Source organism: Martes martes (genome assembly GCF_963455335.1).
Source record: "Martes martes genome assembly, chromosome: 4".
Lineage (NCBI taxonomy): Eukaryota > Metazoa > Chordata > Mammalia > Carnivora > Mustelidae > Martes > Martes martes.
Window position 1 is genome coordinate 61,339,902 of NC_137891.1, and position 206,204 is coordinate 61,546,105.

Genomic DNA, 206,204 nt, shown 5'->3' on the forward strand with positions numbered 1-206,204 from the left:
GTGATAGTTTTCTTTTAAAGCATATATCACAGTAATGAAAAGAGCATCTTCTGAACTATATTCTTGCCACCACCCAGGGAGAGGGACCTCACCCAGAGGATCATGGAAATAAGGGAAAGGTGTTCTCTGCTGCATCTGTAGCTCAGTTTGGACAACTGACCTGTAAAGAATTAGACCAAAGCCAGCAGATCAAGGAAATTAATAATAATTACAATAATTGATCCAGTGCCTGCTCTTGGCTAGGCATTGTATTCAGTGACTTATAAACATTATTATTAATCTTCACTATACCTCTACAAGGTAAGCATCTTCCTCTCAACCCAAAAGATGAAGAAACAAAGACTTAATAAGGTTTGGTAACTTGCCCCAAATTTACACCTGTATCAAAAGCCCTCACTGGGATTGGAAGACAAATCTCACTTTGGAGTCTACCTGACTCCAAAGCCTCTACTCTTTACATTTCATCAGATTTCCTTTATGAGACACAGATTCTAAAACAGGAAGAGTTATCTTGAGAAAATATGACATTTATTCATTAAAACAAAGTCTAGAACATGTGAGCACACACAAACACCTGACGTTGGGTGATCGTAACTACGCATGCAGCAGAGAAGCCCTGAAATGCTCTCCAGCTGAATAACACAGTGAGCAGGAACTGAAATTCTGAGTCAGGCTGAGCTCAAATCACAATGCCACCCTTTCCTAGCTGTGCCATGTAAGCAGACCAGTTAAGTCCTTTCCTCAACTCACATCCCTCTAAGAACGAATGACATAATCCTATAGAGCAGCCGCTTGGGTTTTTGGTCCTGAGTAAGTTTTTAATATTTTATTATTCTCTATCCACCGGCCAAACAAGTGCTTCTCCTTTTTTTTTTTTTTAAGATTTTATTTATTTATCAGACAGAGATCACAAGGAGGCAGAGAGGCAGGCAGAGAGAGAGAGAAGGAAGCAGGCTCCGCTCTGAGCAGAGAGCCAGGTGAGGGGCTCGATCCCAGGACTCTGGGATCATGGCATGAGCCGAAGGCAGAGGCTTAACCCACTGAGCCACCCAGGTGCCCCTGCTTCTTCTTTTATCCCCAGGAAAATAATATTCCCTGACCAGGTGAACAAAACCCTTCAGGATGACATCTCTGGCCTTCAGCAGCCATGTTTACTAACTCTGCCAATGTACCTAAAACTACCTGAAACTACATCCTATCTTTCTCCACCCCAACATCCTACATCCATTTAATTCCTTGGCCAAAGGAACTCAAATTTCACTTCCTTCCAGAAGTGGCTTGGTTGAGGCATCTGCAGCAGAGGCATCGGCAGCCTCCTGTGGGTGTATTTGTCAAGGGTTATCCTTCAGGCAGAAAATGGTTTTGACACTCGTATGAGTATTGGTTCAGGTTTTTCTTTCCCACTCCCGATAAGAAGTCACCCTACGGGGGCACCTGGGTGGCTCAGTGAGTTAAAGCCTCTGCCTTCAGCTCAGGTCATGATCTCAGGGTCCTGGGATTGAGCCCCACATCGGGCTCTCTGCTCAGCAGGGGACCTGCTTCCCCCGCCCCACCTGCCTCTCTGCCTACTTGTGATCTCTGCCTGTCAAATAAATAAATAAAATTAAAAAAAAAAAAAGGAAGTCACCCTACACCCTACATCCTCACCTCACCATTACACCACAGCATAATCTTCTCTAGGTCTACTTAATGTTCGTTGTCTCAAGTGGTGACACCAGAACAGCCTATTTGAGATCGCCAGGCCTGTGTCCCACCTTCCCTGCCCCACCCACACTCCCTGGTGCAAAAGGTACATTTCTGTTTTTCAGCAGATTAGTGCAATAACTAACCGGCCCCAAATGGTTCTTCATAGACTACCCAGGGGACATTCTGTTTCTTTTTTTTTTTTTTTAATAGTCAAAAAGTGCTGATTCTCAGAAGGCAAAGTTCTTTTTAGACTTCTCAGCTGTGGGAAAATAGAAGGTACAGTGTGAGAGAGACATAAGGAATAAAAGTGAGAAGTCAGGCAGGGTGGCCACACAAGAGAGTGAACAGTTGCACTGAATGTTAAAAAGTGAAAATAACTTGCAGAGAGACTTCCCTCTGTTCCCAGCTGCTTTGTTGTATTAGGCATGGATGGTTTAGGAAAGAGGTAGGATGAGTCTCGGTCATCACATCAAGGCTGGTGTCATTCACCACTTTGGAATGAGCCACACATAACCTCTGGTGTCCCATGTGAAAGGCAAGAGTAGACTAAAATATCTTGATACTGGTCAACCTGCATTGCAGCTTATATCCCACAAAGTCCCCAGATTAGTGAAATATTGAGGATGGAAACATGACCATTGCTGAGTCACTTCGGGAATGCTAAGGCTGCTTGAGGCCACCTCCAAAATACCAAACAGGTGTCAGATTTAGATTCATGCAAACCACTGCATCTTAATATTTTCACCTATGGTGCCAGAAGGCATCAATTCCTTACACACACTCTAATTTTTATAGGTACTCAGACTTGAGCATTGCTGGATTTTACTGATTCTAAATGGGATTAGCCCAGAGAAGTTCAATTTAGCAATTCCATAGTCACTTCTAAGCCCATAGCCTAACAATAGTAGAGGTAATAAGCATATTATAAACCTATTCCCTGAGGATAAGGGAGCGTTCTTAACTAGGTCACTGTGTTAGCAGCACTGGAGTCCTTCATGGTTCTTAGCAACTACACATTTGCATAGGAAGAGCAAAGAAAAAGGGTATCCAGGTTTCACTGGGCAGACTGACCAAATCACAAATTAATTTATTTCACAGGACCCCCAACAGCAGATGTCCCTAAATATGGTGAGGAAGGGGGATCCACAAAAGCAACCACATACGGATGTGCAAGCTGTTCACAAGCTGTCCGTGCACAGAATCGTCTGTCTGTGAAGCACGCTGCTCAGAGAGATAGCATCGTCTTTCCATACGGTAGTTATGCTTCCCAGAGCACATTCGGCAGGTGGTCATGTGAACATTCTGGCGGGAAGCCATGGCTGGGGCCTAAATTAGCTCTGATACTGGAGAGGGCACTTAGCCCAGGCCTTGGATATCGGGCGAACAGAGGCAAAAACACCTGCTTGCCCGTGAGAATGAAGCAAGCAGCTGCGGTTAAGAAGCCGTAGACATCACAGAACTATTCTCGAAGGTAAACCTGTCAATCCTGGGAAGATCTCCTGCAAAACAATTCAACTTAAAATAGGCCGAAATAGATGTTCGCATTGACCAAGAAGATTCATCACTTTTTTTTTTGGTTTCTTTTTGGCTTTGTATGCTCTGAAAGAATATTTGTCTAAGTCTGTCCTGCCAGTTAGAATGCCCATGTCTGCTTAAGCTCATACATTCTTCTTTGTAACACTTAATAGAACTTTTACTTTGCAGTGAACTTGACACCTAGAATGTAAGCCCCATGAGGGCAGGTCCACCTTGTTCACCGTCATATCCCTAGGACCCAAATACTTGCCTGGAGTCAGATTCTCAATAGAAATTTGTTGAAGGGGGGAAAAAAAAGAAAGCAATGTGTTCAAGGAACGTGTGCATGTATGAGCATTCAAAACACATTTATTGATTACACGGCATGTACAGAGAGCTGTACTCAGTGCTGGTTAGGCAGATGAGTGGAATCAGAAGCCATCAGACCCATGCCTGCTGAATCAATTAATAGCAATACCTACCAACTTGATTAAAGACCTCAAAAACTCTTAAACCAACAAAAGCTAATTCCGGATGCCTTGTTTCCCTATCCCCCATCCCAAGCCACATTCCATACCATAGTTACGGCCCTTCTATGATGTTGCCATGCCAAGGAGCTTCCGTGGAGCTGCTTTTAGGCTAATGAGTGAGCATGAGGTCAGTAAAGTAGATTCTTCACTACCACCAGGTGTTGGATTGTTAGCTGCAACTCCCGAAGATTCATCACAGCCCCAAAGCCAAGAGCATGTGGTAACTGGGGAAGTTCAGTTGCCTGTCTGGGCCTAATCGTCATTCATGTGTATAAAGGACATCTTCACAGAGACTGAGTCTGGTTGGGAAAGGCTAGCTCTTTCCTAAAACAGTATAGTTTGGGAGCAGCCCCATCACCTATGGTGTTGTTAAAACATTGTCTCCATTCCAGATCTCAAGAACCAGACTCTTTGAGGACAACCCACAAATCTTTATTTTTGCAATGCTCTGATTTTTAAGCACACGCAATTTAAGTATCGTGGTCTCTAATGATTTTGTATGGGACTAGCCTAGAGACGTTTCTCTACCAATTAGGGGTTGTGTTTATAGAGGGTCTGCTCATCCTTTGTTTCCGTTACTTTGGTCTAAGAAACATGGCTGCAGAAGCCTGGAAAAAAAAAATAAGAAGCTGGGGAGTAGGGGTAAAAGAAAATGGAAGGGTGTCTTCACCCAGCAATTACACAGTAAAAAGAAGCACAGGTCTGTAGAAGAAAACAGGTAGGTCATGGTATTAAAATACATTGAGCACGCCATGACTTAGGCTTCTGGTAGTGCCCCAGCACTTTTATGTTTAAATCTTGTACTAATTATTTGCCATAATTAATTATTATTAATTTAATTATTGCTAGATGATCCACATTTTATAGTAGCCCCAAATAAAAACTTTTTAAAAAAGATTTTATTTATTTGAGAGACAGAGAGAGTGAGAACACGAACAGGGTGAAGGACAGAAGGAGAAGCAAACTCCCCACTGAGCAGGGAGCCCGATGCAGGGCTCGATCCTGGGGCTCCAAGATCATGACGTGGGCCGAAGGCAGATGCTTAACCGACTGGGTCACCCAGTTGCCCCCCCAAATAAAAATTTTAAAACATCCAGCTCTAATTAAGGCATGGAGAATTGGATGCTTGCATACACTTTTAGGGGGAATCAAAATTGCAGTAGGCTTTTTGGAGAAGAATTTGCTAGTATTACCAAATAAAAAATTCACTTTCCTTTTGACTCAGTAATTTCACTACTTAGCATTAACTCTGCAGACATCCTACACCTGCCAATATAGGCCAGTAGTATGGGTACTGCCAAAATAAAGACTCTGCTAAGAAACTCTGTTGCTCTCATCTAACTTCCTTGCTTCTAGTTCTTTATAAATATAGTGTAGTAATTATGTAATGTAATACTAATAATGTAATACATGTAGTAATATAATAATTATTAACAGTGTAATACAATATCACTAGCATCAAGGAGGCAATTAACACTTAGTAAGCCTCTCGTGTGCCAAGCATTTTGCTGGGGCTTTAGCATAACCCCTTCAACCAGGCTGCAACTCGGATGATTTTCCCTAATTTTTTTCAGAAAACTAAGGCTCAAAGAGGGTATATACCTGGTGCAGGGTCATAGTTGATAAACACAGAATCAAATGCCAAGACTTTTCCTCAAAACTGGTTCCCTTCAAACTACACCACCAGGAAAAAGAATGTCCAAGAGGGTTAACTCTTCTAGAAACATCAGCACCATACAGTTTCTGAATAAACTACCATATTTTTTAAAATCAAGAAAGAACAAGAACCATTATGTTGACAGGTTTTTTAGGAGGAGTCACTGGAACAACAACAACAAAATAACTTTCAATATTTGAAGCCAATTTTAATGACTTTGAAGAGTGGAAAAACACCCATGATGCTTTTTCGAGCTCTTTTCAGCTGCTTTCTTCTTGGTTCACAAAACTTCCATCACTGTCTCACAGCAGTGGGAGAATTATCTTTATCCCACAGAGGACTTGGAGATTGCTTCCTAATAGCTCTGTTCAGTTCTTGAGTAAATAGGAATAATTCCACTACCTCTTTAAAACTTTGTTGCTTGTATGCATTTTACAGGATGCTGGGGAATGTGTGGAAACGTGTGGCTAAGCTCAGATTCACAGCCTGAGGTTACAAGGCTCCACGCCAAGTTTTCACCTACATGGAATCATTCGGCAGGCCTAACCACTCTGCCTCTACCCCAAGGAAAATACTAACATGATTTAACTGCAGTTAAGAATTCCAGTAGGTACTTACTAAATGTGGCATAATCTTTTCCATGCGTAGAGAAAAGGAAATCGTTTTGCTAATCTTTGCCTCACTCAAAACAATCACGTTTCAGAGCTCAATTCTCCATCAAAGCTGGAACAATTTAATAAACTTTAAATGTATTTGGTATAAAAGATGTAATTATGGGATCTATAACAAATTTGTGGATACAAGAGCTGTATTAAAAAAAAAAGGTTTACATGGATAAAATACATCCAAAACATTAAATGGTTTTCTTTGATAAAATCATTTTCACACTTTGCTCATGACTTCTCTTCATATTATTCTCTTCATTATTTAAGATAATTCCAGTGACATGATGTGAGTGAAGGGGAAGACACTAGTCATGTGGAGAGAAGGGAGAAATTCACAATGCAAATGATAGGAGAGTGAAACCTCCCTGAGAAGAGAACTACATGAAAGGGGATAGCTTCTGGAAGAGAAAGTATTTCTGGCCAAACCTGTGGGACCGCAGGCAATGTGGTTATACCCCTGGTTGTAGTTTCCCTGTGATCTCTTGCCAAAGGCAGATAATTTAGCAATGGTAAGAATAAAGGAATGATTTACCTTATAGCTGATGTGGCAGGAAAAACACTTTATCGTATTTTTTTGCAGGCAATGGGATAGTAAAGACAACAGTCCAGGGTTTACAATGAGAAGGTAACACCATTTATCATGAAAAACTAGTTCAGAGAATTTCTAAGGAGCTAAGACCACAAATTCGAAATGAAGAAAATCAAAGCCCCAAACCAGGTCAGTGTCAAAATACCTTAACTTAGAAATCCACAGGCAAATATTTCAGTAAAAAGGACAGACTTAGTTGTTGCTGCTTCTACTAGGATGGCTTACCAATTTGTGAATTTCAAGTGGGTGCAGGAGTGGTTGAGAGGCTGATGCTGTGTGTTTCTTCCTCAGGATCAGCTGGGGGTGGGGGAACAGGTGGCTATGATCAATTTGATTGCCTCTTGGGGAGGACGGTGTAAACCATTTTGCAAGCTAAAGAGTAAACCATATGAGTAATTTTAAGGAGGTGTTTAATGCCCAGGATTGTTAGATGAGCTATTTTACCAGTAGAAATGAGTTTAAATATAAATGGCCCCAATAATGAGAAATGTTTCAGAAATAGCTGGGGATAGACAAAACTGAAGAGTTTATTGTGAGACATTCCAACCCCACAGAAATGTGTTCTGCAGTGCAGACAGACAGAAGAAAGGGCAAATGGAAAAGTCCTTATGGTTTGTATGTCTTCTTTGGAGGAGTGTCTGTTCGTGTCTTCTGCCCATTTTTTGACTGGGTTATTTGTTTTTTGAATGCTGATTTTGAGAAGTTCTTTATAGATCTTGGACATCAGCCCTTTATCTGTAATGTCATTTGCAAATATCTTCTCCCATTCCATTTGTTGCCTCCTAGTTCCGTTGACTGTTTCCTTTGCTGTGCAGAAGCTTTTTATCTTGATGAGGTCCCAAAAGTTCATTTTTGCTTTTGTTTCCCTTGCCTTTGGAGATGTGTCTTGAAAGAAGTTGCTGTGGCCAATGTCGAAGAAGTTATTGCCTATGTTCTCCTCTAGGATTTTGCTGGATTCCTGTCTCACATTTAGGTTTTACCTCCGTAAGAGTTTATCTTTGTGTATGGCATAAGGGAATGGTCCAGTTTCATTCTTCTATATATATAGCTGTCCAGTTTTCCCAGCACCACTTATTGAAGAGACTGTCTTTTTTCCATTAGATATTTTTTCCCGATTTGTCAAAGATTAGTTGACCATAGAGTTGAGGGAAGACATACAAATGGCCAACAGACACACGAAAAAATGCTCAACATCAGTAGCCATCAGGGAGATACAAATCAAAACCACAATGAGATACCACCTTACACCAGTTAGATTGGCAAAAATTAACAAAACAGGAAACATCAAATGTTGGCAAGGATGTGGGGAAAGGGGAACCCTCTTACACTGTTGGTGGGAATGCAGGCTGGTACAGCCACTCTGGAAAACAGTATGGAGGTTCCTCAAGATGTTAAAAATAGAGCTACCCTACAACCCAACAATTGTGCTCTGAGGTATTTACCCCAAAGATACAGATGTAGTGAAAAGAAGGGCACATGCACCCTAGTGTTCATAGCAGCAACATCCACAATAGTCAAACTGTGGAAGGAGCCGAGATGCCCTTCAACAGATGAATGGATAAAGAAGATGGGGTCCATATATACAATGGAATATTATTCAGCCATCAGAAAGGATGAATACCCACCATTTGCATTGACATGGATGAAACTGGAGGGGATTGTGCTAAGTGAAGTAAGTCAAGCAGAGGAAGACAATTATCATATGGCTTCACTCATATGTGGAACATAAGTAATAGAGCAGAGGACCACAGGAGAAGAGAGGGAAATCTGAAGAGGGCGGAAATCAGAGAGGGAGATGAACCATGAGAGATTATAGATCCCCAGAAAAGAACTGAGGGTCTCAGAGGGGAGAGGGGTGGGGAAAGGGGCAACACGGTGATAGGTATTAAGGAAGGCACATATTGTGGTGAGCACAAGGATCAAAAACTACATCAAAAACTAATGATGTACTATACAGTGGTTAATTGAACACAATTTAAAAAAGAAAAGAAAAGTCCTTACTGAAGTTGAGGAATTGATTCTATTCTATAAGATGTTTTTCTAATTGGGATATCTGTATTCTTGTTATGTTGATAAGGACAGGGCAGAGCTACTAATATCTCTCCAAATGCCCATTCATTCTCCCCTTCTTCCCTTCCAGTAGAACCCCATTTTTTAAAAATTTATTTATTTATTTATTTTCAGTGTAACAGAATTCATTGTTTATGCACCACACCCAGTGCTCCATGCAATACGTGCCCTCCCTAATACCCACCACCTGGCTCCCCGAACCTCCCACCCCCTGCCCCTTCAAAACCCTCACATATTTTTCAGAGTCCATAGTCTCTCATGGCTCATCTCCCCTTCCAATTTCCCTCAACTCCCTTCTCCTCTCCATCTCCCTATGTCCTCCATGTTATTTGTTATGCTCCACAAATAAGTGAAACCATAAGATAGTTGACTCTCTCTGCTTGACTTATTTCACTCAGCATAATCTCTTCCAGTCCCATCCATGCTGCTACAAAAGTTGGGTATTCATCCTTTCTGATGGAGGCATAATACTCCATAGTGTATATGGACCACATCTTCCTTATCCATTCGTCCATTGAAGGGCATCTTGGTTCTTTCCACAGTTTGGCGACCGTGGCCATTGCTGCTATAAACATTGGGGTACAGATGGCCCTTCTTTTCACTACATCTGTATCTTTGGGGTAAATACCCAGTAGTGCAATTGCAGGGTCATAGGGAAGCTCTATTTTTAATTTCTTAAGGAATCTCCACACTGTTCTCCAAAGTGGCTGCACCAACTTGCATTCCCACCAACAGTGTAAGAGGGTTCCCCTTTCTCCACATCCTCTCCAACACACGTTGTTTCCTGTCTTGCTAATTTTGGCCATTCTAACTGGTATAAGGTGGTATCTCAATGTGGTTTTAATTTGAATCTCCCTGATGGCTAGTGATGATGAGCATTTTTTCATGTGTCTGTTAGCCATTTGTATGTCTTCATTGGAGAATTGTTCATGTCTTCTGCCCATTTTTTGACATGATTATCTGTTTTGTGTGTGTTGAGTTTGAGAAGTTCTTTATAGATCCTGGATATCAACCTTTTGTCTCTACTGTCATTTGCAAATATCTTCTCCCATTCCATGGGTTGCCTCTTTGTTTTGTTGACTGTTTCCTTTGCTGTGCAGAAGCTTTTGATCTTGATGAAGTCCCAAAAGTTCATTTTCGCTTTTGTTTCCTTTGCCTTTGGAGACATATCTTGAAAGAAGTTGCTGTGGCTGATATCGAAGGGGTTACTGCCTATGTTCTCCTCCAGGATTCTGATGGATTCCTGTCTCACGTTGAGGTCTTTTATCCATTTTGAGTTTATCTTTGTGTACAGTGTAAGAGAATGGCCGAGTTTCATTCTTCTACATATAGCTGTCCAATTTTTCCAGCACCATTTATTGAAGAGACTGTCTTTTTTCCACTGTATATTTTTTCCTGCTTTGTCGAAGATTATTTGACTATAGAGTTGATGGACCTTATCTGGGCTCTCTACTCTGTTCCACTGGTCTATGTGTCTGTTTTTATGCCAGTACCATGCTGTCTTGGTGATCACAGCTTTGTAGTAAAGCTTAAAATCAGGTAAAGTGATGTCCCCAGTTTTGTTTTTCTTTTTCAACAATTTTAGCAATTCAGGGTCTCTTCTGACTCCATTCAAATTTTAGGATTATTTGCTCCAGCTCTCTGAAAAATACCAGTGGAATTTTGATCGGAATGGCTTTAAAAGTATAGATTGCTCTAGGCAGCATAGACATTTTAACAATGTTTATTCTTCTGATCCAAGAGCATGGAATGGTCTTCCATCTTTTTGTGTCTTCTTCAATTTCTTTCATGAGTGTTCTGTAGTTCCTAGAGTACAGATCCTTTACCTCTTTGGTTAGGTTTATTCCCAGGTATCTTATGGTTCTTGGTGCTATAGTAAATGGAATCAATTCTCTAATTTCCCTTTCTGTATTTTCATTTTCGTGTATAAGGAAGCAACTGATTTCTGTACATTGACTTTGTATCCTGCCACATTACTGAATTGCTGTATGAGTTCTAGTAGTTTGGGGGTGGAGTCTTTTGGGTTTCCATATAAAGTATCATGTCATCTATGAAGAGAGAGAGTTTGACTTCTTCATTGCCAATTCGGATACCTTTTATTTATCTTTGTTGTCTGATTGCTGGTGCTAGGACTTCTAATACTATGTTGAACAAGAGTGGTGAGAGTGGGCATCCTTGTCATGTTCCCAATCTCAATGGGAAGGCTGTAAGCTTTTTCCCATTGAGGATGATATTTGCTGTGGGTTTTTCATAGATAGATTTTATGAAGTTCAGGAATGTTCCCTCTATCCCTATACTTTGAAGCGTTTTAATCAGGAACGGATGCTGGATTTTGTCAAATGCTTTTTCTGCATCAATTGAGAAGACCGTGTGGTTCTTCTCTCTTCTCTTATTGATTTGTTCTATCACATTGATTGATTTGCGAATGTTGAACCATCCTTGTAACCCAGGGATGAATCCCAGCTGGTCATGGTAGATAATCTTTTTAATGTGCTATTGGATCCTATTTGCTAGGATCTTGTTGAGAATCTTAGCATCCATAGTTATCAGTGATATTGGTCTGAAATTCTCCTTTTTGGTGGGGTCTTTGCCTGGTTTGGGGATCAGTGTAATGCTGGCTTCATAAAAAGGGTCTGGAAGTTTTCCTTCTGCTTCAATTTTTTGAAACAGCTTCAGGAGAATAGGTGTTATTTCTTCTTTGAAAGTTTGGTAGACTTCCCCAGGGAATCCATCAGGTCCTGGGCTCTTGTTTTTTGGGAGGTTTTTGATCACTGCTTCAATTGCATTACTAGATATCGGTCTATTCAGGTTGTCAATTTTCTCCTGATTCAATTTTGGGAGTTTATAGTTTTCCGGGAATGCATCCATTTCATCTAGGTTGCTTAACTTATTGGCATATAACTGTTGATAATAACTTCTGATGATTTTTTCTATTTCCTTGGTGTTAGTTGTGATCTCTCCCTTTTCATTCATAATTTTATTAATTTGAGCTTTCTCTCTTTTCTTTTGGATTAGTGTGGCCAATGGTTTATCGATCTTACTGATTCTTTCCAAAAACCAGCTTCTAGTTTCATTGATACGTTCTACTGTACCTCTAGTTTCTATCTCATTGATCTCTGCTCTAATCTTGATTATTTCCCTTCTTGTGTGTGGAGTTGGCTTAATTTGTTGTTGATTCTCCAGCTCTTTAAGGTGTAGAGACAGCTGGTGTATTCTGGATTTTTTTATCTTTTTGAGGGAGGCTTGGATGGCTATGTATTTCCCCCTTAGGACCGCCTTTGCTGTATCCCATAGGTTTGGGGCCGAAGTGTCTTCACTCTCGTTGGTTTCCATGAATTGTTTAAGTTCTTCTTTGATCTCCTGGTTGATCCAAGCATTCTTAAGCAAGGTGGTCTTTAGCTTCCACGTGTTTGAGTTCCTTCCAAACTTTTCCTTGTGATTGAGCTCCAGTTTCAAAGCATTGTGATCTGAGAATATGCAGGGAATAATCTCAGTCTTTTGGTATCGGTTGAGCCCTGATTTGTGACCCAGTATGTGGTCTATTCTGGAGAAGGGTCCATGTGCACTTGAGAAGAATGAGTATTCTGTTGTTTTAGGGTGGAATGTTCTGTATATATCTATGAGGTCCATCTGGTCCAATGTGTTATTCAATGCTATTGTTTCTTTATTGATTTTCTGCTTGGATGACCTATTACTGAGAGAGGTGTGTTAAGATCTCCTACTATTAATGTATTCATATCAATATGACTCTTTATCTTGATTAATAGTTTTCTTATGTAATTGGCTGCTCCCATATTGGGGGCATAGATATTTACAATTGTTAGATCCTCTTGGTGGATAGTCCCTTTAAGAATTATGTAGTGTCCTTCTGTATCTCTGACTACAGACTTTAAATTAAAATCTAATTTATCTGATATGAGAATCACTACCCCGACCTTCTTTTGGGGTCCATTAGAACCCCATTTTTTCCCTCAGAGTTGCAATGTGCTCATTGACCAAGAACTAGAGAAACTATTGCACTTTCTGGCTTCCTTTAGTTAGGGGTGCTCACAGGTTACAGTTCAGGAAGTGATGTAGGAACAAAAGGGACGAGACAGGCTTCAAAATATCTTTAAGGGCTATTGATGCAACGGGGCCATGCTCCTTTTGCCATTTCCTTTCTTCCCCCTGATACGTGCACAGTTTGGCTTGGACTCAGATACCACCTTAGGACCATGAGGATTAGAGACACATCGGAAAGATGGCAAAGTAGAAGAAGCCCAAATTCTTGATTTGTCATGAAGTTGGCCATGCCAGCCCTAAAGTAGGAGATTCCATTCTCCCTTTGCCCAAGATGAAAATGACCCCTGATTTGTCAACGTTTTAGTTGGGGCTTTTTGAGGGGAAGGGGGTGAAGGGTACAGGTCCCTATTACTTACAGCAATGTTGCTCCTCACTTGTGCAGAGACTGGGGTGTGTGTTAGACATTTATTGTCCCATTCCACAGCTAGAGAGCTATTCCTTTGGTTTATGAAGCTCAAATGCTTAAAATGTAAAAAGGTCCTGGCGGGATCACCTTAAAGTACCTAGAAGCAAATAACTATCTGATCCCTTTACTCCCAACACTAACTGTTTATCCAATGGAAGGTATGAAAATAATAATTTTAAGAGCACTGTGGAGGGCATTCTCCAGTGAGACCAGGTAGGGATGAAGTAGTATGTTGGGCCAGGCACTACTCAGAAATTTCTACTAACTTTTATGATTACTGCTCAAAAATTCTCCAATGTTTTGGAAAAATCAACTAGTTAAGAATCCAAATCTTTTTAATATTTATTTCTTATGATTACATCCAGAAAAAAAAATTTTATTTAAAAATAGCTGTGGATAGACACAACTGAAGAGTTGATTAGAGCTCGCGACCCCACAGAATCATGTTCTGTAATGGAAAGAGACAGAAGAAAAGTCAAATGGATGAAATTCTTGTTGGGATTTTAGGAGTATTTTAAAGCTTTATGGAGCATTTTAAAGGAATATTTAAAGCATGAATTTCCATGCAGACCTTATATGAAATAAGAGAAATTAAAAGGAAAAGAGAAGGGATTGTAAAGTAATTAAATGATTTTTTTTTAATTCCACAGGTTTCCATTTTGAGAATCATTTATGTCTAGAAATAAGGAAAATGATGGAGGCAGCTCCAATTCAATGTCTCATAGCATTTGTGGACTCAAAAAGTAAATAATGAACTGGTTGGATCTGACTCAATTTTCTCTATGACAGTTACTATGTCAATGACAGACAGGTGTAGGGAGACCTTCCAGTTCAAGGAAGACCAAATGTAGAGGGAGAGATGCCTTGGGATGGAAGGAGACACACTTCCCACCTTGTTCCTCCTCTTCCCACCCCCACTGACTCTGTAAAGCCCTTTACCAGTCTTGACAACAAAATACAGATTCACTTTCTAATGGTGACCGTGATGGTGAGATATACTGCCTTGCTCTTAGTCTAGCCTGGATTGTGTATAAAATATGTTCATCCCCACTATGACAGGGTAACATAATCCTCTTCACTCTCAGACCTAGAGATTAAGTGGATAGTTAAAGTGGGAATAGTTAGAGTGGACGGTAGAGATTTTGACGCCGTGAGTTGGTCTCCAGAGGCCAAGCTCCATCAGCTTCATCCTACCACCCCTACATGCCCCTAGAATCTCTTATAGAGATTTCTAGAAGGCAAGAAGGAAAGGGAAATGAAAAGCAGCTTGATTTTATTCCCAAAGTGGAGAGTGGTGACACAGACAGGTTCAATAGAAGGTGACTTTGGAAGCAAATGTAGCACAGACTCTGGGGTGAGAGACCTGGGTTTAAGTTCCAGACTTATGATTAAATGAGAGAAGAGGTGGTGGGAGGCACTCTTATGGTCCAGTGACCCACTTCCCAAGAAATCAGTCACAACTTCCCCTAATGAAGGGCTTGCCTAAAGCTGAAAACAGAAACTGAACACCAGCCACCCTTGAAAGAAACATGCTCCAGATTTTCCAGAAGAGCCTTCTGGTTGGAGTATAGAGTTCATAGTCTAAACACACCCTTTTGCTTTAGGCTTTGTTACTTTGATAACAACAGCTAAGTTTTCTAAAGAGGAGTCCATGTACAATTTCAATACTATGAAGAGGGATGGTATAATCATAAATATCATAGTAATCTTATATAAGATAGGAGAAACAGTAATTATCTATATCCAAAAAAATTTACTGCTACTCTTAGTCCTTTATAACTGGAGGGCAATGGAAGAGTTTTGAGAGGCTTTATGGTGCTTCCATGGGGAAGAAGCAAGGCCATTCTGCTTCAAGGGATATAAGAACTTATACTGCTGTGGTGAAAGCAGGGTCCTGGCCCAATGTTAGCAAAGTAGCCTCTGGAGCTCAGGTGAGGAAAGGGCCAGTGACATGAGCTGCCAGGGCAGAAAAGGGCCTCAGGCTGCCTCAGGAGAGGATCCAAGGTGGGCAGAGAGAGAAAGGGGCACTCCCCCAGACAACCCTGGTGGGCAGAGAGAAGGGGAGACTCCCCCAGACCCTGGGAAGGAGGGCCTGAGAGGCCAGTGATTGCTGGATGGGGATTTAGGTCAGAGAGTGATGATGGTGGTTGCTGTTGTCAGTCACACACCCCTGAATGTACCATGGCAGGCTGTTGTGAAAGTTAGGGAAGCAAGTGTTGGTTGCACAATGTATTTTTTTAATTATTTCCTGATATTTGTGCCAGAGGCTTTTTTTTTTTTTCTTCACATGACTTTTCGTACTTATGGTCAAGTTTTCCATCAGGTTCCATCATAAGAACCACAAATGAGACTTACATTTTTGGGTTTGGAGCTGTTCGTGTGGGCAAAACCCAGCACTTGTACAAGCAAAAGTATACGTAAGGAATGAGATTCTCTGTCCCACTTAACTGTGGAAAAACCCGGCCCATGCCACCGACATCCACACTGCGGTCGCCACGCTGGCACCGAAGGGGCTCCGCCATGTTGCCTTGGGCCGCAGGCCAAGAAGCAGGTGCCGGTTCCCTCAAAAGCATGCTGCTGCATTTTGTAACCAGAAATGGGCCTCTGAAGAATTGTTTCAGGCAACAGACGTTTTTCTCAAACTACATGTGTGTGAAAGGTGGCTCCAAGTGGGACCACAGTCTCAGGTGACTGCCCTTCTCCCACTCCAGGCAAGGTTGCTAATAATACCAAAAATGAGAATGGTGCTACTAGCAGAAAAAGAATTCTCTGAGAAAAAATATTTTTCTCTCAAAAGGAAAATAACCCTGGGCAAGAAAACCTTTCAGCTGTTTGTTGACCTGATGTGCTTCTTCTACATCTCTATGCTCATCGCCTTCTTGTTAATTAAAATCTAAGTATTCATAAAATCTGTAGACTATCATGGAAACACTTGTGATTTATGACCCTCCATTTAAAAAATCAGTTTCAAAAAGATATTCCCTACAATTTTTCTTGCTTGGTGGGACCACAGGAGTTTCTCCACAAAAATCTTTGATTTGTTTCCAGAACTTACCTCATGATTCCTGTTGTCTCTGGGAAGTGGTGTCATTCTAATGGGATCTCAGTGAACCCTTAGATCAGCCAGTTCAGTCCAACTCCCAAGCCGGGAAACAGCCCTTAGCAACTTTCAGTCTGTCTGCATCCTTTGAAATGTATATTTTAAAGGTAAAGACAAATGTTTCTCTAATCTAAAGAAGACTTTAGATATTGTCAAAGGAAACTTTCTTCCTGCATTGTGAACATTTTTCTAGAAGTAGAAGAAGCCAAGCTTACCACAGGCGTATCTTGAGAAAGCTCCCTTCACTGTAATTATGCATGACTTCTAAAGCCCATCAGGCGACCGTGTAGAAGTAAATAGAGGACTCTCGCTGTGTGACTCACACAAGTTCATGGTAAAGATCACAGAGTTCCAAATAGGTAATAAGCACTTTGTAGAGAACAAAATAACAGAATTCTGTTTTCATATTAGCTGGATGAATCTTAGATTTGTGAGAAATGAGGGCTTTTTGAAAACTATAGCAACCCTACCGTTCCCACTCAGTTCACTTATACCAAGGTGACTTGTAGCCCTTTCCGACAGAGCTTTCTCAAAGGCTTTTAATCTACTTCATCATCTTTAGAAATGATTAATTCTACTCTGAAACTTCAGAATTCCCAAGCAAGATAATGCAGTATATGAAACTCTTGTAGCCCTCTGTTAATAAGCATCTAATATACACATGTATGCATACACATGTGTATATAGGTATTTTCCTATATCTATATACACATATATGTATAAACATAGGAATGTATGTGTGTATACATACACATATTTGTACATATATATCATTTTGCACCTTGAGAAAATTCTCTTCAGTCACAAGAAGATCCTCTTTGACATTAGAAATGATTAGGGAGGGTAATAATCTTAGATATGATGGGTCTTTTCTCATATAGATCTGCTCTTATTTTGGGTTAAAGAGAGTCATTTACTATTGCTAGGAAAATGGCTTTCCAGAGGAAACCCTATGGATTTTAATATTCTGGTGAGTATTTTCCACAGGTACTTTTTTCATCCTTATCACAGAGCCTATACTTTGGTCATCTCCTAAGCTAGTAATTGTCCCACAGGGGTGACTTTTCCCCCAGCGGACACTTGGCAATGTATTGAGACATTTTTGGTCATCACAGTTGCTGGGTGGGGGAGTACCACTGGCCTGCGTGAAGCCAGAGATGTGTGAAGCCTGCAAGACACAGGATAGCCCCCACAACACGACACAATGAGGACTTACCAGACCCAACATACCAATAGTGCGGAAACTGAAAAATTCTGCTTGCACTAAAAGCTGTTCCCTCACTCAACTTTTATGTTCAAAACTGAGTTCAGTTTGATTACCTAGGAGACTGCTCTCAATAATCAACCAAAAGCGCATTGACATGCTGATAGCTCTTCACCCCCCAGTGCCAGAATCATCTATAGCTTAGGTATTTAACTCTAGAAATACACTTGTCTTCTGTAAGATGCAAACATTGTTTAGATCTACAGATACCTGGGTGCCTCAGTCAGTTAAGCCTCTGCCTTCTGCTCAGGTCATGATCTCAGGGTCCTGGGATCGAGCTCCACATCAGGCTCCCTGCTCATTAGCATGTCTGCTTCTCCCTCTCTCACCCTCTGCTCTCTCTGTCTCAAATCAATAAAATCTTTAAAACAATTCTTCAAATCTAGTTAATGTATCTACTGGGAAATGGTATATAATAGAAGTTAGGGGTAATAAAGAGTATGTGTATGAGTTTCCTAGGGCTGCCACCACAAATTGCCAGAAACTAAGTGGCTTAAAACAAGAGAAGTTTATTCTCACAGCTCTGGAGACCAGATATATGAAATCAAGGCGTCAGCTGGGCCACGCTCCCTCGGATGACTCCGGAGGAAAATGCTCCCTAGGCCTCTGGTGGCTCCAAGTTTTCTTTGGCTTAGGACCACATTATTCCAGTCTCTGGCTGTATGGTCACATGACCTTCTGTCCTTTTGTGTCTTCTCTTTTGTATCTTTTTTTTTTTTTTTAAAGATTTTATCTATTTATTTGAGAGAGAGAGAGAGAGAGAGAGAGAAAGCATAAGAGGGGAGAAGGTCAGAGGGAGAAGCAGACTCCCCATGGAGCTGGGAGCCTGATGTGGGACTCCATCCTGGGACTCCAGGATCATTACCTGAGCTGAAGGCAGTCACTTAACCAACTGAGCCACCCAGCCGCCCCTTCTCTTTTGTATCTTATAAGACACTTGTCTCTGGATGTAGGGCCCTCCTGAGTGATCTAGAGTACTACCGTCTCAAGACCCTTGATTAATTACATATGCAAAGGCCATTTTTCTCAATAAGGTCACATTCACATGTTTCAGGTGGATAGATCTTCTGAGAGGCCACCACTCAACCCACGGCAGTAGGTGTGTGTGTGTGTGTGTGTGTTCACAATCACTGTGACAAAGTTTGGCTCAAAATAAGCAAAACAAAGTGTTAAATAAGATTTAGCATACTTTTACTTGGATCAATAGTCTCACAACAACTTCTGTCTTTTTATTTTATTTTATTTTATTTTATTTTATTTTATTTTATTTTTTTGAGCCTGGTGGTGGGTATTAATGAGGGCACATATTGCATGGAGCACTGGGTGTGGTGCATAAACAATGAATCTTGGAACACCAAAAAAAATAAAAGTAAAAAAAATAAATAAATAAAGACCAGGAATCGAAAACCCTGATGGCGGGAGAGAACTCCAGAGAGAAATTAGCAGGTTTACCTCCAGCTATGTAGCACATATGATACAAAGCAGGGGAGCTTCAGTGTGATTTAGAAGGTACACACCTCCACAGTCTTCCCAAATAGCTCTCAAGCGTTTATTTCATCACAGGAAGGCAATAAAGATCATGGAGCTCAAATGATCCTCTAAGAGAAAAAAGAAAGACCTTGAAAGTCATTTTGTTAAAATCTTCCTGTTTTAGAAATGAGGAAACTGAGATCCCAAAGGCTTTCATCTTTATTTGCATGCCCTCACATATCTTCACTGAGGCAAGATTAGAAGCTCATCATTCTTTAATAATTTTTTAAGAGTATATTTATTTATTTGACAGACAAATCACAAGTAGGCAGAGAGGCAGGCATAGAGAGAGGGAAGCAGGCTCCCTGCTGAGCAGAGAGCCTGATTCGGGGCTCGATCCCAGGACCCTGAGGTCATGATCCGAGCCGAAGGCAGAGGCTTAACCCACTGAGCCACCCAGGCGTCCCAAGAAGCTCATCATTCTTGATCAGTGTTCTTCCTCTATGTGCTATGCAATGTCTAATCTAACTTCCCTCTTACGAAAAAGCAAACCCATTCTCCTGATCTTCTTTGAGTTGAAAGACGGGGAAGCTACCACCCATAGGATGCATTCTTCCCTCACACCCTGTATAGTCAGCTCAGGCTACCATAACAAAATACCTTAGACTTTGTATCTTAAGCACTAGAAATCTGTTTTCTCCTGGTTCTGGAAGCTAGAGGTCTGAGATCAGGACATCAGCATTTGTTGGATTTTGACAAAAGTGCTCTTCTTGGCTCTCAGGAGACAGCCGTCTTGCTGTGGTGTCACTTGCCTTCCCGCAGTGTTTCTGTGCAGAAAAAAAGAGAGTTAAGGTCATCAATCCTATTAGATGATGACCCCACTTTATGAATTTATTTGCCTTAATTACTTCCTAAAAGCCCCATCTCCAGATACAGCCACGTTGCAGGTGAGGGCTTCAACATATGAGTTTTGAGAGGATATAATTCAGCCCATAGCCCGCTATCACCTTATGCCAATAAAGAGTACTATTTGCAGAATAATTTTTGCATTTTATGTAATTCCTATAATTTTGTGATTTGCTCCATTTAACAAATTGAGAAATTGAGGCTAAGAGAAGTCAATTGATTGGCCCAAGTTCATAGAGTAAAATGCAATCCAGAAGTCAGCACATCTTCTATATGGATTCTAGAGCTCTCTCCGTGTCCAAGATGACTTTCTGTATTGGTCACCTGTTAGTCATTGTCCTTATAAAGCATCTACAGACACTGTGAAAACAAATGGCTTCTAACAAGGTCCTTAGAGAGACCTATGAAAGTCTAACACTGTAATTCTTATACTTGACCATCTAATACATAAGTGACTTAAACCCCACAGAATGGAAACAGTTTAATGTGTCATCTGTTCTCATGTGCACAGGGACTATGGCTTGAGAGAGGATTCAGCTGTTCCCACAGTAAGCCATCAATTCCTACCAAAAAAAAAAAAAAAATCGTAAAGGAATAAATGATTATTCACGGTGCCAAAACACATGTATTTTGAACAAGAAAACATTATGTTAAAGAATGTGAACAAAAAAACCTGATGCAGATTCATTCAACAAGCTTTTCAATGAAACTTCTAAAACGAAACACAAGAAATGTTTTAGGCCATAATATGGTATCGAAGTCTTACCAAATATCAAAAGCAAAACTACTCCCTATTGATGGAGATAGGCATTTCTAGATGATTCTGGGTATGAACATAAAAACTGAACATGTTCAAATATTTTTACTGTTTCATAAAATTAAAAAAACTTTTATCACTTATGTTTGTTGGTAAGAATTATTCATTTTTATAGGTGTGATGACACTAGCATTATTACTGAAAAAGAATTATTTTAGGGATTCAAATGGAAGTAAGTATTGAGGTTTGGAATGTGACAGGTTATAGGTCTGTAATGAACTTTCAAATAAAAAAAATGGAGCAAATAATATACTAAATCTCATTTATGTATATGGTAGTTCATTATACTATTTTCTGTTCTTTTATCTCTATAGATTTTATGTTTTGAGATATGTCTAAAAATTTATAAGAAGAATAAAAGACATAAAGTTACCAAACCTTAGGACCAAAATATTAATAGTGCATTATTTAATAGAATGTGGCTATTCAGTATTGCATGAATGGCCCACGTGAGAGGAACACAGAGAAAAGATGCATATATATCTGTTCAGAGAAACACACCACATTTTTCCAGTTTCTGCTGCTAGGAGTACACATTGATCAGCAAATTTGAAGCAACCGTCACTATTTTTAGAATTAAAAAATAAGAATTTCATTTTGAGTAGAATAGGTCTGTTTGATCTTTTTTGACATACAAAAAGCTGTATGTAATTAATGAATACAACTTGATTATTTGGGAGATAAGGTAAGGATACACCCATGAAACAATGACCATCATCTGTTCCATAAACCTATCCACCATCTTCCAAACTTTCCTCCCACACTCTTATTTATTATTGGGGCTTTGTGTGTGTGTGTGTGATAAGAACCCAACCAAAGACCAAAACCAACATTAGTAAATGTTTAAGTACACAACACAGTATTGTTAACACCAGGCACGATGCTATGCGGCGGACAGTTTGATTTCAATAGCCAGCATTACTCGTTTTCTGACCCACAATAAACACAAAGACGCACCTTCAGGAGAACGGAATCCACACGCAACTAACATTAAAAGCAGAATTTGTGTGGAAAGCACACAAGAGCACATACACATTCTCTTTAAGCTTCGATTGGAAAGAGTTTTTGGAAGGTTAGAAACCTTCCCCCCTGAGGGTATTCAAAAAGGCAGAAGTAGCTTTTTGTCACTTGCTCTGAATTTTTTTTCCCCCAAGATGAAATACAGGAAGCCAATTCAGAGTAGCTAGTAAATTCAGTCATTTTAAGGGCCCCATTCTGCCCCCTTCTCTCCCTCTCAAAGGCAATTTTTGCCCCTCTCCAGAAGTACAGCAGCCAGAGAGTGGACAAAGAGGACTTGGGTGGAAGGGGAGCCTCCAGCCTACCTGAGGGGCTTTCATTCAAAGAAAAGCTTCCCGTTTTACCTCTCCCATGAATGGCGTGAGTGTGTTTGAGAGCAGGAGGTAAATATGCCAGGAAAATGGATCTGGTCCCACACTCAGATTCTCCTCACTCCTGTCTCTGGAGAACACCCTCTTGCCTCTGGAAGTTATTAGCCCCCATCACCTCCCACTTTGCAGATACCACAATAAATTCATTATTTTATTTGACAAATAATTCTGCAATTAAAAGATTAGAGAATTTGGAAATACGTTGGGTTAGAAGAGATGCGAAACCCCACTTCATAGGAGGAAGACAAATGAGGTGTGTGTAAGTGCAAAAGCCCATCTGTGAGCTCTCTCACAAATTATCCCTGGGAGTTTAGAGGAGCAAATGCTACACCTCAAATACTGAGTGGCTGGAGACAAAGAAGCAGTGTGATCAGCTGACTGTCTCACAATTTTAGGAAAAGTTGACATTGTGTATATAATATTTTCCTATTAACAAAGAAATAATTGTTTCTTTAAAAACGTATTCACCTCTAACCTCCTCCCTGGGAAATGGTACACTATTATCACCTCGATCCATAGACTTCCAGATGCTTAAAGAGGTTCTCCCTGACAAATCTAGCTTAAAAGATGACCCAATCTATCACTAGCAACCTCACTGTGAAAACTCTGGGTGGCAAAGGTCAGAAAATCCAAATCAGACTGGTGTAAGCTGCAAGGGATATTAATCCAAAGGCTCAAATGATGTCTCTCTCAGATCTGTCATCCTTCTCAGTGAATGAAAAGACGGCCACCAGCAGCAAGAGGGAATCTCCTCCCAGATTTCAGTCCCTGAGGTAATAAGCTCTCCTTCCTACTGGTTGCTTTCACAAAAAGACCAAGTACTGTTTCCTGTTGGACTGTTCGATCATCCATGAACTGACTACTTTGGTCAAGGGCAACACAATGAACTTGGGAATGCTAAATGCTGGGGAAGTGGGGAAATGAGAAAGAATGCTTTTTTTTTTTTTTTCTGTCTCTATGCATGACTAATCAAACAGTGTTATTTATGCTACAGTGTTGCAGGCTATGTGGAATGTTCTTTAAATTTTTACTCGCAGCCTTCTAAAATACACCAGGCCATACTCAGAATGGCCATCTCATCTTCTCAACTAGTGGCCAGATTTTGTTATGGACGAGCACCTTGCCTGGTTCCTTCTTCTCTCGGGTCAATGGTTCTCCTGGGTGGCTTCTCGGTCCCTTGGAAAATAGACATCTGGCATCTATATTCCAGCTGACTTTCAAGCTAGAGTCCCCCACTCTGCCACAATCTCTCTTTCTCTTTATCCCTGGCTCTGTCTTGCTCTCTGCCTCTCTCTGCTTAAAACATCTAAACCTTCTTTCTTTCGCACTGACCAATGTTGTGTCTATTCAGACGGCCTTTTGAAACACAGCATTTGCTTGACTGTCAGATCATTGTTTTCCATAGAGTGGAGGACAATAAACTTCAGAGAGAGATTTGGCTGCAGCTGGAACATATGTAACTACATAAGAGAACACAGAAATGACGAGTTGGATGGTACTGAAAATTGATGGGTAGGACTGGAACTCCACTCTGTCCTCTTGCTGCCTCCTGTGGGTGCTGGGTCTTCATCAGGTAAGGGAGTTCTGTGGTAAATTATGAGTAGACCAGTTTCTAAAGCCATGTGTGAAGGCCTACATGTCAATGGTTACTGGGACGGCAGGGCTACCTCTGTCTCTGTGGAGATAAAGACAGAGTCAGCAAGGAAGGCAGAGAAGAGCACAGACTCTAGAGTCATTTTGCTTGGGTCTGAATCCTCAGCTGTGCAACTGAATACTTATGTAACCTAGAATACACCCCTAAATGAGATATATGATATCAAATGAGCATAACCTTTGCCTCTCTGTGCTCCATTGTCCTTGTATGTAGGAAGGAGATATATTAAAACTACCTACCTCATGGGATAACTCTGGGGATGAAATAGAAGAACACACATGAAGGGTTTGCCACAAGGCCTGGTGCATGAGCCCTCCATCAGTGTTCACATAACACTATAATTAGCTTCACTACCATTACCACTACTAAAAATTACATGGTGATTTGGAAACATGGCTTTTGGAGTCTGACCATGTAAGTTCAAACCCAATTCCATCTCTGACTGTGTTATCTGGGGCAAGTGTCTTAGACTCCACAAGACTTAGTTTGCTTCCCATAAAGTATGAACCATAACATCAGCCATCTAACAGGCAGAAGAAGAAAAGATTCCGTTAAATAAATACATCACTTGGCTTGCAGATGTTGTCTATCGTTTTATTAATACGGAGTGACATTGGAAGATTTCTGATAAGTCCTCTTCTCAATGCCTCCACAGAGGGGAAAAAAAAAATTATCCACAACTGCCATTTCTATTCCAGGCATCTGGAATTTTGGAGTTGGAAAAGTACTTCTGCGGTTGAAAGGCAGTATTCGCTGTTAAAGGTAAATATCCTGAGGTGCCCAGGGAGGAGGTGTATCCCCTCAATAGCTCAGCATTTCTGGTGGCCCAGCAAATGCTACCCAAGGTGACAATTTTAGAAAGAATGAGCGAAGGTAAGGACACCGGACAGAGGAGCCACAGAGTGATGCCAATACCACCTGCGGGAGCCTGGAAGTGGGAGAACGGCCTCAGAAGTGGAGATGAGTGTTCTCGAAAACGTTCCTGACCTTCACAATTTGGTCAAGGATTCATGTCATACAGTCCCATTAGGCTCAGGGCCCAGCACAGGCTACAGAGCCCAGATTTTTCTCTAGGTTCTGGGCCACAGCATCTCCACAACAGAATGAGCCAACTTCGTTTCGCAAATGCTTTCTCTAGATTTTTGGAAAAAGTGGAGCTTTCTGAAGAAATGTTGAAGCTACACGGAGTGGGTGGTGTAAACACTCTCTCTGGCCCCAGCCTTCTAGTCTTTCCAAACAGTATTTTGATGATGATACAAGTCTCCTCCTCAGATGTGGAGAAAGTGGAGAACTGAATCATCTCATAAGACCACAAAGCACAGAGGAGGCAAGGACTGTCTCAAAATAATGGGATGAGCCTAACTCAAAGAAATCCTTAACATATTAGCCAAGTTTTCCTCTGTGGAGAGAACTCCCAGAGGAAATTTGGGGCACTCTCTTCCTGAAGTATGTTTTAAAATTCAACCAGACTCAATGAGAGAGACCACAGGAAACCCTTCTGCCCTTGCCAGGTGAAAGGGTGGAGAGAGGGCTGGACGGGTCTTGTCCAGCTCTCATTTCTGTGGTAAGTGATCCCAGTCACCTGGGTCGCTGCACCAGAGAGAGAGCTGGTCGTTCCCATCGACTTTCACTTTTAATAGGAGCAAGTTTAATCGGTTCTTCAGCTCAGCCCTCCTTTCAAGTCTCTGGAAACATCTCAAGGGAGAAAATAACACTAAGAAACACTGAAATCTTTTCTCTTCTCTGCAGGCATTTGTCACAGCGCCAGGTCCTAAGTGCACAGACTTTGGCAGAGCAGACCACTTTGATATACTTTTCCCAGGGTTCAAAAAGAAAAGATAAACAAAGAACTTGTGACTTCAGGGGGAGCAAAGGTAGCCAGGAGTTTATGAGGAAGCTCATCCTCTTTACATTTCTGGCAAAGGGGAAGGGAGTGTCAGTGAAGAGAAATCACCTTGTTAGTGGTTTCTGCAGACCGAAGGTTTGGTGCCTGAGGGCGTTTTTGGGGCTGGCTCAGGGGATCTGCTGCTGTTTTCCACAGGTAAAGCAGAGGGCAGCTTCTGTCAGCAAAGCTTGACCCTGCAAGGTTGTGTTTTGGTTGGCGCTTTTTTTTAAGGCAAGGAAAAGTATTACTCATTTAAAACTGGTTCTCAAAAGGTATATGGACTTCCTTTGACAATATTTCTCAATGAATTAAGCCAAACAGGAAAGTCAAAAATAGTTGACATTTCCTTTAGATTTTGAGAACAAACAGGATATGTCTAATTAAGACTTTTTATTATCTGGGTCCCAACGACTTTGGCAGCTGGTTTATTTCTTCTGGTATAAGAATTTTTATAACCACATTAAGATTCGAAATGTTAAGTAACAAATGGCATGAAGATGAGGAGGAGTTGAAATTGTAGCCGTATTTTTATTATATGCTTTCCCTTTCTGTAGTTATCAGACCTATTTCCTTAGCAGTCAGCCCTGTATCACCACACTGAATAAGACAGACTTTAAACAAACATAGTGACTATGTGTTGATAGTGTATGTCTCTGGATATTTGCCAAGAATCTGAGATGTGAGAAATAAAAATTCATCTCCAGCTTTTAATGGAATTGGATTAGAGCCAAGAAAATATAGCACAAATCAAGTGGCTTCTCCAATGACGTTGTGCCAATGACATCATCATTAGAGCTGAGCGTAGGAAGCCTCACAGGATCTCGCTAATTCCACAGTCCCTAGAATTACTTTCTTCCCATTCTCTGCCAATTTATGAAGAATCAGAACATTGCCTGGCCCAGTGGGAGTGGGGTATAACTCTATAGGTAGAGGGTACAAGAAAGGTAGGTTTTATTTCCCTGATCCAGTCTCTAGCAGCAAGGGGAGAAAGGTTGAAGAGGGATGCAGGTCCCAGGTTGACCCTGCTTGGCTGCATCTTGAAAAGGTCTGGTGTAGCCCATGCTAGGTCCAGCTGGGCAACATTATATAGTGTGTGCGTGTGTGTGTGTTTCCTCTTGACCCAGAGTGATGCACTTCTAAAAATTGACATTAGCCAAATACCTATGAAACTGATTCAAAACACCAGTGTATTCATTCACAGTGATAAATGGAATTCCAAAGGGTCAAAGTGGTTCTTGAGTGTGATCAGATCATTCTTGCCTCCAGAAGAAGAGTTACATGGGAATCTACATTACACTGAAAAGACGGTTGAGTGAGTGCAGTCTTAATGTGATGCTAATGGGGGGTGCCTGCATGGCTCAGTGGGTTAAGCTTCTGCCTTTGGCTCAGGTCATGATCTCAGGGTTCTGGGATCGAGCCCCAAATCAGGATCTCTGCTCAGCAGAGAGCCTGCTTCCCCCTCTCTCTCTGCCTGCCTTTCTACCTACTTGTGATCGCTCTCTCATTCTGTCAAATAAATAAATAAAAAAAAATTTTTTTTAAAAGTGACGCTAATGGGTACCGTCAAGTTATGATGACCTGTGCCACCCAACTTCATTTCCAGGAATACTTCTCAAAAACACCAGGAAGGAACAGTCTTTTGGTCAGTGTTGGCACTCTGATAAATGAGACTCCCAATCTTTTTTTTTTTTTTTAAATTCAGGTAAATCACGATCATCCCTAAATGATAGAGCTCAGATTACAGCAGCATCACTGGCCAACAACAATAACAAACCATCCTGATGATTTTGCCAGGACTCAGGAAGACAGTCCAGGGCTTGAGTGAGGTTGGGAGACCTCCTGCATCCCCTCTACGGCAATTTGGAAACACACTGACTTTACTGGCAGCGCACAATCAGGCTCCAGTCAGAGGACTCACTTCTGCAGATGCGCAGACAACAGGTTCATCCGTGATGTTTTCTCTTCTTATTTTTGCCTTGAGAAGTGACATTTTCTGCCAAATTTGGGAGTGCATTCTGCTGTGCCTGACTGCTTTATACCGTGCTTCTGTGATCCCAGCCAAGTAGCAGAGGCAAGATACTCTGTAGCCACAAATGGTTTCGGTGTGCACAGAACATCTTTCCTATCACAATAATGTTTGTTCTTTAATAAAAGGAAAGGGATGTTAGAGAACCTTCCATGTTCGACAGACTAAAAGAGGTGTTCTAGCACAGTGTCTATTCAAGGAATGGTATAAAAGCAGTTACACCATTAGCCAGCATATTAAGGATTATAAGTAAGGTTCTCATTTAAGGAATAATTCATTAAAGTTACATGCATAATGATGGAAATTCTCCCTATTTCCCTCATCCTCCTTTTTAGTATCTAAAAGAGATTAGAAAATGTGAACATGGGGCGCCTGGGTGGCTCAGTGGGTTAAGCCTCTGCTTTCGGCTCAGGTCATGATCCCAGGGTCCTGGGATGGAGCCCCGCATCGGGGTCTCTGCTCAGCCGGGATCCTGCTTCTTCCTCTCTCTCTGCCTGCCTCTCTGCCTACTTGTGATCTCTGTCTGTCAAATAAATAGATAAAATCTTTAAAAAAAAATGTGAACAAAGAAGGAATTATTTTTCTTTTTCTTCATGACTGCATAAATTTGTTTATGGGTACTTTACTCAGACATAATGCTAGCAACCACTAATATTTATTGAGTACTTACTATTTTGCTCAAGATATGAAACCAAGAACTAAAATAAATCTTCACAACTAGTTCATGAGTTAAGTATTATTATTAACCAAGCTGGCATTAAGGAGAGAAAATTGGACAAGTTGCTTCTCTTCTGTAGGTCTCAGGTTCACAGAGCTTGCAAGTGGCATTGCTTAAGCCCAGGAACTCTAACCATAAAGCCTGCCTCCTTAACGACTAAGCAATGTACATTCTTAAAATTTCAAACTATAAATACTTGTGTAATTTGGCCTAACCCATTATACCCATTAGTATTGACTCTATAAACTTGATTACTATGCAGAAGCTCTTTCTTATTCCTTTTCCCTTCTTGAGAAATAAGGCAAATGTAAAATTAGAACAACCTCCTCTTCTGTTTCTCAGTGAATGACTTTATTATCATCTCAGCCAATACTGAAATCCACATTTTGAAAAAAAAAGTCTCCACCACCCACATTACCTTCATTGTTAATATTTATAACATGTGGGGAAAGGGTTTAGAACTCGACTTCATTGTTCCAACAAAAATTCAAAATCTTCCAAATTGGCTAAGGAGTCCTACATCTAAAAGGTCTACTCCTCAAGCATGGGCCTCTTGCCAATGTGTCTGACAAAGTGAGTCTCAAAATTCGAGAGTTATCAGAGCATCTTGGGCAGGTTAAAGAGAGTTCCAAGTGTCAAATGGATTTCTAGAACAGTATCTCCAAAAAATATAATTCTTTCACATTTGTATATAAGAATTTAACCAGATGTTCATTATGAGGAAAAACAGCCAAGTTAACTAAGTGAGGACCTATTTATACTCTACTATGAAAATTACCGAGTTTAATATAACTCAGAGGAACTCAATTTACATTCAGAAATATTTAACAATGATTCTCCAACATTAGTGTTTGACTTTCTGAACATGGACCCCAAAACTGTATTTTTTGGTTTAAAAAAATGTGTGGAAGTCACTTCTTTCTGACTTTTTGGCTTTTCTAAGATGTTTCATGACACTGAAAATGCATCAGTGGCACAGGGGATTAATCACTGTCCAATCATCACATTACTATAGGAAGTACCCTAATCGGTCAGTAGAATCATTTTCCGATCTGGTTTCTCTTAGTATCTCAAGGGAGAACATCAAAAGAGGGTTCTATTTCAGGCATAAAGGTCCCCCTTTACTTCCCCATCAATCTCTTGATGCCTAGATGCCCAGGAAACATGGACTTTCTCCTTTCCTTCGATTTCCCAAAACCACAAGCATGAGAATCAAGCTGTCCTACAACATAAACTAGAAGACAATTCCGCCTTGATACCTTCTTACTCAGGGTTTCTTCATTCCCTTCTGTTCCCCCATTTTCCTATCTCATTAAATTTGTATTTATCCACATATTTTCAATTAATGATCCTATATTTCAAATATCTTCCATCTGTTCCAACCTCAGTCCTGAAGGGAGACACGGTCCCTTTGGAAGAGACAAAAAGAGAGTACAAAAAACCATCTGCCGGAAATAATTCCAAGATACTGGTGTTGTAAGTGTGATATCAAACATTTACCTAATTACTACATTAGGGATTCCAATCAATTCTCCTCTCGGTTTCCACTCATCGTGTCTTACGTATTTCCTATTTGTGAGGCTGGGATGTTGTTATGGTTATCAGTAGAGTCCGAAGAGGAAAATCTTTCTTTCCTTACTCAAATTATTGAAAATAAAAAGCAACACAAATACTTTAGCTCACCCAAATAAAGCACGCATTCCTGCTGAGGAAAACCTGACTGAGAAGTATACTCATCCTATTACAGCAATCAGTCTTGTCAGTCTCTCTGAAGGCTAAATGTTCCAACTTCAGCAGCACTGATACAGAGGTCTTCATTTAGATAAATAAAATTAGATAATAAAAAATCTAAACAGAATGACTCAACTCTTATTTTAATTGAACAAACAATTATTAAGCATGAAGATATGAGCACTTACATCACCAATCCCAATCATGACCTGTTTCCTGAAATCCCCAGGGGACCTTACGAACCCAGAGTATCAGCCACAGTGGCACCAGTGGCCACATTACTGATGGAGATGGCTTCTCAATATGGATCCCAGGGCCTTCACCTCTGGGCATGGACAGGCCCATGGTCATCTGGAGTCATCACGGCTATCAACAGCAATGCTGCTTTTAGGGACAGTGGGGCTGGGCTGCCAATCCGTGTCATCAAAGAAAAGTGATGTCACCTGAGAGCAGACATGTCATCAGAGTAAGAATAAAAAACATAAACCCAGGATCACACAGTGGCCAAATGGTCTGGTTCACAGATCATATGTTCCAGATATCCCTTAGAGAAATTATCTGGGAAGAATTCCAGGGGCATGGAGTTGCCACATGGTAAGTGAAAGTACAACCAGAAATACCATGTGGGAATTTGAATTTTGATCAATTTTTTTTCCTTCAGTTGTCTGTGGACTGGAGAACACACTGACCCTTCGTTCAGTTGTCTGTGGCTGCACGACAATCTGCCCCAATACTTTACAACATAAGACACCAACTGTCTTATTAATTCTTGTGATCCTGGGGGTTGACCGGGCTCACCTGTGTGGGACTTCGGCTCCACGCAGTGTTGACTGGGCTGCAGTTACCTGGGGCTCAGCAGGGCCGGAACGTCCAGGATGTGTCACTCTCATGACTGACCACCGATTCTGGTTCTTGGCCAGGAGCTTGACTAAGGCCGTTGAACAAAATGCTGTAGATACAGCTTCTCCTTGTAATTCAGGCTTCTTGTCAATGGAGCAGTTGGGTTTGAAGAGGGAGAAACTCAGAGTTAGTGTTGGAAGAGAGGAGAAGCATAAGCAACCAGTCTTTTTGAAAGTGTCGACTAAGACCTGAGACCACATTGCTTCTGACATATCCAGTCACAGGTTCAGCCTGGCTCTAGGTGGTAGAGAAAAAGGCCTCCCCTTCTGAATTTGTGGCCATCTTGCCTCAGCACAAGCTCTGCTCTTTGATTTCAAGAGAGGGTAAAGCAGCCAACAGGGAACTAGGTTGTCACCACAAATACCTGGGATGGTGGTGGAAGAGGGAACCAACCAGAACCATCCCAGCTACAGCGGCTCCCAGGCTCCTTTTACGTACCTGAAACTCCGCTTTTCCAATTGGGTCTAAACCCCTGCATTTATACGATCTTCTCCCTTTCTTTACTTTTCCTGCTGAATGGGAAACACCCCTGTCTGGTCAGGAAATGGCAAATCTTTTTTATCTGTTTCATGTTGCACTTGAGGTCTTCTGCTCCTGAGGGGCAAGGCGAGAGGAACTAGGGCATGTGCAAGCCTCAGAAGAATCATTAACTTCACATCAGATTCACCTGGGGAAGGCGTGTTCTTGCTTTTTGTTTTTTAATTCCCAGCTATGCTCCAGATCCAGCAAATTAGTGTCTCCGAGGGTACACACACACACACACACACACACACACACAAGCTTACCGAGTGATTCAGATAGTCCCCATCTGGGGGAGAACCACTCTTAAAATCATCATTGCTTAAAAGTTACTTTAGTGTTTTTAAATTCTTTGGGGGTGGGGGAAGGCTCTTCCAGGAAGAACGAATACACATGCAATGTTCCTTATAACAGATCCATTCACACATTGGTTCAACCTATGCCCTTACGATTTATACACCCATTCCAAGTGCTTTCTACTTTAAGTACCATTGGACTAATGGTGGTAGAAAATCAAGGCACTGACAAAGCCACTGTATGGAACTGAGATGGGGCTGCAAATGCTGCTGTGCATCGTAGCGACCCTGTGGGTTCAGGAGAGCCCCAGGCTGGTCAGAGCTGTGACCCAGGACATACCTGCCCGACACCAGGGTCTGTGTCCAAGCACACAAACTCCGGTAATGGCATCCCGTTGTGCACTCTGTGGAGTCCCCACTCACACAGCTGCTGAGCAGGACCTCTGGGCTGTGAAGCAGCCATGAAGTGCGCATCCGGCCAGCGCCGAGTATGACAGAAGAATGCAGGCAGAGGCCCAGAAGGGAAGGACGAACCCTCTTTCCAGTGGCCGCCATGTCTGATTGAGTGGCTGGCATCGAGAATGTTGAGTTGTCTCTAGAATCATGTCTCCTAAGAGCGAAAGTGATCCTAACATTTCTGTGCCTCAGTTGCCCAGGAGCAAACTAATATCTGAGTCCTTGATTCCTCCTGGGGAATACTGTGAGGCAATTAGTGAAACAATGCCTATGAAGTCCTGGGAGGATGGTTGCTCCAGGAGCTATGCGAAGATACCGTGTATCACTGAGGCCAACTGAGTTTCATAACCTTGCTCCAACTCACTGGAAGGATGTGAAGGAACACACCTAACACAGCCTCTCTAACTATACACACCAAGTCTAAAAGCGCATTCACTCTAGATGCAGACAAACTGTTTAAAACAAAACAAAACAAGCTCAATCATTTCTGATCATCGGACCCTGCACTTACTGGGCAGACTCCATTCTCTTGGACAGAAAGGCAGTATCCAGCAAGGTTTCTTCCCCAGGCTGACAGCCGTTTCTATAAAGCCATGTGTTTTTTTCAGAGCAGCCTACGGTGACATAGCAACCCAGACATATGGTGTCATTATTCAGCCGACACAAATTTGACACTTAAGTGAATTTATTATATTTTGCTTTGCTCCTGGTGCCTGAAAGGCTTTGCCACTGTCTCTTCATAGAGCTTGTCACAGATGTTGATGTATTTTCCTCCTCCATGGCCAGGTTTTACTGTGGAAACTGATACAACTTCACGATAGAATTTCTAGATGAATTATTCACGCATTGCATGCTTTCTGCACACAGGGCCTTGGAAGAAATCCATACTATTCAATAAATGGTCTTTCTAGTCCTTTTTAACAGAGCATTCTCTTCTGGTTTAAACTGTTTCTATTATCGCCTTTGTAATCACAATGTTTTGGATAAAGTGTTTCATAGTTGATAGTTTGGTTAAAACATTCACAATATTTCACATTAATGTGCAACAGAATTGCCCAGGCTCTGAGATGAAACCGATCCATTCTAGCAACAATAAAACATAGGGGCCAGATTCTCATCCATGCAACTTTTACTCATTTTAAACACACACACACACACACACACACACACACACACACACAACTGAAACTCTTTAGTCAACTCTATTTCCAATGATTTATAGAGCTATTCTTGCAATATCCCAATATTTGTTATTTTAGACAGAATAGGCCTCTTCTAATGCTAATACCATCTGTAGAGATGAGTTTTTAATTGAAAAGAATTTTCAGCTTGATGGAAAAGAGTCAGATGAACTCATCACTGGCCTCTGAGAAAAGATTAATGAAACAAAAACATATCAAGCTTCTTTAATACCTGGAGAAGCCATAAGAATACCTCGAGTGACATTATGGGGCATGGTATATGGGAGTGAGTAACCTTAACATGACACGGTAAGCCTGTGGAAGAATTAAGAGCTATAATTACAGTTTTTAAAGTATAGTGACCTGTTGACCTTTAAGATTTAAGACTTTGCCTCAGGGTCATTTCTTGACCTAGTTTTTATTTTGTTTCATTCCTTTTTTTTTTTATTCCCAACTAAAAATAATTTTTCAATAATAATTTTTCCGATTTTATTCTGTAAAACTCCAAGCAGTTGCAACGTTAAATTCTTCCTTATCTTTGTCTTATTTTTAATTTAGTTAAATGTTTGGAACATACAGATTTTAAGGAATCTCTCCTTTTAGAATTTGTTTTCCATTCAAAGAGCAATGACATCCTGAATTTTTCCTAGAACAGATGGCAAAAGAATTGCACAAAAGCACAAAGGAAGATGAAATTCTAGCTAATGATTATTATTATTTGAGCAAACTTAGGCTAGGTGCAGTAGATTGCATTTACTAAGCTTTGAGGTCCATCCATGCATATCTTCCCCCATTTGTTGTCTATGGCACCACGCTTTTCCCAGTCTCTCAAAATCCCAATACTGGAGTCATCTTTGGCTACAACAATGCACATCCCTGTGTCCACCTCCTCCCCCAAGTTCTAACAGCCCTTTCTTTCTTTGAAATATGTCCTCTGTTCAGATCTTAGTTTTTCTCTACCCTGCTCCAAGCCCCCACAGTCTTTATCCAGATATCCATGAAATCTGTCCCATCTCATCTTCCAGCCTCCAAAAATTTCCCTAACTCGAGTCTGTCCTGTCTATCATTACCAGGATGAACTGCCTCATACATTATTTTATTATATCATCCCCTGATTAAGAACCCATAATAGTTTCTATTGCCTACGGAATATCTTTTGACTTAATATATGTACTAATGTGCCGGCTTTTTTTTAAGCACTCAAAAATATCAACTCTTTTAGTCCTCATAACAACCCTATGAGGTAAGAACTGTGACTTAACCCTTTTTTATAGATAAGGACACTGAGGCAGAGAGAGGATCAGTAATTTGCCCAAGGTCACACAACCAGGGAGGAACAGTCATGATTCAAACCCATTGTATGCATTTAACCAATGTATATTGATAGTTTGGTTAAAACATTCACAATATTTCACCCTAGAATAACTAGCACACATGCAATGTTTTGTATTTTTTACACAGCTTTGCTCATTGCTCATTTGACCCAACCCTTCAGTCAGATCCTGTTTATTCTCAAATCCATCTAACTAGATCTCTTTCTAGTAAAAGGAGCTGCATTTAAGTGGACCACTCTCCTTCTGCATACATTTATCCACGTCTTACACCTCTGCTGCTGAGAATTTTCTTGCCTGGGCTCCCGTGACATTTTTCTCTCTTGGTCATGCATATATTCAATAATAGAAATTATAAATATTTATCATTGGGATATATAAACTTCTTGAAAGATGTAGCTCAGTTCTCAAAGGAGCCTTTCTGACCCCACAGGAACCTCTTTTCTTTTTTGCCCTCTCTGAGCGTATGTGCGTACCTACCCAACTTGGCTATAGTGTCTTTCAAGAACTTCATCAAACTCCCATTCTTCTCTGAAGCCTCCCCTCAGTTCTCACAGGCAGACTGTGTAGCTGGGTGCACAGTGTTCTCATGCCAACTCAGATGGTTGGCTCATCCCTCGATTATCACCCTTCCGGGCTACCTGGCCCACACTTATACCTTCAGATTGTGAACTCCTCCCAGGTACGTGTTATAAGACCTCTGCCTATATCACAACACAGTAGGGAGTTGTTGCGAATTTTTTAATACATGAAGATTCAGTACCATTTTGTACATACACACACACACACACACACACACACACACAAGCATGCATCAGTTTTATTTTGCAACAGTATTGTAAATCCAATGAAGACAGATCCTGCTTCTACCTTCCTTGCATTTCTCATCAAATTAAGTCAGAGCATTACCATCAATCCCTACTAAATGTTTGCTGTATGAATGGGTAAGTTATTAAAATTACCCCAGGAAATGAAGATCTTTGGCTTGAATTGCCAAGTGTTAAAAATGGCACCACTCAAAAATATACAGTCAACCACACATTAAAAAGTACTAAGAATAACTCAATATTTCTTGTACGGAACAGTTGCATTTTCTTCTGAGAATCCATATGTTAAAATCTCTCTCTGTATTTCCCACAAGAGCACTTAAATCCAGAACTCACAGTGTACCTGGCTTCAAACCAAGTACATTAGTTATTTTGGAATTGCAGAATTAATAGTCATTCTCCCCCTTGCAGATCTACCTCAAATAAAATTGTATTTCATTTGGATTAAGAGCTAGAACTCATAAACTTAGCTACAGCAAGCTGCACCAACACAACTCTTTAGCATTCATCCTATTGCTATGCTTCAAGAAAATACTACCAATTATAATCATTAGCTATTATAAATGAAGAAGAAAAATCCCTGCTCTCAATGCATAGAATGTGGACATAGAAGCACATTTTTGACTTATCCTAAGAACCAAAATCATATGGCTATATTGTGCTTTATAGGCCCAAGGTCAAACCACACATACAAATTCATGAAACCATTCTGGCAATTCAAAGGTAACACCCAAATACTTGAGAATACAGCCATGATAATGTAGTTATCAAATATCTCATAACTGTTAAAAAGAGAACCAAACAATAGACCCATGTGAGGTTACTTTCATATATCAGCAAACATGCTGCATAGGAAATATTATCTAAATATTTTTGTTTAAAATGTAATTATTAATGAATATTATTGAGACATAGATTTCTATTACCTCAGAAATGAAAAAGGAGAGGAGAGAACCAACATTTCAAGGACTCAGAGAAGCTCAACCTTAATCAATATGTCATGACAACGAATGGAAAACCACAGACACTGAGGATGCTGGACAGGAGGGAGAAAGAGAAGAAATACATCTTCAAGTAGTCTTATCACTTGTTAGGTATAAAAACAAAAGTCAAACAGCAGGGCGCCAGGGTGGCTCAGCGGGTTAAGCCACTGCCTTCGGCTCAGGTCATGATCTCAGGGTTCTGGGATCGAGTCCCGCATCGGGCTCTCTGCTCAGCAGGGAGCCTGCTTCCCTCTCTCTCTCTCTCTGCCTGCCTCTCTGTCTACTGTGATCTCTTTCAAATAAATAAATAAAATCTTAAAAAAAAAAAAAAAGTCAAACAGCAGCAGTTCCTTTCCATAACAGCTCTAGATGAGATTCAAATAAATAAGGTCACCTTTATACATCACAGAACTGTTGACTTATTTTCTGTCAGTCACTCCCATGCACACAGAATGTGAGAGCCCCCTCAAGCCATCTAGAATGGAAGAAGCCAATGGAGATGGGAATATATAATATCCCAGCAGTAGGGCCATACTGAAGACTTGGGTTTAATTCCTATGGTCCCCTCTTTAAGAGTTGTCTTACATTGTATTTAAATCAGAGTTAATGGATTTTAGTGACTCCATATTAGTGCAGAGCTGGTTTGGCCATTTGAAAATAAATGTTTCCACTGGGAAGTGAGTATATTTCCAGATACAAATGAATTGTCATTTATAAGAGGACTGTGAGGACCAGTCATTCACACTTCAGTTTACTGAGCACCTATTATATAGCGAGTAGCAGACTTGGGGAAAGCACTGGGGGTGCAGTATTAAAATGGTGAGATAAATGCCTCAAATTCAGTATGTACAGAACACAGAGAGAAAGCATCCAGCTCAAAGTGAGGAGCCTGGAAAGGCTTCCTGGAGAAGCTGACATTTGGTTCAAACCTTGCAGGACAAGGGGACAACTTCATGTCCTGCCTGTGATCAATTTCGAGGTCAAATACATGGATGCAGAGGAAGTGGTTTTAGAACATATGCCTTATCAGGAATTAAGACTCAGATTCATTTTTAAGTATTTATTTCAATACAAAAACAATTTCACCGTTGTCCACTCTGTTTGCCCTATACTAAGGCACTGCAAAGAGTACAAAGAATAACTGAAGATGTTTACCTTCAGGGAGTCTATAATTGAATTAGACAATGAAAATCACACATGTGACCGTTAAATAACAAAATAGAGCAGTATTTGTTTATGTGCTAGGATCTCTAGCTTTTCCAAAGCCAAGTATGAATCACTTTGTATCCTTAACCAATCATCTTTCCCATGATTTTTCCTGTTAATGATGTGTTTGCATAAGAGATAATACCCACGTATAATTCTTATAAAGTTTTTCCATTTGTTTGTATATAGACACATATAACAACAAGAACAAAGCAAGTATCCTAATAGATGGACATAGCAAGAAATCAAATTCGAGTTCCCATTTCTCCATGTTTGTGGTAAATCCCATGTCATCTTACTTCATAAAGAAATAGACCTCAATAGAGGCCATGTCCCTTCTCAGGACTGAAAAGTCATCTTCAGAGCATTTATTCAAAGCTAGATGTGAGGATGAGTCAAGAGAATCAACTACAGCTTGAAGATTTGCCACATCAGAGATCTTGGACGGATGATTCGGTCACGTGGCTGTTCCTTCACTGAATCACAGTTGCAATTTGACTCCTATGAACCTCAACTTTGCTATCTATCAAATGGGTAAAAGGACACCTATTGAATCATTCCAGGTGGTTCCAGATTAGAGGGAAGGGACAACACACATCCCTGATTTGAAAAGTAGTCGTAGTAGAAATGAGGTGTCCACACAGAGTGGACATGTATGCACAGAACGGACATAGCTGCCTGAATACTGTCTATACAGCAGCTTTGAGAATCTCAGCCATCCCTGCCCCACCACCCTTTCAGACCTGGACTCTGATCAGCCCTCTGGAGGAAACTACGCTAGTAGTCTAGGGACTGGCACGGAAGGAAATGTTGATATGCCCCGACACTTACTGACCATTCAATATATAGTCATCATTGTATTCTTTATTACCAAATAATAAGTTCTTGGTTTTTATTTCTGAAATATAAAATGATTATAATGCAAAACATCCACTTTTCCAAAAGCCACATGAGCTGGAAGGGTACGTGTAAAGGTTCAAGTCACAAAACATTTTCTTCTTTAGTTTCTTCGTCTCACCCTCAGTTCAATTTTCCAGCTACAGGTCTGGAGGCCCTGCTGGATATCTTCAGGGGATGCACATCCAACCCCTCCTTGCTCCACACAGCACCCTGCCTGCTGCTGCTTCTCCCACTACTGACACAAGTGACAGCCTCAGACTGTGCTTCCAAAACCACCCCAACATCTTAAGCTCTCCACGCCACAACACATGTACTGCATCAATCAAAGCTGCCTCCTGCCCAAGTCGTGGCAGTCTCAAGAGCTCATGTTGTCCCTCCTACACCAGGGGTCTCCCTACTGAAGCAGAGAGAATACTTCCTCTGAGGGCCCTTGCCTCTGAGTTGACATATGATTGACCCCCATCCCAGAGCTGTGCACTGCACATGACCTTCTCAGCGCAGAGGCCTCGTTTCCTCACACACTTTGCTACCACATCACAAAATGGTGCCACATTACACTCACTAGTATCTCAGACACTTGAGTGAAAAATCTCTCTTACTGGTTTCACTTTGAATCTTACACGTGAGATCTGGCATGCTCTGCAAGAAAAATAAGGACCCATGGAAGACAAAGATGAGTAAGTAACACACACAAAAAACTACCCCCTCGTTCATAAAGGTCTTTGTTCCTCAACCTTTCCTCTCCTTTAGGATGACTCTTCCTTAGGATGACTCACTTCTCCTCAGGAGGCCTCCTGGACTTTTTTCAAATAGTCCCCAGAGAGGCACAGGACAAGCCTATTAGATATGCTGGAATCTCAGAGGTATAAGTTAGGGTTTTAGCTGAGGCTCTTGCTGTAGCCATAAGCTAAAGATTTATAACTTATAGTTTCTTGATAAATTAGTTGCATATGAAACACAGTGTTTAGAAGTAGAAGAGTATCCATTTTCCTAAAACTCTATTTATTCCTTCTCCTCGCATCTAGAAATTACACGTATATCAACTTATACACTTAAATTTAGCCACCTTCTGTTCCCTTTGCCCACACCTAAATTAAAGTATATATTGACATAAGACCTTCATCTCAGAAATTTCAATATTCTATAGATATGCTCAAGTTAAATATTTCTAGCCTACAGAACTTGTGCTTACATGTTCCCATGAATGAAGCTTTCTGTTGATCAGCTGTTAAAAAATCCTGGTTGTATTTGTGGGAAATAATATAGCCCATGAAGAAAAGTTAATTAATGCATGCCAATGTATGTTAATTATTAACTTCGAGGATAATTCTTGACAATACACTAAATTATTCTTCAGATTACTATGTAACTTTCACAGTTCAGAAGGCTCCTGGCAAGACACAAAGAATGAAGTCAGAATCTTGCAACGGTGAGAGAGTGTATTCCGATTTCTTTTAAGCCTAATAAAAAATGTATTTCTAAGTTAAATTTAAAGTAGCAGTAATATTACAATATAATTTCCCTGCATACACAAATTTTAAAAAAGAAGCACTCCTAAAAGTATTTAAGAATAGTCTTTAACAATTTTAACTGGTTTCTAGGAATGGCTTCATTAATCATTACTTCACTCAGGCAATTTATTTTTCATGCTCTTCCAGCAAATTCTCCAGTTGTCTTTAATCTTTCCCTGCATCGTCCATGAGTGCTCCAACTAGTCCTTATCTCTGAGGCTGTTTTGTTACTCCTCCTGTCAGACACAAAGCAGCACACCAACTGAGTGATCTCAACAGCTGAAAGAACTACCTGGCAGGAGCACATGTGAGACCAAAGTAGAAACAACCCTCAAGAACAATGAAGAAATTCTCTTTTGAGGAGATTTCACAAAACTTTCTATGAGCTCAAATATACTCAGAACAGATAAATATCTATGTATATGGCATGTGTCTGTGAAAAAGATTTCAAATGAATGACGCCTAGAGGCATAATGCACAATCTGCTAGGCTTCAATAATATTTTCCAATTTGACTCACTCTCAGTGAGTTTTGCCATGAATTTTAATTGAATCTTCTTAACTCACATTTTGTACTTATTTCTTTTCACACATAGCTAATAGCACAAGAATCAGACAGTTAAGTTTTTAACTCAACCTTCAGTCATTTTGAAAGTAATTATATCTTTCAGGTCTATTTTAGGGTCTATTTTACTGTCAAAAACTAAGTAAAAACGAACATTGTTTATAAATTTGTTTTTTTAATATACCAGTATACATTAAAGAAAAACAGAATGTCAGTGATGCTTTTGGCATCTCATAATTTGATGTTTTATTGTGAGACACTGATACTGAAAAACAAGGAAAAATGATTATCCAAGAAGGGAGGAAGCTATGACAAGGGCTTACATAATGGTTAAATGGAATTGTCAAGAGAGGTAAAGGGGCTTAAGTTTACTACAGTCACATACAAACGACCTAAAGTCAACAACAATTCTTTGTTACAACTCTAGGTGTTCATGTTTCGGAGATGAAATAACACACCCTTCCTTGATATCTGATCCCTGGAATATCAGAAATGCACAGCATTTCTTGGGCCCTGTTTCAGGCACTTCTCTTAATACACAAGGATTTTTGCATATCTGACCAAGAGCTCTGTAAAGACCTTATAAACAGGTAGGAAGCTTTATAATATTATTTCAAATATTATAAATATTATAAATTCCAAAGAAGCACTGTAATATCTCCTACTTTTAACCCAGAAGGAAATTTTCAAGCACAAGTTCTCCAGATTGCCTTCCAAAACATGGGGTACCTGGTAATAAGTCTTGGATTCTTCAATTTCCTCCAACCAAAATAGAAACAAAAGACATCCTATGTCTTCTTGTTCTGCATTACTTCCTATAACAGGCTCTGATCTTCCATTCAACCACACAGTGTCAGGGCACCGGAAGAACCCTGAAGTATCCATGAATGAGCCCAATTTGACTGCTCTTCTCCCTGGTTCTGAACTCAATGCTCTATACCACTTAGTCATCCAGATCTCAAGAGTGCTAATGCACAGACCCTCAACAATATGCTTGAATTTCTGCTTAAAATGGCTACTCTGAAACAGCTAGAAAAGTTGGGGAGGCAGAGACACTTTACCAAAGTTGCTCCCTAGTCCAACAAATGGTGCAGTTGATTGGGACACTCTCAGTATCGGCTAATTTTTAAAAGACATTTATTTAATTTATTATTTGTTTTGTTGACTGTTTCCTTTGCTGTGCAGAAGCTTTTGATCTTGATGAAGGCTCGAAAGTTCATTTTCACTTTTGTTTCCTTTGCCTTAGGGGACATGTCTTGAAAGAAGTCGCTGTGGCCGATATCAAAGAGGTTACTGCCTATGTTCTCCTCTGGATTTTGATAGATTCCTGCCTCATGTTGAGGTATTTTATCCATTTCGAGTTTATCTTTGTGCATGCTGTAAGAGAATGGTCGAGGTTCATTCCTCTATACATACATAGCCATCCAATTTTCCCAGCACAAGGACTATGATTATCTGCATATTGCAGATGAGTAAACTAAAGCATAGACTTGTCCAAGGTCACACAGTTAGCAAGGGGTGGCCCCCTGTTTCTAATCTAAACTATCTATATCTAGAGTCTGTGCTCCAAACCACTATACTTCTTGCTACAGAAGTGGCTCTGAGAGGTCTTGACCACCACCTGTCTTCTGATGCTTTACTCTGGCCCCATAGCAGGCTATTCTCATGGCTCAGGCATTTCCCCTTGCTGGATGTGGCTGTGAGCCACGTGATGTTAATGACCCTCCTCAAACCATGGTTTGATTATTGGGGGACCCTATTTCTGGATTTTAGTGTAAGCTGTCTCAGAGCATCATCTGGGCAAGCAATAGCAAACACACACAGCAGCCACTCCTTGATGATTGGCTCCCATGTCTCTCCCCAAATCGCCCACTGCCCATCTCACCAAATGCTGTGACATCAGTTGTAGAAACTTTTTCTCACTGGCTCATTTTCTCTTAAACCCAAAGAAGTTAGAGCCTAATTAGCATTAGTTCCATTGTTTTATCTTATTTAGGGAGATACATTATAGTAAATGCATGGGAATTTAAAATTATGCTTGATAGGTATTATTGACAGGTACAAAATTATCTCTGATTTGCCATCTGTTTTAGGCCAAAACACAGTATCTAAACCTAACATATTCTGTCTTTTACTTCTTCTTTTCCAAGGTGTGAAAGTTGTAACTTGTTCTTTAGAAAATTACCTAAACATAGGCTGACACTTGGTCTCCATTTTCCTCTTTCCTCAAGGCAAAATAATTGCAAACAGAACTTGAAGCAATCTTGCATGCATTGGGAACTGGGTCTTTCTTTTTGGTATCAACTTATTCAGGGGTTATCCCCTTTGAGAAAAGCTAGTGGTTCTCTTGATACCAGCAACTCCAAACCTTTTCCTTTATCCAGACTATGACATTGTCATTGAATACAGTTTTGGACCACCATGTCTGCAGGTTGTTTTAAGCTGTTTTTTAACATATCCTGTGACTGATGAGGAGTCAAACTTCATATATCAAGCAGTATTAAAAATACAGCTATTTCCAGTTGACATGTATCAAGAGATTTTTCTATGTTCATGCCCTTTGACCAAGTAATTCCACTTTGGGGACTCTGTCCTAGGAAAATAACCTGAAGTAACAGGGAAAAAACTTTATGCACAAAGACAGTAACCCAACTACCTAAACATCCTCCAAATACAGGAATGGCTAACAAACTGTCCACTTAAAGGAATACTTTATAGCCTTTGAAATGTAGTTATGAAAATTTTATGACATGGAATATTTTTCTCAGGTTAAATGAAAAAGTAAGACAAAAATCATGCATATGAGTTAATCACCCTTATGTAAAAATCAGGAACCCTGCAGAGCAAAAAAAAAAAAAAGGAGGAAACAAAACACTAACTCCCAGAGGAAGTGATTTGGAGCCCAGTCTTAGACACTGGCAGGACTGAATCAAAAAGGCAAGAAATAAATGCACTAGTCCCAGGCCAAGGGGCTGTGGAAGAGACTTTGGTCCTATACACTCTCTTATATAAAGTGGGACTCAGTAAGTAGTTGTTTAAATCAATAAAGAATGACAGCATGCATGTTCATTGTTACCTAATACAATGCACTATATGAAACTGCCAATACCTAAGAATTGCGGCCAAGAAAAACAGCAATTTCTTAGGGTTCAATCAAATACAGCCAATGAGCCTCTATCATCATCGATTGCTCAAGATCAGGATGAAATAATCTGTACCTTCTAACAGTCCCTCTCTCTCTCTTTTTCTCTCTCATCCTCAATTGCACTTTCCCTCCCTTCCAGCCCTTAGTGGTCAAGTACTCAACCTAAAGAAAATCCAACTGGATGTTGGACACAGTATTGCCAAAAAATAAAAATACCCATAGCCAACTTTTTCCCATGTTGCTGTCATCACATAAACATATTTCAGGGCTTCAACCAGAGAAGCTGGTGATTCTTAGGCTTTGTTTGTATATCATTATGTGAGATCTAGCAGTAATAGTCACTAGATAATAAGTTGCTTCCAACACCCGACCACCTAAAGAGAAAACTGCGAGAGGATTTAAAGGCTATAGTTTTATTATAAATAACCTTCCTTTTCAATATCCTGAGATCATTAATTGTAGTCTTTCAATGTATTTGTTTTCATATACATAATGTGGGAAATATTGAATGGAAGCTCACTATTTTGCAAATAAAACATTTTTATTTCTATCCCTTTTTCTCATCACTATCCCCTTTCCTACTCCCAGGCAATTAACAAACACAACACCATGGGTCACCTGGACCGGGATGGGGTTGGGCAGGGGGGCGTGCGGTGGATTGATGTCAGGAGGCTTGGAACAGATTCAAAACAGTTGGACAGTATTTTCAATATTATAGGCAGCTTTTTGGCAACAATCTGACAAACACTTTTTGGCAAATAATCTACTTTTTCTTTTTTCTTTTTCCTTTTTTAGTCCCTTTATTACAAGGAATAAATATATAACTGTGTTTAATCACCTTCATAAAATTCTCACTTCCACCTTGGCCCTCTGCACAGTTAGAGTTGTTTAAAATTAGTATCCAGAAAGGGGGTCCTTGCCTCACTCACTTTTTTAAGTAGGAAGCAAGCTAGGAAAATAATTCATGAGAACTATGGGAGTAAAACAATGTAAGTTTCCCTCTGTTTTATGATAAGTTTCTATAACCATAAAAGAATAATAAATAGAGAAAAATGATTAAAGGAATCGGTTGATTTTAGCCCAGGGTGAGGGCTCAGCACTAAGGTCACAGTACATTCCGTCCTTCTTCCTATTGAGTTGACAAAGATTAACCGGTAAGTTGTTCTGATCTGATAGCATTTCATTGAGGGAGCTCAGGAAAAAAAGAAATCTCTAAAAATAATTCACTTTAGGGGCACCTGGGTGGCTCAGTTAGTGAAGTGTCCAACTCTTGATTTCAGCTCAGGTCACGATCTCAGGGTCCTGGGCTCAAGCCCAGAGGCAGGCTCCATGCTCAGCCAGGAATCTGCTTGTCTCTCTCTCTTTCTCTGCCCTACCCCTACATGTACTCATTCTCTCTCCTTCTCTCTCAAATGAATAATCTTTTTTAAAAACATAATAATTCACTTCAAGAAAAAAGAGTAAATGTATAAACACTTCACATGTAAATACCTACTTGCTTTCAGTGTCTATGTAAGCAAGACAATATTAAATCTTTCTTGTGAAAATAAAAAAATCTGATTTTTATTGACTTTAATGTACATTTTTATGCTCTGTTGTCCAAAGACAGATGTGGGCATTACTATGCTTTGTCCATATAAGGAGTCAAATTGAGCTTCATGCCTACCCAGGAACTGACTTCATTCTATTGTTATTCCAGTGACTTTGTTGGGATTTCAGACTCAAGACAAAATGAGAATGTATACAAAGGACACTAAGATTATTGCAGTCATCTGAAGACCTGTCATTGTAAAGTCGCCTTATGTTCCAACTCAAAATGTCTTACTTCGTAATTCATTTTATAGCAAGAGGACTCACTGAATCTTGCCCCATGTTTTCATAGGGACCTTGTTCCAATCTAGTGAGAGGTATTTTCTCATTAGCAGTTAGGGATGTACATTTTATCATTAATTTGGTGATATTGAATGTGTGCCTCATAAAATCACAGGGAAGATGTTGAGAAATGCACTGGAATAGGAAACATGATCCCCAAGAGCTGGTCCCTTTGTTTTACCACAGTGAATCTCTAGCCCTCCAAATACATAGAATGAAAGCATCTTGTTGCATGATTTCAAAGTTTGCTTCTGCTTCATTCTGTAGGCATTTGACCTATTTGGACTTCAGTTTCCTAACCAGTAAAATGAAAATTATAACAAAAACAAATTCTAAGTTGACTTCTGATAATATTTTTACTCGTTCAAGGATATTATTGATGCATAATTATCTACCAGTTGCAAAGTATATGATATAATGTCAGAGGTTAAGAATAGAATCAGAGGGAGCCTTAGTGGCTCAGTCAGTTAAGCCACTGACTCCTGATTTCAGCTGAGATCATGATCTCAGGGTTGTGAGATCAAGCCCTGAATCAGGCTCCACACTGGGTATGGAGCCTACTTAAGATTCTCTCTCCTTCTCCCTCCATCCCTCCCTGCCACAATCTCTTAAAAAAAAAAAAAAAAGAATCAGAAAAGTCACCTTCTAGAACTGACACTAAAATAAGACAAAACAGACACAATTCGTCATCTACCTAGTATCTCCTGGTACGAAGTAGTTTTCAAATATGGTGTTCCCTGGGTTATCGATAGCACAAGATAAAATCTCACCTGACAGTTTGACAAAATTGCAGATCACCAAAAGGTTAAACTATCTAGTGGCTAGAAAAAGTTCAGAATTATTATGTTTACAGTACTTTCTAAAGAAGAGGATGCCCCAGTAATGAAAGCCAGTCACAGATATGTAGAATGATAAATTTGGATTCCACTAACATTCATTAAACACCGGTGTGCCATCATTGTGACTGGATCTTTCCTATGTTAACTCATTTATTCCTCACAAAACTCTATGAGATAATATTATCCAAATATTACAGATGAGGTGCATAGAATTCCAGAGACTGGGGCACCTGGGTGGTTCAGTGGGTTAAAGCCTCTGCCTTGAGCTCAGGTCATGATCCCAGGGTCCTGGGATCGAGCCTCGCATCGGGCTCTCTGCTCAGCAGGGAGCCTGCTTCCTCCTCTCTCTGCCTGCCTCTCTGCCTACTTGTGATCTCTGTCTGTCAAATAAATAAATAAAATCTTTAAAAAAAAAAAAAAAGAAAGAAAGAAAAAGAATTCCAGGGACTGTCCCAGGTCACCTACCTAGAGTCTGACCCCTCTGACCTCAAAACCCAATGTTTTTTAATCTTATGTTTACTCTTCAATGAATAGAAAAAAGCAAGATTTTTCTAACTACCTTAGATCTGAAAAAAAAAAAAAGTGATCCCTTTTTTATAAGGTCATGCTTATAAACAACTTAACATGTTCCTCGGTGTTAGAGCAATTGCAAATGATAATCCCTATGCACATATCTGTATTTTTCAAATATCTGCCTCTATGGTTATATATTGTTTTGTCTACATAGATTACATGATTTGAAAGGTTTTTGATGACCAGACAAGTTACATTAAGTAATGTGTGCTCTGTTACAAAATCTGGGTTTTACCAAAAGATCCCAAACATTGAGTGTTCGCAGTAATATGATGAAAGCATATAAATTATTAATGTAGCCGTGATGCTAACAAGCAATTCATCTAAATAAGGGGTTAAACACGTAAGCACTGTTTACTGTGACTGCGTCCTTAATTTTGGCTACCACACTACATTTTGTCAAAGTTGGTCAGATAACAGATGCAGGGTGTTCAAATCAGAAAGTTACCTGTGGCTCTGCTAATAGTATGGGCTTTAGCAACTATGCCTCAAAATCCTTAGGACTTCAACATCAGAATGCTTCAGCAACAAAGGCTCACTTACAGGTCTGACCAAAAGTAAAGAAACTCATTATGCTTGTTAGCATCTGGCCTTAATTCTAGAGCACAGAAGATAAGTCAGATTTGCAGAAATACTTGACACGGCTTATGGGCCCTTTTTAACTATTTTTTAGACATCAAGTAGAAAACCATAAGCTAGCTATTTTAAAGTTTATACATTGGCATTCTGTTCAAAAGTCACTGTTCTGGTTTACAAGTCAGTCATGTGCATTTCATTAGCACCTGTTAGTTCTTTAAGGTGCACGTTGATGGTTTAACTTTGGCAGGCTCTCTCTACGCAATTCGTTGTGAGTAATAATAGCAATTGAATGTTTCAATATCTCCATAGAAAAACCATTTGCAAGAATCTATGACTCAGCAGTTCCACTTCCAGGTATTTATTCTGAAAAGTAGAGTCACTGAGAATAATGGAAATCTATCCAGTTGCCCAAAAATGAGGAATTGCTTAAAATATAGTATATCATTCAACAAATAGTTGAGGGCTACTATGTGCTGGGTGATGAAGACTGAGTAGTGAACAAGACATATGGTCATTACATTTATGGGGTTGGAAAGACGTATGTTCCAGCCACTATTGCTGCACGACAAACTACTCCAATACTTTGTATCTTAAAATAGCAACTATGGTATTACGCTTACAGATTCTGTAGGTGAGAAATTTGGACAGGGCATGAAGAAATGGTGTGTCTCTTCTCCACAATGTCTGGGACCTCAGCTGGGAAGAAGATAAAGCTAGAGATGACTCCACAACAGAAGGTTGGAATTACCTAGAGCCTCCCTCGTTCATATGTCGGGGCTGGGATGAATCAAAGACTAGGACGGTCAGCCAGAGCACCTACATGTAGCTTCTCCATGTGATTTGGTTCCCCCAACCCACTCACCCTCAGCATGGCGCCCCATAATCAGAGCTCTCACGTGTCAACTCAAGACTCCAAGTATAAGTATTCCAACAAGTGGCATCACTTTTTATGACCACACCTTGGAAGTCCCACCACAATCTATGAGCCAAAGCAGTTAGGCCCACCCATATTCAAGGAAAGAGGAATTAGACTCTCCTTTTGATGTGAGGAGTAAGATCGCACTGTGGAGAATATGTGATTTGGGAAGTATTGTTATCTTTGGAAAATACAATGAACTACAATGTGGTAATTTGCTATGATTAATAGTGCTGAAATTATTTTTAATGGTGGCTGACGTTTGTTGAGTATTTCCTATGAGTTCCAGCGACTATTCTAAGACTTTTACATGTATGGACTCACTTAACTTTCAAAGTAGCCCTAGGAGGCAATATTATCATTGCTTTCTTACAAATAAAGAATCACCATGCAAAGACGTTATATAACTTTCCCAAGTTCGCACTTGTCGTGGGGGAGTCTGGGTTTGAACCCAGACAGTCTGATTCCCTCATTCATAATGGTTGTTAACAACCACAATAATCTTAAGAAATAATATTATAGGTTATTTTTTCTTCCTGTTTCTCTTTTCTTATTGATATTTCTGAAATGGGGGTGGTGGGGGGGAATAAAGGAGAGTTTCCTTGAGGCTTTTTTGGTACTCTTCTAGGTTTCTACATGCAGTGTTTTCCAAAGTGGCCAGATTAGAAGCACTGTATGACCTACTTGTTAAAAAGACAGGTTTGGATCCCTACCCAGACCAGCTGACTTAGAATCTCCAGGGAAGGGGGCCTAGGCAATTGCATTTTTAGTAAACATTTATAAAAGCCAAATTACAAACCACTACTCTATGGTATATTAATAGTTTGAGTTCTCTCCAATCTGTTGGGCTTTTCTTTTTCCTTCTCTTTGCTGCAGCTGTCAGGAACTACTCAAAAGAAACCACTCAACCGTGTAACTAGTGATTTTATGTAACAAGGAAGTACTTGCCTCTTAAAGGCTGGTAAACATCTGATAAGGAAAAGGATTCCTGGCAGCCCTAAAACATAATTTACCATCTTAGAGTTGTAGTAACTTTGGCTGTGTTTTCAGGTAAGGCAGCAGACATGTGGGATGGGAGGCATTGTCACCTTTGGAAAAGACAACATAGCAGTAAGAATAAGCCACAAGAGGCAAATATTAGTGACTGTACAGGTCAAAGGAAACAAATAGTATTTACTACTTAAAAGATGACTTCAAGCAGGACTTCATAGCCAGAGTTGTGATGCAAAAAAAAAATCAATTAGAAATGTGAATGGTTGTGTGATTTCAGTTTCCAAAGATAAACCAAAAAATCTGTAACATTTTATTCAGATTGGAAAGAACTGGGAAAGCAAGTCAACTGCCCCTCAAGGATATCATTCGTCTTAAAATTGTATTTGGAACAAGCATTTGTCTATCCATCACTAAATATATTCAATTCAATAGAATTTAAATAATATATGGGACAATTTTCTGTATGCCAAGTACTGTGCATCACCTCATTCAATCCTCATAACACTCATATGAGCTCTCTTCATAGTCTTACAGATGAGGGCACTGAGGCCTAGAACACTACAGTCATTTGTTCAGAGTTTCACAGCCAATGCATTTCAGAACTCGAAGGTGAATTGAGTACAGTGTTAAAAAAAGAAATGATACTACAGTGATCTTCATACTACTGAAGGCCATGTCATCATTACATTCTGCACATTCATATACATAATATTAAATAGTTATGGAACTTGAGGTCAAAATCTACCTTATTTAAGTAGGTAGATATTTTATATATGCACAAGGGACTCAGAGCCGCTATAAAAAAATTACTAAAAATTGCCTGATATCATCAAAAAGACAAGAGATAAATGCCAGTGAGAAGGTGGAGGAAAGGGAAAACTTATGAACCACTGGTGAGGTTGTAAGTTGGTGCAGCCACTATGGAAAACAGTATGGAATTTCCTTAAAAATTGGAAAAAGAAATACCATATGTTTCAGCAAGTCCACTTCTGGGAATATATCCAAAGGAAATGAAAACATTAAGTCAAAAGGATACCTGCACCTCCATGCTCATAGCAGCCTTATTTACAATAGCAAAGACATGGGCACAACCTAAGTTGTTGTGGTGAATGAATGGGTGAATGAATAAAGAAGTTGTGGTGTACACAAACACACACACACACACACACACACACACACACACACACCCCGGAGTATTATTCAGCCATAAAAAAAACAAGGAAACCCTACCATTTATGACAACATGGATGAACTCTGAAGGTAAGTGAAATAAGTAAAACAGAGAAAGACAAATACTGCATGATCACACTTATTTTTTTAAAATATTTATTTATTTATTTATTCATTTCAGAGAGAGAGAGCACAAGCACGTAGGGGAGCAGAGAGAGAGGGGAAGCGGACTCCCTGCTAATCAGAGTACCCAGCACAGGGCTCCATCCCATGACCTTGAGATCATAACCTGAGTTGAAGCTCAATGCTTAACTGACTAAGCCACCTCAGCACCCCCTGTATGATCTCACTTATTTGTGAAATCTAAAAAAAAAAAAAAAAAAAAATCATAGAAAAAGAATTCAGACTTGTGATTACCAGAGTCACAAGGTGGGAGGAGAGGGCATTGGAGGAAGGTAGTCAAAAAAACACAAACTTCCAAATATAAGAAAAATAAGCACTAGAAGTGTAATGTACATAATGATTATTGGTAATACTGCTACACTATACCAAGGAAGTTGTTAAGAGAGTAAATCCTAAAAGTTATCATCACAAAGAAAAATTTCTTTCCTTTTTCCTCCTTTTTTTTTTTTTAATTCTATCTAATTGGGAAGATTGATGTTAGCTAAATCCATTGTGGTGATTTCATAGTATATGTAAACCAAACCATGTTCTATGCCTTAAACTTATACAGTGAGGTATGTCAATTATTTCTCAATAAAAATGGTGAAAAAATTACATGAAAGATCATTGGCATAGAGACACCGAATATATAATAAGTATTTGTCTGAAAGGCACCTAGCAAATTTTACACAAGTAACTTAATTCAATGAATATTTATTGTACAACTAATATATAGAGTATTTGGTTCCTATTTTTTAGAACTTATTATTTAGTTTGGAAGGGTAAAATCCACACAAATACCCAAATAACAAGAAGAGAAAGGAAAGAATCTATTCCTCTTTATTTAGCTAACGCGATCAAAGAGAAGAAATTGATATTTTATCAAGAAAATATGGGGCACCTGGGTGGCTCAGTTGGTTAAGCAGCTCAGGTCATGATTCCAGGGTCCTGGGATCGAGCCCCACATTAGGCTTCTTGCTCAGTGGGGAGCCTGCTTCTCCTCTCTCTGCCTGCCTGCCTGCTGATCCCCCTGCTTGTGCTCTCTCTCTCACTGTCTCTTCTGTGTGTCAAATAAATAAATAAATAAATAATCTTAAAAAAAAAAAAAAGAATTGACATAAAGAACACTATAGTATAAAGAAAAAAGAAAGAAGGAAAGTAGGCATAGCCTTAATATCCGGCTATGATTATACCATTTTTCATTAAATTAGGGAAATTAGGACTTTATCCAAAGAGGGTCAAGATTTCACCTCTAAGATCATTCTAAAACATAAACTTAAAAAACAATGTTACAAGGAGGCTTCAATGTATTTAGAACCCAAACTCTTTAAAAGTTACTTGGGAATCATTAAAATAGTTGCTTGAGTTCTCTTTCCTCTTCTTCTCCACCCATTTACACAAGGTCAGATACCTAAATTGCCTCTTCGCCTCTACTGTGCATTCCCTTACCATACTAAAAGTACATTTTCAAGTAGACTGATAGTTCTATCATTGAAGTCCTGATTTTGGAAACATGAACCACCAGCTTAGTCTAAATCCTGAGCAACCAAATGCTGCAGGTAGAAGATTTCCAAAGTTTCATCTGCTCAAAGTTCCTGGGACCAAACCGTGAGGCTCCTATGGTGAAAGTACCAGAACAGAAGTTGAACTTGAAGACATTCACTGCCTTTTCAAGCAAATCCTCCTGGGGGCTGGCCTCCTCAACTTTGAATTGAGGGTATCACCCACTCTACTCAGCAGTCAGGGTAGCTGTGAGGCCCCTGTAACACAAAGGATATGAGATAATACGCACTATGACCTAGAGTGCGCCCTATGGAGGTAAGAGATTATTATGTGCTCTGGAAACAAAATCCTCTCGTTCCCCAGAAAATGTCTAGGAAACCCAAGCTGGTTTACCCATTTTTCTTCATCAGTCTATCAAGAATGCATCCTTACTCAAGATACTGTGCACACAGCCTGTCTTACCAATATTTTTAAGCCTGCAGAACAAATATAAATGGATACGTGGAGGGATTCCTGGCCTCCATCCCATATAAATACAATGTATTTTATTCATGATGATTTATATATAATCAAAACATCCCACACATTTCCTTATAAGAAGGGTTAATTGTGGACTATTAAAGATCCGCAAATGATCACATCATCTGCATCAGTCTACTACTACAGGGTTGAAGAGAGCTCCACAAAGTCACATTTGGCAATGTGCTGATTTAACACCTCATAAAAAATCCAGCTCTTAGAAGAGTCCTCTTGTCCTCAGGCTCGGGGCACAGTGAGAAGAGTTTAAAAGAGGTCATTTAGCCAACTTTGTCAAAATCTAAAAGCTTGTCTAGAGCATGATACAACAGACTTTTAAATGTTCAAGGAGAACTATGAGTACTTTGTCAGTGCACCAAGATGACTAGCAACTTTTTTCAGCAAAATACATTTTAGCTCCATAGTCTTTTATATGTTTTACAGAAGAATAGAGTCATGTTTTCAACAGTTGGGTTTCCTTAAATGGAACTTTTTAACTATGCCTACCCTGAAAATAAAATAATAATTTTAGCACCTGGGTGGCTCAGTGGGTTAAAGCCTCTGCCTTCAGCTAGGGTCATGATCCCAGCATCCTGGGATCGAGCCCCACATCAGGCTCTCTGCTCAACGGGGAGCCTATTCCCCACCCCACCCCCCACCTGCCTCTCTGCCTACTTGTGATCTCTCTCTCTCTCTGTCAAGAAAATAAATAAAATCTTTAAAATAATAATAATGATAATTTTAGAATATCTTTGGTCTATTGACAATCTTAGGCTTTCAAAATAGTTTTCTATTTTTAATTAAGACAACTCTGAAATATCATCTATGTCTGGAGACTCTAGAACACAGTATTGCATTAAAAAATAATACCCTCTACTTCGGAGTACACACTTTGGCAAGCCAGAAAACTGAGAGTTTCATTATATTAATATGTAAATAAAACTCACATTGAGTATAATTGGTAATCTGCAAATTTCTGCAAAATTAATTTCCTTGAGTACCCTTCCGAAGTTGAACCAGAAAGGAGCTGAAATGTTTGTTCCATCAAATCTTCTATCTGGCTCTTTGGGAATAAGAGAAACAGTACATATGTCAAAGTAACTGAACATTTTACATTAGAAAACTGATTTTCTTTAAAGAAATGTTTTTACATTTCCCAATCGACAGAACCAAAGGCCAGATTTTGTCCTCACTCTGGAACTATAAGAACTTATTCCACCAGTGCATCTGGTGATATTTAGACCAATGGGGAAACAACAGATCTGGCGGGAAGAATCATGTAAGGAGGTTTATGATTATAGGATTATGGATTAATGGAAATCTTGAAAGTCATGGTTGTCTGGAGACAAAGTTGATGCTCTAACACTGTCTTAAATATTTCTAATTCTTCTCTCTCTCTTTCTCTTCCAACTCTTGAATATATCCTTAGTCTCTTCGAACAGAAAGAGCTCTAATTCCAGTCCTATCCAATCCTTAATTGCATAGGGTTAGGTATATTAACAATCCTGATTCTCAGATGCTTTGTGTTTAAATAGAGAGACCTAACATCCATAGTTATTTTAGGGCGCTCCAAATCCAAGAACTACTTATGTGAGATCTTCTAAGTGGTGCTTGGTTTGAGACCATCCTCCCCCCGAATCTATTCATGTCACAGAGAGTAAAGTGCTAAACATTCAAAAGTCTCTACTGGAATAAGAAAATCAGAGGATCAAATAAGAATGCAAATGTTGATAGTTGAGCCATAAAAATGACCTCTCCTTGATTACCTTAAGAACCATAATAAACACTCCCAATTCTACTGATCCCAATAACAAAACAAAACAAAACCAAAAGACCAGTTACAGACTTCTTAGGTTGAACGATATAAAATTGCCATTTTTAACCTTTTAATGTACAATAAAAATTTTAATAATGTAAAACCCCAAACACAAGAATATTCAGATTAAACATGAAATTTTGAACTAATAAACTATACTTCTACCACTAAGTAAGTTTCTAAACACTTTTTAAATGAAAAATAGTATTAAAAAGACATTTTCCATGTTGTTATACATTTTTTTCATTTCTGGTTCTAGTAAGAGCAACAGTGACAATTTTGAGTGGTTCTTTTTCAGTAGAATTTCCTGTACTTTTCTGTCAGTGACACAAAATCACAGGGCAACTCTTAAATTTCACATAGGTCGCATACCATAGAACAGATAGACTTTCATAACACTCAAACTTTCACTACCAGAAAAGAGAGGCAGAACAATATCATAAAGAGGGGAAAAAAAAAACCCTCTCAGCTAGTGTGGTAAAACAGGTTAAGGAAACACTGCTTATGTAATTGTATTTATTCAGTGCTCAGAGAGAAGTTGTTTGCTGTGTACAGCCAACATGTTTGGCCAATTCTATTCCCTGTGCCAGTAACACATTGTTCTCCCACTTTTACATTCACAGACCACATCCTTCCTTCCATTATAACACCTGTAACACTTGTTTCCTTCTGTCCTCTCTCTTATGTTGGAGGGCAGCCTTATCTATTTTGTATCCTTTGACCAATGCCTGACACCTAGTAGGTGCTCAGTAATTTTGGATGAAAAGTCTCAATTATTAACATAGAAGTAGACTTAGAAAACATTGATTTCAAAAAGTGTTTAGAAGCAGAATCAACAAGACTTGGCAAATCCTTGGAAGGAGGGAATAAGGGACAGGGAAAAACCAAAGATAACTCAGATTTCCAGTTTGGTAAGGCATAAATTTGAGAATAGTTTGGAGGCAGGGACATAGTTTGGACAAATTAAGTCTGAAATATCGGTAGGCCAACCAGAAGAAAAATAACTAGCAAAGAGATGGGAAAATAGGTCTGGTGCTTGGAAGAAAAGTCAAGACTATACAGATTAGATTTTTGGCATTGGCCATGTAGAAGGACTGTTGAAGGCTTGGATATAAATGAGATCACCCAGGATGAGAACAGAGGGTAAGAAGAGGAGAGGACTAAGGACAGGAACTTAAGGCACTGCAAGAGTTTGAGCCAGGCTGAATCAGCAACCAGACGGGAGAGGTAGGAGAAACTCAGAAAGCATGAAATGATATAGCATAATGAAGAGGGAGGCAGGCTTGGCAAGTGAGATCAAACATGGTGAAGAAGGCAGGAGACATAAAAGGACCAAGCGAAGACACAGTTAACTTACAAGAGAGGACTGCTAATGTTCAAATTTCTTATTGCAATAGAATAGAGCAAGAAGGCTCACTGCAGTGCATTAAAGAATGAGAATGATTTTCAGAAGTCCAGCTGAAGAGTAAGGCCATTCTGATGTGAGCCATCTGCTGGCAAGCTGGAGCCAACAGGAGGCTTCCTTCCATGAGGGAGACTTGCATTTGGTTTTGAGGTTCATGAAAAGAAGACAACAACGTCCAAGTCTTTCATTTTGATTTTCAATGTCTAGTTCAATTTTTCACGGGAACTTATATGATGCTTCATTGAATGGACAATAAAGACAGCTGTTGATGTAGAAGACTTTTTAAAGAACACTCAGGAACAATTGCAAAGGAATATTCACATGCACACTTTCTTAGGTTTAAGGTGTTAGCAGTGTCAAAAGGATGAAACTTTCTTAATTTCAGCTAATTGATGAAGTACTTGGTCTAGCAATAGAGTCAAAATAATCAATCAATTATGTGGCTACTATTCACCAATGAACTGGGAGTTAGCCCTTTGATAGCTCTTGTCTATTTCAGTGCACTTCCTCTCTAGACAGTGCCTGCATTGACCATAGTGGTTAATACAGGAACTCTGGAATCAGTCAGCCTGCATGACCTTGGGGAAAATTAGGGTCTTTTTGCCTCAATTTCCTTATGAATAAAATAGGGCTAGTGAAAGCACCTACTTCATAGGACTCTTAGGAATATTAGTTAATACATATCAAAAAGCTTAGAACACTGGAGGATAGGTAGGAAATGCTAAAAAAAAAAATTGGTGATTGTTTTCCAGATATTTCATTGCACACACAGAAATTTGGTTTTCATAATAATAATCTTGGGTTCCACTCTCTCCCATTTGTCTTGGCCACCTTAACTAAAATGATGTTTGTTGACAGAGGTGATACTACTGAATTAATTCATCACAGTTCATGAACTTTAAGTAATTTTTCCAGGAGCACTAAAGAATTTTCCCAGAGCCCCATCCAGTCTTGAGTGGTCCTCCTTTTGAACATGGCTATTGTTGGGAAATCAAGAAGCTAGGCGGTGTTAGCCTTCAAAACAACCTGGGCCATATGGGAATTGAACCTTGGCCTCATTAGTGCCATGTTTCCAAGCAGCTCAGCTAACTAAGCCAGGCACACAGTACCTTGCAGATTGTGAACTCTCTGAAAAATGTCAACTTGTCAAATCACTGTGAAAGGGTGTTAAGAACTACTGAACGTAACCATTATCTCCATTAGTCCAGGAATTAGACCAGGGCAGGTACTGAGAAACCTAGTCCTGACTTAAAACGTTATCTCAGGTGTATACTGGCACATGGTTGGTATTCAATAAATGCCCTCTGGGTTGACTGATCACTGAAGCTAAATTCCTAAGCATGTATAATAAAAAGAGTAACCTGCCCAAAGATCAAAATAACGGTAAGTAGAAGGTATGTCAGTATTTTATATGACTTTGCCTGGCCAGTTTAAGAACCAGGTGCTCAAAGCTTTAACTATTACTCTATATACGGTTCAGGACATGTTTTTATATATGCTTCCCTGAAGGTAAAGCACTTAGCCTTCTGAGTCAACTTTATAGCCCCTTTCTGCTTTCACCTTAATGGATAACATCCGTCCACAAATTTGTAACGTCAGTGAGCTCAAATAATGACTGGTGAGAATTCCACTCCTATCCGAAGGTTAAGACATTTTAAACTTCATTTCAGAGTGTGGCTTAATTTAAAAGTTAATCAACCTCAACCTTAGAGATTTAACAAAAGCATTTAAAGAAAAATAGCTCTGAGACCAACCTGTGTTCTTCTAAAGACTCTAAGGGAAAGGGAAGAGGTTGATCTCCTTATTGGCTCCAGCACTGAGAGGCAGCGCCTCAAGCGACCTGCAGGTGTGAGCCTCCCCCAGCCCCGCCAGAGAGGAAGATTTTCCCAGGCAGCGTTCTGTACGGCTTGTGAAGGAATAAAGACTGAAATCCTGAAAGTTTTGGTCATCCTAACACCTCTAGATTGGTCTTCTCAGTAAACGCTAGATTTCCTTAGTGTTCCCATTCAGGCTCTTTTTCCTGCCTTGACTCCTGAACAAAGACCATGGTGAATTATTTCCAAGTATTTCACTAAAATTCCACAAAACTCAGGTCTCTTAACCAATCAGATTCTTCCATCTATTAAACTCTTTATTGACAGCACCTGGAGGTATAGATAGTCATTAAAAAAAGAAGAAGGAAAGAAGGCATTTCTCACTTGGATCTCATGTAAGAAAAAAAATCATATATCTGTGTATACACATATATAATCTTATTTCATATATATATATGCTATATATATGTATATATATGTCTCAAATAATTTTTTCCTCATTTTTAGAAAGGTGCAGGAAGAAAGCATTGGGTAGCTTTACCAAAATAATTTAGGTATTCAGCCAACTGGAAATCAACCAGATACTACTGAGCAGCGAGACGGCAGGTGTGCTGGGCTCCCTCCACTCTGGAGATAGCAGAACTCTGTGGAATGTGGCTGTCAGTCACAGATCTGAATGACATTCCACTTTTTCTCTGCCTTTTTGTTCATGAACTATTTGACAGGGCCATCCAGTTTTATCTTGGGTTTATGTGGGTATGTTTTGTTTGGAAAACATGATCTGAAACTTGGATATTTTTCCAAGAAAGATTTTTAGGATTAACATCTTCTACCTAGATTTCATTCATAAAATGACTAATTTGTGTTATCTTTTGCAGGGTTTTTTTTCTTTTAATTCAGAAAATCATCCCCTATCTCCTGTTCTTATCGCCTAACAAATACTTTCTCATCCTTACTCATTTTGGCTGATTTTTACATCTTCTCAGCTGTGCTCATTTTTAAACACTGATTATCTACTCTATGCCAAGCCTTATGCCAGAGCCGGGAGATCAAATATTTCCTGCCATGATCTCTGCCTCCATAAAGCTCATTTCCTCCTACTCAGACAATGTAGGGTCCTCATTATTTATTACCTGGGTTACTCCACTGACTTTCTTTACATCTCTGGAAGTTCTCACAGATTCTCCATTAGGTATCCAGTTTGGATTTTGTTCCTCCCTGCCAAAAATGGTTTGACCCTCACACAATTTTAGGACAGGTATCCTATGTCCATAATACATCACATCTTCCTCTTGGAGAGCCATTTCTCCCCCAAAATGGGCATCATTTGGGCATCAGTTTCTTTTTCCAACCCTTTACATTTCTTGGGAATTTTGTAAAGGCCATCTTTTTTTTAAAGTTTTTTTTTTTAATTTTATTTAGTTATTTGACAGAGAGAGAGATCACAAGTAGGCAGAGCAGTAGGCAGAGAGAATGGGGGAAAGCAGGCTCCCCGCTGAACAGGGAGCCTGATGCGGGGCTTGATCCCAGGACCCTGAGATCATGACCTGAGCCCAAGGCAGAGTCTTAACCCACTGAGCCACCCAGGTGCCCCAATAAAGGCCATCTTTATGCCAATGTTTCAGAACACTTCAGGTTTCATTTGTGAGAATTCATGCTCTGTTTTTTTTTTCTTTATAAAAACTTCTTCTCTCCCACTGCCCGTGCTGTCTGCAATTCTTTCTGTTTCTAATTGTCCTTCACTTCTAGATACAAGAAACGGACACAAGAAAACTTAAACTTTGATACAGGTGCTTTCCATTCCCATCACAAAATATGAGGATCGGTGGGGTGGGGGGGGCACGGAGGGTGGAAGGGGCCCATTATGGGTCCAATTACTTTGAAAGAAAAGTAAGTTTTTACAAACACTTGAGTTTTTACAAACAACTTGAGATTTCTCCAAACTGAATGGGTATTTAGTTCGCACATTCAGTACCATAACCTTGCCTCCACCCAAGCAAAAACAAACCATGCTGCAGAGAACTTTTGGGAAAATAAAATCAAGACATTCCATTATTTGAATGACCAGGCCACATTACCAAGAAGCACTAAAGTTCAGTTCATTGTCAAGTCACATCACTGCCAAGTCAAGGCAGAGGTATCCGCTCATCCAGGAGGCCTTTCTCACTACTCCTTCTTTGGGAACATCTGGACCAGACCCAAGTTGCCCTGAAATCCAAGGGATACCCTGGGGAGTCTCTCGATTCTCGGGATGGTATCCCTTGGTGTTTCAGAGCTAGCTCCTAGACTAGCAATACCCCCTTAGAGTTGAGATTGCTTTCTGAACATTCCAGAGCCTGCATTCTGGTTTATTACCTGTTGGTTATGAGTGAAAAGTGCTCTTAATGCTCCATCACTCCCTCCATCCCCCCTTGCTCTCAATCCCCAAGTTCTCGCAGAGATGATGAGCTTGACAGGTACCAAGTGAATCCAAATCATTCAAACAAAAAAAGGACTACTTCGCAAGTATAATAAATTTTCCATTGGGAACTGGTTAGCAATTCAAAATGTTAATACTGGAAGATATATTTCGATGTGTTCCCTCAAATGTACACATATATTCATGATCTGCATCACACAATCCCCATCATTCCTGCATATTTTACGGGAGCCATGAAAGGCATACCTACTCCATACCATTCATTCTTCATGCTGACCATTCCTATTCCCTGGCATCCACCTAAATTGAAATGCCAAAATTCCACATAAAACACTTACTAAAAGGCCACACGTAAGGCCACACAAATTACATTGGTAGTTTCCTGATAGTTCGTTGGATCACTTTTAAATTCTGTTATTCCAGCATGACGCTAACCCTGGTGCATACCCATAACACATAGTTCTTAATCAGTCACAAAACTCTCCCAGAATTGTGTATCTAAAAATTAAAAGGCTTCAATATGTAAAAGTCAGACATTTAGGAGCTCAATAGGTATGTGCTTTTTTCTTAAGGAAACTGAGACCCGCTGGCATTCCATTAATTATACCCACACCCACTTTTACTTTTCAGGACTTTCCCAGCCAATGGTTGTATGACTAGCAAACAAAGAGCATATGACCAATGAATGCTAGAACATTTAATAGATGTTGGATTCCAACCTTCCCCCAAATTCCCTGTTTAATTGTTAATGCTGTTATGAAATTTATTACTACTGGTGGAAATGACCTCCGTAAATTACTTGAGGCTTGACTAATTGAAATATATGACTGGGGTATCATATCTGTAATGTATTTGATTCAAGAAGGGTAGCTGTGTTTTGTATCAAACTGGATTTGGCAGTGCACATCGGGCTTACAAATCTCTGGTGTCAGACTTGTGCTAAAGCGCCATTTGTTTAGAGAAGATTTGAAGAACATGAGTGAGTAGGAAAGAGTAGGTCCAGATGTTCTGCTTAAACGCAGGTGTGGCTCAGTTGGCCTGTTTTGTGATGAGGGATTTTCCAGAGCACAGGAAGCAGCACCTGTATGAGATTACACACAGATTTAAACTCTTTACCGAGTTGACTGCCTTCTGTCTGATCTCTTCCTAATTGTAGTGACTTAGACAGATCTCAGATGCAATTGGCCAAACGTACAGACTTTGTTTGCTACTACATTGAAAAATATAAAAAGAGCTCAGCTGCCTTTGCTCTCCTTAAATAAAAAAGATCTACTTCTGGTGTAATGGAGTTAAAGTTGAGAGCACTGAAAAGATTGGAGCTCACCAAGTCAATAATTAACCCAGACCTTTTAATTATTACACCCTTCCCCCCCCCAGAAAAAATATATAAAATATTTCCTATACAAATCCAATTCCAAACCAGGGAAATACTGGGGTTGGGTTGGGTGGGGGAGGGGGTAAGAAATGAATTGCTAAGCACCCATGATGCCGTGTTGGTATTCAACAGGTTTTGGCTGTAAATGGGTTTGGTATGTGTAGATGACTTTTGGCTGCCTTATTAAAGGAAAATTCTTCTAGTAAAAATACACAGCGCTCTTTTTTATATAGTAAACAGATGTCAGCCTTTCATTGTAAAGTATTTTTGATTCACTAGATGTCAAATATTACTTTAACAGACAGTTCCTGTCTACAAAGAATACTTAACATTTGTAAGATAAAATAGTGACTCAAAAGGGTTTTTTAAGAGCTGATGAGGCACCATGAAAACAAATGGCTTTGAAAATCTGCTCTTACACTTTAAAGATGACCTCTGTGAGTGAAAATTTCTCTCGTGTATGATTTTGCAGTGATTAAAAACCTTGCAGTTAAAGGTGTTCACCTAACAAAGCTGCCCTCCCTTAAGTCTGTTGCCTTCATTTCCTGCTGATTCCTCTTTTTTACTACAGTTTTCTTGATGTAGAGCGATTTTTTGAGGTCAAAGGATGTGCGGAGGATTGCAAGAGGAAGTCTTGGTTATCTAACCTCTTACCATTAGATGTTCTTTGATAGAGTACATGTCCATATACATTTTGAAGAAATCCTCCTAATTCAAAGTTACTTGCTTCATACCAGAAGTGTTTAATTCAAGTGGTATAATACAAACCTGGATGGCTTCATGGACTTAGAAGCATGTTGAGGGGGGTACCTAGGTGACTCAGTTGGCTAAGCATCTGCCTTTGGCTCAGGTCATGATCTCAGGGTCCTAGGATCAAGGCCCATGTTATGCTCCCTAGGGGAGTCTGCTGCTCCTTCTCCTTTTGCCACTCCCCTTGCTCGTGCTCTCTCTCTCTCAAATAAATAAATAAAATCTTAAAAAAAGAAGCCTCTTGGTAGGATGCCCCCAAAAGTGACCTACTTTGTAAGTTTTCACATCCCTTTAACAGTATCAAACTCCCCTGTCTTTGTCTGCCAAATACTGCTCAGTCTGCACAGTGAGTCACAAGGCATTTTATCCTCCTAACATCCAAAGTGATCAGATCCTATGGCAGAGGAAGAAGCTAAGGCTGAGCCAGAGGACAGACCAGCCTGCAACTTGTAAATAGTGGACCAGGTCTCAAATCCAAGGTTTTTTAATGTAGGGAAATGCCAACATCTTTCCTAGTCTCTGACCAGGAATATTCTTAAACCACTTTACATCTTAAAAGTTACTAGTGTATTTAAACATTTGCTATATCTTAGAGTTGCTAACTTAGTCTTTCTTCAAGGTAGCCTATTTAGGGAAAATGTTTATAATGGATTGAATGGTGACCCCCCAAAAGATATGTTCATGTTGTACCCCTGGAAACTGTGAATATGACCTTATTTGGAAAAAGGGTCTTTGCAGCTATAATTATATTAAGGACCTTGAGATGAGATCATCCTGGGTTATCCAAGTGGGCCTTAAATCCAATGACAAGTGTCCTTATGAGAGATAGAAACACACACACACACACACACACACACACACACACAGAAGCCCATGTGAAGACAAGGCAGAGATCAGAGTCATGTGGCCCCAAGCCAGGAATGCCTGGAGCCAACTGGAAGAGGCAAGGAAGAATTCTTCCTGGAGCCTTTGGAGGGAGCATGACCCTGGTAACATTTTGATTTCAGACTTCTGTCCTCCAGAACAGGGAGAGAATAAATTACTTTTATTACCCAGTTTGACATTTCAGTATGTTAGCATTTTAAAAATGTGCACTAAATTAAATGCTTTGTGAGTTACTTCACCCAAGAAAATATTCAGGCTTCCTTTTGGAAAAGTTTCTAGATGAACCTTGATGTGAAAAGGTGTGTTTCTCGTTATGCCTGGAAGAGTCACATGGGTTGTGCTGCTAATGGACTTGTGAAAAGTCCAGAGTCACAGAAACGCCCAGAGCCTAAATTCACAGCCAAGGTCCATGGGAAGGAGAGAGAATGGGCGCATGGGGGTACGCTGGGGAGGAGAAGAGCAGATCTTCAGCCCTACAAAACAATGCAAAATTCAGTCTGACTCATGGCAGGGTAATCTCCTCATACCGACCACATACACGGGCAGCACACTAATAAAGTGTAAAACACCAGGAAATTCAGTCTTTCTCTTAATCATGAGGTAGCTGAGTTTGGAGAGCGCATCAGAGTCACTGCATACATGTAGTTGGCTCTGGGGGTCTGGATCTAGTCCTTCCGAATGCACAAAGGGCTCTTACTCTCCTACAGCAGTGACATTTAGTGGCCATTCCCACCACTGCACCAGGAGGAGCAAGGGATGAAACACAAAGACATTTCTTAGGAAATACAAGTGGCTGGTATTTTTTAACACGTTGATGCAGCTGTGGTGATCCAGACATTCCCGCTAGCTCCTGCCAACTATTTTTGCTGGTTGTCTTTTTTTAAGGTTTCCTTATGACCTACTTCTGCCCAGCAGCAATCCTGGAGGCTTCTTGGGACACCAGGACAAGCTTGGGAACAACCTGTAGAAATTCTGAAGACTCCCTTCTGTCGCCTTGGCAATCCCGATATCTGTCCCACTGTGGGGTTATCTGAGAGCCCCTCCGTTTCATTCACACTGCTCCATCCGTCCTTCTAGATGCCTGCCTCCACAAATTGTCCTCCCTTTCCTGACTGCCTATTCAGTTTCTCCTCATTCTTCAAAGACCAGCTTAAGCTCAGCTCCAGATTGTCAAACTTCAACCTTTTATCCTTAACAGTTCACACGTTGCAGCAAAGGGCATCTCTCTCACACACACACACCCCCCACCTCTATCCATCTCCCAAAGAGGAGATCGAGATTGGGTGCAAGCAGAGACTGGAATAAAACTGGTTCATTGCCATTTTTTTTTAAGTAAGCACCACACCCAATGTGGGGCTTGGACTCATGACCCCAAGATCAAGAGTCTAATGCTTTCCCAACTAAGCCAGTCAGGCACCCTTGTTCATTGGAGTAATGCATGGAGTTTCAGGGGCAGGAATATGGTAAGACTGTATTGGGTAAACATCATCTTTTTCTCTTGTGAAGTTTTTCCATCTCTCTGTGTTTATCTTCTCACCAGGTCTACACTTTGATAATTCAATATTTCTTATTGCTAGTTAAACAGACAGGTTCTGAATGTTGACTACTTGAGCCCTCACCATGGGTAAGTCACTTAGTTTCTCTGTGTCTCACTTGCCTCTCCTAAACCACTGGGGGGAGAAATGGTATTTACCTCAAAGAAGAGTTTTGTGAGGACTAACTGAGAAAACACCCATTACGGCATTCCTACAATGCATTACATACCACAAGAACTCAATAAAAGTTAGTTGTTGGTATAGGATCCAAAGAACTGCACTAAGGGAAGAGCTTGATAGGTCATTCAGGCTGTTTTTAGGGTACACCTTAGGTCACAGATCCAAAAGCAGGGTTTGTGATTCACCCGGGGTGCATCTCAGCCAATCATGGCTGGGATTTCAACAAAACCGTGTGCGGCCAAGCCCTTATGGCAAAAAACTGTGTGCTCTTCCATGGAATGTTCCTTCCCTCCCTTTCCTTGGGAACCTGTTTTAGCAGGACATAGCTAATAAAGGATTAGAGGACTCTAGCCATTTCATTTTCTCTGCTCACATTTTTTTCCTCCCTCTGTCTCCAACACCCAATCTCTCTGTCTTTCCATCCATCCCTTTATCTTAGCTTCTTAGACAGGACTCACTGTAGAACTTGCACTAAGCTATCAAGTCCTTGAGGACGGGATTCAAGCCTTAACACTTCAGCTGGAGCCCCCACGCAACCCCCAGTGTAGTGCTGAGTGGCGGACAGCCGCACAATAAATAAATACTTGATTCAATTTCTTATTGCTAGTTAAGAATATTTTTGTTTTCTTTATATAATAATTAAGGTAAAAAAACCAAGGTAGGCAGGACACCTCCAAAAGAGAGAAGTATATGTGAAACCACAACCCAAATTTTGTATGAAGTCCTCACCAAAAATCTTTGAGATGTGAAAAATACACTTCTATCCAGCTGTGAAATGTGTGCAAGAATTTTGTCTGATAAAATTGAGCCTGAATGAGATTTTTTTCATCCAGGTGTTAGCAAACTTAGCTCCCCCCCTAATGCTGGTTACGTGTTTAAAATACCCATGATGAGGGGCACCTGGGCAGCTTGGGTCACGGTCTCGGGCTCCTGGGATCGGGCCCCACATCGGGCTTCCTGCTCAACGGGGAGCCGAAAGAAAAAAATAAACTAAAATAATAAAATAAAACAAAATACCCATGATGAGGCACGCCGACCAAGTTAGTCTTAGCTCTTTCTCTGCCTTCCAGAGTTTCAGCTAAAGGACAAAACCACAAAAGCAAAACAAACAATATACATCGTTCTTAGAAGGGACACAGCAGCTTTCTCTACCGATACCCATTCTACGAGTTTACGTAGTGAAACTCAGTCTTTATCTCAACCAAGTAGTAAAACTTCCTATCATCTTGTGAAAAAAATCACTTTTAGTTTTATCAAAACTAACTTTGGGGGACAAAGGACAAACTGGATCGATGAATAGACTTAATAGATCTTAATAGCTCTCCGAGCTCTTAAGATCGGCTTTTGGTTTTTGGTCTTTTTCTGATTACACCAATAACAATTCAACACTGTTTAAAAAAAAAAAGATTTTATTTATTTATTTGACAGAGAAAGAGAGATCACAAGTAGGCAGAGAGGCAGGCGGGGTGGGGGGGTGGTGGGGAGCAGGCTCCCCGCTGAGCAGAGAACCCGATGCGGGGCTCAATCCCAGGATCCTGAGATCATGACCTGAGCCGAAGGCAGAGGCTTAACCCACTGAGCCACCCTGGCGCCCCAACAGTGTTTGAACATAGAGTAAATTAGAGCTGAAGCCTGAGCGAGGCCTTGTAGACCGCCATGGAGCAGGGTGTGTTACTGTGCGTTTATAAGCAATTGTCAAGCTCCCATCGTTTCTAGGGGAAACAGTGGTGCAAAAATGATACCCCTGCTTTCGGGTAACGAAAATCACATAAACTGCCTCCTACAAATCATATTTTGCTCGTCTAAGTGGATCAGACGAGGCAGAAGGAGAGGGGGCTCTCCATGGCAAGGAGCTTTGATCATTTTGATCAGACACAGACCACCTCTCAGCCTCCATGCGTCATACACATTTTCAATATTGTGTCATAATAGCTACCAGTCATTGCAGTTGAGATAAAAAAGGGATCGTAATTAAACATATGATTGGAGCCAGACATTTTAATCATGCCCCCTCTCTATCTTTGCAAAGCAGGCCCACTGTCTTTTCAGCAGTCCCCTGGAACCGCCCTAGGATGACAATTTGCATGCTAACTGAAGTCATGTACCGTGCAGATTACATGAGGACATCTGTTGCTGATTGTTTGGGTCCTCTGCTTTTCAAACTCCAATATGAAAATGCAGAAAGTAAAAGGCAAATTATGGAGCCTGGGGCGAGAGAGCAGACGGAGTGTTTGATTTTTCTTTCTTTCTCCCCATGCCTCTAGAGGAGACTATTAATGAAACTAAAAATGTCCCTTATTTGCAGTCGTCCCCCACAACCCCCGGCCTTACCATAAAATCAGTGCCCATGAAACGATGCTGTTTCCCAGCGGCTTCTTGTCTTAGTCTCGTTCATTTCGGCCAGAAAGAGACACCCATTCCCAGCTGGAAGGTCTCCAAACACAAGAGTAGAAAGCGGCAGGGCTGCCCTGACTCCGGAAGAGGCAGGAGAAAGAGACGGTGCCCAGAACAGCTTACGTTGCCCACGGAAGCTGATCAGTCGGCGTCATTACAGACACGGCTTCCCCAAAAGAGCCCAGGTTAGCAAACCCTTCCAAGGCCGAATTGCTCAACTGCAGCTGCGGAGGAGCTTCCCGGGCTCTCGTCAGGGCAAAGGCGAGGTATAGAATTGAAATTCGGAAAGCAATTCTTACTGGTTGGCATGTGCCCGACACCATCTGGGCTGTTTTCTCCAATCCTCGAAATACCCGGAGGTGGAGAGTTACCCCCCTTTGGAAATGAAGAGCCTACAATTCGCCCGCCGAGGTTGCCCAGCTGGGTTGCAGACCAGGACTAATTCTGCTCCAGGTCTTCCCCTCTGAGGGCCTCTTGCCTTTCTTCAGGCCACACTGCTCCCCTGCCCTGCACAAAATTTATAACTTAGAGAAAACCTATCCCTTTTGTCTCTTGAGGGAGGTACTTAGCCTTTGCTTCCACAGAAGACAGGCAAAATATTTGCTTCACTGTTCAAATACGTTCAAGTTGAGAACTTACCTTTCCAGGTAACTTCAGGCTGTCTGGATGCCAGAGGGGAACACTTCGACCGCAAGAGATGCCTGAGCGGGACAGGGTCACCATGAGAGTGAAAGGGACTGCTGCCCCCTCACACTCTTTCCCCATCCACTCAGCGCCCCTTTTAAATCCAAATTCAAGTACTGTTTTTTGAGCGCTGACTATATGTCAGGCATAAACACTTATATTAATTTGCTTTGTAACCTTCCAACTATCCCATGGGAAGGGTGGCAACAGCCTTACCATCACCTAAGCCTGAAGTGAGGTTCAGGACAGGGATTGCTGTTGGCGACTGAGTTAGTGTCAAACATGTTTTGACCACAGGCTATTTCCCACCCCCACACCTCCCCCCATCACCGCCCCCATCTTATTCCGCCCACCACAACCTCATCTCTCATACCGTTGACGAGCTCCGAGTCTCATCTACCTACCATCCCCTCCCCCACTATGTCGGAGCTCCCTTATTCTGCCCCCAAATCCCCCATCCAACTCCTTGGTCCCCCAGCAAGGGTTCACAAACCTTATTGCGCTTGAAAATCACCTGAAGAGCTTGTCCAGTCTCCTTTGCCCATCCCCAGAGACTCGGTTCGGTAGGTCAGGGTGGGACTTGAGGCTCTGCTCTTCTCTGACAGGCTCACAGGTGATGCCAGTGCTGCTGGTCTGGAGGCCAGCCTTTGAGAACCACTGCCAACTGGACTTGTAGGCTCTCTGTTACTCTGTCACTACCCGAGGCCCTGCTCCTCTCTGGCAGGCAAAGAGCTGGGTCACGGCCCCTGTCAGCCTGGCCCTCATGCTCGCCAGGACTGCCAGGTCAGTGTTCTGACCCCATATGTCCTGGCTTGGTTTCCATGAAAAGCCTCCAATCTCACAGGCTTCCTCTTTACTCTAGAAGGGAGCTTGGAATAGCTCTGCTTAAGAGCATTTTCTCAGCATGGCATGGTAGAAGTTCCAAGGATCTTAGAGTTCGGCTTCCACTGCTGGATGTAACTTCGAGCAAATTACATACCTCTGATTCCTCCGTCTCAAAACTGGCATTAAAATATTTACCTTATAAGACATGGTCAAGACCAAAAGAAAGAGCCCAGTAATATGCTTCCTGCAGAACAGATGATTCCCAACCCAGGGTAGATGCCAGAACAAATTCATCCTCTTCTTTCTTCTCTGGGAGTGCGCGCAGTTGCCGAGACAATGAAGAAAGACAGCCATGTCCTAACGGCCACGTTCAAGGCACGTTTCAGAAACGGTCCGTGTGCCTTCCCTCCTGATCACTTTACCACTTGGGTACGGAGTGAGGGATTTTCGATTCTGCCACACACTTGCTGGACACTTAAAGAGGGACACAGGAGGCAGGACCCTTAATGTGCGGTGAACTAGAGAGCTCAGAGATTCACTCTTTGTCCTTGGCCCTCCTCCCTGAGGACGTGTGGGGACCTCAACCTGGGGGGGTTCCCTGGTTTAGCCCCTAAAAAAGAACATTCCTTAGGCCTTTTAATTTTTAAAAATCCCTTAGCCTCTGAAATTTTGTAAATATTTATATGTGTTAGTAGATTTTTTAATCTTTTAATTTCTGGTTTGTACTCTTTTGTGGAATATTTATTTTCTCTGCTTTCTTTGTTTTAGTTTTTGCCAGATAGATTCATCCAACTACCTTTTTGCTTCTTCATTGTCTGCTTATTTTAATTTCACATATCTCATGGGCAGTTTGTCTTATAATTTTTATTACATATACTATATAAGACCGTATCAGAGAAAGCACACATTACAAACAAGAAAAATGAATAATTTTAAAAAATCATACTCCCACTCACCCAAAGATAATCACACATGACACCTATGTGTACATTTCCATACTACTGTCCTGGCAAAATATTCTAAATTTCCTTAGTTTGCCTGTTTTTATCCTTTTTAACTATGTATGTTTTTATTTTGTCATTTTTCTAATTCTCTGGCTTAGCGTTCTCACCTTCAACCTCTTGGTTTTACTGTCTACGTCATATTTCGGTTTTCCTTAGCCTGACACACGGTTAGCTTTTTAATAGTTTTCTCATACTATTTATGTTCATTCCAGATTTTAAGTATAGTCCTTGTTATTACTTTAATTGAGTTTTTCATTGGCTTTGCTTGTTTTTACTTAGGAGGTTTTATTTTTTCAAATTTTTTCATTCTGTGTCTATGAATGACCCACAGAAAGATTCCCCACATAGAACTGTTGACGACTCACACGGCAACAGTCCTTCAAGCTCCTCATAATACAGATTATATCCCCTCTCAAAGCTGAATCACTGTAAATCATCAATATTTGTTTGAAGCAAGTAAGGAAACCCAGGATTATAATAACTTTACCCAGGCAGGCGGCACAGTCGGGCCACTAAAGCAATGTGACTTCCGTCCACATCTCCTCCAACCCCACGAATGGGAGTGACATGACCCAACGTTTATAATGTATACGGCATATACAGTCCCAGACATTTGGAAAGAATGGGTTGCTTCACAACACAGTGCAGAGGAGAGAAGGAGGCTCCACTCAGGGAAGAGTCTCAGGGTAAAACCTCTCCGATTTGAACAAGAACCCTGATGTTATTGAACTTTCCAATGATACTCCATGAACAGAGTCATTGTGACTGGCTCCTCAACCAAGATTTTGGGGTCCTACATCCACTTGTCTCCAAACTACTATCAACAATATGAACATCATTTACTTAAGCACAGTTCCCAGAGAACCCTTTAGTATCTGAGTCTCCCCAACTCTACCTCTTTATTAAGAAAACCAACGATAAGTTAATGTGGGCACGAATGTCCCTTACACGGTCTAGAGCCCACAAAATGACTGCTTCGCAGTTTAATATTTTAGAAATGGCCACCTACATCCTATTAAAGGAAGGAGACAACACAGAAATAAGATTCTCTGGTACTGCTGCACTTACTTCTCCCCCAGTATCTGGTAAGGAGCTGCTTACAAGTCCATCTCCCAATTAAACCGTAAGCCTTTCAAAGGCAGCCCCTCTGTCTTCATTCATAATTATTTGTCTTTCCATTTTAGTCATCTTTATATGCCCAAAACCCAACATCACCTCACACATTATTAAAATAATGTCCTTTATGTCACATTCTTTCTATGGAGGCAAAGGAGCTGCTCATAAGTTCCTTGTGTGTGACCATGTTATTGGTTCTCATTAACTGGGAAACAGAAGTCCGCTAGCTGTCTGCCTCTCAGAGCAGCAGCACAGTCCCACGCCTCTTAGCGATTACACAGAAACCACTCGGTATCTGATTCCATCTCCTCACCACCAACAACTGTTCTATAACCTCCTTCCTAGTACCTTAAGGAAGCTCGCATGGGATAGCATGGTCCTTCCCAAGCCAACACCACTGGCCTGACTTCCTCCCCAGACTTTCCTGCCCCTCCCCCTGCCCCCAGGGCCAAGTTCACTGATGCTGTGTTTCCTTTGCAACACACTGTTTTCTCTACCCATGATGACCTTCCTCATCTTCATCTAGTAAACTCATCAGACTCAACATCATGTTAAATAACTTCTCCTCCATACATACTTCATGCTCCCTTCTCTGAGTTCCCATAAGGTTTGGTAATAGTATTATTTGTTTACAAGTTTTGTCTCTGAAGAAGCACCTCTGAGGGTATTCATCTCTTTTTTTAATAAGGGTATTCATTCCTGGGAAGGTCAGAGGCTTAATAAACTATTGTACCAAGTCTGTGGATCCCCAGAAATGCAAAACACCAACTTTAGGTAAAGTTGATACCTTTATCCTCCCTAGCCATATCTTCAATGGAGACAGAGGGACATAGGTATTTATTTATTCAGCCGGTAGGTATCAAGCCCCTAATGCGTGCTACCCACGGCTCCAGGTGCTGGGGATAGAGCTGAAAGCCAGGGGCCCGTGGCCTGAGAGAGAAAATAACAAAGAGCCTTTACAGGACAGTCTCCTCAGCAAAACACTAGCCGGAGTTAGTTAGACCTTAGCCCCATTACTTTACCAGAGAATTTGCAGAAAAGTGACCCACAAATAAGCTTTGGGTTGAAAAAAAGAACCCAAACCAATTTTAACCAGGAAAATACTGCACTCTCATTCTCTAGCTCTGCCCCACTTGGTTAAATGACCTGTGTCATTTACAGTTAAAGGAGGAACTGTTGAACTGTTTACTATTTCACGAGATTTTTTTTCCTATTTTCTCTGGGAGACTTTGCCTTTGAAGCCTCCTGTTGCGAGACCTTTATGCTGTGCAGGAGAGGATCAGGCCAATTGACTTCTGAAGCCAGGATGAAAACGCCCAGCATTTTATGGAGTTTCTGAGCCTTGATTCCCTTGATGACCTGAAAATCAGCCTTGTGTGAAAGAAGTCACATGCAAAACACAGCAATGCTTTGCAAAGCACTGGACAGGACTTGAGTGTGATGTGCTCCCTAACTTGGAAATGGCTGGAAAGGTTTGAAGTACGTGCAGGTGGTTAAGCACAGCCCATGGATGCCAAACACCATCCCCTCACAGCCGACAGAACTGGTGCCAAAGGGAAACCCTCGCCCCACAAGACCCTCCACTTTGGACAGCCTGACACAGTCCTAAATGGAGAATTCATCTCCTGCCACCCAGGCAAAAGGAGCTTCACTGGACCAAATGCAAGGATGTTTCCATGGGCAAAGGCACCTGAGCCATGTGGCAGTCCAATCAGACCGCTCAGCCCGGGTTCTCCTCCAGTTCCTACTTCTGTGCCTGCGTGTCTCCCGGCCTAGGTGCTCAGGACGTGGACCTGCTCGTTGTCCTCACTCATCCCTCAGAGCGTGAGCTTCGGCCTTCTCACTTACCTGTGCTTTCCAGGACCATGACACTCCATCCAGCTACTCATGTAAAGGCGAGTACATTGTTTTGTTTTGTTTTGTTTTGTTTTACTGCAGTTACAGTCATCAAGAAGAAAGAATAAAAAGGGAAACTATATAAAATGACATTGCCTATTCTGTGAAAATGCTTTGTCTTTTATTTTAGTTCTTTTCACATAAATTCACTCGAAAGATACAACGAACAGAATCAGAGAGCTTATTTTGTACGCTTTCAGTAGAGGGACGGAACATACTGAAAACAAAAATAAATAAATATAATGTGAACTATTTTTTAAAAAGCCAAAATATGGGGCGCCTGGGTGGCTCAGTCATTAAGTGTCTGCCTTCAGCTCAAGTCATGATCCCAGGGTGCTGGGATCGAGCTCCCTGTTCAGGGGGAAGCGTGCTTCTCTCTCTCCCACTCCCCCTGCTTGTGTTCCCTCTCTGTCTGTGTCTCTCTCTGCCAAATAAATAAATGAAATCCTTAACAACAAAAAAAAAAGTTTTAAAAAAACAAAAACTTACCAGAATGTTAACCCTTATCCTAGACATTGAATCAAATTAAAATCATTTCAAACAAACTCTCACCAAGTCCAATCAGCCCATTCCCCATGACCTGTAAACGATGGTCAGCCACGACCTCCCTGGCATGAACGTGGCAGTATAACCGCTGACACAGAGCCTATCAGAGCCAAACTTACTGAAAAGACAGGGAATTCCTTATGTGGTAGCCCATAGAACTGAAAAAAAAAAAAAAAAAAGTAGCAGAATTCTTAGGACCTCATGATATCCAGTATTCAATTAAAGAATCTGATCTGGTGTCACCATACCCATGTTTCCTTAAGCATTTGAAGTGTTCTTCAAATGTGAACATGGAAACCCAAACTAACCCAGCTTTTTAAAAACTGATCTCAGGTAGCTCTGAACACCAATTCAAAAACTGCTCAGAGTTCGCTTCTATTTGGAACGTTCGGAACCACAGAACAACATATGTGATTACTACTTTAGTTTATGTAGAATGTCCTTCTTCTCTTGTAACATGAACAATAACCACAACACCACACATTTGCTTGCCACTTTACAATTCATAAAGTAGTTTTACCTACATCCTATCTTCCACAAGGCTGTAAGTTCCAGCAAAGCAGGACTCAGTTGTCTTATTCCGGGCTTTATCCCTCCTGCCTGGGGCAGTTAAACACTAACTATTTTTATATGAGAATTTCATTCAAGTAGGAATACCAGTTATAAATATCCTTATTCTAGAGATGAGAGGAGTTAAATGATACGTACACAAAAGTAAAATAGTGGTCAAGCTGGTATTGGGACCAGGCCTTTTGGGCCCAGGCCCATTTGCTTTGCCCTTAACAACACTATGTCATCAAGCATATTTTTTCAGTAATTGTTAATCCACACACTGTTAGGTTTTCTTTAATGGTGTCACTGGATCCAAGTGAAAAGTGTATGGGGCGAATAGCTTTCCCATTTTGTTGATGTGAAAAGTGAAACTCAGTAGGGTCCCAGTCACCCCACTCCTAAGCAGAGAGGTGGATCCGCAGCTGAGATCTTCAGAGTCTATGTCCAGGGCCCTTCTCTCTGTGATGTCTCATTCCTCTTGCCAGCCCTCCAAGAGGCAGCCCTCTCATTTCTGCATTTAAGGTACTGCCTCTGGCTTCCAAGGGCTCATCTTCCTGTGACAGGCTCAGATATGTGTACCACTGACCATATGATAAACCCAATCTTGACAAACACAAAAATGGGACACAAAGGAGGCAGAGAGTTCTGTCAGTCCAACAAGAAACTAAGGAGGGGACTTTTGTGTAGGGACACAAAGTACAATGCTGATTCTGACTCCAATTTACATTTTAATCATGACTAAAACACCTACTTTCGATTTCTGAGCCTATAAAAAAGGGGAAAAAATAAACAGGAGGGTGAACTTTATTTAATCCAGTCTTTTTTAATTTAGACTCTATCCTTTCCAGCTTAAATGTAAATAAATTAAAAGCTATTTAATTTCTGATCAGATTTTACTTAGATTTTTGTTATGATCATTTTATCATATTTACAAATACCAAATCATTATTTGGTATGCCTGAAACTAATATAATGTCATATGTCAATTAAACCTCAATTAAAAAGAATTATTTTCTGACTTTTAGTCACACCTGTGTCCTTGTAACACAGACCACTTCATCTAACCCTCACTAACAGAACCCTCATCTTGTTCAGAGGCAATGTGCCCATTTACCATATGCCTTTAAAAAAAAAAAATCACCTTAGTGACTTGTCCCTGCCCAGATCAGTTAGATTAAAAACTCTGCCCATTATTTTTTTCTCAGCATAATGAGACAGCTGGGTTTATTTCATTTAATAATGATAATGATGTTATCTCTGTAACTTTCTTATAGTGAATTAAGGCATTTCCATTTTCCCTATCTAGAGTCAATTAACAACTGTCTGTAGAGAATTTCTAATTTAATGTGAAATAACCTGAAATTTCCCCACAACTTCTGAGGTTAATAAACTGTGCACAAAATTCAGTGAACACTAAAAATAAAGTTAACATCACCTTTTTTTCTTGGAAGGAAGTTAGTGAAAAAGAGAGAGCAATTGGTTTAATAGATGACTATTTTTAATTGGAGAAAAGATGCCATGTTTGAGGAAAACTGAAATGCTTCTTAGCAGCTACCAATACAAGCTACTGCAGTGACATGTATATTTTGTAAAATATATAATAGGAAATGAATGCAGTGGTTATTTTTAAAAAGGTGTTTTGGGGGGGGCAGGTTAGAGTGTTATTTCCTAAAAAAGAAGGAGCACTGGAGTTTGAAACTGACCACTTTGTCACTAAATTACTTTGACAGTTTCAATGGACTGAATTTGTAAATGACATGAAACAGCTACTACAAGAACAAAATTGTCTGATTCCTGTTACTTTGTGGTTGTTCTGTCTTTCAGTGACAAAGGCATTTTCTAGAAGTCACTGAGGATCATGTATGAACACATTAAGTTGTTTTCCACCATGAAAAACAGATCAAAAGGACTCCCTGAAGCCATGTCTGTCCTTTATTTCTGCTAGTATAATTACTCATCTACTTGGTGGAATACTGGTATTTTACTTTTTTCTAGGTTCGTGATTATATTACTTTTTTTATCCTCCTGTCTAAAATGCCAGCAGTAGGCTAGAAGAGCTCAGTGACTTTGGTCATAATAAAAATTTTAAATTAAGAGTGACATACAGATCTCATGGCGTGGCAGAAACAAGAAAAGGACTAGGAGCAGGCTCATTTCTGTATGAGCTACAGCAAGTTGCAAACAACTAGGCTGTGGTATCTGTGAATAAAGAAATAAAAGAAAAAGTGGTCTTTGGAGGAAATCCTTAAAATTTAGAAAAAAAATAAGTTTCTCACTCTGACACTATTGAATGTAATCTATTTTATCACGGTGATATTGTTGTATCGATATTAGTCATTGTCAGGTGTGCGCTCTAACCATCAGGCACTCCCAATACAGAGAAAGAGAGCAGTGGAGGGGAAAGATGCACCAACAGCTACACCCATGGTATTACACACGGGAATGGTCATCGACCTTTTCAAATGCCATGCAAGTGATGCTTGTCCCACAAGAAAGCTGTCCCACTCTCAAAACACACCTGCGTGTGAATCCCTCCGGTGCTTGTTAAACACACAAATTCCTCTCCACCCTGAAAGAATCACAATCTCTGTAGATGGAGTCCAGAAATCTACACTTGACACACTCCTCATGCAACTTTTCACAGGAAAATCTGAGAGCGAGTGGACTCAAAATGAGCCCAAAGTTGTTCATACTGTCTCTAGTCCTAAAAGGAGAACAAGATGCTTGCTTCAGACTCCGACCCCAGGAACTAAATGTTGATGTACATCTTAAGCTTGATAGGAAAGTATTCATTTTCCATTTCAGATAGAAAGCATGATGAGGTGGGGGCAGGGTGACAAACCATCAGGACCATTGGAGGACTTAAAAGCAGAGTCCCTGTGCTCCTCGAGATGGTTAAAGTCATGACTGCTAACCACTCGAAGGGGAAGCACATGCACCAAAGAGCACGGAGAAATGCCCGCAGGTCTGTAGGAGCCCCTCAGTAGAGACATGCTTCATGTAGAAATGGATAATTAGAGAGTGCATGTTCAATTAAATTTGGAGATCTATGAGGTACTAAGAAATATACAGAGTGCTAAAAGGCTGTGTACAGAAACATTTGTTATTGCTAAGTATGAACAAAATAACTCTTTTGAAGTCTGAAGTCTAGAGTGCATCTTTTTTTTTTTAAGATTTTATTTATTTATTTGACAGAGAGAGATCACAAATAGGCAGAGAGGCAGGCAGAGAGAGAGGGGGAAGCAGGCTCCCTGCTGAGCAGAGAGCCTAATGCGGGGCTCCCAGGACCCTGAGATCATGACCTGAGGAGCCAAAGGCAGAGGCTTAACTCACCGAGCCACCCAGGTGCCCCTAGAGTGTATCTTTAATGCTACTTTAATGGAGGTAGCATCTTGGATTTGGTAACTATTGTTTAATCTAGCATTTTTTTAAATAAAAATAACTTAGTTACAAATAACATAGGCTCTTAACATGGATTTAACGGTGGTGGAAGAGGTGGGATTATTGCTTACCAAATGAATAAAGATATATTTCAGAAATGCCATTTCTGGCTCAAAATGCCATTTTGAGCAATAACCCCAACCAATCCCCCATCCTCCAATGCACACATTCAAAGATACCAGTTCTGGAAAGCTGTGACATTATATTGTGTTTGTTTCTGATGGGGGAGACAACTCTATTTTCTCTTCTCATTTAAATCATTGGATATAGAAGCAGTGCACAATATTGAGTGATAAAAAACTCTCAGGCAATTAAAATTTGCTCAAATAATCAAAAAACAGCTATCAAACTTTCAGGTCCTAATAATTTTTCTTGAACTTGCAATAAAGGATACCTGTGTAACAGATAGACCATACACCTCGTATCTTAATTTCACATCTGAAAGGAAGGAATCCAGCCTATTGCTACAACTTATACAAATATTCTTTAATGTCTTCCCAGGAGAATACATAAAGACACATTCTAGCTATGACATGATTTTTATAACACTCCCAGTAGTTATAGGATGAGCTATAGAATATAGAAAAGCAAGAAAAATAATTCATTCAGTGATTTTTTTAAAATGACTACTATGTTTCTAGATGGTGTTTTCTACATACTTGACATACTTCAGTGAACAGCAAAAAGAGACAAATTGTGCCTCCATGCTACTCAGAAAAAAGAATAAAAATAATTTAAAAAGTGAATTATGCAGTATATAAGACTGTGATTAGTGCTGTGGAAAAAAATAGAGCAGGGCAATAGGGTTTAGGTGTGAGAGGGTGGGGAGACAGGTCACAGTGTAAATAGGATTATCAGGATAGTCCCAAATAAGAAGGTAAAGATTTGAGCACAGACTTGAAGGAGGTGAGGTCCTTAAAAAACAGACATTTATGGGAAAGAGTGCTCCACACAGCAAGAAAGTCTAGTTGGCACAAGGAACACAGAGAGGTCAATGCAGAAGTGGCAGGAGCTAAGGAGGAATGGAAGGATATTAGACCGAAGAGTCATAGGGAGGGAGTGGCAGACCATGTAGATCCTTGCAGTCCATTTCAAAGACTTGGTTTATCCTATGAGAAAGATGGGAAGCCACTGAAAAGGTTTTTGTTTGTTTTTGAGACAGAGAGGGAGAACACACATGTGTCTGCTCACACACACACACACACAAGCGTGCACACGCATGAGCAGGGGCAGAGCAGAGGGAGAGAGAGAACCCCAAGCAGACACCCCACTCAGCAGGGAACTTCAAACAAGGCTTAATCACACAACCCTGAGATCATGACCTGAGCTGAAATCAAGAGTCAGTCACTTAACTGACTGAGCCACCTAGGCGCCCTGTCACTGAAGAGGTTTGAACAGAAATGATAGAACTATGCATAGAGCTAGTCCTATAACCCTAAAGCAGTGCAGCCTAGAGTCAGCCTAGGACATGATCTTTAGAGTCAAATAGAGTTGAGTTTGGGGTGCCTGGGTGGCTCTGTGGGTTAAAGCCTCTGCCTTCGGCTCAGGTCATGATCTCAGGGTCCTGGGATCGAGCCCCACATCGGGCTCTCTGCTTGGCGGGGAGCCTGCTTCCTCCTCTCACTCTGTCTGCCTCTCTGTATACTTGTGATCTTTGTCTGTCAAATAAATAAATAAAATATTAAAAAAAAAAAAAGAGTTGAGTTTGTATTTTTGCTCTAATGCTTACCAGCTGCCTAATTCGTGTTCAATTTTCTCATCTACAGAAAAGGTTAATCCTTGCTTCAGAGGGTACTTGTAAATATTTACCGAGGTAATATTTAAACTGCCTATTTTAGAGATTGTGTTTTTCAAGATAGTAGCAAAAAAGGTTTTTCTGTCCTTTCTTCTTGTAAAAATTACAGCCAGGTGACATAATAAGAGAAATCTCTTCCATAATATAAAGATCAAAAGTAGATGGAAGGGGAAAAAAGTAGATGGAGAAATCATAAGTAACCAAGAGAAGACACGGTTCAGGCGTAAGAATCTATGAAGGGAGATTGTTCCCATTTTCATGCTAGCCCTCCCCACACTATTGTACCCCTGCCCAGTCCACTCCTAGATATTAAGAAATAAATATTAATGCAAAACTCCTTGATCACTCTTACTACAACCACCACTGTACTTAACAGTGGATTTGCCCTATGTTTATTTTTTTAATTGACAATTATTTATAGTCCCAAATATATCTGGACTAACTCTCACTTTCACTTATTCCCTTGGGGCAATCTGCCAAGTATACCACCCTCATCTTCATCTTCCAAAACCCAGCCTTGAACATACATCTCTTGGTCAAACATCTTTAAGGACTTTTTTTTTGCCTGCAGGAAGACCTGCTGGTGTCCCTCCAGGGATAGGTCCTTATGAGAGTTTTGTGCCAACCAAAATATTTGTTCTTCAAACACACTTATGCCTATGCCTAAATCTGTATTAGTCCTTTTGTTCTGGAATTGCATCAGTGGTCATTTCCACTAAAGCCCTACTATTGCTTCAAAAACCAAGTCACATTTTATATCCTCTACCAACACTTTCTCACCAAACCAGCCCTCCACAGTCACTCCATCTTCAGAAGTATATAGCACGCTTATCTGTATCATTCATTTATACTCAGTACCTGCTACCTTCTACTTGTATTTATCTTTGTATACAATTTTCCTTACTCCCCAGTTTCACATAAATCCCTGACAGGTTTAAGAATCTGGGAATGTCCAGAACTACTCCTGCAGTGACCACTTTTGCCAGGGGCCCAGGAACTCAAGCAGAGTTCAAAAGCACAGAAGATTCAGAAGCCTCAGAACAGAGCAATCATGCAGTGCCTGGGTGGCTCAGTTGGCTAAACGTCTGTCTTCAGCTCAGGTCATGGTCCCAAGATCCTGGGATCAAGCTCCACATAGGGCTCCCTGCTTGGTGGGGAGTCTGCTTCTCCTTCTGCCCCTTCCCCTGCTCATGCTCTCTCTAGCTCTCTCTCACATGCACGCTCTCTTACATAAATAGAAAACATTTTTAAAAGAAAAGAGAAGGGGGGGCGCCTGGGTGGCTCAGTGGGTTAAAGCCTCTGCCTTCAGCTCAGGTCATGATCCCAGGGTCCTGGGATTGAGCCCCGCATCCGGCTCTCTGCTCAGCAGGGAGCCTGCTTCCCTCTCTATCTCTGCCTGCTGGTCTGCCTACTTGTGATCTCTCTCTCTCTGTCAAATAAATAAATAAAATCTTTTTTAAATTTTTTAAAATATAAAAGAAAAGAGAAATAAAAAAATAAAGGATTCACAAAGTAGTGCCATTAAAATGTTTAGACCACTTGTCATTATTTAGCTTAGAGAAGAGAAAGCTGGGAGAGACCTAAAAGTCTCTTTCAAGTATGAAAGGATAATAAGGTTAATGGCTATTCTCAGAGTTAAATTACAAAAAGAGAGTCTGAAGCAATGTGATTTGAAGGCTTAGCAAGACATTAAGAAGAACTTTTCTATGAGGATTCTGAGAAACTAAAATTACATTACCAAGGTAATAAGTTTTTCTTGAATTTCTTGTTTTTTAAAAATAGTGATTCAGCTTCAGATCTGATATGTAAGGAGCTTGGACATTATCACTCTTGTCCTTACTACAAGAAAAAGCTAAACAACCTGAAAATCAACTTTTTTTGACCCATCAAAGAACTGAGGTCGCAGGGTAAAAGACCACCTTAAAATCTGGTGGGTCAGGAAATCCAGAACACCATAGCCTAGATCTGTTCACTTGAAGCTAAAGCTGCTGGAGCTGTAAACTGGTAGGAAAACTTAAATAGTAATTTTGACAAACTGAGGAGCAGAGAGAATAGACTAACATAAAAATGAGAAACTTTTGGGGAGAAGTAGTCTTGTCCCCCACAAAGTTTTGTGTGGTTTACCTCCTGAATGCCAGCAGGTTCTCAGTCAGGAGTTGATAAAGATTACCTGTGGCTCTGGTAGAGAGAGGGGAAGTGTAATCACTGAAATTATCACAGACGGTTCTCCACAATAAAGGGCTACTCCCCAGGGGAAAGACTTTATCAGAGCTTTAGTCCATCTAGGGAAAAGATTTTTCTCCTACCCCAGCCCCCTCTAGCCTTCTCTCCTTACCTAAGAGAGTAGGGGACAGACTCACTAAATACTAACATTTAATCATAAAATTATAGAATGATTTTCTTCTCTCATACGTTACCACCACTCCAACATGGCTCCCATATATAACACTGGATTACAGTTGAAAGAGATTCAAGATGCAGATTTTCTCTGAGGAGGAGCTCCTAGGGAAACCAAGAGTCAATGAGGACATAAAAATAAGGGGACTAGAAGAACTTGAAGCTTCTGCTACCTACGGCTACATCAAAAATTAGATATAGCCCAACTCCTAACTAGACTAACATACAGCCTTACCCCCACAGGTCTACCTACTTCAGTTCCTATTACAAAATCAAATGCTATAAATTACAAACACTGTAAATGAAAAATGACTTTGATGGGCTCATTGGTAAAACAAAAACTGAAGAGGAAAGAATAAATGAGATTCTTTAAGAAAATAGTGAAAACAGCTCACTGAAAGCACTATTCACAATAACAAAAAGGTAGAAACAACCCCAATGTCTATCAGCAGATACATGGGCAAATAAAATGTGGTCCAAACTTACAATAAAATATTATGCAGCCACAAAAAAGGAGTGGAGTACTGATACTTGCTATAACTGAAATGAATCTCAAAAGTATGCTAAGTGAAAGAAGCCAGACACAAAAGTTCCCGTATTTTGATTCTACTTGTATGAAATACCCAGAGTAGATAAATCCAAACTGACAGAATATAAACTAGTAGTTACCAACAACTTATAGCAGAGGGAAGTATGGAGTAACTGCTTACTGAACAAGTAGTTTTTCTTTTGAGGTGACAAAAATATTTTGGAACTAGCTAAAGATGGTGGTTGCACAACACTGTGAAGGTACTAAATGCCCCTGAATTGTACACTTTAAAATGGTTACTTTTATGTTTGTGAATTTCACCTAATTTTTTTTTTAAAAGCTACATATATTTAAAATAATAATGGCTAAGAATTTTCCAAAATTAATGAGATACCAAACAACAGATACAAAAAACTCATGTAACACCAAACAAGTTACATGTTGAAAACCTTATCCTTACTATATCTTATTCAACTGGGCATGATCAAGACAAAGATAAAATCTTGACAGAAAACAGAGTTTAGAAAACAACAACAACAACAAAAAATATGTGTGTGATTAGGGGTGGAGGAGCAGGGAAGGGTACCATGGTAGAGAATAGAAAAATATGTGAAGATATCTTGTCAAAGAAGAACCAGGAATAGGAGTGCCTGAGTGGCTCAGTAGTTAATCATCTGACTCCTGGTTTTGACTCAGGTCATGATCTCAGGGTCCCATGTCAGGCTCAAGCCTCATATGGGGCTCCTCGCTCAGTGAAGAGTCTGCTTGAGAATCCCTCCCCCTCTATCCTTCCCTCCTGCTTGTGCTCATGCCCTCTTTCTCTCTCTCAGATAAATAACTAAAAATCTTAAAAAGAAATAAGAAGAAGAATCAGGCATACTCTTCATTGTTCCTGAGTACAGAAATATTACAAACAATTAAGAACTACAGAAAAGTAAATTCAGGTTAACAAAAAGATACACTTTTGGGGCATTAGAGCTGTCCAAAAAGGGTGCACTTCTTGGAAGGTAGTAATCCCTTCAAGAGTAGAATTTTTCAAGCACAGGCTGAAAGATTGACTGGAAATGATACTGTAGACTGAATCCTTCATTGGACAAAAAAAAAAGGAGAGAGATAGGGAAAAAAATGGCCTTGAAAATTACTTGAAACTTTACAATTCTATGACCCTACCTTTTGAGGGGGAAAAAAAGCCATCATGGATAAGTCTTCCAAAACTTGGAGTTTTTCCTCATTATCACAGTAAAGATGGCAGGGAAGCATCTGAATTTTAAGTACATTTTAACATGCTTAGGTTCTGGATTCCTTGGCTGCAGGCATCTAAATATGACTCTGGCTAATGTGGGACATTTTGGGAAGAACATCAGAGAAACTGTAGGCTTGAATTAAGGCTCAAGAACCCACCTTGGCAACAGGATTCCTCAAGGGAGCTCCAGAGAGCTAGGAAATAGGAACTGCCTCAGAACAAAAAGAGTAAAGTCAATTTTCCCCTGCTGTGATGAACATACTCCAACTATTATTTATTTTCAGCCTTCTCAAGATCCAAAACCTCCAATAAAAAGTGTTTGATTGCCTGTGTTTAGTTCCTGGACACACACTAGCTGTGAGGGGGTGGAGAAGGACAGCCTGGACTCTGGGGTTTCTGACCTTTATTAGGGGCAGGCAATAGCTCTCTCTTAGTCAGAGTCCTTCAGGAAAACAGAAGCCACACTAGTTATTTTTAAGATTTTATTTATCTATTTGACAGGGTGAGAGAGAGAACACAAACAGGCAGAGGGAGAAACAGGCCCCCCACCGAGCAAGGAGCTTAATGCGGGACTCAACCCCAGGACCCTGGGATCATGACCTGAGTCGAAGGCAGACACTCAGCTGACTGAGCCACACAAGCACCCTACACATTGTTTTAACAGAGAGATTTTCATATAGGATATTGAAGGGCTGAAAAGTCAAACAAAAATGCTGAAGAAAAACAGAGGTAATAAGTGAAGGAAACATTTTCCTTCCCAGGGCTGCCAGACCAAAGAGAAGAGGTTGGGTTATCCAAATCCAAAAGCTTAGAGAAACTGCACTGCTGAAGCCCAACTTCTAAGAAAGAGAGCAAGGTCCAGCTGCTGCTGGTCTCTTCAGAGCTCAAAGGAAGGGCTTTCACAAACTATGGAAAGAGCCTAGATGTCCATCAGCAGAAGAATGGATAAAGAAGATGTGGTGTATATATATGCAATGGAATACTATGCGGCCATCAAAAAACACAAAATCTTGCCATTTGCAATGACATGGATGAAACTAGAGGGTATTATGTTAAGTGAAATAAATCTATCATACGATCTCACTGATATGAGGAATTTGATAAACAAGACAGAGGATCATAGGGAAAGGGAGGGAAAAATGAAACAAGATTAAATCAGAGAAGAAGACAAACCATAAGAGACTCTTAATCTCAGGAAACAAACTGAGGGTTGCTGGAGTGGAGGGGGGTAGGAGGGATGGGGTAGCTGGATGATGAACATTGGGGAAGGTATGTGCTATGGTGGTCCTGTGAATTGTGTAAGACTGATGAATCATAGACCTGTACCTATGAAACAGATAATGCAGTATATGTTAATTTGGAAAAAAAAAAAAAAAAAAAAAGGAAGGTCTTATAAATCTAGACTCAGACCTCTGAGGAGGAGTGCTCTGCCAGGTTCCTGCTGATAGGCCTAAACCCAGCTCACAAAGTGCTGCAAGAAGGTGCACACTAGAATGACCAGCAGTTGTAGGGGTGAAACACCATTCCTGGGGCATTGAGGACAGGAAGAACAAGTAAGCCTCCTAGTCTCCACCTAAGGCCCCCTATAAACAGGAAGTCAGCTAGCAAGGGAGACATGGGAATTTGCATAATCCCAGCCCCAATTTCACAAGCCAGGTATAGCAACATGAAGGAGAGCTGACAGACTTAATCACTGGTACGTCATTCCACCAACACATTGATTAAAGGAATCATCCAGAGGAAATTGGGTTGCTTGGAAAAAAGCAAGGTGTTTTAGTTGCCCAGTGACCAAACAAGGGAACATGGGAACTCCAGAAGACTAGGAATAGCCACCTTCTAAGTATCTAATAAAAGATAGCTACTTCTCATCGTTTCTAAAAAGGTGGCAAAAATATTCTGATTTTTTAACTTAAGAGGTTGGCTCAGTAATAGCTTTTGGAAGAAAGTCTAAAAATGATACAATACTTCACCCACTCAGTGTATGGCTCCAGGTATATGGTACACAGAGGTCAATGAGCAAGCCTAAATTTGCAGAATTAAATGCTAGTAGAGCTCATTCCTAAGTAACTGGTGATGGGCATTTTGCAGAGCATATGAGAAGAAAGGAAAGTCTCCTTAGAAATAGGCACTGGAGGGACACCTGGGTGGCTCAGCCTGTTAAGTGTGCAACTTTTGATTTCGGCTCAGGTCATGATATCAGGGTCATGAGATTGAGCCCTGCATCAGGCTCCACACTGGGCATGGAGCCTACTTAAGATTCTCTCTCTCTCTCTCTCTCCTTATGCCTCACCTTGCCTCATGCTCATTCACTCACTCTCTCTTAAAAAAGAAAAAAAGGAAAAAAGAAAAAAAAGAAATAGTCATTGGAATTCTATACTAAAAAAATTGGCTTTGGATCAATTACAGACTGACGTACCAAGAGTCCTCTGCAGTTAATGTTAAAGGCTCTGAAAAAGGGCACAGCAAATGCAGGGCAGACAGGGACATGAGATCTGGGGACACAGGGAAAAGACAACAAGTGACAGAGACAACCAAATCTAACAAGGACAGAAGTAGCTCCTCTTCATCAGGCTAAGCATTCTACCTATCACCATAGAAGAATCCAAAGTTAATATCAAACTCAAAAAAATAAAGTAAAAAATTTAAGTGCACATATTAAACTAAAAAAATAAATAAGTAAACTTAATGTCACCATCCCATAGTATAGGACTGGCAGCTATTAATATTTGTTTAAATTAAGTATAATGCCGTGGCTCCCAAGCTAGTGCTAGACAGATGTGGTTTTAAGAGGGGCATATGGCTCTAAGATGTACTCCCTGAAAGGAAAGTCTTCTGTGGTCTGTCAGGCCCTTCAGGATTACATCAGCACATTAAATGGCAGGAGAGCCTTGCTGTAAAGAGAAATGCTTACCTTCAACTCAGTGTATCCTCCATTTATTTCAACTGAGAAGCCTGCTTTCAATAAGCTTCTCCCTGAATGCTTTTTGGGTTGTGTTTTGTTTTTTTTTTCAAAACACAGTTTGCAATACATCGCTATATAGTCTTTGTAAAACGCGTATAATTCCCCATCTTATAGAATAAACTCATTTCTTTTCATCCTTGGTTGTCTTAATAAAATCAAAATGTAAAACCTCTCTAGATGTCTTCTTTTAAAAATGTCCAGATCTGATGGTTTCAAACTATGACTAGCAGGCAAGATTCTGATGCCAGAGACAGTCCAGTTAAGCGACACTCCCCTTAGCACACTGACTTACTGGGCCCTCAGCATTTCCGGATGGGACCCACACAACTCACATGGAATATTTCCCTCTAGGGAGACACAATACAATTGCTTGTAGGCAGCTTAACAGCTCTTATGGGTAATATGGACTCTTCCTTACTTTCCCCAAATTGGTGACCATTTGGGAAAAAAAAATCAGGGAAAAATAAAGATTTACTAAATCAGAATTTCTGTCCCCAACCTAAACATAATTTGGCTAAAATCAAAAATGGACCTCTTTAAGAAAATGAAATACCTATTGATGTATCCTAAACTTAGATAAGCACATCTCTCACACATGGCAATTTTAACATATTCCAAGGTCATTTTACTCCACCTGATTGTTTGAGGAAAGTGAGGGCTCTCCCTACACCTATTTTGAAAGCAAACTATAAAATGACCCTGAGTTTCTGAAAGTTCCCAGATGGTGCTTTGTAAATGTATTAAATACGCATGTATGTTCTCTCTGCCTCCCTCCTTCCTTCTCTTCTTGCCTCCCTGTCTCTCTCTCTCTCTCTCTCTTACAAAACTTGCTCTTGGCTATTATCACCTTCTGTTAAAGGGTTGGAAAGCAAACTTGTAATTGGGGTTAAAATGGAATGTAGTTTCATAGAACTGAACTTAAGTGGCAAACTTTTAGGAAATATTAAGTGGCAGAATAACATTTCAGAAATTTTGAAAGCCCTATCATTTAAGAATGACAAATATAACTCTGCTTTTATGGAACGTAGGCAAGCTAAATTTGATTTCAGTAAGGTAAAAGTCTTTCTTTTTTGTAAGATCGTATTAAAATAAATGAATTCCAGTTTTATATTTCAATTTCAGATACCACCTCAAGCTCCAGACATCATTGGAAGACTGATCACCCTATTTTCATATCAGAGAAGAAGCACTATGTGATGTGAGAATTTATGTCAAAGAGAACAAGATCTCTGCTATAAGAAATATGTAAATGAGGGGCACCTGGGTGGCTCAATCAGTTGAGTGTCTGACTCTTGATTTTGGCTCAGGTCATGATCTCAGGGTCGTGAGATGAAGCCCTCTGTCAGGCTTCATGCTCAGTGCAGAGTCTCCCTGCGCCTCTCCCTCTGCCCTTCCCGGCTCACTCTCTCTCTCTCTCTCTCTCTCTCTATCAAATAAATAAATAAGTAAAATCTTTAAAAGAAATAAAGAAAGAGAGAGAGAGAAAGAAAGAAAGAAAGAAAGAAAAGAAATATGTAGAGTTGTTAAAATTAGAGTAACTAGCATTAATATAGCAATTTACAGCTTATAAAATATTTTCAGTGATATGGTTTCATTTGGTTCTCCAAATAGCCCGTGAAGTTAAGCAGGTACTATTATCACCATCTCTGTTTTGCACAGAAAGGCAGAGACTGAGAGACATTACATGGCTTGTCCTGGAACACACAGGGGTAAGAGGCAAGGATGATTTAAATCCAGGGCATCTAACTCCAGATCCTGTGTTCTTTTCTCATTCATTCACTGTCCCACCTGGAGGTCTGCTGTGGCTCAGATTCACAGCCAAATACTATCATCAACTCAGCAAGTGAAGTCTTAAGCAGACACTTAGAAAAAGGAGTCAAGCACTTTTAATATTAAAGAATCATAAAATGGCATTTCTGTGCTGAAATTTTTTTTTAAGATTTTATTTATTTATTTGACAGAGAGAGAGTGAGAGAGCACAACCATGGGAGCAGCAGAGGGAGAGGGAGAAGCAGGCTCCCCGTTGAGCAGGGAGCCCTATGCGGGGCTCCATCTCAGAACCCTGGGATCAGGCAGATGCTTAACCATCTGAGTCACCCAGGCACCCAATATGCTGAAAACTATTTGTAAAGAATTTTATTATATTAAAAAATCTTTAAAAAATTAAAGATACTCCTTGCATAATAAACTTAAATACATTTGTTAAATTAATTTATCTTTAAAAGGGAACAAAAAACATAAATTATGTCTTAATAAATGGGCTCTTAAAAGAATAAACATTAATGTTGGATTCTTTAATATAAATAAAATTATCATATAATTTATTAAATAATTTGGAGAGTTCCATGCTTTCTCCTTAGACTCTATAACTGCAATCAACAGAATACTAGTTTCCATATAAAATCGTCTAAATTCTGACTGTTGGCTATTGTCCAAATATATCTATCAATCATTTGCCACTTTCAACATGACTGATTTGAGGTTTTAACAATCCGCATTGGGGGAGAGACACCAAGCAGGCAACAAAATGTTCCAACAATCATAATCTATAAATTCACAAAGTCACTTTATAGATACTACCTAATTTCTGCCAGCTGCAAAACCCCATAAAGATCTAGGGCAAGCTTGCATCATTAAGAGAGAGAAACAGAGAATAGATGGTTAATTATCTCCGCCTATTAGAGAATATGTAATTCATTTATTACTTTCCTTGATATTTATTGTATTGATTATTAAAGATGCTAGTGAAAACAGAAGGTTTTGAAAAAATGCAAAGACATGTTTACTGAGCATGTTTTATGTGTAGCACTAAAAATATGTGAGTAAAACTATTCCTTTCTTTATGGAGATGCCCTTTATGGAGATGTCTGGCAAAAGACATAATAATCATCACATAAACTTAGATGTAGTAGCTACTTAAGGTAAGTTTAAAACTCAGTTCAGGTGTCAAAATTTAGAGATCATTCCCTCTAAAATAGAACAATATGAGGAATTTTTAAAATAAATTATTTTTAATTTAGGAAAAGAAAGAAAGAAAAAACATGTAAGTCATGGCTAGAGCAGGTATTGAAATCCAGCCCAAGACAGGCACATTCAAGATTTGTACCTGAAATTCAGTAAGTCAGTACCCAATACAGTCTGTAATCCATAAGGCAAGATCAAGCACATTCAGGTAGTGGGCAAGAAACAAAGAATAGAAGGAAACCACCTCAACTTAATAAGGGCCATAGATAAAAGGCCACAGCTGGGGGGCCAGGGTGGTTCAATCCGTTGAGTGTCTGATTCTTGCTTTCAGCTCAGATCATGGTCTCAGAGTCTTGAGATCAAACCCCAAGTCAGGCTCTGTGCTCAGGGGGAATCTGCTCGAGATCCTCTTCCCCTCCCCCTGCACACATACACTCTCTCTCAAATAAATAAATAAATCTCTTTTTAAAATAATAAACATAAAACAGCCACAGCTAACATCACACTCAATGGTAAAAGATTGAAAGCTATGTTCTCTAAGATCAGAATAAGGCAAGGATACCTACTCTTGCCACTACTATTCAACACAGTGCTGGAAGTCCTATTCAGAACAATTAGACAAGAAAAAGAAATAAAAGGCACTCAAATTGGAAAAGAAGTAAAATTATCTCTGTCCACAGATGACATGATTTTGTAAGTAGAAAACCCTTCAAACTCTACCAAAAAATTGTCAGAAATAATAAATGATTTTAGCAAAGTTTCAGAATACAAAAATCAACACAGAAAAAATCAGTTGTGTTTCTATGCACTAAAAATGATCAATTTAAAAGGAAATTAAGAAAACAGCCTCATTCACTATAGCATCAAAAAAAAAAAAAGACCCAGAATTTAAGAATAACCTTAACTAATGGAGTGAAAGATTTGTACACTTAAGACTACAAAACATCAGGGGTGCCTGGGTGGCTCAGTGGGTTAAACCTCTGCCTTTGGCTCAGGTCATGATCTCAGGGTCCTGGGATTGAGCTCTCTGTGCAGCAGGGAGCCTGCTCTGCCCCCCCCCCCCACCCGCCTGCCTCTCTGTCTACTTGTGGTCTCTCTCTCTCTCTGTCAAATAAATAAATAAGATCTTTAAAAAATAGACCACAAAACATCTGTAATATTTCTTGCTACTTTAAAGAAATCAAAGAAGATACAAATTACAGGCAAGATATCTTGCACTCATGGATTAGAAGACTTAATATTGTTAAAATATTCTTACTACCCAAAGTGATCTACAGATTCAATGCAATCCCTAGCAAAATTCCAATAGCATATTTTTCAGAAATAAAAATAAAATCCTAAAATTCACATGGAACTTCAAGAGAGCTCAAATAGCCAAAACAATCTTGAAAAAGAAGAACAAAGGTAAAGGCTTCACATTTCTTGATTCCAAAACAAGAGTCAGACATGAAGGAAGCCAGTGTTTAATTCCACCAAAGCATCTTTCTTATCTTCATCACATACAACAGGCTATGTGCTCATGCAAAGACTCCAGAACCAATATGTAAAGGTGCTGTTCAATATTGAGCAACCCAAGGGCAATTAACATGCCTGCTTTGAAAAGACGTTATTGTTCCTTATTGTTTATTTGTTTGTTCCTTATCATGCGTGGTGGAATTTTAGAATTTCCTGGCTATTTTAGTCAGGAATAATTTTCTTAAAGAACAGAGATCTGGGGTGCCTGGGTGGCTCAGTGGGTTAAGCCTCTGCCTTCAGCTCAAATATGGTTTCAGGGTCCCGAGATCAAGCCCCGCATCCAGCTCTCTGCTCAGCGAGGAGCCTGCTTCCCACCCACCCCCCACACCCCCATCTCTCTGCCTCCTTGTGATCTCTGTCAAATAAATAAATAAAATCTTTATTAAAAAAAAAGAAAAATAACAGAGATCTTCTCAAGAAAATGGAAGTTCATTGAAAGAGTATAGGAAGTACTGCAGAAATCCATGATTGGGGGGCATTGCCCAACGTGGTCTCACAGGAGGTGGACGAGAATTAAAGCTCCTCTCCTATCCTGATCTGTATGCTACAGGTTGGTGGTTTAAATTTAGATTCCAACTGAGACTGGGTGAAGTTTGATCTCTCTCTTACTAACTCAGTTTCTTCAATTTCATTGCCTATAAGAGGGCTAATAAAGTGAAGTGTTTAAAATAATATCCAGAATGGAGTAATCTCAGTATTTTGCATAGTTCCTTTATCTATAATCTATTTCCCTCTGCTTATTAATTAGCTTCCAATTGACTCAACAAGATAGCTGCCTTCTCTGCCCACTTTCTGTTGGAAAGCCTGCTGTCTGTAAACCTCTGTCTCCCAGTGTGAATTCTTAAGAGAGAGAAGTCAATTCAGTGCCAGCTAGGTTCTACAACATGCAAAGACGTCCCTTGCTCTGGACATGTCAAGGAACAAAGCATGTCTAATACACAGATTTTTTTTTTTACCCTTATATATGAGATCTTTACCATTCCACTAGGCAGAGTGAAAAAGTTTTCACCAGAACGTATCTCCAATACCATAATACACAGTGAGGAAACAGGATTTATAATTTACCTTTTAGTGCTCTGCAAAGTTGGTGGTTTTGTTGCTCTTGTATGGATGAAGAAACTAAGGCAAAGAAAGATTGAATTGTCCATGCTTCAATGAGAGTAAATGGCAGAATAAGCACTTCATTTTAATTCTGTTAGCTCCAAAATCACTATTTTCTCTACATTGTCTCCCTATTAATTACTTAACATGAGTTCACATTTCTATAACTTTGCAAAACATAATAATTCTATTGGTTTTTTATGACTTTATTTATTTATGAGAGAGAGAGAGGCAGACGGAGAAGCAAGCTCCCCAAGGAGGAGGGAGCCCAATATGGGACTCGATCCCAGGACCCCAGGATCACAACCTAAGTCGAAGACTGACACCCAATCATCTGAGCCACCCAGTCACCGCTATTGGTTTTGGGTTTTTTTTTTTAATGTTTTATTTATTTATTTGAGAGGGATGTGGAGAGAGGGACAAGCATACTCCATGCTGAGCATAGAGCCTGATGGAGGGCTCGATCCGACAACGCTGAGATCATGACCTGAACTGAAATCAAGTGTCAGAGGTTTAACTGACAGTTACTCAGGCACCCCCATAAGAATTGTATTGTGACCTGAATTTTTACTTGGTCTGTAATGAATTTTGTTTGCTATTTGATATAAGGAACCTCTCCCACATTGACTACTTTTCCTTTCTAATCTTTTGTTGCCTATCTACTAGACTTCAATATTAATATGACTTTAAAATTAACATCAACTTAACAAAAGAGTAGCTGCAAATCAAAAACAATAAATGAAAATACATTTTCTCTCAAAAAATGTCTACTTGGGAAGAAGAATTTATAGATTATTTTCATTATTTCATTTCATTTTTTTTTTCATTTATTTATTTGACAGAGATCACAAGTAGGCAGAGAGGCAGGCGGGGCCGGGGTAGGGGGCAGAAGCAGGCTCCCCGCTGAGCAGAGAGCCTGATGCGGGGCTCGATCCCAGGACCCTGGGATCATGACCTGAGCTGAAGATTTAGGCTTTAACCCACTGAGCCACCCAGGTGCCCCTCATTTCATTTTTTACATGATATTTGTGCATGCTGTCTAGTGTTCTCCAGAAAAGGCATAAAATGACAGCTTTAAAAAAAAAAAGGCACTCTTCCCAGATTCCCTCTTGGTGTTATATTTTTCAATTTTCTACAGAAGAGCAATTTAGAAAGAAAAAATTGGGGGAGAGGTGTGGAGAGAAAGGAAAAGAGACACGTATTTCCCTCACACAGCTTAGAGGTTATGAACACTCCTTGAAAATAGACTAGTTCTCAGAAATGCTAGAATTACTGTTCAAATACAATGTACAAGAATTGTCCACTTCAGTCTTGTTTGTGATAATAGAAAATTAGATGCAGTCTAAAGCCCACTGTTGGGACACTACTCAAGTCTTACCTGCTTAATCAGATCCCTGTGAAAGCTATCCAATCTGAACACTCTGAAAGAAATTTCAGCTCCCTCTCAGATCTAGCCTAGAATTTTAAACTGACAGGGAACTTCAAGAGCATCTAAATAACACTCTTCACTTTATAGTTGAGGAAACATAGCCCCATTAATATTATGAGACCTGTTCAACGTCACACCTTCAGTTGGCACCTAGTTAGTAATTAAATAAAATAGAAGTCCTCTTATTCACTGAAAACAGAACCAGTAGTAGCTGGTTGGTAAATAGAAAAAGCTAATTAAAATACACAACCTAAAAAATTACTACATTATATTTTTTTCTTAATATATCTAAATCTATGCAAATTCACTTTTTTTTTGGTCACTGTTGGACCAAAATTTTCTCTGAGAATGGGCCCACTGAATTAGAGTTCCAAATCTTCATTCTTATATAACCACATCTATAATGCACTTATGCATTGCCTATGACTTTCCTTTGCAATTTCTTTGAGTGAATACTTAAGAAATTTTGCACAGCAATCTAAGGGCAGAATCTTTTTAGAATTTTGTCACCCATTTTCCATGTTTTATAATGGTGTCATGCCTATTTCAGCAAATACCTTTATAGAGCCTTTTGAAAGCATTCAACATGGTCTTAGCACTTCCATTTCATTGGTTCACATATTTAATTAAATAACATTTAATTAAATAACATAATAACAATAACAATGGCATTGGCATGGAGAGATTTCAGATAAACTAAACTGGCTCTAAGTAAATATGGAACTAGGTAAATATGGAATATGGAAGTAGATGTCCCATACTAGGAAGAAACATAAAACCTACAGTTAGCTTTCAATGGATCAAAAGTAACAGTGAGCATTATTTATTCATGGAGGGAATGGCAAGTTTCCATTAATCCAAAGAGTCAGGTAAGTAGGGATTGGCCAAGAGAACTTCTACTGTAGTTGAACATGAAAGTAAGTTTTCTCAAGATTCTCCCCACCATATTCAAACTAATCATGAGCCAAGTACGTGATAATAAATTCAGTGAAATCTTAAAAACAGACTACATGGCTTAAAGGCAGATACCTATGTTTTCTTATCCCATGATATTTCCAGAAGGAGAAGGGAAAGAGATAGCAACACTGAAACATGCCATTGGCAGCTCTGCTTATTCAGCAATTACTCTTTTCTTTTAAACCTTTCTACATGAGAATTGAATGCTAATGAAAGTAAATCAAAATGTATCTATTTCATCTGTATCAGTCAGTGCTCTCCAGGGTAGACAGAGAGATGATACATTGGTGACAGTAAATTTTAAGGAATTGGCTCATGTGTTTGTGGGGGCTTGCAAGTCTGAAATCTGTACATGTGTAGGGCAGGCTACCAGGCTGGAAACTTCAAGCAGGACTTCTATGTTACAGCCTTGAGCAGAAGGCAGAATTCCTTCTTTTTTTGGCTTCTAAAGCCTTCAACTGATTAGATGAGACCCACCCACATTATTGAGGTCAATGTCCTTTACCTAAAGTCAACTGAGTGTACATGTTAAACACACCTACAAAATACATTTACAGCAACATCTAGTATTTGGCCAAACAACTGGGCACCATAATCTAACTACGTTGACACACAAAATTAAATAGCACTATATATTATATAACAGAGTACATTGGGTGATTTTAAAGCAAAATTGGAATCATTAATTAAAATTTTCAGTCATTTTCATTTTCTGTATCAAGAAAAACAAACAAAAAAGTAGGTTTTCAGTCAAATCGAGGCAAACATTTTCTAAATAAATATATTTCATTCTATTCTAGGCTCCTGTGCTTTTTATCCAGTTGGCTTATAGATGGAGGCAATTCATGCTTTAATAATGCAAATGTTTAATTTGATTAAAACAAAAAGATGCCCTTGGAAATGTGTGTCTCATTTCTGTTATGTCAGGGAAAGATAGGATGCTTTCTCTACAATCATCTCAGAAGCTCTAGCAAACTAGAGAAAGTCCATAAAAAATCCAATTTTCAAGATCTGTTGGACTTCCCAACAGAAAAGGGGAAGAAAATTTAGAAGCTTGGTAACTAGAGGAAACAGCTGTCTCTAAGGAGGAAAGGAAATTGATGCTTGGCATAGAAGAGTTCTCCAACCAAGATTTGAAAGAAATTAGCTCAAGTTTCTTAAGAGAGAGGATTTTAATAAAATTTTGAAAGTTAGCTTACTCTTTGGGGAATCTAAGAAAATAATTGTGACACAAGCGGGGATATAGCCCTCACTCATTTCAGTGAGTGTTACAACCATAGCTCTCTGAAGTATAATAAAGAATTTGGCTGGCCTTTGACTTCCTGGTTCCTGGGAGGTAACCCCTAAATCCTTGGAATTTCCCAAGTGACGGGAATGTCTTTGTTATTTGTGGTGAGCCCCAAGGACCATATCTGAGCTTTGCAGAGAGGGTGGGAGGGCTGGCAATGCCAGAAAAACCTAACATGTATATGCAATGAAACCCCAGTGGAAATTCTGGATACAAGAAGCTCAGGTGAGCTTCCTGCTTGTTGATACATACTGATGTACCAGGAGAAATCACAATTATCATACTTTCCTGAATTCTAGGAGTCCTTCTAGCAAATGATCAAACCTGAGATGGGTAGTGGGAACTCCCATATTTGTAGCCAGTCGGTTGGAAGTAGAGGTGATGTGGAGATCCTCAAGCTTGTGGTTGTTGTCAAAAGTGATGGCAATCTTGCAGGAGAATGTCCTTAACCTGTGAAGCCTGAGCTAACCTGGAGTAGTTAGCATCCCAATTATACTATTCTCTCAAAGCAGAAATCACCAGGACACTAGGAGGAAAGTGAGGAAGCTGGAGGCACAGGCAAATTTTAGGAATTTGAGAATTCAGAGATTTCATCTTACACCATATTAAGCATATTAAAATGTTCTCACATTGCCAAATTAAGTATCATTTTTCTTTGAGAGATCAAAAAGCTTTTTACAATTTTATTTTTGAAACAATTAGCTGATTTTTTAAAAATTATCTATAAATAATTCATTTATTATTAATAATACCTTCTCGGCAATTGTGATACTTGGGAAATCTTGAGAAGTGAGAAAAAAATCCAACCTACAAATTATTTTCACATGTAATCAAGTTGTTGTGGATTCTAAATTTATCATTTAATGAAGTGGACATGATGTCATACATGAGAGCCTAATGTATAGATCAGTTCTGCTTGGCATCCCAGTGATGCAGGATGGGGGCAGGAAGTCAACACTAATTACACATCTTAGCTCAGACTGCATAACAAAGTACCATAGACTGAGTGTCTTAAACAAAAGAAATTTATTTTCTCACAGTTCTGGAGGCTGGAAAACCAAGATCAAGGTTTCACAGATTCTGTTCCTGATGAGAGTCTTTTTCTGGTCTGCAGACAGTTGCCTTCTTACTGTATCTTTTTACGGCAGAGAGAGAGCGAGCAAGCTCTGGTCCCTCTTCCTCTTTTTATGAACACATTAATCTATTGGATTAGGGCTCCACATTTATGACTTTAATTACTTCCTGAACACCCTATCTCCACATATGATTATGCTATGGGTTAGGGCTTCAGCATATGAATTTTGGTGAGGTGCAATTCAGTCCATCATAGTACAGGGTAATTTTTTTGTTATTAATTTGTTTTGTTCTTTCTCATTTCACACTCCAAGCAAACAGTTAAGCCTTTGGGCACCTTCTCCTCTGGGGCATTTGTATAGCAGAAACTGCGAGAGCTCACCATCTTTCTGTCTCATGTTTTACAGTCTGTGTGTTCAAGAACTAGTTAAGATGATAGGACCAGAAGAGAAGGGAGAAAGCAAGAGGCTTTAAAGGGTTAAGAGACAGAGGACCCTCCCATTTCTCCAGGTACCAACCACAGAGCCTTCCAGATTCTTGGCACATCAAGGAAAGAGAAGGGAGGCCCCAGAATAACTGAGTTTTAAGGTCCTACAACTAGCAAGGCAGGACAACAACTTAGAAAATAGAGCTATTTTTCTGGAGATAAAGGTAACACATTTTTTTCCTGATGTGATTATTAGGATGGCCTGATGGATGGCCTTCACCCTAGCTGGTGAGGCGGGATTATATTCAACCTAAGAACCAAGCATTCAGGATGCCTGGGTGGCTCAGTCAGTTAAGCATCTGTCTTCAGCTCAGGACATGATCCCAGGGTCCTGGAATCAAGCTCCGCATCAGGCTCTCTGCTCGGTGGAAAGCCTGCTTCCCCCTTTCCCCCTGCCATACCCCCTACTTGTGCTTTCTTGCTCACTCTCTCTCTCTCAAGAAAATAAATAAATTCTCTAGAAGGAAAAAAAAAGACAATTCACATATTTAAACTCTCTCACTCTTAATAATGCTAGATTATAATATAGCCATATTATACACAACTATAAAAAAAATCTGAAAGGGGAGAAAGGGGAATTTGGGAAAATAGTTTTCATCACAATAAATGAACTTACAAAAACCAGTGGATATGTGGCCCTCTTGGTTCCCAGCCTCACATCTCTCCAACAAATCGCAAGGAGGCCAAAGGGGAAGGCCCTGCAGTTCTCCCCCCTCAATTCAGTCCATGGCTCATTGGCTGAAATGTAGCCCTTGTGGTTCCGGTCTGACTTTCCTAATGAGTTCGCCCTGAAGAGAGAAAATCATTTCAATCTACATTTAGTAAACTATGTCGTCAGTACGGCTGGTTTTGTTACATGGTTTGAATTTTGCCGATCTGTCATTCCTGCTCCTATCACACTATAAAAAAAAATAAAAACATTTTCTAAGTGGAGATAAATTACTAGCTTTACTCACTATGAGCAGAGCTGAGTTTATGCTTTTTTCACTTAGCTAATTCTTATTTTAGAAGCTTAACTTTATGAGTTTATCTTACACGTTTTCACCACTTAACTCTTCTTATTGGAAGTTAAACTCTGGCTTGCCAAAAGGAATATGGTCATAAACCGGTACTCAATGCCAAAAGTAAGCAGCATTATGAAATTGTACTCCTAAGTCCTAGCTTTCCGTGTTTTTAAACCTGAACTCTGGCTATTAAAATACGTGAGATGTGATGGTGCCTCAACCTCTGACATATAGGGATGCACAAATCCCTGGCTCCCCATTAATACAGAAAGGGAGGGAAAGAAAGAATGAAAGAAACAAGAACAAGAGACATCCTTCATTTCATATGCTTCTGTAGCTATCAGTGTGTGTGATTTTACCAAAATGAGACTCAAGCACACTAAATCACACATATGGGAAGTTTGTCCCCCAGGCGGCAGGCTATAGCCTGACTCCTATTTATTAAACCAGACTCTTGTGAAGACTTGGCCATTTCACAATGCAGAGGTCATGGTGCAATGACCCAAGACGAGCCTCAATTTCCCCTCCTTGAGTAAACTGTTCCCTGGCATTCATTGTCGTACCAGGATTATTTTGAATTTCAAGTCATCCTAATAGCATTTCTCCCACCTGTCTTTGCATATATTCAGGGCCTCCTTTCATATCACATTTCCAAGTCAAGTCAACCTCACCCATATGGCCATGGTAGTAGAGAAGCAATTATGGATTACATGTTTGCCTACTCCTATTTCCTGACGAGGTTCCACTTGGCTGTACTTTCCGCAGCATCCTATCTGTCCTTCTCTGCTACTGCAGCAGAATGAAAGATCTCCTCTTGTCAAATGAATGCAGCAGAGTCACAGGAAATGCTCCTATGGGTCAGGTGTGGGTCTCTGTCTCTATCCTGTGGCCAGAGGGCTGCAGGGCTCTGGTGAGCAAGTCTAGGTCATGCGTCTACACCTACAGAAACCCAAAATGCATGGAGCAAAAATGCACTGTTATCCAAAAGGAAAATCTGGATAGTGTTTGTGGAAGGGGAAACAGATGCTGAACCAACAATCACAAATTTTGTCTACTATAGCTCCCAAGCAAATTTATTTTATCCCAAGATATACATAAAATTACGCGTGACTTAATATATCTCTTAAAACCACATATTTATTTTTAAGAGGTGATATGAATAAATAAGAAAAAACATAAACAACTTCATCGAAAAATAGGCAAAGTATATAAACATGGAGTTTACGGTGAAAAAGACAAACATAGGAAAAGCTGATCAACTGCACTCATAGGAAAAATCACAATAAGAAAGAGATAATGTTGTTCACTGATCAACAATATAAATCACAAGATGCCATTTTTTAATCTTGAAAATGCATATGGTTGGAAGATACCTAGTACATACAAAGGTATAGGAAACTGCTTTTAGTAGAAATGTTGTGTTGGTATAAACTGGTAGAAAATGATCTATCAAATAACTCAAAACTAAAATGCATGACTCAGTGACCCTAAGCTAGGAATTTACTTTACTGGTATACCTGCAGAAATTCCCCCAAGACAAAAGTACAGAGATACTCACTGGAGCATAATGAAATTGCAAACAAACCAACTAAAACAGAAACCAACCCAGTGTCCCTCAACAAATTACAGGGCAAATGAACTATGATGCATCCACCTAACAGAACACTAGAACATTAAAGAGACTTAAGTAGATCTGTATGTGGAAAAGCTTTCAGATATAGAAGTGGAGAAAAACAAGTACAGAACAGTATACTTTACAGGAAATCTTATGTGTGAACAGGAAAAAGGTCAATGCATATATGTGAAAATATCTGTATTTTCCTGAAAATAATTGAACAGTTAATAGGGATTACCTTGCAAAAAGAAAAAAGAATATCCTCATTTTTCCAAGGTATACACTTCTCTACAAGTTGATGTTTCTAACATTATAAATGTGTTATTTTATTCTTTAAAATGTCAACAGGGATTAAGTGGGATGAACACAAATCATTTTTATATTTTCTTCTTTGTACTGTTCTGATTTACAAAAAGACTAGTGTGTGTTAAACATCTTAAAGAGTATACTTCAAAAAAGAATAACTTGGTGGTATATAAGAAAATAAGAATAAACACAATGTGGTAATCAGAAGCACACTTTATATATACATGTATATTATTTCATGTAACCCTTATGATTGAGGATTGAGATTATGAGATGAGTACTTTTATTATCCCTATTTTATTTTTAAAGATTGATTGATTGATTGATTGATTGAAGGGAGAGCACATGAAAGCGTGGGCAAGGGAAGGGGCAATGGAAGAGGGAGAGAATCTGAAGCCAAATCCCTGCTGAGTGCAGAGCCCACTACCCGGCTCCATCCGACCCTGAGATCATGACCCGAGCCAAAATCAAGAGTCAGACACTTAACCAACTGAGCTACCCAGCGCCCCTTATCCCTAGTTTATAATGAGATGAAAGAAGCCATGAGAAGCTAAGTAAATTGCCTAAGGCTCCTCACTGATAGAGATTTCAACACACCCATTCTGACCTCGGATCTAGTGTACTATCAAGGAGTGACTTACATGACAAATGTAAATATTGCCATAGAAACTGTCTTTCCATGGGGCTAGCCTGCGGAAGAATATGCATTGCCCTCTATGTTACTGAGTCTTTACATTAACTTGTAATATCCCTTTTCAGTTCCCTGCTTAAACTGTAGTTAGAGAATTTGGGTGACAGTAAATCCTGCCTTCCCCAGGATAGAGAAAATCAAGTTAGAAGACTAAATACATAATATTCTTTTAATACTCGGGAGCCAAACCTCAAATATAATGTACTGTTAGTATATACTAAGCCTTCCAAAGGACTCGGCTGACACGGTTACTAATAGTGCTTCTGACCGAGGCGGGGAGCCTTCGCATGGGGGCACTAGGCTAGTGTTAGCAGTCTTCACTTGGGGAGCTCAGTGGGCTTCAGCGCCTCATTGAGTCTTAAGCCCAGACTATGAGGTAATAGTCTGATTCTCATTTTGAAACACATAAAACCCAAAGAGGTTAACTAATTTCCCTAAGGTCACACAGAAGTCACTGGTGCCGTTGGAATTGAAACAGAAGTTTCCTAATTTCCAGCCACTGCAATGCTCCCAAGGTAAAGCTCTTGTTGAATAATTACACAATGACACAAGGGCACTTTACAATTCCATGGAGAGGAGTCCCCAGAAGCAAAATATTTCATTTTCAAATTGAAAAATCTCCAGCTTACCGAAGACGGATGTCATCTCCAGCCGCCAAGTAATGCATCTCAAGGAATCTCTCGGGAAAGTCTCCTAAATATTCCACGTAGTACATCTTGGCTCTATCAACCTATCTGAAAGGCTGGTCAAGAATAGTACTGCTCTCTGGCCTGCAAACATGTAAGGCTTTGTGTATAAGGTTTCCCCCTGAAACCAGCCGTGCAGCATGTGAACCTAAATGACCAATATATCTTTGCGTAGAGCTGCAGGAGGGGCCTCATGACTCTCCCTTAATGGAAATGAACTTGAGGGTAGAGCCTTTGAACGTCCATTCGGCGAGGTTAGCTGTTCTTCCTAAAGGGTCACTAACCTCAGATCCCCAAATAATAAGACAACTTTACAAATCTGTAAAATAAGCGTTTTGATGGAACACAGGGTGACAGAGTTTAGCACAAATCCACCACAGGAAATCTGCATCAAGGCAAGGTAATGCAGGCTAAGAAGCATACCTCAGCGGGGTAACCTTTGGCCATCATGCAGAAGGAGTGAGGAAGGGAGGGACGGTTCCACACCTGCGGGGCTACTTGGCAGGCAGGCTGACCTGCCCCATCCCTAACCCCGGCTCTTCTAAAAGACCAGAGAGAACTACAATTCTTCTCTCCCTTTGGTGTAAACACGTGGCCCAGGCTGCACTAGCTGGGAATGGGAGTTAAGGGCTTTGAGTTGTCCAAATGTAATCCAAATGTGGCCAGGCAGCCTGCCCGGCTCTCACTCAGGACCCGGATTGTAAAAGGAAAATACCCACCTCACTCCAAAGCACAGAAAGTTCCACGGATTTGTCCCAAAGTTGTGGATAAACAGAGGAAGTGAATACCTCACACTTAAATCTCTAAACCCCTATTTCTTTCCCCCAGATTTTCACTTTCCACAGCAGTTGCTGTAACTTGTAACTCTTCCCCCCAGAGAATGGCCAGTCCAGCTCTCCTTTACTCCTCTGTGCTCTTTCTCAGCTTCCTTTCCTGCTTTGATTCTTCCTATTTACATTTCCACCCCATTGCCTCAAAGGACTTGCCCACATCCCTACGATCCAGTAAATCAGTCAGCAAAGGGGAACAGGCAGAGCTGGGGCCGGGAAGGAGGGGAGGGACCAGTATCCAAATCAGTGAGGAGAGCAGTCCCTCAGAAACTAGAAAGGCTTGAAGCTGAGGCAGGATCCACCCTGCTCACCCATCAGGATGTAAACCTGCCCACAGAGCTGGTACTTATGCCTCCTGTCTCCCATTTGCCAGAATGGAAATAATAACAATGCAACAGAAAGGAAACAGTAATAGCATAAACTAAATCGCTGATATGATGGGCACCTAGGTGGCTCAGTTGTTAAATGTCTGCCTTCAGCTCAGGTTAAGATCCCAGGATTCTGGGATCGAGTCCTGCCTTGGGCTCCCTGCTCAGTGGGGAGCCTGTTTCTCCCTCTACACACCCCCCCACTCTCTCTCGCTCTCAGACAAATAAAGAAAATCTTTTTAAAAATAAAAAATAAATAATAAATAAAAAATAAAAAATAAAGAATAAATTGTTGATATGAATAAAATGCCTAACACAGAGCCTAGCATTTAGTGAGTGTTCGTTAGTATCTATTATTATCACTATTCCCCTTCACCCTGAACCCCATTCCTGTATCAAAGTTGAATGTAGGGGCAACTGCGTGGCTCAGTCAGTTAAGTTTCTGCCTTCTGCTCAGGTCTTGATCCTGGGGTCCTGGGATGAGGCTCCCTGCTCAGGGGAGAGCCTGCTTCTCTCCCTCCCTCTGCCCCTCCCCCAACTCATACTCACTCTCTCTCTCAAATAAATAAATAAATAAAATCTTTAAAAAAAAAAAGTCAAATATAGTTGAAAGAAGGGAAATGTTGAAAAGCGTGAGTTGGCTGCAGTGGTTCTCACACTGTGGCCAATGACCAATCTCATCTTCAATTTCCAATCTGTCCTGGTCCTGTTGCATAGGTCTAGAATGCAGCTCCTGCCACATGCAGCTTGCTCTGTGAATTTGGTGAGTGAACAAGTTAAACCCCATTTAATGAGATGAGTTCACCAATCATGAGTCCATCACACAGGAGGTCACAGCAATGTCATATTATTAAAAATGTTTCTAGATACTTGTTCTCAATTGTTGTCATGGACCAGTAGCAACAAGAGTTCTCTGCCCACACTTTGAGTAGTGGGTAGCGATGAGCCAGAGTTCATGAACAGAGCTCTACCAGGCTGGATTGCTCTGAGTTCCAACTATGTGAAAGTGCACTTACCTTACAGACAAGTGATACACTCTACCCATATGTTCAAGGAACCAGAGGTGTGCTTCCAACCCATGACCCTGTCTCCAGCCAGGGCCTATGGCTGAACAATCCCTGAGTGCCATGATCCTTCTGGTGCCTGTTCCCTCTAGCTCCCCACATTTTCTCTCCAGCCCAACCTGGCACAGAGGGGCACTAAAGAAAAACCTACTTTTGTAAGAAAACCATTCAATAAACTAATTCATGCTGCCATGTTAGGGACTTGGTAGGAGACGGGAAGAGGAGGGGATAAAGATGGGATTTGAATTGCAAAATAGTAACAAAGGAAGAATAATCCTTCCTATAAAGAAATGTTAGACAGTTGCAAAAGTCTGGGTGAGAATGGGAAGGAACTGGAACCCTCACACACTGCTAGTGGGAACATAAAGTGGTGTAGCTCTTTGGAAAACAGTGTGGCATTTCTTCAAAATGTTAGGCATAGAGTTTCCTTAGGACTTAGAAACTCTATTTTGAGGTATCTATCCAAGAGAAATTAAAACATCTATACAAACACACACACACACACACACACACACACACACACGAATGTTTAAAGCATCATTATTCATAACGGCCACAAAGTAGAAACAATCCAAAAGCCCATTCACTGGTGAATGGAGAAATAAAATATGTCATCATAAAATGGAATACTCTTCAGCATCAAAAAGAAATCAAGTGCTGATACATACTGCAACATGAATGAAACTTGAAAACACACTAAATGACAAAAGGCAGGCAGAAAAGGCCATGTATGACATGATCCCATTTATATAAAATGTCCAGCCTTGGCAAGTCCCCAGAGATTGATAGTAGGTTAGGGGTTGCCTAGCAGCTGGGATGAAGCAGGCTGAGGGAAATGAGGAGTGACTTCTAATGGGCATGGGCTTTTTGTTTGGGGAGAGACAAAAAGGACCAAAAATTAAATTGTGATGAAAAAAAGCTAAATTGTGATGATGATTGCATAACCCTGTGAATCTAGTAGAGAACACTGAACTGTATAATTTAAATGGATAAATTATGTTTGTTAATTATATGTCAAAAAAGCTTTTCAAACAAGTAGGAATATCAGCATTTAATTATATATATTATTATAAATGATGAGATGCTTCAGTTAGGCAATAGTTCAGGGAGAGTGGTGAAGATACTTCCAGAAGCGTCACACCATGTAGGGATAATCCTTGTATAGAATATACATAAAAAAATTTTTAACTGCATAGACAAAAAGACCAGAGTAATTTCCTTCACAAAATGAAGCAGTGTCTTTGTTTTGTGGAAGCATTTTTTTTTCTCTCTCTCAAACCAACTCTTCTTTATTTAAAATGTGTTCCTGTGGTTTTGGGTTTTCATCTTATAATAGAAAAGCATGATCACATGAACAGACATTCCTGCAAAGAAGACATCCAAATGGCCAACAGACACATGAAAAAGTGCTCAACATCACTTGGCATCAGGGAAATACAATCAAAACCACAGTGAGATATCACCTCACACTAGTCAGAATGGCCAAAATTAACCAGTCAGGAAACCACAGGAGTTGGTGAGGATGCGGAGAAAGGGGAACCCTCTTACACTGTTAGTGGGAATGCAAGCTGGTGCCGCCACTCTGGAAAACAGTATGGAGGTTCCTCAAGATGTTAAAAATAGAGTTACCCTACAACCCAACAAACGCATTACTGGGTATTTACCCTAAAGATACAAATGTAGTGATATGAAGGGGCAAATGCACCTGAATATTTATAGCAGCAATGTCCACAATAGCCAAACTGTGGAAAGAGCCTAGATGTCCATCAACAGATGAATGGATAAAGAAGATGTGGAATACTATGCAGCCATCATAAAAACAAAATCTTGCCATTTGCAATGACATCAGTGGAACTAGAGGGTATTATGCTAAGTGAAATAAGTCAATCAGAGAAAGACAATTATCATATGATCTCTCTGATACAAGGAATTTGAGAGGAAGGGTACGGGTCCGTGGGGGAAAGGGACAGAAAAATGAAACAGGATGGGACTGGGGAAGGAGACAAACTGTAAGAGACTCTTTAATCTCAGGGAATAGACTGGGGGTTGCTGGGAGCAGGGGGAGGGATAGGATAGCTGGGTTATGGACATTAGGGAGGGTATGTGCTATGGTGAGTGTTGTGAATTGCATAAGACTGATGATTCACAAACCTGTACCCATGAAACAATTAATACATTATATGTAAAAAAGAAAAAGAAAGAAAGAAAGAAAAGCATGATCACAAAACATACAGGAGAGTGTTCTTGATATATGATCCACAGCTATCCACATGTGACCTGTATTGACATGAAAATCTAGTCCTTGGAAGTGCTGAAGACATGTTGCCTTTAGCAGACAGGGGTTGTGTCATCTTCTCTTCCTGGGGTGCTCCTGAGTTGTAGACCATAGGTGTTGGCCATTGGGAAATCCTAAAATTAGAAAAAAAACCCATGATGCTCTCGCGTGGCCATCTTCCGGAGCCAGGGCATGGCTGTCCCCTCCTCTTTTGAGAGAGATTGTACTGACAGTTGGGTTTATAATTCTAAGTCTACATAACCTGTCAAGGGAGAGACTTGGAGGGAGCATTCACTCGGGATTCATTTTGGGGTGGCCTTTTAAGTATCCACCCTGGCAAAAAGAGGTTCTGCTGAAGGTTTGGGTTTGTTTGCTTTTTCGTGGCCCTCCTCTCCCTTCCAAACTTAGTTTTTCTGAATCTTCTATGAATATAGTGTCCTCAAACAAATAACACACTTCAGGTACACATAACTGCTTTGCTATTTACAGAGCATTTGCAATATAAATACGATGAGCTCAAGAGTATTCTTGTATAAAGTGCTAACAAATATTTGTTCTGCTGGGGAGAGGCCCAGCGGGCTCTGAGGCCAGCCAAGAACAGCCTCCATGAGGGCCCCAGGTCGCTAGCTCTGAGTTCCCCTCACACTTTGGCAGCCAAGACAGCTGACCTCCTAACTCAGTGAAATTAAAAAAAAACAGTTAGTCACCAATGGATATTTAAAGAGTTTCATTCCTTGGCTTATCTCAGAGTCTGTGTTTCTAAAACAGAACTTAGTTTAGGAATAAAATGGTACTTTCCTTCATGTGTTTGCCGGGTCAGAGCAGCCCATACCTGAAGCTGTCCTAGCATAGCGGTGATCATGTTTGCTGAGCCCTCCAGACTCTCTTTTGAACACGTGATGGTGAAGGCATCCTGAAGGGGGCAGTAAGGGTGCCACAAAAGTCACAGTGAGGGGTGCCTGGGTGGCTCAGTGGGTTAAGCCGCTGCCTTCGGCTCAGGTCATGATCTCAGGGTCCTGGGATCGAGTCCCACATCGGGCTTTCTGCTCAGCAGGGAGCCTGCTTCCCTCTCTCCCTTTCTCTCTGCCTGCCTCTCTATCTACTCTGATCTCTGTCAAATAAATAAATAAAATCTTTAAAAAAAAAAAAAAAGTCACAGTGAAATCTCCTGATGCGAAGAAATGACAGAGTTACTTTCCTTAATGACCTCAGTCTGGGCAGAAAGAAGAGAAAGGGAGGCCAAGGCAGAGGAGAGGTAAGGAAGGGAAGGGAAGAGTTTTCCACAAGCTTTTCTACTTCCCACAAAATATCACATCCCTTCAATGGACTCCCATTGCTCTAAAGATAGAGCTCATGTTTGTCCCCTAAGGCTGTGGGACCAGTCCCCCCAACACCATTGTACCATCTTGCTCACTTTCCCCTTGCTCTTTCATCCAGCCATGCTCACCATACCCTTTCCCAGAACCAGGTCTTTGCTGTCTTCTGCCTGCACCTCTCTTTCTTTCCCCTCTCCACTAGATAATGCCTTATCATCCCTCAGTGTTCAGCCCATGAGTCAGTTCCTCAGGAAGCTTCCCTGGTCTCTGGTCCAGTTCCAGTCCCTGAGTGGAGGCTGTCGGGTTATCCACCACCTCTCCTATCTACATTTGTCATGGTGACAGTATGTGCACCTGTGATGGTATTTGGTTGTTTCTCTCCCTTGACAAAACAGTAAGCTTGCAAGAACAAGAATTGGAAATATTTTAGCTCTCGGTGCCTGGGGCATAACAGGCCTTTAGTATGTATCGAATGAATGAGTGAATGCGAATGAATGAAGCTAGGTCTTCACTCAGGTCTGTCCCCTCCAAAGCATGTTTTCTTAGAACATTTACTGGAAAGGGAAAAACCCAGTCATATAAAAAGGTAGGGAAAGAACACTCAAGGTAAAGACTCTCAAGTTCAAAGGCTCCGTGTTCCAGGAAGAGAGAGGCAGCTAGCAGGGTAAACTGAGCAAGGGAGGTGTGATCACAGGCACCTCCTCTATCTGAACCTGATCACCTCCACCCTCCTGGAGTGTATTTACAGATAAACTGCTGTGACCCTGACACAGACCCCATCCCAACTCCACCACAACCCCCAATACCTGCATCCACATGCACTCAGAGACATTCTCTGTGGCAATGTAATCCCCAGGAATTCTAGGTTCCTGTGCTATTTAGCTGGCCACTGCCTTAAAATAAACCTAGAAGAGAGAAAAACATCCTCATTTAACTTTGCAGAGGTGTTTTTCACTTTTATCCACAAATATCTAGAACTTCAAAGTTTCTCTGTACATGCAGTGAAGAGGGGAAGAAAAGAGTCAGCCTAAGAGAGAAAGCATCAAAAAGAAAAACAGTGTATTTGGCAATGGTGCAAAAATAGGCTGCCTGAGGCTACGACTCATGAAAATACACTAGAAGGAGAAAAGCCTTCTACTGCCAGGTAAAAGTGTAAAAGTTCTGATTTCCTTTTTCAAATTTGTAAATATTCAAGGGAAAAACATTTTTAATTTTACCATGATGGAGACATCCCAGGCCAGGCATGTTTATGGAGCATGCTAGCGGCATGCACATCAATTGTGAGGACAGACTGCCAACTACATATCCTTTTTCTTAATTTAAACAGCCGGTGGCAGCAAAAAAATTCAGTTTAAAGCTCATGGATTTTCCCATTTGCCGCTATAAGAGCCCATAAACATATGTATCTTTGGAAAACTATCATGTGTTTTCAACTTCCTGAAGAATTCTTGTAAAATATAACTGAACCACATTACCCTTTGTCCTGAGCTTTTATTCCACTAATGGACAAATTGGGAGGAGGCTGAGAACAAATGTGCTATTAATTACCCAGATGGCTTTTTAATAGAACCTTGGATTATTCTTCAGTCACTAAACATTGTCCAGAAATTTCTTAATAACACTGGTGTGCAAGGCATTCCTTCTAGAAGAATAAAGATCTCATTGACTGGCAGGCTCAGTCACGTCAGGTTAGCTCCGGAGACGGTAGACAAAGGGTGGGTATTGTATAGACCAGAGAGAATGACACGCCATATCTGAGCTACCCAGTCTCCTCAGCAATGACAGATTTTCTAATTCACTGCAGATTCTCACAAAACTGGGTGGTCAGCTTTGGAGAGAACCAACAGTGGGCCTATTGATTCTGGGTGGGAGCGACATAATTCTGAATTAACCTGAATTGATTCAATACAACAGAGAGTCTTGGAATCGGATTAAAATTAGGATTAATATATTAAATGTTAGGTCAGAATGTTAAGTCCCAGTGCTGAAAGACCTACATGAGGTAAGTCAAAGTGAATGCAGGCAGGTATTTTAAGCCAGAAGATAATTTGTGCTTTTAAACTCTAGAAATACATCACTCAAAATTCACTGGCCCAGATGAAGCCTTTTATGAAACTATGTGTTGTGTTCTGTTTTTTGCTGCTTGGATCATAAACAGTCATTTTGAATATGTGTCTCTTAAGTTTGGGGGTGTGTGTGTGTGTGTGTGTGTGTGTGCGTGTGGGTGGGGGGGAGAGAGAGGGAGAAAGAAACTTTCATCTGACACAGTAATGGCCGAGAGACAGCCTGGCTCATTATTTGTTCCCGCTTTTGTAAAATCATCTTGCCAGGGGCGAACTCTGCTGCTCGGAGCTCTCCAAGCAGACGGCAATTAACTTTCACTGCGCTTGTCAGCAGACACATACTTGTATTGAATCATGAAGGATGCAAACTCTCATTTTGAATATGTTTTCCCAACTCTTAGATGAATGTATTTATATTTAGGAAAATAAGAAGAGAACTAAATACCTTACAGTTTTCTGGAGTAATTATTTGAATATAAAAATTTTAAACCCTCTGATTGTCAAACCATATTTAAAAATATCCAAATAGCTATATCAAAAGAAAAGAATATGAGGGGGCACCTGGCTGGCCCAGTTGGAGGAGCTTGTGACTCTTGATCTTGGGGGTCATGAGTTTGAGCCCCCCACTAGGTGCAGAGAGTCCTTAAATCAACAAATAAATAAAAACTTTAAAAAAAAAAAAAAAGGAGATGAGTACCTGTTGCAAAATAGTCCTGATACAACCAAGCAAAATAGTTCGCAAAGGGGCTGAGGTAAAAATAAAATATTTGGGGGAGACGCAATAAAACTGAATATGACATTTTTTTTAGGGAATGTAGTTCCTTAAATATTTAACATCACTTGGATATTTTATTGCATATTTTGTTGTACCTAAAGGAATGAAGTGATAAAAAATTGAAGTGCCCTTGAAGAATGATCTAACACATTACAGAGTACTTTTTCATTTAAAAAAAAATGAGATGCTTTTGCTTACATCTTGATGATTTACAAAATACACCTTTGTGCCCTTTTCTTTCTCTATCCTCCTTGTCATGCGATCACACTGAAATGCAATCAACAAAAGAATTTTTAATAAATTTGAAAAGACTGCTGTCAGTAGCTCTCTGTGTACTATAACCTAATCACATGATCATCTAAGAGCATCATTTATTAGCAATTATAACAATAGGTACATTTTGCTTTCACCTAGTCAGGATACGCTTTCAGGTCTTCAGACAGACCCAATCATAAGTAACTTCTTATTTATAGTTTCAGTTTGGAGTTTAACCTCACAGGGGCTCTTTGCCAGATCTTACTAACAGAAATACAGTTTTCATTTCCATTTTCCATTTTGATGCAAGTTTGTTTTCCCAAAGCTGCCTCGTGCCTAGATTTCTGGCACCTGCACACTGACCCCTGGTGGCGGCAACTAGACCCTGCAAAGCCTCTTGCGTGGCAACTAAGCCCCTCGGAGCTGAAGTTTCCTTCCTGAACCACTCCAGATTAAAACCCATCGTACTGTATCCTGTTCTCAGAGTCCTGCTAGGTAATGCAGTCAACTAATTCAAAATAAGTTGTGAATGGGAGTTTCTATCCCTCCCCCAGCGCTACAATGTTTCGTATCAAAGGAGTTTCTCATACCTAGCTGGACAAAGGAGAAACTTGGAAGCAAGGGACATTCACAGGCAAATCGTATCACAGAGGTCTTCCACTTGATGAACTCCCAAGATCGGCCTGAACCGGTGACACTTCCTAGAGTCATGTGAAAAGAAGAACAGGGGCTACAAAATCAGACCTCACTTAATCCTGATGTCTTGGTTTACTAGCCGTGTGGTCTTGGACAAGCTACTTAACCTTCCTAAATTCTCAGTTTGCCTCTTTGTAAAAAAAGGTTAGTAGTATTTTATTCCAAAGGATGGTTGTTAGGAATATGGATTCAGGGTAACTGGACTATAAGTTCTCAGATAAATGTCTGGCATTATTCTCTCCAAGGGAAAGATGGAGGCACTTGTATTTATGAAGATCATATTTTTTGTTCCAGAAACTATGTATTTGGGACATGAAAAGTGTAAATGACATGGAGAGAAAAGGATAAAAATATTTCAGGTCATGGGCGCCTGGGTGGCTCAGTGAGTTAAGCCGCTGCCTTCGGCTCAGGTCATGATCTCAGGGTCCTGGGATCGAGCCCCACATCGGGCTCTCTGCTCAGCAGGGAACCTGCTTCCCTCTCTCCCTCTCTCTCTGCCTGCTTCTCTGTCTACTGTGATCTCTCTCTGTCAAATAAATAAATAAATAAACCTTTTAAAAAAAAAATATTTCAGGTCAGAATGTCTCCGAGAAATCCACAGAGGCAACACATCTGGAGTGCAAAACATTTTGTCAGTTTTTTGGTTAAAGTAAGTCCCTGGGCTGCAGGGGATAGCCTTCCAAAAGAATGCTAGTTAACACCAAATCAGATTTCTAAATAAGCCCACAGACCAGGCAACTCTGACAAATGGACAAGTGTTCAAGAGATGTTTGTTTACACAGACATCTTCTAACACTGTAAATAAGATAATAAGAACACACACTCCTTTGCAGCAGTCATAAAAGGTCGGATGGAGTTAGGTAGTGTCTAGACGCCTTTGATCAAAAAACAGGGATTAGTGGTTACTGGATTTACTAACACAATTTTCTTTCCTTTTCTTCAATTATTTCTATTTTCAGCCTTCACTTTTAGGATTTAGTTACAGCAACTTGCACTGCTTAGTCAGCAGACATGTGCCATTTGGGGGATGCCGTGATCCCCTTTTTCAAAATTAAATTTTGAAGCCAGAAGTGTCATGTTTCATTTCTCATTTAGTGTAATTCTATGAGACTTTACTCAGCATTAAAAGACAAAGTCAGTACCCACTGATCATCATACGTTTTCAGGCTTTAAGCACACTGACTCATGCCCAAGGTCTTGCCATTATTTTCCCATGCACTACCTACTACAAACCTTCAACAGTTAAGTAAATACTCATAACAAAACACAGAAAGATTCATGCTCATACCCATAATGAACATAGTGTATCGCTAGAGAGATCCAACCTATGCAGATTAGCAATGGTAAAGTATTATTATATGAATTATACCAAAACAGCCCTAGAACTGTGTTTAATCATTAATATTCCTTAGGAAAATAATCTGGACTCCATGCCATGCTGACAGGTTTTGTTTTTTTTTTTTTTTTTTTCTTACTGCATTGTTTGGTTTGCCTAATGCTGTATTCCCTGCAGGTCAGGATTTAATAATAGACCATCCATTGTAGGTGGCCCTGCATTTGCTGTTTCCTGCAGTATCAGAGAACCTCTTTCATTACAAGACAGGCTCAACTGTAAGACGGCCTGAAAACATGGACCCAGGGGGCAATTTTACGAGAGATTTCTGTGTATATGTTGTATGCCAGGGGGTTGGAATATAAAGGGAGAGCCTAATCCCTTTCTTGTGAAGTTCGTGGTAAGTGAACATTCCAACTGTGTCTTCTCTCCTCAAGCCCTTCCTTGCTTGTTGCAACGAACTGGTCACCCCTTCACGGAGAAGGGGGCTCCTAGGCAGAGACTTGCCTGCTGCTGAGAGAAAGGAAATTCTTCATTCAACCCCAGCTGCTATAGGATGTAAACTGAGATTCATGGGGAACAGAGACCAGAGAAAAGATGAGGAATGGTCTTCACAGAGATGATCATAGCTGTGGTGAATTTTCCCCACCTGGAGTACAAACTGGAAACTCAGATAAGACCCCGTGCCCACACCCACTCTCCTTTCTAGGAGAGTAGAGTAGTTTTCCTCTCGTAACTTCATATCCTTCACATTCTAAAGAAGATTATGTTTAGGTTTGTTTTTGTTTTTGTTTTTACTCACAGAGTTCCCCCACGTTTGGCAAAATTCTTCATTCTCTAGAAAAACCCAGTTGTTTTTCTCTTAGTCTAGGCAATTATATATTTTTTCCACTGGCAACTGCGATATCATTTGTTTCTAAAGATCGATTTATTCTCTTTTTAACACTCTGAAACAGCTCCTTCCTCAGATGAAAATATGGTTTGGGTGCAGGTCTCAGATGCAATACAACACTTTGGGGGGAAATGATTCTCTCAGCCTCTGAGAAGTACAAGTCTGCCTGATGTATGCATGGAAGATGGACTTGAACATTCTGCCCAAAACACTCAGAAAACCATGTTAGTTTTATGAATTACTGCAAGTTAAGACAATGATGAAACACTTTTATTTATTCTTTTCAGAAAATACTCAGATGTACAAACCTGAATTCTTAAAATTACTGATGTGTACTACTTAAGAAATTTAAGCAGAATATAACTTTATTAAAAATACTTTTCCTATTATGAGAAAAGATAAAATCTGAAGATGGCATTCATTATCGTGACCAAATTATCAATTTTAAAATTAGATTTTAATTTAAAAGTCCATGGTTCCTGATCCCTGGAAATTTTCATAAGTCTTCATCTAGAAATGTGGTGTCCAAATCTCCAAGCTCCCAGTCCACTTATGTGAACAATGGAGATTTACTTGGAATTTCTTTCCCCAAGGCCTGTTAACATATGGAAAAGAAATGAAGAAACAGGATTTTGGTATAGAGATACCTATTACCTTTCATTGTCACTTAAAAAAAATATTTTGGGGGCACCTGGGTGGCTCAGTAAGTTAAGCATCTGCCTTTTGCTCAGCTCATGATCACAAGGTCCTGGGATTGCTTCTCCCTCTCCCATTCCCCCTGCTGTTCTCTCTCTCCCTCTTTCTCTCTCTGCCAAATAAATAAATAAAATCTTTAAAAAAATATTTTGGCAGTTGGCAGTGGTGCCTGAAATTTAAATATTTGATTTTGGTATTACTTAGTATTTAGCCAAATATTTACCTTTCTAAAAATGGCTTCAAAAAAATTTACCCAGTTTTCCCTTAATTTTTGCATCAAAATGTATTTCAAGAAAAATGAAATCCATATGTTCCTAGTTTATCTCTCCCAATTCTTCAACATTTTATTTTGGAAGATTATTCGGCAGATAAAAAAGCCTTAATTATTTTCCAGGTTTTGTCATTTAATTATTAAATTGTATTTGACTAATAACTGAGAAATTATGAATTTGGAAAACTGAGTATTTATTACGATCCTGAACCCTTTAGATCTTTAAGAAATACTTTAATAAAGAAATGATTAAGTGAATTATAAGTAGGGGACAACTTAAAAACAACCAGATATTACTTAAACAGGTTTTTAAACTCTATTAGTAAGAACTAAAAATTTTACTCTTGCTATACACCTTAAATTTATACAGTGTTGTAGTCAGATATATCTCAATAAACTGGGGGGAGAAAAAGAGAAAGAAAAAGAAAATTTTATCCCAAGACCAGAGAAAGACTTTCTTTCCTCCAAGTATTAATTTGGCTAATATAAATACAATTTTCATGCATTTCCTTTACTCTTTTATAAAGTCTCATGTTCTCTATATAAACCATTTTTGAAATGTAAATTTCTCCAGACTTTGAAATAATGCATATGTTTACTAAAAAGTATGGAAAATATTAGCAAAATGAAAATTCCCATTTAAAATGGGAATATACCAGTAAAAAGTAGATAAGTCTTATAAGCTGGCCACAGAATTTGATCCTAGAACTGACAAATGCTACAAAAGACTTATGTGCTGGACATTGTGCTCTGTGTACCATATACCTTATTTCATTTAACCCTCATAAAAACCCTAGGAGGTAATACTTGTATCCCCATTTTGCAGCATTGCAAACCAAAATTCAGAAAGTTTGAATCACAGTTGGTAAGGTGAGCCCTGGTTTAAACCTCAGGACTATGTATGTCCAAAGCTGGTACTCTTAAGCATTCCTAAATGAAACAGCAGTGGGAAAGACCTTTGATATTATTAATATAAATAAGCAGTCACTTCTCCCTAAGAGGATTTTCCCAGCCCACCCTGCTCCATGGACAATTGCTCCTGTCTTTGCTTGTGAGCTGTTTTTTGGTTGCCAAGGAGGGTAAGTAAGAGATTAATGTCAAGGCTCCCATAAAACAGGATGTTTTAAAGGTACCTCTAACCTAAATCTACATATTATCCAGGGAGATCACAGAAAAGATCCTGGGGAACCACAAAAGTCAAATATAGTTGTCAACTATGACACTTTCAAACTAGCTGCAAGGTGAAGGATTTCTAGGATACAAGGAAGCATCTTGTATCTCTATTACCCTAGACTGATCCAACTGTTACAGCGAGGACTCACTTACAACACTTTCTTACCTTACACAGAAACTAGACAGAATCATAAATGAAAATATAACTGTTCAATAAGCACATTACCCAAATGGAAAAGATAAAACCCCTTTTCAGAGACAGAAATCATGATCTGACAGCAGCAGGTGTATGGTTCCTTATCTAGGGGGGAAGTTAGAGGCTTTGGAAGAGAGTATCATTTCTTTCTCAGCAAGCACATTGTTATTTCCAGTCTACCACCTGTACAGTTTTATTTCTCTGGGTCACTCTTCCAATAAAAACAAAGTAAATATCTAATCATCATGAGCAGAAGCAGCTCATGAAACAGAAGTGTCTATTCTTTTTGCAGTTAAGCAACTTTTCAAAAGGAGATTCATACCATTAAGTCCACAGAGATGGAGAACGCTAACTTTCATCAGAGTAGCCTTACAATGACTCTTATTTCGTATGTAAGAAGGATATAGAAGTTTTTGGACTATTATCAGAGCCACTCCACATCTGGATTTTTGTCTGGTTTTTTGTTTGTTTGTTTGTTTGTCTGTTTGTTATTTAAGGTTTTATTTATTTACTCATTTATTTGACAGAGAGAGAGTGGGTGCACAAGCAGGGGGAGCCGCAGAGGGAAAAGGAAAAGCTGGCTCCCTGCTGAGGTGAGGCTCCATCCCTGGTTCCTGGGATCATGATCTGAACTGAAGGCAGTCTCTTAACCAACTGAGCCACCCAAGCGCCCCTCCACATCTAGTTTTAAGATCTGAGACAATTTCTAAAAAAACTCTGTTCCTTCACCCAGGGTTCCTTAACAGTGAACTCCCCCTCCGCAGATTGGATTAGCCACAATTTCCAACTGAGATTGTACTTGTTGTTTCCTTAAGGAAATCCATTCCCCTCTTCAGATGTGCTGTTTCCATGGAATTTCTCCAGAGTGACTGTAACCTATGTGTTTTCTTTTAAGTTTTGTTGAAATGATAAGCCTGTTCAGAACCAAACTCACTTGCCTAAGTCAGGCCATGTCTTAACTGGAAATCAACCCTCATCTTCTCTTTAGCTATAAAGCCTGCGTGTCTTTAAATACAGCTCAAGTCTCCCTTTTACTGTTGAAACTTCCTCTGATAATCCTCACAGAAAGTGTTTGCTTCTTCCTCTGTAACACTCATGTGGCACAATCACACATTTCCTGAAACGGTTAATAATCTTTTTATGTTTAAATCATAATTTCACTAAAACTATCAGTCTTTACCATGAATGAACTAACATAGGACCAAAGCCATCGGAATCCTCCTTAAAGCACCTGCATCAGCACCCAGCACGGTGCCTTCCACACAGTAACTGCTCAGTGAGTCAGAACCTGAGTCGTCCACACTCTGTGGACAGCTCATGGTGCTAGAGGTACTAGGTTTATGTGGACACTCTTGTGAAATACCACCTGAAGAGTGGAAATAAACGGTGAGATCTCAGGGAGCCCAGCTGCTGAAAGTTAACCCAGAGGTTGTGAGAGGACTCTGGGAAGCTAGGTTAAAATTAGTTACTCTTCTCTCCCACCATAGACTGTCTCATGGATTGTTGTACCTGGTTTTTCTTTCACACAAACAAAATTATCTTTACAAAAGAGATTTATATGTACAACCTTTGGTATCTTTCTTCCCTGAACCAAAGTTGTCAAGACTTTCTGGAATTGTGCTTTTTCTAAGTACAATGAACTTCAGATCCCAGGATGGTCTTTAGGTTTGACTTGGGCAACATTTTGAAATTGAAAAATAATAAAGCTGATGGTTGCCCAAAAAGTGAAACATAGAATTACAAAACAAAACAAAACAAACAAACAAACAAACAAAACCTCGGCAATTCCAGTCCTAAGTATATACCTAAAATAACTGAAAACCCATACACAAATACTTGTACACCAATATTCATAATACCATGGTTTCTAGTAACCAGAAGGTCGAACAACCCAAATTTCCATCATGGATGAATGAATAAACAAAATGTGTTATATCCTTACAATGGAATATTACTCAGCCATAAAAAGGAGTGAAGGCCTGATACATGCTATAACCTTGAAAACATTATTCCAAGTGAAAGAAGTCTGACACGAAAGATCACATATTATATGATTCCATTTATAGGAAATGTCCAGGACTTGCAGACCCATAGAAACAGAAAGCAGATTGGTGGCTGGCAAAAGACAGTGGGAGGGGGATAGGAACTAATTGCTAATGGATATGGAGTTTTATTCTAAGGTGTTGAAAGTGTTCAGAGCTAGACAGGAAGGAGTTGCCAACCCTGTGAATATACTAAATGCCACTGAATTGTAATGTTCAAAATGGATAATTTTATGTTGTATGTATTTTACTTCAACACAAAAAATAGCAACAAAGCTTGTCAGACACCTATAGCTCCTAGAGCCCAAGGTCCCACAGAAGCAGAGAGAAGGGCAGCCTAAGTCAGTCACTGAACACTTTTTGGAGAGGATGACAGCTAAGCCAAGACCTGAAAGTCAAGTAGGCTTTAAACTAAGCGGGAAGACAGATGTGGGTAGGGAAAGAAAAGGGAAGAGAAAAATGTGTCAGGAATATGTGTGTATGATGATCTCATAGTACAGACATAAATATTTCTCCTCACCCATAAAATCAAATAAACATGTATTAATTATCTATTATTTGTGGGAATCTTGCTATGTACAGGGAGAAACATAGCCCCCCCCCAAAAAAAAGGGCATGGTCTTACAAGAGAAATAAAACTAGAGTTTCTTGAGCACCTTCTAAATGATGGATATTTTACATATATTATCTCAACTAATTCTTTAAACATACCAAAGAGATGAGTATAATGAATCCTTTAGAGTTAAGTAACTTGCTCAATATTGCACAACTTACAAATGGAAGAAATGAGATTCAAATCTAAGTGTGTCTGACTCCAGCGCCCACATTTTTGCCACAACAGCAGGCTGTCAGTCATAAAGGACATCATTATAGCTGTTGGAAGTTGAATAACTTACTGAGACATCAGTGAAGAGATGTCATAAAGTAGAGCACAATGCTCCCCATCAGTGACAAAGGCCATGGAAAAAACTAGGACCAGATCTGGAGAGGAACAGAAGTCTCAGATCCCAGATCCCAGGTCTCAGGGCCAGAAGCAGAGGTGAGGAGAAAAAGGCCCAGCCATCACTTGCTCCTAAAACCTCCCCCAATGCCCATTATATTAAGATGAGAGAGCCTCCTCTCTGTGCCCTGCACTTACCCCATCAGAGCACTACACAAATTCAATGTTTGGTTTTGAATCTCTATTCATATCCCAGTTCCATCATTTACTAGCTTTGGGTAAATTACACAAAGGTGTCTGACTCTCTGTGCCTTGGCTGACACATCTGAAAAACTAGAACAATATGAATAATAATTCTGGATCAAATGAATTAATACCTACAAAGTGCTTAAGGGTCTACAATACAGCAAGTGCTCAATAAATGTTGTGTTACTATTTCCCTTATCAGGAATTCTCAGCTTCTTAAGAGCAAGGACCATACCTTTTTTTTTTTTTTTTTTTTTTTTTTTTTTTTTTTTTTTTTAATATCCAGCCTCTAGTATAAAGCCTAGAACACAGCTGGTAAATAGGAAGGTTTGAGTCAGGGTGGTAGTGGACCCCTACTCTACTCATCAGTAAAATTTTCAGGATGGAGGCTATGTCATCCTCTAAATTCTCACCCTTCTGTTGTAAATCCCTTGACAGCTGTAAAACAGAGGTTGTCAGTCATCAAACATTTACTGAACATCTATTATCTGGCAGGCCCGGCAGTGGGGATACAGTTCTCTAAACTTCCAGGACTTAATTTAGTCCAAATGGTTGATTCATCATTCAGTTTAGACAGGGAAAAAAATAAGAAGGCACACACTTGTACAGCCTCTCGAGTAATACCTGTGCAATGTCAAAGTTTTGGCTATCATTACAAAGAAAACATTGCTACTCATGTACAAAACAAACTATAATCCATTAACTCAGCACAGAAGTCCTTTTTGGCTCCAAAAACTCTGGCACCCAAACAAGGTTTGTAGTCACACAGCCAAAAAATACCTGGCTGATACATTTTAACATCCTTCCTTGTTTTCGTTCAGACATATTTCAGTAATAGCCTGTCTGCAGGTACGAGATGCTTACAGGAAGTGATTAATCTTTCATGAGACTATTCTACTATTCCTCAATGCAATACGATAAGAGCTTGAAGGGACAGACACCCTCGTGTCAGGGCATGCTTCAAGGAAAGGAAGTTTTCATGGGAGATAAATCTGATCACATGATAGCAGCCGATGATAAAAATCTCTTTTTTAAAAGAAAGCAACCTAACAGGACAAAACCACTCCCCCGAGAAAAAGAGAAGGGGGTGGGGGGAAGCCCACCTCTAAACCTAAAACTTCTTTTTTTTCTCTGGTAGAGAGCCAGATGGAATCCTTGGACATCATGAAACACTACAGCTGGAAGCTGAATGGTTCATCTATACCCCCAGCCCCCAATATGTAGATACTGGAGATGAGAAAGCCTCTTGTTTGCTGTCTGAAGCAGGTGTGGTTGGACTAAATGGGGAGAAGATGTCCAGCTGGAAGAACCCATCAACCAGCTGCCCAGGGCAGTCTGCTTAGATAAATACCACCTGTTACTAAACAGCAGAGAAAAATTAGTCATATCCCAGGAACCTGCCGATTCTCTCTATTATGCTAGGGCTTTTGTGTCTTTTGACATCCCAAATCCCATGTGTCTCTGAACGATGGTCATTTTCACTGCAGTTAATTTGATTCTGGACAATGGCAGAGGCTTTTGAAGCATTAGGTTAAAGTATTTCCTGGGGGCTGGGAGCACATACATGAGAGAATAATAAACACACAGAAGCAGTGTGGACTGATTCCAAAAGGTACACAATGTCAGTGCCCGGTGGAGTCCGTCCACTTGGAAGGACAGGGCATGGCCCCAGATTTTACACCCTATTCCCTCTCTCTCGTTGCTGCCGGCTAGATCAGCCCTCTCTTGAGCATTGACTAAATACCGGGAAACACACACACACAGACACACACTCACACCTGGGCTCATGCTGTTCCCACACCTGGAATGTCTTCTCCTGAACTTTCCAAATCCCTCTCTTTAAGACCCAAATGGAATCCTGCTTCTCCTGGTATGTTCCCTGAAAACCATAGCCCCAAATGATTGTCTCTTTGCTACTATAGCACAGGCAGTCCACATGGTGTATTTTGTGCCTGTAAATTGTTGCTTTCTCCTCTTGTCCCAAGTAAACTTCACCCCACAACAAGATTCTGTAAGCATAAACCTTGCCCCTCTGAGGCCTAACCCCTCATCCAACACAAAGTTCGGCCTAGAGCAACCCCATAAATGTGTTCTCAACCGAAATAACACTGACCTCAAAGTCATTTTAGGATGGCATACAAAATGCTAGGTCTAAACTAGAGATGCCACGGGACAAAGCCTTTACTGATTTTCACCTTAAAGCTACAGACAGTCAATAGGCGTGTAACCAGAAGGCTCGGCACTGAAACTTGGTTTTCCTAGTTATTAACTTTACAATATTAATTATTACTATTAATGATATCAGTTTCCTCACCTGTAAAATGGAATTCCGTCTCTAAGTCAGGGTTGCCATCGGAAAGCTCCCATGATGCAGTCTACAACTACTGCAGTTATGTGCATTACCAAAACCAGGCATTAGTGGTTCTTTGGTAAACTGCACAATACCTTCAACAGCAAACTGATGTGAACGAAAAAACTTATTATTCTAGACTGACTGTTTAGGCTTCCCAAACTTGGATGACTAGCAGATTCATCTGAGGACCTTGTTAAACCAGACTGCTGCATCTCCATTTTGGAGATTCTAATCATGGAGGCCTGGGTTGGCTCAAGTGAATTTAACAATTAACCAGGTGTAGGAACTACTGGATAAAATCAATTTGCCAACATTTGCTTTTCCCAGTATCTGACTAATGAAAACTTATTGGGCTTATGAGCTTTTAGAAATATATCTTAAATGGTAAGAAACCAATTGATAAAGACATTTGGTGGCATTCAACTTAAAAATCTCCTAAGTTTTTCTTATAATTAAAATCTATAGTCACATACACACATATGCAGGAGGTTAATGTGGTGTGTGTGTGTGTGTGTGTGTGTGTGAATTTCCTGGAGGTATGTGCAGTAATTACCCAGTATTCCGGAACCTCTCATATATCAATTTATCTCTGTAATCTGATCATTTGCTGCAGTCAGGGTACGTCCCATTTCTAGTCCTCCACAAAGTTCACTCATGTTTGTAAAATAATTACTCAAACTAAGAAATTAGACAGTATATTTCAAAAAGAGAAAGAAAAGTAACATACCCAGGAAAAAGACAAAATCCTAAGCAGTGAAATTAAGTTTTTTAGAAAAGCAGTTTTGGGCACTTTGCTACCCTAAAATCTGCCGGCATCCAGCAGCCTTGAGCAGAGAGTACAGGCACTCCTAAGAAAGTCCTCGTCTGAGGCATTCAGTCCCTCAGCTGGGCAGAGGTCAAGGCAATCAACAGTAGTTTAGACTCAAGGAAGAAAACCAGCTCAATTAATGTGACAGACACAGGAAGAGTCATCCCATTTAGGAACAAGAGAAGTTTGAGAAGAACTGGGTTGCTGAGAGTTGGCCAGCACAAGCAGATAAATAACTGCCTCGTTCATCCCTTTCAAATGTATCCGGTAAATTCACCAGATTTACAAGCATTGTACAGCACATAAGTTCCCCGCAGAGAGTTCCTGAAAATCGACTCAATCTCTTTCTAAAAATTACGCCAGACATGGCTTCTGGTGCAGAGGAAACCAAGCATCCCTTTGCCTGGGCCCCCCAGTGTAAGGAAAGTCACTAACTCTCACAGGAGCAGATTGTTTCAACTTAATTGAATGAAGTAAACTTGGGGAAATACCTGACATTGCCAACTTGACCTCTGCTAAGCCTTTTGAACTTCAATCACTGTCCTCCAACACAAAGCCTTCTATTAGTCTTCCAGCCATTTCCCCTGCTTACACAGGTAGCTTATCTCGAGGCGTCCATGGTTTCAGTTATCATTTCTGACCTGATTGTGAGACAAGTATTATTTCCGTGCTGGGTTTTATGACTAAGCCTGCAGAGGTATTTGCTGGTTTGATTGAGGAAAAGGCATCTCATTTCAGTTTCTTATCCACCAAGATCCAATAACTTATTTTAAAGAAAAAGAAAGTTTTAATTTATGAGAACGCATAGAGAAAAGACTCCAAAAAATTAACACTGGTCAAAAACTTTCCAAGATCATAATCTTTGGTGTTTTGTACAGATTTCAAAGTGAAAAATATAATTTGTAACATGGGGCGATAAACATGAAGATTATTCCCAATAACAAAGTAGAGATGGGAAAAACAAAACAAAAACTGTCTGAATGTTAAACAAGCAGAATGGCTTATTCCTCATCTAGTTCCCTTACAGAAGGAGCAAAAATTGAGGCTAATGTTGGAAAACATTTTGAATTAATTACCCATCCTGGCAAATAAAAAGTGTTTTAAATCTGAGACTAATGATGTGAATAGTAGTCATCTTAAGTGGTCTTTAGTCCCAATTAAGCACCTATTTTTCTTATTCTTAACTCTAGAGTAAATCTACCTTTTAGAATTATACCAGAAAAAATTTAAGCATATGCAACATTCAGAATCAACCAGTTCTTCATTGCAAAGTAAAACAAAATACAATTTGCCCTCCCCAAATTGTCAGTGATTTAAAAGACGGCTAACAGCCAGCTCCAGCAAACATGGGGAAAGTATACAAATACAAATATAGAAATATAAATCATGGGGAAAATACACAAATTTTGTGGAAAGTAATTTGGTTGGCAATATCCATTGAAATTCGAAACGTTCATACCTGGCAAGGCTATTCATTGAAAAATTGTTTACAATAAGAAAAAGAAGGGAAAAAAAGCCTAAACAAGGGGAAAAATTTAAAAATTAAATAGGGGAATGGTTCAATAGTAACAATACAGACATTAAAATGTTAAAAAAAAATCCTGCATGAAGTGACCTAGAAAAATGTTTATATTCTAGTAAAAAAAACTGATTCTGGATAAGCATATTTACTAATATTCTAATTTAGGGTATCCAGTGTATAAATGCACATAAAGTATAAACCTAGGAAAAAGAAAGAATATACATCAAATTGCTTGCTGATTGTTTTTAACCCTGAGAGGAGAAAATGTATGCATGGAAGGGGTCTTTAGCTCCTTATTTAATAAAAGCCAAACATAGACAACAGGTGAATTCTATTTATTTTGATTTTGAAGTGTATTTCAAAAATGTTTAAACTCTAAAACTGTTTAGAAACCAGAAACCTATATTTAAATATTAAAAGAAGTCAATATTTATTCTCATCATCTGCAGAAATAAAGCATCTGTGAAATAATTAACCTCATAATTTCAAAAGAACTGCATTTGTTAAAATGAGTTGTATCAACTTGGACTCTCTTCCATTGCCATCTCTTGTAGCTGATATCCACTCAGTCTAAATATAATAAACATAGATATTTTATTTCTTTCTGTATACTTTAAAAGTAAATTTGTTGAAGGAATACACACATTGCTTGTGTTATAAACTCCCGTGGCTATTGCAAGAGTTGCCTCAAGAAGCTTTATTATGTTGTTGGGTCCAATGAATGGGAATTATATTTTTCTAAATGAAACTGTGGAGGACTAAGGGATGAAATATTATTATGTTCCCAATAAGTATTTTGATTAGGAGTTGTTTCATTTTGCTTCATTAAAATAAAAACAAAAACAAAAACACCTATTTACCAATTCAGAGCCTACTGAAAGAAAAGAGATATTTTCACAGTTTCTATTTTCCAAAGCCACACACCTTATTTCTAAAGCTGCCAAAATTTCTTATCAAACCAAAAATGTGAACATTAGCCAAGCACACGAGTCTCCACAGCCTTGTGTCATAGAGGGATGTTAGTATTGGCAAGAAAAGTGCATGAAATCTATTTCTTCTGCCGCAAGTGCCTGGAATTTCCTGGCATTCCATTTCATCGGAGTGTCAGCTGAGCAGTATAGCTCAGCAGCACCCGAGCAGGCAGGAGTCTGAGGAGTTCGTGTTTATTACACCATCCACACAATTAAAGGACTCTATAACACTAATGTCGTTTTTTTACGTAACAGAAAAATGTGCAAATTAATATGCTTACCAAATCTTCCTTCTCCTCCTTCCCCTTCATTCTTCTGAAACTGCTGCTTTCCATGGCCTTGGAAAATCTGTTTAACTTTTCTGAGCCTTGGTTTCTCATCCACAGGATGGGAGTAAGGTTTACTGTGAAAATCAAGTGACTATGTTGCTTAGAAAACTGCGTAGCTTAAAATAACTGCTCCAAAAATAGGAGTTTCTTGTTGTAATCCATAGATATTAATGGTGAAGATCCAAGAGAGGTACTCTGCTCTATCCTTGGGGCTGTAAATCCCAATCTCTAGAGAGTAAAAAAGTCAAATCTAAACTTTCAAAATGAAGAGCTGGGGATTCCACCCCCCAAAGATTCTGAGTCAATCCATCTGGGAGTAGGCATGGTAATTGGGAATCTTCATTTTTCACAAGCACCCCAAGTGATTGTGACAAGAAGCTGGAGACAGGGGGAACAGCAGAGGGCCTTGGGAAGTAGCAGAAGGAAGGAGAGAATAGAGTTCATGACCCCCCCCTCCTGAAAGTTCTTCACTCTTCTACTAACATTAACTATTTTTTTCTGACTCTCAGACCAAGAGATCATCTACTAAATCTAATTTATATTTATGTCATGCCAGAAAAAAAAGAAAAAGAATCAGAATGGGTCTCTCACTTCATCTCCACTGACTCGGACTACATTTCCTCCCAACTGTAACAGCACATTCCTCTATGCCCTAAATGCCCTTCATGCTCCATTAGGTTTTGCTCCTTTGGATTCCTGTTCGTGTTGATTCCTTTCGACACTAGTGGTATAGGATTGCAAGATTAAAATGATTGCTGTAGACTTGCATACTTAATTCCTACATATTGATCCCCTGGTCTGAAAGTTTTCATACCTCCATCGGAACCTGGGATTTTCACATCAGCCCCCATGTCCTCCATGTCAAATAATGGAGGAATCTCGTACTTGTCCACTTCCCCCACACAACATCACATCTCAGGTCTACCTCTCCTGCCGAACAGAGGACCTAATGAATATCTTGCTCTCAGGCAGAAGGTGGACACACGTTTCATGGGGCCTAAAGCCTATCCTATTTGGGGGACACTTCTAAAGACAAAGAACACTCACAAAAAAAAATTCTTACTTTTCATTAAAAGACAGATGATCACGTGAGTCCAAGACCAGGTCCCCTCTAAGATCCTTAGAATCATTACAAATTATTTTGTGTCCTATTACCCCAATTCATATTTAAAGCCCCAATCCCCAATGTGACTGTATTTGAAGATAGGGCCTTTTATGGGATAATTAAGGTTTAATGTGGTCATAAGGGTAGGGCCCTGATCCAATACAACTAGTGTCCTTCTAAAAATAAACAGCGAAACCAGGGATGTACATACACAGAAAAAAAGGCCATGTGAGGGCACAGAGGAAAGGTGGTCATTCACAAGACAAGGACAGGGGCCTCAGGAGAAACCAGCCCTGCTGACACCTGGATCTTGGATTTCCAACTTCCCAAACTGTGAGAAAATACATTTCTGTTAAACCACCCAGTCTGTGCTCACTTCAGCAGCACATATACTAAACCACCCAGTCTGAGGAATTTTGTTATGGCAGCCCTAGTAGAATTCTACAGAAGTGATCCATGCAATTGAGAGGCCCTGAAGCTCTCCCTGTATCCTCCTCTCCTATCAGCCAAATTGAATTTCATATCACCATTACAGCAGTTCCCACGCTGACTCCACACCAGTGGTTCTCATTGTGTTGAATGCACCCATGCTTAAAAATCCAGTTCAAATAGTATGCTCTTCTCTAATCTCTGTACATTAAATATATATTTTCCTTACCCCATATCCTATGCCACAGGTGTCTGTACCTCTTTTGCTGGTATTGTTTAATTCTCTCATATTGTTATCAGTCATTATTCATATTATATAGTCATATTCGTGTTATCATTCATATTCATTAATATTTACATTAATCTGTAAGATAACATTCATATTTTAACTGATCATTTAAATTCCCTGTGGGAAGAAACCATGTCTAATTCCATGCCTGATACAATATTTGCACATAGGAAGCCATCAACAAAAGGTTATTCACTTGTTTTTATTGGTTTATTTTAAGATTTTATTTATTTATTTGAGAGAGAGAGAAACAGACTCCCTGCTGAGCAGGGAGCCCAAAACCAGGCTCCATCCCTGAGGTCATGACCTGAGCTAAAGGCAGACACTTAACTGACTAATCCACCCAGGTGCTGCTATTTCTTTGTTTTTTAGAGAGGGAGAAAGAGAGAAAGAGGGGGAGAGGAAGAGCTGAGGGAGAGGGAGAGAAAAAATATTAAGCACGCTCCATACCCAGCATGGAGCCCAACACCAGTCTGGATCTCACCAGGCTGGTTATGAGATCATGACCTAAGCTGAAATCAAGAGTCAGACCCTTAACCAACTGAGCTACCCAGGTACCCCAACAAATGTTTATTAAATGGACAGATAGTTGTAAAAAGCCTTGAGGTCTTTAGCAAATGGAATATGACAGTGAATTATCTATCTACCTAGATGCCTATAGAGAATATATATAAAATTAAAAAATTTTATAATTAAGAAGGTCTTTGAGGCCATCTATTACCAGTTTCTTATTTTACCAATTTACCAAGCATCACTCAGTGAGTTAGTATCAGATCCATGACTAAAACAGAAGTCTTGTGAATTCTAGACCTCATCCCACCCAGCAATCTGGACAGTCATGCAGACTTGATCAAAAGCCATAGAAGGACAAACACATCCAGGTATTTTAGAATCATCTAAAGAACACTGTGCTGACACGGAGCAACCTTCAGATTATGACCTAGCTTCCACTGGAGGTCTTCTTAGAAGTAGAGAACGCACAGATCTCATCTACACGAGCACTCTAGTCTAGATTATTGCTTTATCTCTCATTGTAGTTAAGTAAATTGACATTTGTTTTCTTAACTTAAACTTGAAGCAGATTGCAAACTTCTTGGAAATAGTTCAATTACTGTGGATATTTATTTAAACTGAAGAAAAAGAATTTCTCTCACTCCTAGTTCAAATACAGCAAAGTCTCCTGCTCAAAGTAATTAGCACACATCCAACCAAACTCGGAACCAACTGGCTCAAGTCAGAGTGAATACCTGATTTGGCATTTGTGTTTAAAGTCTTCACTTCTTCACTAGAAAGGTGACAAAGGCTCTAACAGCAATGCTACTTGGAACATGAACTACAACATTCTGAACCATATACCGACCATCAGTTCCTCCCGTGCTGGTCTCTGAATATAAGCAGTGACAACAGCCATTAGATAGACATTGCTAAAAATGAAGTGCTGACGAGAGAGGATTTACATCCCATTACCAATCCCCTGAGCCACACCATGGACCTTTAACTAGACATTTTATCATGTTGGTTGCTGCTGTCTGAATTTTCTCTAATTTGTCTCTTTTTCAACATGTGGTATCCCAAACTAAAAGCAGTTGAAATATGTTCAGGCAAGACTAGTGCCAAGTCACTGGAAATAATTTTTTTTTTGTTGGTTTGAAACATAATGCTTCCATTAACACAGACTGATATCACTTTGAAAGGATTTGAGAGATCTTTTCTTTTTTAACTTATCATGCTGTTTTGTTGACCTTGACAGCTCTCAAATTCTGCTAAGTGATGGAGTGGCAACCTATAGCTCAAATGCCAAAGTGGTAGATCATTTTGAGAGAGATGAAGTTGGCCCTCAGTAGTCATTAAGTCCTTCCATTTGTCCCCTCCTCCAGGCCCACCTCAGTTGGTCCACCATCCTCATTCTCCACAATTCACCCAGTGCATCTCATTCATACATTACCTCACCTAAATTAGACTTAAAAGTTAAAGTCTTAGGGGCACTTGGGTGGCTCAGTCAGTTAAGCGTCTGCCTTCACCTGGGGTCATGATCCCAGGTTCCTGGGATCAAGTCCCGCCCTGGGCTCCATGCTCAGCACGGACTCTGCTTCTCCCTCTGCCTGCCACTCTCCCAGTTTGTTCTCTGTGTGTGTGTATCAAAAAAAAGTAAATAAAACTTAAAAAAAAAAAGCTAATATCTTAGTAGCCAGGCGCACATTCTCCTATTCCACCACTCCCCCAACAATTTCCAGCCACTAACTTCTAGGTTGCTACATTTTTTTTTAAGATTTTATTTATTTATCTGAGAGAGAGAGAGCATGAGGTGGGGAGGGTCAGAGGGAGAAACAGACTTCCCTGCTGAGCAGCGAGCTAGATGAGGACTCTATCCTGAGATGTCAGGATCATGATCTGAGCCAAAGCAGTCGCTTAACCATCTGAGCCACCCAGGTGTCCTAGGTTTCTACATTTTTAAAGTAATTCTCAAGAACAGAAAAGAATTTATTTATTTTATTTTATTTTATTTATTTGAGAGAGAATGAAAACATGAGAGAGATCATGAGTAGAGGGGAGGGGTAGAGGAAGAAGCAGACTCCCCACTGAGCAGTAAGCCCAACATGGGGCTAGATCCCAGGACCTGAGACCACGACCTGAGCCAGAGGCAGACATCCAACCAACTGAGCCACCCAGGTGCCCCTAGAAAAGAATTTAAAACCCCAAGCAATGAAGTCACTCTGTCTATTGTGAGACCATATTTTATTTGGAAGTTGGGTTCTAAAGTTAATGTGAAATACAAAAAATCAAGCCTCTTAAGAAGAAGGTGACTGTGGTAGGTAGAATTCCAAAGTGGGTCTCCTGAGATTCCCATCCCGGTTATTCGATCAAACTCAAATCTAAGTACCACTATGAAGGGATTTTGCAGATGCAAAGTCCCTAGTCTGTTGGCCTTAAAATAAAATAGATGAAAGATTAACCGGATGAGCATGACCCGGTCAAGTGAGCCCTTTAAAAGCAGACTGTTTTCTCAGGCTGGTAGCAGAAGGAGAAGTCAGAGTGATTCAAAAGCACTGAAAGAAATCGATAAGCCATTTGCTGGCTTGCAGATGAAAGGCACCACATGGAAAGACCAGAGACTGGCCTCTAACTAGCTGCTGAGAGGGACTCCTGGCCAATAGCCAGCCAGCAAACAAGAGCCTTGGACCTATAACTATCAGAAACTAAACGGGCCTATACGCAGATTTGTCCCAAGTCTCCAGGTAAGAGCCCAGCCCTGCCAATGCCTTCATTTCAGTCCTTTGAGATTCTAACTGGGAACTCAAAGTATCCCAAACTTTTGACCTAAAGAACTGTGAGGTGATCAAAGGGTAAGTAAACTGCTCAGTTTGTGACAATCTGCTATACAGAAATAGAAAACTAATACCATTCAATACAGTAGCATGAGGCTATTCTATTGAAATGAATTTTTATTAGTTTCAATTTCTCTGTCACACAAGCCACATGTCAAGTACTCCATAGCCACATGTTGCTACTTGCTTCCATATTGGACACTGCAAACTGTAGCACTTTTCCATCATTGCCTATAGGTCTATTGGACAGCACTGCTCTGGAAGATCCAAAAGAACCAGTTTTCTTACAGCTTTGGACCAGATGACTATTTCTTTTGTTGAGCAGCAAATAATATAATAGGGTTGAACTAAAGGACCACGTGGTAAGTAAAATACATAACTTTAATACTGTAATCATACTCAGCCCAGTGAGATGCTCACACCATGGAGAAACAAAAGGGAACTAAAACTGATCAAGGGAAATTGATTTCTGCCTTCCATTTCCTGCTTGTGCCCAGATACATAATCAATTTGTGAAATCGTGGGTAGAACCTATGTTATTATCTCCACCCAATCCCCCTGAACTCCTATAGTTGGATGTGTTTTAGTTAAATGTGCACATGATGTCATTCCAAGACCCTTCCTACTCCCTCTTTACACCAGACCAGCAATCACATGTCTGGGTCATCTGGGAACAAGAACAGCTGGGACTGACTTTGGAGTCTGACCAGCTTGGCAGGAAGCATACTTTGGCAATGTAAGACCAAGTCCAGGGAGGTATGACATGGGCTAATGGTGTGGGAATAATACTGAGACATAAACAAAGGAAGAGCACCCAGTCTTTGAGGCAGCAGTGATTCTGGATATCCACCAAAGTGTAAATGGTAGGCCACAAAATTGTTTTCTTAAAATGTGATAAGATTTTTGTCAGTATTATATCAGGCATTTTTGTCATTTACATACAGTTCATGAATAACAACAACAAAGCTCACATTTTAAGCCTTTTTAAAAAAATTTGCAACAGATGACTTCACCCCATGGATGTGCTTAGGAATGTCCCCAAGGCTGTGGGAAGACTACACAGTGAAATGCCAAAATGTCCTAATAGAAACCTGGAAATCAGAATTTCATTTAAGCCCTGGCAGAACAGGAAAATACAGGAATTAGACAAAAGGCCAAATTTCGACTCAACTCCTTCCAGGGAGATGGAAGGAAAAACCACATACCAGGACCCTGGGAAGATGGGGAAGTAGGGAAACTATGTACAACAGATGAAATCAGAGGGCTCTATACCTATACATAGTGCACAGAAGTCCACAAACATGTATCAAGGGTCAAGAAGTCTATAGCTCCAGGTTCAAATGGGCCCTGCCACTCAGTGCAGGCTTTTTTTTTTTTTAACTTCTTTCGGTTTATTCAAAATAAAAATACACATAAAATTATGAATATATTAGTTTACTCTTTCCACCACATAAGTTGATTCTTCTGTTTGAAAGGCTTGCAACTTGTTTTTCAAGTTTTTAAAGCTCATCTTAATCCCTCAATAAAGTATAACTATATTCACTGGGTGCTAATTTCTGGAAGGAGCTCTCAGGTGGATAGCAGATGATTTCCAGACCATTCCCAGACCATTCTTGTAAAAGAGTAGAGAGGGTTTCCTATGTACCCCACACATTCAGCATCCATTGGCCTATGGCCTAAGGCAGAAGGTATAGATATCACAGACACCCAAGATAGGCTCAAGCTGACATGGGGACAGTAAGTACATAGATAGGGCCAGGAAAGGAGGTGTGAGTTGATGGCCCTCCACACCTGGTTTTGTTGCCAAGCATCCAGAGACGTTCCTTACCCAGCAAAAGCTGATCTATCCTTCCTTTCCCCTTTGCTAACTCCCATGTCTATCTTGTAGCACTCCTAGCTGTTACTACTTCTCAACCTGGACTGGACACTTACCCTGTGTGCCATCTTGTTTTCAGCTTACTGTCAAACAATCTCAGCTCAGGAACTTTTAGCTTTTAGACCAAGTCCTTTGCATACATGTATGCAATATACATGTGAAAGTAAAATCCTGGCAGTTCATATAACTTTTGTAAACCCACACACTTAATGGAAGATTAACTGCCAAAGCCAGTCATGCCAGGTCTCCTGACTCCTAGTCCAGTGGTCCAGTCATGCTGCCTTCCAGCAGCTGTTCTAAACCTTTCCAAAGCATTTTCAAAGGTGCTGTTCCCATCATCTTCATGATCTGGTGGGGTAGAGAAGAAAATACCACAGAGAAGAAAATTGAGCTTCAAATAATAAGTCACTTGTGCATATTTTATCTCTGTGGTTACTAAAAATTAAGATTGGTTGAAATAAACAGTTTCCCTCAATGTCATACTCTGGGGCCTCCTTAAAGTGAATTAGATGAAACATATATATTTATTAAACTATGTTCTGAAGTAAACTCATCCTTTGCTGTCTCAGTGGATGTTTTATGAAAGAAGTGTTTAGTGGTTAGAACTGCTTGGGAAAAGTTGGGTTAAAAAGGGGATATATTAAAACAAACAAGGGGGGCTGATAAATGTTTTTTTAAATTCTCAGAGCCTTTAATATCGGAGAGCAAAGATTGATTATAAGCTATGTGGAATATTTTTCCAATGAGACAACAATTACCTCTTTTGTGGAACACATTAGTGTTCTACAAAACATAGTTTGGGAAACGCTCTCATAAAGTTTAGAAACATCAATTATATGATGTGTATTTATAATGTATGAGAAAGTGCTCTATTGAAATTGGTGTCTGCAGCCATCTACTCCCTCACTTCAGAAACTCCTATCATTTTTTTTCACTTAGTGTAGTAGATACTGTTCTAAGGTATTTGTTCCTTCCTATATTCCTGTGTCCCCCCTAGTTTCTTCCTAGAAAGACAATAGCAAGTTTCTTTATTATCATGATATCCTCCTCTGCATTTCTTTTCCATGCTGCTTTTTGGTCTCTCCTCTCTTGGCTTACCATGTCTTCCCCCAGTTGGTCCTGTGTATCCCCTTTTCTTAAACAACACTCAGTATTCATTAAGTGTTCATCATGTACTCACTACAGGCATGAGCTGAGCTTTAAGTCTAGTAGTTTCTCTTATTATCCCAACTATATATCTTTTTTTTTAATAGATTTTATTTATTTATTTATTTATTGGAGAGAGAGTGTGTGTGAGCAAGGGGAGGAACAGAGGTGGAGGGAGAGAGAATTTCAAGCCAGACTCTTCTCTAAGCATGGAGCCCAACCTCATGACCCTGAGATCATGACCTGAGCTGAAATCAAGAGTTGAACGCTCAATTGACAGAGCCATCCAGGGGCCCCCTAATTAAATCTCTCTTTTTAATGCTTAAAATTTATCATATCAAGGGGTCCTTGGGTGGCTCAGTCCATTAAACATCTGCCTTCAGCTCAGATCACGATCTCAGGGTCCTGGAATTGAGCCCCGAGTTGGCCTCCCTGCTCGGCAGGGAGCCTGCTTCTCCTTCTCCCTCTGCCCTTCACCCCCACTCATGTTCACTCTCTTTGATACACTCTCTCTCTCAAATAAATAAATAAAAATTTTAAAAAGAATTATTATATCAAGAAGAAGGATTAATTTCATAAAGACATTATACTTGTGAACATTAATAGCCACAAAATCAAGAGCTTCCACTATTTATTTCCAGAGTTGGCATTTGATTCTATCATGTTGGGTGTATTCCAATTGCCCCAGATGCCACTCGTATGAACATGGAAAAATTTATCTCTCCTACCTTGACCACTGCCTCGCCTACTTCATCCTTTCATTCAAATATCCATCCATCCATTTTTTATTCAGTACATACTTTTTGAGGATTTCTACATGCTGTTGAGGGTCCATTTTGTCAGGCATTGAGGATATCAGGTTTAACAAGATCTGGTTCCTATTCTTGAAGGGTGTGTAGTCAAGCCATAGGAGATAGGCATATAAACAGATGGTTATGTATATCCTCATGAGTGCTATAAAAAGGATGGAAAGAATCCTGCTGGGGGACCCAAGAACCTTATGAAGTTGAGTAAACTTCACAGGGAATGCAACTGGAAGTACAAGAGATACAGAATGGTTTTGGAATGTGACAATATGATACAGGTTATCAGTTCAACAGGCAGAGAACATTATTTTAATGACTATCTCTGGAAGCTGGTGTGGGCAGAAAACCCAAAGTTAGCTTTTCACACTCCTGGTCTGGGATTCCCAAATCCAAATTCCGTTTCTTTGATCTTGCAATAGTGAATGGTATGTTTTAGGGCCAACAATGGGAGAGCGGTCTCATTTAGTGGGACAATGCTATGTTTGGTATTGTTTGGTGAGATACATAGGGAATTTGGGAAAATGTAACTTCTGATAGGAAGATATTTCATTCTTTTTTTCCTCCTTCTGTCCTGGGTCTTCAAGTGAACTTTTGTGAATTTAAGAGTCTCTGCAGACGACATTCTTGAAGTAGCCATCATGCAGACAGACTTTTGCACAGTCTGTAAAACAGACCAGTGGATAGACGTGTGCATGCATAAGAATTTGCCAAGCAGAGAAAGGAAAGAAGCAGAATCCAAGCAAAGACACAGCATGAACAAAAGCCCAGAAAAGTGATGGTTTCAGCATGTTTGGGAATTGTTGAGTTCACTCAGGAAGCTCCAGTGCTATGGTGGGAGATGAGGCCAGATGATGTGTAAGAGCCAGAACATGAAGGAACTTGTAAACAAGCTTGGGAATTTAAATTTTTCCTCTGTCGATAATGGAGAAGCCAGAAGAGGATTAAAGTGAGAGGGTCACATTGTCAAATTTGCATTTTAAGAAATAAATCTGTGGTATTCTAGAAGGTAGACTGCATTCACAATAGCCAGGTAAATGAAAACAGGATAAGAAGCTGTTAAGCATGGTCTTAGGATGATGAGGTTGAGGAAAGATGAAAGTCTGAACTAAAGTAATTCAAAATGAAGAAGAGAGTCCAGTTCATAAAATTATTTCTGAGGGAGTATTAGTGGCACTTGGAGCCATGTTGTACCAGCTTGCAATGGTCAGTTATTACGCATTCAGAAATACCGTGAGGCACCTGGGTGGATCTGTGGGTAAACATCCTGCTCTTGAATTTGGCTCAGGTTATGATTTCAGGGTCCTCAGATTGATACTCACAACGAGCTCTGTGCTCAGTGGGGAATCTGCTTGAGGATTCTCTCTCCGGCTGCCTCTGCCCCTCCCCCGCCCTGTTCACTCACACATTCTCTCTCTCTTTCTGAAAAAAATAAATAAATCTCAAAAAAAAAAAAGAAAGAAAGAAAAAGAAAAGAAAAGAAATACCATGAGCTGGTTGTTAAACCATTGGCAGCTTGGTAGCTGTGATAGACATTGGCCACAGAAATTAGCACACCCTACAGATCAGGGCTTTTTAGTTTTTGAGAACCAGTGGACCAGCATACCGCTAGATGGAACAGATAGGTCTTAGTGACTAGATATGAGGAGCAAGTGGGAGATATCAGGGTTTGGGGGGCTAGCAACTTTTATAATATAGAGGACCCTCCTTAAGAATATAGAATTATAAATTCAAAATTAGGCATAAATAATGGACAGTAGGAGTATTCCTGGAAGACAGCAATAACTTAAGTATACATGGAAGTTACTGCAAACCACATAAAAATATCCCACTAAACCCAAACTAAATGTGTCCCCAACTCAGCTTCCCCTTAGCCAGACACTAAAAGTGCCCGCAACCATCCCAACACCACATCACATGATGGGAAGTATGTCAGAGGAGAAGTCAAAGTGGAAAGAAACAGCAGTCTTAACCCACTGTGGTTAAAATGTCTTACTTTTGCACATTTTACAAAAATATGTAACCATGTGAACCCCTTGTGAGGGCAACTCTCAGAACCTGGGAAAGAGCCCGTGCAACTGCAAGAATTTGAAGCCGGAGCTTCCTCAGCTTCATGGAAAATTTGGCTCTGAGAGTGAAGGAGGTATCCTGGGCAAGAGGAAGACCAGGGGACCCGGGGAATGGCTCATTGATTTACTTACTTGTACTCCTGTCTAGTTCTACCACACATTCAAAATGGCTGGATGGATGGTGACACTATTACCTGAAGAAGAGATGGGGGTTGTCTATCCCTGTGAGATCACAGAGGTCTCTCCTTTATTCCTGTTGGAAACAAAATTGTTTATATTATCATTGTTAACTGTTAACAAGGACTAACCTTAACTGATAACCTTGCCAGGCCCAACATCCCAGAGCCCTTTTCAGAAGCACACAGATTTCTTCCCTCTGTGGATCCTTGTAGAGAGACACCTAGTCTCCAGCAGTGATGGTCCTGGAAGACAGTCACAGTGAGGAAAGGTGAAATGTTTCTAGCACAAGCCAGAATAATCCATTCCAGACACATGTGTAATGCAGGGGAAACAGGTGCAAACAATTGAACTAGCTGTCAGCAAGCTACAGGGATCACTTTTGATATCTTAATCGTTAGTTGATCCATGAGCCACGTTGGCAGCATCACTGTCATAGCTGACTGCACATCTGTAAACCTTTTCGAGTCTCTTCAGATGTCCATGTGAGTCTGTGAAAAGCCTGACATCACGGGAGAATTAAATTGAGCATGATTGCTGCTGTTTCCGTTTTCCTGCCACAGAACCAGACTTGACAAATGCCAATAATTGCTAATTTTTCACTACTGTTTGTCATGTGCAATGCAAGGCAAGAACAGAGAGAGAGAGCCTGCTGTCCCTGAGAGTATGCTGTCATTGTTGGTTTGAGGGACTGCATATCCTCTCTCTGTCACATAAGCTATTTATTCACCTAGCAGCCAGCATAGTGGTTGTGGTGGTGGTGGTGGGGGGGGTGATGTGTTTATCTCGGCCTCTTTATCACATTGACAAAGATAATACCCCCATAATCTACTGGGGAAAGATTTTAAATGGATGAAGGTTTACAATGATAAATGTCTTCTTTCTCCTTTCTATTCAAGAAAAAATGTCATCACTATGATTACCTCAATAGGTAATTATTCCCAATAAGGGGATTAGAAATCTGTAATATTATCTATAGTGACTCATTATCTGAGATTGATATAAAAAGATTTATATAAAAATCTTTTCATATAAGCCACTATTACTAATTGAACAGCTTTGAAAAGAAGTTGCTTGGTTTTATTGGATTCTTTGATTTCTGCTTAGTCCTGAAAGTTGTATTTTTCATGTTAACATTTTTAGAATCTTTATTTGGAGGATATAATATATTTTAATGGAAACTTAGATCTGAGTGAAAAATTCAGGCTGTTCCTACTCAATTGGTGATCTTGGGCAAGCATCATTTTTTGCAACTATAAAAATAAGGATAGTAATATCTGGAACTGCTGTGAAGACAGTGGGAACATATTTAAAGGACTTGGCCAATGCCTGATGCACAGTAGAGGGTCAAGAAATGGTAGCTAAGGAAAGCACATAGAAAATGCTTATTTCACTTAATCTGGTAAGAGAAGTTAAATATTTTTTCTTGCTTGCTTCTCTTCAAAATAATGGAAACAATTACTCAAAAATGTAGACAGGTTACTAGGAAAACATCACAATCATATCCTAACAATTGAGAAAGATAAGTGCAAAAATTTTCCTTAACTGACAACCTCTCATGCATTCTTTTCTCTGAATTATTTTCATTTGAAAACTAGTGAACTCATTTAATTCCACATCATTATTTTTGGTGTTCTACCAAAAAAGAAGATGTCATATTTCATATCTACTCTCCAAGAAAAACCTTTAGCTATTCAAGTTTAACAACCTTCATTTTTGTGCAAATGCCAAAAAAAAAAAAAAAAAGTTCTGGTATGTAAAGTGTTGTTTAACTTTCAGATTATTTTTCATGATCAAATTAAAAAATCTTAATAAAAGTTAATATGGGAACATAATTTATTGTCAGTATACTTTTTATGTGGGAATTTATCTTTTCATTTTTCAATAAGTCTCATACTTAATATTTTAAGACAAAATTTTATCATTAATGTAATATCCACCATTAGTGTAATATTTAACATTAATGCAATTTCACAGTGAAATTCCGCTCTTACTTACTGTAATGAACATTTTTTTCATTAATGGGGAAAAAAAACCCACATGTATTCCTAAAAATAGGTGGGGAAAATAATTATTATTAATATATATTTTCTAAAATTTACAAATACATAATAAATATAATAAATAAATAATCTTAATAATTCATTCTCTTCTTTGAAACACCTGCAACAGCCATAATAAATAGTTGTTGCCTCATAGGCATTACACACACTGATGCTGATACCAGCAGACATTTTTTTTAATAATTTTATTTTTTTATAAACATATAATGTATTATTAGCTCCAGGGGTACAGGTCTGTGAATCGCCAGGTTTACACACTTCACAGCACTCACCATAGCACATACCCTCCCCAATGTCCATATCCCCACCACCCTCTCCCTACCCTCTCCCCTCAGCCACCCTCAGTTTGTTTTGTGACATTAAGAGTCTCTTATGGTTTGTCTCCCTCCCCATTCCATCTTATTTCATTTATTCTTTTCCTACCCCCCAAACCCCCCATGTTGCATCTCCACTTCCTCATATCAGGGAGATCATATGACAGTTGTCTTTCTCTGATTGACATATTTCACTAAGCATGATATCCTCTAGTTCCATCCACATCATCGCACATGGCAGGATTTCATTTCTTTTGATGGCTGCATAGTATTCCATTGTGTATATATACCACCTCTTCTTTATCCATTCATCTGTTGATGGACATCTAGGTTCTTTCCATAGATTGGCTATTGTGGACATTGCTGCTATAAATATTTGGGTGCACGTGCCCCTTTGGATCACTATGTTTGTATCTTTAGGGTAAATACCCAGTAGTGCAGTTGCTGGGTCATAAGGTAGCTCTATTTTCAACATTTTGAGGAACCTCCATGCTGTTTTCCAGAGTGGTTTCACCAGCTTGCATTCCCACCAAGTGTAGGAGGGTTCCCCTTTCTGGGCATCCTGGCCAGCATCTGTCATTCCCTGACTTGTTCATTTTAGCCATTCTGACTGGTGTGTGGTAATATCTCATTGTGGTTTTGATTTGTATTTCCCTGATGCCTAGTGATATGGAGCACTTTTTCATGTGTCTGTTGGCCATTTGGATGTCTTCTTTGCAGAAATGTCTGTTCGTGTCCTCTGCCCATTTCTTGGTTGGATTATTTGTTCTTTGGGTGTTGAGTTTGATAAGCTCTTTATAGATTTTGGATACTAGCCCTTTATCTGATATGTCGTTTGCAAATATCTTCTCCCATTCTGTCAGTTGTCTTTTGGTTTTGTTCACTGTTTCCTTTGCTGTGCAAAAGCTTTTGATCTTGATGAAGTCCCAATAGTTCATTTTTGCCCTTGCTTCCCTTGCCTTTGGCGATGTTCCTAGGAAGAAGTTGCTGCGGTTGAGGTCAAAGAGGTTGCTGCCTGCATTCTCCTCAAGGATTTTGATGGATTCCTTTCTCACATTGAGGTCCTTCATCCATTTTGAGTCTATGTTCATGTGTGGTGTAAAGAAATGGTCCAGTTTCATTTTTCTGCATGTGGCTTTCCAATTTTCCCAACACCATTTGTTGAAAGGCTGTCTTTTTTACATTGGACAGTTTTTCCTGCTTTGTCTAAGATTAGTTGACCATAGAGTTAGGGTCTATTTCTGGGCTCTCTATTCTGTTCCATTGATCTATGTGTCTGTTTTTGTGCCAGTACCATACTGTCTTGATGATGACAGCTTTGTAATAGAGCTTGAAGTCTGGAATTGTGATGTCACCGACTTTGGCTTTCTTTTTCAATATTCCTCTGGCTATTCGAGGTCTTTTCTGGTCCCATACAAATTTTAGGATTATTTGTTCCATTTCTTTGAAAAAATGGATGGGATTTTGATAGGAATTGCATTAAATGTGTAGATTGCTTTAGGTAGCATAGACATTTTCACAATATTTGTTCTTTCAATCCAGGAGCGTGGAACATTTTTCCATTTCTTTGTGTCTTCCTCAATTTCTTTCATGAGTATTTTATAGTTCTCTGAGTATGGATTCTTAGCCTCTTTGGTAAGGTTTATTCCTAGGTATCTTATGGTTTGGGGTTCAATTGTAAATGGGATTGACTCCTTAATTTCTCTTTCTTCTGTCTTGTTGGTGTAAAGAGATGCAACTGATTTCTGTGCATTGATTTCATATTCTGACACTTTACTGAATGCCTGTACAAGTTCTAGCAGTTTTGGAGTGGAGTCTTTTGGGATTTCCACATTTAGTATCATATCATCTGCAAAGAGTGATAGTTTGACTTCTTCTTTGCTGATTTGGATGCCTTTAATTTCTTTTTGTTGTCTGATTGCTGAGGCTAGGACTTCTAGTACTATGTTGAACAGCAGTGGTGATAATGGACATCCCTGCCGTGTTCCTGACCTTAGTGGAAAAGCTCTGTTCTTCTCCATTGAGAATGATATTTATGGTGGGTTTTTCATAGATGGCTTTGATGATATTGAGGTATGTGCCCTCTATCCCTACACTTTGAAGAGTTTTGACCAGGAAGAGATGCTGTACTTTGTCAAATGCTTTTTCAGCATCTATTGAGAGTATCATATGGTTCTTGTTCTTTCTTTTATTAATGTATTATATCACATTGATGGATATGCGGATGTTGAACCAACCTTGCAGCCCTGGAATAAATCCTACTTGGTCATGGTGAATAATCCTTTTAATGTACTGTTGGATCCTATTGGCTAGTATTTTGGTGAGAATTTTCACATCTGTGTTCATCAGGGGTATTGGTCTGTAATTCTCTTTTTTGATGGGATTCTTGTCGATATCAGCAGACATTTTATAAGTAACTATATCAAGATCTTCCAGAAAGAAAGTGGTACCCATGATGTGGATAATAATAAGAGTTTATAAATCTCCAACATCTCTCAAGTGAATCATAATATCCATACAGCATTTTAACAATTCTGAAAGTCCTAGAAAAAACCATAAAGAAAGAAAAGTTCCATTATCTCAACACTTTCAGTATTTGAATGTTCCCCTTCCTAATCCTGGTACCCCCCTCCTACCTGCTAGGTGCTATCATGGTTATTTTGCATACTGTAGGCACTAATAACATACTAATGCTTTGCTGGACCACATGGAGGAAGCAGCCCAGTGAGGAAGACAGCTGGCAAGCAATTGCAAGAATAAAGGTATGCTCTGTAATCACTGTAATATAGGAAGGAAATAAAAAAAGAGAATACTTCCTTGTGGAGGTAAAGGGTAAAATGAGCAGAATTAACTGAAGCATATGCAAGCCATTCTTCCCACCTTGCTAAAGGACTGCCCTGGAATTACCCTAAAGCCTATAAGTGATACCCCACTGGATACTCCATCCAGGCCTGACATTCAAAATTATTTCTTCTTCCTTTTTTTCCCCCACCTTCCCCTAATCAAATCATTCATGCTACAAATGTTTTGCCTTTGGCAGACAAAAAGAACTAATATTAATAGACCAAATGTAAAAATATCCCAACATATAGATGACCAGTAAGTGGAAGAGAAACTATCATTTATTGAACTTCTATGCTGTATCTGGAACTCTGCAGAATGTTTTCACGTGTTAGCTAACTTAATCCTCCCCAAAAGCTTCTATTAGAAACATACTACATTCTTTTTCATCAGGTAAAGAATCTGAGGCTCAGAAGAGTTTGGTAACCCACTCAAATTGAGACAGATGGTGTAGGGGTGCCTAGGTGGTTCAGTGGGTTAAAGCCTCTGCCTTCAGCTCAGGTCATGGTCTCGGGGTCCTGGGATCGAGCCCCGCATCGGGCTCTCTGCTCAGCAGGGAGCCTGCTTCCTCCCTCTCTCTCTGCCTACTTGTGATCTGTGTCAAATATATAAATAAAATCTTAAAAAAAAAAAAAGACAGATGGTGTGAACAGCAGAGCTGAAATGTTTAAGTGTCTGATTCTAGCCCAAGGCCTTGTTACTGTACCAACCATGCTTCCACCGTAAAGATCCTATGCTCTATTTGGATGCTAGCCCTTAAATACATCTAGTTTTATTATAATAGAATGACTAAATCTGAGACCAGTGCTTCTCTTTTTACAAGAGTTCTCTAAGACCTTTTGGTTGGGACTGAGTTGTTCCCTGGTTGCGTTAACTATCTTATATACTCCAGTCTGGAATCTAGAGATCATCCATGCCTTAATCTCTGACTTGGTTCCTAGATTCAGTTCCTTTGTATCTGAGGGCTTTATTTCCTCCAAGTCTTTCCAAGGACAGGAGCCCTCCTTCTTATGTACAGTCCCTCACCTATGTTCTCACCTTCCCTGAATCTCCCTAATACAGTCTATCTGCTACCTGCACCCATCTTTTTTGGTTTCCTTCTACATTGTTCTCTCCTAATCTCTGGGTACTCTGTCTTCTCTCTCTCAATCATTTCTTGCCCAATCTGCATAACTGCTTGGTAGGGACAAACTGACTAAACCCAAAGGAAAAACTTCCCAAAGATAAAAGGTCAAGCAATTTAGCAGGAATATAGAAGATTCTGAAGCAAGAAAACTTTCCCACTATCCCTACAGAGGACTGCTGGTTCTACTTACAATTAAGGCAAGATCTCCATGTAACTTCCTATACTACAATTAATAACTAATGTTTTTAAAACTCTTACTACATACTTGGCTTTGCTCTAAGTATGTTGCAGGGATTATCTCATATAATCCTCGTCATAACCCTTGAGGTAGATAGTAGCTACTATTATCCCCATGAGGGGAGGAGGGTGAGGAAAGAGGCTTACAGAGAGATGTATAACTTGCTCAGTATCACACCATTTAGGAATCCATAAAGATAGTATTTGAATCCAAGCAATCTAGCTTAAAAGCCCACATGTTAAACTGCTATGCTTTTAAAGATTATGATAATCCAAATTTACAAGATGCTAACATTTGGAAAAATGTGACAGTTTCAACTATGCCATTTGTTCATTCTTTGAATAAATATGTATAAAGCCAGGAATTATAGGGGTGCCTGGATGGCTCAGTCAGTTAAGTGTCTGCCTTTGGCTCAGGTAATGATCTCAGAGTCCTGGGATCAAGCCCCACGTGAAGCTCCCTGCTCAGAATAGAGTCTGCTTCTCCCTCTCTTTTTGCTCCCCAACACCCTGCTCATGCTCTCTCTCTCTCACTCTTAAATAAACTTCAAAAAATCTTTAAAAATAATGATAATAAAATTTAAAAAAGAAGAACTATAATATTCTAGTGAACAAGATAGAAAAGGGCTCTGACCTCCTATAGCTGATATACTACATAGGCAAATAACAAATAGCTGATATACTACATAGGCAAATAACAAATCAGGAAATTTCAAATAATAAAAAATGATATAAGGGAAATATGATTAAAAGAGGAAATCTACTTTTGATAGAATGATCAGGGAAAGTCTTTCAGAAAAGGTGTTATTTGAATTGAAATTTAACCCTGACCCAGCCAATGGTCTTGTGAAGCATTCTAGTTAAAGAACTGTAAGGAAAATGTCCAGAGGCAGAACAGGTGGGGTTAAGGAACAGAAAGACATGAAGTGAAGGGAAGAAGAATAGAAGGTAAAACCAAAGAAGTGAGCCTAGCTAATTCATGCAAAGCTTTGCTGGCCACATTAAAGTCGGGACTTTATTCAAACAGCAATGAAAAACCATCAAGGAGTTTTGTGTAAGAGATCTTAAAGGATCTCTCTGGTTTCTTTGTAAAAAGTGGATAGACTGGAAAAATATTTTAAAAGATTCAATTATCTCTCAATAAGACATATTTAATAAAGGATTGGTTGGTGATAGGAAAGAATGGAAGCAGGGAGAACAGTAGGGAGTCTCCAGCTGTCGTCCAGGCAAATGATAACAATGACTTGGACTAAGGTGCTGAACACAATATGTAAAAAAATAGTTAGAGAGATATAGAAAGGTAGGACTTCAAAATACATCAAGATGGATTGGATGTAGGGAATAAGGGAAAAGGGAGTATTAAGGATGGAATCAAGGGTAAAAAAAAAAAAAAAGAAAAACTATAGTGCACTGCATCCTACAACAAAATAAGTTTCTGACATCTATCCTATTTTTTATTGATTCTAACCAACCAAATCAGTTAACAACAATGAACACATTTTTGGGCATCACAGTGTGATAAGTTCTGTGAAAAATATGAAGATACAAAACTACAAAGGAAAAAATTAAAATACATCACTATTTCAGGTTGGATTCTCTGGAAGCAGATACTGATGAGGAATTTGGAGGGCTAGATATTTATTAAGGATCCACACCATGAAAGAAAAGAGGAGGAAGCAGGATTGGGCAGATGAAGAATTTAAACTTCAATTTAAAGATGACTGATCTTTGGCCAACCTGGTAGGGAACCCTGGAATGAGTACTGCCCATCAGAAATAACCTCCACCTCTTAGTCATAGGACAAAGGTGCCTGGGAAGGATGTGACTTCTAGCAAGGCAGCCTTCAATAGTTGAAGCAGATTCTTTAAAAACTGATGTCTGAGTGCAACCGACTGATGACATTCTCCACAGCTAAGTGGCAAGTCCTTCCTTAAAGGGGCACTTAAGTGGAGTATCCTCCACAATTCTACTTTATGTGTTGTATACCTCACAAATTTTCCAAGACAGCCTCTTTACAAATATTTGGTGACATTATATACCATGTATCAGATAATAGATTCCCATTATTAGTTCAGAAAAAGTGTTTGTGGGGGGCATCTGGGTGGCTCAGTCAGTTAAGTGGCTGACTATTGATTTTGGCTCAGATTATGATCTCAGGATCCTGAGATAGAGCCCCTTGTCAGGCTCCATGTTGGGTGTGGAGCCTGGTTAAGATTCTGTCTCTCCCTCTCCTTCTCTCCTCCCACTCATGCTCTTTCTTTCTCTCTCTCTCCCAAAAGAAAGAAAGAAAGAAAGAAAGAAAGAAAGAAAGAAAGAAAGAAAGAAAAGAAAGAGTTGTTTGTGGTACATATACTTGAAGAGGGGAGAGAAGGCCAGTTCAGTCTCTATTTACCTTCTTTTACCTTCCTGTTATGGGTTGCCCTTGTGCAGATCTCTTGTGCAGAATGCTACCATTTGAGTACTGTATCTGAAATAAATTTCTATTGTAGCGTCTTGCTGAACTGGGTTAGGGCAACACGGCTGGAAGATCATTAATGAACCTTAATGGTTTAGCTCAGAGAGTAAGTAGCTTGAAAGAGCATCACTCCTACACCTAAAAGAAGAAAAAAAAAGATGGACAAGTTGAAAATTAATTATTTTTCTTGAACCTGTCATAGAACTGAGGTCAGAGAACAACTAATTTCAAAGTAAGAGAGACTGGCACGTGCAGGGAGAAACTGGAGCTGAGCATTTATCTGGAGCAGACGCAAGTAAAAATCATATGAGCCACTGTATTAGTCATCTTGGATTTCAATAACAAAATGCCATAGCCTGAGTGGTTTGAAGAACAGAAACTTATTTTCTCACAGTTCTGGAAGCTAGAAACCCAACATCAAGGTGCCAGCATGGCTGGGTTCTTGCAAACAGCTGCCTTCTCACTTTATCCTTACATGGGAGAGAGGGAAGAAGAGAGAGAGAGAGACCTTTGATCCTTCATATTCATTTCTGGAGAAGGGAATAACAGCTACTGCCAATACATCCAGACCTATCTCCCTGATCTCCCCTATAGAACAGAAGCTTTAAACATCAGGGGAAAGAGTATAAACACTGGCCAGAGAACATTGGTAGAAACCCACTGCATCTAAGAGACAGAAACAAGGAGAGTGGGGGCTAAGAAGCTCTACCCCTGGGAGTAGGGAAAGGATTCCATCCAATACCACATCTACAGAAGGTGTAGAATACCAGTGAAAGCCATACCCCTAAAACTTATGTTCTCAGTGTCTGCATAAAACTGAGGCTTAATCAGAACATCAGAGAATGCTCTACTATCTCTCTTCTTATGCATCCAATAAAAATGACAGTGAAATATAGGTGAGAGAGTTTCAAAAAGACAGACTCTCTGGGGAATAGTACAATAGATAAGACACAAAGCCAAGCAAAGAGACCACTATAACCTTAATATCATAACTGAAATTTTTAAGGAAATAAAATTTATGGTTTAATCTCTTTCATGAACAATCCTAAATGTATATATGGTAAATATGTATTTATGTATGTATGTATATGAAAACTGAAGCCAGTATTGTGTAAATAGACAATTATAACAAAACTGGTTACATTTCAGGAATTCAAAGATAGCCTAACATTTGAAAATCAATCAATGTAATTTCTCACATTAAAAGAATAAAAGAAGAAAAAAATATATAATTCTTGTATAGATGAAGAAGAGGAAATCTGTTAAAATTCCAAACCTCTCAGCAAACTAAAATTAAAATAAAATTACCTTAATCTGATAAAGTATATCTACAAAAAAATTTGTAACAAGCATCATCTTTAATGGTGAAATGTTGGAAACCTCCTGAGATCTACATCAAATAAGAAGACCCTCTAGCATCATTTAACAGTATATTTAAATCTTAACCAAAGCAAATAGGACAAGATAAAGAAATGAAAGTTTATACGGGAAAAAAGAAATAAAACTGTCATTATTTACAGATGATATTATTGCAGAAATAAAAAATCCCAAAGAAGTTACAAATTAATGGTCAGAATTAAGTGGATTTAGCAATAGATATATAAATATATCTAATATAAATATATATATAATATATAATATATAATATATAATATATAATATATAATATATAAATATATCTACTCTATTTATATATTATGTATTATTTATATATCATATATTATTTATAATATTATATATTATATATTTATATGTGTGTATATAAATTTATATATATAAATATGTTATATATAATTAAAATAAAGTAAATAAAAATGTTTAGTAATACCAAAACATCAAATACCTAAGAACAAGTCTCATGAAAGATGAACAAATTCCTTCACAGGAAACTGTAAACTGTTGCTGAAGGAAATTGAGAAAGACCTAAATAGGCATGGATTTCTGGGAAGATGGTGGAAAAGAAGGACCCTAAGCTTCCCCCATCCCACAGACACACCTAGGTAACAGCCACATTAGTGCAATCAACCCAGAAAATACCCAAGGACTTGCAGAACGGATTTCCGCAGTTAATTATAAAGAGGAAGCCACATAGCAAAGGGCAGGAGGGGTGGAGATGTGGTCAGAATAAAACTCATGGAGAGACTAACCACAAACAGGAGGGATACCATAAGCACAGAGAAGGGAAAGGAGCAGAATCTATGCCAGGCATCCCAGACATGGGGGACTTACACTGGGAAGATGAGTGCCTTAGCATTTTGCTTTAAAAATGAGTGGGTCTTAACTTCAGGAGGTTTTACAATCAGTAGGGCTTAACTCTGGGTACTTTAAAAATCAACAGTCTTCACTCTAGGAGAACCAGAGGGTGACAGGAAACTAAGTCCATGTGCTTAACAAAGCAGCATAACAAATAACCCTGCCAGAGATATGTATAGAAACAGAAGTTTAAAAAGTGCTTGGGAAATATGAGAAGATTTATTTATTAATTTCAGAACATGTGCTGCAGGGGCAGGAACCTTTAGGAAACTTCTCCAAAAAAATGGAGTTATTAGCGTATCTCTTCCCTACCTCTAGCCTAGATACTGGAACACTTGCTGGAACCAGTATGAACACCCTCCACCTACCTTGCTAACACTGCATTATCTGTACTCACATTCTCCTGCAGATCCAACCACTCAGCAGGAGTGAGTCCCCCTCACAAAGGGTTTCCTGCCATGTCACATTCTGTAAGCAGCCCCTTAGGGACAAGCACTACTCCAAAGAAACCCTTGTCCTGGAGAGAAGGAAAGATAACCACACATACCAGTTCCACTGAAGTCCCAGAAGACAAACTGGGAGCAAACATATGATCTGACTGCTGGCCCTTCCCGCCAACAAAAATCCCTCAGGGGGCAGCACAGGGAGAATATCTGTAGTTTGGTGTGTGTGACCATGGCTAGAGCAAACAGGCTGAGGGCAGGCATCTGGTCTGACTGCTGATACCACTCAAATACAAGCCCACACAGCCCCAGACTAGCCCCTTAACAGCACAGGGACCAAACTCTGCCTGGTACCCTCACAATATGCAAAGTGGGCCACTGCAGCTGACTGAACTGAAGACAAACAAGGCTCAGCCACAACACTAGGGTGCACACAACCCACGTAGGAGGTATCCCTGAAGCACTTGGTTCTGGTGAAGAGGAGACATTGCACTGCAAGGCAGCACAGAACTTCTTATTCATAAGGCCACTACTTTCAAGATCAGGAGATGTAGCTGACTTTCATAACAAGTAGAAATAAACATAGCATCTTAGACAAAATGAGGAGACAAAGGAATATATCTCAAATGAAAGAACAGGACAAAACCAACCACAGCATAAAATTTAAATGAAATGAAGATAAACAATATGCCTGATAAAGAATCCAAAGTAATGGTCATAAAGATACTTTCTGAACTTGAGAAAAGAGTGGAGGATCTCAGTGAGACCTTCAACAAAGACATAGAAAATATAAAAAAGAACAAATCAGTGATAAAGGATTCAATTACTTAAATTAAAAATGCACTAGGGGGAATCAATAGTAGTTTAGAGGAAGCAGAAGACCTGGAAGACAGCTGAACAGCAAAAATAAAAAAGAATAATAAGAAATGAAAATAGGTTAGAGGAACTCAGTGACATCATCAAACATAATAACATTCACATTATAGAGATCCCAGAAGAAGAGAGAGAAAAAGGGACAGAAAATTTATTTAAAAAAACAAAAAACAAAAACAGGGGCACCTGGGTGGCTCAGTGGGTTAAGCCTCTGCCTTCGGCTCAGGTCATGATCTCAGGGTCCTGGGATCGAGCCCCACACCAGGCTCTCTGCTCAGCGGAGAGCCTGCTTCTCCCTCTCTCTCTGCCTGCCTCTCTGCCTACTTGTGATCTCTCTATGTCAAATAAATAAATAAAATCTTTTTAAAAAATTTTAAAAAATTAAAATAAAAATAAAAACAGCTGAAAACTTCCCTAATCCAGGGAAGGAGACAGTCATCCAAATCCAGGATGCACAAATAGCCCCCAATAAAATCAACCCAAAGAGGTCCACACCAAGACACATAATAATTAAAATGGCAAAAAGTAATGAAAGAATTTTTAAAGGAGTGAGAGAAAAGAAAATAGTTACATAGAAGGGATATCAGCTAATTTTTAGCAGAAATTTTGTAATCCAGGAGAGAGTGGTGTGATATATTCAAAATGCTGAAAGGAAAAAACCTATAACCGAGAATACTCTATCCAGTAAGTCTATCGTTAGGAATAGAAGAAAAGATAAAGAGTTTCCCAGACAAATAAAACCTAAAGTAGTTCATCAACACTAAACCAATCTTACAAAAAAACATTAAAAGACATTCTTGGAGTGGAAAGAAAAGGCAATAATCAGCAGTAAGAAAATCATGGAAGGCAAAAATTTCACGGGTAAATACAAACATAATAAAAATAGTAGATATAAAACCAGTATGGAGGTTAAAGCACAAAAGCAGCAAAATTAATTATAGCTATAGAAATCAGTCAAGGGATTCACAAAATTAAAAGATGTAAAGTATGCTATCATATACCTGAAATATGGTGGGGGAAAATATAATGCTTTTAGAATGGGTATGAAACTGGAGATAGTCACAAGAGAAAATCTGGAAAGAACACAAATACATGGAGGTTAAATAACATGCTACTAAACAATGAATAGGTCAACCAAAGAATCAAAGAGGAAATAAAAAATACATAGCGACAAATGAAAATTAAAATACAATAGTCCAAAAATTTTGGGATGCAGCAAAAGCTATTCTAAGAAGCAAGATTATAACAATACAGGCCTACCTCAAGAAGCAAGAAAAATCTCAAATGAACAACCTAACTTTACACCTAAAGGACCTAGAAAAAGAAGAACAAACAAGACCAAAACCAGCAGAAAAAAGGAAATAATAGAGATTAGAACAGAAATAAATGAAATACAGACTCATAAAAACCAAGAGAACTGACTAATGAAACCAGAAGTTGGTTCTTTGAAAAGATCAACAAAGTTGATAAACCAATAATAAAGAGAGGACTAAAATAAATAAAATTAGAAATGAAGGAAGCTCTCAGTAACAACTGACACCATAGAAATACAAAGCATTATAAGATAATATTATGAAAAATTATATACAAAAAAATTGGACAACCTAGAAGAAATGGATACATTCCTAGAAACATAGAACTTTCAAAAACTGAAACAGGAAGAAATAGAAAATTGAACAGACTGATTACTAGAAATGAAATTTAATCAGCAGTCAAAAAATTCTCAACAAACAAAACTCCAGGATGGAGATAGCTTGAAAGGTAAATTCTATCAAACATTTAAAGAAGAGTTAATACCTATTATTCTCAAACTATTCCAAAAAATAGAAGAGGAAGGAAAACTTCCAAATTCCTTCTATGAGACCAGCATTACCCTGATACCAAAGCCAGATAAAGACACTAAAAGAAAGGAAGAAAAATGAGAGAAAGAAATAAAGTAAGAAAGAAAGAAAGAAAGAAAGAATAAGGAAAGAGAACTACAGGCCAGTATCTCCAATGAACATAAATGCAAAAATCCACAACAAAATATTAGCAAACTGAATACAACAATACATTGTAAGAAATAATTCACCACAATCAAGTGGTATTTATTTCAGGGATGCAAGAGTTGGGTTCAATATTCACAAATCAGTCAGTGTGATACATCACTTTAACAGAAGAAAGGATAAAAGCTATAGGATCATCTCAATAGATGCTGAAAAAGCATTTGACAAAGTACAACATCCATTCATAATAAAGACTCTCAACAAAGTAAGTTTAGATAGAACATACCTCAACATAATAAAGACCATATGTGAAAATCTCATAACTAAAATCATACTTAATGGTAAAAAACTGAGAACATTTCTTCTAAGATCAGGAACAAGGATGTCAACTCTCACCACTTTTATTCAACATTGTACTGGAAGTCCTAGCCACAGGAGTCAGACAACAAAAAGAAATGAAAAACATCCAAATTAGTAAAGAAGAAGTAAAATTGTCCACCACTTGCTGATGACATCATATTATATAGCAAAAACTCTAAAGACTCAAACAAATAATTACCGAAACTGAAAAATGAATTCAGTAAAGTCATAGGATACAAAATTAATATAGAGAAATTTGTTACATTTCTATACATTAATAATGAAGTAGCAGAAAGGGAAATTAAGAAAACAATCCCACTTACAATTGCACCAAAAATAATAAAACACCGAGTAATAAACTTAAGCAAAGAGGTGAAAGATCTGTACTCTGAGAACTATAAAACATTGATGAAAGAAACAAAAGATGACACTAATAAATGGAAAGATATTCCATTCTCATGGATTAGAAGAATGAGTATTGTTAAAAAGTCCATACTACCCAAAACAATCTACAAGTTTAATGCAATCCCTATCAAAATATCAACATTTTTCATAAAACTAGAATAATACTAAAATTTGTATGCAACCACAAAAGACCCCAAATAACAAAAACAATCTTAAGAAAAAGCTGGAGGTATCACAATCCCAGATTTCAAGATGTACTACAAAGCTGTAGTAATCAAAACAGTATAGTACTAGCACAAAAAATAGATACATAGATCAATGGAACAAAATAGAGAGTCCAGAAATTATGGTTAATTCATCTATGACAAAGTAAGCAAGAATATACAATGGGAAAATGACAGTCTCTTCAATAAGTAGTGCTGGGGAAACTGGACAGCTATAGGCAAAAAGTGAAACTGGACCACTTTCTTACACTACATGCAAAAATAAACTTAAAATGAATTAAAGACCCACACGTGAGACCTGAAACCATGAGTCCTCGGAGAAAACATAACTTCTTTGACATCAGCCATAGAAATATTTTCTCTAGATATGTCTCCTCTGGCAAGGAAAAAAAAAGTAAAATTAAACTATTAGGACTACACCAAAATAAAGCTTTTGCACAGTGAAGGGAAATACCAAAAAAACAAAAAGACTGTCTACTGGATGGGAGAAGATGTGGGCAAATGATATATACAATTAAAGTTAACATCCAAAATATAAATAACTTACACAACTCAAAATGGTACATATAAAAATAAATAAATAAATAAATAAATAATAAAAAGTATTTTAATAAATAATTTATAAAATAAATAAATAAATAACCAGATTATTTATTTATCTGTACAGGTCTTGTGCAGAAGACCTGAAAGGATATTTCTCCAAAAATGATATACAGATGGTCAACAGACATATGAAAAGATGCTCAATATCACTAATCATCAGGGAAATGCAAATTGAAAGCACAATGAGATATTAATTTATGCTTGTCAGAATAGCTAAAATTAAAAAAAAAACACACAAGAAATAACAAGTGTTGGTAAGGATGTAGAGAGAAAGGAAACTTCATACATGATTGGCGTGAATGAAAATTGGTGTGTCACCATAGCAAATAGTATAAAAATTTCTCAAAAACTTAGGCATAGAATTACCATATGATCAAGTAAATTCTACTATCTAGTATTTACTCAAAGAAAACAATAAGACTAATAAAAAAAGTCATATGGACCCCTATATTTATTGCAACATTATTTACATTAGCCAAGGTGTGGAAGCAACACAAGTGCCTACCCATAGATGAATGGATGAACAAGATGTGATTTATTTGTATAAATATATAATGGAATATTACTCAGCCATAAAAATGAATGAGATCATGCCATTTACAACAAGGTGGATGGAGCTACAGTGTATAATGCTCAGGAAGACAAGACAGTCTGAGAAAGACAAATACCATATGATTTCCCTCATATGTGGAATTTTAAGAAACAAAAATGAAAAAAAAGAACAAACAAAGAACAGACTTAATAACAGAGAATAAACTGGCGTTTTCCAGAGGGCAGGTGGGTGAGAGGATAAGTGAAAGAAATAAAGGGGGTTAAGAGTACATTCATCTTGCTGAGCCTTGAGAAATGTGTAGGATTGTTGACTCATTATACTCTGTACCTGAAACTAATATAACTCTGAAAGTTAATTATACTTGAATTAAAAAAGAAAAGAAAGAGAAGAGGGAGGAAAGGAGGGAGGTAGGAAGGAAAGCAAGGAAGGAAGAAGGAAAGAAAGAAAAAGAAAGATCTAAATAAATTGAAGGATATATCCTGTTCATGGATTGGAAGTCTCAATGTTATAAAAAAGGTTAGTTAACAAATTTATCTATTAAATGAATGCAATGCCAATTCAAAATCCAACAAGATAGTTTGTGGAAATTATTTTAAAATTTTTATAGAAATTCCAAAAGCCAAGGATAACCAAGATAATCTTGAAGAAGGAAAACAATGTTGGAGGATTTATACTATCATATATCAATGCTTATTATAAAGCTACAATAATTAAAATAGAGTCAATTTTTAAGCCTACACTACTTGGTATTCCCAGGCAGTTTCCCATCCATGCTCAAAAAATAAATCAAGGGAACAGAATAAAGAATACAGAAAAAGCTCATAACTATGTAATCACTTGATTTGTCTAAAATGGTGCTGTGGTACAATGGAGAATGGATGGTGAATGATGCTAAATCAATTAAATATTCATTTAAAAACAAATTAATATCCCTACTTCACACTATACAGAAAAACCAGTTCTAAACGGAATGTAGATTAGTGTAAAAGGCAATAAAAATCAGTCTTCTAAAAGGTAATACTAGAAAATACCTCATGTCCTCAAGACAGGAAAACACTTTTTATATTAGTTACAGAAACAGTAACCATGAGAGAAAAGATTTATAAATTTGACTTAATTGAAGTTAGGGATTTCTTTTTATTAAAAGACACCATTAAGAGAGTAAAAAGGCAAGCTAGTAAATGAGAGAAGACATTTGTAATACATGTATCCAATCAAAGATAGATATTCCTAATATAGAAAGAGCCCCTACAAATCAGTAGAAGCAAAACAGTCTATCCAATAGAAAGTAGGCAAAAGATTTGTGTAATCCACTTCACAAAACTGGATAACCAAATGGCCAATAAACCTCATAAATCAAAAGGGAAACAAAAATCAAAGCCACAATGAGATACCAACCGAACAGATACCACCCACCAGATCTTAAAATTAAAAACCGACAATGTAGGGGCACCAGGGTGGCTCAGTAGTCTAAGTGTCTGACTTTTGATTTTGGCTCGGCTCATGATCTCAGGGTTGTGAGATCAAGCCCCGCATCAGGCTCTACATTAGGCATGAAGTCTGCTTAAGATTCTCTGTCCACCTCTTTCTGCTTCTCCCCACACTCCTCCATCTCACTCACTTAAAAAAAAAAACAAAAAACAAAAACCTAACAATGTAAATATTAACAAGTATCCAAAACAACTGGAATTCACATATATTACTAATAGAAGTATAAATTGGTATAGCCACTTCGAAAAACTGTTTGTCAGTATCTACTAAATCTAAAACTAAATTCATGTATATTCTATGATTCAGTACTTCTACTGCCTTGTATATGTCAACAAAAATATGTACATATGATCACCAAAATATGTTGTTACATATCAGAATGTAATGGTTTCCAAAAACTGAAAACAACTCATGTGTCTACCAACAGCATAATAAATTATAGTGTACTGATCCAATAATACTATCAGCTATGAAACTACTATTAAGCACAACATAGATAAAATTCAAAAATAATGATGAATGTCAGAAAACATACATAAGAGAATACGTAGAATAAAAGAATGCATACTATATGATACCATCTATATACAGTTCCAAAATAAGCAAAATAGCCCTTGGCTTTAGAAGTCAAAGTAGTTACCTTTGTGGAGGAGAAAAACTTGGGACAAGGGATGACCCTATGTAGAAGATTTGGGGGCTGGTAATATTTTCTTTCCTGATATTTCTTTCATGATCTGACAATAGGTATATCACTTTGTAACAATTCATTGAGTTGTGTCTTTGTTATTAGTGTTCTTTCATGTATGTTGAACTCAATAAAAAAATGCAAAAAAATAGTATGAACAAAGATTCTATGACCCCTTCTATCTGTAGTTAATAGTTTTTTAATTACTGGAAATTTTTGTCTCCTACATTTTTCTTTATCATAAATTCCATGTCATTTTTCTTCTTCTGAAATATGTGTTATTATTATGCATTGTTATACAAATCTATTAGGTATATTATTATATAGCAGATTTATAATCCACTTCAGTGATGTTCTTACTTCTAACAATTACCAATTGCAGCTGACCTTAATATGTATTTTGTTTTTCTCTCTACTCTCTGAGATTTTCTTTTTTTTTTTTTTAAGGTTTTATTTATTTATTTAGAGAGAGACAGATCATGAAAGAGGGAAGGGTAGACGGAGAGAGAGAATCCCAAGCAGACTGCACACAGCCCAAAGCCCCACAAGGGGCTTTATCTCATCATCTTGAGTTCATTACCTGAACCTAAATCAAGAGATGGAGGTTTAAACAACTGAGTCACTCAGGTGCCCCAGAAGGTTTTCAATACTTGAAAAGTTGTTTCTTGAAGACCATTGGTTCTCAACTGAAAAACAAAAATTACATAAACATCACATGAGAAACTTGATTAAAATGCATGCTTCTTGTTCACAGCAAAAATTCTGGCTCAGCAGGACTTGGGATAGACATTGGGAATGTTCATTTTCACACATACCTCAACTAGTTGTAATGCAATTGATCTTCTATCACTCTTAAGAAAATATTCATGATTGGGCACCTGGGTGGCTCAGTGGGTTAGGCCGCCGCCTTTGGCTCAGGTCATGATCTCAGGGTCCTGGGATCGAGTCCCGCATCGGGCTCTCTGCTCAGCAGGGAGCGGGCTTCCCTCTCTCTCTCTCTCTCTCTACCTGCCTCTCTGTCTACTGTGATCTCTCTATGTCAAATGAATAAATTAAATCTTTAAAAAAAAAAAGAAAACATTCATGATACATTCATTTTGGTGATTTTTAATTTTCCATGAGTTCTTACTTTTTGTGTGTGCTACAAAACTTTCTACTGATCTGTATTATTTTGGGACAGTGGAGTGAGAAGTCAGGGCAAGAATGGTATTCTTTGTTACTTGCATTTAATTGCTTAATCTTTGTTGTTTAATTATTTTGTCATGTCAGAAGATATAGTAGATTTTTTAAGGTATTAAAAGGAAATAATTAGTGAAATTTTCTTGGCTTCTGTGATACTACTTACCTCTTAAGTCAATTCTTAGTTTCCCTTTCAGGTTCTCTTCCTCCAACCCTCTTTTTAGCCCATTTTCTCTCCCTGTTCTGTTCATTTTCCCTGGGTGATCTCATTCATGCCTGTGGTTTCAACTACCATTAATATGATGACAATCTAATTTTTTTTAGTCTGAGCTCCAAACAAGAATATCCAATTGCCTGTTGAAAATGTTCATTAAATTAGCCTTTGAGAGGGCCACCTGGGTGACTCAGTTGGTTAAGTGTCTGCCTTCAGCTCAGGTCATGAACCCAGGCCCCTGGGATGGAGTCCCGTGTCAGGCTCCTCGCTTAGCAGAGAATCTGCTTCTCCCTCTCCCTCTGCCACTTGCCCCACTTGTGCACTGACTCTCTTGCTCTCTCTACTAAATAAATAAATAAAATCTTTTAAAAATGTTATTCCTTGAGAACCCAGATTCAAGATGTCAAAAACCAAACTCCTTAACTTTTACCCCAAGTCTATTCTTCCTCCAGTATTTCCTATCTCCATGAATTACTATAACAAGTCACCCATGGCAGACACCTGATTCCATTCCTTTCAGTGTCCACATCCAGAAGACTTTTTTTTTAAAGATTTTATTTATTTATCTGACAGACAGAGATCACAAGTAGGCAGAGAGGCAGACAGAGAGAGAGGAAAGGAAGCAGGCTCTCCGCTGGGCAGAGAGCCCGATGCGGGGCTTTATCTCAGGACCCTGGGATCATGACCTGAGCCAAAGGCAGAGGCTTTAACCCACTGAGCCACCCAGGTGCCCCCCAGAAGACTTTTAAATCCTATTGATTGCATGCCCATATTATCTCAAGATTCTGCCCCTCCTTCTATCCCCATAAGAGCCACCTTGGTCTAGTCTTCATATAGTGTAGCTGTAGTTCTTCTCCCTTCCTTTAGTTTTTGCCATTTGCATATTCATATTTCACACCGCTTCCAGCAATCTTATAAAACCACAAGTTACAAGCACAGTCATTCTGAACCATATACAATTTTCTTTCTGCCTCTTCTAACATATATGTTTTCCCATGTGCTGCTCATTTGTCTTGAAAATGCTTTTCCTCTATCCAAGTGTCTTACTAATTTACACCCATCTTTCAATTGTTGACCTAGGTATCAACTCCTCCTTCAGGCTTCCCTGGCCTCTGATGTAGATGCTAGCTCCCTGCATGCCCCTACTCTCTCATATATATCTTCACTTCTCTCATGGCATTTATCTCACTGTGTGGTCACCATTGGCCTATTTTCTGTCTTCACTAAAATTTTCTAACTTTACTCAAGTCTCTACCTTTAAAAATATTCCCTTGCTATCCTACCTAAAACAGCACTCCCTGACGTTATCACTTTCTCTTCTTTTACTCTGCTTTACTTTTTCTCATGGTATTAATAACCACCCAAAAAAGTATGATCTATTCATTTGTTCATGTTTAGTTTCAGATTTCCCACATATGATATATACTCATTGACAGCAATGTGTCTTATTTCACCACTGTATTTCAATAACCTAGAAGAGTCCCTAACACATAAGTCTTAGATAAATATGTGATAGACAAACAAAAGTATGTGTCCTTTGTATGTAAAATTTCCAACTTTTACATCATTGTGTCCTCAGCACTCAGAACTAGTGTTACTGGCACAATGTATATATCTAATAAACATGTGATGAATTAACAGAGATGGTCCTAATAACTTCTCTACCAAAAAGATATGTTAAATATGTATTATCTCATATATGAGGTGTGTGTGTGGTATGTCTGTAAGTTATATAAAAAAGGATGTGTTAAAAATTACTCAATACCAAGAAAAACAAACTTGTATTAGGAAATAAATAATGGGAGGATCAGCAAGATGGCGGAAATTAGCAGGCTGAGACGACATCGGGTAGCAGGCGATCAGCTAGATAGCTTATCTAACTATTATGAACACCTACAAATCCAACGGGAAATCAAAGAGAAGAAGAGCAACAATTCCAGAAACAGAAAATCGATCACTTTCCGAAAGGTAGGACCTGCGGAGAAGTGAATCCAAAGCGACGGGAAGACAGACCGCGGGGGGAGGGGCTGGCTCCCGGCAAGCAGCAGAGCAAAGGAGCACAAAATCAGGACTTTTAAAAGTCTGCACCACAGAGGGACATCGCTCCAGAGGCTAAACCGGGGGGAAACCCAGGCAGGGTCAGTGTAACCCCAGGTCCCGCGGAGTCACAGAAGGACTGGGGGCATCTGAGTGCCACAGAGCTCACAGGTATTACAGTGGGGAAGCTGGCTACAGCGACAAAACCGAGGAGTGAGGTCTCAGCCCGGGGTTACCTTGTCTGGTCGCAGGCTGGGTGGGCTCGGAGCGCAGCCAGAGGCCACAGAGAAGGAAGCGACTGGGCACATTTCTCCAAGTGCCAGCAATTGACCACTTTCCTACCGGTGCGACCGCAGGCCAGGGAGGCGGGGCAGTTGGGCTCTATTCTCTGAGGGTGCACTGAGGAGCAGAACCCCAAGCTCTCGGCAACTCTGGGCCGAGAGATTGGAGGGCGCCATCTTCATTCCCATCCTCCAGAACTCTACGGAAAGCGCTGAGGGAACAAAAGCTCCCGAAAGCAAACCCAAGCGGATTACTTAGCCCGGCCCCTGGTAAGGGCGGTGCAAACCCAAGCGGATTACTTAGCCCGGCCCCTGGCAAGGGCGGTGCAATTCCCGCTGTGGCGAAGACACTTGAGAATCACTACAACAGGCCCCTCCCCCAGAAGATCAACAAGAAACCCAGTCAAAACCAACTTCAGTCACCAAGAACAGCGGAATTCCACAACAGGAGAAAGCAAATCTTATCTGGACAAAATGACAAGGCGGAAAAACTCACCTCAAAAAAAAAAACAAGAGGCCATACCGAAGGCTGGAGACCTAATCAATACGGACATTGGTAACATGACAGATCTAGAGTTCAGAATGACAATTCTCAAGGTTCTAGCCAGGCTCGAAAAAGGCATAAAAGATAGTAGAGAAACCCTCTCCGGAGAGATAAAAGCCCTTTCTGGAGAAATAAAAGAACTAAAATCTAACCAAGTTGAAATCAAAAAAGCTATTAATGAGGTGCAATCAAAAATGGAAGCTCTCACTGCCAGGATAAATGAGGCAGAAGAAAGAATTAGTGACATAGAAGACCAAATGACAGAGAATAAAGAAGCTGAGCAAAAGAGAGACAAACAAATACGGGACCATGAGGAGAGAATTCAAGAGATAAGTGACACCATAAGACGACACAACACTAGAATAATTGGGATTCCAGAAGAAGAAGAAAGAGAGAGGGGAGCAGAAGGTATATTGGAGACAATTATTGGAGAGAATTTCCCTAATATGGCAAAGGGAACAAACATCAAAATCCAGGAAATGCTAAGAACGCCCCTCAAAATCAATAAAAATAGGTCCACACCTCGTCACCTGATAGTAAAATTTACAAGTCTTAGCGACAAAGAGAAAATCCTGAAAGCAGCCCGGGAAAAGAAGTCTGTAACATACAAGGGTAAAAACATCAGATTGGCAGTGGACCTACCCACAGAGACCTGGCAGGCCAGAAAGAACTGGCATGAGATATTCAGAGCACTAAACGAGAAAAACATGCAGCCAAGAATACTATATCCGGCTAGGCTATCATTGCAAATAGAAGGAGAGATAAAGAGCTTCCAGGACAAACAAAAGCTGAAAGAATTTGCAAACACCAAACCAGCTCTACAGGAAATATTGAAAGGGGTCCTTTAAGCAAAGAGAGACCCTAAAAGTAGTAGATCAGAAAGAAACAGAGACAATATACAGTAACAGTCACCTTACAGGCAATACAATGGCACTAGATTCTTATCTCTCAATAGTTACCCCCTGAATGTTAATGGGCTAAATGCCCCAATCAAAAGACACAGGGTAAAAAAACAAAACCCATCAATATGCTGCCTACAAGAAACTCATTTTAGACCCGAAGACACCTCCAGATTTAAAGGGAGGGGGTGGAAAACAATGTACCATGCTAACGGACATCAGAAGAAAGCTGGGGTGGCCATCCTTATATCAGATCAATTAGATTTTAAGCCAAAGACTAGAATAAGAGATGAGGAAGGACACTATGTCATACTCAAAGGGTCTGTCCAACAAGAAGACCTAACAATCTTAAATATCTATGCCCCTAACATGGGAGCAGCCAACTATATAAACCAATTAATAACAAAATCAAAGAAATACATCGACAGTAATACAATAATAGCAGGGGACTTTAACACTCCCCTCACTGAAATGGACAGATCATCCAAGCAAAAGATCAACAAGGAAATCAAGGCCTTAAATGACACACTGGACCAGATGGACATCACAGATATATTCAGAACATTCCATCCCAAAGCAACAGAATATACTTTCTTCTCTAGTGCACATGGAACATTCTCCAGAATAGACCACACCCTGGGTCATAAATCAGGTCTCAATCGGTACCAAAAGATTGGGATCATTCCCTGCATATTCAGACCACAATGCTCTGAAGCTAGAACTCAATCACAAGAGGAAATTTGGAAAGAATGCAAATACATGGAGACTAAACAGCATCCTTCTAAAAAATGAATGGGTCAACCAGGAAATTAAAGAAGAATTGAAAAAATTCATGGAAACAAATGATAATGAAAACACAACGGTTCAAAATCTGTGGGACACAACAAAGGCAGTCCTGAGAGGAAAATATATAGCAGTGCAAGCCTTTCTCAAGAAACAAGAAAGGTCTCAAATACACAACCTAACCCTACACCTAAAGGAGCTGGAGAGAGAACAACAAAGAAAGCCTAATCCCAGCAGGAGAAGAGAAATCATAAAAATCAGGGCAGAAATCAATGAAATAGAAACTAAAAAAACAATAGAACAAATCAACAAAACTAGGAGCTGGTTCTTTGAAAGAATTAATAAGATTGATAAGCCCCTGGCCAGACTTATCAAAAAGAAAAGAGAAAGGATGCAAATAAATAAAATCATGAATGAAAGAGGAGAGATCACAACCAACACCAAAGAAATACAAACAATTATAAGAACATACTACGAGCAACTCTATGGCAACAAATTTGACAATCTGGAAGAAATGGATACATTTCTAGAGATGTATAAACTACCACAACTGAACCAGGAAGAAATAGATAACCTGAACAGACCCATAACCAGTAAGGAGATTGAAACAGTCATCAAAAATCTCCAAACAAACAAAAGTCCAGGACCAGATGGCTTCCCAGGGGAATTCTACCAAACATTTAAAGAGGAATTAATTCCTATTCTCCTGAAACTGTTCCAAAAAATAGAAATGGAAGGAAAACTTCCAAACTCATTCTATGAGGCCAGCATCACCTTGATCCCAAAACCAGACAAGGATCCCACCAAAAAAGAGAATTACAGACCAATATCCTTGATGAACACAGATGCGAAAATTCTCACCAAAATACTAGCCAATAGGATCCAACAGTACATTAAAAGGATTATTCACCACGACCAAGTGGGATTTATTCCAGGGCTGCAAGGTTGGTTCAACATCCGCATATCCATCAATGTGATACAATACAGTAATAAAAGAAAGAGTAAGAACCATATGATACTCTCAATAGATGCTGAAAAAGCATTTGACAAAGTGCAGCATCCCTTCCTGATTAAAACTCTTCAAAGTGTAGGGATAGAAGGCACATAACTCAATATTATCAAAGCCATCTATGAAAAACCCACCGCAAATATCATTCTCAATGGAGAAAAACTGAAAGCTTTTCCGCTAAGGTCAGGAACATGGCAGGGATGTCCGTTATCACCACTGCTGTTCAATATAGTACTAGAAGTCCTAGCCTCAGCAATCAGACAACAAAAAGAAATTAAAGGCATCCAAATCGACAAAGAAGAAGTCAAACTATCACTCTTTGCAGATGATATGATACTATATGTGGAAAACCCAAAAGGCTCCACTCCAAAACTGCTAGAACTTATACAGGAATTCAGTAAAGTGTCAGGATATAAAGTCAATGCACAAAAATCAGTCGCATTTCTTTACACTAACAACAAGACAGAAGAAAGAGAAATTGAGGAGTAAGTCCCATTTACAATCGTACCCAAAACCATAAGATACCTAGGAGTAAATCTAACCAAAGAGGCAAAGAATCTGTACTCAGAAAACTATAAAGTACTCATGAAAGAAATTGAGGAAGACACAAAGAAATGGAAAAATATTCCATGCTCATGGATTGGAAGAACAAATATTGTGAAAATGTCTATTCTACCTAAAGCAATCTACACATTTAATGCAATCCCTATCAAAATCCCATCCATTTTTTTTAAAGAAATAGAACAAATAATCCTAAACTTTATATGGAACCAGAAAAGACCTCGAATAGCCAAAGGAATATTGAAAAAGAAAGCCAAAGTCGGTGGCATCACAATTCCAGACTTCAAGCTCTATTACAAAGCTGTCATCATCAAGACAGTATGGTACCGGCACAAAAACAGACATATAGACCAATGGAACAGAATAGAGAGCCCAGAAATAGACCCTCAACCCTATGGTCAACTAATCTTCAACAAAGCAGGAAAGAATATCCAATGGAAAAAAGACAGCCTCTTCAACAAATGGTGCTGGGAAAATTGGACAGCCACATGCAGAAAAATGAAATTGGACTATTTCCTTACACCACACACGAAAGTAGACTCAAAATGGATGAAGGACCTCAATGTGCGAAAGGAATCAATCAAAATCCTTGAGGACAATGCAGGCAGCAACCTCTTTGACCTCAACCGCAGCAACTTCTTCCTAGGAACATCGCCAAAGGCAACAGAAGCAAGGGCAAAAATGAACTATTGGGATTTCATCCAGATCAAAAGCTTTTGCACAGCAAAGGAAACAGTGAACAAAACCAAAAGACAACTGACAGAATGGGAGAAGATATTTGCAAACGACATATCAGATAAAGGGCTAGTATCCAAAATCTATAAAGAGCTTATCAAACTCAATACCCAAAGAACAAATAATCCAGTCAAGAAATGGGCAGAGGACATGAACAGACATTTCTGCAAAGAAGACATCCAGATGGCCAACAGACACATGAAAAAATGCTCCACATCACTCGGCATCAGGGAAATACAAATCAAAACCACAATGAGATACCACCTCACACCAGTCAGAATGGCTAAAATGAACAAGTCAGGAAATGACAGATGCTGGCGAGGATGCGGAGAGAGGGGAACCCTCCTACACTGCTGGTGGGAATGCAAGCTGGTGCAACCACTCTGGAAAACAGTGTGGAGGTTTCTCAAAAAACTGAAAATAGAGCTACCCTATGACCCAGCAATTGCACTCCTGGGTATATATCCTAAAGATACAAACGTGGTGCTCCGAAGGGGCACGTGCACCCGAATGTTTATAGCAGCAATGTCCACAATAGCCAAACTGTGGAAAGAGCCTAGATGTCCATCAACAGATGAATGGATCAAGAAGATGTGGTATATATACACAATGGAATACTACACAGCCATCAAAAGAAATGAAATCTTGCCATTTGCGACGACGTGGATGGAACTAGAGGGTATTATGCTTAGCGAAATAAGTCAATTGGAGAAAGACAACTATCATATGATCTCTTTGATATGATGAAGTGGAGATGCAATTTGGGGGTTTGGGGGGAGCTAGGAAAAGAAAAAAATGAAAAGATGGGATTGGGAGGGAGACAAACCATAAAAGACTCAATCTCAAAAAACAGACTGAGGGTTGCTGGGGGAAGGGGGGATGGGAGAGGGTGGTGGGGATATGGACATTGGGGAGGGTATGTGCTATGATGAGTGCTATGAAATGTGTAAACCTGGCGATTCACGGACCTGTACCCCTGGGGATAAAAATACATTATATGTTTATTTAAAAAAAAAAGGAAATAAATAATGATGACTAGCACGTTTGTTTAAAAATCAGGTAATTTGGGCTTTAGGTAGGCATAATTCTAAAGATGTCCCTCAAGATTCTCATTCCCTGGCTATTCAATCACATACTATTCAAGGCACTGCTGTGAAAAGACACTGCAGATGTTACTTCAAGAAGCAAGAAAAATCTCAAATAAACAACCTAACCTTATACCAAAAAAAAAAAAAAAAAAAGCTAGAAAAAGAATAACAAGTGAAGCCTAAAGCCAGCTATGTAAAGAAATAATAAAGATCAGCACAGAAATAAATGATATAGAAACTAAAAAACAACAGAACAGATTGAGGAAACCAGGAGCTGGTTCTTTGAAAAAAATAATAAAATTGATAAACTTCTAACCAGACTTATCAAAAAGAAAAGAGAAAGTACCTAAATAAATGAAGTCACAAATGAGAGAGGAGAAGTAACAACCAATGCCACAGAAATATAAACTGTGGAACTATAAATATGAAAATATAAAATATGAAAACTATACGCCAACATAGTTGGACTTAGACAACCTGGAAGAAATGGACAAATTCTTAAACATGTGTACACTACCAAAACTGAAACAGGAAGAAATAGAAATCTTGAACAGACCAATAACCACCAAAGAAATTGAATCAGTAATCAAAAATTTCCCAAAAAACAGAAGTCCAGGGCCAGATAGTTTCACAGATGAAGTCTACCAAACATTTAAAGCTAACTATTCTTCTCAAACTATTCCAAAAAATAGAAAAGGAAGGAAAACCTCCAAATTTATTCTGAGGCCTGCATTAGCCTGATACCAAAACCAGATAAAGACTCTACCAAGAATGAGAACTATAAGCCAATATCCCTGATAAACATGGATGCAAAAACTATCAATAAAATACCAGTAAACCAAATCTAACAATACATTTAAAAAAATCACTCACCTCAACAGTCTGGATTTATTCCTGGATTGCAAAGAGCCGTTCAATATTTACAAATCTATCAATGTGATATACCATATTACTAAAAGAAAGTGTTAAGAACCATGTGATCATTTCAATAGATGCAGAGAAAATTTAACAAAATACAATATCATTCATGATAGAAACCCTTAACAAAGTAGGTTTAGAAGGAATATACCTCAACATAATATAGGCCAGCTATGAAGAGCCCACAGCAAATATCATCCTGAATGGTCAAAAACTGAGAGCTTTTCCTGTACAATCAGGAACAAGAAAGGGATGTCCAATCCCACCACTGTTACTTAACATAGTATTTACTGTAAGTCCTAACCTCAGCAATCACACAACAAAAAGAAATAAAAGGCATCCAAATGGTTAAGAAAGAAGTCAAATTTTCACTCTTTGTAGAAGACATGATACTCTATATAAAATATCCAAAAACTACCAGGAAGCTGCTAGAACTGATAAACAAATTCAGTAAAGGCTCAGGATTCAAAATCAACATACAGAAATCTGTTGAATTTTTGTACAACATAATGAAGAAGCAGAAAGAATTTTTTTAAAATCCCATTTATAATTGCACCAAAAGCAATAAGATACCTAGGAAAAAACCTGACCAAAGAGGTGAGAAACCTGTACTCTAAAAACTATAAAATATTGATGACAGAAATTGAAGATGACACAAAGAGATGGGAAGACATTCCATGCTCATGATTTGGAAAAACAAATATCGTTAAAATGTCTATACTAACCAAAGCAGTCTACAGATTTAATGCAATCCCTATCAAAATATGAACAGCATTTTTTACACACCTAGAACAAGCAATCCTGAAGTTTGTTTGGAACCACAAAAGATCTCAAATAGTCAAAGCAAACTTGAGAAAGAACAACAAGACTGGAGGTATCACAATCCTAGATTTCAAGATAAACTACAAAGCTGTAGTAATCAAAACAGTATGATACTAACACAAAGGTAAACACACAGATCAACAGAACAGAATAGAAAACCCAGAAATGAACCCATGACTATATGGTCAATTAACCTCCAACACAGCATGGAAGAGTACACAACAGGAAAAAGACAATCTCTTCAACAAATGGTGTTGGAAAACCTGGACAGAAACATGCAAAAGAATGAAACTGGACCAAACACAAAACACAAAACACTTTCTTACACTAAACACAAATTAGAAATTTACAACAAACACAAAAAGAAATTTAAAATGGATTAAAGATCTGAATGAACCCATAAAAATCCTAGAACAGAACACAGGCAGTAACCACTTTGATATGGGCCATAGCAAATTCCTCCTAGATACACCTCCAGAGGCCAGGGAAACAAAAGCAAAAATAAACTATTGGGACGTTTAGGTGTGATTGGTGAAGGAAAGAAAGATTATATGGATTTAAAAACTCGGATTTTAGGATTGTTATCATTATGAACTCCTTGAAGGCAATGAATGAAATCTCCTCTCCAAGCCCCAGTACCTAGTATTAAACCTGATGCCATAAAGATATTCAGTAACAGTTTACTGTATAAATGCATGACTATTTGAAGTGGTCTCCATACAAGGTACCTGAGAAATAGTTTATGTTCATTTCAGTGCCACAGAAAACTTTTGAAAAATGGGCCTTATCTACTTGCACCAAAATGTAGGTTTCACTTCGACTGGACCTCCAGAGATTAATAATGTTGCAAAAAATTAAGAGAAAATTATAAATAAATTACAAGACAATTGCCATTAAAAGTCAATTTTTAGTTACTCAATTTTCTGAAATAATAGCTTCCTTTTAACTCTGGCAGAAATTATTTTATAAATCTATTTTTAGCATTTAAGCTAATTCAAATAGTCAAATAAGATGAGGTTTTATCAGAATATTATATTTTTGGCTAAGGGTCTGCAAAACTTACAAAGCAAAGAATAAATATGATGTGATATTTTAAATAAGTGATAAAGATCAAAACAGACTTAAGTTAGAGGTCATGTTTACATATAAGAAAAAGCAACAACCATTCACAAATTATTATTGTGGTGTCTAAAGTAGATCTAGATATCAATCATAGACAAGTAACTATTTCTATACTGTACAAGAATTGATACTAATGAGATTTGTCCCCCTCCCAACTCTGCTATGCTCATCAATATTTTCTACCTTTCTTCAGGGTACATATGCTGTTGTGGAGACAAGAAGAGAAAGAGAAGGTGGGGAAAATGGGAGGAATTCTCCATATATGGGTACATCACTCTATAGAAAATCCTTAGTCATGGCAATGGGTATGGTGTCAGCCTAGACCGCCATAAAAGCATATCTGATTTTGGAAATGCAATGTAAAATAAGAAGTGTAATCTATTCTATTACTATTAATGGTTTTTAACTGCTTCAACTTTTATACAAAACAGCATGATGACAATGCTTTGATCAAAGATCTAAGATGGCTGACTTCTTGAGAAAGCATTTGAGTACACAGAGATTGGCCAGAGATGAAACCGTCTGTGGAACTCCAACTAGAAACCTAAAAGGTCTCAGGCAGGCAGAACATAGTGACTTTCATGGGAAATGGTGACTGAACCGTGTTAGCATGCTTCACATCTCCATTTTTAAATGTTGCACATGATTCTGATAAAGGCAAAGCTGTAATACAGACAACAGATCATCAGTTGTTTAGGTTGAAAATGGGGAAAGGGTTGACAACTAAGGGACAGCACAGGGAAACTTGAGGGGGGTGACCGAACTACATCTTGATCGTATTGGTAGTTATGCAAATTATACATTTGTCAAACTCTTTGAGCTGTGCACCAAAAAGAGCTCATTTTATCGTACATAAAATTTTAAAAATATTAATAGTTAATCGTTTTCAGAATAAACTGGGTTGACATACAGAACTGAGAAGAAGATAAGACTTGGTTAGATCAGTAGTAACTTCCTAATATTACATAAAAATAATCCATGTTGTTTTCTAATTGTTAACTCAAAGCTCTAATTGCCATATGAAATGCACTGTTTTTGATTAAATGTACAAATGAAAGCTAAATAGGACCCTTAGAAGAAGTAAAAATTAAGAATACTTGACACAGAGAATATATAAGAAAAGAAAAAACAGGTAATATCAAAATGAAGTATACAAAAGGAAGCAAGTTTTGAAGATAATTTTGATGGCAAAAGGAATCAAACAAAAAAATCTTTGTTATAAAAAGTTAACTAAGAAATGCAGTTCTTATGGAGGCTGAGACTTCAGTTTCAGTTAAGAATATTTAATGTCAAGATTCTGCAATCGCTCAAAAAGTCTAAGGTAAATAAACCAACCTACTGTATGTAAATTTTAAAATAAGAAATGTTAAATACTGTATACATATAAATCTAATATCTTAGAAAACTTTCTAAGTTTTCTTACATTCATCAGAGAAAGGGATATACCCTTTATATAGACATCACTACAGAAAATCATGTCTGTTAAAGGAACACATTTATTCTCCCCATTTCTCTTGAGCCAACACTTCAGAAGGAACCAGAAAGGATAAACAACCCATCTTCTCTACTTTCCTCAATTCACCATTCAAGGTTAATGGTAGATAATTTATGTAGATAAGTGTTTACTTTTCAACCAATGGCTTGTGTAGTCAATATTCACTGTAGCCATCAAGTAGGTTCAGAAATCACCTCAGGTCAGCAAATGGAGAGAGCAGCATGGCCTTGAGAATACACCCCACCAGTGTCCCTTCTTTTAGTCCCAGAACTGAAAGGTTACTGCATGCATGCACAGAAGTTAATGTGATGTGGGATTTTTTTTTTTCATCTCACTTTGTCAGCCCTCATGGGATATTCTATAAAGTTTAATAACATGCTCAAGTCTGAGAATCACATAATCAAGTTCTTTCTATTCCAGAATTATACTTAGACCTGTCAGACAGGTAGGAAAACTCTACTGAAGGGTGCATGAGCCAAGTATGCTGCATGTTGGCGTTTCTTTTTAATATACCATTTTTGCATTGGCTGCCAATGGTGAAGAATGTAGACTAAATAAAATCATAAATAAACCAGAGGAAGGTCTGAGTGACTCTATTTAAAATCTGGGTGGGGCTGAGGGTGGGGAGAAACTGACCCTTCTAACTAAACACAAACCCCAAGCAGTTATCAGAAAAAGGCACACAGTGGTTTTATTGTTCTTATGAAAGAATGTTCAACTTGGACCATTATACAAAGAAATGTAAATCAAAACAAGATAGCTTTTTCACTTATCAAACTGCAAACATTTTTAAGTTTCTAGTTGAGCATGACTGTGCAGAAATGGGCATTCTCCAACTGTTTGTCAAGGTGAAGGTATGATTCCCTAACTAGCAATTTACCTTACAGATATACTCCCCAAAATATTCCAAAACACATATATAAAAGGTTGTCTCATTTTTGTTAATAACAAAAAATATATAAACAACTTCTTAAATAAACTATGACACATTTATAGACTGGAGTATTCTGTCACTTTAAAATAAACAAGCAAATCGGTATGTGTTGATATAGAAGCTTCTGCAAGATGTAAATTTTTAGAAATCAAAGATGACAACTCCAGCCAAAATGGAGTAACCCTACTACTGCTCTCTCTCCCACTAGTGTAACTAAAAACTCTATACAAATTAAAAAGCAACTACAAGGGAACTGTGAAAAATTATACAAGGGAACCAAGCCTTAAAGAATGATCTATAATAGGAGTAAGTTTTACCATCTTATTTCCTCCTTTATCATCCAGCTTTGACCCAAGAGTGACCCCCAATGCAAAACTGAGCATGGATACAGGCAGCAAAACCTCTGAGAAAACCTATCTTTCTGGGGAGAAGACTGGGAAAAGGGATCACAGTGAGTTGAAGAGTATGAGAGACACCCATTTATTCTTACTTGTTGTTCTCTTGTTTTATGTCATTAAACTCCCTGGAGGAGAGAAGAAAGAGATTGATGCAGAAAGAAAAATTTGAAGAAATTTGTTGAAAGCCATAAATTTAGAGATTCATGAAGCTCAGCAGACCCTAAACAGCATAAACTCAAAGAAAAGCATGCACAAATAGCAACCAAGTAACTGTACGACAAAGATAAATTTTAAAATCTTGAAAGCAGCCACAGAAAAATGACATATTACATATAGGAGAACAAAATTTTGACTACAGAATTCTCATTAAAAGACAAAGAAGCTAAGAGACAGTAGGACACCTTTAAAGCATAGAAAGAAAAGAACTGTTGAGTTCTACATCCAGCAAAAATATCCTTCATGAATGATGACAAAATAAGGACATTCTCAGCTAAAGAAAAAATAAGATAATCTAAAACAGTAACAACTTCAAAAGGATAGAAATCTTACAAAGTATGTTCTTGAACTATAATTAACTAGATATTAAACTAGATAATCTAAACAGAAATAGGGATTCCTGGGTCGCTCAGTCAGTTAAGCATCTGCCTTCAGCTCAGGTTGTGATCCCAGGGTCCTAGCATTGGAGTCCTGCAGTGGAGTCCTTACTTAGTGGGGAGCCTGCTTCTTCCTCTGCCTGGGGCTCCCCCTTATTGTCCCCCGCCGACAAATAAGTAAATAGGATTTTTAATTTAAAAAAACAGAAAATCCCCAATTTGTAAAATGTAGACAACACACTTCTAAATAAACTGTGGGTGAAAGAGGAAGTCTCAGGGGGAAATTAGAAAATATTTTGACTGAATGAAAATGAAAAGATAAAATATCAAAACTTATAGCACGCAGCTAAGAGTTCTTAAAGGGTCATTTATAACATTAAAACTTATGTTAGAAAAAAAAGGTCTCAGGGCACCTGGGTGGTCTAGTTGGTTAAGCATCTGCCTTCTGTTCAGGTCATGGATCCTGGGGTCCCAGGATTGAACCTGCTCCCAGCTGAGTGGGAACCTGCTTCTTGCTCTACCTCTGCCTGCAGCTCTGCCTGCTTGCGATCTCTCTCTGCCAAATAAATGAAGTCTTTGAAAAGAAAGAAACAAAAAGGTCTTGATAATGAAAGTGGAAAAGGAAGAAAAAAGTAAACCCAAACCAAATAGAGACTAGGAAAAGCCAAATCTGAGAAGAGAAATCAACAAAATTTTAATAAGAAATTTGATGAAACTAAAATATGATTCTTTGAAAAGATCAATAATATTTGTAAACCTCTAGACAGACAGACCAAGAAAAAAGAGAAGATATAAATCACCAGTAGCAGGCATAAGAGATCCTACAGACATTAAAAGGATAATAAAGAAACACAACAAACAATTCTATGCTCATGATTTCAAGAACTTAAATCAAATGGGCCAGGACTTTAAAAGACAGAAATGAACAGAACTCACTGAAAAAGAAATAAATAACCTGAATATTCCTATATTATTAAAGAAATTGAAAACCTTCCCACAAAGAAAACTCCTGGCCCAGATGGGTTCACTGGAGATTTCTACCTAACATATTTATCAAACATTTCTAGGAAAAAATATCAATTTTATGCTATCTCTTCCAGAAAATGAGTTGAGAAAACACTTCCCAACTTATTTTATGAGCCGGCATCACAATGATACCAAAACTAGAAATAAGACATTATAAGAAACTACAGACCAATATCCATGTGACCACAAATGCCTAAATCATCAACAAAATTCTAGCAAATTATATTCAGCAACATATAAAAATATAATACATTATAAACAAACTGGGGTTTAATCCAAGGAATATAAAGCTGGTTCAATATTTAAAATTAATCAATGTAATTCATTATTAAGAATTTTTTTAAACATAGATAATCTCAATGAAAAAAGGAAGACTTTTACAGGAGTCAACATCCACTCATGATAAAAATTCTCTGCATAGTGGGAACAGAAGAGAATGTCCTCTACCTGATAAAGGACATCTACAAAAAATCTGTAGCTAACATAATACTTACCCAAATTTTAATCCAAATTATCCAAGTCTTAATTATCTAGTCTGTAAAATGAGGATATAAATATTTGCCTCTTGGATTTATTATGAAAGTTAAAGTTATTAGCATAGTGCATTAAGAATGGTGAAAATAGAGATGCTTGGGTGGCTCAGTCAGTTAAGCTGCTGCCTTGGGCTCAGGTCATGATCCCAGGGTCCTGGGATCGAGTCCCACATGAGGCTCCTTGCTTGGCAGGGAGCCTGTTTTTCTCTCTTTGCTTCTGTCTGCCACTTTGCCTGCTTGTGCGCTCGCTCACTCACTCTCTCTCTCTCTCTCTCAATCTGAAAATTAAATAAATAAGTAAAATCTTTTTAAAAAGGTGAAAATAGTCTTTTTCCAGCTGGAACCACAGAGGATGCAGAAAAGAAGATAAAGAGGGTTTCTACGGTGCCAGAAATCCTTAAGAAAAAAGCAAAGGAATTTTGCAGAGTTGAAGATCAAATGTTTGAGAAAGAAGTTTGCTCAAAAAATGCTTCGAAAAGCAGGAGAGGGGCACCTCAGTGGCTCCGTTGTTAAGTGTCTGCCTTCAGCTCAAGTCATGGTCCTGGGGTCCCAGGATATAGCCCTACATTGGGCTTCTGGCTCATCAGGAAGCCTGTTTCACCCTCACACTCCCTGTGCTTCTGTTCTCTCTCTCGCTGTCTCTCTCTCTCTGTCAAATAAATAAACAAAATCTTAAAAAAAAAAAAAAAAGAAAGAAAGAGAGAGAGAGAGAGAGAGAAAAGGAGAGAAAAAGAAAAGAAAAGCAAGGAGAAAACTTATTTATGAAAAAGCTAAGCATTACCACAAAGAATATAGGCAGATGTAGAGAACTGAGATTCGAAGGGTCGGGATGGCAAGAAAAGTTGGCAATTCCTATGTACCTGCAGAACCCATATTGGTGCTTGTCATCAGGATCAGAAGTAGCAGTGGTGTGAGCCCAAAGGTTCCAGAGGTGTTGTAACTTCTTCAATGGCACCTTTGTTAAGCTCAACAAAGCTTCAGTTAACATGCTAAGGACTGTGGAACCATATATAGCATGGGGGGACCCACCCCTGAAGTGGTAAATGAATTGATCTAAGAGTGTGGTGAAGGCAAAATCAACAAGTGAATTGCCCTGACAGGTGACACAGTGATTGCTCAATATCTTGGTAATTATGGCATCATCTGCATGGAGGATCTGATTCAGAAGATCTGTACTGTTGGAAAATGTTTCAAAGAAGCAAACAACTTTTTACTGCCCTTCAAGTTATCTTCTCCTCAAAAGGGAATGAAGGAAAAAGACCACCCATTTTATAAAAGGTAGACATGCTGGTAACAGGGAAGACCAGAACAATAGGCATAGTATCTCCTATGATTATTTTTATAATCTGGTCATTTAATAAATGACTACTTTCATACTGAAAAATGGTGAAATAATAATTATTATATATGCAATAATAATAAAATTTATATTCATCACATATCAATTCTGCATTATTGGTTGGAACACTGCGTAGTCCAGAACTCAGAATATCTGCAGTATTACCACACACTACACACACACACACACACACACACACACACAGAGCACACATTGTAAAAAGCACAAGATAATTTTTAAAAAGTCAAACGAATAGGAAATAAAATTGGAAAAGGGAAATAATATCCTATGACTGATCATTCTTTATGATAATGAGCACTAGCAGTCACTTCCTAAAATCAACTCCATTGAAAAACAAAATGGAAAACATCGCAATGAATTTGAGACAAATTCTGCTGACAAAGTTGTCCCTGTAAGACAACCCAATGCAAGACATAGTTTCAGACTCATGAAATCAAAGTTTCCTAGTGAAGCTGTTACTCATGGCTTTTCTTAAATCACAGTTCTCATTCCTGAAAGTTCCAAGCAGTCTTCTGGAATTTGTGTCACTTAATGAATTTCTTTCTTTTAGGGAGTTTTTATAGTAAGGTTGTCCAGATTACTTCAAAGCAGAAATTTTTATTGATATAAACTAGGGACCATTTTTCATGCTGGAGAGATTAAACTAAGACCCAAATCTACGTGAGAATCAAAAAAAGGGTACTTACCCACCCACCCACTTGTTAAGAATAAATATTCTGATAAACAAAAGTAAACTTTCTGAGGTTCCTACTTCCTGCATCCAAGACCTAGTATACTCCCCAGTAACTCTAAAAGGTCAGGTAGTATGAATGCTTTCAGATAATTTAGCTTTATTTCAGAGTATGGAATTAATACCACTCTAAGAGTATTACTTTTATATTGTGTTGTAACTGTTCCTGTGTTATATATTTTGAGGTGTTTTTGCGCCTCCTATGCTCTATTTAAGTCCTCCTGAGTTTTTCTTCCTGTATGTTAATGGTTTACTGATATACTAGAAATCTAGCTTAGTTTCTACTACCCCCAATAAGCATTTTATAGTTAATATTAAATAACGGGGTTTTTTTTAATCCTGAGGGTCTCACATTATAACAAGCTAGTTTAAATAAAGAGTTTTAATCTTTCAGACTGCAGAAACTCATGCAAAAATAAAATACTGGTGGGTGGTCAACAATATAATGAAACTTCATTGAATAATTCCTTATATATATTATTTAATGGAGTATACCAATCTTGAATCCTCATGGGAAGTTAAATTTAAAAGTGTCATACTGTTCTGATCCTTATGATGTATAGATTCCTTTATGAGTCCACTGGCAGATGTTACTATTTTAAACACTCAGAAATCATTAGATTAAGTATAATCATCCAGTTGGATGCAAAATTTAATTTCCAAATGAAAAATGATTTCTAATGTAGTTTATACAACTTCATGATGCTTTTTCTTTGAGGGTACGCAGTATTAAATGTTCTTTATAAAGAGGACGCAAATATATATCCTGCTCTATATAAGTTGATTTTATATCAATATCAAGGGATTTTGATGACATAATACATGTCTTCCACTAAGGCAGTCCATATGGCCAAATAGCACAGACCAATTTTTCTTCTATAAATGGAAACATTTTCTACTTAAGGATTTCATAGTCCTGAAAATCCCTGGTTGTAAACCATGGTCTCATAAAGAGACTAATGAGCAAACTCAAATGTGTAAGATAGGGAAAAATTTATGCACTGGGGTGAGAGAGAGGCAGCTGACCGTGGAATCCTCTGCTGTGATATAAGGCAGAGAACAGAGAACAGGCTCTTTCTAGATACTACATATTGCTAAAAATAAGATAATGGACATGGTCTTAATGTCTTCTCCTTCTAGTAATAGAAGTCTGATATTCCTCATCCTCATGTAGTTTGGATGAGACTGACACTAACCAGCTCCATGGATGGGCATGTGACCCAAGATAGATAAACCAGAGCCATTGAAACTCAATCCTTACACTTTGGTTGGAACTACTGGGAAAAAAAACATTTTCTTACACTTGAATTGTTGGCGAAAGAGGACCTAAACCTAGAACTACTGATAGCTATTTTATCACCTTGAGGGAGGAGCCTGCTCAAAAAATGGGGCCAATACAGAGAAGCAGAACCAAGAAAGAAAGACAACCTTACTGACATCATTTGAGTCCCTGGATCAGACCATGTGAGTGAAGGTCTTGACTTTTCAGATATGGAGCCAATCCTTTTTTTTTTCTTTTTTCTTAATCCAGTTCTCAAAAGTAAGTTCTTTCTAAAGTATTAATCTAAGATACACTCATGGTTTACACTTTTAAATATTTGAGGAGAGTCAATACTACAGTCACATAGCTCATGTTTCAATATTAAAAGATTCTTTTGTTTGCAATGGGGAGAGTCTCTAGCAAGCACCATACTTTTGTGTTAATATCTTATTGCTTATTTCTTAATTTGTGTATATTTCTCATTATGGATACTTCAGAGTATTCAAGGTTTTCCCCCATTCATAGGGATTTCTGGCAGAGAATAAATTCATAAATAAAGAGAAATGTGCATATTAACAGAAATATCAGGATAGCTTATTTTTAAATTTTGTAAGTTATTTATCAAAGTAAATTTTATAAATTTTTATTAGGAACAAATTAAATGAAAAAACATGAAATTAGTTATCTTTTTATCCTCACCACCTAGCTCAGTACTGGGAGCTTACTATTGGTTAAATGAATAAATGTATAGATGAATAAATGAATATTTTTAATTAATGGAAAATCATTACCCAATATCTGACTCTCATATTTTCCCATAAAACATTATTTTTGTTGATTCAGTTTCTCTACGTGTAAATGTATAATAATAATTTGGAATCACTGTATGTTATTAGTACAAATCTGGGAAATCCACTAACACTTTTACAAAAGTCCTCTTTTGTGGTTTAAGAAAATACCATATTTTCAGGAGATTCTGCAAATGACACACTTCTCATTGCCAACAGAGAAACAGTCTTCCCCTTATTTCTCTCTTCTTTTCTTTTGTTCATAAGGCTTTTAGGAAAGAAAAGAGTGATAAAAATCATACAGTCTAAGTTCCACTTGGAACATTTTAGTTAATATGAGCTTCTAATTTATTTTGATCTTTCAGAGGCTTGGCAAATATGTAATTTCCATATAGTTGTCTTAGAAATAGAACCTTCTCAGATGATTCTATAGTCATTATCAATGACTATCAATCTCCACAATAAACAGATTGTAGTTTGAAAAGTTATCAACTTTTCAAACAATTAATAAACTGGGAAGCAAGATGGATGATTGACCTTCACACGGCAACCTACAAGCCTAGTGCACAAAACACCTGACTTCCATATTTTATAAGACCAGGCAACCATGGCTACCATTCCAAACCACAAAGACAAGAAGCAGTACGGAAGTTCCCACCAACAGAACAAACCTTCAGAGAATTCTCTTCCTTCTAGCTGTGTCTGGGCTGATGCCAGTCTGATTCTTTCCTGTGCTACAATATATGTGACCAGATTCTCTCAAACATTGGCATGAAGTCACATTTTACACTCAGTCACTGGGCACCTGGGTGTCTCAGTCAGTTAAGCATCTGCCTTTGGTTCAGGTCATGATCTGAGGGTCCTGGGATTGAGCCCCACATTGGGCTGCCTGTTTAGTAGAGATCCTGCTTCTCCCTCTCCCTCTGCCCCCTCCCCCTACTTGTGATCTTGCTCACTCTGCTTTATTTCAAATAAATAAATAAATTTTTAAAAAGTAATAAACAAACTCAGTTATTAATACTAGTGTCATTACTAGAGTATTCAGATTTTCTAAAGATTTTATTTATTTATTTGACAGAGATTGCAAGTAGGCAGAGAGGCAGGCAGAGAGAGAAGAGAAAGCAGGCTTTCCACGGAGCCGAGAGCCCAATGCAGGGCTCGATCCCAGGACCCTGGGATCATGACCTGAGCCGAAGGCAGAAGTTTTAACCCACTGAGCCACCCAGATGCCCCTTCTTTTTTTTTTTTTTTTTCTAAAGATTTTATAGAGTATTCAGATTTTGAACTTGCTGGGAAGGTTCTATTTTCTCTATAGTTAACCTGACACATTTGTAACATCTGATCAATGTAAAATATTAATAAAAGTTATCATAACTATTTAAAAGGAAAGAAGATGTGCTCTTCTTATCTTTTTTTTGTAGGACCTACATAACTTGGAAAATATACTAGTTAATTCCCATGATAACCTTGCCAAATAGATTGGCACAATTTTCCTCTTTGAAAGAATAAAGAAACCGAAGTTACTATGCCTGAGTAACAGAATTTAGAACTGAAAGAAACTCCAAAAAATTAGCAGTCTGAGCTTAATTTATATCATGTATCATTTTCATTCCTGCTATATGCCAAGCACTGAACTAGGCAAAGAAAATTGGGGCCCAGCAAAGTTACATGACTTGTCTAAGACCATTCGCCTACCTCAAAGCAAAAGTGGTCCTCCAAAGTTTCCACCACTGTTTCTGGACCATACTAGCTTAAGGTACCAAAGTAAAATCAGAAAAGTTTTCTCCTCTCTAAGATCTACTCTATCCTACCTACATGCTGGTGACCTTGCCAGTACCTCCAATCTGATATGCAAAACTTGTTACTCTTAAAATATAGTTTTAAAGCTTTTCTTCTCAGATATATTAACCTGCAGTGGGTAAGGAAGTATATCAAATATTCTCTTCGGAGAAAAAGAATGCAGACTCAAGATCAAGATGAACATATTTCTCAGCCTAAGGGAAACTCCTTGGTACTTGATTTCTTTGTTTTTCTCCCAACTGTAAAACAGAAATAATAAAACAAGGATGTTGTAAGGTTAAAAATATTGCATTTCTAAAAAGCCTCATACTTAGGATGAGTCCCATAAATGAGAACTATTATTCTTATTATTTATTTAAATATCACACTCCAGTTTTAGCAGGGAGTTGTTCTGTTGTTGGAATGCAAAATTTCTTTCCATTATTCCATTGGTCTGAGACAAGGAAACCGTCCAACCAGTCTTTAATCTTTCTAATAAATTGTACTCTCAAGCTCAATGGAAATTCCTTTAGCTAGCTTAAGTGGTTCATCCTCTAATTGCCTGGCTAAAGCTCTACACATTATTATCCAAATATGTAACTCTCCAGTGAAAACACCACTGCACCCATAATCATTTCCATTTCCCATCCCCATATTCTGGCCTTTCCCGTTAACCTCTCCAGTTTTCTTCCCAAGGAGATACAGCAGGAAGCAACCAAGCATTTTGTAGGTTTGGTGCATAGTGGAAAGAATATGAGCTTCAGAGACAGACGAGGTTACAATGGCAGTTCCTCCACTGCATAATTTCAACCCAGATAGGTGAACCCAGGCAGGTGTCTTGGTCTCTTGAGTCTGAGTCTCCGTTTTCCTCCTTTACAAAATGGAGATGATAATATATAGTTTACAATGCTGACAGGATTGATGAGACTATACATGCAAACCCTCTAGCACAAAGGAAAATCTCAGGGAAATAGAAACTATCATTATTTTGAAAAGTGTTTTGTCTGTCCCTTCTGAGGTTAAACTGTTGGATCTCATAACTTGATCAGTTCAAGCTATTTTATAAAGTAAATCAGCAATAGGATCTTATTTTTTGAGCACAGACAACCTTAATACTTTCCTTCACACTATGCTTAAATGCACCCTAATCATATTAATTTTAGAAAATAATGAGCATTGGGTAAATGTATATACACAATCTCACTTTCAGAAGGACAAGTTTAAATATAAAGAATGCAAAATGATTTTTTCCTTCTATTATCCCATTCAATTGAGACCGTAAGTACTCTTATGAATTACAGATATGACATTAATTTTATTAGCCACTGCTCTTCTGCTCTCCCTCTTTAAACTGGTTCAAATGGGATGAATATTTTCCAGAAAAACTGTAGTGATTCACCTGGGCCTGCACTTTCTAAAAAACAGAAAAATAAAATAAATTCATAGTTGTAATTACTATTTTTCAGTTTTGAGACAGTGAAATTCATAGTCTTACACTGGAACTCTAAGCTCTAGCTTTATAACACTAAAAAGTAATTATGAACATAATTAGATTTCACAAAAGCAAGCTTAATTAGAATGTAGAAGTCTTGACTGCAACAGAATTTCAGGGTTGATCCTAGCTTCAGAAGGGATCTAACCTCTCTCTTTCCTTAACAAAAAAACAAAAACAAAAACAAAAACTCCAGAAGGACTTTTGATCAATACACGTAAAAGATTCTTTCAGTTGCCTCTCCAAAAGACAAATTCTTCCTTGGGGAAAATTCTTCACTCCTTTAAGTAAATTCTCTCCACCAGCTAATAAACTAACAAAAGTACTACATCCCCCTTTTGCAGGTAATCAATTTCAAAACCCAGACAAATAGGAGGAGTGAGGCACATTGATACATAACTGTCTCATGGAAAAAGTCAATAGAGGAAAATGTCAGGTTGCCCTACTTTCTAATTAGAATTACTCACAGAAAACATGTTTTCTTGCCTGCCTGAAGGCCACTTCAGACCAAAAAGGTTGAAGTAAGCATGGGTGGATAGTTTTCAATGGATTTCTGTTGAAAGTTTTTTGATAAAACATGGTGCTGGGGTTAAAACTTTAGGATCTGGAAAGGTTATTCTGGAGATCATCCACCCTGGGTAATGTGGTATCTAGAGACCCGATAAGGTTAATCCAAATTATCCGGGAGATTACCCCTGAGACAGCAAACGGTTCCATAAACATCACCATTGCTATCCCAAGCAGAGAAATTATATGCTTCACTTTTGTTAGCATTTTCAAGGAGACTAAACCTGAAAATGTCAGTGAAATGAAGACTTGAGTTTATAGGCAAAGCTGTCCCTGGACCTCTGAATTATGAGGCTAGACTTCCAGTAGCTGTCAAGTTATAGGTCAGGCCCTTCTAGGTCAACTTTCACCTCTTTCACAAAACCCATGATGAAATTTCAAAGGCTTTCATGGGAAGTTTTATTAACTTAAGTTAGTTTGAAAGAAAGGTAGGCAGGGCAAAATGTGAGATCCCATTATCTTTGTTCATTGTTTTCTGCCCTTTTTGCTGCAATGCTTGTAGGATCACAGACGGATAATCAATTATTCTGGGCACACAGTGGGAAGGCAGGGTGAAAAGGCTAAAAGGATTCTTAAAACATTTAGGACAGCTGGCATACAATATTCAAAAACTAAAAAAAGTAACTTCTTTTTCCTTTCACGTTTTTAATACTTTTAACTTCCAAGTTATTCAAAATGAAGTTGAAGTGGTTTAAACTTTTTCAGAATTACCACTCATGTTATAAAAGTATGGGGGTGGGGATACAAATTTATAGATCATAAGCTAAAACCTGTTATTACCTGGCTCATAGTAGGTGCTCAATAAATGTTTGTTGGCAAATTCTGTTAAATTTCTGCATTGAAAACAAAACCAAAGAGTTAGTCTGTGTTAGGACTGACATGTGTAAATTGTGTTATTTACATACTCGGGTGATTATTTATACATGCAAATTATTGTTTGGAAAATGAAAAGTTTAAAATATATCCAGATATATAAACATAAAAAGATATTTTTATATGGAGAAATAAAAAGAATCACTAGTTCATGGAAACTGGTTCCATGAAGTCCAAAATTGTGGTTGCTCTCTATCATTCATCCTAAACAAAGACCAAACTAAGCCATCTGTGTCTCTACAACTCCACTACCATCATCCACAACATGCCTCTCCTGTCAGGACCACTGCCATAGTCTCCTAAATGATAACTCTGAATTCTTGCTGGTCCCTCTAAAATCGGGTCCATTTTCATAGAGCATTTTTGTTTTGTTTTGTTTAAATTCAAGTAGCCAACATACAGTACTAATTAGAGGTTTTTTTTTTTTAATATGCACATCTGGCTGCATCGCTTTCCGTTGTGTGGGACATGTCAATAGTTACTTATTCACAACCTGTCACAGAGACCATGTGGCCTCACATTCATGAAAAGCCACAGATTGAAAGTTTGCCCCTACCTCCAAATGAGGATCTATATATAGTCACAGAGACATAGTGCCAGAATTGAGAGAAGATAACTCATCATACAACTTTAAACTGGTGTCCTTTTACCAACTCATACCATCTGAGGTATACTTTAAAATGATCTTTTGTAAATTCTGTAACTTTCTTGTGAATATAATGCTTATACTGAATTGCATTTTTTATATTTCAAGAGTATGAATATTATAGCCCGAATTATTAGGGGGCTTTGGGGGGGCTTTTTTTTTTTTAGCATTTCTTCATTTCTTTCCATCTACCAGAATCCATGGCCTAAGCTTCTCTCAACATCTGAGGGGTCCTTTCCCAGGGAACTTGGGATAATATGGGTACTTAATATGGCCCACAAGGCCCTAATTGCTCTGGGCTCCTGTCTAACTTAATTCTATAGCCTCATTATTTCACTACACTCCTTCTTGCCTCTGAACTCTGGCAAATCTCACCTTCTTTGAGCTCTCCAGAACCCAATCCATGCTCCCTCCTGCCAAAAACTTTTTCATACAGATGCCCCGTTTGCAATATCTCCTTCCTTAACTCCCTGACTCCTCTTCAGTGTTATTCTCTGTTCATCCTTCAGATCTCAGCTCAAGGGCCACCGCCTCCAGGAAGACCTCTTTGGCTTCTCCTAATATACATTTATATATTCTCCAATACCATGTTATTACTCCAGTTATAATTATCCTTTTATCTACATGACTTTTAAATTAATATCTGTCTCTCCACCAGATGTTATAAGAGAAAAAATGTCTTTTCATCAGGAGCGGGAGGGGGCAGCAATGTGTGTATGCACACATACTTTCTTCACCCAGCACAGTTGGCTGACATTTATTAGAAGCTTAAAATATATTTGTTTAATAAATGAATTTTTTTATTATTCCATGCTATCTCTTAAAAAAATCTGAACACTCAGATTGTTTTGTGAGATTAAGAGTCTCTTATGGTTTGCTGGGGGGAGGGTGGGTATGGAGAGGGTAGTTGGGTGATGGACATTGAGGAGGGTATGTGATATGGTGAGTACTGTGAAGTGTGTAAGCCTGATGATTCACAGACCTGTACCCCTGGGGCAAATAACACATTATATGTTAATAAAAAAGTAATAATAATAAAAAATCTGAACAGATATTAATTATAATCTATGTTTTAAAAAGTGATTATATCCAAAGCCTAATTTATCTAAAATAAACAACTTTTCAAAAAATAGGTATTATACCAAAACATTTTGATACCCATTCAAAAAATTCTCTTTTGCTAGTGACTTTCAGTCTAAAACATAAAACTTTAACCTCAGGTGCACTAATCAGCTAGAAGAAAACAGCACCAGAGATTTAAGAGACTGTGTGGGATTTTATGCCACAAACAAAATGGACTGAGCCAAAACATTCAGTTGACTCAGTTCTCCATGCCTGTTTAAGCATCTGAGTCACGTGGAGGAAAAGGGGAAACATCTATCACTGCTTCTCAGCCATCTAGACATCCCCCAATGAATCACATCAGAGATGTGCTTTGGTTCTACTCCCATCTCACTTACTCATACAGATAGCGGCTAAAGAGAAAAAGACTCTCTTACACCACAATCAATCATATTGTGTCAGTAAAATGGATAAGTAAAAAAAATTATGTAAATAATATAATTGTAATATGTACGTCATTATAATATATACGTAATACATATACTATAAAAATTTAACTTTCTAAATGTAAAGGAAAAGAACATTTTGAGTATAAAGGAAATAAGAACGATTTGATTGTGGTCACAGGAAAACCTCCCATGCTGATGGAAAAGCCATTAAAGATCAGTAGTTGAAGAACTAACATGTGTAGAGTGCTTACTAAAGGCTAGGCCTCAGTCTAAATTCTTTTACATATTTTAACTTATTGAATTCTCACAACAGTCTTACAAAATAACTATTTATAAATATTTTGTTATTTCAAACCCACTTTATACATAAAGAAACTGATGTACAGAGAGGTTAAGTAACTTGCCCAAGGTCGCACAAACTAGGGAGCAGAAAAACTAGGATTAAAACCCAGGCTGTGTGGCTCCAGATTCTACCCTCTTAAAAACATTATACTGGCTCTCAGTAGTTGTCAGTCATGGATTCCACAATCTTAAATTCACATATCCCTCTAAAGCATCCAATATTGTAGTTTTTTCCACAGACACTAACCAATAACTTTTTGAAACTGCATATAGTCATTTTTCTCAGCATTAGAAGTAATATTTAAGATCTGGAAGAAAAACATCTGAGGGAGAGAAGAAAGTTAAAACAGGGGGAAGCCAGAATCAACCCCTCCAGTTTTGTATCATAATCATAATCATAACTAACATTTTTTGGACATTGTGCTAAGTGTTCTAAGAAATTGTCTCATTTAAATGACACATAACACACACGGATCAATGGAATAGAATAGCAAGACTGGAAATAAATCCACATACATATGGCTAATTAATTTATAACAAAGGAGAAAGGATAGTCATCAATAAATGTTGTTGGGAAAACTGGACAGCCACATGCAAAAGAATGAAACCGAACTACTATCTTACACCATAAATAAAAACCAACTCAAAATGGATCAAAGATTTAATGTTAAACATGAAAACATAAAAATCCTACAAAAAAATATAGGCAGTAAGCTCCTTGATACTGATCTTGGCAATGATTTTTTAGATTTGAAATCAAAAGCAAAAGCAATAAAAGTAAAAATAAACTAAAAAGTTCGACACACTAAAGGAAACCACCAACAAACTGAAAGAGCAACCACCAAATGGGAGAAAATATGTGCGAATCATATATCTGATATGGGGTTAATGTCTGAAATATGTAAAGAACTCATACAAATCAATAGCAAAAAACCAATCCGATTTAAAAATGAACAGAAGAGGGGCACCTGGGTGGCTCAGTTGGTTAAGCGGCTGCCTTCGGCTCAGGTCATGATTCCAGGGTCCTGGGATCGTGCCCCGCATCAGGCTCCCTGCTCAGCAGAGAGCCTGCTTCCCTCTCTCTCTCTCTCTCTCTCTGCCTGCTGCTCTGCTTACTTGTGCTATCTCTCTGTCAAATAAATAAATAAATAAATCTTAAAAAAAAAAAAAAAAAAAGAATGAAAGAGGATCTGAATAGGTCTTTTTCCAGAGAAGACATCCAGATAGCTAACAGGTACATAAAAAGTGCTTAACATCACTCATCATCAGAGAAATGTAAGTCAAAACTACAATGAGATGTCACCTCACACAAGTTAGAATCGCTATCATCAAAAAGATAAGAAATAACAACTGTTGGCAAGGATGTGGAGAAAAGGGAACCCTTGTGTACTTTTGATGTGAATGTAAATTAGAGCAGCCACTGTAGAAAACAGTATGGAGTTTCCTCAAAAAGTTCAAAATAAAATACCATATGATCCAACAATTCCACTTTTGGGTATTTAACTGAAGAAAATGAAAACACTAATTTAAAAAGACCTATGCACCGCCATGTTCATTGCAACATTATTTACCATAACCAAGATATGGAAACAACTCAGTGTTCATTGTTAGATGAATGGATAAAGAAGGTGTGATATAGACATATAATGGAATATTACTCAGCCACAAAAAAGAATGTTAAATCTTGCCATTTGCAAAAACTTGGATAGAACTTAAGGACATTATGTTTGGTGAAATAAGTTAGACAAGAAAAATAAAAATCTCACTTGATCCCACTTATGAGTGGAATCTAAAAAAAAAAAAAAACAAAAATAAAAAAATGAGTTCATGAATACAGAAAATAGATTGGTAGTTGTAAGAACTGTAGGTGGTGGGGTAAGTGAAGTTTTGAAGAGGGTTAAAAAGTACAGACTTCCAGTTATTAAAAAAATAAATAATAAATAAACAAATAAATAGGGAATACAATGTACAACATGGTATAGTTAACAATACCATACTGTACATTTGCAAGTTGCTTAGACTGTATATCTTAAGCATTCTCATCAGAAGAAAAATATGGTAACTCTGTGTGGTGATAGATGTTAACTAGACTTATGATGGTGATCATTTTGCTATATGTGTAAATATCAAGCCATTATGTTGTACACCTGAAGTTAATATAATGTTATATGTCAATTAGGTCTAAATTTAATTAATTAGCTAATTAATTAAATTGGTAGCCCTATGAGGCAACTCTAGCTCTCTGAGGTAGCTCTATGAGGTAACACTACTTAGTTCCACTTTATAGTTGAAGAAAACTGGGGATCAAGGTATTTGAACACTTTCACAAGGTCACACAGCCAAGTCCAGAGCCCACAACAAAAGAACCGTTATATGATCGTCTGATGTTCTAGATTCTACAAAGTCCCCAAAGTCTTATCTGAGTCCAGAACTCAGATAAGATATTTATGCACAAACAGCAGAAAAGGGGTAAAAACAAAGCAGGGTTGAGTTGTAGGGATGAGGGACATAGACTAATTCATTTCCAAAATGTAGGAGAAGGAAAAGGAGAAAATCAAATCACTAGTTTATGTAGAGGAGAAAATATTGCAAGTTAAGTTTAGGGAAGGTTTGTGAGGGCTTTTAAAGAAGTTAAAGATATGATAGTAAAAATTCAAATAATAAATACTTGAATAAATGTACTTATACATTTATATCACATTTATATCATAAACTAAGGTTTGTGACGGTTTTTAAAGAAGTTAGAGATATGACAGTAAAAATTCAAATAACAAATACTTGTATTTAAAAAAAGGATTTGGCAGGGGCGCCTGGGTGGCTCAGTGGGTTAAGCCTCTGCCTTCGGCTCAGGTCATGATCTCAGGGTCCTGGGATCGAGCCCCGCATCAGGCTCTCTGCTCAGCAGGGAACCTGCCTCCCCGTCTCTCTCTGTCTACTTGTGATCTCTCTCTCTCTCTGTCAAATAAATAAATAATTTTTTTAAAAAAGGATTTGGCAATAAAAAAAATAATAATAATAGCAACAATTATGATAATGTTTACTAAATATCAGACATTATTCTAAGGTCTTACATTTATCAACTTATTTAATCCTCAAAATCACTCCAAAAGATAAATACTGTTACTATTCACATTTTACAGATGAGGCAGCTAAGTCACATAGAGTATAATTAACTTAACCAATCATACAAAGGCAACTCAGGCAGTTTAAGATAGAACCCATGCTATATTTACTTCTAAGGTATTCATAGTGGGAGGCCACATTTATCTGTTATACTAGATGTATGTGTGACTTCATATGCCAAATCCAGGTTACATGCAATCGTTTTCATTGTGCTTTTTTAAATAGTATTTCAAGTCTGTATATTTCTCTTTTAAAGATGGGATTATTCTAATTTTCTGGGAAAGTACACTTTAATATGAAGTTTAAACTAGTAAAGAATAAATAGCAAACCATGGGCATGCATCCTAACTTTAGTAAATGTTAAAATCCCTGTTATCTATTTTAATCTATAATTTCTTCAGGATCCATTCTTCCTTCCTTCCTTTTTTCCTCCTTTAGTCCAAAATTCATTAGGCAGACTTCATTAGCACAGTGACGGTGGCCTGCAGGACAATGATATCAAAGCTATGGAGAAAAGGCAGCCTGAGCAACTCAGTAATGGCACCTGGTAAAGATGATATTTGAGCCCTGTGGTGAAGAAGCCTGGTTATAGCAGGTAACAACAGCCCACGTGAAGATGGTGTTGGAACAGGGCAGCAAGCATGGTCTGACAAGATCAGTAGTTGGCTATATAAAAAGCATCAAGCAAATGAGCAAATATATTGGTGATAATGAGAACCAGGTTTCTCAATTACTGAGAAGAACCCCAAGGTATTGGAGTTATTAATATGAAGTTATATTCTCAGAATGTATAAATACAGATCCAATGGGATGTGTGTACTTGTGTGTATTACTAAGCTCTGACCTGGGAACAACACCCCAATTGCAATGAACACATTGAGCACCCTGATCTTGGCTTGTAAATTTCACTTTACACTAAAAGGAAGTAGGGCTTCTTGGGGGAATGGCTGAATCCAGGGCCGGGCAAGAAGAGTACAAGGTCAGGCTAAAACATTTTTTGACCCCAAGAAGTAAGGAAATGCTTAAACAATGGGGAAAACATGTCAAAAGGACACAGAAGCCAGTTTAAAGGAGCAACTTAAGGTCAAGTCCAGGTTGATTTGAATGTCAAAATAATAATGACAATAACAGATTATAAGCTATGAATAAAATAGGAATCAATAAGTCTACACTGATATAAGTAAGTAAGTGAATAAATAAATGGAGATAAAAGAAAACTCTGCTTATAACAATAGCTAATAAATGTGGAAGAAATCAGAGAATTAGAAAAAGCACCACTTAGAAACCATCATACTGATAATTCAAGCATGATAAATCAATGGACACTAAAACTTGCAGGTGAAAGTGAGGAGAGGAATATATATTTGTATGGTTTCAAAGTATTTCCATTAAAAACACTTACTTAAACACACACACACACAAAAAAAGCAACTTCACTATGGAGACTCCTCTGGCAATCAAGTGGTCAGAATTTACACCACCAATGAGGGGACAAATCAACATCAAGTGCCATCCAATTGGAATGGAGCATCACTTCTGTAACATTTTTACCAAAAACTGCTTAACCTTATCGTAAGGAAAAATTCCAGAAACAGAAGCAGAGGGACAGTCTACAAAATGACTGATCTGTGACCTGAAAAGAATATGAAAATGAAAGGAAGTCTAAGGGACTGTTCCAGATTGAAAGACCCTAGAGAGACATGACAGTTGGTTGCAGGATGTGATCCTGGAGCCTTACATTATAGAGGATATCAATGGGACAATGGTAAAACTTCAATGGAGGTTGTAAGTGAAGAATACACAGGAGTTTTTTCATGCTGTTCCTGCAATTCTTCTGTAAGTTTGATGTTATTGCCAAATAAATTGTTTCCTAAAATTTCAAATAGATAATAATGTTGAATATGACACAGCTTAAGAATAAATTGTAATTTGTACATTAACAGAAAGTTCATAGAAATCTAAGTACTTAAATAGGCAGAAACATGTATTTTTAATTATATCCTTACTAAAAGCTAAGAAATCACCCAGTCCTTTTATACAGTTGGAAAATAAGGCCCAGAAAATAAAGAAAAATTGAATGCTATGATTTCATCAGATTCACAGAATATTATCCACAGGTAATGTTTTCTTTTAAAAACCTGAGGTTATTCTCTGTTTTGAAATTATTAAAGCAAAAGCCCAGATTCACAGTGCAAATAAAACCTCGAGTAATTTCCATAAAGGATAGACAGAATGATACACATTTTTCAGCTACTGACCTACCCCAAACTCTATGAATTTAGATTCAAAAATTTTTACTCACATAAAAGGCATTTATTCTTTCATTAGAAATGACTACTCCTTTAACACTTGTTTCCTCAAATTTCCTAGGGACTAAAAAGAGTGTATAGATCAACTTCTAAATAGATTTGAGAAACGAATGAATTCCACAGATACTGTAGTAGACATTTCTCCTTAACCTTCATTCCAGTCCAAAGAATTACTGTTAATCAAGCTTACTAATCTCTTATCCCTTTGCCAGTAGTTGCTTCAAGGATGCATAAGCCTCTCATGGGATTTGGGAGTACCAAAGTGAATCTTCTCTCCTGGATCAAGCTTATCTGCTAACAGCCATATTATGACCATAAGTAGGAGCCTAAGAATGGAGCAAAAGCTATGAATGACAAAGTAGAGACACAAAAGAATCTCAGTGTCCAATAACAGTGTTTATCCACTGAATTAACTAACCCTGTAAGTTGTTTTACTTCGGGATTTTCTATTACAGAAAATAACAAATATTTTTATGTTCAATTTAACTTGAGATAGGTTTTCTGTTGCAGCCAAAAGTATTTTAATACATATACATCAATGGAAAAAGCATAAGATCAGAGAAGATCTCCTACAAAGAGGATAAATCTTAAAATACACACTAAAACAAAAGAAAATATCAGCCATAGGCCTCAAATTACTTAAGAGTTTCCACATCTCAACTGGTTTCTGGAAGGGTAAAATACTGCATAGGTGGATTTTGTAAACAAGAGTACAGGGGTCCATAGAAGATAAAGGAGGAATATGAAGAGAACTAAACCAGCCAACCAAATTCAAAAGCTTTTTTGTTGTGGGGAAATCTCCAAGTTTCTTACTTATATAAAACATCAACATATTCTGCCTCAAGGTTTGCTCACAAGCTATGGTAACTCAATGCTTAACATTCCAAAACATGGGTGAGCCAAGCCCAGGAGATCAGAGAGGTGATTACAGCAAATGGTCCCATCAAGGTCACTGTGGAAAGCAGTTAACATAAGTTGCTTGTTAAAAATGTGTGCTCCTAAGACCAACTGAGGGACCACATTCAAAGCACCAACCCCAGTAGCCATGTTTGACCTTTAGGGATGACATACACAAAATGCTGAGTCGGAGAATAGTCAGATGGAATGGAGAGATGAGATGATAGCTGAGAGATAATGTTAAATGGGTTCTTATCCAACCAAAGCTATCAGGTTTCTCTGAAATGGCATGTGACTTCACTGGGGTATCAGTTTACTTAGGTACCTGCCATAGGTCTGGAAAGAGATTCCATGTAGGGGGATTGCCATCTGCTGGTGGCTCTCTTCTTAGGGACAGATAACCTTGAAATTTAGGGACTGTGCCTTACTTAACCCAGAACACAAATGATCATTCAGCAAGTAAGTTTTTTTTCATTGCTAAAATTAGATTGTCTTGTTAGTTAGACAGATAAAAAATTCTGAGGAAGTTGAGCAAGGTATTACAAAAAACAAAAGAGAAAAAACAATAGACAACAAATGCATTTTTGTCTTTGCTACACTAACAGTTTTTGTCTAAGTGGTACACTAAAATCTTGCAGATAAATTTGTCTTCATGTTTAACCAAGTATTAACAAATTTTTATAAAATGGATGGTGACTCCTATGCTTGGAAAAGTAGAAACATAGTCCAGTGATTTATCTGACCATATATTTAAAGACCAAGTCTTAAAATCTCCTAAGAGTCCTAATCTCCCAGGGAATATATTTTCCATGTGGCATATAAAAAGAAAAGAGAAACACTAGCTTCCAAGCACAAAGTTGCAGATTCAGCCTCCAAAAGAGGTTAAAATTCCTATTTTTTAAGTGAAATTCCTTGGAAGCATACTGTTTTATATTGTAAATACAGTTTTACAGGCAAAACTCAGTCCTTCAGGATACAGAATATGGGTTTTAGACTATGAAATTTCCCTCACTATCTGTCCAACATAACCCCAAGTCATGTAAGTGTAAGAAATATGGAATTGGGACATATTATTTCACCCATATTTTATTCTTCAGAGCAACACTCTTCTCTTTAACAATATTGCACAACCTCTACATCAGGAAACAGCCCTTCAGAACAGACGAGTTTATGCCATTTTTCTTTAATGTTCAGCAACAGTACAAAAATCAAAATAAAAGCATAAACAACCTCCTGTCACAGGCTACAACAGAGATAAATCTCGAGGATGTTGTGGCGAGGGAAATAAGCCAATCACAAAAAGACAAATACTGCATGATCTCACTTATATGAGATACCTAAAAAGTAGTCAAATTCATAAGAACAGAAAGTAGAAAGGTGGTTGCAAAGGGCTTGGAGGGAAGGGCAATTAGTGTTCAATAGATACAGAGTTTCAGTTTTGCAAGATGAACAAGTTGCGGAGATCTGCTTCACAACTGAATATAATTAACCCACCTGAATTGTATGCTTAAAATGGTTAAGACAGTAAATTTTATGTTACATGTTTTACTTTATCACAATTGAAAAAAAGATAAGAGAACATAGTGGAGACTGTAAACATGATCTATAAGTGAAGGTTAAGGGGTTTGCCATCACAATATTTAGTCTAGCAAGACAGAGAATACACAGTTGCTTAATCACATGGATTTGAAAATGTCTCCAAAAGAGCAAACCCTTGACCTGTTTTCTCTACCTCTGCAGAGGACATAATGATGACATGCACTAAAACCAGAGAACAGCTGCAGAACATAGTGGAAAGAACAACCAAATTTTGAGTAAGAAATTCCACTCTACTTCTAACTCTGTGGCCTTGGACAAATTAACTATCAGAGAAAGAACATCATAACTTTGAGGAAATGTGGACTTTGGAAAAAGAAGTGACTGCTTTTGACTTCCAGTTTTGCTTTGTTTCTGTTCACTGAATATATGAATTTGGGCCAATTACTTAGAGTCCCAGAGCCTCAGTTTTCTCACCTGTAATTTTGGGGGTATGGGTATCTATCTGACAGGGTTGTTATGAGGCTGTGAAGTTGAACTAACAATGACAAAAATGCACTTGGCATGCCTAGAGCATTGTGGGTATTCAGTCTGTATTCATTCCCTGAGTGTCCTGTGGTATGTTTTCTTTTCTATAAAAGGGAGGTCGATGATAAGTGCCTAACAAAATAACATCATAAAATACCTGATATGTACTCTTTCTTTGCCTTCTCTGAGCTTCAACTTTGCCATCTAAAAATATTGCACTAATACTACATAAAAGGGTTATGAGAACAAAGAGAGATAATAAATATACAATTGTTCCATACTGAACATGGCACTTAGTAAGTACTGAACAAATCTGTTGTTGTTGTTGTTGTTGTTGTTGTTGTTGTTGTTGTTATTCAGGAATATATTCAACAATCATCTCTTGAGGAATATTTTCTATAATCACGCCTGGTCCTAAATCAACTGGTCTTTTCAGCATTCTTTTAGTCTTCTCTAAAGGAACCAATATTTTTATTGAACTCTTAGCATCAAACCACTGAACTTTTTTCTCAGAAGTAGTCTCAAGATTTCAAGCTTTGACTAGGAAGGCAGATTTTGTGAAGGATCATGAATATGTAAACAAGAGATACTAGTTAAAAACCTCAAGACATTTCATTCAACATCAGCATTAGTTGATTATTGTTTTCATCACCTTCACATTAGCTGCTTCTAATTAGTTCAATGTTGAAATAGAGAAACAAAAAGAGAGAATATGTATCCTTCATGGCCTGGAGACCCTAAGAGAACTGTTTCTCTCTTAATTTATAGGAGCCACAAAATCCAAGGGTAACAATAATTCAGTAGGTGTTTTTGTTGCCTCCAAACTATTATTGAGACCAGCACAACCAGGACTTGACTAATTGTGAAGTTTGCTAAGTTTGTTTCTCTTGTTCCATTCCTTCGTTTTCAGTCGTTACAAAAAACATTGTACATTGAGCCTCCTTGCCAGGGCTCAGGCTCAATGACCTGCCTCCAGGGCAGCCTTCTATTTTATACACCACTTCCAAAAGATTTCTCTGTCCTCTGTCTCATCTCTTCAGCTCCCTGCTCTGAGCACTGATACTCTGACAAATTCACAATAATATGATAGCATGTGTTTATATGGTTTCCTACTTCAAAGTTTCTCATTTAAATTCTTACAAATCCCTGGGGTGCCTAGGTGGCTCAGTTGGATAAGCATCCAACTCTTGGTTTCGGCTCAGGTCATGATCTCAGGGTCCTGGGACTGAGCCCCACTTCAGGTTCTGTGCTCAGCATGGAATCAGCTTGTCCCTCTCCCTCTGCTCCTCCCATTACTCTCACTCTCTCACTCACTCTCTTTGTCTCTGTCTCTCCCCCAAGTAAATAAATGAATAAAAAAATGTTTTTCAATAAATAAATAAATTCTTACAAATCCTTGTTGAGAACTATGTCTTAACCCCAAAAAGCTGTAGTAAGTCATTTATTCACCAAACGTTTATTGAGCACTTGCTATTTTCTATGTAATAAACTTGGTCTAACATTATGTACATAAGTGAAATATGTATGCGGTTCAAGAAGCCCACAGTCTAGTGGAGGAAACAAGTAAGTGTGCAAATAATTGTAACAAAACTAAATGAGTGGTATCAGAGGTATATACAAGAAGCTATAACAGTAGGTAGTTGGAGGATAATCTTAAATAACCTGTTCCAGATTACACAGCTCTGAGTGGTAGAATCAGGATTTGAACCCAAGTATTCTAACCCAGGCTCCAGAGCCTGTGGGCTTAACCACTATGTAGTAGTGGGAATATTCTCTAATGAGGCCTATTATTTTGAAATAAAAATCACTAAATAATTTAGAAAATGTACCTGATCAATTTCATAAAAGAAAACCTTAAAATAATATGTTAAACCAGTAAGAGAAAAAACATGACACATATTAAGATATCAACTGATCTTTCCTGTATCCCCACTGCCTAACATATTAGTACCTGACATATTAGATATCTTAGATATTAGATATTTAATTAGATATTAGATATTCAATAAATATTTAGTTTTTAAACAATGAAATAATATTTATAAAACCAAATGTACATTTACCTATAACCCAGCAATTCTTCACCACATTATTTACTTAAGGGATACAAAACGTATGTCCATAGAAATACTGGTACAGGGCGCCTAGGTGGCTCAGTGGGTTAAAGCCTCTGCCTTCGGCTCAGGTCATGATCCCAGGGTCCTGGGATCGAGCCCCACATCGGGCTCTCTGCTCGGCAGGGAGCCTGCTTCCTCCTCTCTCTCTGCCTGCCTCTCTGCCTACTTGTGATCTCTGTCTGTCAAATAAATAAAATAAAATCTTAAAAAAAAAAAAAGAAATACTGGTACAAAAATATTTGCAGCAACTTTATTCGTAATAATTAAGAACTGGAAAAAAAAACCCAACTATCCATCAATATTTGGCTTATAATTGGTTTAAAAAACTGTGGTGTATTTATTTAGTAATGGAATACTAGTAAGAAATAAAAGAGACTACCAAGATGGGCAACAACACTGGTGAATATCTCAAAAACAGTGTGTTGGATAAAAGAAGCCATTACCAAAAAGGTAATGTACTTCAATTTATATGAAGTTCTATAATGGGCAAACTAATCTGATGTGAAGGGAAAAAAAGAACAGTGGTTACCTTTGGGAGGGGACAGGGATTGACTGGAAAGGGACTTGAGGGAAACTTCTAGTCTGATGATAATGCTCCATATCTAAGAGGGGTTTAGGTGACACAGCTGTATTCATGTGTCAAAATTCAGCAAATGCCCCTTAAGATTTCTGTATTTTTATGTGAAAACTTTACCTAGAACAAGCTAAACAAATATTGAACTCTACTTATCTATTACCATACTGAAATGGTTAAGGGGAAGCATACTGATGTCTATCTTTTACTTTTTAATGCACCAAACAATAAGATGGATAGATATGACAGGACAAATATAGCAAAATGTTAGTGGTAGAGTCTGCGTGGTGGGTATATGGGTATTCACTGTAAAATTCTTTCAACTTTTTTGTATGTTTAAAGTTTTCCATAATAAAAATATTTTCTTTAAATAAGGATAGAATGAAGCAAAATAAACTAAAATCTTAGAGTTGAAAAGTCTTTGAGATCATCTATTCTAAAATTACATTTAGTGCAAGAATCTCCTCTTCAACCTCCCAAAGCAAGTGAATGGTGCCAGCTTCAGTTAACATATGGGTAGTGCATGGAAGCTCACTACACCGCAAGGTAGGCTACTGCATCTCTGAACATGGCTAAAGAAGGTAACTTACATTTAGACTATACCTAAGCAGGGCATGCGGGAGGGAAAACATGATTTTCTGTAAGAAGTAAAATCCAAAGAAGTAGAAACCTGGGATTTTGTGTGATATCACTCCTCTTCCCAGATCTTTACTCTGTTGGCTGACTGCTTGTGTACCCATGTCAACTTAATTAACCTATCTGGACTATAGGTTTTTATGTCATTAATTCATTCATTCAGTAAATAATTATTGAGCCCACATTATATATCTTAAAACCCTAATACCTGAATGCTTTAAGGTAAAGAGGCAAACTGGATGATGCTGAGATCCTTGTCCATTCTAAAGCCAAATGGTTCTGGATGAATTAACAAGAATTAGCTAATTGCTCTGTTCCATGTATCTGATCTAAAAAAGAAGAGGAAACTTACCTTTTTCTTAGTAGAGGAGTTATATTAGAATGATATATAACTGTCTTGTTTCTTTTCCCTTTGAAAATAAAGACTAGCTTATCCATTTAAAATTTCCTATATAAATGTCATTTTTAAGAAAGGTCATTTTCCAAGATATGGCCTCTTTTCTAGAAGATTATCTTTGAGCGGCCTCTCCCAATTGGAAGAAGCAAGACTCTTCCTGACTAGGCTATAGCTCCTCCTTGTGGTTGACAGATGTAAGACCCTTAAATTCCAACCGCAGGAACCGTTAATAAAAATTTGATGTGATCATATTAGGATTAACTCTGAGGTGAAAAACATCGGTATGATTTTGTCTTTACTCCATTTCCATAGATGCTTGCTCACTCATTCATCTTATTAACTAGCCCAGCTCAATGAGGTTATTTGAGAGAAAATCCAGAGTAGTATTTTCAGTCTTGGGATCTTTCTTGAATCTGTGGTGGTTTAAAGTAGCATCTATGTTCTAGCAACTCAAATCTAGTTCTCAACAATAAATTCAGTGTGTTTGCTTTGACCCATGATAAATCCATACTCTAGCATGGTAAATTATAGACTCTCCATCACTGGGTAACAGGTCCTACCCTACTAACATAATTCTTATCAATGGCTTAAATAATACGTAGGAGGATTTTATCAAATTGTGAATAATACTAAGATGGAAGGCGAGTTAAAATAACAGATAACCAAATTAATCCAAAAAACAGTTGATAAGCTGAAAAGATCAGAGAAAACTAACAAGACAGATTTTTAAGTGAAAACTCTATCTCAAAAAATTTTAAATGAAATATAATTGGGACAAAATATAAGGTCTTCTATTAAATTTTTTTCAGAAAATGAATTGCAACAGGATACAAAAATCATAATTAACAACATCATATGTAAAAATTAATCACCAGTAGGAGCTGGCTATTCAAAAGACAATATGAATTTGGAGTACATTAAAATAGAATATGATGTAGCAGTGAAAATCAATGGGCATAAACTTCATATAACAACATAATTGAATCTCACAAACATAACAGTAAGTTGCAAAAGAATATATATGTTTTTTATAAAGTTTCAAAATTTTTAACTGCAAAATAATGCTATATGTTGCTTAGGAATACATGAGCATATAATTTTGAAAAAGAGAAAACACATGGTTACTTTGAGTAAGTGAGTGCATTTGAGGGAGGTACACATGGAGTTTCAACTATGACTTGATAATATGCCATTACCTTTAATCTGGTGGTGAATCTATGGATATCCATTGCATTATTCTTTATATTTCTTTGTAGGTCTCAGGTATTATATGATATTTCTTGTGTTTTAGATTGCATTTAAAGAAAGAAAGTAATTAAAGTCTTCTGTACTACACTAATGAGACCATATATTGACATCTATGCTTTTTCAAGACACTAAATGTCCCTGAAAAGATAAAGAAAAAAAGGAAGAAAGTATAGTGAGAGGGAAAGGTACTGTGAAGGTATTCAAATCAATGCCATAGTGAAAATAGTTTTTAAAAACTTGTTTTTTTATTTTTTTATTTATTCCTATAGCTTTGTAGTGTATCTTGAAATCTGGAACTATGATACCTCCAGCTCTATTTTTCTTTCTCAAGATAGCTTTGGCTCTTTGAAGTCTTTTGTGGTTCCATACAAATTTTAACATTATTTGTTCTAGTTTTGTGGAAAATGACATCTTGATAGAGATTGCACCGAATCTGTAGATTGTTTTGGGTGGTATAGACATTTTAACAATATTAATTCATCCAATCCAAGAGCATGGAATATCTTTCTTTATTTGTGTCATCTTCAGTTCCTTTCATCAGTGTTTTAGAGTTGTCATTGTACAGGTCTTTTCACTTCTTTTGTTTATTCTCGGGTATTTTATTACATTTGGTACAACTGTAAATGGAATTGTTTTCTTAATTTCCCTTTCTGCTACTTCATTATTAGCATATAGAAATACAACCAATTTCTGGCTATTAATTTTATATCCTGCAACTTTACTGAATTCATTTATTACTTCTAGTAGCTTTTTGGTGGAGTCTTCAGGATTTTCTATGTCTAGTAACTTGTCATCTGCAAATAGTAACAAATATTGTTGTATTTTTTGAACATAAAATGGCCTAACCCTGGATATTCTGATATAATGGTCTAAGGTAGGTCCTAGGCATATTTTTAAGAACCCCTGCTTCTATTGTACAGCCAGAGTTGAAAACAGTGGGCTGGAGTTTGAGGATTATGCCTTCTACAAGACACTTCACATGTCTCACGATTTTTTTACTAATACATCTCAAACTGGAGAGTAATATCTACATATATTTTACATTTTCTTAATTTTTTTAAAGATTGTATTTATTTATTTGACAGAGAGAGAGACAGAGAGAAAGGGAACACAAGCAGGGGGAGTGGGAGGGAGAAGCATGCTTCCTGCTGAGCAGGGAGCCCGATGCAGGGCTCGATCCCAGGACCCTAGGATCATGACCAGAGCCGAAGGCAGACGCTTAATGACTGAACCACCCAGGCACCCCTTACCTTTTATTTATGATACTTAAAATGTTTTTGGGAAATAGCTTGTCCTGTATTATATTAAATTCAAAAATTAATGAGGATCTGATAGAAATCTCGAAACTAATAAATAAACAATAATTTCAATGCAGGCCAAGACATGTCTGTCTCAGTCATTGCTGAGACACTATTATTTGCCCATTTGCCTGAATTTCATGAAAGTTATAGAAAATAATTGCTATAAATTATAATACTGAGAAATACAACTAATTCAAGTTGGTAAAATTCTAAACATTCTCTCCACCATCTCTACATAGAGGTAAGCTCAATATTAGGGGGTGGGAAGGAATCCTGTATTAATTAGTTACACCTCTCCCCTGAATCTACAAAAGCTTCAGGGAAATTATACAAAGGTGCTTGAAGGAAGACATGACAAACCAATGAGTATTTTTTTATTAAGATTTTTATTTTTATTCCAGTATAGTTAACACACAGTATTATATTAGTTTCAAGTATACAATATAGTGATGTAACAAGTCTATACATTAACCAGTGGTCATCATGATGAGTGCACTCCTTAATCCCCATCACCTATTACACCCATACACCCACCCACCTCTCCTCTGGTAATCATAAATTTGTTCTTTATAGTTAAGAGTCTATTTCATGGGGACACCTGGCTGGCTTAGTTGGTTAAGTATTTGCCTTCTGCTCAGGTCATGATCCCAGGGTCCTGGGATCCAGTCCCACATCATGCTCCCTGCTCAGTGGGGAGTCTGCTTCTCCCCCTCCCTTTGCCCGCCACTTCCCTGCTTGTGCTCTCTGTGTCAAATAAATAAAATCTTAAAAAAAAAAAAAAAAAAAAACAGAAACCCTTTCCTGGTTTGTCTCCCTCTCTTATTTTTCCTTTGTTCATTTGCTTCTAAAATTCCACATATGGGTGAAATCATATGGTATTTGTTGTTCTCTGACTGACTTATTTAGTTTAGCATTATACTCTCTAGCTCCAACCATGTTGTTGCAAATGGCAAGTTTTCATAATTTTAAGGCCTAATAATATTCCATTCTGTGTGTGTATATATATATATATATATATATACACACACACACACCACATCTTATTTATCCATTCATCTAACCAATGAGAAACTTTTTACACATTATTGCAAAAGGATTAGTATGGTTCTGAGATTAGAATGATTTTATTCACTCATTTCATAAATATGTAATGAGCAAGCTCTAAGTGTCCGGCCCTGAGCCAGGCACTGGGGATATAGCAGTTTTTAAAGACAGATATTGGTTTCCCCTCATGGAGCTTAACATTCTGGTAGAGAAAGTGGTGGATAGTAAACAAGTAAATAATAACAAAGCCTGGGAGGTGCTATTAAGTTTGTGAGCAGTTCCACTAGTTACCAATTCTGTGATCCCAAGCAAGTTATTAACCTCTCTAAATCTCATTTCTAAAACAGAGAAAAGAGTATACTTTGATCACAGGTTATTTTGAGAATTAAATGAATTAACTGTCTGGCACATACTAACATTTAATAGAGGTTTGTAACACTAATGTGAATATCTCAGTGAATTCACAGCATTCCAAATTTTTATATTTTTTATGTTAAAAACTGCTACAACTAAATTTCCTTTCAGCTCATTCTTTCCTCAACATAATTCCTTTTTAATATCCTATAAGCAAAGATTTCCCCCCCTCAATTATCTTTGGTCTATGTTGTGGGAATTCAGGGCCTTTCATCCTTTTTTTACAAATCTTTCCTTCCGCTCTAATAATTATTCATGCCTATCTTTGCTAAGTACTTTCCATTTCTCTTTTCTTTTACTTATAGCCAAAAGGAAGAAAAAATTCAATGTCCAGGTCTAATGAATGCCCAAACCCTGTTGTTTGTGGAAATTTGAAGACCAAGAGGGTTTGAAAACTGTAGATCAGTATGTCCTCATCTAGTCTGGAACAATAATGCAAATGTGATACTCTATAAGAATGAGCTCATAGAAGAGTGGGGCAATGTATTCATTTATAGAAAGGAAATTGCACTCAGGATACCTGCTTTCTAGATCAGTGAATAGATGGCTATCAAGCTAAAGTAAACCTCTTAAAAGTTAATTTTTATGTGTAAGTCAAGCTGTGCAGAATGACCCTGAGATGGAATTAGGTTTATGGGATGGGAACCAAAAAGTGCATTTACAGCTGCTCAGACACAGAAGAAAAACTGCTTCTAGGATCATAACAGGTGAAAAGAATTTCAATCATCCCTGCCAGGGGTCAGTAGGATGCAGCAAGAAAACACCTGAACTCCAAGCATGGCACAAATATTTACTAGCTGCGAGGCCTTAGGCAAGGGGGTAACCTAAGTTTGTTCATCGCCAGTAAAATGGAAAAGGTGGTAACAATATCTACAGTATGAACTACTTTGAAAATTAAAGGAGATAATGATTAATATATAGCATCCTGGGTCTAAACATTTATGACAACCAAACATGGGTTTTATCATTGAGAGAGAAAGAAGTATGACTGATTTGACCAAACAGCACGGATTGCTATGGGAGTAAAAATGCAGAGCCTTCCTGAAAGGTGATTTAAAAAAAAAGAGAGAGAGCAGGCTTATAACGTGGAGATGAGATGAATGAAAAGAAGTCATTGCGAATAAGATATGATATAGTTCCTGATAAAGGGAAAATGAGAAAGGAGGCACCTGGGTGGCCCAGTCGGTTAAACATCAGTTCCTTGATTTCAGCTCAGGTCAAGATCTCAGGGTCCTGGGATGGAGCCCCACTTCTGGTTCTGCACTCAGTGGGGAATCTACTTAAGGATTCCCTCCCTTTGCCTGTGCCCCTCCCCCCTCACTCACTTGCACGCTTTCTCTCTTTCTCTAAATAAATAAATCTTTGAAAAAGGGGGGAAATAAAAAGGAATCGAAGGATACTTTAATCAAGTTAATGGCCCAGTGTAAATATTTTAAATATAAATACTAGCTCAACAAATATACTTTCCTTCCTTCTAGCAAGGTATCTGGAGCAGCAAGAATTTGAAATGTTCAAACCCAGAGAAGTTATATCCTCAAAAATCTTACTTGATACACATGTAGTTTTTCAAAAACAGAAAGACAAATGAGTGAAGCACAGATTTGGAATTGAAGGATCTGGGTTCAAGTTCAAACTCTGCTATTTACTAGTTGTACAACCCAAGAGAAGCTACACACTTACTGAGAATCAGATAAATAATAAGATAATAATTCCACTTTATTCCACTCTGTAAGGTAGTTGTAGGGGATGAAATTACAGAATGTATGTTAGAAGTGTTTTGTAAACTGTAATGTCCTATATCAACAGATACTGGATACCTAATTTGTTTATATAAGTATATAAATTTATATATATAGGTTTAGATAAATTTATCTAAATAAGAGACTTTTGCTATGATTTTTGATGATAATCTTCAATTACAGTAAGAGTAAGTGACTTCCTAAGCTTCAAAGAAATGATTCCAAGTCCTTGAAGCTCACGAGTAAATTACTCTATTAATCAGGACTTAGCCTGAACTAGCAGTTATTTTCATAAATCTTAAGAATGGTGGCTTTTCAGTAGAAGAAATCACAAAGGAAGAAGATCAAGGGATTTCATTATATAAGGACTTAAAACTTCTGTGCATGAAATATAAAATTAAAAAGAAGAAATATTTACAATAAATATGACAAAGGGCTAATGTCCTTAATAAACAAAGGCCTCATAAAAATAAATAAGCAAAACAGGAACTCAAAGAAAAACAGGAAAAGGAACTTCTACAAATAAGTAAATAAATTCATTTTTTAAATCAACCTATTTAATCATCAAAGAAATGAAAAATTAAAGCCATAATGTAGAATCACATTTGAGCATAAATTAAGATTCAAATTACAAATAATAGTGTCTTGGTGAGGTGAAATGGGAACTTTCACAGGTTCTTTGGAATGACAAATCAGGAGAATCTTTTTGGGGAAACAGTGAAAACACATTATCAAGAGGCTTAAAAATAATCAGGCCCTTCATCCAAAAAGTTCTACTTCTTAACACAGAACTATGTCCTAAAGACCCCCCAGAAGTTCTTGGAAATTAAAGTATGTAATAACAAACAACAATAATAGTTGTAGCCAGCACTTACTTCATGCTAATTGTTTTAAATGCCTTATTTATATTTTCCTATTTAAATATAAACCCTATTATCTCCTTTATATCAAATTAAGAAATTGAGCCGGAGAAAGATTAAGTAATTTGCAAAGGTTACACATTTGGTAAGCAGAGGAGCTAGGATTTAGTTCACACTGAGGCAATAAATTCCATTCCTTTTTTAAAATGATGAACCACAACATAAGCATTTGTGATAATACATGACAAAGAAATACCAGATGTGTCATTTTGTGTGTGTGTCATTTATTTTGTTGGTAAAAGTTATTATGGCTTTCCACAGGAGAATTTCTCTTTCTCTTGACAATGAAAGCAGTTTATTTCTTCTAAATGCTTATAACTGCAAATTCTTGGGGAAGTAATAGGTAGAGATGGAAAAAAAATAATGCATATAAAAATCTTAGAATGGGAACTCGGACTTTATTCTCAGGACTCTTAATGACCCAACAGATAATATAACTAGGGATAATTTAATCTTCATGGTCATTATATACTCTATTCTCCTAAGCACCATTTCCTTCCCCTACCCCCACCAATCCTTATACATTAAATCAAATGGTTAGGTATTCAATCCACAGCCCCAAACCTTGGAAGTCCTTGCCCCACTCCCCATATGGTATTCCCACTACTGGCTTTCTCCTTACATATTCATAAGCTGCAATAGGGAGACCAATCATATGACATCACTGTGAACTACGGGATGTATGAATTGATAAACCATACATCTAAAATCCAAAGTTTACTTGGAATTTACTTCTTTATTCATTGAAAATTTTTCATTAACCTTTATCTTCTTTGAAAATGTAAAGCTCCTCCATAAAATGAACAGTGTACTGTTTGAAATCCTTAAGAGTACTGAACTTAATCAATTTTTTCAAAAAGTGCCATGGAACTAAGGGAAAATGCCAAGAGCCAAGTTGAAATAAAAACCTAACTTTGTTTAGCCAATTGTTCCTATGTCATATATCATAAAGTATCTTACAAAATGTTCAGCACTCATGTTTTATGACATTGTTAATAGTGAAAATCTTGTGCAAAAAGCATTATAAAAGGTTAAAGTAATTTTATTTATAAATAAGGTGTTCACTGGATTTATAAAGAAATAGTAAAACAATCACAAAATTTGATATTTTAACAGATATCCAACTATAATAAAAATGGAAAATTCCACTTAAATTCTACGTTAACTATAAATTAAGCAATTTTTTTATTTGACTTGCTTAAAACCTTTCCTTTCTTCGTATATTTTCATACATATTAATAATATAAAAATGACCTCCTTTTTTCAAATAAATACATTAATAAGCAGTGCTGACATTTCTCTGGACTTCGCTTAAACTGCCAGAGACTTTTGCCAAAAGTCTAATTGCAGTGTATGTGGATGCCAAGGAATGAATTTTTTTGCTTTAAAAGAAGTATCTGTAACTACTGAAGTGACATGTAAAAATACGCTACAGCCTAGCTGTAATGTCTCACAACATAAGTAACAGATTTTTTTCAGTATCACAGGCTTTCCATCTTTCCTTCCACCCTTCCAACTAAATGAGGGACATATGAAAAATGCTTATACACAATAGCCTCTCAGACATTAGTTCTCTTCTTTCTACCTGTGTCTGGAGTCAGGGAGAAGGATGGAAGTTAAATGAGCACTGGATAATCTCGAGTCTCAGTATCTTGTAACCACCCTCACATCAAGACTTGACTGACATTTGTTTGTGCTATACTGTTTTTCTTTCCTGCCTATCAGTTTTCCAAGAACTAAATTTTATAACTATTTATGAAAATAAACAATACAAATCATATATACACACATCAACATATATATGTATATAGAGATAGATTTTAATCATGGAATAAATATTCCATCAAAGAGACTTTTATGTTCCACAGAGGCAGTCTCAAATGACTTTCATGGTATCATGTTAAAAACCAGAACACGGTCCATTTTTACAGTAGATTTATTCAATCACAGTTACTAATCAGATTAGCACCGCTTTTATGTCTAACAAATTTTAAATGTTGGGGGATCATTAGAGAAGCTACATATTATGAGCCTGTAGCCTGTGCTGTATTTACTTGTTAACCTTCAGAAAAAAATGGTCTTTGAAAAATAGCTTCAAGGAATTCTTTTTCTTTTTAAACTATACTCAGAATAGGATACAAATGCATCAAAAAAATTTATTCATTTTTAATGTCATAAACATTTTATTTTAAAAGCAGTTAAATTTTTATTAATGTTAATATATTAAACAGCTAAGCTCCATTTCTACATTGCTAAGACAGCAATGTTACCTGAAGAGTTTCATAAATTGGCTGTAACAGAAAAAGATCTTCTAATATGGACAATGGAAAGCCTAGAAAATCAACCAGACTGAGCTATTACAACTCTTAAAGGAAGTAACATAAATCAATATAAAAGACTTTATGTGGATAAAATAAAGTAAGTTTCCATGCCTCTAAATTTCTCATAATTTAAATATAAGAACCATTTAGGCCATTTTAACTGACTTAAATTTGTCTAAACTGATATCTTTTATCCAAAAATAAGCAAAATTTATGTTATCTACTTATGTCATTGGAAGAAATTTGTTTAACAATGAAAAAAACATAGTAGACAAACCAAAAGAAGTCAGTGTTTGATTTGCTAATAGAACAAAAGCAAATAGATCTTTAACAAAGGTCTGACATATCACAAAACTAATTAGTTCAAATTTTCATCTCCTGATTTCTATAGTCCACACATTGGAGGATATACCAAGATCCAGTCAAAACTTGGGAAACCAGAGTACAAATTCAACATCTGAGAGTTTATTATATAAATGCCTTGGCCCAACACACAGTTAATAGCTTTTCCTTAGAAAACAAAAACCCAAAATAAGCTGTAATACAACCTCACTTTTGTCAACAAACATTTATCTACAACTCTGAGGTCTCTGACTCTAATTTTCCTAATTAATTATTTATTCTAACTACATACCCTAATTTAAAACCAATTGCAAAATAAATTATAAATATATGTTATACATAAATATATAATTTATAAATATATGTGTATATATGATATCATCAAAAAATAAACTGGACCATTCTGAAGGAAGTATAATTTGCCTTTAAATTTCTTTGCGGTAAATTCCTTTTTCCAGCATAACCTTTGCAGGAGTAGAGGAAAGAGGAAGGAAGTTGGATAGTTAATAGAGCGTGTCCATAGATCCCACAAATGAATGATCAATTTTCAAAGGATTCTTAAGTTTCCAGGTGTCTGGTAGATTTCCCCATGGCTTATCTATTAAAATTCTAGATGACAGCAATGACATTCACAGACATGGCTGTGCAATGTGTTTGGGAGACAGAGAAGTGACTGAATCCCCATCTAAAGAAGCTCTTTAGGGTGGTCCCCTGAAAGAACCAGAAGAACCTGGTGTTTCCAGGAGCTGAAGAGAGAACTACTAAGCCAGTCTTCAAGGAAATGTCCTTTTTACTAGAATATGAAGATACTTTTTCCAAGATATGATATCTTCTCAGGATTCTGTGAAAGAATTGTATGAGCTTAAAATGTTCTATTATATCCAGGAAAACTTTGAGGGAAGGCATAAAAGGAGGAAATAAACTTCCCAGGC

At 38.6% G+C, this 206,204-nt stretch overlaps 1 pseudogene across 1 annotated transcript; it reads left to right on the top strand.

Moving 5' to 3' along the window:
- The first annotated feature begins 69,499 nt into the window (after positions 1-69,499).
- LOC308341599 (large ribosomal subunit protein uL30-like) lies at positions 69,500-173,835 on the top strand (annotated as a pseudogene). Its single transcript has 4 exons — positions 69,500-69,592; positions 71,075-71,252; positions 73,060-73,178; positions 173,169-173,835. The product of its transcript is annotated as a large ribosomal subunit protein uL30-like (transcript).
- Positions 173,836-206,204: the final 32,369 nt, after the last annotated feature.